Raw genomic sequence first — 288,358 nt, 5'->3', positions numbered from 1 at the left:
TTTAATAAACAGGACAAAATCAAGAATCCTCCAAGAGAAAAGCAAACAAGTAAGAAAACAAAAATTTGGTCTAATTTATTCAGATAACAGACCCATATAAAAGCCTATCAAAGCCTAATTAACAACCTTAACTCCATACTATAAACACTCATAATTTGGGGAGCAGAATGGTTCTATTTTTTTTACACCGTATAACCTAAACAGACAATTCACACAAAGATAAATATTTTTGAGGACTATTCTGTCTAGGAAGATTGCATTATCAAAATATAAGGTCCTTCTTTAGGTCAGGGATTTTCAATACAGGACTGGACTTCTGGGGTTTGTGATCACCCCCTCTTCCTATAGATGTGAGCAGAATCTTGATTCTGGGTGTATATGTACATCTTCTGGAAAGAGGGCTCACAAACTCAGAAAATCAACAGACAAAACAAAATGTAGGACCATTGATTCTAATGAAAAGTACCCCATGCTCTCTGGAGAAAGCCTGTTAGCTCTTTCCCATCACACACACTTACCAAAATTCAGGAAGAGTTTTCATGGGAGGAACCCACCTCGAGTCTGCTCATCATCCAACTCTGGGTTTTGATAGAGACGTACCTGTTTGTGCTGGAATTCTTCCTCATTTGAAGGAACAAGTGATGGGTTAGATGCCCCAAATAAAGAAGGAGATCTGACCCATGCCTAGCATTCTAAGTTACAACAAAAGCTGTGCCCCAATTGTGGACGAAAAGGGGCCACATGCTAACCTGACTAACTCAGGGAAGGCCTGTGTGGTGGCCTTGCAAACTCAAAGGATGGTCTGAAATTAAAACCTTTTAATTAAAAAGCAGTTTATAGTGAGTAATCATGTCCTAGGCCTAGTAGTCAAGATACGAGGTCAGGTATCTGCCCAAACATCAACTTGGATCTTTACTGAGCCTACTGTCTTTTGTATCTAAGATAATATACCTATGGAATGTCAGGCTAACTTGTAACTTCCCTTTTTCCAGATCCCTCAAGGCACAACAAATGGCGCCAGGACACAGACCACAAATTCCCTCATTGTTATTGTTATCTGTTAATTGCTGACTATCAACTACCCTGTACCCACCTAAGTAAAAAGAAGTGTCTATCATTTTACTTCTTATCCAATCCCAGAGGTTTCCCCACTTTTCTCCCACCTCCCTAATCTATCACCAATGGAGTTCAGGTAACCCACTTACTCTTCTCTTTTGTTAATAATGTATAAAACAAGGTGAAAAACCACTATTTTCCAGAGCATTATCTCAATACCTTGAGAGTCTGCTTCCTGTCAATTGTCAACAGTTTGGCTCAAATAAACTCAGGTTTGAATGTTTTTTACACTAACACAGTGAACTCAGTTTTACTAAAATGATTTAATTCAATGAAATAACTATTAGACAGATTCCTAATAGGAGGACTTAGATTTCAGTTTGATTCACTTTTTACTAGGGATTTACTGTGTGCCAGGTACTCCTTTATACACACTCTATTTATGTCCTCCTCGTGATTCCAATGTAGTTATTTACACTAAAACTAAAAAATGGAGGCCAGGGCTTAGAGTCTGACAAAACTCAGACAGAATGACTAAAGCAAATCTAGGAATGAAAGGGGCATGAAGAAAGAAAGGGGTCAAGCCTCACCTTCACTGAATGTCAACAATGTGAATGTATTTGTGCAGCTGTGTAGGACTGGACAGTTGGACTACCCGGCGTCTTTCTCTGTGCAGCCTCAGGCCTCTCCACGGGCTCGCTCATGTGGTCTTCCCAGCATGACAATCTCAGGTGACCAAACTTCTTACATGGTGGCTCAGGGCTCAGATCAAGTTTTCCAAAAACCAGGGCAGAATCTGCAACACACCTTTACTTAGAACCTGGCCTTTTGGGTTCTAGAGCATCACTCTGTGGGCGAAAAGGGGCTGCATGCTAACCTGTCAAGCTCGGGAAAGGCCTGTGTGGCAGCCTTGCAAACTCAAGAGGCCTAAAGTAACCACAAACTTTTTAGTTAAAAAGCAGTCTGTGGTGGGTAGTCATGTCTTTGGCTGGTATCTTCCCTGACAAAGATCAACTCTGATCTTAACTGAGCCTATTACTGTCTTTTTGCACCTAAAATAACATATCTTTAGAATGTCAGGGTAATTTGTTACTTCCCTTTTTCCAGACCCCTCAGGGCACAACCAAAGTGTGAGGATAGAGACCACAAAGTCCCTCATTGTTATTGTTATCTGTTCACTGTTGACTGTTAACTATCCTGTACCCATATCCAGTCCCAGAGGTTCCCTCTTCCCTCCCCTTTGCTTTCTCCCACCTTCCTAATCTATCACCAATGGATTTCATGTAACACACTTATGTCTCCTCTTTTGATTATAATTTATAAAACAAGGTGCAAAACTGCCATTTTCCAGAGCATTATCTCAATCCCTTGAGATTCTGCTTACTGGCAATTGTTGACAGTTTGGCTCAAATAAACTCACAAAAATTCTTTACAGGTTTGAATGTTTCTTATGTTAACAACTCCATTTGTCAAGAAGACACTAGAGCCAGCCCAGATTGAAGAGGCTGGGGGAGGGGAGGGTTGGCTCTACCTCCCAATGGAAGAAGTAGCAAAGACTGTAGCTATGTTCTGCTGCTCAAAAGACAGGGCAGATATTGTAGGTAACACTGTTAAGTAACTGCCCTAACTTCTCTACATGCACATTATCTCAATTACCTCCACAAAGCAGCCCTGTCATCCCATTTTACAGATGTGAAAACTGAGGCTCAGAGAGATTATGTAACTTGTCCAGGTAGTGGCACAGTAAGGATTCAATCCAGGATTGCCTGCAAATTCTGTGCCATTCTCTGCTAATCTTCCTGGTTTTACAATGCTTTGAATCAAATTACAATCACTAACAGCCCCCATTAATTGCTTCACCTTTCTTCCTAATACACTATTTGGATCTTTCATGAAATCTATATATATAAAAACCTAAGTGACTGTTCGACTGTTCAACTGGTAGCTATGATATACACTGACCATCATGGGGCAGATGCTCAACACACAGGCATGGAAACATGGAACAGAATGATAAATCTCAGAGGGAAGGAGGAAGAGGGTGTGGGCAGGAAGAAATTAACCAAAGATCTTACATGCATACTAGAGGCCCAGTGCACGGATTCGTGCACCAGTGGGGTCCCTCAGCCTGCCCTGCGGGGATCCGGCCGAAACCAGCAGTCTAATATCCCCCGAGGGGTGCAGGCCAGGCTGAGGCCGGGCCTCTTGTATCATATAATTACTCATCATCTTTTTTGGCATACAGGCATCTCCCCAAAGAGATCACAGAATCACAAAAATGAAGAGCTGTAAATTGTGAGATGGGTAAACAGAAGGGTACATAGGGCCAGCATCTTGTCATGATCACATAAATGACTGGAGGAGAGAGAACTGGGCTGGGGGGGAGCAGCAGCTTCTGGTCCAACCCTCGCTCTGTCTTCTTGTCTACAGTTTTGGGCACCTAATAGCCTCTGAAAAAAATGTATAGTGAAGCCAGCGATTACTGATGATATTCCCTTCCTCTGTCTTGTCTAGAGCTGAACCTTGTCGAAGGGAAGATAATTTGCTCTCTAACAAGAGTACTTGAAGTGCATTTCTTTCACTAGCTTTGAGATGTCTGTCAATTTTTTCCATCTAGTTCTAATCTAATAGAGCCTAAATCCATTTTCAACTAATTACAGGAAATGCTTCTATTACGTAAATTAAGTCTGCTACTACCCCGGTAGCCTCACCAACAGATACCTTTTCCTCCATTCTCCAAGGTTCGCTTTTCCTTCCTTTTAAAGAGCTTGTCACTCCCAAATCACCCAGCCATGCCAGAAGCTTCTTCAGGTCAATCTGCCCTCAGGAGGGACAGAGCATCCACCAATTCTAAATCCGAGAGCCCTGCATGTACTGACTGCAAATTGCTAATCCTTGTAGAGCTATGCAATGCTCCTTCTGGCTTTAGGAAAACAAAAGATGGTTTGCTACTTGCCTGGAGACTACAAAGCCTGCCAAAAGCGAAGTGGTGGGAGTTAGAATTACCCCCAAAAATGCTGTGAAAACGCCTGTCCTGTCCACATCTGCTTTGCTTCCTTTCATAAATGAGCTGAAGAAAACTTTGAGTCGCACAGCCCATGGTGCATGTGCTACTGAAGGAAATAGTGAAGCCCAAAGTGACAGGGAAAATAAAAACTTGGCTGAGATCATGCCCAGCAGAAAGTCCAGCTGCAGATGTAAAGAGCTGTGCTTCATGTTCCAGCTACTGGCTGTTCAAGAGGATTCCCCAACATGTGGGCCATGAGGATGAAAAGGAAATGGAAAAGGGGGGAAGCCTAGAGGGTACAGCCAATGCACACCGAGGCAGGACGGTTTACAATGGCTCTCTATGTGGTCCACCGTTGACCCATATGTTGTTACGCTGTGGGGAACTATAGTAAGTATAGTCACGTGGAGATGGCAGAAAGCAAAATATTCTTCAAACTTGCCCATGGCCGCCTCTCCCCAGCAGAGCACCCTTCCCTTCCCTGAACAGGTGTGGTTACTCACAACTCTCCCACCCACCTCAATCCTGCTCCCCTCCTTCTGCACCTGGAACTGAAAGGGGGCAGCAATAGAATTTGGGGAACCAGCTAGTATTATAAGAAATATGAATCATGCTCTGTTAACCATGATTGTTTTATTCTGATTAAAGAAGGCACATTCTACCCTGGCTGGAGCTGACCTGGAGATGCAGTCTTTCCTCCCCATTCGGAGCTGCCTATCATCATGGAAAGATGAACAACGATGCTACAGAACCAGAGTTGCCAGCCCTTTGAAGATCCCCAGCCCTTTCTGCACACCTGCAGGCCTTTGTAGACCTCCAGCCTGCTTACCTGTTAAAACTGCCCACCTGGCACTCCCTTTGGCTACTTCCCCAGGTAACCCCAGCCCTTGCACATCACTAAGCCCTTTGAAGACCCCTAGTCCTTTTGCATGTCTGTAAACTGCCCTTTTGCCTACTTTTCCTTTGTACTTGTGCTATATAAGGAACTTGCTTATGGTGGGCTGCAGAGCAGATTTCTGTGGCTGACCTACTGCTCTCCCATACTGCTGGAAGTACTGGAATAAACGCTCATATACGATTCAACCCTGTCTCTGCCTACTTGGCTTGAGTAGTGACAGGCAGCACGGACCCATTGTTTGTCGGGTTACAGAACGTCCTCTCCTCCTCTCCACTGGTCCCCTCTTCCTGTCCTCTCCTGAAAGAGGGGGCCAGCGGAGAGGAGAAGAGGACGTTCTGTAACTGGGCTCCCTGGCTCCTCGCAGCACTGTGAGCTCCAGGCAGGCCAAGCCCCCTCTGCATGGGGCCTGTTCCACCTGTAACTTTCATCCAGCCCTTCTCAAGGCTTATGGTTCAGATCTTGGCTTAAATGTTGCCTCCTCAGAATGTCCTTTCAAGTCACCACATAGAAAATAAGTGCCTCATTATTTCCTTATTAACACATTCTGGTTATTTTCATTTTATTATTTTCATAAGAATCTCTCTGTGTGCACTGTCCACACAAGAAACATCCAAACCTGTAGATAATGTTTATGAGTTGATTTGAGCCAACATGACGACATATGCTGGGGGACAAGATCTCAAATGCTCTGGAGAATAACAGTTCTGCACCCTCTTTTATGCATTTGAAATTAAGGAGGGTCATAAAGAAGATTACATGGAGGTGGGGAAAAGCAAGAGGATTGGACCCTGCGACGTTACTTTCCACAGAATCCCTTTTATCATCCACAGTGCTGAAGGCATTTGTTCACATTTTTAAAAAGTAAGTTCCATTAGATCAAGAGTCCCTCCCTCTCCCTTATTCTCTTCTGCATTCCTAGCACCTGGTTCAGTGCCTAGAACATGCAAAGGACATAATATGTACTTGAAGGCAGGGTGGGAGGGCTTACGGGGGGCCAGCGTGGGGGAAGGAGAAAGGAGAAAGACGAAGGAATATAGCCATAATTTCAGGAATCCTGTTCTTCCACTCATGGCATCCATTCTTCTTTTTTAGAGCAGAAATTCACTTCAGAATTTGAAAACTAGCAGAAAAATCTGTCAGATCAATTAGGGTGGAGGAGGAAGGAGAGATATAGAGAAACCTGTTGGGTTTTTTTGTTTGTTTGTTTTTTGGCTTATCAGTAGCAAAAACGGTGAACTGTATAGGTCAAATAATTTTGCAGATAAATGCAGTTGTGTTTTAAAATTGTTCTTATCCAGGTATCCATTAGGTCTCCTGGCCCCTCCTCTGTCTCTCCCACTGGAAAGGCATGATCAGGGTAGGTAGTGTCTGTCTACAGTTTGCTGGTTCTTCAGCCCTCACACCACTCACCAATGGTTCACGAGTCTCCACTAACGATGCAATAGTGTTTTAAATGATTATCAGTCTGAGAGCAAGAAGGAATTTTTACCAACATGTCATAAGTACATTCTGAGTACCATTTAAGAGCACAATAAAACTATCACTTCTAGACAGATCCCGAAGTCAAATAAATTTAACAAAGGCATTTTAGAGTACTTTGTCTCAATAAAATATACTGAGTTGATTGCTTCCAGACCCAAATATGGGTGAAAATCAATTATGAACATTTAGGAGCTCCAACTTCCCATCCCTGGGTGAGAAGCCCACTGCACCCTCCCCCCATCGACATCTTGTCTTCCCCTCCCTCCTGTGACATCACCCTTGCCTCCTGTTTCCTCCAATGCCACAGCTACTCATTCCTACTATCTGTGTCCTTTTCTATTTAATTTTAACTGTTGGAGTTTTTCAAGGCTAGATCCTATCCACTTCTCAATAACCATGACACCAGGAATATAACAACAACCCTTAATTCGAGCCACTCTTTTATGCAATGATCTCACCAAAGTAATAATGTTCCATCGCCTACTGTGGTCTCTGTTCCACAGAGGAGGGAACAGACACAGAGAAGATCAGTAATGTACCCACCCTGGGTCACATGGCTCGTCATGGACAGAGGCAGGCACTCAAGTACCACAATGTCAGCTCATAACCATTTCTCTCTACCTGTGGTTTGCAATGGGGCAATTTTGCCCCTCAGGGGACAAATTGGAAATATCTGGAGATACAGTGGTGGTTACAACTGGGGGATACTACTGGCATCTGGTGTATAGAAGTTTGGTAAACATCCAGCAATGCACAGGACAAGTGCGGGGAGGACAAATGTTTCCTTCTTCCCTTCTAGGTTCTTTGTCTGGTCTAAGAATTAAACTGGCATAAGACAGGTGTTCAGGAGAAATACAAATTTTGTACATACGGGAGACCCATAAAAATAGGAGACTCAAAGGCAGTCAGGCAATTGAGGCTTGTATACCATCCTAAGCTAAAGATGAGAAGAGCAAATATTTGGTAAGCAGATGTTTGCCAAGCCATAAAGATAAGCCTTTCTGATATAAACAGTTATTTCTGGTAATAGCTCTCTTCCTGGTATAGACCCATCTAAATTTTTTTAGGCAGTGAAAGGGGAGGTAGAAAGCTTCGCCTGAATCTGCTGGGTCTTAAACCATCCACATGTCAAAGTGGCACCTTTTGGGGTGGTGTATTCTGCTCCCCCTGAGAGCTCCCACGACAAAGAATTATCCAGCCCAGGACATGAACAATGCAGAGGCTGAGAAACCCTGCTCTATAGCACTTTCACAACCTTTTGTTAGGTAAGTCTACCCTTGCCCACAGCTCTGAGTTCGACCTGTAAAGCGAATATACCAGAGTTTACATTCTTAGCCCTGACCTCTTCGATTTTTATGACTTTCCCGCATTTGGATATACAACTTGACATCTCCATGTGATATCACAAATGCACTGTATCCAAAATTGACCTGTAGACCTTCTCCCACCACGTTTCCTCCTCCAGGGTTCCGGGTCTCAGCAAATGACACCGCCATCCAACCGACTGACTACAAAAGCCAGAAGCCTGGGAGACCCCTTGGCAATTCCTCCTTCTTCCTCTTCCCCAATTCTATCCAATGCAAGTACTGCATCGATTCTAGCCCCCAAGTCTCTCTGGAGACCACCCATTTCTCTCCATCTCTACCAACCTGCCTTCCGAGTCCCAGGTTCCCTTCAGCAATTTCTAGCGTGGGCAATTTTGGCCAGCTCCTCAGCTCCGCATCACCACTCATCAACCAGGGCACCTCTCATATAGTGTGATGCCTCAGAAGACATCACTTAAAAATTGCTATGCTGACTTTTTTAAAGTTGGAAACTATTAAATGGACATTTTCCTCAGCTCTGTCAACACCCTTCTCTGAGCAGATTTCCCAGTTTGGCCATCCACGGAGAAAGGTAGCTCCGGGTGAGCTCAGCAATGCACCGAAGAAGCTTCGGCAACACATGGAGAAGAAAACCCTGGAATTCATGGGAATGTGCGTGTGTTTTCTCAGTCTTAATGCTGTGCCTGACACATAGTAAGTACTTAATAAATAAAAAATAAAAATACCTTGAATATATATATTGAGCACTTACTACACTTACTAAAGTACCAGATCCTATGCTGAGTGAAGGGATTACACTGGTGACAAAAAATTGGTCTTTCACTTACGGCCTCTCCTGATCACAAACCAAACATTTTCACAAAGAACCTATTCCAGTAGGAAAGCTGTTGCCTTGGTTTCCGTCAGGCAGAGTCCCATCAGCCCTGTCCTCGTTCTCGTCCTCTGCCGAGAACAGCGGCTCTGAGTCCTATGCCCTTTATCTTCATCCTTGCATGAATTCCTCTCTCCCATTCTGACATTTGAGAGGAATATTCTTTACAATCTTCATTTTTTTGTGTATGCTCCTTAGGGGCAGAAATGAAATTGCTAGGGTGGTAGGTGGCATGTTGATAAATTGAGTACAGACAGACAGTTCCTCTCTATGTACATCAGCATCCATCATCTACAGCAGGCCCTCCTAATCTGGATTCCACTGATCCAATCAGGTCCTGCAGTGGCCTGAGAGAGTCTCTGAAACACCCTAGAAAAACATAAATTTGTGCATGTCCATGCATAGCTGTGCTTTTCTAAGATGATTTCATCAAATTCCCAAAAGGCCCATGACTCCTCAACCCCCAAAGTTCAGAACCATTGAGATGCACAGGGCACCAATTAAGTACATCAACTGTTTATGTGTGCTGGCGGCGGCATAATTACAACAACCATATTTTTAAAACCAAAAGTCAGGGTACAAATTTGGCACATTGCTGGACACCAAGATAGGATATTGAAGTGAGAATTTCTCCAGAAAACCCAAGATATAGGGTCACTCGGGATGTGATGGGAGCCAAGGAAATGGGGTTTACCCAGGTCACGCCAAACAAGTTAGAACAGGAAGTTTCCCTGAAGACTATACTATTATTGGCAAAACAGGGACTAGAACTGGGTGTTTTTCTCATTCATTGTAGTAGCATTTCCATAACTCCACCCCCTTGCATTTATTCTAGAACTAGAGGCCCTGTGCATGAATTTCATGCACAGGTAAGGTCCCTAGGCCTGGCCAGCAATCAGGGTCAATCAGTGGGGCTACCAGCAGGGTGATCAGGGGGCCCCCTGCTGGCACCCGCCTTGGCCGGCTTGGGGCCTGCGGGCTGGGGGCAGCTCCTGTGTTGAACGTCTTCCCCCTGGTGGTCAGTGCGCGTCATAGTGATCAGTCGTTCTGCCGTTCGGTCGATTTGCATATTAGCTTTTTATTATATAGGATGGGCCCATCTCTGCCACCCCACTTTTTCACCCTCCCCCCTCCTCTCCCCTCTCCTCTTCGCCCCCCCTCCCCCCAACACACACTCTTCTATCCTCACTGGGAGAAACTCTACAAAATATCTCTGGCTCTTTTCCTAGGTTAGGACCACATCTCAGAGTGATTGTATATCCTGGATTTTTTTCTTTCTTTTTTAAATTTCCTCCTTTCTTTCCTTCCTCCCTCCCTCCCTCCCTTCTTTCCTTCCTTCCTTTCTTTTTTTGAATATCTGGGATTTCAAAGACCTTTTTCTGATGTCAGACCTTGTTTCACACCTCACAACCCCAAATTCTGGTCAATCAGTGAGTCTATGTCAGAGTAACAAAACAGAAGTAAAGAAAGGAAACTAGAACCTCTCTGACTACCAGTTCTTGTTAGCCAACCCACAGAAGGTTCTTCTGCCCTGTACTGTGCACAGAATTAAAGCTCACTCCTCAGAGCATGGTCCCTGCACCAGCAGCGTCGCATCACCTGGACATGAGCCACTCATGCAGAGTCACAGCCCCTTCTTTGGGCTTAAGGAATGAGAATCTGCATTGAACGAGACCCCGGGGAGCTCTGCACGTACATTTCAGTTTGAAAATCTCCATATTAAAAGCATGTGGCCGTCTGACGAACTAACCGCTGGCCAAGGTTAGTTATTACAGCCATCCTAACCTAATTAGAGAAACCAGAAAAGAATCAGATGTGCACTGTGAATCAGCTCTGTAGATCATCGGAGTATCCCTTTTTCCTTCATAAAGAGTCTAAAATGGTCCTGCTGCAGTGCATTTAATGGAGCATGGCGGAACAGCAAAAGAACCACTATTCTAACCGTTCAAAACCTGGCTTCTCATTGTAGCTCTGCCCCTTACCTTCAGATCACTTTATTTCTCTAAGGCCCTGTTTCCTCTGATACAAAACAGAGCGAATATTACCTTCACTGTCCATAAAGCAGCATTTCCATGAATGTCAAATGGAAGCAAGTGCAAGGTCATGGCTAAGAATGCAGATCCTTGGTTCGAACAGCCCCAATTATGAAGTCTATGCCTAGCACTTCTTAGCTGAGAAACCTCAGGTAAGTACCGTGGCCTCTCTGTGATATAGTACAGTACCTCTCCTACAAGGTTGTAGTGCAGATTAAACATTTAACATTGAAAAAGCAAAAGGCCCTCTGTAGGCACAGAGCAAGCAATCAGTAAGTGTTTTCACCTGTGTGAAAGCGCTTTTGTAAACTGTGAAGAGCTCTAAGATGTGGAAGTTTATTCCCGTTGGCAGCCGGCAGCAAAACCATCAGAATGAAAGATGTCGCGCAGGGCTCACTAGGGACGCCCAGCCCTCTGCCCTGGGAGCCCTGGAGCACATATCGAGGCTCAGGGACCTATTTCCAGAGTAACTCGGGGCTTTTCCACTGTGCTCGGTAGCACAGCGGTGAAGTCGCAGGGCTGTGTGCTCACGGATGTTAGCTGCTAGCACTGCGTTACTTTAGTTTCATAGAAAATGATCTTGTGACCAGTTCTCATAAACTCACAAGGTAGAGGGGCACCAAAGCATTAATCTCTAGGATTTCCACTGTCTTTCTTTATAAAACTCATTTTGTGCAAATTAAAACACACCCCTGTTTTGTGAAGCCAGCATGTTTTAAGTGCTCTGTGGGTAGAGTTGCATTTGATCCTCACAATCACCTTACGAGTTAGATACTAATAACATCCCCATTTTACACACGGTGAAACTGAGGCCCAGGGAGATTTGCCCAGGGCCACACAACTGGGAACAGGGGAAGCCCGGTCTCTGGTCTGTGAGATTCCAAAGCTATTTGCTCGTTCTTCTCCTGAGACGGCTTCATTCTCTTGCTTGGTTTCGGCCAGGTCCATTTCTCTGAATATCCCAGAGGAAGACTGTGAGAACACCAGCAAGATGGGCCTGTTGCATAGCAACACTGTGCTTGAGTCTGGTGAGGGGAGATAGGCTCCTTAAGTTTTTAAAGCGCCATCACTAAAAATAGCCTGAGATATGACAGCTAAACACGAGGTCTCCTCCGAGAAGAAAAACCCATCTTGCAACTGAATTTCTTTGCTGTGTTGTCCTTGAGAAAAGCATGTGAAATTATGGGGGGCTGGGCCTCGGCAGCTTTTCTCAGCAAACACATTACTTTCTCCCACTCTCTTGCCTCATAGGTGAGGTGCTGCCATTTGTATAGCACTATCTCCATAGTTTTCCGCTCCAAAGCTGGAATTCAATTTAGGTTGAGGCAAGAGCAGCCTGCTTGATTGCAAAACATGGCCTTCAGCACCCCTGTATTTATCTCCCAGAAATTAATCACCTTGCTTGGAATTACCTTAGGTGCAAACCTTTATAATGCCTACATTTGTCAACCTGGGAGAAACCGTGCCAATTACGGTGGCACCAAGTATAAATCTCATGCCTTCCAAAGAATATTAGACATTTAATTAGATCTTGAAAACCCTCTTTACTTGGTACCTTAAGGGTCTCCCGGTCCTCTTCTGAGGTTGATAATTAAAGGAAGGACTCCTCCCCGAGTCTGCTGTGTTTCTCTGGGAATGGGAGAGTGCCCACCACAGTAATTACTTAGGCTGAATACTGGCCTGCCTTGTGTAGGCACAAGAAGGAATAAAAGAAATTTAAGTGCAGCCATTTGCTCACAAATACATTCCAAGCTAGTTGTCCATTTATTTATTCATTCAGGACAGAGTGATGGTCCCCCAAGAGGTCCACCTCCTAATCCCCAGAACCCGTGAATATGTTAAGTTACATGGCCAAGAGGAAATAAGGAAACAGATGGAATAACAAATGGGAATCCGCTTGAAAATAGCGAGATTAGCCTGGATTACCCAGGTGCGCCCAATGTATTCACAAGGGTCCTCAAAAGTGAAAGAGGGGGGCAAGAAAGTCAAAGGAATACATAACTGTGGAAGAAAGGCACAGAGAGATGCAACCTTGTTGGCTTTGAAGATGGAGAAAGGGAGCCGTGAGCCAGGGAATGAAGGCAGCCTGTATGGATGGAAGATGTTCAGTGTTCAGTACTGGGACACAACAGTGAAGCGTCAGCCACTGCCTTTACCCTCTCGCAGTTCACTCTCTGCTGGTATAGACAAGAGAGCAACACAAACAGGTTGTAATGTGAGCAGTGAAGAAAAGCCAGAGGGGTGGACAGAGTGTCTCACAGAATGGGGGTGGGGCTATAGATGGGAATGATGGGAGGCATCTTTGTCTAAAGGAGGAGAAGGGGATAGGGGAGAGAATTCCAGCTTGAGGGGACAGCTAGTGCAAAGGCTCTGAGGTGGAAAAGAGCTTGGTACATTCCAGGCTCTGGGGGAAAACCAATGCGATTGGAGCATAACAGGCCAAAACAAGGGAAGCAGAGATGACATTGATGAAGTAAGAATAGGCCCATCATGCCCTGGCCAGTTTTTCTCAGTGGTTAGAGCTCTGTGGATGTGGAGTTTATTCCTGTGGGCCGGCAGGCAGCAAAATCATCAGAACTAAAGATGTTGTCCAGGGCTCACTAAGAAATTTCCCAGCCCTCTGTCAATTCCACGTCAAGAGCACATACCTTGGTTGCCCTGGCCCAGTGTGGGCATGTGTGAGAGGCAACCATTGATGTGTCTCTCTCGCATCAATGTTTCTCTCCTACCCCCCCACCCCCACTACTTCCTTCCCTCACTCTCTCTAAAAAAATTGATGGAAAAAAATGTCCTTGGGTGAGGATTAAAAAAGAAAGAAAGGGCCCGTCATTCTGGGCCAATTTGGATTATTTACTCTGCGTTCTGGGTTTAAAGGATTTTGAATAGAAGACTAACATCATGCAATTCAAATTTAAGAGGATCCCTTTTGCTGCTGTGCAGAGGAACGGATTGCAATGGAGGGACACAGAGACACCAGGCTTTTGCTATTCTCCCTGTAAGGAGATGACAGTGGCTTAGACTTGGCTAATAGCTATGGAAATGGAGATGGGAAGGTTCAAGACTGACTTTGAAAACAGAACTCTGACTTGCTGATGGGCTGCACTTGAGAAGGCATGGGTAAGGAAATTATAGCACCTTTCTTGGTGTTTGTTTTTGTTGCCACATCTGTTTTAAGCAAGAGGGAGACAAGAGGCAAGGTGCATCTTTCTATATACTCCAGTCAATTCTTGCATGTATATCCATTCATTCAACAAGTATGCATTGAGCACCGACTATGTACCAATTGCTATTTTGGGTATTGGGGATGTGGCAGTAAACTCAATATAAAGCCCTTCTTCCATGGTGTTTAAAGACAATGAGCAGATAAAGGCAAAAATGTCTAATAAAATTTCAGGTAGTCAGGCTATAAAAAAAATAAAGCAGGGAATTGGCACTTCCAATGGGATGCAAATCCCAGCTAACGCATGGGAACCAGGAGTTCATTATTTAGCCTCCTTGGGAAATAGAGATGTTTATTGTGGTTAAGATAATTGGTAATAACTGCAACCAGAGTTGTCATGAGCCCTGAGGCAACTACCTCTTTTTCTGTCAAAAAGTGTTCCATGGTGAGTCTCTCATTGGGCCGTGGAGGATGCCTTTATTTTTGATAGAAGGAAAGGATTCAGGCGTCCTCAAACTACGACCTGCGGGCCACATGCGGCCCGCCGAGGACATTTATCCGGCCCGCCGGGTGCCGCTGCCTGTCCTGCTTAGCAGCCGACTCGTCCCAGGCCCGCAGTGCGCATAGGAATTTGTTCATATATTTTTTTTTTTAAACTATAGTCCGGCCCTCCAACGTCTGAGGGACAGTGAACTGGCCCCTGTTTAAAAAGTTTGAGGACCCCTAGGTTAGATAGATAGAAGAGTCAGAATAAGAAGTGGAGGTGAGAGGGAGGGAAAGAAATGGGGAGGGTACTGCCAGGTGTCAATTAGCAGCAGACTTTTCCAACCTAATCACTGATCACTGGACCACACTTTCTTAGTGACACACAGGTACCGATTTTCCTTGATTTCAAGACAAGGGAAGAAGTGAATAGGAAGTTCAATCAGGCCAACAAATTATGTTAACAAACATGCCTGAAAGGTGCGATTTGTGTAGAATATTTAAATTCTGAATTTCCCTGCAAAATAAGATTTTCTTTTTTATTCAGATATTACTGAAATTGGTAAAACCAGAAAAATACTGCTCCCCAAAATGGGGGTTTACCACCCCAAAACAATAAAAGTGGTCATGTAGTCTTTTGAAATTTCTCTGTGCTAAAAATAGAAGACTAGCAAAATCCTGAGCACATCACAAAAGATGTTAGACTTCAGGCTTCTTTAAATATATATATATATATATATATATATATATATATATATATATTTCAGAGAGGAAGGAAGAGTGAGAGAGAGAGAAACATCAACAAAGAGAGAGAATCACTGATAGGCTGCCTCCTGCACAGACCACAATGGGGCTCGAGCCCACAACCCAGGCATGTTCTCTGACCGGGAATTGAACCGTGACTTCCTAGCTCGTAGGTTGACAATCAACCACTGAGCCACGCTGGCTGGGCTAGACTTTGGGCTTCTTGCTGGCAGGGGCTGACGTGGCAGCTTTCAGTTCAGATCTAGTATATAATAGGTACGCGTGATGATGTAATAAAATAGATTAGTAAGTTTGAGCAATAAATTAGTAAAACAATAAAGTGTTATGTACGACTATTGCATACAAAAGTCTTCTGTTCCTTGAAACAATGCCCGGGGTATGGTTTTCAGTGAAAATGTTTAACATCTATTTATAGATCAGTGAAAAGACTTATGAAATAATCAAACATTCATTAAGCAACTACAGCTAAGTATAGGACACTATGCTAGAGGAAGATAAGTCAAGATACATATCACAATAGAACTGTTTTTTGAGAGGTTTCTGTACTGGAGAGAGATAGAAAAAACAAAAGTAAAACATGAAAGTGAAGACAGTGATTGATGATGATAAAAAGGAAGACAAGGCCCAGCCGGTGGGGCTCAGTGGTTGACCGTCGACCAATGAACCAGGAGGTCATGGTTCGATTCCCTGTCAGGCCACATGCCCGGGTTGTGGGCTCGATCCCTATGGAGGGTGTGCAGGAGGCAGCTGATCAATGATTCCTTCTCATCATTGATCTCTCTCTCTCCTTTCTCTCTCTCCCTCTCTGAAATTAATAAAACTATATTTGGAAAAAATAAAAAGAAGACGACGAGGAGAAGGAAAATATCCACCATTTATTGAGGTCTTACTATTTGTTTAGAATTTATTGAAATTGATATATATTTATCATCATATCTAATCCATAAATGATCCTATGAGAAAAATCACTAGTTTTATGCACATTTTACAGAGAGGGTAAGTTGCCCGAAGTCACACCCATCTACAAATAGTGGAGCTGGGGTTCAAATTCCTGTAGCAGGGCTCCAAAATCCTGTTTTATGCTGCCTCCTTGCCCTTCAGGTAATGAGGGGGCACTGATCTACAGAGAAATATCAGTGAGTGTAATTGCAGCCTCATATTCCATATTAAATGCATGAAAAGTCAGCAGCTATTTACCCTATCAGATTGTATATGAAGACTCCTGCTCTCCAGCAGGAAGGGGAAAGAGAAAATACTTTGAGTTGTAATTAGCATCTATGACCATGTAGATATAGAATGATTTTAATGACATCACATTTTCAGCCTCCACTGATAAAACAAGAACCAACTCAAACTTCAATCCATCAAAAATTCAGATTTTGTTAATCAACTATTGAAATTATGCTTTTTGAAAACAAATGGTCTGGAGAAAACTCCATGATAATATTATGAATAGTTAATGATAAAAGCAGGATATAAAGCTGTGTATATATTATACCATACTCCAAATGTACAAAGGAAAAAATCTTTTAGGCATATATGAGTTAAAATGTATTTTTTTTAAAAAAAACTCAGAGAAATATAAACACTGGTGATTTCTGTGTGATGATATTTGGGTTCATTTCTATTTTCATTTTTAATTATCCTCTATTTTCCATGTTTTCTAGAAAGGTTATAGTATTCCTTTATCAGGCAAAGTTTAATTTCAAAATCTGCACACACATACACACACACACACAAATCTACACACATTGAAAATCAAATAGAAATGAGACTGGTGTTATTCACAGATGATTTCTAAATTTATAAAAGTCAATTTGATATATTGAAAAAAAATCTAGAAATAGCAAGGCTAATATATTTCTTCTTGATTCATTAAGTCTAATCTATAACTTCATTAACATGATGAAAGACTGTTTTCCTAGCCCAGGAGAGTGTGAAATAGACCTTTCTCCTCTAGATGAACGACCTTTACCTGGAGTCAGAGCCTCAGATACAATGAAAACCAAGGGCCAACACACTTGAACACTTCTTCTGATTTTTCCAGAAATCCAGAAGAGAAGAGATGGATCTTAGCAACAAGGAGAAACGAGTTACAACCTCTCAGCACTCCAGACAGAATCACACGTGCCAGAGGAAGAGGGGAACTTTGGACCTTGGTTCGATGGACTCCAACTCCCAGGGGCAGTGGGCTCAGAGGGCTAGGCACCTCCTCCACCCTAACGAAGCAGGATGGATTATGTCATCATGATTCGTGCATGTTACCTACAACACTTAGGGAGTAGTACATTCCGTGTTTTAAGAAAAGTGAAAAGGAGTATTTCTAGAGAGAAAGGTGATTTATATTTTTTGAAGAAGTTTAAAATGTAGGTAAACATAAACATGTCATTCTCATCTTTATCTCACTTGTACTGTGTATTGTATTGGAGAACAGCAGGGAAGGGTGCAAACTGTGGTTAACTTGAGGAGCAGCCTTTAGCTAATCGGTGTCATGTTCAAATCTCAGAATGTAGTCTGTAACAGAATTACCTGGGAATCTTTTTAAAATTAAAGCCCCTGAGCCACAAAACCAGACTCCATTCACATGGCCTAGAGCAGGGTTCTGGGACCTGCATTTTAATAATCACCTCAGGTCAGTACTATTCACTACAAACTACAAGCCACATATGTAACTTTATGTTTTCTGGTAGCCACATTTTTATAAGTAAAAAGGAACTGAAGAAATTAATTTTAATATATTTCATTTCACTTCATGAATCTATTATTTCATCATATAATTCTTATTAATAAAGTTATTAATTTTTGATACTAAATCTTCAAAATATGGAGTGTAATTTACACATACAGTGTACCTCAATTCACAGTAGCCATGTTTCAAGTGCTCAGTTGTTATTATTGCAGGAGACTTACCTTTTTCGTTTAAGTTTTGTGAAATTTATACTTTCATTGATGTCCATTGCTTAAGTAAGCATAAGCTGCTTGTCTGAGTCTGTTGGGGTTGCTATAACAAAATATCACAAACTGGAGGGGTAGGAGTGGAGAATAAACAACAGGAATTTATTTCTCAAAGTTCTGGAGGCTGGATGTCCCAGAGCGGGGTGCTGAGGGCCCTCTTCCCCACAGACTTTTCATTGTGTCCTCACATGGTAGAAGGGCTGGGGAACTCTGTGGGGTGTCTTTTTGAAAAGCATTAATGCCATTCATGAGGGCACCACCCTTAGGACCTAATCACCTACCAAAGGCCTCGCTTTCTACTACCAACACGTGGGATTTTAGGATTTCAACATATTCATTTGGAGGGGGTAGGGGGAGACACAAACATTCAAACCATAGCAGTGCTCAAACAAAACAATGTATTCGGCCACTATCATTTGCTCCAACCATTCCTCTCCACTGGAATAGGAGACTGAGCAACCTATCCCAGCTCTGCCTCACAAGAACTCCCATGACTTTCGACAAGTGGCCACTTCACCAGTGAAGGTCACAATTTCCTTATCTACATGTAAATCACTTGAACTAGAAGCACCACAATCTCTGCTTTCATCCTCACCTGACTCTCTTCCATTGTGCAGGTCTGTCTCCAAACTTCCCCTTTTTATAAGGATACCAGTCATATTGCCTTAGGGACTCACCTACTCCAGTTGACCTCATCTTGACTAATTACATCTTACTTCCAAATAAGGTCACACTCTGAGATACAGGGGGTTAGGATTTCAATATATGAATTTGGAGGAGAGATGATTCAACCCACAACAGATAGCATTGACCCACATTGGACTGTGGTGATGCCTCTACAGGCCTAAAACCATCAAAGGTTGCCAGCAAACCACTGGAAGCTGTTGAGAGGCATGGAACAGACTCTTTCTCATGGCCCTCAGAAGGAACCAACCCTGCCAACACCTTGATCATGTACTTCTAGCCTTCAGAACTGAGAAAACACATTTCTGTTGTTTAAACTGCTCAGTTTCTGATACCTTGTTCACAGCAGCCTAAGCAAATTCATCCTCTGTCCGTCTGGAGCCTGAGATAATGAAGACTTTCCCATCTTATAGCTGTGCCTCGTGGGAATCACAGACTTTTCAGTGGGAAGGGAGGGCTACCAGGGGCTCCTCTGTGCTTTGGGCCAGAAGTGACACAGGCCGCTTCCGCTCAAAGGCTGTTGGCCAGCACCAGTCCTCTAGATCCTAACTGCAGGCCTGGGAAACACGGAAAATGAGCATCACCATGTCTGCCACCCTTCCCAACAGGGAACCTCCCCAGAGAGTACAATATTTTCTTGAGCAATAGAATAGCTTTGCTGGGTGGAACTACATAGCATTCAGCCCTCCCTTCTGTAAGTGTCAGGGGAATTAGACGAGGTATTGAGGAATTGAGGTATGGAGGCGTGAGAGGTCCATGCAGGTTTCAGTTCATGTCAGATGACCTTTATAATCGAACTGCCATAGTTATAACTGGCTGTCAAGAGTATTACACCAAGATAGACTTGGGTCTGAATGAGTTGAGATCAATGACTAGCAATTGTTTTGGGGAAATGATGAGAGAGAAAGAGAGTATGTATACCAGGCACTTGCCCCTCCACTTCTAGGGGAGCAACTATGGATAATGAGGCAATGTTTATTTCTGGGTCAGCATAGAAAAGGGGTCAGAATGCCTGATTTTAGTCCTCAGTCCCAAATAACATGATAAAATCCTTCCCCCGATAATGTACATCCCTTTATGATTTTCAAACTGCTTTTACATATGTTATCTTATATGGTATTCTCAACATTCTTGGAAGGCACACATTTTAAGTAAGTGTGTGTTGGGTGGGGAGGAGGGGAGGTTCACAGAGGTTAAATGGTTTTCCTAAAGTCATGCAGGAGGAGTGGCTTTCAAATTCAGGATTGGAGCCTACATTTCTCAGGGCTCCTACCCATTACCCTGGGACAGAGGTTAGTGTCATTACTGATGGACAAACCTCCTGGTCTCAGTTTTAGAAAGCTTTTTGAAATAGGAGAAGGAAACACTTCGTTCAGCAGTCCATTGGTAAGATACTCTTCACACAAGTACTGTGTAGGAGGTTCTAAAATGACTGAAACAAGGAGTTGGTTGCCATTATTTCTCTTAGGACACACCAAGGTATTGTTGGATCTGCAGGGGGCATGGTTAAAGTGCTTTTGTTCTGATGTATCTGATAGTGCAGCATTGAAAAGCACACCAGAGACACATTGCTCCAGAATTTAACAGATAGGCCAGTGTCGAAAGGTAACTGTGCAGAAACTCCATTTTTTTGGTTAATTCTCACCCGAGGATATTTTTCCATTGATTTTTAGAGAGAGTGGAAGGGAGGGGGAGAGACACAGAGAGAGAAACATCGATGTAAGAGAGACACATCACTTGGTTGTCTCCTGCACATGCCCCATTAGGGCGGGGGCTCAAGCCTGCAACTGAGGTAAGTGCCCTTGACAGGAATGGAACATGGGACCTTTCAGTCCATGGGCCAATGCTCTATTCACTGAACCAAACCACTAGGACAAAACTCCATTTCTTGTAACGTTTCTTTTTCCTTTCTGTCCGTCCCCTCCCTTCCTTAGTCGTAAGCTCTTAGGACATCAGATTCTGGTCTATGTCAACTTGTCTTAAGAACAAAGCCTCAGGTCTGTTGACCAGAGAAACAGAGTGGTCACACTAAAGATAACATTTTGACTTCAGTTGTGTTTCAGCCCCAGGCCCAGGAAAGTTGGCCCTACAGACCACACCCTCATGAAACCAGACAGAACAATGCCATGGCTGACATCAGGACCTGATACAATGACCCACTACTCCCAGCCCTGGCCGGGTAGCTCAGTTGGTTAGAGCATCATCCTGATACACTAAGGTTGCAGGTTCAATCTCCAGTTACGGCATCCACATACCTGGGTTGTGGGTTCGATCCCCAGTCAGGGCACAAACCAGAGGTAACCCGTTGATGTATCTCTTTCACATCCATATAAAAAATATTAAAAATAATCGACTACTCCCTACCCTGGCCGCAATCAGTGGGGCCCACAACCCCAACTCCTTTAGCCATCACCATTAATGACCCCCCAGCCCCCATATATAACCCATCCCCTGGAAGCGACTGGACAACCAGGTCTTTGAACAACTAGTTTACTTGTGTCTCCAGACTTGGCACCATTTCCTCAACTAGTAAACCTTACTTTCTTGGCTGCAAATTCACTCCTGTTTGCATTTGATTGAGCTCTGATGCACGCAGGCAAAGGAACCCCTTTAGTCCCACATCAGAATCATACATGCAGGCTCCACGCTATGAGATATTCAGGTAACATGATCAGGTAACATTTCCCTCCTAAAAACACGGGCTTGAGAAGCGTCCCCAATGGGTAGCATGAGAAATATGATTAAAGTGGCTATTTTAAGATGACTTTTTAATTGCAAAATGACAATATCCCAGCATCTCTGCCTCACAGAGTTTAGGGAAATGTTTCAATAGTGTTTGTGTGTCCTAAGAGGCAGGCTGGTACATAATTGCAAATTATTACCACTTCTGCAGGTCATGCTGACAAGATTATCTCCCAGCAGGCTGGCAATCAGAGATGTGCTTCTAATCCGGTGGGTTTTCACAGCTGGCCACCTTTTTCTTTATTCCAGGATAAAATGGAAACTAGTCTTACAGGCCTACGCCTTTCGCTTTCAGGGACTATTTGTCATATCAAAGCCCATTTGTCTGGGTACCAGCCTAACACAGTTAGGTAAACAGTTCTAGGAGGAACCCGCAGCTGTCTGAGAGACAAGTAATCACGAAACACAAAGCTTCATCGCAGCAGCTGCCATCTAAATACAGTTTTCAAAATGTGGCAGCTAAGAGGCAGTGTAAGGGGAGAATTTTCAAGGAACCACCTATCATGTTCATAATGCTTAGTTTGAAATGGGGGCTTAAATTCCCAATTCTTTGATATGGTGGGAAAAGCCCTGTAATATCTGGCCCTTCTCCCCTCAGCCCTTCTCGGGATGCAGGGTGCCAGACACAGTGCTAAATGCATTCCAAGCAGTCTTTCTTTCTTTCTTTCTTTTTTTAAAATATATTTTATTGATTTTTTACAGAGAGGAAGGGAGAGGGATAGAGAGTCAGAAACATCGATGAGAGAGAAACATCGATCAGCTGCCTCCTGCACACCTCCTACTGGGGATGTGCCCGCAACCAAGGTACATGCCCTCGACTGGAATCGAACCCGGGACCTTTCAGTCCGCAGGCCGACGCTCTATCCACTGAGCCAAACCGGTCAGGGCTTAAGCAGTGTTTCATTTAATCCTCAAAACAACCCTTCAGTAGGTATAACTATTACTGCCATTTTCCAGTTGAGGAAACTGCAGTTCAGAGAGGTTAAGTAATCTGCCCAGGGTCACACAGCTAGAAAGGGGCAGAGCTCCCTGAACCCAAACACTCTCCACTCTTGCAGATCATGTTATCATGGGCTACATACACACTGTGCTTGGGACTGGGAATTGTAAGAGAAAAAATTATTGTGACATTTGTTAAATGGTTAGAAAAACTGATTCAAGGCTATTGCAATAGGTGTCAAAACTATCCCAAAGGGGAGGGAGATTGGGCTCAATGCCAAATACTGCAGACAGCTGGGGATTCATAGCCACCTAGCGGAGTGTGGAGGGTCAGTGGGTGAAAAATTACTAAGACACATACGAGGATTCTTGCTGAAGGCAGGTCAAGGACTTATACATCAAAGGTGGAGGGCTGAGGAACTTGATCAGGTACCAAGGATGGGCAGGATCCTCACTAAACTGACTTAGCAGGATTCTTGGTAAAACTGAGCGAGGCAAGCCAAAAACAGGCCAAGGACCAAGGTGGGGACTTAATGGAAGAGAGGCTCCAGGGAGCCTAACCAAAGTTCGGTCAAGAGAATCTCTGTCAGGAAACTGACCTGAACAAAACAGGCAATCCCTGTCCTCGAGGGGTGAAGGCTCTAGAGTCAGAGCGACAATTGTGTAACCTGTGGTGTCACGGCTGCCCACAGTGGGACCCTTTCGGGGGTTTCCTTTCCTTCCATCAATATTTGACCAGGATAGTAGAAGGTGAAGGTGGTGGTAGGTAGTGGAGATGGGAAGTGATAAGAGAAGATGTGGCAGCTCTGTGGGTAGGTAAGATCAGGACCTGCCTAGCATAATCCATTCATCCCTGAGAGTGGGCGGCAGCCAGCCCAGGGCTGCATTTTGTCTCAGCTCCCAATATCCCTTGGAGTCTGTCTGGCCCTTTCTCCCTGGCTGTCTTGTCCTGGGCTTGCCCTCTAACCCTGACCTACCACTACTTTGCTCTTCCTGATGAAGAGCTTACCATGAGAGAAGGGAGATTGGGGAGACCATTTCCTGCTTGATTCTACTGTATCTTAGCAGTCCTGCATTCTGGGTTCCAGAGAAACCCACACCCCAGCCCCATGGGTGGAGTGAGCACCCAGACAACACACACTTGAGTGTTCACTCACTCAGCCAACACTTAGTGAGCATCTAGCACCTGAGAGGACGTGTGCTAAGTGCTAGCAAGATACAGAGATGGATTCAACATTCATTGGCAAGTTCAGCAATCAGCACAGCTCACAGTTTGTTTAGACATTTATATAAGAAATCATGATAGAAGCTGAGACTTGGACAGCTTCCTAGGAGAATATAATCATGACTATCACTTGGGGAATGCTTACGATAAGCCCACAGTTGTTCTAAGAATGTTGTTACCAGTACACAACAATCCTAAGAGGTAAATCCTATTATGAGGCTCCTTTTAAGAGGAGGCTTAGGGAGATTATCTTGTCCAAAGTCAGAGCGGCGAAGTAGGGAAGCCGGGACTGAAACTCAGAGCTGGCACACCCGACAATGGACAACATGCTGGGGAAGTACTGGAACCTCCACCGCAGCATTGTGCCAATGGGTACCTTATGACGGGCACTCAGATCTGGGAGGTTCAGTTCCACCTGGGGATCAGAAGAGCATAAAAACCCATTCAATCTGATCACAAAACAGAAGCAGACAATGCCTGGACTTAGCAGACACTAGGGAACCCGAGCCATTACTGGCAGCAGCTGAGTTCTCAAAAGCTCACATTGTGCTGGGAAAGGCTTCTCTCTCCTCTGATGCAACACTTCTCAGGCCTCACTGTGAGCACCACTCACCGGGGAGGCTTGGTCAAATTCAGGTTCTGATTCAGCAGGCGTGGGGTGGAGCCTGAGACTCTGCACTCCTCACAAGCTCCCAGGATGCAGATGCTGTTAGTCTGTAGACTGCGTTTGGACAACTAAGGCTCTGGAACAGTGGTGCTCCAGGTATGGTTCCTGGAACAGCAGCAGCAACATCCCCGTTAGAAGTGCAAACCCCCAGCCCCACCCTAGACCAGCTGAATCAGAAACTCTGGGGTGCACCCTGACCAGTTTGGCTCAGTGGATAGAGCGGTAGCCTGTGGACTCAAGAGTCCCAGGTTTGATTCCGGTCAAGGGCATGTACCTTGGTTGCGGGCACATACCCAGTAGGGAGTGTGCAGGAGGCAGCTGATCGATGTTTCTCTCTCATCGATGTTTCTGGCTCTCTATCCCTCTCCCTTCCTCTCTGTAAAAAAATCAATAAAATATATTAAAAAAAGAAAAGAAAAGAAACTCTGGGGTGGAGCCCAGCAATCAGTGCTTAACAAGATCTCCAGGCGATGAAAATGCACCCTGAAGCCTGAGAACCAGTCACTGGGACAGCAGTGTGTCCTCTTCACTCCTCCATATAAGGGTTCTTGTTTGTTGTTGTTGTTGTGGGGTGTGTTTTTTTTTTTCTGCTGGAGACACTTCCAGACGAGGGAAGAAATCCTGATGTACTTGCTACACGCACTGAGGGTGGAGGGGATGCAGAATCCCTTTCTGACAAATCCTCTCTCAGCAACTCATAGATGGTAAATTGTGTGGTTGCATTTTTAAAACCACAGGTCAAATGCCAGATTAATCTGTATCAGGATTCACCTTTAACCTGAGTTACATAATTATCAAATATTAACAGCTATGTGTGTGTACATTATATAGGGTGTATGTGTGTGTTTATATATAGGGTATCCCCCAAAATGTATACACACACTTTGAATGATTATAAAGGCAGTGTTTATTAAAATACATTTCATTTTCAAAATTGAGCTATGAGCTGTTAAAATGTGTAAACATTTTTGGGGACACTGTGTGTGTGCGTGTGCGTGTGTGTGTGTGTGCATGTGTGTGTGTGCGTGTGTGTGTGTGTGTGTGTGTGTGTAGGCTTTGTACTATTTGATAGATTTATGGGGAAATATGCAATTGACTATAAGGAACATTTCCAACATCAAAATGTAACTACAACAACATAATAGAAATGAAAACTGCTTAATGTATAATATTACAGAAAAACATCTCACCCTAATTAACATGATCTCAGTATTTGTTAGAGAGAAGGTTATAATTTCTCAGTAAGAGTACAAACAAGCTTATGATCATAATTTTATGAGCCCTGAATTTAATTTCAATAGAAATTGAGATGTTTGTTTCCACTGTATCAAATTTGCCTCTGGATACTGGGAGAGTATATTATTCAAGATAGAATAGGCTAAGTAGCACATAAATAGAAATTTCCTTTCATGCTCACATTACATGTCCAGCACGGTGTGTGTGTGGGGGGAGGGGGGCACGAAAGAGGGAGGAGTGCTCTGGTCCACCCAGTCACTCGGACCCCAGGCTAAGAGAGCTCTACCTTCTTGGGTCACAGCTACCTCAGCCTGTGCTCTAGGATACTGGTACAGGGCAAAAACGAAAGACTTAGACAAAGCTTTTTCACTCTCTTATCACTTCCACTCACATTTCATTGGCCTAGCTGCAAGCGTAGCTGGAAGAGTGGTCCTCTATATGTCCAGGAAACTAGAACTAGAGAAAAGAGAACTAGAAATTGGTGAACAATAGTAATGTCTCCACATGAAGCTGAGATATGTTGCATTTAAATCCCTAATAAGAGCCATAAGTAATAAAAATGGCCAACAATCAACAATAAGATCTTTATAAATCAGCATGTGTGAAGCTGCCATTTATGAATAATTTATTATGTGCCAGGCACTGATTATCCTATTTTACATATATTATCTCAACTGGTGCTAAAATAGCCTACAAGGTGGTCCCATTATTTATTTAGCCAGCGTAAACCTCTAGCCAATCTGAGGCAGCATTTGAACTCAGTTCTGTCTGACTCCAGAGCACTCAGACCCAACCCATGTACAGTACTCCCAGGTAACATTGCCAGTCTCCTCTCCATTCTTCAAAGCTCTCTCTGGTTACACACTGCCTTTCTGTGGACTGTTAGGGTTACCAAAGGAGGAATGCATGAGGCCAAAGTGGTAAGGGATTATGAATTTATTAGGTCATCTGGAAAACCAGAGGGGCTGAGCCCCCAAATGGTGCCAGCACCCAAAGATGGGAAGTCAGAGGTTTCTAAAGGATTCTAGGCGGGCTTTTCTGGGCAGAGAATTCTCTGTGCAGGTCTGGATTCTGGGAAACTCCGGAGGGAGAGATAATGGTCTTAGCAAGTGTAATGTGGTCTAAGCAAGTGGAATGTCCATTGTGAAGTTGCCTAAAGGTCAGTTCCCAGGGGAGAGGGTATCGATTCAATTATTTATCAGACCTAACATGGACTACGTAGTGATTTAAATCAGATGCTAGCAAGGATGAGCCCTAATCTCTGTAAGACCTCCCTTAGTGTCCTGGAATGAGTCCAGGAGTGCATCCAGGTAGGACTTTGTAAGGCCAGGTCCTAGCACAGCCTGAAGTCTTAGATGCTGATCTACTCTCATTTTCTCTTCTGTCCTACTGAGAGAGATGGGCCCTGGTTTTCTCCAGCAGCTAGAAGAGTCTATGAATGCCTGACAAAGAAAATGCAAATTGGAAACATTTAGCAGGATGTAGACATGGAATGGAAAAGAGAGAAGGCTTCTTGTCAACTTTTACCTGGAAGTTCAAAGATAACCTTAAGTGCAACAAACATCTTGCCCACCTTGCCCTCAGCTTCAGGTACAATTTCCTCCCCTTTCCCATGCAAATGATTCATGATCTCCAGTCATTTTTATTTTTAATATCAGGCAAACCACGTAAACCATTGTTGTTTTTCTTGAATCCTCACTCAAGAACATGCTTTCATTGATTTCTAGAGAGAGATGAAGGGGGAGAGAGAAACATCGATAGGTTGCTTCCCATACCCTCTCGACAGGGATGGAACCTGCAACTTAGTTATGTGCCCTGACTGGGAATCAAATCCACAACCTTTTGGTGAAGAGAATGACGCTCCAATCAACTGACCCACCTGGCCAGGGTTAAACCATTATTTTAATAGGCAGAGTATGCATTACAAATAAAGTAAATATGCCCAGCCGGTGTGGCTTGGTGGTTGAGCGTTGACCTATGAAACAAGATGTCATGGTCCGATTCCCAGTCAGGGCACAGGCCCAGGTTGTGGGCTCAATCCCCAGTAGGGGGCATGCAGGAGGCAGCCAATCAATGATTATCTCTCATCGTTGATGTTTCTATCTCTCTCTCCCTCTCCCTTCCTCTCTAAAAAATATTAAAAAAAATAAAAATAAAGAACATCTGAAGTCATATATATACATATATATGCATACATATGTATGTATATATTAACCGGCTATCAAATGCATAAATAGCATAAAAACCATGTTCAACAGGATCAAAATGCCACAGAATGCATGCTGACATTTGAGAAAATGTTTTTATTCAAATCCTAGCTTCATCTACAGCTGCCCTATGACACCCAGTTGTTTGCCTGCTGTCCGCCTCAGACGCTCATCTGCAAAGGGAAAGAAAAGCCTCTCTACCTGGGAGGGTGGCTCTGAGGGCTAATGAAGCCCAACCACCCAAAGCAATAAGCACACTCTCCCTCAAGGCCTCACACGCAGGCCCTCCACACAAGCGGTGGTAACAACTCACACAGCTGTGGCAGGAGGTTAAGAAAAGAAAGCTAGAGCCCCTGGGGCTGCTGTGTGGAGGATGCGATAGGGATACATTTGTACCTGTATTAAACAGGGCGTACATTTAATCTCTACACAAGGTCGGAGGAGGACTTGCATTGTAGAGACTATAAACATCTCATTTTCCAGGAGGCCATACAATAGGGCTAGTTAGCTGCCCAGAGTCTATTTGGGGAACAAAATGTACATTTAACTACGAAGAAAGTCAAAACAACAAAGGAAACATGTTCTGCCTTCTATGCCCACCTCTAAAGCACGTCTGTATTCTGAATGACGAAGCGGAAAGGAGATACAGCCTGGCAGCCCGTGCCCTTTCCCAGAAGGATGACTCACCACCCCAGTGAATATCCCAGGGAGACCTGTTTATGAGGATGGCGACCTCGGAGCGCCTCTGGCTGTGCATGTTTTATGCTCTGTATTATGCCTCATGTGGATAAACTGAAGCAAGTTCACTTTGAATGCACAGTCTCATAAAATTTCATAAAAGCAGACACCATGCATATATCGTGTGGGTATATATATCAATGGACGTGCTGTGGTCTGGTAACCTAGCCAGAATTCCAGAAAATGGATTGTGGCCACAACCCACACTGCCTCTTCCTCAGTAGAGAACCCAGCTCTCTCTAGAGCCCTGGAGGTGCCTACAACATCTCGCACCCACCCCCTTTACCGCCCCCCCACCCCCACACACATGCATACACCCCACTGCCCACCGCAGCTAGAAGGTGACCCTATAAAGCCAGCCAGTCCTCCTCTCTCACTGCCTTTATGAAGGGGCCACAGTGTACCCTAGCAGTGTTATCGCCCACTACTAGGTCCACCCTTTCTTTAATCAAAGCCAGCTTCTTTCTACAGGACTCCCCATGGCTTTTATTCTTCAGTGTCTCTTCTTCTAGAATGAATGTCACCTCCCCCTCTAGCCCATCAAAATCCTTCCTCTTTTTCAAAGCCCAGTTGAAATATTTTTCTATATCTATAGTTAGAAAAGGAAAAAAAAAGCAAAATGTATTAGTTACCTGGGTACTGAGGCCAGAGCAATGGAGAAAAGATGCTTCTCTCTCTCCTCCCCCCCCCCCCCCCCCGAGCTTAGAATTTAGTGGAGGGAGGCAGAGAATTAGGGAGAACTCACTATGTATTAGATCACCTAGTGGTGAGTGCTATGAAGAAAAACAAAGCAGATGAAGGGAATAAGGAATGGCAGTGTTTTTAGATACTATCTGGGGCAGCAGCATCAGGCTTCTCTGTCAGATGTTCCTTTATTCCCAGGGAGAAATAATTTATCCTTCCCCTACAAGCCTACCCATTGCACTACCCCAAGTGCCTAGAACAACACAGCAGCTCAGATCGGTGTCAGTGGGGATTATGGGGGCAAAACAAACTCTGCGGCCAAGTACATCAGAGGAAAGTGGGGCTAAACAAAGTCTGGAAACGTTACCATGTTAACAGATTATATGTCTGTGAGAGGCAGTTATCAAATGCAGCCTTTCAAAATGTATTTGACATTAGCGCCCTCCCACAGGGCACATCACAGGTGTAAGGTTGCTTGGAACACATTTTGGAAAGTACTCTATTTCCCCTTCCACAATATTAACTCTGTAAAGACAGGCATGGCATCCAATCACTGTGTCCAACACATAACTCAGTACAGCTCATCCTATGTAATAGGCATAAAGAAATAAGCACTTTTGTTTGCTAACAGCTTATTGTCTTGGGTAAATCGAAAGGCCTATTTCAAACTCCTCACTGTTGTGATGGGAGGTGGGGTAAGAGTAGGTGCCTATTGGAGGTAATGTGAGCTTACTTTTTTTTTTTGGTAAAAGAAAGGAGTTAGTGACACTTGCTTCTAGCCTTCATTCCCCAACAATATCCTGGGAAGAAGCCTCTAGAATGTTCCCCCAAGCATGTGTTTAACCTGGAAGACACTGTACCCTTTGTGGAGGTCTTAAGCAGATACTTCCAAGAAGGTTGCAGGAGGGAAGGAAACTCAGAAATTGCAAACCTGTCTATGCTAATATGGTAGCCACTAACCACATATGGCTATTTAAATTACCTAAAAGTATTATAAAATGTAAAATTTAGTTCCTTATTCACACTAGCCACATGTCAAGTGCTCAATAGCCATATGTGGTTAGTGGCCACCGTATGAGAAAGCACAGATATAGAGAATTCCCATCACGGCAGAAAGTTCCATTGGACAGTGATGTAAGAAGTACAACCCTCCACCATCAGATCTGAAATTACTCCATGACAACCCACATTCTTTTCTGCTTCCATGAAAGAACTCAAGTAAAGACCAATGCCCACCCTCTCTCCCCCAACAAGAGTAGTGTGCAGCCATCTTCAGACAAACAGCCATAGGAAAAGCCAGAGGTTAGCATCAAATGGATAGCATCCTTCTCAAAGGGCCTGTCCTTCTATCTCGGGTCTATCTGTCTGTCTGTCTGCCCCCCTGTAGTACTAATTACCCCAGATACACCAGGAGGCTGCACGCCAAAGTGTAATCCCCGTGAACAGAGCGCAGATGGCATGGTTTTCCTTGCGGTATAAACAATGGGCTGGATAAGGTACCAAGCCAGGTAAGTGGTGGAGTCTGGATTTGGGGAGGGATGTGAGTTTCCATCTCCCCGCACCAATCCATAAAAGCAGGAGTTTAGCCAGGGTTGGGCTGTGGGCAGACCGGAGGCCAGGGTGAGGACACAGAGGGTAACTCCCTATGGAGTGGAGTCTGTGCTTCCTCCACAGACACTGAGCTTCCCCATGCACTGGAAAACCTTAAGCCAATTTCACGACTAATTCACAGGCTAATTGAGACCAGGCTGTGCCTCATTGTAAGGCAGAGTTACAGCATTACACCATTACGTACATCCTAGGCCGAGCCTTCATTTAGATCACAAATTTCCCAGCACAGTTGTTATTGGTAATTAAACCTACTTGATTGTTTCATTACACAGAGATTCCATGACAGTAAAGAAATTAAACATAACTAATCTTTAGCTCATTTCTAAAGGTACACGGAAATGAGAACTGACAACAGTATAAAATATGTGAATGATGCACTCCCATCATTTCTTGTCAGTTTTTGGCAGGCCTGGCTCATGGAAGCTCAGAGATTTAAGACCCTTTAATACGCAAGCATATATCTGTTTTACTGTTACACAATAAAAATTAAACATAGATGAAAAACAGCATGAATTACTGTGAAAAAATCACATTTGCAGCGCCCAGATGTAAATTCCCAGCAATTTACATGTTTGTAATCCAGGGCAGTTCTAGAAGCATTTTCCCTCTAATCTGTGTCTAACCTTTAGTTCCCAGGCTGATTTTCACTCTTCTGTTTTTTCAGATTCCAGTTCCATTTCTCCCCCTTCAAAGTGTAGACATATCAGAATCACACAAGAGTCTGGTTGCAAATGCAGATGCGTGGGCCCCACCTGTGTCAACATCCCTGAAGCTGCAGCCCAACAACCTACATGTGTAATCAGCCCCCAGGAGACCCTTGTGCAAACTAAAGTCACTCACTGCCACACGTGGTACCAAAGTTCTCGAGTGCAAGAATTAACTGTCATGCGTCTCTATATCTCCAGCATCCAACTCCATGCCTAGCCAAGAATGGTCATCAATGGGAGGACATATTGACCCAAATTCAAAAGTTCTTTCCTTTTTCAAATGGGTCTTTAAAAAAAAAATCAAAGACCACATTATGTAGGGATTTCTCTGCTCCAGCCTATTTTCTACAAAATAATCCACTCACCTTTCCTGAGACAAACCTGCCCACATTGCCAACTCCAAAGACCAGAAAGAAAGATTGGTCCAATGCTACCAGGAATGGTGCTTCCTCGTGCTGATGGCCACCATCTGCCCTTCCCTTTGGGGCAAGGAGGTGGCTTATGTCCTCAACATCAAATGTCTCTCTTGGAGCATTTAAACCAGTGTCTTTAACTTTTACAACAGAATCACTTAGAAGCTTGCTCAGAAATGCATGTTCCTGGGTGAATTTCCACCCTGAGATAAGTACCCACCGGGTAGGTTTGGGGCACTGCATTGTCTGTGTAACCCCCAGATGATTTTGATGCGGAGGACCCTGACCTATTCTTGGAGAAATTACTATTTGATTCCAGTCCTCAAAAAACTCTCTCAACTTCCCTTCCTCAAAAGGTGGGAAGGCTATACCCCCTCAGTGCTCTCTGATTTGGCAGGAGGGCGGGGGGGAGTAGATGGAGGATGAATGCCCAACCCAGCAATTATAACCGTTATACTCTGATGGATGCGATACTTAATATGAAAGTCCTTCCCTGAGACTGTCCTCCCAGAGCTTAGAGACCCTCCTGTAAATTAAGGAAGGAATGGGGGAAACTCACATTTCTTGAGCATTAGAAAATAATGCCAAGGGCTAAGTATTCCTATTCTCTTACCATCTCTCCACAGCCCATCTAAACCTCACCATGTATTCCCAGGCAGAATTAATTGCTGGCCTGCTGCACCTTACTCCCCAGAGCACTTATTCCCTTTCCTGGATTAGCTCATTTATCTGGCATTCAAGCTAATGGTTTGCTGCAGGTCTTTTCCCCAGACATCCTTTGTTCGAAGGCAGGTTGAAGTTTCTTTATCTCTGCAGCACCCAGGCTTGGCTGTAAGGTGCTACTCAAATAAAGGTTCCAGGTGGGTGGGCTGCAGGTAAGGTCTACCTTGGCCCCTAGGAACTGCTTCTTTGAGAGAACTGCACATCGAGGTGTTGGCTTTTCATGCTGCCCTGAACCTTTTTATAGCCGTGCTTCTCTTCAACCCATTTTCTAGAATTATGTCACTACCAACAAATCTGTGTACAAAAGCTACAGAGATGAGTACTTTTCCCTAAAGACATTGCCCATTAACTGTGAAGCCTGTGTTGCTTTGCAGGTTTGAAGATACATGCACACATATACATGTATGTGTATATACCATGTACATATAATCTTATTATGATGCATTTCACCTTGTATAGTTCCATGTGCTATGGCTTCCAGCCTTACAAACCCCATAAAACCTACTTATTTTTACAGCAGTCTCTCTGATCTTGAAAGAAAATTCTGTGCATATAGCCTTGGTGTACAGCAAAGTATCTCTACCCTGCTTTTACATTAAGACCATTCCCTGCTACACTCTGAGTTTCTGACATCAGGAATATGGGGATTTTTCAGAAGGTATGAAGCATCTTTTTCTGGTTCCTGGAGCCCAGACTTTTGGGAGAGCCCCCTGTTTAGCTCCAGTCTCTCCCTACTTCCAATCCACCCACCCCGATTCCATAGAGATCTTCCCAGACTTGTTATTCCCCTCTTTAGGCAGAAGGTCAATCTTCATCTTGCTGAGGCTTCCGAAGCCTTTTCACCTGTTTCCAGGCCTCTTCACTCATGCTTGGCTCCTATTGTTCCCTCTGCCCAGAAAGCCATCTCCCCCACTTTGGCCTCTTGAAATCCCACCTATTCCTCAAAATCTACCTGCGTGCCAACTGCAGCTCAGTGGATGGGATCAACACCTGGCTCCACAATTCACCTGTTGTGTGACCCTGGGCAAGGCACTCGACTACACTGAGCCTCAGTTTGCTATTCTTCAAATCGAGGATTCAATCAAAGGATGTCTAAAAGACAAGAAGATAAAATCTCCAGAAATAATTTTTAGTCCCCAATTCAATCCTCTGAACCACTTGCCCTTCCCTTCTTGTACAGAGCTGAGAATGCACTGTGCATTACTAGACTGAGTCATGTTTATTATAACCCCCAATAGATTAAAAGGTCTTAATGGTCAAGGTGTCACATTTTAGACATGCCTAGCACATAGTAAGCATGCAATAGATATTAGAGGAAGGGTTAATTTATCTCCTCATTCATAATCAGAGCCATATAATTCACAGGTCAGTTGCTTCTGAGAGGTGATGTTGAAACAAATGAACTCAGAGGTCAGAATGATCTAACCTTGAACCCTAGCTGTGTGAACTTTAGAAAGACATTTTTTTATTTCCTAATTTGGAAAGTGAGGATGTTAATACCGCTATAGAAATAACCCTACTTCATAGGGCTGCTCAGAGGATGAAGTACACAAATGTGGGTGAGGTACCATCATTGTTATTATTAGGCTGTCATCAAGCTTTTGGTTTGGGCTCACAGCCTTGGCAGACTCACTAGGGGAACATCTAAGCTCAGCGGTTTTAGAGATCTTGGGAACTGTGGCCCAACTGTCCCACGACCCAGGGCCACACTGTGAATTTCACAGTCCCGAGGCAATTTTGGTTTTATGAACCCCTTCCTCCATAAACTAATAATAATAATAAAATAAAATCTATGTTATGACTGTATTGGTATAAAGATGAATGTAATCTGGCTGGATTTATTATTTTATATTGCTTATTATTATATTCATTTTCTTCCGATTTTAAAAGAAATTAAAATGAAAACATTATTGTGGGCTTCGGGCATTGCACCTCCTGTACAGGACAGAGAAGTCAGCCTGGCCTTAAGTCTCTGAAGTCTGACCTCCGAAGTGTCAGCTCCAACCAGGCTCCCAATCACTGGCTCTTCTCAAGCCCTCCTCTCGCGTCTTTGCACACCATAGAGTCTTCCCACAAATTTGTCCTTCTTCCTAGAACTCTCTCCTCTGCCCTTCCCCTTGTTTATTTTCCACACATACAGAATCTCCTATGCACAGATCAGTGGTCCTGACCCCCATTTCTGATTCAGCAGCTCTGGGATGAGACCCCGGAGTCTGTATTTAACAGCACCCGAGTGGTGCTGATGCTGCGGGTCCTGAACTGACTGCACTTGGAGACAGCTGCCTTGGAGGTCTGCTCTGTTTCCATTCCCTCCGGTAAGCCGCCTCTGATCTGATTTGGTCACGTTTCTCCCACAGATGCTCTCCAAGGACTAAAGGCCTCTGCTTTATCTATGTAATTTTCTGCTTCCTGTCTCTCTCTCCCATTTGACGGTAAGCTCCACGTGCCTTTTTGCCAGCTGTGGGATTTGTACCCAGCACATAGTAGGTGCTGAGTAAATGCGTGTAACGGCTGTTCAGAAAAATGGAACCAACTTAACCTCCTAGCAACAGTAAATACGAGTGTCAGAATCCTCGCAACTCACCAGCACTGCATTTTCGTTTTTTCTCTCCTTTTTTTTTTTTACAATTCTCAGTTTCAGAATTCCTCACATGCCCGTTGTTCCAAGGACAGAGCAAGGAGCAGGGCAGAAACTGCTTCCAGGGATCTGGAAGGGCCTGCATTAAGCCCCGCAAGCCCCGCCCTCACGTGTCGTCCCGCCCTGATTCTCCGCCTTCGGCGCCAGACCCCGCCCACTCCCCCACGCCCCGCCCCATCACCATCTGTGGACTTAGGCCCCGCCCCATCACCGACTCTGGCCATAGGCCCCGCCTCATATCCGTCCCTAGGCCCCACCCCTACCCCTTCCTCAGGCCAGCTGCCTCTGCGCATGCCCGGCCGCCCCAGCACCTCTGAGGAGTCACCCGCTGGAAACAAACTTTCCCGGAACAATGTCGCGACCCTGCCCTCCGGAGACAGTCAGGTAAAGCCTCCCCGGCCCCTGGCACTCTGAGCCGGCTTTGATCTGGGCGGGGTCGAGCTGATCGCGGGCCGCGGGTCGTAGGGGCTTTTACCCGCGATTGCTTTTGCCGAGCCCGCACTCGATGCCCTCATCTCCTTGGCCGCCGACAGGGTCCAGGGACCTCTGCATCTTCTCCAGCCCCAGACGGAGCCGGGCTCTGGCATCTTGAGTTAACACCTGTCATCATGGATTCCCCCCGTCCCCCAAGGGCAAGGCGTTCCCCTGCCCAGCCGCTTACGTCTTCTGCTCCAGGCATCTCCAGAGTTCGATCTCTGGAACGCCAGCCCGCACCTGGCAACCCAGGGTTCAAGTCCTCCGGTGGCTACTCCCAGTCGTGGCCTTGGGTCTCAGTTACATAACCCTCTGGTTCTGGACCAGATTAGGCGCTCACCTCGCTGGGCTGGTGTGAAGATGAAAAGAGAAAAGCAAGGCAAGAGTGTGGGATAAGCCCATGCTCAGAACAGGGTGGCTGCTACTTTTTTGTTGGTGTTTTTATGGTGATTATTCCCAGGATCAGCCCCTAATGTGGACAGACACATTTTTGCAGACTTAGCATCTGCTGGACCCTCTGATTAGTTCTGGGGCCTCTTTGAAGCCACACTGGGCAGACATCCTCTTCTGGATGTCTCCCTGGAGTTCCCAGCACTCTGATTCCTTTCAAGCCTTTGGTCGTTATTTTGCAGTTCACTGTGGTTATCCAACCACTTTTAGGGAGCATCTGCCAGTAGAAAGAGGCATAAAATAGCAAACACCTCCCACAAACAACTGCTCTTTTAATGATGGAGACATTTATGACAGTAGTCATTTGTAGGCCACTAGCTGAGTACCAGCCACCGTATATGAAATATGTCATTAAATTCTCATAAATACTTTCAAACATGTCACAGATGAGGGGAGGGGAGCTCCGAGAGGTCATTCCTAAGCATTTTGAAACCAGTTCTAGCTGACTTCCACATAGAAAAATTACAATTAAGCTGTTAGTTTATTGGGTTGTCAATAACAGTGTGCCACAAACTGGGTAGCCCACAAAACACAAGTTTATGCTCTCACAGTTGTGAAAACTAGAGGTCCAAAATCCGGGGGCTGGCGGGCCATCCTCCCAGCCAGGTTCTCGGGGAGGGCCCTTCCTGGCCTGTGGCAGCTTCTGGTGTTCCTTGGCTTCTGGCAGCATCACTCCAGTCTCTGCCTCTGTCTTCACCTGGCCTTCTTTCTTGTGTGTGTATCTGCCTCTCTGTGTCCTCTCCTCTTTTTATAAGGACACCAGTCATTGGAATTAGGGCCCACCTTAAAACCAGTCCTAAACTGATTACATCTACAGAAATTCTGTTTCCAAGTAAAGTCAGATTTGTGGTTTAGGGAGGACACTATTTAAGCCACTACACAAACCAGCAACAAAATACACCGTTCAAAAGGTCCCAAACAAAATCACAGTCATGGATTCAGGGCACCATTTGTGGTCATAAAGCCCAATACTCATATATTAAAGTGTGTTCCCCTGGTCTGCAATATCACCATCGCTTGGGAGTTTGACATAAATGCTAAGTCTCAGGCTCCACCCCACACTTACTGAGTCACAGTTTGGGGTGGGCCCAGCCAACCCTCCAGGGGATTCTGTTGCTGTTAAAGTTTGGGAACCACTGTTATAAAGCAGTTGAATATTTGATAACAAAAGGAATGCTTGATAACATGACATAAGGGCCAGAGTAAGAGAAAGTTCTTAACTTTACAATGATCTGACCTTACAATATCTTATTTAGCAAACCTGTCTTACCTGAATATAGTTATGGATTTTGATAATTAACTATTGCTTTGTTAAAAAGTATTTTACCATAATTTAAATTTAGTTTTCAAATGAACTTGTGCACTAAACAGTGTTCTTAGTACACAGTTCCACCTCTCACCCATGGGGGATACGTTCCAAGACCCCCAGGAGATGCCTGAAACTGCAGATAGTACCAAACCATAGATATATATACTATCATGGTTTTTCCTACACAGAGTAAGAGATTAACAAAATAATACAATAGAATGATTATAACAATATACTGTAATAAAAATTATGTATGTGTGGTCTCTCTCAAAATATCTTATTGTACTGTACTTACCTTTTCCCTTATGGGAAGCACTTTACATCTTCTCTTTGGCATATCAGAATTGCCAGCATCATTACCCTTGTGCTTTGGGGCCATTGTTAAGTAAAATAAGGGTTACTTGAACACAAGCACAGCATCTGATCACCAAGAAGGCTACTCAGTGATTAATGGGAGATAGCATAGACAGCCTGGACACCTGGATAAAGGAATGATTCGTGTCCCAGGTGGGATGGAGTTGGGCAGTGCAAGATTTCATCACCCTACTCAGAACAGCGCATATTGAAAACTTATGAATTTTTTATTTCTGGAACTTTTAATTTAATATTTTTGGGCTAAGGCAGTGGTCGGCAAACTCATTAGTCAACAGAGCCAAATATCAACAGTACAACGATTAAAATTTCTTTTGAGAGCCGAAAACTGACTTCTGCGCATGGGCCACGAAGTTTCAATTGCACTGTACGTGCGCGACCGCACGTGGTATTTTGTGGAAGAGCCACACTCAAGGAGCCAAAGAGCTGCATGTGGCTCGCAAGCTGCAGTTTGCCGGCCACTGTGATTAATTGGAAAGTGAAACTAGGTTTTTGCCTCATTTTATCTTGCCGAAAATCATGTGATTTTTGTTATTATTATGTCTGTCATCTTATTGAAAAGTACACCGAAGACTCAGAAATGGTAAACCTCAAGATACTCAGCAAAGCAGAAACATAGGCAGGACAAGGATATTTTTTATTATAACGCTGGTACTATAATGTTTGGTTTATTTCCCTTTTAGAAACAGTTTGATAGATGATGCTAAGGCCCGCTTAAAAAAGCATGATGTTGGGACCAAATATTCTCACTTGTCATCTAGTAAATATTCCATCCTTTTACCATTGTTGGCTAAAGAAGGAAAACTTCATCTGTTGTTCACCCTCCGGTCAGAGAAGGTACGTGACAAGAGGTTCTGCCATTAAAGTCTCAGGACATTTGAAAACTCCACGAAATGTTGTCACTTGCACACGTTTTGAGGCCAGAGATTCCCAAATGGACTTTCAGAATTGTGATGTTTGAGGGGCCACTGGATAACATGGCATTTTGGGAAAAATTTTTGGAAAGAAAAATAAGTAATTTAGAATACTTTTAGACCTGGGTTTCTTAACCTTGGTGCCACTGGCATTTGGGCTGGATAATTCCTTGTTGTGGAAGCTGCCCTGTGCATTATGGGATGTATGTTTAGCATCATCCCTGGCCCCTACTTACTAGATGCCAGTAACACACACACACACACACACACACACACACACACACACACACACCCCTTTGTGATAACCACAAATGTCTCTAGAGTTTGTCTCCTGTCCTGGAAGGAATGGTTGGGGGTGTGCGGGGGGGACAGTTTGCCACTGTCTTAGACCAATCCCACCCCAGGTATAACGTGAAAGTTCTAGAGCAGCAAAGTGAACAGTCTGGGCCCTGAAGCTGGCTGCCCATGTTTGAATGCAGGCTCTCTCCTTGTCAGCTGTGTGACTCTGTCTTATTTAGTTCTCCTCTCTGTGCTGCAGTCTCACTTGCAAAATGAGGACAAATATTAATACCTGTCTAGTAGGGCCGCCATGAGAATTTCACAGGGTAACAAAGGTAAAGCTTCTAAAACAAGCCTGGCGCTTGGCAAGGATTCGGTAAGTTTCAGATGTCATCATCATTAGCGCCATTAGCAGACATTGCTTGAGGCTTTTAAGATAACTGTTCAACTTAAAAAAATATTGGGCTGCGAATGGAGTTCACCTGGGTACGGTCACTGTCCCTTGCTGTTAGGGGTACTTCCAAGGAAAAGTTGGGGAGCAGTAATTTCAAATTGTCCAAGTACAAAAAAGAAAATGGGCCATAATAAAGTGTCTTTCTAAGCAGAATAACCAAAAGTATCTCCATAGGGGAAAAAGCAAGCTGAAATATCAGCTGAAGTTTCCTGGATTTGGTATTAGACTTGTGTGGATTCTTTCCTGTCTGGGTCAGATGATGACAATCAAGTTTCCAGGGGGAGATACTTAACTCGGAACCAGGGGACCAGGTCTGTTCCCAGCTCTGCCAGGAAATACAGCAGAAACTTGTTTTTTTAATTATCAGTTGAACATTCATGTAGAAAATCTAGACAAGACCAAAACGGGTCTCTGATCTCTATTTCACCTAAAGTAACTTTGTCGATTGACTATTAAGTGAGAATTATCTTAGACCATGAACTCTGATATGCAAAGGTCACATTAAAAAAAAAAGTATTTAAAGCTAATTAAATCGAACTCTAAGCCTCTCTGGCTGTGAGGGCAAGAAATTCCCTCAGGCATTACCTGAGCTTGCCTCCTCCCTGGAGTCACGCAAGCTGGGCCCACGGATTTCCTCCTGATAGGTGGGGAAGGAGGCACATGTCATCAGTCCCTCCTGCGCAAGTGTGGGCTCTCCTGCTAGCTCTGGAACCTGGAGCAAAATTCTTCTCTCTGAGCCTCAGTTTTCTTCCTAAAATGGGACTGAAGACAGTGCCTAATGTTATGAGGGTAAGGATATCGCTCTCCCTCCTCCCCATGCTCCTCCCTCTTCCTTCTCCTCTCTCTCCCCTGTCATAGTCCCCCCTCTCCTCTCCTCTCCTTTTTATCTCTCTTCCCTCTCCTCTCTCTGCTCCCAGCTCTCTAGGGCTTGAAACAGGCAAGAGGAAATTCAAGAAAAAAAAACATAGATGAAAGTCTAAGGAAATTAGGCTGCAACCTTATTTGGCTTTTGAGTAGAATTCCATAAGGTTTTATTTAATAAAAATATTATGCTTTTTACAAAAGAAAAAACTTATGTACTTAGATAGGGTCCTTTCTGATCTGACAGTTTGTGAATCATCATTTTTATGAATGTATTTTCTTTAAAACAGCATGACATTTTCTTACGAGTATTTAAAATAGTCATTAAATCAGGCCTGTATTTCTGTTGAGCCCGATGAGTCCCTGCAGGTGCCCCTGTCAGTGTGTCAGTGGTCCCTCGCTGCTGAATGAGCTAACGCTATGGAGGAAGCTTTCAGAGGTGATGTAGCATTAGGTCTCTCTCTTACGCATTTGGATGGTGAATGGTCAAGACAGTAGAGACATGTCCATCAACCTGGTTTTCATCTACTCTTATGTCTACAATTGATGTGAAGATGGGTGAGGTTTCTGTGTATTGTAGCAACTCCTGCACTGTTACTGATTTTTTAAATGTATTTTTGTTACTGATTTATTAACAGAGAGGAACTTTAAAATGTTTTCTTTCATTTTTAAGAAGTTTGCCCAAATGGGACTTTAAACTGTAGAACATTACAAAATTTATAATGGCATCTTACGTGGATATATTGGCTCCAGTGCTGAAAATGCCTGCATGACCTTTTGATTTAGCTTCTAAACGTCAAGAATTGTCCTTACGAGTTCTCATTAATAAATATTTAACATGGGCCAGGCGCTGTGCCAGGCACTTCAGCCATCAGCTCATGTGACCGACTCCCTGAGGACAGACATTACCCGCATTGCACACTGTTGAGAAGATGCAGACCCAGGACCCCTGCTGACCTTGAGGTCCCCTGGACAGTTCAGGAGAGAAAGGATGGTGGGCACTGGCGGGAGTGAGTGTGAAACAAATTGAGATCATGTTTGCTTAGAAGTTTGGTCCTGCAGAGGAGAGAAGCGGGGGCGGGAGGGGGGCGGGGGGTGGTTGTGCTCCTCCAGCCGGGAGAGGAAAGAAATCATTTTAAAGACAGAGATTTTTAAAAGGGGGAAATTATTCAGGATGCTACAAATGGAGACATAAACAGTTCTCCTGAAGTCAGGGAGGCATGAGATCAAGGATATATGTGGAAGGGGCTTTGCAGGGAAAGAGGCTCCTGTTCCTTTAGTCTGTGCAGAGGTAGGGGGTGGAGACACAGGTCAGTGTTGATGACCACATGTTCTGTGTAATGTCTTAATAAGTGTATGGTGCGCTGCTTAAGGGCATGGCTCTAGAATTAAATCCTGGTTTATGTTCCAGCTCCACTACTCACCCTATGTGAAACTGGTCAGATTATTTAACCTCTTTGAACTTTAGTTCCCTTATCTAACAGTGAAAATAATTCCCAGCCATCGTGGCTCAGTGGTTGAGTGTCAACCTGTGAACCAGGAGGTCACGGTTTGATTCCCAATCAAGGCATATGCCGGAGTTGCAGGCTCGATCCCAGTAGGGGACATGCAGGAGGCAGCCAATCAATGATTCTCTTCATTGATGTTTCTATCTCTCTCCCTCTCCCTTCCTCTCTGAAATCAATTTTTTAAAGTATTTTTTAAAAAGTGGAAATAATAATATTATAGTAGCCTATATGTCCATTAATGGAAAGATAGATAAACAAATTACAATATATACATACAGTGGGAAACTATTCAGCCATAAAAAGGAAAAAGGTACTGATACATGGTACAATGTGGAAGAACTTCAGAAACATGATGCTAAGTGAAAAAAGCAGATGCCGAAGGTCGCACATGTCATATGATTCCATTTACAGGGAATATGCAGGAAGGTAAATCCACAGGGACAGAAAGTAAGGGCAGGGAGGGGAGGCAAGTGGGAACCCACTGCTTGGTGGGTACAGTCTCTGGGGTGATGAGAATGTTCTGGAACTGGACGGTGGTAGGAGTTGTGTAACGCTGTGAATATTTTAAATGTCACTGATTGTTTAATTTTATGTTATGAATTTCACCTCAATTAAAAAATAACTCTTAAAAAACAGCTTATAAAACTGTTCTGACGACTCAGTGAAAAAAAGTCCCTGTGAAGCAACATAGTAAGCACTTAGTAAAAGTTATCTACTGGTAGCATCGCCCTTTTCTTTATCCTTTCTTTCAGCCTCCATCCCCCATCATGTAAATGTGTTTGTGTGTGAATGGTATTGGGGGGGGGGGGGAGGGGCGGAGGGGCAACTAGAGAAAAGTCAGAAGTGAGAGCAGTTTTCAAAGTTCATTTTTATAAAAAGATTCAAGTAAAACGTGTTTTCTGCTCCTGTTCTTTACGTATTTCCACTATTGGAAGAATGGTCCGTGGCACAGCATAGAGGTTCAGTAGTGCTTGTTGAGTGAGTGAGTGGTTCCCACATTGGAATCACCCTGTGCTGCTCTGTTTCTCACTGTCCAGCTGAGACGGTCACCTGGAGAAGTCTGCTTCCCTGGAGGAAAGTGCGAAACCACGGATGCGGATGATGTGGCCACGGCCCTACGGGAGGCCCAGGAGGAAGTGGGGCTGTGTCCTCATCAGGTGGAGGTTGTCTGCCGCCTGGTGCCGTATCTGTTTGATGTAAGGGCTGGAATAGAACTAGGTTTCTTGGACTCGTGAGCTCCCAGTGCACCCACTGGCTTCAGGATGGCCAAACCTGACCTCTGAGAGTGTCGTCCGTAGAGTGAAGAGACTGTTCCTTGTGTGGACTTTGCCCTTATAAGCTAAGTGGCCTTGGGCAAGCCCCTTTTCTTGTCTAGTCCCTTCCCCCATCCAGAAATGAAAGGGGAACTCCATCAGTGGTTTCCAAACTGGGTGCTATGGAATCCTGTAGATACTTTTACACTAAACCCCAGGCCTCCCTGCCAAAATTTCCAGTAGAATCTTTCATTTAATAACACTCTACATTTATTTGCAAGCAGTTGTGAAGGTAAATAGAAATCCTCCCACACATAAATATATGAGCTACGTAAAATAGTTTATATATGATTTTACATATATATATATGTATATATATATATATGTATGTATGTATATATATACACACATATAATTTCCCATAAATGGGAATATGCCACAATTAATATTATGTCATTTTTCTATTGATAAGATGACTTTTTCTATACTGATAGGGAAAGTTATCTATTGCATTTTTTTTAAGGGGTACATTACTAGAGGCCTGGTGCACAAATTCGTGCACCAGTGTGGTCCCTCGGTCTGGCCTACAGCTCTCTGACATCCCCCGAGGAGTCCCAGAGTGTGAGAGAGCACAGGCCAGGCAGAGGGACCCCACCGGTGCACGATGGGGGCTGGGGGAGGGACTGCGGGAAGGCTCCAGGGCATGTCCGCCTGTCGTGCCAGTCCCCATCAGCTGGACCCAAGCAGCAAGCTAACTTACTGGTCGGAGTGTCTGCCCCCTGGTGGTCAGTGTGCATCATAGTTACTGGTGGAACGGTCCAGTGGTCAGACACTTGGCATATTAGGCTTTTATTATATAGGATATGGCTATACTCCTAATTGATCTACCCTAAATGTCTGTCAATTGAAGGGTGGTAACTTTAGAGTTTTGGGCTATTGCAAATAATGCTTCAGTCTTGTGCAGTAAGTCCTTACTTAACATTGTCGACAGATTCTGCAACTTTAAGTGAACAACATAACAAAACCAATTTTACCCTAGGCTAGTTGACATAAACCAAGTTCCCACAGCATCTCATCATTGTTATAATGGAACGAGATTATTAGAGGACCTGATGCACTTGTATTTTTTCTCACTGGTAGGAATTTACTTACACAACTGCAATTGCTAAGTCAGAGGGACCACGAATTTATAATGCTAAATTGTCACTCCAAAATATTGTGTCTTCTTATGTTCACAAAATATTTACAAAGCTATCTCACAGAGGCTGCTAAGGTAAGGACAGGGACTCCCCACATTTCATGGGTAACATAAAGTTTACAACTGTAGCATGTTCCTCCTGCCCTGCCCACCTTATGTACTGATTACTTCCGCCTTTCTTCTTTTTTTTACTTCTTTTTTTAAAAAAATATTTTTATTGATTTCAGAGAGGAAGGGAGAGAGAGATAGAAACATCAATGATGAGAAAGAATCATTAATGGGCTGCTTCCTGCATGCCCCTGCCCCACTGGGGATGGAGCCCGCAACCTGGGCAGGTGCCCTGACAGGGAATCGAACTGTGACCTCCTGGTTCATAGGTTGATGCTTAATCACTAAGCCATGCTGGCCAGGCCAGCCTGTTTTCTTAGTTTACATGGAAGTGTCATGACTTTCACATTTGCAACAGTATCTCTTCACTTCTTAATTTGTGTATTTTGTTTTCTGCTTTTAGACAAATACATTTATAACACCAGTTGTAGGGTTCATAGACCACAACTTCCAGGCCCAGCCGAATCCCGATGAAGTGAAGAAAGTGTTCCTGGTGCCTCTGGACTATTTCCTGCACCCACACGCCTACCACCAGAATCAACTGACACAATCTGGTCATCATTTTATTATTCATTGCTTTGAGTACACAAATCCTGAAGATGGTGTGACTTACTATATCAAAGGACTAACAGCAAAATTCGCTGTGTTCGTTGCCTTAATTATTTTGGGGGAAAAACCCACCTTTGAGGTTGAATTTAATCTCAACGATCTAACATCATCCTCGGAAGAAACCTTCCTGAAGCTTCATAAACATGCACCAAGCAAGTTATGATTTGTGAGACCAACATCCAAATAACTATCTAAGCAGCTTTGTGTGTGCTTATCCGCGGAACAACAATAATGCCAGCTGGTGGAATTTGACAGATGCAAATGTTTTTCAGGCAATATGAAGATAAAAACCTTGCCTTATTTCCAGTTGCCCTCTGCTTTCTGAAAGAGCAAAAGTTTTTCAAAAGTGGAAAACGTGTTTATGGTATTGCATAATTTCACCCACAATATATTAGCCCCATTTTTCTTACATGGGTAAGAAAATGTATCTGGCACACAGTAGGCACTTAATAAACATTTATTAAATATATAACCATGTAGCATTTCTCTTATTTATAAAGAGGTAATATTTCTTTCTGTCTGATGTTACATATGTCAGCAATTTCTGGCTGGCCATCAAAATCTATTGTCCCTTTATTCCATGGCAATAGAGTTGAAGCTGAGACCAAAGCGCCCAGGTAGAAATAGCATTACCCAGAATGCTTTGCAGGTAAATGTGGCTCTACTTAGTCTAGGGCCCAGTGGTCGGCAAACTGCGGCTCGCGAGCCGCAGTTTACTGTTCTGTTGACTGAGTTTGCTGACCACTGACCTAGACTCTGGATTTCAATAATTACAGGCTGTTGTTCCTTGTGATTAAGCCCCTATCCCAGTGGTCAGCAAACTCATTCAACAGAGCAGCAAACCATTGCTCGCGAGCCGCATGTGGCTTGCGAGCCGCAATTTGCCGACCACTGGACTAGTGAGTTTGCCAACCACTGCTGTAAGGCATTACCCTTACCCAGAAGTTTTGACATCAGGTTAAAGACATTAGTACATTATTAAAATGTTTTTTAAGTGTTTTTCCCTAAGGCAGTGGTCGGCAAACTCCTTAGTCAACAGAGCGGCAGTTTGCCAACCACTGGTCTAGGCCAATGGGATGTGAATGAAAGTTGACTTTGCAGGTCATCTCCTATTTAAGAGATAAGCCAGCCTCCCTGGACTCTTTTCCCCTTTCCATGAGCTGCAACATGAATTTATCTGCACCCCAGCTTTTACGGTACAGATGAAGACAATTCCTAGCAGAATGGCAGAACCAAAAGGTCATAAGAGCTTCGATCTCTGAATGACTCTGTGGAGCAAAGCAACCTGCCACCCTGGACTATTCACGTGGGAGTTGGGACTATTACATGGGAGAAGAGTAAATCCTGTTACCTTTCTGCCACAATAATTTGTAGTCACTTTGAGCAGAGCTATAACCCTAAATATTACAACACTTGAAAATGGCCAGGTAGAGAGTCACCCAAACTTGAGGTGTTTGTCAGCAGTTAGAATTGGGATGAGTTGTGACATGTAACATGGGCTCTGTGACAGGCACAGGACACCCTTGGATGTTGGTGGGGCTCAGCAGCTGTAATGAAGGGATATGCCTACCAATTGGGGGAAATGATGTTGTCTACCTCAAAATGCTGAGAGCAGGAAAACACTGATATGCCCCACATCAAAAGTCACAAAGACAAATGTTCTGAATTGCATGCTGGTCAAATGTTCTGAGATTACCGCAGTTTGCCGCTCTGTTGACTAATGAGTTTGCCGACCACTGGACTAGACTAAATGTTACCGTGTAGTTGGAAGCTGTGAGGATTAGGCAATTGTGGCATATTGTGTGCAAAGAGGTAAAGGGTAGTGTATGACAGTGGTCGGCAAACTCATTAGTCAACAGAGCAGCAAACCGCGGCTCACGAGCCGCATGTGGCTCACGAGCCGTGGTTTGCTGACCTCTGGTTTATGGTATTAACCATCCTGCACGAGGTCAGAAAAGCAGGTGATAAAGCAGCATAACCTGGATTGTCTGGTGGCAATTGCCCATCTTACTGACTGACTATATTTTTAGAAAGCCAAACCATTTTTAATAAGACTGTGATCGCTGAAAACAATCATGTTATAATAATGCCGTAAACCCATCAATCAGCCATGCGACTACACAGTGCTGCTGAGCTTTTATTTTCTGAGAGTTGGCAGAGGAAAATATCCGTGCTGCTGTTTTATACCCGTAAGTGTTGAAACAGCACAAATCTGGCTCCAGCCATGAAAGCAGATGTTGGGTAAGGTTCCCATTAACAGTCGGTAACGAGGCCTGCGTGCACAGGCCTGAACTGTCTCTGAACAATTACAGAGCCATTTGCAAATGTGTGCTTACAATCTGACAGCAGTGTAACTGCCGGGCAGATTGCTGACCTCTCGGGCGGTGCAGAAAGTCGCCGCCTTTCTGAACGGTTGTGAACTCCACAGACCTGCCTGGTTTCTAAGAGGAGTTGGCCTAGCCGAAGTTTACCATCTGGATGACACTCGTGGCCACTCAATCTAAGGAGCTAAATATTTAGCAATGCAAGTATTGTCCCCCCAGGAATCTACACAAATCACGGAACAAGTTGGGCTCTAGAAGCATAGCACTGGGCAGTGACCTCAACAGCAAAAGGTTGTGAACCTTCTTCACTTTTGCCTCCTGTTACATTGTGACAGTAACCATCTGTTTGGGTTGATTGACGAGGACATAGAAAATCAACAGAAGCTCATTGATTCAGTCCTCAGTTCGTTGGCAAAAACTTCATTGGGTCTAGCTTGGGTCACCTATGCACACATCTCCTGAGTCATCTGAGTTATCAGGCTGTGGGGCTGGAGCATTTCTCAAGTCAGTAAGGTAGACAACCCAAAACATCTATTCTCTCCCGTCCCTAAAATCTGTAAATTCTGAGGATTCTGCCATCCAGAAAGCTCAGTTCTCTCCTTTGCATCCCTGGAGCCTTGGCAAGCAGGTGGTTAAGACCCCCTGCGTCTGCAGTCAGAAGGCCTGGGTTAGAATCCCAGCTCCAGCATCAACCTATTCATGGACTTGTAGCAAGTTACTCTTCTTCCCCAGGCCTCGCCTCAGTTTCCTCTTCGTAATGTGGGAGAAATACACTTTTTGTTTAGGGATGTGAAGGGGGTTAAAGAAGCTAATATATGTGACCCCTTTAAGTATGCCCAAATGCTCAAAACAGTGCCTGGGAAATAGGAAGGGCTGAATTACATGTTAGCTAGCAGCTATGACATTATTATAACCGTGGCATTTGTTATAACAATAATAATAATCACTGTCATTTCTCTAGTTCAGAGCATCATCTTTTTCTTATACACAGGTTCCTGATCTCTCTTGGTTCACATTAATATTTCTCACAGCACATCCAGGCCATAGAAACACCTAATTTTTTTGTTAATGTTATTATATTCAAACAATTTAATGAGTGTTTATGTCCTACTAATGTGGTAGTCCTTTGAAAATATACTGCATGTACATTGAAAGAAAAAATATTTACTTCAATCTTAAATAACTGCAATTTCCCATTAGTTGGGCACCCCAGTTGGGCACACAAATAATGGCAGATTCAGATACAGCCACGTGATAGGGATAAGCACACAGTCAAAGAGAGGCGGGACACCTGCACGGATCCGGGACTCAGGGAAGACATCCCAGAGGAGATGGTGGTTAAGCTGAGCCTTGATGGATAAGGAGATGCCATCCCGGGTAAGTAGGATGGTGGTCGTGATAATGGGGACTATTACACACCTGCTTCTTTGCTTTCATTATTTCATTAAACCTGCACAACAAATCTCAACAAATAGTACTATTATTATTCCCATTTTTAGGTGGGAAAATTTGAGGATCAGAGAAGTTAAATATTTTCCCACAGTCACACAGCAGAGCCACATGTATGCATTTCAAAGTCCATACTCTTTCTACTATATCGACTTATTCCAAAATCAGGCTCATTTCATAGGCACAGAGGCAAGACTAGAAGGTTAAGTGTATGTTTCCATTGAATCACTATGGTGCAAGGAAAAACAATTCACACCCTCATCATGTTCTCCAGCTTATTCAGCTGGTGTTGCACACAGTGAAATGAGTCATTAGCTAGGATGATTTTAATTAAAATGGACCATACCAATTAATAATTTAAAGTGCTGGCATACTTGTTAATTTAACAACTTTGTGTATAGTGCCAACTTTCCAGTTAAAGAACTGAGATGGGAAAATATTCCTCCATCCCTTAGACAAGATGATTAAATATAACTCAAGTCTTTTTCTTGTTTCCAGTTGGCTTCTTATATGAGAAGAGCACAAGGTTTTGATAAAATCGCTGGAATGCTCATCCCAGGTCCAGTTGTCTTACTTGAAGTCCTTAATGGCTCTGTGTGCATCTTCCATTCAGAATTCTTGATTGCCCTCCCATCACCCCTCAGCCACCTCCCTGTGCTTTCCACTATTGAACACTACTCAGATTTTAAGAGTCAATCCCTCTATGCTCACTTCTCCAATCATCCCTACTTTATAGCATGGACACTGCTCCATTGCACCCCTCTGCCTATCTGTTTAATATATGTACAATTTTGTGTTTATTCCAGCCACGACCCTGGAAGGGACAGATCCACAAACGATGAGACCCCTCAATCTGACTTCCCTTGACCTGTGGTGAATGGGCCAGGGATCAGTGGTCAATTCATTAAACTAGATGCCAGTAATCTATGACTTGTGTGGTCCACTTAAATAATTGAGCTTAGCCTATTAGATTTTCCAAAGAATTTGAACTATGCCAGAAGATAATAAGTGTTTGGGAACTATTTTGGCCATGCGCATGCTGATGAGGAAGCCGAAGAAGTCAGAGTTTCAAGGTTAGTTGGCCAATAATTGGTGGAAGTGTGTCTTTGATCTAGGCACTAGGTATGTTAGAGATTCCACCAGATACAACTGGAAGAAGAAGAAATATTTCCTGAAGCAACTTAAGGTCTCATATTCAAGTCCATAAATTTTTATTTTATTGGTGTAGCCTTGGTCTAGTACTCCCTTGACTATAACTTTCCTCATTTTTCATTTTATATTTTCAAGACTTTATTCCTTACTTCATCATGATTGTCAATAGCACTTTAGTTTCCTTTCTTTCTCTTTCATTTATTTCCCATGTAAATCTTGAAGTTTCCCTTCTGCTTATTTTGTTCTGCCTTCTTAATTCATTCGTGTCTCTATTACTTTGTGAACAGATTCTGCTCTGGGCTCATTTCATCTCTTTCCACCAGCCTGGAGTTTTTCTTCTTCTTCTTCTTTTTTTAAATTTAATAAATCTTTATTGTTCAGATTATTACAATTGTTTCTTCTTTTTCCCCCCATAGCTCCCCTCCACCCGGTTCCCACCCCACCCTCTGCCCTTACCTCCCCCGACACTGTCCTCATCCATAGGTGTATGATTTTTGTCCAGTCTCTTCCTGCACCCCCCATACCCCTTTCCCCCTGAGAATTATCAGTCCACTCCCTTTCTATGCCCCTGATTCTATTATATTCACCAGTTTATTCTGCTCATCAGATTTTTAATTCACTTAATTTTTAGGTTCACTTGTTGATAGATATGTATTTGTTGTTCATAATTTTTTTTTAAAATATATATTTTATTGATATTTCACAGAGAAGAAGGGAGAGGGATAGAGAGCTAGAAACATTGATGAGAGAGAAACATCGATCAGCTGCCTCCTGCACACTCCCACTGAGGATGTGCCCGCAACCAAGGTACATGCCCTTGACCGGAATCAAACCCGGGACCTTTCAGTCCGCAGGCCGACGCTCTATCCACTGAGCCAAACCGGTTTTGGCATGTTGTTCATAATTTTTATCTTTACTTTTTTCTTCTTCCTCTTCTTAAAGAATACCTTTCAGCATTTCATATAATACTGGTTTGGTGGTAATGAACTCCTTTAGCTTTTTCTTGTCGGTGAAGCTCTTTATCTGACCTTCAATTCTGAATGATAGCTTTGCTGGGTAGAGTAATCTTGGTTGTAGGTTCTTGCTATTCATCACTTTGAATATTTCTTGCCACTCCCGTCTGGCCTGCATAGTTTCTGTTGAAAAATCAGCTGACAATCGTATGGGTGCTCCCTTGTAGGTAATTAACTGTTTTTCTCTTGCTGCTTTTAATATTCTCTCTTTGTCTTTTGCTCTTGGCATTTTAATTATGATGTGTTTTGGTGTGGTCCTCTTTGGATTCCTTTTGTTTGGGGTTCTGTGCGCTTCCTGGACTTGTAAGTCTATTTCTTTCACCAGGTGGGGGAAGTTTTCAGTCATTATTTCTTCCAATAGGTTTTCAGTATCTTGCTCTCTCTCTTCTTCTGGCACCCCAATCATTCTGATGTTGGTACGCTTGAAGTTGTCCCAGAGGCTTCTTACACTATCTTCAACTTTTTGGATTCTCTTTTCTTTTTGCTTTTCTGGTTGAGTGTTTTTTGCTTCTTTGTATTTCAAATCTTTAACTTGATTCTTGCGTTCCTCTAGTCTGCTGTTGGGTCTCTGTATAATATTTTTTATTTCAGTCAGTGTATGTTTAATTTCTAGTTCGTCCTTTTTCATATCTTCGAGGGTCTCGCTAAATTTATCGGCCTTTTCTAGGATATTCTTGAAAAGCCTTATAACCGTGGTTTTGAATTCTATATCTAGTCATTTGTTTTCCTCCATTTCTTTCGTTTGTGATCTGTTTCTTTGTCTCTGCATTTTCGTTGCTTCCCTGAGTTGGTAGGGTAGCTTTGTATGCTAGGTTTCCTATATGGCCCAGTGGGTTGGCCTCCCCAGTTAACCTGAGGTGGACACTCTTGGTGTACCCCTTTGTGGACTGTGTGTACAGCCTTGTTGTAGTTAAGTCTTGATTGTTGTTGGTATCACTGGGAAGAATTGACCTCCAGGCCAGTTGGCTGTGAGAATCAGCTGTGTCTACGCTGGGAGAAGTTCGGTGCTAGAGACAGCCTTATAGGATCAAACTTGCAAAATTGCAAAAGCCCCTGTGCTCAGCTTGGATGGGGCGGAGTCTCAGGGTGGAGCAGACAGCCTTGGCTTCCCGACAGCCCTGCCCTTGCGCGCGCACCTCCAGACCTCTGCCTTCTGAGGCTCCCCTGAGTTTCCGCCTGACAGTCCAGATTCCCCCCATAAGAGCGTGGGTCCCCAGGGGCTCGCCTGGAATTGGGGTTCAGTGCAGTTGGAACTAGGGTTCAGTGCAGTCAGAAGCTTGTGACTCCCTTCCGCTAGGTAAAGCCTGCGGCAACCTCCGCAGTCTTCTCTGCAAGCATTCACATGCGCACGTGCCTCCAGCCCCTGCCCACCACGGCTCCCCCGAGTCTCTGAGTCTCCATGTGCCTTTCTCTCTACCTGACAGTCCAGACTCCCCCTGTATGAGCCTGGGTCCACGGGGTTTTGCCCGGAACTGGGGTTCAGTGCAGTAGGAACTAGGGTTCAGTGCAGTCGGGGGCTTCCTTCCCCCTCCCGCCAGAGAAAGTCAGCCAGGCACTCAGCCACCCTTCCTCTCTTCGCGCGTGTCTCCACACCTCAGCCCTTTGCCGCTCCTCTGATTCTCCGTGAGCTTTTCTCTTTCCTTCTAGTTGTAGAATTTCCACTCAGCTAGCTTTCCTGTGGTTCTGGATGGTGTCCGTTCTATCTTTTAGTTGTAGTTTTGAAATTGTTGTGCGAGGCAGCAGTTTAGGTGCTAACCTATGCCGCCATCTTGGTTTCTCCCCTGGAGTTTTTCTTCTAAATCCCCTACATCCCAAGGAGCTCATAAAGCAATCTGAGACATTACCTACAGGTGTTTTGTTTTTTTCTGACTATAAATCTGTATGGCCTAACATCAGATCAAATAATAAACTGATGATAGTTTTGCTAGAACTCCTAACCTATTGTAAACACATATCAATGGACTTAGCCCCCTGTAGTTAATTGAATAGTGGCCCCCAAAAGATATGTCGAATTCCAAATCCATAGTACCTGTGAATGTGACTTTATTTGGAAATAGGGTCTTCATAGATGTAATTATGTATCCTAAGGATATATCATCCTGGATTTACTGTGGGCTGTAAATCCAATGACTGGTGTTCTTATACAAGAAAGGAGAAGGAGATTTGAGACACACAGACACAGAGACACAGGGAAGAAGGCCATGTGAAAAGAGAGGAAAAAATTGGAATGATGCTGCCACAAGCCAAGGAACACCAGGAGCCACCAGAGCTGGAAGAGGCAACTCCTTCTGTAGAGACTTCAGGGGAAGTGTGTCCCTGGCAACACACTGATTTTGGACTTTTGTTGGAGAATAAATTCCTGTGGTTTATTTTTTTAAATATTTTTATTGATTTCTGAGAGGAAGGAGAGGGAGAGAGATAGAAACATCAATGGTGAGAGAGAATCATTGATTGACTGCCTCCTGCATGTCCCCCACTGGGGATTGAGCCTGCAACCAGGCATGTGCCCTGACGGGGAACCGAACTGTGACCTCCTGGCTCATAGGTTGATACTCAACCACTGAACCATGCCGGCTGGGTAAATTTCTGTAGTTGAAAGCCACCAAATCTTCAGTAATTTGTGACACCAGCCCTAGGAAAAACTAATTCCCCTCACTTCTGAAACCATCTCTCATTTAAGGAGTAGCTCTTCCTTCTATCTCAGGATTAAGATGGGAACACTGCACTGTTGACTGCCCAGGGATTGACACCCAGCCCAAGCTCAGTTCATCATAGTTCTTCCCTCAGTGGTTCCCTTGAGTTTAGAAACAAGCAGCACCAGAGTCTGTCTGCCTGGTCCCTAGAGCACATCCTTGGGTGTTCTCATTAACTAGCTTAGTTGCTAGATTGTAAGTCCCATGAGGGTAAGGGCTGCTCTTTGCTGGCACTCCCAGGGCCTGACATTGTCTGGCATGCAAAATTTCCCAATGTTTCTGATCTCAGTAGTTCCACCCAGAAATCTGAGTTGTCCTTGACGCTCACCTTTGCCCTCTATAGCAGACACATCGCATTGAGATCTAGTCCATTTCCAACAGCAATTCTTATATCTCTGTTTCTGAAGAATTTTTCTAAATCCATAGTAGGTAGGTTGGAGGTGATCCCAGAACAGCCCTTAACTAATGACTAGTGGAATTTGGTATGTCAATAGCACAGTTTCTTTGCCCCTCTGGTGGGATAATTTTAAGGCACAATTCTTAACTACCTTCAGTTGTCCATGATGGAAGCTGGCTTAATACCTCACTTTTTAGAGGCTGCCTGCCCCACTCCCCATACCAATGTGCCCATGTATTCCAATACCTTACTTGAATCTTTGTCTCAGAGTTTGTTTCTAGGTAAACCCAAACTAAGATACTCCTATATTCAAACTATCACCAAATTGTATTGAATTTTTCTTCTGAATATCTGTCAAATCTAGTTCTTCCTATCTCTGCTGACGTGAACTTAGTTTAAGTCATCATAGACTTCTGCAAAATATACATATATCTGGTAACCATTGTTCTGAATCATTTTCCTCTACAGCTATAGTTATTCTTTCAACATTTATATATGATCATATATTCTTTGAGACACCTTGATGGCTTCTGTTTTTATTTTTTATTTTTAAATGTGTTTATTATTTCAGAAAGGAAGAAAGAGGGAGAGAGAGCCAGAAACATCAATGATAAGAGAGAATCATTGATTTGCTGCCTCCTACATGCCCCAAACTGGGGATTAAGCCTGCAACCCAGGCATGTGCCCTTGACTGGAATTGAACCTGGAACCCTTCAGTCTACAGGCTGACGCTCTATCCACTGAGCCAAACAAGCTAGGGCTCACGTCTCAATTTTACCCTAACCACTTATTGCAGTGCTTGGCAAAAAGTAGATACTCAACAGATGTTAAATGAAAGAATAAAACTAAATAAAAAGGCAGCTATTTTTCATCATATAGCCAATTCACTGGGCTGAGAAGAAATTCAGTCTCTTCCCAATAGCCTACCTGACAAATGTCAACCTAAGATGACCAACCTTGTTGTTAGTCATCTCCCACTTACTGCACAAGGTGTATAAAGTGACCTACCAAGAGTGGACATGAATGAGCAGCTCTTATCTTTAACCAATTTTGCCTTGTAACTTATTTCCATACCTAGCTGTCTTGATGAGCCACTAGAGATAAGAATTCACCTGCAGTCCATACACAAGCCTCCACTTTTCTGTGTTTGGGGCCCATGCCCCATTCACATCTAGAATAACTTGACTTAAATCCCCATTGTAATTCCAGGGGGATTTGCATCTCTTCTAATCACCTCTGGTTGAATTTCTAGCTTCAATGAATTTTAGTTCTGCATTCTGTATTTTGAGGTCTTCCCCTACTCCTTAACCCAAGTGCCAACCCAAATCCAGGACAGAACCTGCTTCTGATTTTTCCCAAGATTGCCTTTCATATAAATCTCTGAGTGATTTTAGTTGGAGACATAGGGGTGTCAGCCAGGTTAACTTACTTTGAAGCATGAGAGAGCAAAACAAAATTTAAATATTGTGCTTTCTTATTTTTACAAGGTTCTGTTCATTTCTGCCAAATCCGGTTCCAGGCTGATGCTGTATTCCTCAATGCTCTTGCCCTTGTCTTTCTCTTCACTCTTTGCTTGCACTACCAAAATGGCACTCATTTATTTGCAGAAGAGTTGTCTCTACCTATTTGACTCCTTACCTCTTATGCCCACTAGGACTCACCTTCCACATCCAATAAGCCTAGCAGTGATGTTTTCTAAATAAGAAAAATTTATCTACACATGGTACATTGATTCCAATCATACTTTTCTTTACTCCACTGGGTCTTTTTGTTTTTTTAATGACATGACAGGGTCAAGTGAGGACAGCCTTGTAGCAAAACCCATGGGTGCTAGATTGAAAAAAAACACCAAACCCACCAAAAACCCTACACTTATGAAAAACACATTTTACATGTAAATTTATTGATCTTAAAGGAGATAAGATGAGCCTGAGAAATGGTGATGGGAGTGAATGATAAGATCAGAAGTTGAACTTGACATAAGAAGCTGTATTTGAGGAGTGGGCAGGGGAAGATAGGGATAGGCAGTAAGGATCAGGCTGGAGAGCAAAGCATGTAGGCGAAACACGGTAGGAAGTGAAGAATTTATATTAAAGGAGTGTTCAGGACAACTTTTAGAAGAGGGGTGGTGAGAGGAATAACTTTGAAACAAATAAAGATAACATTGGGTCACCAGCCAGTGGAAGTGGGCATTGGCCCTGGTGTTGCCCATTAATATATAGGTGACCTTGAAGACATAAATCAATCTTTATGAACCTCGGGTTCCCTATGTGTAAAGCAGATTTGAACTAGTTGGTCTCTAAACAACTTCTACTTCTGAAATCTCTACTCTGGACTTTTTCGAGCCATATTTGAACATATACAAGTACTAGTATTTAAACAGTTTTGCTTAATGTTTTACAAAAGAAAAATCTGAGGAAAAGAAAAGAATTGCTTATTTGTCTGCTGTTTGAAGCATGTGGAGAGTTCATTTTGTGAAAATACCATTTTGGGAGATTAATTAAAAATTCTGACATTCAAAGCAGGGATTTGGGGCAGGAATGTACAAGTACAGAACTCTGGGTAGAATTAGACAGGCATTTAAACATTGAACCTTATTAGGTATATAGTTAGGCATTAAGAAGGGGACATTTGGAGCCAATATTCCAAACCCGAGTGCTTGGTTGGCTTTGTGTGTTTTGTTTGAATTATTGCATGTTTAATAGGATTTAGCTACAGTGCCTCTGCTTAACAATCCGTTTCCTTGGCAATGCAATCCTCAGAGGGGCAAAGGCCATATGGAAAACATGGGTCCTTTGTAATTTAGTAAGTGAGACGAAAGGAATAGAATTTAATTCAATGTACATCTTTGTATCCCCCATACACACACAGTAAGGAAAATAGTGACCAACACATGGTAGGCATTTAATAAATGAAAAGTACTATAATTATAAAAAATACACAATATGTCTTGTATTATAATAGCTGCCAAAACATTCTTTTTCAAAAAATTATTATTAGACAAAATAACTATTCTTCTCAGTAGTTTAATTGGCATCATCCTTGATTCTGCTTAGGTTCTCCTCCTGCATTCACCTGCAGTCCATACACAAGTCTTATTCATTTAGCATCCAATTCAGACCCCAAATTCACCCATTTCTCCCCATTTCCCCTGTGACACCTGGACTCAGCCACCATCACCTCCCACTGAGATCTACAATAGCCTTCCAACTGTTCTTCCCCTCATTCCTACTCTAGCCTGCTGTACTCCATCCTTCAGTCAACACCTAGAATGATCTTTTGAAAACATGGGTAACATCCTATCACTTCATGGCTTAAAACCCTCTAGTACCTTTCAATTGTACCTATAATAAAGTTCATCTTTCTTTCCTGGCTGGCTGACGAAATTAGCACATTCTGGACCCTGCCTACCCTTGACCCCTCTCACTCTGGATCACTTCTCTGGCTTCATTCGTGAACTGAAATGCATACGATCTTCCTTCTCTTCCTAAAACATTTCAAGATCATCTCTAGGATAGAGCTTCTGCACAAGCTGTCCCTTCTCCCTGGATTTGCATGGCTGGCAGTAGTTTTATTATAAATTCTCAGTATACTTCTCTTTTCCGGGAGAGTCCTACCACAGGCCACTCTCTGTTACACACCCGTATTTTCATTTTCTGCACACCACTTCTGTATATATTTTTGTATTTGTATCTGCTTGTTTGTTTTTTCCCCCTTTCCCATTAAAACATAAGTTCTGGGAGTGTGGGGATCCTTTGTTATACTTTATTTTCTGCCAGGAATGCAATAAATAGGTCTTGAATAGATAAATGAATTAATTTTATTGAAAATGAAATGGTCAAGTCATTTTGCCACAGAGAAGTAGGTCAACACAATAATGAAATCATATCAATGACTAGGTAAAATAAAATATCCCTAAACACTTCAATATTTTTTTAATATTGACAATTTCTTTCACTAAAAGATAATTTTGTAATCGTTATGCATTTTAATTATGTTTTATAAGTATTAATGTTTTTCTTTTTTTAATGTCTAATTTAATCCAGCTAATTATCCCACCTGTATATGTGAATACATTAGGAAAAAATGGGGACACCCTAAACACCCAACAACTTGTGAACCATTTATTTTTATTTTTAAAAATTCTTTGTTGTTGAAGTCTTACATGTATCTCCTTTATCGTGAACCATTTAAACAAATTATAGTAAACTAGTGGCCTGGTGCACAAAATTCATGCACATTAAAAGGGGATTAATTAGAGGAAATAATTTAACATTGCTATTTGCCCTTTCTCTATAATAGAAGTGTCAGAGATGAAAGAAAATTAGTTAAATGTATATGAAAACCTTCCTGCTGTCAGAGTCTGGGGCTCACCACAGGACCCAGAGTCAAGTCCCCGCCCACCCACATGCGCCTCAAAATCATGTGAGACCCAGATCCAGCCAGCCCCCCCTTCCCTCATTGGGATAGATCCAGACCTGGCTAGTCCCACCCTTGTCAAGCCCCGCCAGGCAGGGAACATAGCCTCAGGTCCCCTGGCCCGGTGCCAGGATGGGGGCATGGCCTGAGGTCCCCCAGCCCAGACCTGAGCAGGGGGCATGCCTTGAGTTCCCCCGTCAAGCCCCACCAGGTGTGGGACATGACCTGAGATCCCCTGTCAAGCCCCGCCAGGCAGGGGGGGCGCAGCCTCAGGTCTCCAGGCCCGGCAGCAGGAGGGGGAACAGCCTCAGGTCCCCTGTCAAACCCCATTGGCAGGGGGATGCAGACTCAGGTCCCCTGGCTCGGTGCTGGGGTGGGGGTGTGGCCTGAGGCCCCCTGGCCTGGTGCTGGGGTGGGGGGCACAGCCTGAAGTCCCTTGTCAAGCCCCACCTGGTGGGGGGCATGGCCTGAGGTCCCCTGGCCTGGCGTTGGGGCGGGGGGAGCAGCCTGAGGTCCCCTAGCCCAGCACCAGGACAGGAAGCGCACCTTGAGGTCCCCTGTCAAGCCCCACGGGGGCGGGGGAGGGCGTAGCCTCAGGTCCCTGCTGATTGCTTGTTAAGGCTCCTTATGGGAACTTGGCCTCAGCTGTGGGTGCAACCATCTTTGTGACAGAGTGATGGTTAATTAGCATATTCCCTCTTTATTAGATAGGATGACAGAAAAGTATATACTTTTGTCAAATAATTTTATTCATACTTCTCCATTTAGAAGAATATTCACAAAAGTATTTAAAATTCTTTAATTGGGAAGGAGGTTGGGATTATGACTATCCTTTAAATCAAAAACCTTGAGTGGCTATATTCAGGGGTCCTCAAACACATGCGGCCCACCGAGGACATTTATCTGGCCCGCCGGGTGCCGCTGCCTATCCTGCTTAGCAGCCGACTTGTCCTGGGCCCGCAGTGCGCATAGAAATTTGTTCATAGTTTTCTTTTTAAACTATAGTCCGGCCCTCCAACGGTCTGAGGGACAGTGAACTGGCCCCCTGCTTAAAAAGTTTGAGGACTGCTGTCTATAATATAAGCAAGGTTTGAGTAGAATGAGAGTTTTTTTCCCCAGATAAAACAAAAACAAACTAATCCCTAGGTTTATAAAAGATGAAAAATAAAAATTTAAATTTTGAAACCAGGACTTTCAGCTGCAGGATTCAGCTGGGGTGAGGAGATAAAGGTAATCCTTGGTGCATCTTTGGCAGGCATTGGCTAAGCTGATGGCTAAGCATGCCTGCAGCACCATGATAGAATATTGATGACTTTGAGACCTTCTTCCCTTTCATTCTCTCTCCTGCACCACTGCCTGCATGCCCTACTATAGCTTCCTTCAACACCGCCCCCCCAAACTATTATATTCAAGTACCTGCCTTACACATTGGTCATGTGTAAAACACTCAGAGAAGTTTGGGGAAGTTTTCAAATATAAGGAAGGTCTGTGAGGCTGTGACCACTCCCTGTCTTGGGCATTAATTCTTATCAACTAATTCACCTGGGGGCTGAACCATGTCCTGGGAAAGTAAATTAAAACTTGCCAATAATGGGGTCCAGCAATGTGCTGGCATGTCAGAGCTTGGTGGGGGACCCCACTGCAAGCAAGCTGCCAGGAGAACCACAGGGCCCCTAGGAGAAAATCAGCCTGGAAGAAGAAATTCTGGACTAGCAGACAGAGACTGGACAAAAGCACCAGAGTTCTTTGGAATTTCTGAAAAGGGGAATCATGGTACAAGATGACTGGTGCTGCCTGGTTCCCTGCTGCCACTTCAGCAGCGCCCAGCGTGTGCAGCCTCAGAGGAGAAACATGTGCCCTCAGAGAGCTGAGTGTGCGAACCCTGCAGGGCTCTGACGTGCTTGCCCCTCATTTGTCTTAAACAATGTTGATGTATATCTATCCCAAGACCATCCCCTAAGACTGGTTCACCAAGATGCGGGGGTGGGGGTTGGGGTGGGGAGAGGAAATACCTTGCAATCATGCAAAATGTCAAGGCCACTCGACAGTCACAAGCATCCTGAACTGAAGACATGGGTGTAAGTTATGGCCAGCTGTGGGTAATTATTTGAAAACAAACTATTGTAACTAAATAAGAGTCTGAGACTTCACATGCAGAAGAGACTTGCTTCTCATTCCAGAGATTTTTAATATGAGACTAAGAGCAGATCCTTTTGTGGGATACGTAGATTTTGAAAACCTTCATTCCTCTTTCCACATGGATGAGGCAACTCTTTCCCTGTGGCCTCCTCTTCCACCAACTCATACTGGAAACAGGTGGGTCTAAAAGGACCCACGTAACAAATGGAACGAACAAGTATGTGTATTTACAGAGCTCTTTCATACTGCTTAGTTGTCCTGGTAATGCTATGTGCGAGACTGGAACAGTCGCACAGTGTAAGTAAGGTGGTTTGGTGACGTTCAAGGCTTGCCTCAAAACACAGGGCTACTGCTTTGCTGGCTAAGTAAGTGATTGAGCATTGACCTATGAACTAGGAGGTCACGGTTCTGACACATGCCTGGGTTGCAGGCTCGATCCCCAGTGGGGAGTGTGCAGGAGGCAGTCAATCAATGATTCTCTATCATCATTGATGTTTCTATCTCTCTCTCCCTCTCCCTTCCTTTCTGAAATCAATAAAAATATATATATATTTTTAAAAGAACACAGGAATACTTAAGCGAGGATAACTATAGCAGAACCTATTCTCCAGTTCCACCTACGTCAAATTTCCCATGAAAGAGGAGCGAGATCAGGTACATTACGGTAGGACTCTATAGTGGCTATGTTTTTAACCTGCCCGGCATGTTTTCCTATCTCCTTAGGCCAACTGTCATGAATGAACTTCCTGTCTACAGTGTCTATACCATTATTTCTTGCTTAAGCTAGTCTTAATTGGGTTTCTGTCCCTTGCAAGGGACCCTAACTTCAAATGTATTAACTACAATATCTTTGACTTTTCCCAATCACTCCTATTGAGGTTCCTGTCATATCCCAGTGCTATTTTTCCTGCCGAGGCACCAGAATTATAGACATTTTAAAGAACATTATGAAAATAGGGGAAATGAAATACTAGGCAATATTAAGTTCAGAAGACCCTTACAAGTAATGTTAAGAAAAAACACTAAGCAGATGACAAAGTGGGAATAGACTGCCAAGCATTCTATCCTTTCCTGTCTCCACTGCAGGCAATCTGATAAAATTCATTAATTTTGCCTCCCAGCTAAGAACACATCAGGAGATAAGCTTGATGAACTTTTTCATTAAGGCCATCCATGTTTGTAGGGCAGGCAGTACTTAAATTAACACTCATGCTCTGCTAGTTGGGAGGAAATAAAGTTGTTTTTCGGGGACCAAGCTCATTAAATAAATTCTCTTGGCTACAAGAACTCAGACCCCAGGGAGAGCTAAAAATAAACAAATTAGATTATCGTGATCGACTCACATTTTGCAGTTCATTTTTCTATACTATAGAATTTCCCTCTCCAGCTCTGCAGTTGAAGCTTGGCTATGTTGATGAGAAATGAACTATGCTGTCTATTATTTATTTCTCAATTTATCCTCAGTTACTCGAAGGTTTGATCAATAAAAATTAAATCATTAAGGGGCCAACATATTAAAAAAGCAATACCAAAACGCTTGGGTTATAGAATTCTGTTGTCAGGTTTAAAGCCCAAAGGAGAGAATCCACCCCTGCCCTCGGCATTTCATTTACATACCGCCTGCGGCTGCTCTGGCTCTGCTTGGGTTGAGTTCAGTATTGCCTCAGAGACAATCACAGGACTTGCAAAATATTGACTCTTGACCCTTAAGTAGAAAACGTTTGCTGAACCCTGACCTACATGCTTTTCCAGCATTTTCCTATTTAACCCTCTCAAAGACTGTCAGGTTGGTTGATGCTACAGTATTTCCATTTCCACTTTACAAAAAAGAAATGGAGACCCTGAGAGGATTACCAGTAAGTAACTTCACCGAGTGAAGCTGGGCTCAATCCACTTCTGATGGTAAAAATTCACTATTCTTTCTTTTGTTTTGTTTTTTAACAAAATCCACAGCACCAGTATAACCATTCCCATGATGAGGAGACCACCAAAGCCACAGACCTGGTGGAGGGTAACGGACATGGTCTCCCTCAGTGGCTGCTGGTCCCATTCTAGTTTTGAATCTGCACTTTCTCTTCCCATTTTATCCCCGTGGCTGCCCCTTGGACTTGCTGAATGCCCTTGGCTTCCCTGATAGAACTCTTTGCAAGCATTTCTCAGTCTACTTTCTTCTCCACCCGCCAACAGGAAGAGAGTGCCTTTACTTCTCTGCCTCTCAGCCCCACACTCTACGGAAGACGCCCTCTGCCCACCCAGCATTCGGACTGTCACTTTACCTAAAAGGATGCCCTGGCAAAAGCTGTCAGCCTGGGTCCTGGCAAGTCCAATTTCAATCCCTGGTGACATGAGCATATTTCATTGGGGGATTTGAAGGTGTCCATTGGGGTGGACCCCAGACATTACAGGAAAACAGAAAATCACTGCTTTCTCTTCAAAGTCCAGCACCACCTGTATATTATTGATGATCGAGAAAAGATGGTGGAGGAAAGTAGGAAAACCCCCACTGATTTTGGAGTTAGGTAATTCTGGCCCCATCACATCTGACCCCATGCCGATGTGGCCAAAGTTCTGCAAGACTCCACATTCTCATCTGCCAAGGAAGCATGAAGGTGCTACTCTGTAAGCTGTTGGAAGTGATGGGGACAATAAAAGTGTGCAGCCTCCAGACCCCTGACCAAGCAGGCACTGAGTAACCACTGTATTCTACCCCCATTCCAGGGTCCTCACTGCATGACTCCTGCCCATCAGATTTTTATCTCTAAAACCATGTGCCCACAGCAGCCTCTCTGAAACTCTCCAGTTTGATCACTGCACTTGTGCTCACATCACTGCTCTCTAATCCATTGCTACTCAAAGCCTGGTCCCTGGGCAAGCAACATGGTCCTCACTCCGGAGCTTGTGAGATACGCAGAACCTCAGACCCTCCCGTGGAGCGGAATCCGCACTGTAAACCCATTCCCAGGGGTTCTTGTGCACGTTGGAGTCTGAGAAGCACAGCTCTGCTTCATCATCTGCTGTCATTACCATCTGCAATGCTTGTTCTCTAGTATATGCTATCTGGTGTATCAGATTGCTATGGCTGCTGCAACAAGTGGTAACAGATTTGGTGGCTTTAAAACAGCACAGGTTTATTCTCATGAACTTCTGGAGCCCAGAAGCCCAAGAGCAGTTTCCTGGGTTGAAACCAAAGTGTTGGCAGGACCCGGCTGCCTCCAGAGGCTCCCAAGGAGAAGCAGATCTGCTGCCTTTTCCAGCCCGTAGAGCAGCACCCCTTGGCGTTGGCGCTCCTCTCCGTCTTCGAAATGAGCAGTGCAGCATCTTGCTTTAGTCTTCACACAGCTCTGTGTCTCTCCCTCTGCTGTATCCTGTGATTATACTGAAGACCCAGCAGTCCATCCAGCATTCTCTCTGGGTTATAATTTGAAGTTTCTTAACCCAATCACATGTGCATAGTCTCTTTGGTCATGTATGGCTATATTCACAGGTTCCAGGGGTTAGGATATGGATGTTTTGGGGGGGCCACTATACAGTCTATCACACATGGGTCTCTAATTTGGCACTTAGTAGGTATTCAACAAAGGTTGGTTAGACATTTTTATTTATTTGGTGGATGTCATACTTAGTATATGTCCACCTGGAGATGCCTTTATGGAGACAGGCAACTGAATAAATCGACTATAATTTGTCATAATTATTTATGAGCATATCCCTTAGGTTCATATGTTTTCAATGGAAAAGGTAATTAACCTTCAAGGGTTCACAAAAGTGGTGAACCGAGTCTTGAAAATGAATGGAAATGTGGCATGTGACTGAGATATGGAGAGACATTCTAAGCAGAGGGGGCAGCATCTGAATAGCACAGAGACACCAAAACAAAGCCTATTCAGGGGGCTTTAAGCACGAGGGGAAATAGGGTGTAAATGTGAAGCCAGGAGATCAGAGGATGAAGCACAGAGTCAGTAAGGATCATGTTAGGAAGGGTTTTGAGTGTGTCACTAAGGAAATTCATGTCTATCCTATAGATAACAGGCAATGGCTGAAGGGTTAAAATCAGGGCATTGACAGGACCAGAGCATGGTGCAGGAAAGGTTATTTGCTAACTGTTTTGCAAAAGCAAGGCACAACTAAATTACCGTTTCAGTTCCTGGTAGGTGTTTGATAAATATCTGCTCAATGTCTCTCATTTGTCCCATTATGCTTGAACTGCCATAGGAAAAGGGACCCAGAATAACAAGATGTTCTGTTCCAAGCAGATGCCACTCTGATCTGAGCTGGGGACACAGCTGCTCAGTAGTAATCAACATGCCAGTTGCTATTTCGATCCTTTTTAACTCGAGAGGGGACGCCAGGTATTAAATGGCGAGAGCGCTCTTGGCACAGTATGCCTGGAAGGCACCTCGATTCCCTCAAGACAAGCTCAGTCTGTTCTCTGCTGGGCGCTTAGATTCAGAAGGTTTGTGCTGGTCTCAGTCAGCTGCCTTTTGAATGGGCATCTCCAGGCAGTTCTGAGGTCAGCAGAATTAAGGAGCACCGGCCCAGCCACCTGAGCTGCCCTTTGGTTGTCAGATCAGTGGACCATCTGTTTCAACATAGGCAGCCAACTATTTTCCTGGCTTGTCCAGAGATGCAGATGATGATGATAACAATGACCATTTGATCACTTACTATGTGCCTAGCTCTTGCTTTACCTGTTTCTAATACTGTGGAGTATCACCCACACTAAGAAATTCATTTTATATTGCAATGCATTATGCACACATATGCTTGTAAACATTCCATCAAACCACCCTGAGTGCAAGCACTATGGCATCTTCTGTTCCATTCTGCTCTGTTTTATTTTGTGTGTGTTTTTTTAAATGTTAGTCATCATGCACTAAATTGACTTAGTGATCTAGAATTCAAGAGTAAAAGGTGAGTATTATTTCTATTATCCTAGCAATAAATAAAGGGTGAGGTGGATTAAGCAACATGCTCAAGACAACACAAATCTTAATCTACTGCAAACTCCATGCTCTTCCCATCATGTCATCTCTCATCCCAAACCAGAGTCTCTGCTATTGGGACAAATGCCTCAGTGAAGTGATGACAAAAACCACAGCAGTGACATCAAAAGTGATGTGATAACAACCGCAGCAATGACAGAAAAAATAATAATAGCTGACACCTTTTAAGCTCCGATGACATGGTAGCCATTGTGCTAAGTGGAAGTGTTCCGTGCTTACCTGATTTAAATGATGGAGAAATAGCACGAGAGAGACAACATAATGAATGCAATGGAACGTGTACTGAATCAAGCACTGGAGGTTTTGCATTTGCTCAACACTCATCACTGCTCCTACTAATCGATTCCTGTCTCAGGTTACTCAACTGTATACGGAGATCAATGACTCACCTGACACCAGCTAAGGACACCTGTCCCTCGCATTAGTTATATTAAGAATTAAAAGCGCTAAAGCCCTTTGTAAACTATACAAATGTCAGTTCTTTACTTGTTTTAGCTTTCTTGAAAGTCTCACTTTGCAAAGAGGTTGGAAAAATGCAAAGCCCTCAGCTTTGTCCTTTTATCAAAGAAGACAAATATGAAAGTCATAGTGTTCCCTGCTTCAGAAAAAGGACCAAACACAACAGGGCATTTTGCAAAAAAAACACACAAAACAAAACAAAACAAAACAAAAAAAACCCAACTTGTTTCTTTCCAAGGTAACAGTGATCTCCTGGCTAACATGTACCTTTCAAGCAGGGGCTTGTCCCTCCCAGGCCTCTTGGGATGTCCGTCCCTTAACTGCCGTGCCCACACAGGCCCTGATGATAAACTCTGGGATTTAACTTTGGCTGTAGCCTGTAGCAGCCCATAGAATGTAGTATATTTGCCATATCACTAATCCCTCCAACTCTCAGCTTCCACAGCTATAAATTGAGAAAATGGTGGTGTCTTCCTCCTGGCATAGTTGTGAGGATCAGCACCTTAATAGGACATATGTGATAATGTCCTCGCTATCTGAGACTTAGTTTCCCCATCTCAGGGCTGTTGTGAGGTTGTCAGGATGGCTGTGTATGAGGTCCCTAAGACTGTTCACGGCAGTAAGAGTGGCTCAATCTCTCTTATCCCTCTTCTTGGCTGGGAAAAAGGGAACCCTCATTTCCTCTTGCTTATTCTTGGGGCTCTCTCTGTGCCAAATGATTCGCTTTGCACATAGTGGGCTCTTGGTTAGTATTTGTGAAGAGAAGAACACCATTTGAGGAGCAAGTTAACCGATATTCCAGAGGGGTGAGGGGCCCAGGCCACACCAAAGCTCCTAAGGTAGGTTCCAGGAAAGGAAAAGATGTCACAGGAAGTCAGCTTGCTGCTGGTGAGGAGTATTCAGGAGGCAAGAAGGCAGGCACTGCAACCAGGGTTTGAAAGGTTAAGACTCACCTCAGGTCTCCCTGAATTCATTCATTCATTCATTCATTCATTCATTCATTCACTAGTGAGACCTTTCTTTTCCTTCTCTGAGCTTATTAAACCCAAGGAGAAGTTTCATCTTTATCACCACCCTCTGAAACATCACCTTGGCCACCCTCAAAGGCCTTCACTCCAGCCTTCCAAAGAACCAGTCATGAGGACTGGCCACTCTCGCCAGATAGACTGCAGAGCAACAAGCAAGGCCAGTGCTAATGCAGCATTTCCTCTGCACACAATGCGACTGCACCACCATCCCGTGCAAAACACAGGGCACGGGCCAGCTGTCTGCACTCTCGCCCCCCTTCTTCTCACCCTTGCTGTGCACCCAAGGGGAAGTCACTTTACCTCTCTGGGTAGACGATGGTATGCATGCTTGTTAATATGTAAATATGACACAGCTGTGGAAAAGAAAGGGAAAAAGGACAAATAATGTTCTGATGAAGTGACTAGTGTTATTTAATGTCACGGCAATGTGCCCAAAAACTAAATTGTGTGTGTGTGTGTCCCACACTTTGGGAAAACCTGCTGTAAGGTAAGCCACTGTAGAGGCAAGACTAGAGTCAGGAGAGTGAGACACCCCCTCGAGATGCAAGATTTAAAGGGATGACCCAAAAGTGATCTAGTAAATAACATTCTAAGGCGTGATTTCTAGAAATCGAAATGAATGAGAAAATCCATGATAACTGGAACATCAATATGTTAATAAAGACAGGACCCACCCCTGTGTTTGCACAACTCAGTCTCACTTGCCTCATCCTAATCCTGGATCTATAGGTAGTGTCTGCTCTTGGTGGGTATGGCAGTAGTAGTACTTTTCACATCTAGAGAGTACTCTTCAATTCCCAAGACATTATTAGCATCCTTCATCTGCCCTGTGGCCTCCTGCACTCTCCCACCAATGCAGAGCCCTCTTTGCACCCACTGAAAGGTCACTTCTAGAAGGTGGAAGGGAAACAGCTCTTTAATTTAGACTCTTCATTTCCTTCTAAATTCACTCACACTCATTCACTGTAACAGGTTTCTACTGGTTGACTTATTTCCTTTCTTATGCATGAAAGGAGCTGAAGGTCTAAAAATCATTGTCCACCATGTGCCCAGAGAAGCAAACAAAGAGGGGAGGAAAGAAAAGCAAATTTTCAGAGAGAAGCAAAGAGGAAACACCACCCTGCCCCAGAGAAGAAGAAAGCACCCCTCAGGGTCCCAGACTTTTCCTTGTTCAGCTCCCCCATCTGCCCTTGGTGTCCCTCCAAACACCACCTCCCTTTCTCTTTAAGCTCATTGTTAAAGGTTTTCATTTCCTTTCAAGAAGACAGATGGAATGAAAAAGCCAAGCCCACTTTCACAGTCAGTTTCATTAGTTCACCCAGCACTCTTCATGGCTTCTTGTCCTATTTGGTGTGAAATTGCCCCTCTCCCAACCAAGAGGTGAAAATGAATTATGGAATTTGTAAAATGTGCCAAATAAGTATCCCTCACTGCTTCCTCCGCTTATGCAAATCAGCCCTGGGCATGTACAGATGCACTTGTGCAGACTCCACAGCACAGAATCCTTGGGACTGCTCTGTGCTTCCTGAGCTTTGAACAGAGCGACAAACACACCAATGAGCATTCTTCAGCTCTGAGAGACTGTGATTCTCGTGATCAAGGACTGATGGCATGGTCAGCGATTGAGAAGTATTACTGTTTGAAGAAGATGGTCTGGGGATTAGTGCTTCAGACAAAGGGTATATAAATCCCAGTTTTGCCACTTATTTGCCATGTGGTGTTGGGCAAGAAACTTAGTCTCTCTGGATCATTTAAACTCGAAATGTTTAGAGTGGGAATAATGTCTTCCTGGCAGGAGTTCTGGGAGAATGAAATATGGTAGTGTAGATATGAAAGGGAAATGAATTGCGCTCCACAAACTGGGTGTAAGAAATGTCACATTTGTTTCTCTGAATAAAATTGGGCCTACTAACCAGCCTTCTGCATCTCAACAACAAACAAGAAAGTAAAAACAGGGGAAAAATCTATGGTGATCCCTCTCCCCAGTAGGATGACAGAAACACAACGATCAGACTCCCCTCAACTTGCGAAAGCCCTAGAGGTCTTCCAAAGGGCAGAGCATCCACTCGGGAGGCTCCTGGTCCTTGCTGATATGCGCTTGGAGGAGGAGTTCTTTATTGCTTTCACCGCATAGCTGAGAGCAAGGGCTTTGCCGAGGCTGAAGGTCCTGGTGCCTGGAGCTCAGCCTCTTTTTGAGCTTCCTCCCCACAGCCACTTGCTCTGATGCCTGTCCCCTCTCTGGTGCTCTGTGAGGACATGGGATGAAGGACCCATTGCTCCTTCCTTCCTTCTTGCCTTTCTTCCTTCCTTCCTTTCTTTCCTGAAAAGGACCCTTGGCCTCTCAAAGCCAATCGAAGGACTGAACTCTGGGGAGTGAAAAGCAGGGGTAAAAGTGCCCCCCAGAAGATCCCTGGGGACCTGGGTGACTGTGGGTATGGGTTTGGAACCAGCCGATGTGGTCAACCCCAGGTTTTTCACTTCCTTAGTGGGGTGCACCTCAGTTTCTTGTAAACAGAAATAAAATAAAGATAAAAGTATACTTTCTACCTCACAGGATATCGTGTCAATTAAGGAAATGATATATATAAAAACATCATACACCACACAGCTATTCACTTACTTAACAAAAATGACTTCTTTCTTCTCCCATCAATAGAGCTGGGAGGGAAGATGTATGCTGGAATATATATTTTCTTAAAATGTGTAAGTATAAAAGCAATACATATTATTGATAGAAAAATTATAAAGTACAGATCTGCATAAAGAATAAAATTTTCAGGATATTCATAAAGTCACCAATCGGAGGTAAATCACCATTAAGACCTTTCTTGGTATTTTCAGATCTTAACATCAAGTACAAATGCACACATGTAGGTAGCACTTATCCGTGCTCCTCAACCTGCTTAAAATATCCTGGTCTTGATAATATTTTAAAAGGCCCCATGGTTTTCAATTGTATGGCTATGAAAAACAAATCTCTTATCCTGTCTCCTGTTGTTAGAACTTTAGGTTTAGACTATTATAATTAATGCTGCAGTAAAAATGCTTAGAGCTGAAATACTTGCACGTCTTTAATTATTTCTTTAATATATCTTTCTGAAAGGGAATTGCTGAGTCAAACGTTTACATCTTCTAAAGGCTTTTGTTTCACTTGCAGAAATTCCCCTCAAATGCTTGTACCACTTCCAAAAACACTCCATACAGAGCCTTTGTCCTAGGCCTACAACTGCACTGGATTGTAGTATCAAAGACACACACAGCGACACACAAACACATTCTCACACACTTTTCAAATTTACTTGCAAAAGAAAGGAGGTCAGTATTGAAGTTTGTGTTTATGTCAGCCTACCTTTTCAGATGCTTCTTGCTTATCAACTGGAACATTCTTAAATTGCTGCCCTGTCCAGATGCTCTCTCTTGGGCCTTTTCTATGAATAGGAATGGTCTTGTCACTTGAGCTGTGTCTCTCTGAAAAATGACTTTTACTTCTGAGCATATGCCTTCCCATGAAATCCCAGGTTAATCCCCAGATGTCCAAAATTATAGATGGGAAAGTCTTTAAAAGATTATGTAGCCCACCTGTTTGCAATACTCTTCTTATGGGAATAATTTGCTTTGTACACAATTAGATAAATTTACCTGGAACCCTAGAATCTTTTTATTAAAAATAATTAAACCTTCATTAAACTCTAGGGTGTTAACTGAAGTCAGTGAGAGCTGCTGCTCAAACGGTCTTGATTAATAGATTTCCTCTGAGTTTCATTTCTGGGGCAAGACTGTGGAAAGGCAAGTTATCCTTGAATGTTCCCCTGGCTCGTATTTCCTGTAGAATACTTGGTATTCTGATAAACACCTTGGTCTTATGCAGACATGTTATTTCTTCAAACCATGGCTGAAGTTCCCTAGGCTTCAAAATACCTTTGCTCGGTCTCTTTTCTCACAATAAGTGGAACTCTTTTCTGCTATATCCTAAAACTTGTACTTCTCTCCTCATTCCTGCTAAATCAGTGTCCAATCTATTCATGTTCAGGAGCTAAAGACCTAATATAAACTGTTTCCTTTCCTCCCTTGCCACCTCCTTCGAGCATGAACTCAATGCCTGTTCTTATTCACAAGTAAACAAATAAGACACGACCCTGGCCTTCTAGAATGAGATATAGCAACAGGCACGCAGAGACAAGAATACACTGATTTCTGTACTAAGCACTTTCCATTTCCCTATTTTTGGAACTTTAAAATACCTTTTTAGTTGACCACCCCACTAACTTTCGGGAATATGTTCAGTAGACTGTGACCAGCCCAGCAAATGTTTCCTTTGCTTCTTTAGTTGTGACACCCTAATGAAAAAAAGCAAAGGGAAAGACCACAGTGGGCCTTAGTCACCTTTTCTGGTTGCCCAGCATCTCAATCTTCTGCCCATGTCTGGGGGATGCCCCACGCTGAACCAAAGTCCCACGCTAGAACCCATTGACAAGATGTTGCTTTGCCAGTTAGGATGTAGGCTCATGGTCCAAGCTCCACTAATCAGATTCACAACCAACCTGGGCTTTGCAGCAAGGTAGCAGAGAATTGATTCTGGTGATGCGTAGCTGGAGCAGTAGTAGCATGTCAGGATTTTAGTAACAACAGGGCAATGGAGTAGCAATGGTACCCAGTGTCTGCTCTTGGTGGTGGAGGCACAAGATGAAGTGTTTCATGTTTACTAGCAGTGGTGACAGCAGTGTCCTCACCTCAAGGGTTTCATGCATAATTTTGCTGGGGTCTTAGCTGCTTCCCAACCTCCATTGTTTCTGCAGGACAGCAGAGCTTAGCTCTCTAATCTTCCCAGGGCTTCTGTGAGCTACCCATCACCCCTCCAGTAAACTCATTTCTTTTATACGTTCAATAAGCCAGTTTCATGAAGAATCTTGACTGATAAAAAGACAATACAAAACGAGACATTTATGTCATGTGAAGACCAAATAACCTCATAGCTATACAAGTCACTTTTGCAGCAGCTGGAATATAGGAAAGTGGGGAGAAATCTAGTTATAACAGGATATTACGGGAAATCTGGGTTTAAAATAACCTGCCCCTTGGTAGTGAATACCATATTTGCATTACGAAGATTTACTTTGTTTGACGAAACAATACCTCCCATCACATCGAGTTATTGTTGTAATTTTGAATTTTATTGTTTTGTTTTTTTTACTGCTTAAAAAGTGTAATATGTAAGTGTGTTTTGCTTTTTTGGAGCTGTTTATAAAGCTGTAAGTTTAAGGATATTGCAGTTGAATTGCGCTCATATAAGTAGTATATGACAGCGATAGTTTAAACCAATATGCTACAGCAGGTGCCAGCCCTACCCAACCCATTTATCTGTAACACTCACCTTTGCACTCCTACAGCCTCGCCGAGAGCATCTGCTACTCCCTGCCTGAGGGCCTTTGCCTCTGGGAGCCCTGTTGGCCAGACAGCAAGGCAAGCTGTACGTTCTGAAATGTTAATGCTCCTGAAAGCAGCAACAGCCCTCAACAAATGACAGAAGGAGAATGATTGGTGCATAAACATCCCGGCTTTATCAATGCCCACGTGGGATAACTGAAAAGCATATTCTACACCAAGCATGTCAAACTCGCAGCCTGTGGGCCACATGTGGCCCACAACGAGTATTTTTGCAGCCCAGCCAATATAACGGTATGTAAGAAAAGATTAATTTTATCATTGTTCTTGTTCTATTTTATACTATACTTTTCGAAATAAACCTATGTTTCTATGAAAATTGAAGCTTGTGTTTTTTGTGGCCCACATAAACTTAAACCTGGTTTATTTGGCCCGTGTTAGCCTTTGAGTTTAACATACTTGTTCTACACTCTCTGCTGGAGTTTCCCAGGGGGGTGAGTCCCAGGTGACCGACCACTTGCTTACAGATGCATCCCTCACCCATTTTCTTTCATTCCCTATCTAACGTTTCCGCGCCACTACCAGTGCTTCCTGGAATGCTCTCCCAAATAAACTCGGTGGACGCACATCCTAGTCTCAGGGTCTGCTCTAGGGGAAATCTTAACTGAGACACCTGCACACCAGTCAGCATTGTCCCACCCCCCTGTGTTAGGGGCTGGCAGGGATTGCCTCCATCGCTCATACACCTGCCATACAATTTGATTATTTCCAAGCTCCATAGGCTAAGGGTACAGGAAGCTATTGGAAGAGTGATTGCTACCCAGGTTGGAAGCAGAGGTAGCAGGTTGGGTGTGGTTCCTCTTGGCCCCAGACCCCTACCAGGGCCACACCTGCTATGACACTGGAACACAGCGTCAAGGTTCTGCTTTGCTGCTGCTCTTGTAGCCTCACACTTGTACCCAACATCAACATGCCGCTGCAGAAGCAAATGCTGTGAACACCTGGCTCTGCTGGATGACACTCAGCAGCCCCAAGGTCACAACCTCCTTCAGGAGGTGTGGGGGTCAGGATAAGGTCTGCCCAGGAGTCCCTAAACAACGTCCCTGCCTCTCCCTCCCCAGGACTGCAGAAAGCCCCTTCTCTGTAGCAATCTGTTCCAGTGTGAGAAACCCTGCAGCAGGTCAAGGGAAGGAGGAAGGATGGCATGGGAAGGCAGCCTGAGTAAGTGGTGACTCACACTGCCTAGAGATAGGGTGAGAGTTGACATTTGCAGTGATGTGCTGAGTATTGGAGACTTTTGTCTTCATTACCCTCATTTGGTCTCTGTTCTGTTCACCCCCCTCCCCCATCACTGCTTGTACTGCTCAGAGAATCAGCCCCTCCTAACAGACCTCATCCTACAGCCTGCCTCAGTTCCATTGTGGGCATGATTGAATTGAATCCTTAAGGTTAAAAAGAAAAATGTTGCTCATGATAACCAACAGGATAAACAGGCGCATGCAATGCCAAAACTCAAAATCAATATCCGAGAGCCTGTTCCTATTTAGAAGAGCTGTGGTGTATTAAATTAATGCGTGTCCTTTGATTTTTCCTTCAGCAAAATATGAATGGTCTCTAAAACAAAATCACCCGGAATGATTTAGTAGCCTTCTAAAACCAGCTCCAAATGTATGCAACTGTCTGGAAGGAGGCCCACACGACACAGGTTTTTGAATGCATCCAAAGGACACACAGTCCTGCAGGTTGGAAACATTCTCCTTGTGTGTGCTGTCATCTCAGTAGTTATCGTTTCTGATCAATGTCGTTTCTGCAGGGAGAGGAGCCCTTGTGCCAGGCCACTGCCAACATTGATGGCTGATGTGACCTCAGCCCCGGGCTGAAAAGTCCCCTGAGCATCAATTAGTCCAAGTACCCGCTTTTGCCACCTAGAACAAGGACATTTCCAAAGTCACACAGGCAGCAAGTCAGAACCAAAGGCTGCCTCCCTTGCAGGATCTGAGGATCCCTGGCTTAGAATAGGGTTCCTCAACTTGGACATCATTGACATTCAGGGCTGGATAATTCTTTATTCTGTGCATTGTAAAATGTTTAACAGCATCCCCACCCTCTGCTCATTAGGTGTCTGTAGCACCAGCGTTGACAATCAAAAATGGGTCAGTAGGTTGGAGCATCTTCTCATGCACCAAAGGATGTCAGGTTTGATTCCAGGTCAGGGAACATACCCAGGTTGTGGGTTTGATCCCCTGTTGGGGCTTGTGTGGGAGGCAACAGACTGATGGTTCTCTCTATCTCTCTCCCCTTTCCTCTCTCTCTCTCTCTCAAAAAAAAGGCAATAAAAAAGATTTTATAGTTTTACACAGTCATTACTCTGAAAGTCTCAACCAACTAGATATGGGCCATTAAAATAACAAAGGAAAGAAAACTCTAAGGAAAATCAGCTCTTGGCCCAAAACAGAGACATCAGGGAAATAAAAGACTGGGTTAGCTGGAGGATTCTTTCATGCTGATTTGTAGTATTATGATGTGTCAGCTTGTAAGAAAAAAAATGGTGGTGATGGGATGGGCAGCGAAATTCTCCCACTTTCTGATTGCTCCTGGACTCTACCTGAGGAGTAAGTGCTTTGTTTACTTCTGAACCTGAATTTTACATCCCATCCATCCCATTATCATTATTCACAATGATGTGTAGCAAAGTACTTTGGGGAGAACACAGCTCTCAGCAGCATTTGAAAGAGGCAGACAGCACCATTGTAGGGATGATTCATACAAGAAATCATATAGCCTCACACTAGGGGGAAAACCCCAGATAATATTCAGGGAAGGGGGTAAAAGAAATCACTCAGAAATTATTTTTTAACATAAACAAGGCTCCAAAAACATAAACTACTTGATTTAAATCCCCTTTTCAGTCCTATGTGGTATGTTCTCCTTCTCACTTGGTATGTTTACCAAATGACATTAAACAATTGACAAGATTATCTCTCTATGGATAACAGCCAGTTATGGATAAAAGAATAAGAGCAGGTGCAATGTTTCTGATTCTATTCATACACAATCGGGTTCCTAGAGAGCTGCGATGGTTCTTAGTGTCTTGATACTAGCATCTTTGGGTTATGAAAAGGGAATTGGGGTTTCCTGTTAACTTCTGTTAAGAAATTACAGTTGAATTCTTATGGAAAGAAAATCCAATAGTGTGAAAACTAGGAGAGAGGGAAGGAGAGAGACAGACAGACAGACAGACAGACAGAGAGAAAGAGAGAGACCTGGGCTCAAACCCGAAACCTAGGTAAGTGCCTTGACCAGGAATCAAGCCTGCAACCTTTTTGGTGTATGGGACAACATTCCAATCAACTGAACCACCCACCCAGGGTGGTAAAAACTCTCTTTATAAAATTGTTGAGAGGGTGGCATTGAATCCCAGAGATTGAGATCTGTGGATAATTTTGTGCTTTCACGAGGCACAGGAACTAGCCTCCATTCTCCACACAGTCTAACATTCATTTGTTAAAAGCCCCTCAGTGGCATCTGCTAAATGGCACTGCTATACCTCCCAAAAGTATCTCTCCTCTTCTACATTAATTACAGAACCCTGATTTTTCCCTGGGGACATTTTCACGACATTTCTCAGCCTCCTCTGCAACAGCATGTGGCCATGAGAGTTCGGTAGATGTACTGGGGCGGGGGGGGGGGGGGGGGGGGGGGAGGGGAGAGGGGCGGGGCGAGGGGGACTCCTGCAGTCTCCTTTAAAAGAAGGCTGTGGGCCTTTCTCCTCCTCCCACTCATCTCCATCCTGCTACTTGAAACATGGATGATGGCTGCATCTTGAACCACGAGAATGAGGGTCAATCCTCCATTTAGTTGATTTAGAGATGGAAGGAATATTGATTCTTGATGAATTTGTGGGGCTTTCATACCATCCTTATGTTGTCTACCTTTTTTAAACCACTTTTTAAAATTTGTTGCTGAATCTAATACTTTACCATCACTTGCATAGTGAAGGCTCCCCTGACCCTCCAGATAACACCTAATATTTCCTCTTTCTAGCACTTACCATACTAGTAAATGGTTAATTAGTTATGTGAGTTTTTGGTTTAACATCTGTAGCAGGGACTGTTGATGCTCTTGGAACTCACCGTTGCCACACACAAGACCCAATGGCTTTCAACTGAAACACCTGCAACTCGTTTCAGGCAGCTTGGGCTAGGTGTCTATCTTCAAACAGCCATGTACAGGCCAGAGCAAGAGAGGCAGATGAAGGACCCTTCAGAAACATCCCCCAACCCAGGACTGACAGAGTTGATGGATACTTCATTTACCTTGCCTCTTTTTGTTGTTGTTAACCCTCCATTGATTTTCAGAGAGGGAAGGAGGGAGGGAGGGAGGGAGGGAGGGAAGAGAGGGAGGGAGAGAGAGAGAGAGAGAGAGGGAGAGAGAGAGAGAGAGAGAGAGAGAGAGAGAGAGAGAGAGAGAGAGAGAGAGAGAGAGAGAGAGAAACATCGATTGGTGCCTTCCACATGTACCCTGACTGGGCCAGGGATCAGGCCTGCAACTGAGTTACTGCCCCTGACAAGAATTAAACCCATGACCCTTCAGTCTGCAGTCTGATGCTCCACTGAGCCAAATCATACGTTGCCCCTTGATTGGGGTACCTTTGAGGTGTGCTTTACACTAGAGCCATCTAGAGTTATCCTCCAGGATTTAACCTGCGAGATTACACACCTTGTATTGACTTCTTTCCCTCTCCTGTCTCATTTCCACAAACTCCTTCTTCCTGGAATCACCACACAAATAACACTCAGATCTTTGAATTAAGAAAGGGTTGCTTTTGGGGAATCCAGGCTAAATTGATATATAGAGTGTCCTAAAAATGAATACACCCTTTTTTTCTGATAGTACAATTGATGTTTCTTTCTTTTCAGATTTAACCCATAGGAATTCATAATTATTCAAATACATGTGTATACATTTTTGGGGACACCCCATACATCTACTTGATTAGAAAACTAGCTCCATTAGGACTGAGAATATGTTTGTCTTTTTCACCATCCTACCTCCAGTACTTAGCAGTAGCCCAAGGTCAGTATTCCAAAGGTGCTGGATACATATTGGTTCATATCTGGAGTGAACCAAACTCTGACACATCTGGTGTTTGCTGCCTATGACTGGTCCTACGAGATATCAATAGGCAGCGTATTTCAGCAAGTTCAGCCTGAGCTGCACACCTATCCAGTGCTTCTCTGAAGATAATGCTGTGCTCATGGCATTCATGCTCCATTATCTCTTAAATTGCATCAACACAAACTATAAGAAATTGTGCACACATCTTTTAATATGAGCCCCTGGATTTTAGTAAGCGGTTTCATTGCCAGAATCTGCTGCCTTTCTCCATTATTGACCTTCTAAATGTGTCTCCTTCTTCTTGACCTACTCTATGTCATTTCTGAAAGGTACAGCAGCAAAGACATCATAGCATGGTGGTTAAGAATCCACATGTTAGAGTCAAATGGCTCCTACTTCAAAACCCAACTCTGCCACTGACTAAGTAGGTGATTCTGGGAAAGTTACTCAGTTTCTATTAAATTTCTGCCTGTGTAAACTAGGCATGATAGTGTCGATGGCACAGGATTACTTTGAAGATTAAGTAATATATGTATATGTATAATAAATGATTCTCATTGTGTTCAGTAAACTACAATAAATTTAATAGTAAGGGATATAGTTGAAGACACTGAGTGTCTGCCCCAGGTAATATATTTCTCTGGAAAAGTATTCAACCATCCTAAGTTATTTAAAACCCATTCCTTAAATCATACTAAAACTGTTTCCTATATATTCTTATTCAAATACCTAACCTTTGTTGGGTGACACTCCCCTAAGATGGCCAACACCTTGAGGAATTCCTGAATTTGACCCTCTACACTCCTCTCACAGGCACTTACACCTGTTCTCTGGCCATATACAAGTTAATTGAGCTGAGCTTTAATGCTATGCTTTAACAGGAGTGGCCACCGTTTCACATTGTCCTGCATGTAAGATATTTCACAACTGAAGCTCCAACTGAATGCCCAAGGAATCAATTTTATAAATTGAAAATAGATTTATTGTGTTTGTTTGAAGAGATGCCTTGCAGTGTGGCTCTTACAACATTCCTCTAGGGAGGAGCAGATTTGGGAATACTTAATCATCCAAATAGTGGTATATGGCACTCAGAAGAAGTATTCCTCCCCAAGCAGCACAGACTGCGATGTGTTCCCTTTAGGTTGTCGTGACAATCAGCTGCATACCAATTATAATTGGGGGTTTGTAAACAGCCAGAAGATTCCCTTGGAGAGAGCAATTACTAGTATATTCCCGTTAACATACTACAGGGCAAACACTTTCTCTAAAACATGCTGTGTGCTGATTGCAAAGTAGATTTACTTTACTGATGCTGAAGGAAAACCTTCAAAACCAAGGCAAGGGATCTTGGTGGGACAGAAACAAGAGAAGGTCAACAAAAGAGCAGAGAACGTAAAAAAATACCATGGAATATTATCAATCAGGGGAAGAACTGATTTGGCCCATCCAAATAAACATGCATGGAAGTTGTTAAGAGCATCAATTTGGAGTTGGTTTTGTATCTATCTTACTACAATCCCTGTGTTCCTTTGAGCATGAAAACTCGCCATGTGAAGGCTCACTTTCCTCTTCTGAAAAGTGGGAATGATAATGCTTACCTAATAAGGTTATTCTAAAAATCAAATTACAAAACATACCTAAAGTGTCTAGAACAGTAGACACCCCCAAAACAATACCATATATCACATGTTATCACTGCTGACCCCATATCCCCTTGGAATTCACCATTACCTATATAGATAGATAATGGCTTCCTACTGAGAGGACCTGCAGTTCTCTGCCTGGGGACTTTCTTTCTCTCTTTCTTTCTTTCTTTCTTTCTTTCTTTCTTTCTTTCTTTCTTTCTTCCTTCCTTCCTTCCTTCCTTTCTTTCTTTCTTTTTAAAATATTTTTATTGATTTCAGAGAGAAAGGGAGAGGGAAAGAGAGACAGAAACATCAATGATGAGAGAGAATCATTGATTTGGCTGCCTCCTGCACGCCCCCCACTGGGGATCAATCCTGCAACCCAGGCATGTGTGGAATCATGACCTCCGGGTTCATAGGTTGTCTCTCAACCACTGAGTTACTCTGTCTGGGCATGCCGGGGGATTTTCTCATCCCAGGTACATGGGGTGGGAAGAAAGTGCCAGGGAGCTAGCACTTCCAGAACAGACCTTAGCCAATCATGCAGAAAATGTAGTGATGAATACCCATTTCCTCATTCCTGGCGCAGGACAACTCTGAGGCTTGTTCCACTCTGCCTCTCATGGGTCTCCTGTGGGTTTGAGCCCCAGTTGTCCCTGCGGGAACCTGCTCATTAGTGCGCCTGCATTGGCTTCTGTCACTTCCCTGTCTCACTGTCTTACCTCCTGGAGGGAGCTTCCCGGGATTACCTCCAAAATAAGCCTCTGGCACTCAAAATCTTGATCAGGATAAAGTCCAACCTAACACAATACTCAATGGGCTTAATAATTTGGACACTTGGGTTTACAGTGAAATGTTCACTTTGCTGACCAAGCCTTGTCTATTCAGCTTCCTTTCAACCCCTTCTCTCCCATCCCACAGCACTGCCTCCACTAAGGCTCTTCTTGCTTATTTATCTTTTCTGCACCACAGTCTCTGATCCACCTCCATGCTTCCAGTACCTCTACTGTCTCATCCATCACCCACTTACTACCCAAGTTATCATCCTAAAATACAATTCTGCTAATGCCAGTCCCTTGCTGTTGTTTTTTAAGACTTTAGTGGTGCTCACTGCCTCCATGATTATGTGATATCATATATAATAAAAGGGTAATATGCAAATCGACCAAACAGTGGAACAACCGGTCGCTATGATGCACACTGACCACCAGGGGGCAGACGCTCAACGCAGGAGCTGCCCCGCAGTGGTCAGTGTGCTCAGCCACAAGCCAGGCTGAAGGCTGGCGAGCGCAGCAGCAGTGGTGGGAGCCTCTCCCGCCTCCGCTGCCGCGCTAAGTATGTCCGGCTGCGGCTTAGGCCCTCTCCCCACGGGCCTCAGTCAGTATCCCCCGAGGGCATCCAGACTGCTAAAGGCACAGGCCCCCACCCCCTGCAGTACATGAATGCTGTGCACCCCGCCTCTAGTATTTTATAACATGGTATGTAAAACCCTCAAAATCTGGTTCCAAACAACCTTCCCACTTCATCTCCAGTGATTGCTACACGCAGGCAATGCTCAGCTCACACAGAAAAAGCCAGTGTTGTGTCAAAGCCCTACTGCCTGTCACATTTGGTTGTGTCTGAATGTACATGTGATCTTCCCTGTCTGAAGAATTGGGCTCAACCTTCCTGGTCAGCTCAAATGCCCCCTCCTCCATGAACTTCTCCACTCTCTGGGCAAGTTGGTGGTTTTCCCCTCTGGGCTCCCACTATAGCATCTGTATTCACTGACTCATTTGTTCATTTAACAGGCATTTTCTGAGCATATTCTACTATAAACCAATCACGCTCTAAGTTTCAGGGAAACCATGCTGGATAAAAGGCAGAAAATGCACGAAGATCACAGATGGGAAAAGGAAATAGACCTTATCAGGAAATCGCATAAAAGTTTGTTACTCACTGCCATGAGTTTACCATAAAGGATGCTAACCCAACCCGGGGGTTGGAGAGCCTTCCACAAGGAGTGGACACTTGAGGTGAGAGTGAAGTAGGAGTTATCACCAGAGGAAGGACATGGAACATAGGTTCCAGGCCTGGGGACAACCAGAGATAGGAGGAAACACAATACATGTACTCTTGGAGGAATAGAAGGCCAAGGTGTTTAAAGCATAGAAGCAGTGGGGAAATGGAGCGAGAAGAGACACTTACACCAATCATTATGAGTGTCTGTTAGTGGGCTGTGTCATCCCTGCCTCACGCCCCAGAATGAGCTCCTCAAAAGTAAGGACCATGCGTCACTGAAAATCATACCCACCCAGCACTTAGCACAATGCAAACGAACAAAATGAATGTATCCACTTGATGGATGAGAGTTGAGGCTCAGAAAGGTTGAATGAGTCGCCTAAGATCCCAAGGCTGGCAGAGGCTGCACAGTAACTAGAATATGCACCTACCATTCCTCACGTATGTTTCTTATAAACTGGCACAAAGCAACCCCCCAACTTTTTATCTTGAAAACTCAAGTTTTTCTGGAAGTTCTTGTTCGAAGGGCTCTATAACAAAAAATAAAGCATAAAGCCAGTTACTGGTGTGTGTGTGTGTGTGTGTATGGTGGTGGTGGGGGGGGGGGGATGAGAGAGAGAGCGAGCGAGCACAGGACGCTTTTTATAATGGCCCGAAATGATGCGGGGCGGGGGGGTGAGAATAAGACGCTCTTAGTGATGATGCTGAGTAAAGACCACCCTCACTGACCCTGGATGTCCCTAGAGAAACGTCTCTGGGTTTGGACTCTTTACATGGTGAGCGGAATCTCTTGCCTCCCGCTCCCAGAACCTCTCTGCACTTCCAGCCGGGACCGGAGGTGTGGGAAACAGCCCAGTTTCTCGTCTCTCCCGCAGATCCTTGGGAGAGGAGGCAACCTCGTCGCGGGAGGCATCCTCCAGGCCCAGACATTCATCTCTGTCCATTTCAAGGCCCCGAGCCTGAGCCGTATGTAACCAAGTACTGCGCCTAAAACGAAGGACACGGTGGCTTTTCTGCGTGTTTTATTCACGAATCTTGAGATAAATCTGGCTCTGGGGCTGCGATCTAGATCCTGATTTGAGACTGGTTCAGAAATTGGAGTTGAGACTTCGTTTGACAGGAAAGAAAGGAGGTGAGCGGCTGTGGGCGCAGCTCTTGTGAGGATTACGGCGGAGGCTGTGGACCGCGGCGCCGCTCGCCGGGGCTGCAGCCATTGCACAACGAGCACCCCACATTCAACAGGAGGGACCGCGGGAGCGGACCTCCGAGCCCCGGCAGCCGCCGCAGCCCGTGCCCTCACGCCCCCTGCGCCCCCCGCGCCATGGCCAAGGAAGGCGTGGAAAAGGCGGAAGAGACGGAGCAAATGATCGAGAAGGAGACATGCAAGGAGCCTGCGGAGGGCGGCGGCGGCTCGCACCGACTCGGGGACACCCAGGAGATGCGCGCCGTGGTGCTCGCAGGCTTCGGGGGGCTCAACAAGCTGCGGGTCTCCAGGAAGGCCATGCCCGAGCCGCAGGACGGCGAGCTCAAGATCCGCGTCAAAGCCTGGTCTAGTATCCGTGCCTTTCTCGCTTTCTCTCTGTGCGCGCTCGGCGCTCCCGGGAGGCGGTGGCGGAGCATGGTGGGGCCGCGGGCCGGGGGCCCCTGCCGCGGGCGCCCCACTCCGCGCCCTGACCCTGGTCTCAGAGCCTTTCCGCGGCCAGCCGCCGCTGATGCTGGGGAGGATGCTGAGAGGTGCCCCTTCTCCTCCCCAAGCCAGATCCAGGGGTGACCAGGGGAGACTGAGCTCCCGGGAGGGGACGCGAGGGTGGATGGCATCCGGCACTCTGGGTCTTTCGCTGCGGGGGAAGCAGCCAGGATAGTGGGTTTGATGGTAACATGGTTAAAAAAATAACTATAACCGTCGGCTTACTGTGCACCAGCCATCGTTTTTAAGTTTTATGTGAGCAATCGCATTTAATACTTCCTGGGACCCAGTGAGTTAGGTGCCTTCAGCATCTCCCGTTACAGGTGCGGAAACCAGGGCTGAGAGAGAGTGAGTGATTTGCTCGAGATCATCCTGCCGCCGCTAAGTGCCAAGGCCAGGGTTTGATCATTGATCCTTGTCATCTCTATGTGACCTGCTGATGGGGCTGGGGACATGTGTCCTTTTTCCTGCTCCTGCACACTTCACTCGTCGCCTGGGATGGGAAAAGGAACTGGAAGCTAGAGGAAAGGAATTGGGAAGCCAGAGTTAGGTACCAAGCGTCTAAGCTTGGTGTAGGTGGTGTTGGTGTGTGTGTGTGTGTGTGTGTGTGTGTGTCGGGCGGGGGGAGGGGGGGAGAGGAGGGGATTCAAGCCTGAAGCCTAACCCTCCCTCTTCCCCCGCTAGCATCTTCTGCCTGTCTCTGAAAGGGGAAAATCCCAAACCTGATTAATCTTCCCCGAACTCCCGCTCCTGTCTTGGATGGACTCATCAATCTGAGTGACCTTCCCTTCCCCACTCCTCCTGGGGGAACTTCCTTGGAACCAAAGGATGCCAAGTGGTGTGTTTAAGACTCTCTGGTTGCTGTCACTATAGGATCATTCCCCTGCAGTTCTGGGGGGAGGGCTCACCTGGAATGTTTCCTGGACCCAACTGAGTTCCATATGCAGCAGCCTGGGAAGCTCCTTAGGGGAACTTGCTGTTAGCACATTCAGATGGCCTATCCCTTCCCATCTACTAGTATATATTTTAAATCCCGCAACAGACACTGCTTCTTAACACAGCAGCCAGCTCAACCGTTCCCAGAACCTGGGACCATATCTATAGGCAAAATAAATAAATAAATAAATAAATAAATAAATAAATAGGCAAAGGAGATCCCCCTGCCTTGCTACTTTGAGAGCCGACTCAGGTTTCATCTGCCAGACTGGAAGGCAGCTGGTGAGAGAAGCAGGGACTGGTCTCTGGCTGGCTCTGCATATATGTAGCTGGTCATGCTTGACTGTAAACAGGACTCTTGGGCTGGGCCTCTCCCTGGGGAATTCAGGGCAAGGAAAGAGGCTTTTGCAAACTGGGACTCCTATATAGTTCTATTTTGTTAACTCTTGACTGGACCAAACTGATTCATCCCTAAAGGCAAAGCTTATGTCTGACCTTTTCACAGATAAATCCCCAGTGCGTGGCACAGTACATCCTAAATAAGTTATCGCTGAATGAATGGATAGAGAAAAAAATGCTTGGAGGGGGATTGTTGCCTCATTACTTTTCTTCACTAGCTGATGGAAGAAAGTCTGCCTAGTAAGATTAAAATCATGTATATTGATAATTCACCTTCCATAACCACCAATAAAAAATGTTGTGTGTGTGTGTGTGTGTGTGTGTGTGTGTGTGTACATAGGTGTAATTTATGACTCTCCATCCAAATTGAGATTGGTTCTAGGAATCTGTCTGAGTATGTATCCTTGTCAGGGAGTGAAAATGTTGAAGCTCCTTTTTGAAGAAAAGGCTATCATCTGTAGTGTCAATAGGTCTGGGTTCTCCAGCCTTATGCTAAGTGCATAAATGCTGACATGCGCTGAAGCATTTTGAGATAATAAATGTCAAGATGAAAGCTAGGGGATTGATTTTTCAAAGCCAGATACACAATCCTGTTCTTCATTAGAGCTATATGCATGTACACACACACACACACACACACACACACGGCAACCACTGCAGATCCTGCACCCCAGTTGCTCAGAAAACCAGCCAGGGCTGGGGGGCATTTGGAATACAGTATTGCAAAGGCCCCAGATTGATTTCCATTTCACCAAGCTGGAAGCAGAGTTCATCTGTTTTGCAAGGGGGGGTGGGAATAGGTTTTTGAAGATTGCCTGCTGGGCCCTTCCTCCTCCACTGGGCTGGGATTGGCTGGCCAAAGATGCTCATTGATTGTAAGTTTAGCTTTGAGAGCCAGGATGACTCATTCTGTATTTTTATGAATCAGTGGATGGCCTCCTGGATGAAGGCCCCCCTTTTATCTGCTCTCTATTTTTAATGGATAAGCTTTATGCTTGGGAATAAAGCATAGTTCATCTGAACTAGTATTCAGACCTGGTATTCAGAATGAAGGTCCAAGTTGGTTTCTGTATAAATTTGATGGGAATGGAAGAGAAGAGGTGGGGGAATACATATTATATCTCACTTACACCCTCTCACTTATGGCCCAATGAGATCGGTATTAATGGTAGAGCAAATTGGGGCTTGGAGATGTTGAGTAATTTGCCAAAAAAACATCACACAGATAGTAGAGTTAGGATTTGAATCCTGGTCTGTCTCTCCTGAAAACTCTGTTATTTTCCTTTTATTCTATTTTGTCTCTCTCCATGGTAAAACCATGAGAAATGTGATTTACTTCTCCAGACCTCTGGCATGTAAGCTTGCTTTCCCTTTTTCCGTGCATATAGCTCCTTTGATCTTTTTATGTCTGGCTTAAGGGAATGCTCTGTGGCTGTTTCCAGAGTGAAATGGCTTTTCCTCTAAAGTAGAGACATGATGGTCAAATACAGCTCAAAAAGAACCAACCTAAGGAGCATGGGGTAGGAGGGATAGGAGAGTTTTCTGTGTAAATTGTTACAAGAACATTAGCTCTGATGGGGAACTCATTTTATCAACCATTCATTGAACAAGCTACATGGCAAGTGATTTAAGCACCAAACTGAAGTAGCACGATGCCTTTGGAGAAAGATGGGCCTGAATGGAAGGCAAAGCCCCACCACTTTCTATCTGTGGACCTACCTATCTCTTAACTCCTTTGAGCTTTCCATGCCTCAACTGCAAAATGGGGATAATAAGATGGACTTCATGGTATTGACAGGAGCAGATGCAGGAAAGAGACTGACCCACAGTTGCCACTAAATGAACCGTAGCTATTGTGACTGTTGTCATTTCTTGGTGCCTTGATAACTTGGAGGCTATCATTTTAATCATGTATATAATTAGGCAACATCATGTCACATCTGCTTAATGATTAAGAGTAAGATCTTCCTAGACACGAGTCCCAGCTCTGCCACTTGCTAACGGGGTGTCTTAGGTCTGGTCCCTGGAAGTAGAGCCTGAGACTGGGATGTTTTTTAGGTGGCTGATTGAGGGTACTCTCAGGAGAATGGGAGCAAGAGGAGCAGGATAGGGCAGGGCAGGGAAAGAAGCTAAGTAAGGATTTGGCTTCAGCTGGATCCCATTAGGAGTTCTCGAGCATGAATTGTACCACAGAGCTAATCTGACCTAGAAGCAACAGGAGAAGCATTTTGTAGCCCTCCACTGCTTGTCCTTCCCACTTTCTTCAGTTAGTTTTGGACTGTGGGCTACTTCCTGAGTTAGGGCACTAGCCTTTCAAGCAGAGGTGGCTTCTGTTTGACTGAGGGCAGTCCCCCTTGGAAGTGGGGAAGCAGGGAAAGGGACTGCTCTGAGGGAGCAACCAGCACTCCCAGTAGGTGGTGGATGGGTGCACTGCGTAGTAAAAGGGATGGGGTGAAGCACAGAGAGCGTGCCCTCTACACTGATGGTTAACCTTGAACAGGTTGCTTACTCCTCTAAACTTGAGTTTCCTATAAAATGAAGATAAACATAGCACCTTTCTTTGTAGTGTTGTAATGGAGTTTAAATGAGATACTATGCACAAAGATCTTTCTGATGATGCCTGGCACATAGCAAGTGGTCAATAAATGATAGCAATTAATATTTCAACTATTGTTTTTGGTTTCCATAGACACTGTCTATAGTTTATCATTCACACTGGGACTCTTTTGAAAGGGGCTCTAAAATAATTGTTCTGGGACTACAGGAGCATGGTCCCTCCTAACTGATAAGGATCGGATCGATGCCTTTGCTGTGAGCAGTCTTGTCACAGTAGAGCTTCTCTGGGGAAGGAGCTAGTAGAATCTGGGGCGGAGGGTCCCAGGTGGGGCTTCAGGAATGTTTTTAAGTGGCCATTAACAAGCCTTGTCTGGTTTGTGGCTCAAATTGGCTTGTGGTGGAAAGGCACTAATGGATTGGGGACGTTTATTTTCCCAGACTGATTTACAGCAAGAGGCTTCATGAAACTGCTGGAATGAGACCAATTGGATGAAAAATGGTTCCAGCCAGTCATGGCTCCATTGGTTGATCTGAAAATGGGCTGAGGGCAGGCCACACTAGAGGAAAGCCAACAGATTGATGGGACCCTATATATCATGAGGGTACATTATATTGGAGATACGAGAAAGAACTAACATTTATTGAACCCTTGTTATGAGCCAGGAACTGAGTTGCCTGTTATATACTCTTTGTTTCATTTTATCCTAATGGCAACTCAATAAAACCGGTACTGCTATCTCCATTTTAAAGATGGGAAACTGCCATTCAGAGGCATGTCAGGATCACTAACTGCTAAGTGGACGAGTGGTATGATAATCCAAGTTCTGCCTTGTTCCTGGATGCTTTACATTTGGGAGTTGGAAAATCAGAAAGACAGTGACAAAGGCGAGAGAGAGAGAGAGAGAGAGAGAGAGAGAGAGAGAGAGAGAGAGAACACAGACAGACAGACACTAACACTGGAATCAGGAATATATATAGAGAAGTGTTAACTAATAAGACTCAAAATTTTACAGTGCCATCTTGCCTCCACCCTCCAAAATGAAATGTGTTTTGCCTGGCCAGTGAGGCTCAGTGGTTGAGTGTCAACCTATGAACCAGGAGGTCACAATTTGATTCCCGGTCAGGGCATATGCCCAGGTTTTGGGCTTGATCCCCAGTGTGGGGTGTGAAGGAGGCAGTCGATCAATGATTCTCTCTCATCATCGATGTTTCTCTCTCTCTCTCTCTCTCTCTCTCTCTCTCTCTCTCTCTCTCTCTCTCCCCCCTCCCTCCCTTCCTCTCTGAAATCAATAAAATATATTTTTAAAAAAGAAAAAAAGTTTAAAAAATATGTTTCTGTATCACATCTACTTTTCCTCCCTTCATTTTTTTTTAAAATATATTTTATTGATATTTTACAGAGAGGAAGGAAGAGGGATAGAGAGCTAGAAACATCGATGAGAGAGAAACATCGATTAGCTGCCTCCTGCACACCTCCCACTGGGGATGTGCCCGCAACTAATGTACATGCCCTTGACCGGAATCGAACCCGGGACCCTCCAGTCCGCAGGCCGACGCTCTATCCACTGAGCCAAACCGGTTTTGGCACCTCCCTTCATTTTTGAGGTATGGGATGTTCTTGATTCATCAAGGGTCAAGTTGCTATGCCTGTTGACCCAGAATACCCATGCTAATTAAACCCAATCACCACTCCTGAGATCCACTCAAGGCATTCGAGCTCCTTCCTCTGCCCCCTTGGCCTCAATTGGGCTATTGCTACACTGGCAGCCTGAGCACAAAATGGCCCCAAACAACACAGCATTAAACTGTCACTGCTAGGTCAATCCAAGGAAATGCAGCCAATATGATCTTCCCCGTGTTTATGAAATAAACAAATGGAGTATATGAGGTTAAGTGGCACAGATGTTTGTAAAACTGAGAAATTGCTTGGAATGTGTCTAATACCCAAGTCATGAGCCACCCTGGCACAGAGATGGGAAGAAAGTGTTCGGAATCACTCTGTGTTGGATGGAGATGTCAGGATTTGACAGGAAAGGATGACTATGCTGAGTCACACTGAGCCCCATTTGGTGATGGGAAGATGGAGATGCTACCTCAGGGTTCTTTCTTATTCATTGAAGTTTGCATGCTCCCTTTAACTCTGTCCTCACTGGTGAGGGCTGGGGATGGTGACAGTGTCTGTTCTTCAGCCAATAAAGGGATGGACTTCTTGTCTCTCTGCAATTCAAAGACAAAAGGAAGCCCAGAATCAGTGATTCTTCTATTTCATCAAAAAGGAAAGTATAGAAAAACAGACATAGAGTAGGTTCCCATAAACATCAGCCTGATCTTAATTATCAGGCACTAGACGGAAACCAAGGGCAGGTGGCTCATGATGGGCAAAGGGAATGATGACTGATGATCATGCTCACTCTGCTGGCCATTTGTAGCATCTTTGCAGGGACAGAGCTAATATTCTTGCCCATTTTTCATCTGACTCCCTCAACTCCATGAGCATATTATCCTTCCTTCCTAAAAGAGGACATTGGGACTCAGAGATGAGAGCAAATAGTGAGAAGCTTCAACAGATCTGACTGCAGACTCACTCTGCCTCACCATGCCTGTGTGATCACAAGCAAATAACACTTTCTACTTGCCTGTATCATCACCTTGGTAATAATACTTACTTTTTGGCATCAATTTTTAATTTTAATTTTTAAAATTAATTTCAGAGAGGAAGGGAGAGGGAGAGAGAGATAAAAACATCAATGATGAGAGAGAATCATTGATTGGCTGCCTCCAGCACCCCCTCCTCCCCACTGGGGATGGAGTCCACAACCTGGGCATGTGCCCTTGACTGGAATCGAACCTGGGACCCTTCATTCCACAGGCCGACTCTCTATCCAGTGAGCCAAACCAGCTAGGGCATGGCTGGTTTGGCTCACTGGATAGAGAGTTGGCCTATGGACTGAAGGGTCCGTGAAAGTCCTGACTGAAGACTAGCTGAGAGTCCATGAAAGTCCTGACTATTCCTTGCACACTGCAGGTACTCAGTAAAGGTTATTTTCCTTCCTAGGTCACTTGAGCGGTAAAAGACAGAATGAGGAGACTTGATGCCATCCACTTAGTCATTGTCCTCCCAACAAACTGCATAGGGTGCTGGCTTTTGAATTGCATTCCCAGGGTTGGGGTGTGAAGGAGGCAGTATCTCCAATATAATTTACCCTGATCTATTGCTACCATCACACCATCTGCCTGTATACCCACCGATAAGTGGCAGCAGAGGTTTCTCTGATACCCGGGTGTGCATACATAGTCCAGCCGCTGGACTTTGGTTCACTCTCATTCAAAGGAACCAAAATTCATGACTTTTTGGCACATCACTGACATTCAACACTGACAACAGAGCTCACCCAGGCATGGGAAAATAGCACCTCATGGCCCCAAGTTCCTGGCACTTCTCATTCTTAATAGGGATCTTTTATGACATCTTGACATTTGTCATAGAAGAAAAAGTTCAATTTGAAACAAGAAGAGACTCTTCATAAGAAAGGGCAGCAGGAGTGCAATTTCAAATTAGTTTGATTCCTATGTGTGTGATCTCACACAGAAAACCGGCTGGAGTCATGGTATTAAAATGAGTAAATTTAATGTCTGAAGGCCCAGGAGACAAAAATAGATACTCCAGTCAAAGGGGCTGTTTCATCATTGAATGTGATATTTTCTTGATGAAAGCATGCAGTGAGCTTGTGACTTCAATCTCCTTCTGTGTGTGACTCTTGACCCCCTAGCCAAGACCCCCTCCCACCATTAGTCTGGAGTCATGAACCCCCTTGGCAAGTAAAAGCATTGGGTCCCCTTCCTCCTGACTTCTCTAAACAGATGTAGTCCCCAGAGCATAGTGCAAGATAATTAATTCTCTTCTGTGAGAGGAATGATAATGTTTTATTTTTTGGACAAGACTATACACCCAAACTGGATGGGAGATAGTATGCTTTTTTGTTATAAAATAGTTAATGTTGGAAGTGGAATAGACCAGGATTCAAATCTTGGCTCTGATAATTTTAGCAGTTATTAATTACTAGAGGCCTGGTGCATGAAATTCGTGCACAGGGGTGGGGTGGGGTGGGTGTCCCTTAGCCCGGCCTGCACCCTCTCTAATCTGGGACCCCTCAAGGGATGTCCAACTGCCTGGATCTGGCCTAAATGGGCAGTCAGACATCCCTCTCACAATCCAGGACTGCTGGCTCCCAACCGCTCGCCTGCCTGCCTGGCTGATTGCCCCTAACCGCTTCTGCCTGCCAGCCTGATCACCCCCTAACCACTCCCCTGCCAGCCTGATCAACATCTAACTGCTCCCCTGCTGGCCCAATTGCCCCTAACTGCCCTCTGCTGGCCCGGTAACCCCAAACTGCCCTCCCTTGCCAGCCTGGTTGCCCCTAACTGCCCTCCCCTGCCGACCTGGTCACCCCCAACTCTTCTCCCCTGCAGGCCTGGTCCCCCTCAACTGCCCTCCCCTGCAGGCCTGGTCACCCCAAACTGCCCTCCCCTGCCGGCCCGGTCACCCCTAACTTCCCTCTTCTGCCGGCCTGGTCACCCCTAACTGTCCTCCCCTGCAGGCCTGGTCCCCCCCAACTGCCCTCCCCTGCTGGCCCAGTCACCACTAACTGCCCTCCCCTGCAGGCCTGGTCCCTCCCAACTGCCCTCCCCTGCAGGCCTGGTCGCCCCTAACTGCCCTCCTCTGCAGGCCTGGTTGCCCCTAACTGCCCTTCTCTGCCAGCCGGTCACCCCTAACTTCCCTCTTCTGCCGGCCTGGTCACCCCTAACTGTCCTCCCCTGCAGGCCTGGTCCCCCCCAACTGCCCTCCCCTGCTGGCCTGATTGCCCCCAACTGCCCTCCCTTGCAGGCCTGATCCCTCCCAACTGCCCTCCCCTGCAGGTCTGGTCGCCCCTAACTGCCCTACCTTGCAGGCCTGTTCCCTCCCAACTGCCCTCCCCTGCTGGCCTGATTGCCCACAACTGCCCTCCCCTGCTTGCCATCTTGTGGTGGCCATCTTGTGTCCATATGGGGGCAGCCATCTTTGGCCACATGGGGTGGCCATCTTGTGTGTTGGAATAATGGTCAATTTGCATATTACTCTTTTATTAGATAGGATACCCATACTCTGTGGATATAATAATGACTATGGGGCACATTTTTGTGTGTTTGTGTGTGACTATAAAATGTAATGTATCTTAAGTACTTAGCAATGATGTTGGCCCATTTAATATTTGTTGAATGAATGAAGACCTCTGTCACATAGTATATGTCCAATATATATTGATGGTGGAGAGGAGAGGCAAAGAAATAGGACATTAGAAAGTTCCTCTCTACTTCATAAAGTTTTCTATTCAGACCCCATTTATCTCCCCCAAAGGGTATAAGATCTTAACATCAAAAGAGGCCCAGACATGGCCACATGGCTCAGTTGGTTGGAGTGTCATCTTGTACATAACAAACATATAGGATGCAACTGATCTATGTTTCTCTCTCTCTCTCTCTCTCTCTCTCTCTCTCTCTCTCTCTCTCTCTCCCCCTCTCTCCCCTCCCACTTCTTCTTTCACTACAAAAAAATTAATAAAAACATATCCTCAGGTGAGGACTAAAAAAAAAATGTGGTCCAGATAGGATGTCCCACTATACCATGATATAAGCAAGAATATCCAGATGAATTCCTGAAAACACAGGAGAGGAAAAAAAATCCCAAATGCATTGTGCTCCTACTGTGTGCCAGAAACTGGGCCAAGCTTAGAGATATTTAAACAGAAGACCAATCACTTCTGTCCTGACTTCTTTTTTCTTTATTTTGGCTTTCCTGGCCACCATGATGCATTTGTTGCTGGAATTCTTGGCTCTCCCCTTTTTTTTCTTCCATCTTTTTTTTCTTTTCTCTCTTCTCAAGTTAGCTTCAGGTGCCCCGACTGCAATGAGCTTCCTTCTTGGCACTAGAAAAGGTGGTGGCCTTTAGGTCCAGCTGCCTGGTGCAGGTGTAGCAAGACCCAGTGCAAAGAGAATTTTTTTCTTTCAATTTTCATATATCAAGGCAGGAATCTGATTGGCCCTTTGTGAATCACATACCAGCCGCCCCCCCCCCCCCCCCGCCCCGATCTCTTTTTCTCTGGCCCAAGGGAATGAGGTGCTGTGATTGGACATGTATGTCTCATGCCCTCCTACCCTGACCTAGAATGAGGCATCATGATTGATAGCTCCACGAGGAAAGCATGAAGCGTGTGTGTGTGTGTGTGTGTGTGTGTGTGTGCATGTGTTGTGTTGGGGTTGAGGTAGATACTCCAAAAGGAAAGGAGGACAGCAGAAGACAATAGTAAGAAACACATAGGACTGATAAAAAATGGTAGCCACCATGGGGGATAAGAGTATGTCTTATTCACCAGAGAAAGTAAAAAATCAGAGAGGGGACTGGAGAAGACACCTCCATTCTCTACCCTGGGACCTTAGTTTTTCAGCACAATGTTATTGAATCATATTAAATAACATGTATAATATTTTCAGCTTTGAGGCCCATCATTTTTTCCAGTTGCAGAGGGTAGTTATAAACACCCTGGGAAGGGGTAGAAAATGCCTCGCACTATTGATAGAAAAAATGCTCATTCTCCCATCCCTTTAGATGAAAGCCGTAATAGGTGGGTTTTCTTTTTTCTTTTTTTATCCTGTTGATTGAATGTATTGGGGTGACACTGGTTAACAAGATTATTATACAGGTTTCATGCACACAGTTCTACAACACATCATCTGTACACTGTGTTGTGTGTTTACCACCCCAAGTCAAGTTTCCATCTATTACCATTTATCCCCCCAGTATCCTCCTTCAGTCTTGGAAATTCCAGAAACATTCTCTATTATCATTTAACTGATGAACTCCAAGCCTGGTGCTCAATAAATTTTTGGAGAATGGGTGAATGTTACTGACATTTCCCAAAACTTTAGCTGTACATTTCTGCAGAAGTTGCCTTCTCACTTGTAGATATGGCTTTCTTAATACAAACAGTGGCCATTCTAAGCCAGTGTGGCCTCCAGCTCCCCTCTGTCATCTCAGCTTCCGCTGATAAGAGGCCTATATCTCTCCAGCATGCTATGTTTTCAGGGAGATTTACCTCTCCTTTACACAGTCTGTTCTCTTGAACCTCCAAGTTTATCTCTAATAACTACTTTCCGTAGGCTGGGGAATGTGGGTTTCTGACTTCTCAAGATGCTCTGTAATTTTCTCCTTATCGACATTGGCTCCATGGAGTGCGGGAGGCCAGGGCTCTTGGAGAGCACCCACTGTAGGGCTTCTGATGATTGTTATTCCAAGAGCACTTGCTTGTATACCTGGGTACCCCAGAGCCCACCTGCTGGATATGAGAACAATGCTTACCTAAAAACATACTGTGCTAATCATTTTGCAAAATATGCATATGTCAAATCATTATGTTGTACACTTGAACCTAATGCAATGTCAATTATATCTTAATCAAACTTGAAAATAAATACTTCAAACTCTTGGAGGGAAAACAATTTTCAAACAAACCGTATGTCCATGACTCTGTCCCTATCTTTCTTTGTAGGTATCAGGACCCCCACCCTTCAATATCTCCCAATAGTTGCAAGGGTTTCCCAGGGGCTATTGCATGGGCACTCAGAACAGTTATCCTGGTTCCCCATTGCTTCTGGCCCTCTCCTGTTGCCTGTTCTGCTCCTCCTACCTTACCCTGAAGCCATGAACAGCTTTCCCACTTCCTCTCCACTCCAGGTCTGGCCCTCTGCTTGGGCTGTGGTGCCCTTTCCACCCAACACAGATTGCAAAGCAATGTATATTTAATAGGCCTCCTTCTTAGGCTAATCAAATTAATAATAACGAAAGCCTTGGCATTAATTATTTATCATCATTATTATCATAATGACCTTTATTGAGTACTCTCTGTGTGCCACAAGTACTGAGTTAGGTGTTTTAGGAGGAATTTCTATGATACCAAACCTTTTACAGCTAAAGAAACAGGATCAAAGAGGTGAGGGAGCTTGTTAAAGACCACACAACTAATAAGGTAGAGAGCTGTGATGTGACCCAGCGTTTGTCTCTCCTCTCCAGAGTCCACATCTTCCCTCACTGTACACCCACCTTTTACTGCTCTGTCCTAGACACAGCCCCTAGAGCTGACGGGTGACCTGAGTCATGGCAACTTCACACCCAGAGTCAAGCTTTCCTCTTGTTTTGCCACAGGCTTCTTCATCCAGGCTTATATTCTCCAACTCACACTTAGGATGAGTTTTGGGTTTTTTCTTTCCCTAAGAAGGCTTATCTGCTCTTCATGCAAATAGATGTATATGATGGGGCAGCCCCACTGGCTGAGACAATCCGAATTCTACAGTGAACTCTGATGAGGCTTTCCAACTGCACTCTACATAGCCCCCTGCCCTTCCTCCCAACACAGACACACTCGCTCCTTTAAATAGACTATCCATCAAGTTACAGACATCCTTTAAAAAAAAAAAAAAGAAGATCCCTTGTCTAAGATTAGAAAGAATTGCTTTACTTATCTATGCCACATCTAGTTCAATCAGCTAATGAGATGCTATTAAACCTGCAGTTCCTATGATTCATCTGAGCGACTTTGTGATTGGATCCTCTTTATCCTCCTGGCTAAACTTGCTAAAATTGTTCTGATCAGGGACCTTGTAATAAACTCTGACTCAACATTTGGCAGCCAGGACCGGAACCAGGGGTGTGTAACGCAGCTAGCAACGTGCCCACCTTCCCAAAACGGTGCTTTCAGGTTTATCAGCCTTCAGATCCTTGAGAACCTTCTCTGTCTGACCACAGAGAGATGGCCTATGCCTCTGGGACTGCTGCTTCATGGGAAAGAAAGCAAAGGCAATTTTCACCCTCTCCTCTCCTGGGAGCCTCAACTGTCTCTGCCCTCAGCCAGCAACACTGATGAGAGACTCAACTTCTTCCTTTTGCTCTTTTAACAACTTTTTCTTTTCCTACTTTCTCCCCTCCTGCTTCCACCTTTTGTGGCCTTGAAGTAGCTGGGCCTATTTGCTCTTGAATAGAAGCCCAACTTCCAACATACTTGAAAGGCACTGTCAAATTCTGTTTGGTCCTTTAGAAAACACAAACGCTGGGTCCATTCATGCTGCGGAGGGAAACTTCTCAAAAATACACTTTCCATTTTTATCTCCCCAGTGCCTCCTATTACCTCCACTGTCTCCTTGCACTCTCCTAACTCTCCCAGGCTCTCAGCACCTGCCCTGCCGCCTCTTTGTATCTCTGCTCACCTTTCACAACTATTCCTTTCTCGTTCAGGAGTAAATCTTTGCTCTTCCCAAAGCAGGCCTTTGCTCTTCCTTCTCCCCTTTACCACTCCCATCATACACACAAGGCTGCCAGCCAACCATGGCTGAGATAAGTTAGCAAGAAGAAAGAAGGAAAGAGCTTGAATCACTCCTACATATGTTCCTATTGACTCCTTTAGTGGAGGAACCATTGTTTGCAAGACTGGAATGTAACTAAGCAGTGAACTCTGAACAATGGGTTTTAAAACACTCTGCCTTGGAGTTGCTTGTAGTTTATGGGGAAGACAGTAGGGTAGTGATTCGATGACTGCCTCTTTTGTAGGCTAATTAAATGTAGATATTAGTTAACTAAAATGAAAAGTTCTCTATAACCACGTATGGCTGGTGGGCGCCATGTTGGACGCACACACATACACATTTCCATCACTGAAATGTTCTATTAGGTAATGCTGCCTAGTCTTAACCCCATTTTTCCTATTGAAACAACTGTTTCACTAAACACTTTTTCAGCAGCAATGACTTATAAGATAACTGTCATGCTATGTAGTCATTTATTTGTTTATCTCTGAACTCTTGGGAGGCAGAGTTGTCATTGTCACAGTTGTAACATTAGTGTCACGCTCCAAACCATGGAAGGTCTGCTGAATTTAAATGGAAGTAGATCGAATGTTCTACATAACCAATCACTGCCAGGCACCAATTTGAAGCCAATGACTTGGTCAACATCTAGCATGGAGCATAGAAATTTTAACTTTTTTAGGAGCCTTCTTAGGACTAAATACCTGCTGTGTCCCCAGGAGAGGCTGAGAATAAATAAATGACTCTGGGCCCCAAAATCAAGGGGGTCGTCTTGGTATCAAGGAGAACCTGTTTTGGGCCCATTTGTACCATGCTTTTCAGTTTCTGTTGAAAACTGGCTCTTGGTATTCAGATTCTCAATCTCTTTCTTTGGCCACTTTGTTCCATGTTTGAAATACTACTGAAGGGTGTTTTGAATACTAATTCAGACGTATTATCTGAATCTATTTCCTCTCTGGGAGGGAACAAAAGAGGCTTGTACAACTATAACTATTAGCCCTCACCATCAGCCCAGATTTCATGAATAAAAGGGATCCAGGTGGGGCAATAATAAGCATTTACTGAATAAGTGAAGTGGTAGGTTACAAAAACATTGACCGTGTCAGACACTGAGGGGACCAGTATGACGACCCATGGACCAGCAATGATCTGAGAATTTAGAACACACTCCAACCTCGGATGGAGCGCAGGTGACCTCTCTCCTGAGGTCCATCCAGGACAATTATGGTTGTTCTCAAATGACAGATGCCATTGGGGATTTGCAAAAAAAGTGTCCCTGCTTTAGACAAGGAGAAGCAAATATGTATCAGTCTATTCTCACAGTCTTGAGATAACAAAACAGGTGTTTAAACAAACCCAAAAGGAAAAAACAGAAAAAGAGTTGGGAACAAAGTCTTTTAAGATCAATGCCTATTGCCTTAGGCATTTTCAAGTTATCAGCTGAGATGAACAAACAAAAAGGAAAACTTCAGTTCTGGGGAAATGAGGGACTAACTCAAACACCTGCCTCTCTGCCCTCACTTGGATTTGGAGGTAAATGCTCTGATGAATATAGCAGCAGCAAGACTAGAGAAGAATAAAGAAGGGCACACCTTCTGTGATGCTTTTGCTCAGAACAAAGCCTCACACTAAGCCCTCTCCCTCTATTACTGCTGGCAGAGGGTGCCATGGCTGCTGGGTCACAGATGTTCACCAAACAGAGGGAATCCCAAATTCTGCCTTTGCAATTCGATGGTGTTCTCACAATGTCCAGGTCTCCTCCAGCATTCTGTGATCTCTGACTTCCAACAGACACAAAGAAAACCCTGTGCTAGTATTTTTCATGGGTTCCCCTGAGCGATTTACCAATCCTGCATGTTTTTTTTTTTTAATAACAGAAAATTGTTTATAAAACCCTATAAAAGGCCAGCCTTTTCTTCTCAGCACTGAGATACAACTGACATATAATATGAAAGTTTAAAGGGTAGAAGTTTAAAGGGTAGAAGATTTGGTATCATAGAAATTCCCCCTAAAACACCTAACTCAGTACTTGTGGCACACAGAGAGTACTCAATAAAGGTCATTATGATAATAATGATGATAAATAATTAATGCCAAGGCTTTCATTATTATTAATTTGATTAGCCTAACTACCCATTTTAGTTAACTACTTGCTTTGATACTTTTATAAATTGCAAGTTGATTACCACCATAGTGTTAGCTTACCACCTCCATCCCATCACAGTTTCCATTTCTTTTGTGTGTGACCACATTTAAGATCTACTCCTGCATGCATTTTGACAGTTCATCTGCCTTTACCCTTCTCTTTTTTCTTGGTCTCCATCCATCCCTTGATTAGTTGATCCCTTCAATTCCTCTTTTTTACCTTTCTATCATTCCTTCAGGTCCCTATTTAAAGATCTCATTCTCTTCTCTGCCTTCCCAGCATTAGTGATACGATCACCCAGACCCTTTCTCATCAGGGACTACTGTGCAAAGGAGCTCTGTAAATATTCACCGTCAGTTACAACTGCTCTGTAACCACAAGGGAATGAAACCCTGAAAGGGAGATCATGCCACCCTTCTTGTAGTCGGTACTGAGCACACCCACTCAGAACAGCCTTTTAGGACCCAGCTGTTCATTCTCCCAGCTACTGGGAGTGATGGCTCCTGAGGGCGTGTGGTTGCATCTCAACTGAAGAATTAATTGCCTTCCTTGCCCAAGGTTGCACACCCCCATCCCCACAGGCAGCTCTCATCTGAGGAGTAGCTGATGCAAGGGTACAAAGGTCCAGTCTCCTTGCCTTGATTCACGAAGACCTGAGGAACCATATTGACTCTGAATTTTCTGTGGATAAATTGAGTCCATTTTACTGTTACATCAGTGTTCAACTTCTCCCTCTACCCAATCCAGATTCCATCACACCCAAACAGGGTGTGGTTCCCTACAGCCCTCCCTTCTGCAGGCAAATCTCAGTCTCAGAATCTGCTTCTCAGGGAACCCGACCTGTGACACCTTCTTTGTGTGATGATGATGATGATAATGATGATGGTGGTGATGGAGGAGGTGGTGGTGATGATAATACTCTGTGTGAGGCACTCTGTCTTACAGGTTCTGTCACATGGAATCCACACCAACGCCCCCCAGGGTGAGTGTGTTACTATTACATTTTTAAGACAAGAAAATTAAGAATCAAGGAAGTCAAGAAACCTACTTGAGGAGCCAGAAAGCTAAAGCTAAGAATTAAATTCGGCCCCGGTGCTTGCAGAGGACCACTAGGACAATTCTTTAGGGAAGTTCTGGGCGTCAGTGTTTTGTGTTAGCACATCTTCTGATAGTTGTGTGAGCCCTCTGCCTACACTTCTATAAAACTACTCATCATGGCTTTGCAATGGGCTTTTCTGGTTCTACTTCCCCAAGAGAATTTTGAGCCCCTGTTAACTTTGGATATCCAGTACCTAATCTGTGTTCAGTATGTAGCAAGTGTTCGATGTGACAGATGAGTTGAGAAGTCCCCACTTTGCAACTGGGGAAACAGAGTGATGGTCTCTCAAAAGGAGAGAAAAGTCCAGAAGTTAAGACCAAAGGCACCGGAGTCACATCACTTATGTTCACCACTTGGCTTTGTGAACCTCCATGTGCCTCAATTTTGTGCATAATATAATTTATCTCTTAGCATCATATGGTTGTCATGAAAATTAAATATTATATCATGCTTATAAAGCACTTAACATGGTGCTTGATACATAGTAAGCACTCCATAGATATTATCTATTACAATTACTAGCCACAGATAATTCCTTTTCTCCCACTGGCCCATCTCAGAGAAATTAGAACGGGGTTCCTAGATATCGGCTAACTTCCTGGGGCCCCTCACACAGTCACAGAGCCCTCTGTGAGAAATGGCTCATCTTTTCTTGGACATTCTTCATATGAACAGCTGACATTGGGCTACTAAAGCAGTTTTTCTCAGTCCTAATGGCACATGAGAGTGTGTGCCTGGGCTAAAGAGACTCTCAGAGTTGGGGCCAGGATGTGCAAATTTAGGAAAAAATAAGAATAAAATAAACACCATGAGGATCCAGATGTGCATCCAGATGATTGCACTAGAGGCTCAGTCAGGCTGTGCCCCATGTGGTCAGCAATTACTGCTATTGGGGGAGAGGGCAATTCACTGCCATCACCCACCAAGAGTGAGGCCGCATGGTCTTACTGGATACTTGTTACACAAATTCAAAGTGTCTTAGAGATAGTTCATAGAATCATAAGAGCTTATGATTTAAGGAAACTTGGAACCTGTCAGCTAATACTGTGTTTCAAATTCCCTCCATGACATCTCATGATCTTCACAAACATCCTCAGTAACCAGAAGCGTGACAGACCATTTAATACTTTTATCAGCAATTTGGACTTACATGCCAATGGCCTGATAACTACATTTTCAAAGGATACAAATCTCAGAGGAAGAGCCAAGAATGAAAGAATTTAGGATTCAGGAAAGAGCCAGGCAAATTGGAATGATGAACCTAATCTAATAAGACCACATTTAATAAGGGTACATATCATCCATTGGACTACAATAAAAAAATTCAACTGCCCTAGTGGACATGAGAGAGCTTTTCATTTTCTTATCTATTTAATAATCATCTATTAATTTTTATCTAGCCTTATTCCAAAAAGGATTTGAAGTAGCTTAAAAAGACATGATACAGCTGTGGTTCTCTGTGTGGTCTCCGGACCACCAGAGGCAGTATCACCTAGAAATTTGTTAGACATGCAGATTCTTGGATTTCACCCTAGACCTAATGAGTCAGGAACTGAGGGACCCAGCAATCTGTGTGTTAACAATCTCTTCTGGGAATTCTGACGTGCAATAAAATTTGAGAACCACTGTAATAGAGTTTAAGATTTTTAAAAATGGAAACTCAAAAGCATCCTGAAAGTTGAGAGGATGTTGAGTGTTAGGATAACATAGAGAATAAATGACTAAAGCCCTGAAATTTTGGGAGAGGGGCACTACAAATTTGGCTCAGAGCTTCCTAATAGCCAATACAAAAAAAAATATATAATCAGTACACTGTACTGGGCCTGTAAGATTCATACCACCAATTCTTGTGCTGAGATTCAAAGAAAATTCTTCTTCATGAAGAAGCAAATATATATTACAACAAATGATATGCTTAACAGTATCCCTTTAGTAAGCAAAACAATGAATTTCTGAAGGTTAATTTTTTTGGCCCTCGGCCTCTTAATTAAATCAATGATGGGGCAAGACTTAGAATTTCTACTGAGTATGAGATCAAAATGCTCTATGGTCTGCATCAATACAGAAGTAGGCTGCTTGAAGAGGGACATTTTTCTCATACTGTTCTTTGTCCAATTGTCTGTCAGTGTTTGGATTCCCAAGGTCACTGCTGAAGATACCTACAGCCTGAGGAAGGAAGATGGCAAGAGATCTAAAATCCTTTCATTTGAACAACCCCTGCCCTCAGTAGAAGAGTAAAAGACAAGGAGCCCTGTCTATGTCCACTTCTCTGCTTTGCTTAACTCCTTTAGATCAATTTTATCTCAAATTGGAAAGTTAACAAACTACAGCTGAGCTCATCTGTCATCCACTTAGTGGTATCCTTTAAGAAATCATTTGTGTCTTCTTTGATATTACTATCGTATCCGAAAGAAATGTACAGATCCCAAACCACAGTATTGGGGAGAATACCTAGCAGCCTACCATGGATAATAGAATGACAGCTTAGCAGTCAAATATTCAAGCTTGGAAATCGTATGAAAAGGGCTTGTATCCCAGGTCTGGTACCTACTTGCACAAGGTACTTTATCTTCTCTAGGCCTCACCTTTATCTTGAAGAAAAGAGAGATTAAAATAGTTCATACCTTAGACCTCACATGTAGCATCACCATCATGGGGGATGATGACTCCAGCAGACTCTAGCAGATGGACTCTACCAGAACACTAGCAGACTCCAGTAGGACACAACATGAAGACAGCTAAGCAACCCTGAAACTTTACAGTGTTGACATTCATCAAAATAGATAACAGAAAACATAGAGGCCAAAGCCAGCTTGCCTTACTTTAGCTTCTAGATAGATATTAGTATCCCAAGTTAGTGTCTTTTATGAAGACCACCAAGCATCTCTCCCTCTCTATCTAAACGTTCATTTTGATATTTTAAGCAGAACCCACGGGATAAAGGAACATCAAATGACCAGAGTGTGGGAGCTGGGAGGGCTTCAGAGACTCAGCCCAGACCCCACAGCTCACTGGTGGCAGCCCAGGAACTAGCACCCAGGAACCCTACATCTGTTTCCTTTGACCATTTCCTCTTACTCTTCTTAGCTCTGAATATTGAAAGTATTGATTTCAGTAACATTTACTTTACTTATTTGAGATGTCATGGAATATACAATAAGCAAAGAGTTTGAAGACTTTCATTCAAGTCTCAGTTCTGCCAGTTACGAATTGAATTATCTTTGACAAGTCAGTTTTCTTATCAGTCTCAATGTTCACATCTATTTAATGGGAATAATTATAGCTGCATTTCTTATCTTTCTGGGATTGTTACAAGGTTTAATGAGATGTGTGTGAAAGCTGTAATCCGCATTATGCTATGCAAATGTAAGAGTGCTATTATTTAATCCCAAATTTCCCTGTATCTTCTATCACATCCCTCATCCTGTAATTTGAGTTTTTCAGGGCCCCTATCTCAAACCTCTGCCTCCATTCCTTCAGGAGACTATGACTCAGTAATAATCCTTTAAGCCTAGACTTTGACTAAGCTTTAGTCATGGGAAGAAAAAAAATAAAAGTCTTAGTAAAATCATACCAATGTTTGAGAGAAATAAGATTACCTAGCAGAAAATTATGTCAAGCACTTTCCAGAATTACTTTTTTTTTTTTTTTTGCAATGATCTTAAATGTTTAAGAGCCATATAAAAATCAGCTAAGTGTAACATCTTAATATCACCCGCTATGTGGATCTGAGTCATCAGGTACAGTCATTTGCCAACCCCCCAAAAAATTCCAGGTGAAAATCAAATTATCTTAGAGAATACTGGAAACCATAATTATAAACACGTATAGCTTGATCTGCCCTGTTTGTTTTTTTCTGGTGGGGTGGAAAAGAAAAGTTTTAGATGGACCCAACTTTAGGTCCATGGCTTCTCAATACACTGTCTGTGTGGCCTTGGGCAAATGACTTACTATCTCTAAACAATGATACTGGTTTTGTCTGAAAACACAGTGAGGTCAATGGGTAAGATTTAGGGTTATTGATTGTGGTATTTGCTTTATTTATATCTTTTGGTTTTATGAGACAGAGACCACACACATAACCCAAACTAAGAGGTTCTATTATAAAGAATAGTGCAGTAACTACAAAAAAAACTCTTGGAAATCAGATAGCAGGAGGCACGCCGGGACTGGGCCTCACAATGTGCAGAGATTGGTTCCTCCCATTCTTGGTCACCACAGTGAAAACTGTAAAGCCTGATCCTGGTATAGGCTTTTGGGTTGACTCTACTGTTCTTCATGTTTTTTCTTTTCTTTAATTCTTCTACCTACTGGGTTTTCACTTAGCTTCCCCAAAGCACAAGTCAACTAGGCTTTCAAGCTCAATTCTATCTTTTGACATGCTTTCTGATAACAAGTTGTTCACTTGATGCATGTTTCCCAATTCATAGTTTTTGAGCAAACATCCAGTTCCTTTATTTCATGCTAAAGAATGGGTTCCTGCTTAGATTATGAATGGCCACTCCTCCACCATTGGGTCCACCACTAGTATAATCATCTGTTAAAGAGATAAGCTACAAACATGGTGCCCTGGGCGTGCCTCTTCAGCAAGGACAGTGGGTAAAGTTCCCACAAAGAAGTCGATGTCATGTATAATGGCTCAGGTTCTAGAATTTGCTTGAATTCTAATCCTGACTTTGACAGTTTCTGAAGATGTGACCTTAAACAAGTTACTTAAGCTTGCTGAGTCTCAGGTCCCTCATCTGAAAAACGGGTATGATAGTTCATACCTCACAGGAGTCTGGTTGAGTTATAAATAACAAAAGTAAAGCACTTAGCACAGTTCCTGCCACAAATAAAACCCTCACTAAATGCTCACTATATCCATATCAGAAGGTCGTGTGGGCGGGCACCATGAGAGGGTCTACCTACAGAAAGGTACTCCATTAACAACTGTTCACCTTTCCTTTGTGCTGAGATAAACAACACTGACTCCTTCCCTGTCCCCCAGGATATAACTGCTTCAAATTTTTTTTTCCTGAAGATGGGTGGCATTCTCCATGACCCTGATGGGATCACTGCATACCCCAATGAGCAAATGGGATGATACAGGATTTCATAGTCAATTTTAGTCCTTCTCACTGGAATTGGGTAGCTGGCTCTCAGTTTCCCATCACCATGCCCATTTTGTTCTGGATGGAGATTGAAGGCAACCCTATTGATCAGGGTAATGAGTGTCCATGATGATGCCTTCACCTGGGGGCTGGCATGTTTACCGAACTGTCAAGTAACTTCTGGCATTTCTCCCTCAGGGTCTGGGGAAATCATAGATTTTCACACAAAGGAAAAACAGTGTGCTGAGATGGAGTGTTTGATTTGGGACATAGAAATTCCCTTTAAGTGATGCTTTATTTATTTGGTGGTGTTGGGAAATGGGCTATTTGACAGAAATGAAGATTATAGACAGCTGAAGTTTTTCTATTTCAGTTCTGAAACTATTTTTAACCCTTGTTTAATAGAGTCTTCCTAAACTGTATTATATACTTCTGCCTTCTTAACAGAGGTTGCAAATTTCAAGGCTAATGTTTGAGTACTTCCTATGTATGTGGCACCACATTTATGTGACTAACTCTCATTAATTTTCCCCATAAGCCTGTGAGACAGGTATTAACATAACCTTCATTTTACAGAAGAGGACATTGAGGCTTAGAGAGGTTAAGTAACTTATCCAAGGTTACAGAGGTAGAAGGTAATGGAGTTGGTATTTGTGCCCAGGACTCACCAAGCCCTTTAGAAACTGGCCATGTTATTGGAGAACACTTTGGTTAAGAAATGACCCTAAAGGCTATTAACCTTCAAAGTTTGACCTTTGCAAATCCACACACACATTTCATAAATGTGTCCATTTCTCTGAGCATCCCTTGGCCACTTTTGAAAAGTAGTATGCAAACTGGCAACACAGATTTTTGAATATTCAGGAATATTCTTTCATTCAGCAGATGTTACTTGAGTACCCACTATGTTACTGTGCCAGGCATCCAGGAGGCAAAGGAATATGAGGCACACAGCTGCTTTCAAGGGGGGCACACACTAGAGGCACTCCAGTGGGACAACATGTGAAACTTGCCTACTTTGTGAGCAGGAAACCCTTGAGAAGATGGTGATTTTTTAATGTACCTATCAAGGCAATTGTCCTCCTCATTAATACCCGTTCTCTATGGATCAAGGGCAAGACGGGGGGATGAGGGGACAATGGGGGGATAAAGACACATTTGTAATACCTTAATCAATAAAAAATTTTTTAAAAAAAGGCCAGGTGGAATTAGATGCTTCCTGGCTCCAAAGAGGCCAAGAAAGAAATAGCTGAGCTGTGTTTAAGAGATAGTTCAAGTTATCTTGCTTGGAAAAAAAGCTGTGGTCAGATGTTAACAGGCTTTGAGCCAGACCAAGGAATTTGGTTTCTATAACCCGACTCTTTCTTAGATGGTGGTTTATAAAACCAGGAAGTCTATTAGAAACACATCTGGCAGAAAAAATACATGTTTAGCGGATGTGTTTTCTCATTTACTTAGTAAATGGGTGTTAAATGCAACTCCCAATTGTAGCTCTTAAAAATATATACAGTTTAGACCTAGCTGGTTTTGTTCAGTGGATAGAGTCTTGGCCTGCGGACTGAAGGGTCCCGGGTTCAATTCCAGACAAAGGCACAAGCCCAGGTTGTGGGCTCAATCCCCAGTAGCAGGCATGCAGGAAGCAGCTGATCAGTGGTTCTCTCTCATCATTGATGTTTCTATCTCTCTCTCCCTCTCCCTTCCTCTCTGAAATCAATAAAATTACATTAAAATATATATATATAGTTTAGAGCATCATTACAATCAACTATACGGTTTTCCAAGGTGATGAATTCGACATACTTTAACGATAATGTTCTTATCTTAAAAGTAATATGTTAATAGAAAATATGGAATAACTTCTCTCATCCAGAGAGATCTAAAGATTTTGAAAGCAGCCCTCCATTATTCCTACATCCAGTGGTCCATCCCTGTGATCTCTCTTCTTCGAGTCACCCTCCTCCATCTGGACATAAGGTCGTCTCTTGATGACTCATATTTACCATTATGGGTGCTGTTTATGGCACCGTGCTGATGTAAGTTCGTGTGATAGTTGGAGTGTGACGGTTCTTTTGAGACCTTTTAAATTAGGTCTTTTTTCTCCTACTTTGGCTAATGGCCATTATGTCTGGCTGCTTTCCATGTGTCTTCTTATAACTTCTTCCTAGTGTATTTTCTACCCATGATTAAGTGCTAGAATGGCTAATGACCTGGCTAGTCAATGTGAATTTCTAAAGTAAGAATAAGCTGGCTCTGAGAGAGCGCGAAGGGACTGTCTTTTGAATTAGAGTGTAAACTCTGCAACGGCTATTTTAACTGCCAGGAACGCATTACTTGTCTATAGAGATAATTGAGGTTTGCTTTAGTGGTGACATTGAGCTAAGTGATGTTACTATTGGGCACCCTTTTCCAGAAAGGAAAAGAAAGGAGAGAGGAATAGGGGGAAGGAGTAAGGGAGGGGTAGGGAAGGGAAGATAAGAAAAGTCATGCCAGTGCTTGCTTTGGGATCTCATTTTGAATTTCTCTCTTTTCACATTTGCTGACCACAGTGGTTTAAACTTCATTGACTTGATGGTGCGACAAGGGAATATCGACAACCCTCCCAAGACTCCTCTGGTGCCAGGTTTTGAGTGCTCGGGGATTGTGGAAGCTCTGGGGGACAGCGTGAAAGGATACGAGGTAACGTTCTGACTTTTGACTGAAAGAGTAATATCAATCTGGAATCCATTGAGATAATGAAAGATTATGCAAAAGTGCTTGACATAATCTATAATGTGCATTGTTATTGATGTCTTATTGGTTGGTTTTATTAACAATGTTTATAAATGACTAGAGGCCCCGTGCATGAAATTCGTGCACGGGGGTGTGTGTCCCTCCGCCCAGCCTGCACCCTCTCCAACCTGGGACCCCTTGAGGGATGTCCGACTGCACGGCAGTCGGACATCCCTCTCACAATCCAGGACTGCTGGCTCCCAACTGCTCGCCTGCCTGCCTTCCTGATTGCCCCTAAACCGCTTCTGCCTGCCAGCCTGATCACCCCCTAACCACTCCCCTGCCAGCCTGATTGATGCCTAACTGCTCCCCTGCCAGGCTGTTTGTCCCTAACTGCCCTCCCCTGCAGGCCTGGTCACCCCTAACTGCCCTCCCCTGCAGGCCTTGTCCCCCTCAACTGCTCTCCCCTGCAGGCCTGGGTCCCGCCCAACTGCCTTTCCCTGCAGGCCTGGTTGCCCCCAACTTCCCTCCTCTGCCGGCTTGGTCACCCCTAACTGCCCTCCCCTGCAGGCTTGATCACCTCCAACTGCCCTCCCTTGCAGGCCTAGTCCCTCCCAACTGCCCTCCCCTGCTGGCCATCTTGTGGCAGCCATCTTGTGTCCACATGGGGGCAGGATCTTTGACCACATGGAGGCAGCCATCTTGTGTGTTGGAGTGATGGTCAATCTGCATATTACTCTTTTATTAGATAGGATAGAGGCCTGGTGCATGGGTGGGGGCCAGCTGGTTTGCCCTGAAGGGTGTGCCAGATCAGGGTGGGGGTTTCCTTGGGGTGTGGGGCGGCCTGGGTGAGGGACCTGTGGTGGTTTGCAGGCCGGCCACGCCCCCTGGTGACCCAAGCGGAGGCCCTGGTATCTGGGGTTTATTTATCTTCTACAATTGAAACTTTGTAGCCTGGAGCTGAGCCAAGCCTTCTGCTTGCTCGGTGGCAGCAGCTATTTCTATTGGGATTTATGTATCTTCTATAATTGAAACTTTGTAGCCTTAAGCGAGGCCTGGGCTGGCCAGGGTGTGTGGAAAGCTTGGCTTCCTCCATCGCCAGGGGCAACCCTAGCCTCCTGCTCTTTCCAGCTCCATGGCTGCCGCCATTTCTGTTTGGGTTTATGTAACTTCTATCATTGAAACTTTGTAGCCTTGAGTGGAGGCCTAGGCCAGCAAGGGCAGGTGGAAAGCTTGGCTTCCTCCATTGCCGGGGAAACCCAAGCCTCCCTCCTGCTCTCTGTGGCAGTAGCCATCTTGGTTGGTTTTATTTGCACATTTGCTCCTGATTGGCTTGTGGGCGTGGCTTGTGGGTGTAGCAAGTGATGGTTAATTTGCATATTACTCTTTTAGATAGGACTAGAGGCCCAGTGCATGAAATTCGTGCACAGGAGGGGTGTCCCTCAGCCCAGCCTGCACCCTCTCCAATCTGGGACTGCTGGCATCCCTCTCACAATCCAGGACATCCCTCTCACAATCCAGGACTGCTGGCTCCCAACTGCTCGCCTGCCTGCCTTCCTGATTGCCCCTAACCGCTTCTGCCTGCCAGGCTGATCACCCCCTAACCACTCCCCTGCCAGCCTGGTTGATGTCTAACTGCTCCCCTGCCAGCCTGTTTGCCCCCAACTTCCCTCCTCTGCTGGCCTGGTCACCCCTAACTGCCCTCCTCTGCAGGCTTGATCACCCCAAACTGCCCTCCCTTGCAGGCTTGGTCCCTCCCAACTGCCCTCCCCTGCTGGCCATCTTGTGGTGGCCAGCTTGTGTCCACATGGGGGCAGGATCTTTGACCACATGGGGGCAGACATCTTGTGTGTTGGAGTGATGGTCAATCTGCATATTACTCTTTTATTAGATAGGATAGAGGCCTGGTGCATGGGTGGGGGCCAGCTGGTTTCCCCTGAAGGGTGTGCCAGATCAGGGTGGGGGTTCCCTTGGGGCGTGGGGTGGCCTGGGCGAGGGGCCTGTGGTGGTTTGCAGGCCGGCCACACCCCCTGGCGACCCAAGTTGAGGCCCTGGTATCTGGGATTTATTTATCTTCTACAATTGAAACTTTGTTGCCTGGAGTGGAGCCAAGCCTTCTCCTCCCCCTGTGGCGGCAGCCATTTCTGTTGGGATTAATTATCTTCTATAATTGAAACTTTGTAGCCTTAAGCAGAGGGCTGGGCAGGCCAGGGTGTGAGGAAAGTTTGGCTTCCTCCATCGCCAGGGAAACCCAAGCCTCCCTCCTGCTCTCTCCAGGGTGGCAGCCATCTTGGTTGGGGTTAATTTGCATACTCGTTCCTGATTGGCTAGTGGGTGTGCTTGTGGGTGTAGCAGAGTGATGGTTAATTTGCATATTACTCTTTTATTAGATAGGATAGGACTTCCCAAAGGTCTCATGTGTCATCTTGGTGCTCCTGGCAACAGTCTGGTGACCAGAGAAAATCTTGCCATTCCCTCTATTCATACTATACAGTTATTAAATAAGAGTATTTGGCTTTGGTTTAACTAAAGTGTGTATACCCCCTCCTCCCACCCATGGATCACACTTTCCCATCACTTCTGGCTCAAAAATCAATTACAAAACACAAAAGTTGGGGAGAAATAGCCTCTGTGTTTTTATGTTTTGATTCTGTTAACTATCTACTTAACTGATACATTTAAGTAATCATTTATAATCATTATTTCAGACAGTGGGGATGTGGTCTTTGGGTGAAATTTTTAAAAAATCTATTTTTATTGATTTCAGATAGGAAGAAAGAAGGAGAGAGAGGGAGAAACATCAATGATGAGAATCATCAATTGGCTGCCTCCTGCACACCCTACACTGGTGATCGAGCCCATGACCTCCTGGTTCATAGGGTGACACTCAAACCACTGAGCCATGCCAGCTGGGTTTGGGGTGAAATTTTAAAACCACAAGGTAGCATTACCTGAGAGTGGGACGGAGTTGGCTATGGGTTGATGGATTGGGAGTAGAGCAGTGGATAAAGAGGGTTATTATATCATTCTGACTATTTCCATACATGCTCAAAATTCTCCATAATAAAAAATTTAAACAGTGAAAAGATATAGGACTCTTTCTCCCATTATAATGCAAATAAAATAGAATTTTGTCTATAAAATCTGAAAACTGTAGGCAAATCAATCACACAAAATTGCAGTAGTTTGGAGTCAGGAAAACCAATGGAAATTAGGTACAAGAGCTCTCTCTTATAACTAAGTGCTTCCCCAGAGAGACATGAATGCAGCTAGCATCTGAGAATCCAGTATAACCAGAAACACAGGCAAGTTATCTTTTTTCAGCCTCACCACAGCCCTGCGAAGTAAAGATAGTTACTGTCTCCTTAGAGATGAGGTTCAGCAGGGTTTATTAATTTTCTGTGGAGTCCAAAAGGTGGTACATAGTAGTAGAACCTGGATTCGGGTCACCAGAGCCTTTTCACTCCCCCATGATCTTTGCCCTTGCTCCCAAACTGTAAATGCTGCAATACTAAGTCCAGGAAGAAACATCCTATAAAATGCAATGCCAAGATGCCCTTGGAGTTGACTTGGAGCCTGCTGATCAGCCTCAGTGCATCTGAGCCTCAGTATACTCTGAAAGTATCAATATGCTCCAAGTTCATTATGATAAATGTCTAGAAATATCTTCTCACCCCTCATTCTTTTTGTCCATGGTTTTCAGATAATATAGCAGAAAAGTGTTGAGCAAGAAGTATGTGTGCTTCTTCTTTCCTTGTATATGACTTTACATTTTCTGTCCCCAGATAAGCAGTATAACAGAGGCAGCAGCATCCCTCCCCGAAATTACTGCATATAAGAAATATTATCTGCTCTTCACTCCTTCACAGGATCCCAAAGGAAAAGATCATACTACTAACTCTATTAATTCTGAGCATTGGATTAATAACCCATTATTTTAGAATATAACAGCAGATAGGGATGTTGTTGACTTTGGTGTAGAGAGAGGACTTACTCTGCTTGATTATATATATTTTCCCTTCTATATATGACCTTTCTTCCGCTAGTTAGCTCTGGCTTGCATATTGTCCAACCTATCCTTCACCCCCACTTCCCTCCAGTGACTTTCAGCGGCACAAATAAAAGACGCCATCAGGGGATGATTTGGGAGAAAACCAATACTAAAATTCCTTCTATAATTTTGACTTAAGATTTTCAATCCCGTTAGAGATGGAATTCCATGCGACAGCACACTAATAGCTCTCCTGGTGGATTGATTGCAACAGAGGCTTGAAAAACTGTTGCCAGAGGCACAGCAGTAAAGGAATAATTCGGTCTCCATCACCCAGGACTATTTTTTTCTTAACAGAATCAAATAATGAAATGAATTGATTTTTTTTTTTTTAAGTTGCCTACCTCTAGACTCTGGGACTGGGGCTGGTCTTTGATAATGAAATGGAAAAGAGGGAGGCAGTCAGCCCTGCTCTGGTGGCTGTGACCCTCACTGTGGTTGAAATACTCTTCATTCCACTCCATGTTGACACTGGAGGCCATTAGCCACTCTGGGGTACTGAGTCGGTTTTGGGTTTGGGGTTTTCATGATTCTGTGCAGAAGAGGAAGCCAGTGTTAGACCACAGTGATCCTCTGGCCCAAGTCGTTGCATTTAAGGTGACATTCCCAACATTCGTTAATTAGTCTTCAACATTCTCAGAGATTAAGACACTCATTGCCACTAGGACAGCCTCTCCTTTTCATCAGTTTCATAATTAGACAGCTACTCCTTCCGTTTCATAAAGTTTACTGGGTCTATATTTAGCTTTTGATCATTAAACAGTGAATTCCATGAGATCAAGAACCATCTGTTCTTTTTAAGTCAACACTGATTGCTCTTTCCTCATTTTACATGCATACTGCCTAGTACAGTGGTTGGCAAACTGTGGCTCGCGAGCCACGGTTTGCCGCTCTGTTGACTAATGAGTTTGCCGACCACTGGCCTAGTACATTGCATGCATATTATGTTACTTAATCTTCATAAGGACCCTTTCCTAATATTATACCCATTTGAGAGCTGAGGAAATTGAGGCTTAAAGAGTTAAACTAACATTCCCAGACTTGGTAGGTTCAACTGTTGGACACCCTTATATAACTTTGTCTTTTTTGTATCCCTTATCTCAGATGTAATGAATTATTTTATCTGCAGTCAGCCTGCCTAGATTCAAATCCTGGCACAGCTGCTCTCTAGCTACATGACCTTGGGCATATATTTTAATCTCTCTTTGCATCAATTTAAATGTCTAAAATCTACATTCATTCATCTGTAATATGGGATTCTTATAGAACCCATCTCATAGGAGCCTTTTGCAGTTTGTTGAGTAGGGATAGAAGAGAAATGCTGAGCTACAAAGAAATTAAAACAGCAGTAGAATCCACTATAAATATATATATGACAATACACATATAGGAAAGCCATTAATTGAGAATTTATTAGGACCCCAGCAATTTGAGTATTGCATTTGAAAGTCATAGTACAAGCCACTAACATAAATAGCAGAATGGTTCGCTTTAGCTAGCACTTTGCAGCTCCTACAAGCTGTTAGTATTGGTTCACTTATTTGTTTTTTGCTTCAGTAATGATAAGGTATGAAAAAAAAACTTAGCATACCATCATAACCGCTTTAACGAGATGATTGCTCTCTCTCTCTCTCTCTCTCTTTTTTTTTTGCATGGTGTTTGGCTATGCAAACTACTGATAAGTAAAACACAGTACTCAGCCATGCCTTTATAGGGGTTTTGAAGATTACATGAGTTAAAGCATGCAGTGTTTTTAGGACAATGCCTGCCATATAGTACATGTCCAATAAATGGTAGTTGTTCTCACACCCGGTAGCATATTCCTGTTTGCCTCTGAGCCTGGTTGCTCTTGTCAAGTCTCCACTTTATTCACATGGCTCTTCTGATGCACCGCATTCCCGTCCACAGTGATCAGTAACCCAGTGCTAACCTTTGATGCAAAGGCCACAATGAACTAGCCTGTCAGAGCATCCATGTGGGTTGGCAGAGAACATACAAGAGTAGATTTTACTCCTAGCCTTGGCCCATTAACCTTTCTTGTGCATCAGTTTTTCTCAGCTCCAAAACAGAGAAGTTAGATGAGAGGTTGAGTTAGTAAAATGACCTGACACTAACATTCCATGGTGTGCGATATGCTCCACACTATATATTTATGCTTGAGAAGAGGGGTAAAGAACCTGGTCTCCATGGTCCCTGGGAATGGTTTATAGATGGGCTTCAAAGCATCCAAAAATGAAATTGAGAGGCAGGTGAGGAGTGCATATTTGAGGGTTGTTTTTTGTTTTTTTCTGGGAAGGAATCTATAATTTTCATCATATCATTGAGAAACCCCTCAAAAAGGTTAAGAAACCTCCACTAACCCTGTGCTTCCCTATGCCCAGATCGGGGACCGTGTCATGGCATTTGTCAATTACAACGCCTGGGCAGAGGTGGTCTGCACGCCCGTGGAGTTTGTCTACAAGATCCCCGATGACATGAGCTTCTCTGAGGCTGCTGCTTTCCCCATGAACTTCGTCACAGCCTACATGATGCTGTTTGAAGTCGCCAACCTCCGAGAAGGGATGTCTGTGCTCGTGCACTCGGCTGGTGGCGGCGTGGTAAGTTGGCTGCTTGTGAGGCCTCTTCCTCAAGGCCATGATGGTGAAAGTGGAGTGACACCCACATGACAGTGAGATTCCTATGTGAGCTATTTCCAGGAGTAGGGATGATCTCTGGTGAAGCTCACATGGATGGAAGAGATCATATAGATGATTGTGTTGTGGATAGGGTGAGCCTCATGATGGTTTCTCTGGAGTTTGGGAAGGTCCCCAAGATGGCATGTTAGGACTCAGTGGGTCTCAGAGATGGTTACTGTAAGCAGCACTCTCAGTCTTGGTATGATGATGAGCTGTTTCTGTCAATCACTGTGAGATGCCTCACGGTCCTGCACTACTATTATTTGAAATGCCAAAATGGTGGATGATTTACTCTTTCAATGCACTGCCATGAATTCAAGATTGTTCCCATATTAATGACATCCTTATTCATTTGTCTTCTGATGTATTTTCTTGAGTAGGAGAGAGGGAGACTGAGATTGTACTAGCACAATGGGAATTTCACATCAACCTACTAGTAAGTACACCCGTGAGAGTAGTTGCACATGCGAATGTCATCTGTCAGGCATGTCTTTGACAAGGGGGAAAATAATTCTGCTCTGGAGTTCAGGGACGACAGAAATTTCTTCCATGGCTTGGATGTGTCTCAGTGACAGCCACTCGGTACATACTGCATGCCTGCCACATGACAAGCCCTATGTTCCCTTCATGGTCTACTGTGGTTGGAATAGAACTCCAGTCTTTCTGAGAGTGAGAGGTATTACTCATTAATTCAACAAGTATTTGTTGAATACATACTATGTTCTGGACTCTATGGGTTAGAGATTAATAAGAGAAGGTCCTGATATCCTATCTAGTAGGGTTTGAGAGATTCTCAGTGTTGGAGATTCTGTAGTTCGATGAACTCAGAGATGTGAACTCTTATGCTTGGGTCTAACTTGGGAGATATTTTCACTGGAGGTCATGCAAACATTGATTTTTTAAAATATTGAGTTTCTACCATTACCAAAACCCTACAATGTATAAAGCATTTTTCCTTTCTGAGAAGACAAGTTCACATACAAAAAAACAGGAAGGCAAAGAGATGACACTTGAGGAATGCCTTAAGAGGAATATCTTCAATCACTTTAGCAAATTTGCTAATGGCTTTTGACCATGAATAAAGATATAATAAAAGCTAAACATCCCTTAGAAAAGAAGTAGATTTCAGTGCCAGCTAGTGTGCGAACAGCAAGCAAGCCATTTAGAATCCTGGCATTTATGATCTCAGTGTACTCAGCATACAAAGCATTGAGATTTGTTTTCATATTATCAACAGAAGCGTCAGTCTTTGCGATGATGCTAAACCCAGTTCTCCCGAGAGTCACTTTCTAAACATTAGCACCAATGATGTTTCCTTTTGTGTTTTTAGATTTTTCATTTAAATGTCCATATTCCTGGAACAAAGAGGCATGTGTCAGGAGCATGTGTCTCACAAAAGAGAAAAAAAATTCTGCAAATGAAAGTTTTTACTATGCCATATTCTGGGCTTTACAGACATTGCAATATAATAAGAACTAAAATGTGAAATAGATGAAGCAACTGGGGAAAAGGGACAAAAGGGGAGGAAAATAAGTTGTCACACATAATGCAGGCTATGATGTCCTAAAGCTTTGCTGAAGATTGACAGTAGTCTTGGTACTTAGCTTCCTATTACTGTGTGCAAATAGGAAAAAATGACCAGCGATGTGAATACATAGTATATATTCAATAGTGTCCACTTGGAGGAAATAACCAGTTATTATAGAGAATTATAACTAGTGCCGGGTTTTGAGAAGTGAGGAATATTTCTCAGTGGTTTTTCATAAGAAATGTATGCAGAAATGTGATGAACATCCTCAACAAACTGTTACAGTAAATGCCATTATTTCCTTGGTTCATTTTTTTTTAAAGGTATATCTCTAGTATAGTCTTAACATCACCAAAGTAAAGCAAAATATAGTGAAAGAAAGCAAATATCCTGGGGCTAAAAGGATGGGTGGTGTGAATCACAGCTCAAGTTACCATTAAAGGAACGACTTCTGGCCAAGTGCACATTTATATATATGAACACTCAACCAAGCAGTGGTGGAGGTGACCCTGTCTTATAAAATCTGAGGAAGCCTAACAAGAACCAAGACCTCTCCACTGCCCCACAGTGGGAAGACCAGTGAGTCACCCTCAGGTGGAAATAGATTCCTTCCAACCAGTCACTGCTCTTGTGGTAGAGGATGCTCCCTGGAGCACTTTTTAAAGAATATTTCTTTTTATTGAATTCAGAGAAGAAGGGAGAGGGAGAGAAATAGATAGAAACATCAACGATGAGAATCATTGTTCAGCTGCCTCTTGTACACCCCACTCTAAGTATCAAGTCCACAACCCAAGCATGTGCCCTCACTAGGAATCCAACCATGACCTCCTGGTTCATAGGTCAAGGCTCAACCACTGAGCCACACCAGCTGGGCCCTGGGAGCACTTTTAATGCATTATCTGTGTTACCCTGGAAGGGAATGGAGATGCTTCCCATCGCTGTTGGATGAATCTGATAAGTGCAGCCACTGGCTGCTTGGTTACTGTGGCAGGCAGGGTAATACCCCTTATTCCCCTCATAGACATCCATGTCTAATCCCTGGCACCTGTGAGCATGATACCTTACACGGCAAAAGGAATTTTGCAGATGTGATTAAGATAAGGACCTTGAGAAGGAGAGATTATTCTGGATTATCCAGATGAGCCCAATGTAATCACAAGCGTCCTTAGAGATGGGAGAGGGAGGAGGGTCAGAAAGAGGGTTAAAGATGCTACACTGCTAGCTTTGACAATGGAGAAAACACCATGAGCCAAGGGATGTGGGCAGCCTTCAGATGCTGGAAGAGACAAGGAAACGGATTCTCCCTCTGGAGCTTTCAGAAGGAACACAGCCCTGCTAACACCTTGTTTTAGCCTAGTGAGGCCCATTTTGGACTTCTGATCTCCAGAACTGTACTATAATAAATCTGTGTGTGTGTCGGGGGAGCAGGGGGAGGGGAATGGTTTGAGCCACTCAATTTGTGGTAATTTGTTATAATAGCAATAGGAAATTAATGCAGACATTTCTCTGGGCTGCCTTCCATTTCACTGTGGAGAGCCCACAGAGGCCTGAACAAAAGCAAGTAGCAAGTAGCAGAACTAGGATTCATACCCTAATCTGGCTGATTCCCAAGACAAATTCTTTTTTCCATTTTATAACCTAAAATGGTGGGAGAACTCAAGTCATTCATTCCTTCATTTATCCATGCATTTAACAAGTATGTGTTCAACTTCTACCCAGTGCTAACTATAGATTTTATTTCATTTTATTTCATTTTATTTTATTTTATTTTATTTTATTTTATTTTATACTGTGGATGAGGATTTTCATTTTTTTTCTTAATTGAATTTGTGGGGGTTACATTGGTTAATAAAATTATATAGGTTTCAAGTGTACAATTCTATAATACATCACCTGTATATTGTATTGTGTGTTCACCACCCAAAGTCTAATCTTTCCTCACCATTTGTCTCCTGTTTATCCTCTTCTACCTGCCCCAACCCCTTTCCCTCTGGTAATTATCCTACTGTTATCTGTATCTATGAGTTGTTGTTTTTTGCTTAATCCATTCACCTATTTTACCCATCCTCCAGCTGTCGGTCTGTTCTCTGTATCTATGTTTGCTAGTTTATGTTTTAAGTGAAATCATATGGTATTTATCTTTCTCGACTGGCTTATTTCACTTAGCATAATATCCCCTAGGTCCATCTATGCTGTCCTGAAAGGTAAGATTTCCTTCTTTTTTACAGCTGCATAGTATTCCATTGTGTAAATGTACCACAGCTCTTTTATCTACTCACTAGAGGCCTTCGGGGATCTGGTGAAACCAGCAGTCTTAACATCCCCCGAGGAGTCCCAGAGTGCAAGAGGGCACTCTGCAGCTCCCCGCATTGAGCATCTCCTCCCTGGTGGTCAGTGTGCTTAATAGCTACCAGCCGGTCGGCCAGTTGCTTAGGTTTTTATATATATAGATGTACTGATGGGCACTTGGGCTGCTTCCAGATCTTGGCTATTGTATAAATAGGGCTGCAATGAACACAGGGATGCATATATTCTTTCAAATCAGTGTTTTGGGTTTCTTTGGATATATTCCCAGAAGTGGAATTGCTGGATCATAAGGCAGTTTCATTTTTTATTTTTTGAGGAAACTTCATACTATTTCCACAGTGGCTGCACCAATCTGCATTCCCACCAACAGTAAACGAGGGTTCCCTTTTCTCCACATCCTCACCAACACTTGTTTGTTATTTACTGATGATAACCATTCTGACAGGTGTGAGGTGATACCTCATTGTGGTTTTAATTTGCATTTCTCTGATGATTAGTGAGGTTGAGCATCTCTTCATATGTCTATTGAACATCTGCATGTCCTCTTTGGAGAAGTGTTTATTCAGGTTCTTTGCCCTTTTTTAAATTTGATTGGTGTTTGTTTGTTTGGTGTTGAGTTCTTTATAAGTTTTGGATATTAACCTTTTATCAAATGTATCATTGGCGAATATGTTCTCCCATTTAGTGGATTGTCTTTTCATTTTGTTGATAGTTTCCTTTGCAGTACAAAAACTTTTTAGTTTGATGTAGTCCCATTTGTTGATTTTTTTTTCTTTTATTTCCTTTGCCCAGGAAGATATATCAGAAAAAAATTTTTTGCTACAAGAAATGTCTGAGTAACATAGACATTTCAAAGAGCCAAAATATTGTGGCCTGGGCACATGTTTCCTAACTTGATGTTGAAGAGGTGACAAGAAGATTAAACCTAATTAGAATAAAGTTTCCTAAATTGACTTAATAGTATGTGTGCAGTTCTAATGTCACCAAGATTTCTCTCTGATTTTTATCAAAGTCTGGGATGGAGAATTTGCAAACAGAATATGACAAATGCCAGCTTTAAGCTATAATTTTGAAGGAAACTTTAATATAGTATAGGAATATAATTTCATCCAGAGCATGTTACTTTCTCAATGGAATTGCCCAAGTGTCTACACATCTTTGAAGAGACTGTTTTCCTCTGACAACAGCACAACCAGACAATCTGAGAGGGTAATGCCTCTACTCAAATGGTTGAAAAGGGTTTATAATCTCTTAAAGGAAAAATAACAAAATAAACAACCAAGTGGGGCTCATGTTAAGAATTTAAAGATGAGAATTTTGCTGCCAATTCCATTTCACAAGCTACTATGACTTTGAGCATCTTGATTGGTGATGTGCTCCATTTTTGGAGAGTAACATTACTGTTACTAAGTGGTTATTTGCACTTATGTGTGACATTTGATGCTTTCCAGTTTTTAGAGTCCCTTTATCTTTTCCTCATCTCCTCTGAACAGAGAGAGTAACAGCCTGATCTGGCCACAGATCTTGAAAAGGAGAGCAGAACTTAATTTTCAGACAGAGTTACATAGCTACTGCTCCATTATTAAATTCTATTCATTATGGATGGGGCATCTCCTAGTGTCATTCAAATCACTTCTAAGGAGAAACCACAGAGGGAGGAGTGGAATCTGTAGAGCGGGCACCATGAGGCTCCCCAACCTCATCTATGGGCCTGCGAACAGATGGCCCTCCCTGAATGACTGATAAACCATACATTGTCTTAACATTAAACTGGGAGAGTCTGGGTGAGTAGGAATACTCAGTGTGTTGAAGGATTGGGACATATTGGCTAGTCATTCAATTTCAGCAGAAAGACATGATGATTGGCAAAAATCACTATAGGAGAATATTTTGTTGAGACAAAACCATTCTTGATCATGAAAGGCACTAAGCTATCCAAGCTAGCAACCCAAGAATTGTAGTTAGCTCTTCTCCAACATGTTACAAGTTCCCAAATCCTATGATTCATTTATTTATTCTTTCACTCATCCAACATATATGTAGTGAAGGTCTACTCCACTCAGGACCTTGAATTATACACTAGGTATTCAAGAGCATATGACCAATTTTCTTCCATTGAGAAGCTTGATAAATCAAAGGTGGGCATATAAATCAAATGACCATGTGAATAACTGCAAGTGCTATAAAGGGAGATACAAGCTGATCTGAGTGTTTATAATAGGAACCTGAACTGGGATAGAGGTGGGAGATGAAATCAGGGAAGGCTTTCCTAAGGACATGGCATTTGTACATCAATCTGAGGCTTACAAGCAGGTAAATTGGATAATAGTGAGGGTGGGGCGGGGCGTGGGCATTCATAAGAATTGGAGATGGGAGCCAGGCAGGCTTTCATGTAAATAATTCCAGATAATAGGGTATTTCTTATACCTTCCTACCTCTCCCTGTGCCATCAACCATTGTTTTACTTTTGGCCCCAGTATCTCTCATCCAGATTACTGCTGCATACATTTTACTGGCCTCCTGCCGGCAATTTCCTGTCTAAATCAGCTCTTTGCTCACAGCCAAAGTTGTTTTCCCAACACACCGATCTGCTCTGGTCACTCCCTGCTTATAATCAACAGAGACCCCCACTGTTGTCAGGATAAAGTTCTGCTTGCTTCTTGGCACAAATGGCCCTCATCATCTGGTCTCTCTCTCTTTCTCTCGCCTTCCATGGGGGGTGTGGCTGAGAAGGTATCCACCAAGCTCTGTGCTCTCCTGTAGATAGAGTTGCTGCTGGTAAGTGGCTGCCCAGCCAGGGACTGTATTTTTAAATCACCTTCCCCGCCTTTGCCCCTCCATCTAGCTGGAACTATGCATCTGTGCTTGTGCCAAGGGGGTGAGGGCAGGGTCATGTGATATGTATCACTTCCAGGCCTGTCCCTTCTTGTAAGAGCCTCTGCTCTCGCTCTTCCGTTTCCTTGCAGATATTTAAGATGGCAGAGCCTGCACCCTCCCAGGAACCTCAATAACTATACTTTCATCCCTTGTCCTATCCCTGCCCCATTGCCATTTAGACTTTATGTGAGAAAGAAGAAGAAAGAAACTCCTATTATTTAAACTACTGACATTCCATGGTTACTTGTTATAGCAGCTAGCATCCCCCTTACTCCACACACAGGGCATATGGCTTTTCCACCTCTCCAGGCCGCACCTTCCTTCACCCTCTGCTCTCCTAAGGGTAATGGTGGAGTCAGGGGCCCTGAAGTCAGATAGTCTGTGTCTAAGGCCCACCTCCCTGGGCAAGCTACTGAACTTCTCAGTTTCCTCATTCATATAATGGGAAGAATAACTATACATTTATTCCTCAGAGGGTTTCTATGCATGTTCAATGAGCTTATGCTCAGGAAGCACTTCACATTAGGACCAGGCATAAAGTAACTGTTAGCTGTTATTATTAATTATTGACTTATTCGTCTTATTCTCTTCTCCAACCTGTAAGTTCCTCCATCAGAGCAACTGGTCATGTTCATTTTGTGCCTGTTTCCTGGCACATAATAAATGCAGTAAACATTTGTGAATCAATAAGTGTTACAAGCCATTTTTTCTATGCTCTAGAAAAGTTATCTGCAGAGCTAAAGGGAGCCCTGTTATTGCATTAATCCCAGAAGAAGAAACACATTCCTAGTGGCCTTGCAAGTTTCCATTTATAAGCAGTGTTTGGTGCCCTTGCTCATGCCATCCCACATTCTGAATATTCTTCCCAGATTTTTTTTACCGTATCTGATTGCATTATTAGTTGAATGAGGTCCCCTCTTCATAGCCCCTGTGGCTGCCCCAGTCAGCATTCCCTACATCATCTCATGTCCAGCTATGCTCAGTCTGTATCCTTCAGCACCCCAACTAGCAGTTGCACAAATGAGATCTCAGAGCAGAAAGGAAACAAAGATGGACACCAGCTTGTGTCACACATAGTTCATGGCAGTGAAGAGATCAGGTGATAAGTTCTAGAGTGAGGCTCCATGGGTTTAATCCCTCCTCCACCCTCAGATTCAATTTCCTCCTCTGTAAAGTGGGATGGTATTAGTGCCAGCCTTCGACAGTACTTATGAACTTGGAGCATGCTTAGCATATTATAAACACCCAGTGAAACTTAGCTATTGTAATTTTCCAGGTTAATGAAGAGGTTCAGTGTTGTTTTTGAGGCTGTAGTGTTAATGAGTAGGGGGGTCATATTTGAACCCAAATATCTAGTGCCAGGAAGTCCTGATCCAGTGTCCTTAGCACTAAACTACAGCAGTGGCTTCAGAAACATCTGCACTGCTCTCATTTCTTTCACTTGTCCCACCCTGTGCCTCTGGATAAGGGGGACTTCACTATAGCAAGACCTCATGGTCCCAGGGGCCTGCAACAATAGGAAACAGAACCTCTGAAAGTTTAAAGAAAACAAAGTGGCTCTATCTTACCCTTTGTGAATAATCATAGGGATGATGATTAATTGTATCTCAACATCTACAGGAAGGGCCGTGGTCTGGGGACTCGCTGGAGTGGATAAAACTCTCATTCTCTAACTGATGACCCCAAGAAACACATCCTCACCTTCCTAAATGTCAGAGATGCTTCAGAGACAAGTAATAAAGCCAGGGCCCACTTCCCTGCTTCTGGAACCTCTGATGCTCGTGACCAATGGACTTTCACCTGAAATGTGGACTTCTCACAAATCAGGTGAAGGTTAAGACAAACTATATCTAAAAACACTTCTTCCAAGCTATCTATGCCTGCAAGAGACTCATTTAATTTTCTTTTCTAGATGCTTTTAACTCCTTTAGAGTCAATCATGACTGGGTCAAAGAAACAATCTTTATCATAAACATTAAAAAGGTTAAATTTGACCTCTGAGACAAGATTCATTGATTCAATATTAGTTGAATTAATAGATCAGTTCACAAGGGGATAAGAGCTAAAATAGATTGAGTCCAGTAATTTCCATGTCTGTCTACGAGGTAAATGCTATTGTATCCTCATTTCAATGGAGGAAACTGAGGCACAGAGGGGTTAAGTAACTTGCTCCAGGTCACACAATGATGAAGAGGAAGAGCTGGTATGTGAACTCTCTGAATACAGAGACCACGTTTTTAAGTACAGGGCTGTGCTGACAGGTAGGCAGTGCTGAAAGAAGTCCGGCTTCTACTTAGAGTGAGCTGGAATGGATTCCACTCCAATGGCTTTGTTAATGGGCTTTCTTCCACAGTACTGAGGACAACCAGGGGTTTCCCCAGAGCTGAGGAATCCTTGGGAGGAGGGGAGGAACTTCCATTGATACAGCCAACTTCTTGAAGAGTTGATCAGATTCAGTTCTGGGGTTGCCCTTGATGTTAACTATCCAGCTGAAATTAAGCCCCAGGCTGCCATGTCCATGAAGGCAAGGATGGTGTGATCTCATTATCCCTGTATCCTGAGCACTGAGCCTAGTGCCCAGCACACTGATGTTACTTGAAATACGTTTGTAGAGGACATGAAGGAAGAAAGAGAAAGGGGAACGAAAGGGGCCAAAAAAGGCAGCAGGTAAGTTAAGGAGACAGCACAGAACTTAAGGGCCTAGATTCTGGAAACCCAAAGTTAGTTTTCATCTTACATCCTCTGGTTTCCAGGTGAGAGAGCTGGAACAAGTATTTTAATTTCCTTGGGTCTTGTTTCATCATCTATGAAATTCGGTATAATACCCAGCTCATAGTTTTTATATGAGGATTATGTAATCAGCTTAGCATACTATCTGGCACAAAGCAAACTCATATGTTAGCTGCTATTATTACTATTGTTATCATTATCTGATTAGAAAATAGTATTCAATAGTTCTCTGGCATTTGTAGCCAGACTCAAAAGAGCACCAAATAGGACAGGCAGCTGGTTGTTGAAACTTTGGAGCAAGGGGTAGATAAAGTCAATCTCCGCTCCCTCTGTGCATCTTCCCTGACAGCCGGCTGCTCATTGTTCTCATGTATTAGCGAGAACAAGCCACTTTCCAAACATCACTTTCTTCAAACACATAAGACATAATTAGACCTTTAAGGAAAATTTAACTCCATCATTTCAGTCCTTGGACATGCGCCAAGAACTCTAAGCACAAGGACTAGTCTTTGCTGAGTTTATATGACCTTGAGGACCCATAACTTCCCCAGCCACACACCTGAAAGGCCACAGTTGCTTTTCAGGATATTATTGCCCTTATTAAGATGAAAAATCAGTTCAGCGGGAGAAGATGAGATGCATAGCAAGAAACAGCCTAGTCTGTTCTCATGGGCACCCACCAGGGTATGGGTATGACCCTGGGTATCCTAGCCCCCATGCTGGCCACTGCTCACTCTGATTGTGTCCATCCTACAGCTTCACCCTGAAACACTCAACAGTATCCCTTGTGATGTTGTCAGTTTACCTTCTAGGTCAAGCATGTCAAACTCAAAGGCTAACACGGGCCAAATAAACAAGGTTTAAGTTTACTAGTATGTGGGCCGCAAAAAAACAAAAGCTTCCGTTTTCATAGAAACATAGGTTTATTTTGATAGAGGAATGCTGAATACAAAGGGCTGAAATAAATGAGTAATCGTTAATATAAAATAGAACATTTTAATAAAAACTAATATTTTTTCTTGAACATTAACTTACCAGACACTGAATAAGTACACAAATTAATAAGGGTAATGCAAATAAACCTATTTTTCTTGTCCTCCAAAAGCGAAATATTTCATGTTGCACATATCAAACAAGTCAGTATAAGACTAACGATGTGGCAATCGGCTGCTAAAATATTCACTGCTAGTATTCGTGGAGAAAAATGGTGCACCTGCGCATAAGACACATAAGGGAAATGAATGCAACACGATTATAGTAATCAGTCATTAGCAAATTTTGTAGTTCGTTATTAATTATGTATAACAGGATATTGTAAAAATTAAGTTACAAAATTTTTATTAAAATGTTTCTTACATACCGTTATATTGGCTAGGCTGCAAAAATATTTGTTGTGGGCCAAAAATATGCTACCCGTGGCCTGTGAGTTTGACATGCTTGTCCTAGATGAAAACTTTCCTATCTATTACTCCCTCACTAGCACACCCCACCCCCATAACCCTTTGCACCACTGTGATCCCCTTGTTTAAATTTTCAGAGAATCAGAGAAATAGTTAACAACAGTTGTTAAGCATTCAGTCTTTGGAGGAGATTTCCTGGATTTGAATCCTGATTTCTATGACATTACTTAGTTGTGCTTTAATTTCCTCATATTTAATATACACTGAGTGGCCAGATTATTATGACCTCTGAATGCACAATAATATGGCCACTCAGTGTATGTCCTATATAATAAAAGGCTAATATGCAAATTGTCCCCTCGACCAGGAGTTCGACCAGCAGGCAGGCCAGCCAACCAACCGCCTATGTTCCCTCCCCCTGGCCAGGCTGGCCGGACCCCACCCATGCACGAATTCATGCACTGTGCCTCTAATATATATGTATATACACTGAGTGGCCCAATTATTATGTGTTCAGAGATCATAATAATCTGGCCACTCAGTGTAGTTATTATACTTAGTTCATAGTACTGGGAGTCTGGAATGAATCAATATGTGTAAAACATTTAAACAAGGCTTGAACATAATAAGTACTCAATAAATGTTGTCTAATATAACTGTAGTGGGTGCTGCTATGTGCCATCCAGAACACCCTTCAGGACTCAGGCACTCATTTCCCCTGGCTGCCAGTACAGTTAGCTACTGATGACTCACCGCTGTATCCCTCTCCACGGGAAGAGAGCTGCCTCACTCAAGGGGCAGTCTGCATCTAATCATTGCTGGATGGAGGACTGCAAAAGCCCAGTTCCCTTCCTCAATGGAGACAACTTTGGAGATCTTTGTGGAATTGACTAAAGCATCTCTTGCAAACATCACACACAGCTCAGTGTCTCTCCGTCCAGTCTTCCTTCCTTCCCTCACTCATTTGCAGATGCTATTCCCGAGAGTACTCCCCGGTGCAATCTCCATTCAGAGTCCTTTTCCAGGGGTCCTGCACTACAACACTTACTGTGATGACCATGTTGGTTATCCAGAATCATATCTACTGTATAGCCCAAGCAAGCCTGCTTGCCTACCTGGTCCATTGGTTGAATTCCCCAAAGATGGCCCTCATTTAGACCTTGCTCCTCAGCCTTATGCTCACTTAGTTCAGAAAGTTTATCTTCTTTCTGAGAATTCTCCCTGCTATCTGCTGAGTGACCAGAAGAGGCTAATAAATGCTAATGGGTTGAATAAGTGGGTCAACAAGGGAGCTGGAGAATACTTGTTTCTAGCTAAACCATTTGCGTTTCTCTTGGTATTAATAAACCCAGAATGTGTGCTAGCCAAAATAACTTCACAACATGGCCCTAGGTGTTAGCCCCCTATGGTGGGATTTGATGGAGTAAGAAGCAAAGTTATTTTGGGCTCAGCTTAAAGAGGAGAAGCTCAAATAAACGATTAAAGTTGTATTTCTCTTTACTTGGGCAAATTACTTAATCTCTCAGATCACCAGTTTCCTCATCTTTATAATGAGGATTAAAATGTTAATATGAGTGTTCAGTGAGTTAATTCATATAGAGCAGTGGTTTCCAAAGGTCCCTGGGCCATCAGCATCACCTAGAACTTTGTCCCCATCCTAGGCCTACCGTGGAATCTGAAACTATCTGGTACTATGGAATCTGAAACTCTGGGGTGGAGCTAACAATCTGTTTTAACAATCCAACTAGGAGACCCCAAAGCATGTTCAAGTTTGAGAGCCAAAGATACAGAGAGCTTGGAACAGAGCCTGACACTCAGAAGTTCACCAGGAAGTAGGTGCCACTGTCACTGTGTGATGGTACTTTGTAATGCATATTAAATGCAGACTTAAGGAATATCTTTCTATTCATTTTCATCTTCTGTATTTGTATATACTCGTTTATGCTTACAATGGCATAGAAATTTAGAGTCTTGGAATTCAGACCAACCTGCATCTACATTCCAGATTCAACAATTTACTTGATCCTAACCAAGTTGCTTTTTTTTTAAAAAAAAAAATTATTTTTCAATTACAGTTCACATTCAATATTATCTTGATTTAGTTTCAGGTGTACCGCCAGTGTTTATTAGACAGTCATATACTTTACAAAGCGACCTCCTGATCTTTCAAGTTGTTTCACCTCTCTACGTCTTAATTTCCTTGTGTGTAAAATTGGCATAATAGCACCGCCCTCCTATGGTGGTTGTTCAGCTAAAAAGATAATGGAGATAATCCTTAAGGCAATGCCAATTCCGACTGAGCATGCAGTAAATGGTGCCTGTATGTCCAAATCATACCCTACCTCAGAGGTAATAGGTAATGGAATAATGATCTTGTACACATTTTAATGTTTGCAAATGTTTGCAACCCAGGTTATTGTGTGGGGAGGAGGGTGAGCAGGGAAATCTTTGTAAAATGGCACCTTTATGTGTCACACTGGAACGAATGGTTATTTCAAAATCTCTCAACACCAAACCTGTGGACTCATCCACTTATGAGCTTTTCTGATGTCCAGCTTCTCTGGCTGCTCCCCCAGCTGGTATAAGGGCTGACTTTCTGCTGGAGCATGAAGTTAGTAGTTAGAAAGTGTCAGTAACACACTTTAGTGTAAAATGCCAAGAAAGCCCCTAAGGAGTATTTGGACACTAAGTTTGCTATTTATCCTCCTTGGTTTAATTTTTTATTTTGTGTCCATAAAATCCGTCTGACACTCATGACCATGTTCCTCAGCCTGCAGCAGGCATTCAGGTTTGCATGCCAGGTTGTTGACTCAGTTGGTAGTAGAGTGCAGTGTTTAGGGGTCTGGATGTGGCAGACGTGGGCTCAAACCCTGACCCTCATTCTCATTTGTAAAATGAGAAAACTTATTTAACATCTATCAAGTAGTTAGCGCAGGGTCTGGTACATAATACCTACTTAGCTCTTTTTAATTCTCTTGGGAATGATATTATTAGACTACCCAGCATGGATTTAAGGAGGCAAAATTCAAATTATACAAACATGCTTGTTTTTGCACTATTTTTTCTCTTGTTCATCTTCAGGTTTAATTGGGGTCACAAAAACTCCAGTCGCAAACCTGAAGCAAGCTACATAGATTTAAAAGTTAATCATTTGCCCAGCCAGTTTGGCTCAGTGGTTGAGCATCAACCTATGAACCAGGAGGTCACAGTTCAATTCCCAGTCAGGGCATACACCCGGGTTGTGGGCTCAGTCCTTGGTGTGGGGAATGCTAGAGGCAGATGTTTTATTTCTTTCTCCCTCTCTCTTCCTCTCTAAAATCAATAAAAACACATTTTTAAAAAAGTTAACCATTAAATCAAAGGCCCTCCTCTACAACCATAACGTGTTTCTCATGCGTATTGCTAAATGCTCTTATACAACTCTGATGTTGGGCAGGCATGCACATTTGTACTTCCTCTGTGCCGACCCATTGCACATGGCAAAATGTCAGAACCGCTGACCCAGCTTGGAGCAGTGGAGGGATGATCCTCTCTCATAGATGTCCAGGCCATACTGAGGCTGAGTCAGGTGTACAGGAAGGGAAAGTCCTGTCACACTGCCTGCCGGCCTGTCTCCCGTCTCCAGGACTCCTTGCCTTTAAGACCTGGGGCTCCATTGTTCTCACAGGAGAAAGGGAGGCAGGAGGAGTTCCTGGGTGATTGCAAGAGCCTGGAGGCTGGTTCCTTGGGGAGGGCCATTGTCCTGAACTCAGCATGGGGTTGGGATGTGGTGTCAAAATAAGAGTTTCAGCTAAGGCAAGGACAAGCCTGGACCCCACTTTTTCTGAAAGCCATGGTGGTGCCCAAGACTGTATCCATCAGGGGAAGCTTCCAAGGACTTTCAAAACCAGGCTGGCCACTCTTTTCTAAGCGAAAACGTTGAAAACTCTTTTTGGGGCCAAATGAACCCTATATGCCATGGGGAAGGACAGGATGGGCCAGCTGAAATGGAGCTTATCTCTGGGTGTCCACTCCGTGCTGACACTGTGCTGGGCCCCGGAAGACAAGGCTTGGAGGAGACAGTCCTTGCATCTGGAGGACCCCATGGTCCTTGGAGGAGAGTGTGGAATCAGCTCTAATTGAAGCAATAGAATACTCTGGGGAAAAAAATAATTAATTCTTCATGGGGGAGGGATGATATGTAAGCAGAATTGTTAAAGATAAATGGGAGTTTTCTAAGTTGCCAGTAAAAATGGCACAAAAGCTGGAGGAAAGCGTGGAGCTCAGATGTCAGGTAGGTGGTGACAAGGGACAAAGGCAGGCAGGGATAAACCGCCATAGCCCTGACCCACCTCGAATGCTGGCTTCACAAGACTCTTCCCTCCCTGTCTCCTAGCTCCCAGTTATTAATTTCATTTATAACTCTGGACAGATGTATTGATCGATGGATCAGTGCCAAGATACCATGCAGGAGCAATTTTTAAAAAAATTAAAATCATCAAATTTCAATTTTCCAAATTCTATACCTAATGTGTATATGTCTTATATATGTGAAATTAGGCATGGGAATGCATTTTTTGCTAATTTTTTATAAGCATTCTGTCAGTGCCTTGCACTTATTATTTATGCTCACAAGAACCCTATAAGGTATCAATCCCTTTTGAGATTTAGGTAATTGAGGTTTGCTGAAGTCAGTTAACCAGGGCCACATGATTGGCAAAGAAGATGGATGTGGAATTCACACTGGGATGGGTCTTTCTCAAAGCCTGTGTTGTAAACTACTAAGGTAGGTCAGGAAACGAGGAAGAAGACAGCAGGTCCGGGTCTACCCATCTGCTCATTTTTCTGCCTACTCGCCTATTTTTGGAGCATCAGAATGACCTCGCTACAAGCTGTCTTTCTCCATGGCATATAGGGTCATGCTGGCCTCTGAGGAGCCAGGTGGGCAGTGGGAAGACAGGAGTGAAGCTTGTGGAGCAGGGCAAGGTGGTGGGTATGCACCCAGCTTAGAGGGTGGGCACTTACTCCCCTCTCTCCAGAGCCCCAGCAGAGGGCCAATCCCAGTAGGCTTGCCGGATTCAGCAGGTATGGATTTTATCTGGCAATTCTTACTTCCCAGGGGCCCCAAGAGTTCTTTCACAACAATTTCTAAACCTTCCAGGGAATTAATTACCCTAGTGAATCTGAAAAGCTGGATTTGAGGTGATTAGGAGACGCATCCAGTCAGAATGGCATTAAGGAGGGCAAATATTTTAAGCTTCAAGAAAAGCGTTAAAAGGAGTCCTATTGTCTAGAGCCCATCCCCATGATGGGAATATGGCTGTGTGTTCAATTCCAAGACCTGGACTCCCCTTCCCAGGGCCAAGCAGAGGCCAGTCTTACTCCCAGCTGCTCAGGATTCTTCCCCAGCACACAACTCTGCAGCATGGAGAGGTGCTAGGACCTGAAGACTGGGGCAGTGAAGAGGGGACAATGGAGGAGACCAGCCTTCCTCAGCCAGAAAGTGCATGAGGCAAGTGGTCGACTCTGTTAGTCACCAGACATGCCTTTATTGAGCAATTACTATGTGCAGGCAGCATGCTAGGTGTCTAGAATGGAGTGACAAGTAAGGAAGATAGGCACATAGCCAAGTAAATATCAAACATACATAATGCACTATGTATATGTGTATAGTTTATAAATATCTATAAATATGAACGTGTATATATTATAAAGAATCAAAGATGTGTGTGTGTGTGTGTGTGTGTGTGTGTGTGTATGTATATATATATATATATTTGAGATGCTATCACAGAATAAACAGGGAGAAAGACACACTGCCTATTGAATCATCAAAGATGACCTCACTGAGTGGGTGACATTTAAGCAGAGACAAGGAAGTAATTATATGAAAAGCAAGAAAGTAGCACATTGCAGGCTTCAGGAACAGCAAACACCCACTTAATACGGATGGTATTAAGCTATTGAAAAAGAATTATTATTCTTGTCTAATCACAGAGTTGGCGGCTGAGTTCTAGCCTGTTACCCAATAGGCTTTGTGGCAGACACCCGGACACCCACTAAGCCCCCATCCCTGAGGTCAGTGCAGACAGTCCCAGTTCAGCCAGCAGATTCCTGCAGCTCTCAGCCTGAGGTTTTTTTTCTGCAACTTGGCCCTTGCTGAGGACAGGCCGGAAGTTTCTGGGAGTCAAGGCCTACCAAGAGCATCCCTCAACAAATGAGCGGTGGAAGCTGGGGGATGAATAACTGAACCTCCTCCCCCAGGTGGGAGAATTACGAGGTGTGTTCTACATGGCTTCTCAGACTGGCCCCACTAGACATGAGCTCCAGCTGTTCGCTGCGTAAGCCATTTTATAGGCTTCTGCCTACCCCATTTCTTCATCTCACTTCCTGGGGACAATTCTCAAATAAACAATGTGCACACAAATTTTCATCTTATGACGTGCTTTTGGGGAAACCCAAACCCTCTGAACAAGTCATTTATGATCAGCCAAAGATTAACTCAAGCATCTCTCCCCATCATCTCCTCCCCACCAACGTTTTTATCTCCAGCCATGCATGTCTATTCATCTTCCTCTTGCAACCACACAATTTTCAACCTGACAGCCCTTGCTGGCTCTCCTTATTTCTCTACCTGGAAAATTCCTATTTATCATTTAAATATCACCTCCTCTTAGAAGCCTTTCCTGCTCTCCCATTTCTACATCCTCAACATTGTCTTACTTATATTGCCTTCCCAGACTCCATCCATCCATCCATCCCTCCTAGAGATATGTATTAACTACCTCCTTATGCCAGATAGGCACCAGCATGCTGCACCTGTCCTGCACAGGTCTTCTTGTCTGGATGGATCTTTTTGAGGTCAGAGTAGGTCCTAGACATGTCTGTGTTTCTAGTACACAGCACAGGGTTCAGGATGGAGTGGGTGCTTGGCAACTGCTTGATCAAATTAAATAGATGAGCTTTACCTGTTCCAGGCAGACAGCATCTGTGTAATGATAATGATGTTCTTAATTACACAGAGGTGGATACATTTATTAAGCATGTGGAATTAATAAGTGAGTATGTTATCATCAAAATGTGAACGACATGTAGCCAATTTCATTACTTAAAATAGCTTGTAAGCCATTAAGCCAGTGACCATGCTTGATTTCCCAATACAGAAATTATTCTTCAAAGCAGAAATGGCTCTCAGCAGACTCTACTTCATCACTCTGTGAACCAGAGCCTGGAATTCCTGCTTTGCCTTCCAAATCTTCTTGTTAGAACTGTGCTAAGCTGTTTGACCTTGTCATTTCATACTGGTAAGGTTACCATATAAAATACAAGATGCAACCTATCTACTCGCAATATATTTTTAAATATATTTTTATTGATTTCAGGGAGAAAAGGAGAGAGAGAGAGAGAGAGAGAGAGAGAGAGAGAGAGAGAGAGAGAGATCCATGATGAGAATCATTGGCTGCCTCCTGCACACCCCACACTGGGGGTCAAGCCTGCAACCCAGGCATGTGTCCTGACCGGGAATTGAACCGTGACCTCCTGGTTCATAGGTTGATGCACAACCACTGACCCACACTGCTGGACACTGGCAATATCTTTTAAAGAAAGAATCAAACAGGCAGCCAGTCCGTAATTAAACATTGAGCATCTACACTTTGTCCCACCATGTGGTAGACACAAAATATACTGCAGGTAAAACTGATTTAGACTCTGCCTTCTGAAACAAAGATTCATGTACCAAGATTTTCACTGAAAGATGGCTTATAGTGATATGGCATTCTAATTTCCCATAAAACAGGGATTGGTAAAAATGGAATTACGGTAAATCCACACAATAGAATATGTCTCAGCCATTCAAAATTATGACGGTAAAGAATTTTCATGGAGAGAAACCAAGATGGCGGCATAGGTAAACACCTAAACTGCTGCCTCGCACAACAATATCAAAACTACAACTAAAAGACAAAACGGACACCATCCAGAACCACAGGAAAGCTGGCTGAGTGGAAATTCTACAACTAGAAGAAAAGAGGAAAGCACATTGAGACTCAGAGGAGCTGCAAAAGGCTGAGGTACAGGAATCTGGACTGTTAGGAAAAGAGAAAGCACACTGAGACTCGGGAGCTGTGGAAAGCAGAGGTCTGGAGGCGCACACGCACAGAGAGGACTGACTGCTGAATACACGGGAGGCTGAGTGCGTGGCTGGCTTTCTAAAGCGGGAGGGAGACAGAAGCTCCTGACTGCGCTGAACTCCAGTTCTGGGCAAGTTTCTGGGAACTCCGACTCATTCGGGGAGAAACTGGACTGTCTGACAGAGGGTGAAACTCGAGGGCGGCTTTCTCTCAGAGGTGCTTGCAGCGATTACCGAGGGACACTGAGACCCAGGGGACTCATGGGGCAGGGCTGACGGGAAACCAAGGCTGTCTGCTCCGCCCTGAAACTCCGCCCCATCCAGGCTGAGCACAGAGGTTTTTGCAATTTTGCAAGTCTTGTCTCATAAGAGTGTCTCCAGCACAGAAGTTCTCCCAGCGTAAACACAGCTGATCCTCACAGCCAATTAGCCTGGAGGTCAATTCCTCCCAGTGATACCAACAACAATCAAGACTTAACTACAACAAGGTTGAGCACACAGTCCACAAAGGGGTGCACCAAGAGTGTCCACCTCAGGTAACTGGGGAGGCTGAGCCACTGGGCCCTATAGGACACCTACCACACAAAACTACTCTACCAACTCAGGGAAGCAACCAAAATGCGGAGACAAAGAAACAGATCACAAATGAAAGAAATGGAGGAAAACAAATGACTGGATATAGAGTTCAAAACCACAGTTATAAGGTTTTTCAAGAATTTCCTAGAAAAGGCCGATAAATTTAGCGAGACCCTCGAGGATATGAAAAAGGACCAACTAGAAATTAAACATACACTGACTGAAATAAAAAATATTATACAGAGACCTAACAGCAGACTAGAGGAACTCAAGAATCAAGTAAAAAAGTTGAAATACAAAGAAGCAAAAAACACTCAACCGGAAAAGCAAAAAGAAAAAAGAATCCAAAAATTTGAAGATAGTGTAAGGAACCACTGGAACAACTTCAAGCGTACCAACATCAGAATTATGGGGGTGCCAGAAGAAGAGAGAGAGCAAGATACTGAAAACCTATTTGAAGAAATAATGACTGAAAACTTTCCCCACCTGGTGAAAGAAATAGACTTACAAGTCCAGGAAGCGCAGAGAACCCCAAACAAAAGGAATCCAAAGAGGACCACACCAAGACACATCATAATTAAAATGCCAAGAGCAAAAGACAAAGAGAGAATATTAAAAGCAGCAAGAGAAAAACAGTTAATTACTTACAAGGGAGCACCCATACGATTGTCAGTTGATTTCTCAACAGAAACTCTGCAGGCCAGACGGGAGTGGCAAGAAATATTCAAAGTGATGAATAGCAAGAACCTACAACCAAGATTACTCTACCCAGCAAAGCTATCATTCAGAATTGAAGGTCAGATAAAGAGCTTCACAGATAAGAAAAAGCTAAAGGAGTTCATCACCACCAAACCAGTATTATATGAAATGCTGAAAGGTATTCTTTTTTTTTTTTTTTAATATATTTTATTGATGTTTTACAGAGAGGAAGGAAGAGGGATAGAGAGTCAGAAACATCAATGAGAGAGAAACATAGAACAGCTGCCTCCTGCACACCCCCTACTGGGGATGTGCCCGCAACTAAGGTACATGCCCCTGACGGAATCGAACCTGGGACCCTTCAGTCCGCAGGCCGATGCTCTATCCACTGAGCCAAACCGGTTTTGGCAGAAAAGTATTCTTTAAGAAGAAGAAAAAGGTAAAGATAAAAATGATGAACAACAAATACATGTCTATCAACAAGTGAATCTAAAAATCAAGTGAATAAAAAATCTGATGAACAGAATAAACTGATGAATATAATAGAATCAGGGGCATAGAAAGGGAGTGGACTAACAATTCTCTGGGGGAAAGGGATGTGGGAGGTGCAGGAAGAAACTGGACAAAAAGCATACACCTACGGATGAGGACAGTGTGGGGGAGGTAAGGGCAGAGGGTGGGGTGGGAACCGGGTGGAGGGGAGCTATGGAGGAAAAAAAAGAGGAACAATTGTAATAATCTGAACAATAATGATTTATTAAATTAAAAAAAAAGAATTTTCATGACCCACAAAAATGCTCATGATATAAGTTTTAAAAAATTGATTAGAGTACACATGGCATATTCAGTGTGATTCCACTTCTGTGGACAACCAAATATTGATACATTTTCCCAAGTTGAAAAACTACTGGAACATGGGGGAATAAGGACACATATGTAATACCATAATCAATAAAGAAATTAAAAAAAAAAACTATTGGAACACAATAAGCCAAATTATATAGAGTACTTACTTCTGAAATATGACGTTATAGTTGACATTTTTATAGTTTTCTTTATTTTTCAAATTTTATTCTTTACAATTGGCATGAACATATGTTGTCTTCATAATACTTTAAAAAAAAAAAACTTAGTAAGAGATCAAAACAGCTCCTTCCATTGCAGAATGTGGCACTTCATTCTCTCGTCTATCAGGAGAGCTTACTAAAATGCTCAGAGTCTGTGCTGTGCTTTGGGAAATAATGGCTTCAGTCTTGTCAAGAGTTTTTGTGAATGAGGAAGCAGAGAGGAAACAATGGAACTGTGAGTGGTTAACCTTTAACTCTTTGTTGATTGTGATCTATAAATATTTAATGGCCAAAAGCAGTGGATATATGGGGAGAGGAAAGGAGACAGAAGCCAAACCATCTACCTCTCCCTCTGTCCCCCATGCTTCTGACCTCTAAGCACATGGTCCTGGAATTGTGTTGCCCCAATACTGTGTCAGCAATGCACCTCAGGGCCTTGGCAATAATTGACCCATGTGTACACCTGATGTTTGCTACAATGGAGGACACATATATGCCTGTCCACCAGAGTGTGGCCATGCAAGAGCTTTAAAATGCAGCGTAGCATGTGATACAACTTGCTGTGAGTAAAAGAAGCAGCTTAGATCGAAGCTGTTGCCTCAGGAAGACTGCCTATTTACTGGGCCTTGCGGGAAACTTGTCTTATGCGTACATGAAGAGAGCTTGGTCAGGCCACTAAGCAGTTTTAAAATCAGGTGACAAAACCAAGGGAACAGTAGGATGACTGGCGTTGCCTTTACAGACTGTAAAGATAATTGCTATGCTATGGTTGTGAATAGCAACCTCGTCTTCCCTATTTTTTTAGCATTGTTTTGACATTTTGATTCATATAGGTGTGCTAACCAAAATTCTGTTACATAAAAGTAGGCTGAACACTGAAATATCTAGAACTGCTAATGCTCAGGTGGAGGGAGAGGGTCCCACTGTGCCACATTTAAGAGGATTTTTACCCTACAGGCCATTGCCCATAGTTTGATCAAAGAGAAGAGATTGAATGGACTGACCATTGGTCAGGCTGGAGAAAAGAAGAGTCAGGATGTAGGAGTAATAATAAGGGGTATGAGACACACATGTCTATTTTTTGTGTGTGCCATGTCTCCTGTGGACAAAACCTACAGAGAGGCTACTCACAGCACATTATAAATAGAACTTCTGAAACAATTAGAATTGGCCCCAAATAGAATGGGCTAACTTGGGAGGCAATTAGTTCACCATGTTCCCATCATTAGTTTTTCTCCTGGAAGTATACAGGAGGGAGCTGAGTCAGGCTTCCTCCATCAGGAAGGAGATGGAGTGGGTGATCCAAGAGCACGTGGAGGTCTTTGGAGTCTGCAAATCTTTATTCTCAGTGCTCCTTGTGTTTCTCCCATCCTGTCTCACATGTGTGATTGACTGGCTGGAGATCTTGTTGGAGAGACAGAGAGGAATTGAAGTCCTTAACCTTAGTATTAGCTGGTGCCAGGCAGGATGTCCAATCATTTATGAGGTCTCATCCTTCACTCCTTCTGCCCACCTTGAGTAGGACACCATTGCCACACATGTGTGCAAATACTAATGTTCTGAAGGCTCACTCATGTGACCTGCTCAATTCCAGATGGCTAGTAAGTGTAGTCAGTTGTACTGCACAGGCCCTTCATGTCCAGAGCCCACCATTTAGTATTCCTATAACCTAGCACAGTGCATGTGCACAGAACACAGTGATTTCTGTGTGTGGCACATACATTTTTACTGAATGGAAAAATAAACACATTTTTTTTTATTTTCATTCACTCATTCCCACATTTTATGAACACCTACTGTGTGCCTGGTGCTCTACGGGGTGGGAGGACTCCAGATACAGAGATATTAACCACAGAGCATTGGACCTGGTGACATCACTGTTTCAGTAAGGGAGACGGCTTGATAAACAATATTAAGAGTGTAATAATTTTGCACCTGTTGCATTTACAAAGAGAGTCAGTTAACTGAATGTTAACATTCCTTGGGAAATGAACTGCTCTTCAAAGAAAGCGGATATGGGGAAAAGGTCAGCAGCTAGATCTGAACATCCCCGTGGGAATGCCCAGCTAGAGATCGCTCTGCACCCTCCTTTCCTAGAGGACTGAATTTTAAAGGCACTCTCATCTGGAAGCTTTCAATGCCATGCTCCAGCTGGGAAAGGTTTTGCATTGCTCAGTTCAGAGCTACAGCCCTGGGGTTTGAAGCTGCAGAAAGAGCCCCAATGTCTGATCTCTGAGGGCTGGCAGGGGCCAGCAGTGATTTGAGAGCTTGAGTTTTCTGCCCAGAGCGGGTGCTTCCAGTGAAGTTGTTGGTCACATCAGACAGCTGTTGAAATCAAGGCCAGGCTCCTGTTAAGAGGCCTGGTAAGGTGGTGCCTTCAATGGACAGGGACACTCAGAAAAGGGCAGGGAAGTCAGACTGCTGAGTGGTGAACGCCATCCTTCCAAGTAAGGGCAGTTGCATCCGCTGGGCACTGTTGCAGGTTGGTATCACACATCCCAGGAGATATAATAGATGGGCAAAGACAGGAGTAGAAAGTGAGCTTATACTTCCTAAGCCCCTACTTTTTGGACAGTCCTGTACAGACCCTTCTCCAGATGGGTCTATTTGACAACCCTATGAGGTAGGCAATATTATCCCACCTTTCAAGATAAGGCTGTCAGTTCAGAACAATTGGGTCATGTTATTCAAGTGATGAGTGGTGGATCCAGGGGTCAAAATTCAAGTCCCACAATGCCTACATTTTTGCTTTACTCTCCTGGCCACCGTATTAGTTCCTTTCCTTAACTTAAATTGGGATGGCCACACCCTAGTAGGTGGGATGACCCTATTTTTCCAGGGCACTTCCAATTTATGCCTGTTGAACGAGCAAAATTGACAATAGCATCCCCCTTCATTCTCAAAGAGTACCCTGATGTAGACAGTGATCACCTTACCTAATATGTTTTTGGTTGAAATAGATGCATTTATCAAAACCACAGCTCCAGACTGTGGGGACAAATTGTAATTTGGCTGGAAAAGTGAATCCGGCATCCCACTATGCAAACATAGTCATCCAGGAAATTTACGCGGATGCACTGCGTGGAAGGCAGCCAGCCTGGAAGTGGCAGTGTCCCACCATGGTTGAGAGCCCTGATGAGGGGATTGTGCCATCTGGTGGGCTGGACTAACTTCCTGGCTAGGATTCCAGCCACATGGATGCTGGAGTCCAGCTCTTGGGCAACATGGGAGTCTGTAGGTGATGGGTTGCTCTGTGGCCACCCATGGTCTCGGTTACTTGGAAAGTGGTACTGATGACAGACACAGACTTGGCCTGCTCCCCATGAGGGCTTGTTAGTAGAGTACCATGTGCATTTGGGAAAATTACACACTGCAAAAAAACACTTCATCCTGGGTAAAGCAGGGGATGCTGTTTTGTATTCTTTTATGAGATGCTCAGTCATATGAGGTCACAAGGAGGCAGAGGAGAGGGTCAGGAAAACCATCTTTATTCTGTTTCTGGGTCCTGAAGACAGAAGGCACAACACACCACTCAGAGCCACCTGGGACCACACCAGGTGGTCAGGAGGCAGAAGACAGGAACAGAGGAAGCGCTTAGGCCATGCCTTTATTGGGGTTTCTGCAGAAAAGGCAAGGCAGGTGGACAGGTTAGGACTGGCTTGTCTGAACAATTGCAGTGGGGTTTGGGCTACAGGGATGGTCTCTACTGCCTGGTATGTGGTCCTGGGATAATTAAGGCAGAGAAATATTCCCTCTTGTATGTATGGGCCAGACAGAGAAGTCTGGCTCTAGATTGGTTAGTTTGCACATCAGTGGCATGCTCCCAGTTGGGCACTTTGTTATTTCTGAAAATTGGCTAGCCCAGGGAAGGGTAGTCTCTCTCCAGCCAGAAAGGTTCTTAAGATGTCAAAACATCATTAATATATAAATTGTTTTAAACAAACAATATAGATACTCCTATTTCAGTTGCCAGGGCTCGCTGTGGCTGCCAGGAAGTAGGGGAGTGGGGATTCCTAGCCATAAATTGAACCCTTCCACACCAGCTACCTGCCCTGAAGCGGAGTGTCACGTATCCCCGGGGGCCTGAGAAAAGCACTTAACCTGGAATGAGTAGGGTGAAGATCATAACAGCCTGTGCATTTTTTTTTTTAAATATATTTTATTGATATTTTTACAGAGAGGAAGGGAGAGGGATAGAAAGCTAGAAACATCGATGAGAGAGAAACATCGATCAGCTGCCTCCTGCACACCTCCCACTGGGGATGTGCCCGCAACCAAGGTACATGCCCTTGACCGGAATCGAACCCAGGATCTTTCAGTCCGCAGGCCGACGCTCTATCCACTGAGCCAAACCGGTTTCGGCCAGCCTGTGCATTTTTTAGCAGAGGTGGGAACCTTCTTTCTGCCAAGGGCCATTTGGATATTTATAACATTACTAGTAGCCCTGCGCACGAATCCGTGGCCAGTAGCTCTCTGCGGGGCCTGGCTGCTCCGTGCCTGCTGCCCAGAGGCTCTCTGCGGCCCAGAGGCCCTCCACAGCCGGGGCGGGACGCTTGCCTCATCGCCGCGGCAACAAAGCAAGCATTCCACCAGGCCGCTCATGCTGCCCACTCTCAGTGGCCGTCCCCCCAGGACTGGGGGACTTCAGCAGGGCTGAGGGGACTGGGCACCACCATCTTGTGGCTATGGGTGCCGCCATCTTTGTGATGGAGTGATGGTTAATGTGCATATTACCCTTTTATTAGATAGGATTTGTGGGCCATACAAAATTATCCACTTAAAAATTAGCCTGCTCTGCCGAAACCGGTTTGGCTCAGTGGATAGAGCGTCGGCCTGCGGACTGAAGGGTCCCGGGTTTGATTCCGGTCAAGGGCATGTACCTTGGTTGCGGGCACATCCCCAGTGGGGAGTGTGCAGGAGGCAGCTGATCGATGTTTCTCTCTCATCGATGTTTCTATCTCTCTATCCCTCTCCCTTCCTCTCTGTAAAAAAATTAATAAAATATATTTAAAAAAAAAATTAGCCTGCTCTATTTGGTCAAACATTTAATTGACTCACCTTGGCAGGGCCAGACCAAATGATTTCATGAGCCTTATATGGTCCGTGGGCCAGACGTTCCCCAACCTTCCTTTAGTGTAAGAAGAGCAAAAGGGGCCTAGGATTTCCTGAGTATTTGCTCTGTGCCCAGCACAGTACTAAGTACTTTATTCTGTATTAAATAGCACTTTGCATTGTTAGCCCATTCTCCATTTTATAGGTGAGACCATTGAGGCTCCGAGAGGTGAAGTGTCTTTCTAAAGTCACACAGCCCATCCGTATATCAAGGTTTCAAATTCAGGTTTGCCTGACTCAAAATATGCTCAGCATCACTAATCATCAAGGAAATGCAAATCAAAACCACAGTGAGATATCACCTCACAGCTGTTAGGATGGCTATTATGAAAAAACAAAACAAAACCAAAAGATAGGTGTTGGAGAGGATGTAGAGAAATGGGAACCCTTATATACTGTTGATGGGAATATAAATTGGAATAACCATTATGGAAAACAGTATGGAGGTTTCTCAAAAAATTAAAACTAGAAGTACCCTATGATCCTGAAACCCCCCTCTGGGTATCCATCCAAAAGAAGTGAAGTCAGGATCTTGAGGAGATATCTGCACTCCTGTGTTCATTGCAGCATTATTGCAAAGACACAGAAACAACCTAAATGTCCATGAGCAGATGATGAATGGATGAACAGAATGTGGTATAGACATACAATGGATTATCATTCACCTTTTTGAAAGAAGGAAATCCTGCTACAATGTGGATGACCCTGAAGGACATTGTGCTAAGTAAAAAATGCCAGACACAGATAAACAAGTCTTACACAATCCCATTTATATCAGGAATCTGAAATAGTCAAACTCATAGAAGCAGAGAGTAGAATGGTGGTGACCAGGGACTGGGGGGAGGGGGCATAGTTTCAGTTTTGCAGGATGAGTAAGCCCTAGAGATCCACTGTGCAGCATCGAGCCCGTAGAGGACAGTATTGTATTGTATACTTACACATTTGTGAAGAGGGTAGATTGCATGTTAAATGTTATCACACACAAAAGGAGGAAAGGGGGAAATGTTAGAGGTGATGGTTAAGTTCATAGTGGCAGTTTCATTGATGTGTACTTCAAACTCACCACGGTGTATATGTTAAATACACAGAGCTTTTTTTCTATGTCAGTCACATCTCAGTTTTTTACGAAGTCCACCTTTTCCTCTCCCCGTATCAAAGCTGACTCCTGAAGATCCTCAGAGATGTCAGGCCCCAGCCCTCCCTGTTCATAGAAGCAGCTTGAGGCGGAACAGGCTGCAATAGCAGGACGAGGATCAGGACTCAGCTTCCTGCTCCTGTGTGTCCAAGGCTCCCTTCAGAGCCAGCTTGCTCTGGATGTTGTTCTGAAAGAGGGGACCTCCTACAGTCTGTGTCCCTAAGGCCCCACCTCTGGGTTTCTCCAGCTCCTGTCTAGAGGCTGCCTTTCCTAATTGCTCCAACAAAAATCCCCCATGTTATTCGACCCTCCAACATTCCACGAAAGTGAAACCATACTGACCTCTCTCTGGGCCAGAGCAGAGCTGGCCTGTCAATGGTGTATGATCACTGTAGGCCCAGTGCTCCGCGGACCACCTCCTCAGAGGTGAACCCTGCGAAAGTGAAAGTCACCTCCCTCCCACCCTGGTCCCAAAGCTGCCTGCTGTGCTCAGCGATGACTGGTCCTTAGGAAACGCAGCTGTGCTAACACCAGGTGTTGTAGCACCAAGTAGGGAGCTGAGCTCAGGCTGGGCAGTGGGAGTCATGCTTGCCCAGCCTTTCATGCACCTCCCTATGCTTCCACAGGTGACCAGATTCTTGGGAACAGACGTTGGCTGGCAGGTGTGCATGGGTAGGAGGCCCACCTCGCCCGGCTCAGGGAGCATCTGGATTGCCTGAGGGGAACTGGTGCCATGAACTAACTGTAGTAAGGGTACAGAGGCTCTTTGAGAAATACATTTATATGCCCAAACCTGTTTTATCTGGACTTTTATCCTAACAGTCTTTCTATATTCCTCCCTCGGTTATTACTCTCATCTTACCCATCTCCCCTCTTCATGTGAGTTTGAAAAGAAAAGCAGGAAAATGTTGACTCTTGGAAAGCACACAGATTTTGCCCCATCGTTGATGGAAAGTTGTAACTGTGCTGCTAATGAGATATGGGGCAGACCTTGTCCATGTCCAACCAAGGGGTAAGACAGGAAGCTGGCTGAGTAGCTGGACAGGCCTTCCTTTGAAGGGCACTCATTCCTGGTCTCAGCCTGCAATTTCTCTCTGGCCCTGGGGCCTCTCTGGCCACCTTACTTCTTGCTCACCACACTTCTGTCTCTTCTGCTATTTCCCCTTTCAACATATAGTAACTGGGACCCAGTGCTGTGGACATAGAGGAGAATGAGATGATCCTCCAGTTAAGGAGTTGACAGTCTCCTGGGAGATAACAAAAGAAAGAGATCTTTAAAAGGGAGTGAGAGGAAGAAGGAGGAGGAGGAGGAGGAGAAGGAGGAGGAGGAAGAGGAGGAGGAAGAGGAGGAGAATGGGGAAAGGAGAGAAGAATCACAGCTTAGAGCAGGGGTGGGCAAACTTTTTGACTCAAGGGCCACAATGGGTTCTTAAACTGGACCGGAGGGCCGGAACAAAAGCATGGATGGAGTGTTTGTGTGAACTAATATAAATTCAAAGTAAAGGAGTGGAGGGGAGAGCAAGAGAACCCTCTGCTCTTTCGGCTCTGCGGGCCGGATAGAACAGCCGAACGGGCCGGATAGAACAGCCGAACGGGCTGGATCCGGCCCGCGGGCCATAGTTTGCCCACGGCTGGCTTAGAGTGAGATGGCTAAGTACAGATGTGCTAGTTTGGGGCAAAGCAGGAAATATTAAATCTTCTGAGGATCTCCAGGAAGGCTTCCCAGAGAGGTGGCTTTGAGGGTGTTGAAGGAGAAACGAGTGTATTGAGCACCTACTTTGGGTCATCTCTTCTGAGTCACATATGTTACCTCTTTGGACCCCCACATGGCCTCGTTGAGTAGACATTGACCTCCCTGGTTTAAAGAAGATAAATCTGAGGCTTGATCAGGTTAAGTGGCAGCTTTGGGATTGGATGAGAATGGGACCCAGGAGCTTTCCCTTGCTCTGCAGTGTCTGCTGTGTCTCATTCCTATGTCACTGTTTTGGTGCTCAATAACAAAGAACAAAGAAATTAGGTTCAGCGACATGGAGGCTTGGGTTTAATCCCATCACTTCCAGTAGCTAGTACTTAGCCTTTCTGAACCACAGTTTCCTACTAGCAGGATAACCTTGAGCAAGGTCACTTGATCTTTCTGAGCCTGTTTTCATGATGGGAATGTGATGTTGGGAGGGTATAAAGTGCCTAGTACAGTGCTTTGACAAAGAGTAACTAGCCAGTAAGAGATGGCTCCCCTTCCTTCTCTCCTTTCAGCCTCCAGACCCACCACTGTCTTGCAGCACAGGGCAGTGGTTAAGACTGTGAATGCTGAAGTCAGATCATGCGGGTTCAAATCTTGCCTCTGCTGTTTACTTGCTGTGTGACTTTGGGCAGTTACACAACTGCTCTGTGCCTCAGTTCTTTCCTCTGGGAAATGAGGATGAACTAGTACCCACTCGTCATCCCTTGGCTCTGCTGCTTCTTAACTGAGTGACTGTGCAATGATCTCAGCACAGTCTGAGCAGGGGAAAGGTTTAAATGTTCACCCTTGCAGTCAACGGATGGGCAGAGCTAAGGGAGACCAGGAAAACCTGGGGTTTGGCAGCATAGCTGAGGGAGCAGGGAGGCTGAAATCCTCTAGGCATCGGAGCCTCAGACCTTGCGAAAAGGGATTGGGGTTATTTCTCTCCTTGCTTCTCTGACTCACAGAGGACTGTGTTAGTCAGGTCCTGATCTGCTGATCACATGTACTAAACCCACGCGTTGTGATGTCAACCTCAAGTAGGAAAAGAAGGCTGCTGCAATGCCAAAACAGACCAAATTGGAAGAAGGGAAACTTTATAGACTGCCGGATCTCAGCACTGGCTGTGCATTAGAATTACCCAAGGAACTTATAAAATACGTACTAATTCTCAGGCCTCACCGTGGTTTTAAATAACATATCTGATATTAAGATATCCTGAGCATCTTGAGGCCTCAGCATCTAAATCACACGGAGGCAGCAGGGCCATTTGAAGGTCATTCTGTCTGATGACGAACTGAGCTGTACCAGAATTCCTGGAAGGCTTATTAAAACTTCTATTCCCAGGCTGCACCCCCGAATCTCTGAATCTGTAGGTCTGGGCGGAGCATGAGAATCTGCTAACAAGTCTCCAGACAGTGTGGCTGCTGCTGGTTCCAGCCCACATATTGAGAAGTACTGATCCACATACTAATATATAAAAACCCAGGGTCCATAACATCCAAAACGACTGAAGGCTTGACTGACTGACTGCCAGGGGGGCTGCGGATCAGGCCCGAAGAGAGACCTGGAGAGAGAATCAGGGTCTGATCCATAGCCTTTGTGGCAGCTATTGATCAGCCCTTGCCTCTCTCTTTCTCTCAGGACCTGGCCAACAGCTGCGCCTCTCTCTTTCTCTCTCTCTCTCTCTCTCTCTCTCTCTCTCTCTCTCGGGCCTCTGCTGGGGCTGCTGATCAGCCCTGCTTCTCTGATCAGGCACGTTGACAGGCCCAGAGATGCTGACTGGCATGGAAACTGACCAATCAGAACCAAATCTGGGTGAAATGCGAGGAGCCAATGGCTGCTTAGGAGGCGGAGCTTTTGATGCTGACTAGCATAGAAACTGACCAATCAGAACCTAATCTGGGTGAACTGTGAAGGCAGAACCTAAGGTGGGGGCTGAGGAGGGGTGTTAAGGGTTGTTTGGTGTAAGGTGTAAGAAAGCAGTTCAATTTTTTAATGACCGGTTTGGCAGTATAGTGCATATGGCTGGCTATCAGTCCAGATATAGGGATTATGTATTTTTGTCTGCCAAGAGCATTTCCTCCTGATGAAAAAGGCTCCCCCCTCCCCTATTTAAGCAATCCTATCCTATATAATCTATCTATACTACTAAAAGAGTAATATGCTAATTAGACCGAATCGACCGGCCATCTTTCGGATGTCCGACTTCCTTCTGGACAAAGCCATGGTGGTAGGGGCCAAGGCAGAGGCTGTTAGGGGTGATCAGGCCAGCAGGGGAGGGCAGTTGGGGGCGAGATCAGGCCAGCATGGGAGGGCAGTTGGGGGCAACCAGGCCGGCAGAGGAGGGCAGTTGGGGGCGATCAGGCAGGCAGGCAGGCAGGCAGAGAGGTTAGGGGCGATCAGGCAGGCAGGCAGAAGGGTTAGGGGCAATCAGGCAGGCAGGCAGGCAGAGGTCATTAGGGGCAATCAGTCAGGCAGGCAGGTGAGCTGTTAGGAGCCAGCAGTCCCAGATTGCGAGAGGGATGTCCGACCACCAGTGGGATCGGGTCTAAACCGGCAGTTGGACATCCCCCAAGGGGTTCCCGATTGGAGAGGGTGCAGGCTGGGCTGAGGGGAACCCCCCACCCCCATGCACGAATTTTGTGCACCAGGCCACTAGTAAGAAATAAAAGATATTGTCTGCTACGTCTTCCCAAAGAATGTGTCTACTGCTTTTTGGATTAAAAATTGTTTTCCCTACCTTAAATTTCAAGCAGTTGAAAAATGCCTGTTCCACTCTTCACTTTCACTCCTTTTCTCTCTTCCCCCCCAGACATGTACCCCTGGAGCTTCTGGCTGTTGAAGTTCTCAGCACATGTGTGTTTCAGGGAGGCAGTGGCATGTGTAGCTCAGCAGTTTTGCAATGACAAACAAGATAAAGATAAAGAAATGCTGGCTGATTCTTCATGTGTACCAGGCGAGAAAAGAGAATGTTCTTTGCTGCTTCTGATGGCAATCACATGGATCAGCCCACACAGTGGGATTTGAATTTCCTCTCCTTACAACAACCAAATCAACTAAATTGTTGACAGGCAAATGACAGCCCTGATCTGAAAAAAAAAAAAGTCTCCGACCTTGTGTCTAAATCCCAACGTGGGAGTTTGTATTGTCACAGGTAAAGCACAAGTATGGCTCTGGTATTCAGTATACAAGAATGATAACATCCAGTTATCTTTTCTAGTCCAAGTGCCTCTGCTTTAATGAAAATGAAAGAGTAAAGTGACAGTTCTTCAGAAGAAGAAAAACTCACCTTGCCATTTCCTCCAGGCATCCTCTCAGGACATTCACAAGCTCTTTCTGCTCATTCTTTTCCCTTCTTTGACCACATGAATGGCCTGTGGTTTCCATGAGCTGCTGAAAAGTGGAAACAACTTTCAGAAGAGTTCTGTTTTAAAAGTGATCTCAGAAATAGTCAAGCTAGCAGTAGAGGGCTTCATTTTCCACCAAACTTGGGGAAATGAGTCAACTTTCCTTCTCTATGGGGGCTTCTTCAAATAGACTATCTTTAGCCCAGATAAAGAACCAGGCAGTGTGACCTACAAATTGTAGAACCAGAGAGACCATCGAGATTGTCAAGTCCAAGTTCCCACTTTATCTGGTCTCTCCCTTCACGTGTCTTCATGACTTTAGTGCTCATTTTCTGCACACTTTTAAGAATGTAGTAGTGTACCAGTGTAGTCTTATCCTAGAGTTCAGTGGTTGGAAGTGGTGTTTGTACTCTACTGGTATAGATGTATAATTGTACTTTTAGTAGCATATTTATTTTATTAATATCTGTTGCCTCTATTAGAATGCTAGCTACAAGATAACAGGGACCACATATGACTTTGTCCACCTTGGTATTTTCAATACCTTGCTTAGTGTATAATCTATCAGGCACTATTCAAATAGTCCTGTCATGATAGAATGAATGACTCAGTGAAGTAATAGAGAGGCTAAGATTCAAAGGATGACCAGCAATCAGCCAGGAAAAAAGAAAGGGAAGAGGATTCCGAGCAGTGAAAACTGCGTGTGCAAAGGTCCTATGGTCAGAGAGTGGGTGGACCTTAAGAAAGACTGAGCATTTTTCCATATGTTCAAAGCTGGAATACTGTTATATTGTGAGAAACAGCGGGGGAGTTAGATAGTATCTACATTATAGAGGCCCTTTTAAGCCAACCATTCTTTGCCCCTTACTTAGTTGAATCTCTGATGCAGAGTCCTGAATCTCAGCACACTGACAGGGTCATCTGTCCTAAATTCCCATTTAGAGAGTAACCAGAATTTCAACCAGGCTCAGTCCTACGCTCAGGGCAGTTACAGCTAACCACTTGCATTTATTGAGTACTTAGGATGTAATAGGCAGTGCATCAAGTCTTTTGTGGAAATTTATTTGCGCCTCTAATCATTTATTCTTTGTGCCTAGTTAGGGATGCAAATCAGCTCTCTTGTAACTACTGTTCCTGGATCCCCCACAGTCTATGCTCTGCTTGAGGGGACTCTAGCCCTGGAATTAGGATTGATCTGGTTAAAGTATGTTCACCCAGGTGAACCTGAGGCATAGCCATTCAAAGAGCAACTCAGTGAAGTGCCTAAGACCGATGCCAAAGACCAGGGCTTTTCTCTAAGACTCTAGTCTCATGTCAGCAACCTGAGTGCTTAGCTAGATGGATAGGAAGACTCCTAGCAGAGTGGCCTTGCAGCTGAGTTGGACTCCCAGCTCTATCATTTACAAGCCATGTAACCTTGGGCAAATTCCTTTCCCTCTCAGAATCCCCATTTTCAGGTATAAAAAGGAAACAAAAATACTCTAAAAGTGGTTTGAGGATTTAATGAAGCACTTGAGCTCAGTACCTAGCACATGTTGAGACAAAAGGCACCACAGCTGCTGTTACTGCCACACGGGGAGCCATGGGGAGGAGGAGCAGAGGCTAGCTGCAGAATTCTTCATCCTAAAGAGGGAAAGGAAAATCAATTAAAAACAAGTACATGCATATCTCCCTTTATTGCTGTTGCTGGGAGAATGGATTGTCTTGTTCATTTTATGTTTCAGGTCTGCAGGTAAATTGCAAAATCCTTTTTATTGAAAATTCATTCCGCCTTCCACAAATGTTTATTGAGTCTGTGCTGTTTGCTAGGCATGTGGGATAAACAAGGATAAATTAGGTGCTGCTCCTGCATTCACCTTGGGAGTTGGGGAAGTGAGAGTACAGATTTTCTATAAATGTGAGGGGAAGCACTGTGCTGCTTAAATATAGAACTCATAGCATTATTTCCTTTAGGAAATCATTGAGGATCTTGCAAGGGCCTCTCATCGCCTGATTGAAGTTTTACAGAGCTAAAAGGTGTGTGTGGGTGGTGGGGGATGCTGCCAATAAATGGGCACTAAATTTGTGTTTTCCACCCATTATCTATACTAATAAAAGGGTAATATGCCAATTAGACTGCGTCGACCGGCCATCTTCCGGACATCTGACTTCCTTCCGGACAAAGCCATGGTGGTGGGGGCCGAGGCAGAGGCAGTTAGGGGTGATCAGGACGGCAGGGGAGGGCAGTTGGGGGCAAGATCAGGCCGGCAGGGGAGGGCAGTTGGGGGTGACCAGGCCAGCAGTTGGGGGCATTAGGCAGGCAGGCAGGTGAGTGGTTAGAAGCCAGTGGTTCTAGATTGTAAGAGGGATGTCCGACTGCCGATTTAGGCCCAATCCCGCCCGCAGGGATCGGGCCTAAACTGGCAGTCGGACATCCCCCGAGGGGTCCTGGATTGGAGAGGGTGCAGGCTGGGCTGAGGGATACCCCCCCATGCATGAATTTTGTGCACCAGGCCTCTAGTTATTTATATAATAGTATAAGTTATTATATAGAACACTTGCATATTATACTAATTATATTACATATTATGTATGCCTATATAATAATCATATTATTACATTACAATAGTCCTCCCTTTATCCACAGGAGATACATTCCAAGACGCCCAGTGCCTGAAACTGCAGCTGGTATTGAACCCTATATATGTTATGTTTTTTTCCTACACATGCATATCTGTTATAAAGTTTAATTTATAAATTAGGCACAGCAAGAGCTTTACAACAATAACTAATAACAAAATAGAACAATTATAACAATAAAAAAAGTTACTGGAACACAAGCACTGTGACACCACAACAGTAGATCTGACAACTGAGACGGCAATTAAGTGACTGGCAGGTGGCAGCGGATACAGTGTGGATACAGCTGGATCACAGGATGGCTCACATCCTGGGCAGGATGGGGTGGGATGGTGTGAAGCTTCATCATGCTACTTAGAACTGTGCACATTTTAAAATGTATGAATTGCTTATTTCTAGAGTTTTTAATTTAATTAAATCTTCTAACTGAGGTTGACCTCAGGTAACTGAAACCGTGGAAGTGAAACTGCAAATAAGGGGGTGATACTGTATTTATACGAGTTATCCTATCTAATAAAAGAGTAATATGCAAATTAACCATCACTCCGCTGCACCCACAAGCCAATCAGGAGTAAGTATGCAAATTAACCCAACCAAGATGGCTGCAGCCATGGAGAGAGCAGGAGGGAGGCTTGGGTTTCCCTGGCGATGGAGGAAGCCAAGCTTTCTGCACACCCTGGCCGGCCCAGGCCTGCACTCCAGGCTACAAAGTTTCAATTATAGTAGATAAATAAATCCCAACAAAAATGGCAGCAGCCACAGAGCAGGAGAGAGCAGGAGGCTAGGGTTGCCCCCAGCGATGAAAGAAGCCAATTTCTGAAGCCCTGGCCTGCCTTGGCCTCCGCTTAAGGCTACAAAGTTTCAATATAGAAGATAAATAAATCCCAACAGAAATGGCTGCTACAATGGAGCGAGCAGAAGGCTTGGCTCCACTCCAGGCTACAAAGTTTCAATTGTAGAAGATAAATAAATCCCAGATACCAGGGCCTCCACTTGGGTCGCTGGGGGGCATGGCTGGCCTGAAAACCACCACAGGCCCCTCGCCCAGGCCGCCCCACACCCCAAGGGAACCCCCAACCCTGATCCGGGACACCCTTCAGGGCAAACCAGCTGGCCCCCAACCATGCACCAGGCCTCTATCCTATCTAATAAAAGAGTAATATGCAGATTGACCATCACTCCAACACACAAGATGTCTGCCCCCATGTGGACACAAGATGTCCACCACAAGATGGCCAGCAGGGGAGGGCAGTTGGGAGGGACCAGGCCTGCAAGGGAGGGCAGTTGTTGGTGATCAGGCCAGCAGGGGAGGGCAGTTGGGAGGGACCAGGCCTGCAAGGGAGGGCAGTTGTTGGCGATCAGGCCAGCAGGGGAGGGCAGTTGGAAGGGACCAGGCCTGCAAGGGAGGGCGGTTGGGGGCAATCAAGCCTGCAGGGGAGGGCAGTTAGGGGTGACCAGGCCAGCAGAGGAGGGAAGTTAGGGGTGACCGGGCCTGCAGGGAAGGGCAGTTGGGGGGACCCAGGCCTGCAGGGGAGAGCAGTTGGGGGGACTAGGCCTGCAGGGGAGGGCAGTTAGGGGGGACCAGGCCTGCAGGGAAGGGCAGTTAGGGGCAAACAGGCTGGCAGGGGAGCAGTTAGGCATCAATCAGGCTGGCAGGGGAGTGGTTAGGGGGTGATCAGGCTGGCAGGCAGAAGTGGTTAGGGGCAGTCAGGAAGGCAGGCAGGCGAGCAGTTGGGAACCAGCAGTCCTGGATTGTGAAAGGGATGTCTGACTGCCCATTTAGGCCCACCAGGATTGGGCCTAAATGGGCAGTTGGACATCCTCAAGGGGTCCCAGATTGGAGAGGGTGCAGGCTGGGCTGAGGCCCGGTGCATGAATTTTGTGCACCGGGCCTCTAGTATATTATAAATGGAATATTATGTACTAGATATTAATTATATATATATATATATATATATATATATATATATATATATATGTATATATATATATATATTGTATATATTATTAATACACATATATATATAATGCTAATTATATGTTATATAATATTTGTATATAAATGTATTATATGTTTCATATATAATACTCATATATTTTATATTAAATAAGATAAATATATAAGTAACTCAGTTACTTATGTCATTTTACAACCACATGTATTTTTTCATTAAAATGAAAATGCTAACATTCTGCTTGGGTCAGAGACCAGATATGTTAATTAAATCTATGCTTTATGCCCACTCTGCAGTACTAAAGACATAGAAATATGCAAAATGAGGGGGCTTTCTTGTTACATGAAAATATTGTAGTTTCTCCTGCATCCTTTCAGCAAGTATTAGCAAACTCCTGCTATGTTCCAGGCTCTGCCCTGAGCACTGGGCTACAGAGTCAAGTGAGTCAGTCCCTGACCTCATGGAGCTCACAGATGGGTCAGTTAGCAGCCACAGAAAGCTGTGGTGGCCGTTGTCTTAGAGGAAAGAACCACAGGTCTGTGGTGTCACAGAAAGAGGCAAAAGACTCTGCCTGGGACGCTGGGAAGGGTTTGTAGAGTAGAGGCCTCAGGGGTAGTGGCTATGGTTTGTAGATGTAGATGGACGGGATGATAGGTAGGGGGAAGCAAGTGAGAAAACTAGCACTGATGGCCCTGAGTTCTGTTTTAGATACATTCAGGAGCTGATGGTGGGAGAGTGGATGTGCTCTACTGCTGATACATATTAGAATGAGACACTAGAAAACTGATATTTTACTTAAGGTTGCTCAGCTGGTGACTCATTCTGAGAATGCCATGGGATAAGGGCTGCACAGAACTTGACTCATTGCCAATGTCAATCAATGATGGCTCAAGTTCAGTGTTGCTAGGAAGTAGATATTGGAAAAGTGGTGGAAATCATGTTAATGAGGTAGCCTGGGTCATATCCTTAAGGGCTGACCTTGTGTGATTAAAGTAAAGGGTGTACTTTTCATTCTGAAAGCCATGATAAGCACTGGGACGCTTCAAAACAAATAGTGAAATGCTTGGCGTTCTGTTTGAGAAAAATCACTCTGTCCACAGTATGAAATGCACATGAAAACAGCCAGGCTAATCAGAAGAGTGCTGACATAATCTAGGGGAGGAAGTATGACAACCAAACTAAGAAGTGACAGCCATAGAGAGGTTGAGTGGAAATAACATGCTTGCTGACTAATTGGATGTGGGGACGAATGCAGAAGGAGAGCCCAGGATAACCCCACGTTCCTAGCTTCAGCGATGGGTAAATGGTGCGATTCCATCCACTGAAGCAGGAAATGCAGTAAGAGGAGTGTTATGAGTTGAATCATGTCTCCCCAAAATGCATGTGATGAAATAACCCACAACACCTCAGAATGGGCCCTCAACTGGAGGTAGGTTCTTTCCAGAAGTGGATCAAATTAATCAGTTAACTGGCACACATCCAAAACTAAAACCATCCCCATATGCCACGATATTTTGAATTGAATTTAAAAAATAGATTTACAATGAATATTATAAAAATAAATATGGTACCCATAATTCGGGTGTTCTTGAATATTTTCAGCTGAAAATTCTCACAAAAAATGATCTTAAAGTTGGTCAGGACTGCCACTTAGGGAAAACATTTTTTTTTAATAGACATGCGTGGCATGTGAGGAAGGTCTGCCGCTTGCATCTACAGACGCTTATGGCATACAATGAGTTAAATGAGGTCATTAGGGTGAGCTCTAATCCAATATGACTGGTGTCTTCATAAGAAGGGGAACTTTAGCCTGGTCAGTGTAGCTTGGTGGTTGAGCATTGACCTATGAACCAGAAAGTCACAGTTCAATTCTGGTCAGGGCACATGCCCGGGTTGTGGGCTTGATGCCCAGCAGGAGGTGTGCAGGAGTCAGCTGATCAATAATTCTTTTATCATTGATGTTTCTACCTCACTCTCACTCTCCCTTCCTCTCTGAACTCAGTAAGAAGAAAAAAAAACATAGAAAAGAAGGGGAAATTTAGATGTAGGCACACATGGAGGGAACATCAGGTGAAGACACAGGGAGAAGATGGCCATCTACAAGCCAAGGAGAGAGGCCTGGACCAGACCTTTTCCTCACAGCCATGAGAAGGATGCAACCCTGTCAACACCTTGATTTCAGACTTCTAGCCTCCAGAATTGTGGAACAATAATTTCTGTTGTTTAACCCACCCAGTGTGCAGAACTTTGCTACAATAGTCTTAACAAACTAACACAAGGATTAACTCATTTGGAGATGGTCCTGGGTTCTATCTTAGATCAGTTGAGTTTGATATGTTATTTTTTAATAGCCCGGTGAAGATAGGTGCCAAAATGATAGTTCAATATGCAAGTCTGGGACTCAGTAAGGGACTTGGGACTAGAGATGGAAATTAAGGTGTGCCAATCATTTCTGACACTCCAGCATCTACAGCACAATGTGACTGTACATACTAGGAATTTAAAAAATAGTTGAGTGGATGTCATGTTTGCTTAAGGACAGAGGGCAGGAGGGACTACACAGTGATTAGAACTTATTCTAATCTCCCATCCCAGCACTAATGAGACTAGCTCAAGCCCTATTGAATTTGAGAGGATTGCTATGTTGATTACTGATATTTACACTCATGAGTGAGGTAAGTCCCCTCTTTGTTCTCTAAAATCAGAGGATAATAAACTTAACCAAATATCAAGCTATTCTAAGAACTGAGAGCTATATAGCCTCTTTGGAGCCTTAGGTTCAGACCCATGTTCCGAAGTGTTGACCTCCCAAGTGTCTGCTTAGCTTAAATGTCAAAATAAGTTGACAACATGGCATAATAGAAACTGGCAATAACTGGAAATCAGGAGACCTTGCTTTAAATCTCAGATATGCCTTGGAAGAACTGGGTCACCCTAACCTTCCTGGATCACCTCCCCTTGTCCATAAACAGTGACGGGAAAGGTAATTGGATGATCTTCCAAGTCTGGCATTCTGATTCTCGCAATGTTGCCTTTAATTGTAAATGTTGGAAGAATTAAATTTCCACAAATTGACCTGCCAACCTAATCTAGTCCACCAATAGGAAGAAGACATGTAAACAAAGTGATAGGCAGAAACAAATATCACAGATGACTTTGGTAGAATAAGTTCCCTCCATAATAATTTATGGCTCCTAACAATGGCAGATGGAACACTGAAAAGAGACAGTATTTGGTTGTAGAATGCAACTTATTTACCAGCAAATTGTTTTTTGGGGGGAAGGTTTCTGAATATACATGGTCACAGTATTTTGTCCAATGATTTAAACTTCCAAGCATACTGAAAAATGGCATGGAAAAATCCATTTCTAGCTTCGTTTGTGATTTCTCCTGGATCACTTAACAGTTAAACCTCATGCATTAGCCTTTTCTTCATATGCCTGGACGTCTCTGCCCTGGATATAATAAGTGACTAAAGGGTACAGATGATTAAGATTTACTGAGTACCTATTAAGTGTCCTGTTTTGTGGCAGGTGCTTGACCTGTGTTACAGATTACCTCATTTAACACCCTTGTAACATGCTGTCAGCCACACCATATCTTCTCAACATGCTGAAGGTTGCTTGCTTAGAGCTTCTGTCTGTCTGTCCAAGAGGATAAGCCAGACACGCACCAGAGTTGCTGCTGCAAGAGCAACCCTCAACCAATATAAGATGGAAATTTGGTGGATAAATATTCCAGCTTCCTCACCACTTGGTTGGGATAACTCTGAAGCATATTCTACACTTGCTCATAGTCTTCAGAGGGCCTGAGTTCCAGGTGCCCCTGGGGAATAGGGGCTTGATAACATACCCTTTATGGACTGCCTTCTATTTCTGTCTTGACACCCTCGTATTTCCTGCAATTGTATTCTTGATACAATACTAACACTCGTATCTTTGCATCAGTGTCTGCTTCTTGGGTATCCAAACTAAAACATCCCCCAAGGCCCCTGTGGAGTAGGTACCATTATTGCTAACTTACAGAGAGGAATCTGAGGGTCAGTATGCTTAAATAATAGTTGTTAAGTCTTGGTGCTAGGGTTTTGCTGGCTCACAGAGACATTCCTCTACACCAGTGCTTCTCACCCAAGGGAGATTTTGTCCCCCAGGGGACACTTTCAGATGTCTGCAGACAGATTTGGCTCCTAGGAGGTGGAGAGAAGGAAGGCTGCTAAACATCCTATAATGCACAGTTCAGCTCTCTACAACCAAGACTAATTCAGCCTAAAAAATGGCCAATAGTGGCAAGCTTGAGAAATGCTGCTCTACGCCCAGCAAGGCTGGTTATTGGATGGTAGCTCTCCCATGTGACTTATTATTGTATTTCACTTCCAGGGCCAAGCTGTGGCTCAGCTGTGCTCCACTATTCCCAATGTGACTGTATTTGGAACAGCTTCTACTTTCAAGCATGAAGCCATCAAAGACTCTGTGACCCACCTCTTTGACCGAAATGCAGACTATGTGCAAGAAGTGAAAAGGTAAGGTGTTTGCTCAAAGGAGCACCAGGTTGGCCCTTGCTCTTCTCTGTCTGAAAGAACAGCTGTATTCATCTGGAAGGGGGCTAATACTACCATAGTAATAACAGTAAATATACATTGAGGTCCCAGTATGACTAGCTCTGTGCTAAATATTTCACCTATGTTAGCTCATTTAATCCTCTTAACAACCCCCTTTTGCAGAAGATAAAACGCAGGAATAGAGCAGTTAAGTACCTTGCAAAGCAAATTTATAACTTGCAAAGCCATTATGCTAGCTGCTATAACACTGCCTTAACACAGAGAAGTTTATTTCTCATTCATTCACACAACAGCCTAAGGAAATGTAGACTCCAACCTGGGTATGACTAAGAGCCAATGAAGGACCAGAGTGGTGACATGATCAGATTTGGGTTTGGGGCAGTCACTTGTTTTGATCATGGATACGTAGAGAACAGATGGGAGAGGGGGGGCTGGAGGCAGGAGATTAGTCTGCTGGCTGTTGCAGTCATCCAGGGGGACACTGGCTTCTAACCTAATCCATTTCCACTGGTGATCCTGAGCTATTGATCATGGCTATGTGCATGTGCATCAAGTGGAAAACCCAGCTGCCACCGTGTTCTCAGATGATTTGTGCATCTCAGCCCTCCTGCTGCTGAGTTTGAGGCTGGTCCTCAGGTTCTATTCCTGAGGAGGGTTTAGGGATGTCCCAGAGTGTGTTCCTGCATTTTCAGTTGATCAGCACTAAATTGCAAGGTACAAAGGAATTAAGTTGTCCAGCTAGCATCCTAATAATATGATCACAATTTTCTGCAAATCACACAGTAAGATGGAAAATCGAAGGACTAGAGGGATGGGAGACCTGGTTATCCGAGGTGGTGGATTTAGATCAGATTAAATGAGAGTTTCTTGGAAAGGAGAGTCTCCTGATAGTCTGAATTTTCAGATTTGTTATTAAAGTTTGAACATAGAGATTTGCATGTAATTTAAAATTGACCCAATATTTCCAGAGGGGCATGTAAAGAGAGCTTTACAGGGAGATACTAGAAGTTCCCCGTCTGGTTTGCAGAAGTCTGTAGATTGCAGGCATAGTTTAAAGACTTCCAGGATTTACCTATGCCTATTTTCATAACCCTTAGCTAGTCCTTCTTTGACCTAGTGTCTATCAAGCTGTGGTGGGGAAAATGAACTACCATGTCCATTCAGCGATCTTTTCTTTCATCCTCTTAATGATATTTTTGTGAGCATCCTTTCCTTTATTCATGTACTGACTCACTTAATAAATATTGAATGTCTCTGTTGGACCAGGTACTGAGCCAGGGCGGGAGACCCAGCCAGACCACTTTGAGAGTCACCATTTACGTGGAGTTTGAGTCTAGCTGGGGAAGAGGAGACAAACAATTTTTTTAAATTCCTTGATTTACAAGTTCAATATGTGCCCTGCTGGAGAAATGCAAGATGCCAGTAAACATGCAGATGGGGAAATCAGACACATTTTCCATCAAAGGGTGAGATTTGGACTGAAATCTGAAAGATGAGAATTTGGCCAGAGGAAGAGCATTTCTGACTTGAGGAGTAGTATGTGCTAGGGCCCAGTGTCAGAAAAGGCTTGGGAAATTTGAGAATCTGAAAGGAGACCGGTGCAGCTGGAGGCGGTAGGATGTGGAAAGTAGTGAGAGAATAGACTCAGGAAGGGCAGCTCTTCTGAAAATGTGAGGGACAGTCTATGGCCAGGGAGCTCCTGAAGTTCCTATTTCCCATGTAGCTGCTCCATCCCCTTGTCCCTCTCTGTCCTTGACCTGCGACCTTTAGCCCCCAAATCAGTGATTTCTCCTGATGTGAGCAGAGCAGAAGGCAACAGCATCTGAGATCTCCTGCACCATCACCTTCTTTCAAGTGTGACTTCCAGCAATTCCTTATGTGTTTAAGTAAAGACCCCGGAATTAGACTAAAAATGACTGGGAAGCTGCAAATATGTGTATGCCCTCTGTCCCACTAATCCTACCCTTAGGAAATAATCCAAAAGAAGAAAAAGGCAACAGGTCCCCCATCACCTACTGCAGAGCCAAGCACTGCTTCTGATTCACGGCAGGTGTGCAGCATATGTCCCAGGTGAATTATAGCATCGTCTGTAACAGTGAAGATGCAGAAGCAGCCTCCGTTATCAACAGAAGGAAAATAGTTCAGCAGATTACGCTACACCCACACACTTGAGTATTATGCAGCCTCTAAAAAAAAAAAAAAGATAATTATAGAGACTCTGTCACAAAATGAGAAAAATAGCCGTGGTAGCATATTGAGTGAAAAAAGAAGAATGCCAAATTTCATCTACATGGTGATCACAGCTTTGTATACCTTCTCGACTCACAAGGACATAAAATGAAAGGAAAGGGGGGAATCCAACTGCCAACGTGCAATAGGAGTTCGACGCAGAGTATTTCTTTTTTTGATCACGGATATTGTTTATTACACTATTATGTGCCTGATAAACTAGGAAAAAATAACAACATAAAATTCTGTGAGATGAGAACTCTCTTATATAACAGCCCATTGGTAAGGTTCTTTGGAACACATTCTCAGGTGTGAGCCAGGCATTGTGAAGGAAAGGGGGAAATTATTTATAATATAGACCTAACCTTCACATCGCTTTCTCCTTCTCTGCTTGGGAGGATAGAAATGACTATGCTTGAAACCAAGTGTAAGAGTAAGAAGCCTTGAATCATGTCCATCTGACTGTAGGGCCATAAAAATAAAGAGAGAAAAACCAGAGAGAGAGCCAGCGTGGACAGCCCCAAAGCAGGTGTCTGAAGGATGGGAGGGATTTCAGCAGGCAGAGGGAGGAGGGGAGCCAGTCTCAGGCAAGGCGAGTGAGCCCGGGCCAGGTGGATAATAAATAGCCCCAGGTTTTGTTGGTCTCCTCGTGCTCTGCTGAGCATTGCAGTTAGACTGTTGTATGTGTACCTCAGACAGTCCTGCAAGGACAATTCCTCACTTACAGATAAAGAAACCGAGACTTAGTGGAAATTAATGAGAGTCTAATCACCTGGATAGAATAGAAAGTGATCCAGAAAGGATTCCTGGATGTAGTATGCTAAGTCCATGTGGGAGCCATTAGTAGTAAACACTTCCTAAGAAGCACAATGTGTGCCAGGCACTGTGCTCGGCACCCCATAAACAGCCTATTGTGTACTGAGTGCTGGCTTAGCCCACTGTGTTCGGTCCTCTATCAGAGGCCTACTGTGTGCCAGGCACTGTGCTGGGCACTCTGCAATAGCCTCATCCCTCCATCACCAGCTTGGAGGTGATGATTAAAGCTATGGGACAGGTGAGTTCTCAGAGGAAAGGAATTCAGAAAAAGAAGAACTGAGTGGAGAGCCACAGGTCCACATGGAAATGAAGTTACAATAAAGCGGAATCAATTTCTTGGCAAAGTAGAAAGGTTTCTGTCTCAGTAATGGCTCTATGGGACCTGCTACCACTCAAGAGAAATTCTTGACTGATCCATGTGGGTAGGAAGCAGAGGATTATCTTCCACAGCCCCCCTGGGTCACTCTGTTGCAGCTGGGATCATTCCATGTGTGAGTTGTCCATTCATAATCTAACTCCTAGTAACCCACAGCTCCTAGGTAGCAGGGATAAAGTCAAGCCTTCATCTGCATATTCCCACATCACGCACAGAGCCTAGCATGAAGTCAACACTCGGTGAATCGTTGTCCAGTGGCTGAAAATTGAGGGCAAGTGTGTAGGACCCTGACATTGGGTGTCTCCTGTAATCTAGGATGAAAAAAAGCAGCTTGAAAATAGAAACCTCTTGGCCTTCCTGTATAGAAAAACATGGCCTACCTCTAGATATATGTATACTTATTTTAAATGACCAATTTTAAGCCTGAATTCTTCAAAGACTAAATTAAATTGACCACTTCCCCAGAGCTGCTTGCTAAAACAGTGTTTTCATAATTATACCGGTTTGAGCATTTATTAAGTCTTAAATTCAGAGCGGTGGAAAGGCCATCAGCATTGCACTTAAACTAGACTGACATTTGAATTCCAGCTGTGCTGGTTAAATCTGCTTGGGCAAGGTGCTGCAGCTGTGAGCCTTCATTTCTTCATCACAACAGGGGAGTAAAATGCCTGCCTCACAGATGGGTCATGAAGATTAATTGTTCTCCTATGCCTGGGGTATAGGAGAACTCAGAAAATGTGAGTGTCCTTTTAAAGAAGCACAAGTAGAGAGATGTGGAATACCAGTCTAAAAAGTTTTCTTCATTTCTTTTATTTATTCATTGACTTATCCATTTAATCATTCATTCATACAATCTATCAATATTTCTTGAGAACCAGTGCTACATCCAGCAGGTTGAAAAAGGCTGAGGATTAGCAGCACAAACATGGTCTAATGTTTGTGTGTCATGGCGCTTATGTTTTGGTGGAAGAGGCAGTCAGTGAATAAGTAAACAAATAAATAGAATAATTACAGCCCACAGTAGATACTAAGAAGTATCCCTTGTGGACACTAAAGCATAAAGGGAGCTAAAGTAGAGATAATTTGGGGGTGGGAGCTGTCACTTCAGTGGGGTGATTAGTTACAGCTTCTCTGGCGAGGCCAAACGTGAGTAAGGCCTGAAGGATGAGAAGGAAGGAGCCAGTTCTAAGGACAACTGGGGAGAAGGTGTTCAGGCAGAGATTATAGCACATGCAAAGGCCCTGAGGTAGGGGTTTTAGGGATAGCCAGAGGTTAGGAGGCCTTGAAAAATTAGTGTGACGTAAGGTTGGGGAAGTGGGCAGGGGCTCATAGGTTACCCCTTATCAGAGTCCAGGGGATAGAGCAATAGGCCCCAGTGGGGCAGCTAATACAGGAGGATTGATTTGGCAGGATGTGGGAGGAAATGTGGATCTGCAAGTAGAACATAGATGTGAGAAGCATCACCCAGGAAGCGAGGATTGAGGGCTGGGCAGGTCCATCAGGAGTGCCCTGGAAGTGTGCACAGCCTAGCATTTGGGGTGCTGCTCCTGAGCACAGCCATTCTGCAGGCAGGGAGAGAGGTCTTAGGAAAATGGGTTCACAGGGAGTATTTGATGGCCCAGGAGGGCTGGCTAGTAAAAGCAGAGCAGGGTCCCACTGCCAGAGGAATGAGCAAACTTGGCAGGAAATGGGCCTGGTGGAGGTGAGGAAGACAGGTGCATAGTATCTCATCCCAGGATGTAAGGTGGAGACCTGATCACCAGGTGTGAGGCACCAGCTCAGAGCTTACCAACAATCTGTGTGCTTCACCTCCCTCCTGTCCCTCCAGCCTCACCTTATAGCAAGCTCCCTCTCATTGTCTCTACTCCAGCCCTCACACTCGCTGCTTCCCTGATTCCTGCTCATCAGGCTCCTCCCATCATGGGGCATTTGCACATGTTGTTCCCTCGGCCTGGAACACTATTCCCAGCACTGTTTACTTAGCTAACTCCTTCACCCTCCACTCATCACTTCCCCAGTGACCTCTTTTCTGGCAGCCCTGATTGAGCAAACTCACAATTTAAATGGTCTCATAATATCTTTATGACACTAGACCCATTCTGTTTCCATTTAATTTTATTTGTGTAATTATTGGTTACTGTCTGCCCAATGTAAGCTCCAAAAGGGGAGAAATCAAATCTGTTTCTGCTCACCTGTATATCCCCCAGTGCCTAGTGCAGTGCCAGTGCTAATATTTAATGAGCAAATTAATTACTAATTTAACAATTGCTGGCGTGGTTCTTGAGTTACTAGCTTAGACCACAAGTCCTCAAAGTGTGGCGGTAGAATCAGCACCATCAGCATCTCCTTGGAACTTGTTAGAAATGCAAATCCTTGGGCCCCACCCCAGAGCAACTGAAGCTAGAAGGAGAGGGGGCGGACAAGTTACAATCTGCTTTAATGAGTCCTCTGGGAGACTGCCATGCACACTTCTGTTTTCGATCCACTGGCCTAATACCCTACTTCTGAACTTAGGGGTGGGACTTAAAATAACACATCTGTGTAGGTAAGAGCTATATCAGGCTGAAGCAAAACTGATAATTTTGGATGAGCCTTTGTAATGGGATGGATTTTAGGCTTGACCTGAGGATTTTGAGTGGCATATTCACATTAAGACTTGGCTGTCCATTTAATGTCTGAGCTCAAGAGATGCCCATGAAATTTCCTAGTTAGTGACATTATGGAAACAGCTGTTGACATGTGCTGCAGTGCCTAAATTTTGCTGGGGATGAGGGTGGGGATAGAAAAACTGAACTGTGTGCGAAAACAAGATAATCCTGCAAACTCACACATCTGAGGGAACACCATTCTTTTCTGAGCAGAGCAGGGCCCAGCCACAGTTGGGAGCTCTGTGAGCATAAGTATTTTTCCTACAATCTTCAGAGTTCCCTCCTGCATAATACCTTCTATTAGTGGAAGCCCAGTAGATGTTTGTTAAATGCATGCGTGAGTGAGTGAATCGGTGAAGGTATAAATAAATGAATGGAAGAAGGGATCTTCTTTCTAATAGAGTACTGCCTAATAGAGTATAAATGGTAGATTCTCCCTACTGCTATAGGAAGATCCTCTCCTTTTAATCCTCTTCCTCTAAGATTATGTTTTAGATTGAACCTGAGGATTGGACAAATGGAAGTTTGCAAATTAAATTAACATGATTTTTATAACTTCACTGAAGAGAGAGGGGGAAAGGAAAGAAAGCCAATCCCTCTGAAACCAGAAGCCCCAGGAAGACAGAGAACATGGTTTTGTTCACCACTCTATCTCCAGAACCTTGGACAGAGCATGGCACATAACTCCAAGGTCCACAAATATGAATTGTTGACGGACTGACTTATGGGGTGATTGTTATGTGGCTGGCAATGGGCCGAGCATTTCATTGGTCACCTCATTTTATTTTTACCACATGCCAGCTCCACTTTACAAAGGAGAAAGCTAAGGCACAGAATAGCTCAGTGAGGCAGCTAGATACAATGTAGACTGTCTGACCGTGATGTTCATGCTCATTCTCTAGCCCAGGCTGGTTCTCTGTATCAGCCACCAGCCAGATTCTTGGCTGCCTCCAGTTTTATGAAATTGTATAGCTGGACTTAGGAGGATAAATGCCTCTCCGGGGCTTCTGCCTTATTTATTGCTATTCCCAAGAGCTCTTAATCTTCCTGATTCTGGGAGTAATCAGTATGACACAGGAAGGGAAAGGGATTGACAGTTTGGTCCCTGACTGGTTACGGTCTTGTCCTGTGTTCTGGCCATTTAGAATCTCTGCGGAAGGAGTGGACATTGTTTTGGATTGCCTCTGTGGGGACAACACCGGAAAAGGTCTCAGCCTTCTCAAACCCCTGGGAACCTACATTTTATATGGTGAGTGCTGAACAGTAGTGGGGGACATGCTCACTGAACATTGCTCAGGTGCTTACAGACAAAGGCTCTAAAAAATGAAATGTGTTGCTATGTTAGGGCAATGCCGTTGCTCCCAAAATATTGCTATTGGCATTAGTTGTTTTCAATGATAAAAGTGACATATGTACCTACTGCCCTGTTACTCCCAGGAGTACTTCTCATTCCAAAAGAGATCAAGCCAAGCCAAACCAATGTAGTCACTGAAATGGGACTTGACCCACAGAAAGTGGCACAGGTGGGAAACCAAGGAAGGACCCACAGTAGGATGGAGAGGATGGCTGCTATATTGGGGTTTTAAAGGCAGTTCTTCAGTATTAGAGATGAAATTACAAAAAGAAAACAAACAACAGACTCTCCTTCCTCTAAACTACCCTTGTATGTCCCAATGAAGACAGAAGCCCTGGGTAGACGGAGAACAAACCTGCTTCTGCATCTTGTGATTGGGAAGATTTATGAAAGACAACAGGGAGCAGGTTTTCTCTAGCAGAGTGAGACCCCCCAGAGTCCCTCCTCTCTTCTTCTTCTCTTCTTTCCAAGCTATTTAAACATTAGTCTCCACAAAGTGAGAAAAGCATATCTGAATCCAAATGTTACATTCCAAAAACAAATGATATTGGGTTATCCAACATTTGAAATTTTTGGTACTTCTGTGCCCTTTATGTACAACAGAAAATTGAGCCTTAGTTCTGTATAACTTAGAAAAAAATACAGTTTTCTTGCTATTAGCTGAGACACTTATAAAAGAGATAGTCAAGAGGTATAAATATGCAAGCATCTTTTTGTTGTCATCCAGTCATTATGAAAGAGAGGGGATAAGCTTTCCATTGCTGGTGTATTTTGCTATTTTCAATAGTGGCCACATATTTAAAAGCCCTTGGAGGTGGACACGAAATTTTAAAATTATTACTATTGATAAGAGAAGCACTTAGCATCAATGAACAATGTAGGGATATTGGGTATGACTCACATGGTGTGACTAAAATGTGAGTCAAATGCAGATGGATAGTTTTTGCATTTTTTACTTATTTACCGATTCTATTTTTGCCCCAGTTTCATAAATTTCATGGAATACAACCCAATTGTATTGTAGTGTCTAATTTATTACATCGACTACTTGATTACTCAGTAGTTGAAGCCTAGTACCATGATGCCTGGTGGTAAACACCACATAAAACTAGAAGCAGTGATTAACTAGCTGTCAACCAGTTTAGCTAGGCCAAATAGTTAAGTTTAAAACATATATTGTTTTTTCATTAATAACAGTTCACTGAGAAGAATTTACTCTCAGTTCTATGGGGACAAGAGAGAAAACTCCTTGAAAAGGCCCCAATATGGTATCTGAACTTGTAAGAGTTCTCTCATTTACCCCCTCTGGGGACTCACAGCAGTCTTTTCTCTGTAAGAGCATCTTAGGGACTCTTTCCCAACTTCACCTCCCGTCTTCCCTCTAATAGTGCTAATTCCAATTAGCAAAGCTCAGTTTCTCATACCATTTATCTCAAGTGGTTTTTTACCTTTCTGCCTAGACCTCTCTGGAGCTAAGGCATCGGCCACAGTATTTCCGTGACTTCTGAACCTGTTTCGCTCTCATCTGCTCCTCTGTGGGACAGTTTTTCCATCCACCTAAATTCTAGCTCAGCCAGTCTCTTCCTACCCCTATGTGCCCCTCCCAAGGCAAAGCCCCAAGCCCCTCACTTGCTGAGGAGCCAACTTCAAGCCACAAAGGAGTCCATTTCTCAGTCCAAAGAATGGAAACCAGACATTTCAGCAACTCATCATCTTGTTAGAATGTTGGCTGAAAGCACATGCCCAACTTTCCAAAGTAATGACATGGTCACCTTCAGAGATCCTACTTCCTCTTTGATCCAGTGTAACTTGGTTCAAATCAAGGCACCTCGTCACTGCTCGTCCCCTCTATTAGCACCATTTCCCCAGCGGACTCAAGCTCCTGACAGTTCTGGGCTGAACAACTGCCATTCTTTCATGCATAACAAGGGATGCTGATTTTCATTAGCAGTCACTTGATTTTGCGAATCTTCCGTTTTCAGGTTCATCCAACATGGTGACTGGAGAGACCAAGAGCTTCTTTAGCTTTGCAAAATCAGTAAGTACCCATGCATGGCTAATGTACTACAGTGGTGTGGTGATTTGCATGTTGTGAGCTCTCCCATCTAAGGACATTGACCTCATAACCTAAACCTTTTTTGCCCTTCACCTACATTGTTCAGTGCAGCCTGCATTTCCACCTTGCTCACTACACATGGGCGGGACTATGACTTGGGAGGCTTTTGTGTAAACAAGTCAGCAGGGGGTGGGGGCATGTGTGTGAAACTCCAGAAAGCTTTATTTTGATGTCTATAGAGATTGCTTGTGTGTTGATATTTTAAATCATTGGTCGAAAAGAAACCAATAGTGCATTTTATTTGCTTCATGGAAAGCAAATAAATTTTCTGACCAGGTTTCTGTGGGTACTTGAGATGTCTCTGAATCCTAATTTTGTAAGTTGGAGATACAAATGGGATCCTTTTGAGCAAGTTTATTAACCATTGACTTAGATAAGCATGATCTGAATACAGTGGTCACTTTGTCTTCAGTGGAAAAGCCATATCCCTGGGCATTCACCCCATTGTGCTCCTACTCAGGCCTACATTCCCACCTAGAGCTACACTTGGGTGACTTTCCCCCAACAACAGGGGATTGCTGCTTCTCAAAAGAGCTTGCTTTTGTCTTCTCTCCTCCCAGTTCCTGTGACATTTCCCTTATTTTGTTTCCCTTACTTTGCAAGCATCTTCTGAGCACCTGCTATTTGCGGCTCTGAGCCAGACACTGGGTATAACATCGAGTGAGATAGGGGCATCTGAGGCCCTTGTGATTCTCATGAGAAAAACAACTGAAATAAGTAAAACATACCAATAACGTGATAGTAAATGGTCATAAAAGCTCTGAAGAAATGAAAAGCAGGTGCTGAAATAGAAAACGGCAGGGTGGGCTAGAGGCATTTTGAATAGATGGTTAGGTAAAGCTTGGTAAGGGGTTTAAATTCATTCTAAGTGTGGCTACGGAGTATTCATATGCCATTTAAGTGGCAACATTGGCTGCCAGAGGTTTCATCCCCAACATGCCCTGATTCTGGAATGGTTACTACTTCCTGCCCCATGAAATGAGAATTAAAGGGTCTCTGTTTTCATTTGAACTTTAAAGTTCAGCTACGGAATAAACAGGGAGCAGGAAGAGTCTAATGAAGGATGTGTCTGGAGCATGTCCCCTGGAGACAGGCTTTGTGTCACTCACAGCTGCTTTGTTGCTATGGCAGTAATTACCGTGATGTTGACAGCCTGCTGAGGGTAACCAAATCGGTCCCAAATTACATACAATTGTAATAAGTGTTTTCTCTTTCTTCCCCAAATGCACAATCACAGCACACAATTTTAATGAAATAATTGCAGGTTATCCAGGTTCGATGAAGGCGCACACAAAAACACAGCCAGGATGCAGGTTGACATTTTCCTGCCCAAACCAAGGGTGGCAATTATCAGAACACTACTAGCTGGAGGTCAAGAATGAAGGCTTCCCTTTCAGAGGCCTGGCACAATGTCAATTGGTCAGTTAGAAGCAAATTGAAAATAGGGCATGCCAAGGAGTGGAATGATACCTTTGTTCTGGAAGATTCTAGAAAGGATTTTTGTTCTATATATTCAAGAGAGGCTTGGAAATGAAAGCATGTTTGTAATCACACCGGCATTTTTCAATCAGCTATCTTAATTACGTTGTACCTTAAAACTCACACAGAGCTTGTGCACACTCTTTGTCAAGCATGCCATTTGCTTTCAGACCATAATGATGATGCTAATAATAGGTGAAGTTAGCATTGACAGAGCAGTCTGACTCCAAATTCAGAATTCCTATTCACTAAATCAGAACCATTCCTTCCAGCATTCGGTGATAATAAAGCTAGTTCATATTTATAGAGCACCTAAGCACTTTGTACGTATTAACACACTTACTCCTCAAGATGACCCCATGAGGAACCACAAGGAAACTACACCAGAGAGGTTAAGTGACTTGCTTAAGGTTGCACAGCTAGTAGGTGGAGGAACTAGGATTTGAAACCAGGAATTCGGTTCTAGAACTCAACCACAACTGTACAGCCATTGTAGAATCAGCAAGGATTCATTTCACAAATATTTATTGAGGCATTGCAGATATAGTGAAAATCAAGTCATTAATGGTGTCTTTTGCTTTTCTTCGGTAAGTAACCCATGGTCAAATACATGGCTCTCCTGGAGCTGGCCCTCAGGCCCCCGGGAATGTACTTTGGTAAAGAATTTTATGCCTGAACCTTATCCCTATGTAAGCCTGTCTTTCTCACACTTGTTTTCCTAACAATATGATTTTTTCACTTAAAAAAAAAAATCAGACCTTTTACTTTTTTGAGCCTCTTCAATCCTGGAAAGAGGCAGAATGTAAATAAACAGAGCGATAACACAGATATTATAAATGCTCATAAGTGCCCACCACATTCCTCTTGCACCAAAGGAAACACAGTTAAATCAAAACAAAGCAGTTGGATAACCATTTCTGTAGTTTAATGGGTGGCTTGCTTATTTTCATGTCTGATTGGGAGATAGGCAGCCATATTTGCCAGTTATGTGTATTCCCACAGAGGACTTTAAGCCAGGGTTTCTCATCTTTAGTGCTATTGACACTTTTGGGGTGAATAATACCTTGTTGCAAGGTGCTGTCCTGTGCACTGTAGGATGTTTAGCAATGTCCCTGGTATCTATACACTGGAGGACAGTAGATTCAGTCATCACAATAAAAATGTCCCTAAACATTACCAGTGTCCCCTCAGGGGCAAAACTGCCCATATTTGAGAGCTACTGTCTTAGCCCCAACACTATGTTTTATCCCTCAGTCCACTGTTCCTTCTTCCTGTATGACACTTTCTTACTCTTCCTTATCTGATGCATTTCCAGTCACCCCTCCAGCCTTGTCGTTACTCCCCCAGGAAAGCTGCACCTGCAGTCAATGTCATCACCCCTACTGTGTCCCCCAGCACACTTTGTAAACCTCTATGCCACCTCACTCCCTTCATCAACCCCTCCCTTCAACAACCCCTTACCACCACCACCATTCACAAAGCCAAGTGCTTTACACTGAATTCTCCCAGGGAACATCAGAGGCAATACCCTGCCACTGTATGTAGCTGAGAAAAATGAAGCATGGAGAATAACAGGGAGCAAGCTGTACAGCCAGGATTCAACTCCAGAGTTAGTAATCCTAACCATATTCCTTCACATTCCAACTACACGTGGCCGAGTGGCTGATTTTAAAGGGCTCTCTCCCACCTTGATCCTGAGCTCTTCTCATAAGCACCACTGTCTGTAGTTCTCCACACACTCACCAAATAGATGCTTTTAAAAAAAAAACACCAACCTCACATGTGGAATCATATGAACAAAATAAACTCATGAACAAAATAGATCCAGAGACATAGGAGCATGGAGCAGACTGACGAATCTCAGGGAGAAGGTGGGGGAGCTGGGGGTGGGTGATGAGAGATTAACCAAAAACTTGTATGCATATATGCATAACCCATGGACACAGACAAGAATTTGGTGAAGACCTGGGGCGGGTGTGTGTGTGGAAGGGAGTCAATGAGAAAAAAAGGATCATCTGTAATACTTTCAACAATAAAGATAAATTAAAGAAAAAACACACACACCAACTAGATCTACCTCTCAGCCAGCTAGAACCGGGCGCACTGCAGCCCCGTTTTGCTGAGAATGAGTCCTTGTAACCTGGCACCTCTCTCTTTCCAGTGGTGGCAGGTGGAGAAAGTGAACCCCATCAAGCTATATGAAGAGAACAAAGTCATCGCAGGGTTTTCCCTTTTAAATCTGCTCTTCAAACAGGGCCGCGCAGGCCTCATTCGCGGAGTGGTGGACAAACTCCTAGGGCTTTACACCCAGAAGAAGATCAAACCCACTGTGGACTCCCTGTGGTCCCTGGAGGAGGTAAGAATGGTGTTTTCCCTCAGCAAATAGTCTCTTTTTAGTCCAGGCAGGTTTGGGCAGCCAAATACATATTTTTCACTAAATAATTTTTCTCCAGGTTTGTTTGTTTTAAATGATGGTCCTAAAGTCATTGTCCCATAGTATGGTGCTTTGAATATAAAAAAATATTTTAAATTCTCTAGTGGTTCTTTTTTTTTAATTGGATTAGGTTGACATTGGTTAATAAAATTATACAGGTTTCATGTGTACAATTCTATAACATATCATCTCTATGTTGAATTTTCACCACCCCAACTCAAGTCTCCTTTCATCACCATTTATCTCTTCTTTATGCTCTTCTACCTCTACCCTCCCCTGCTTTTCCCTCTGGTAATCATCATCCTGTTGTCTGTGTCTATGAGGTTTTTTTCTTTTTGCTTAATCTCCTCACCTTTTTCACCCAGCCCCCCAACCTCAACCCCCTCTGAAAGCTGTCAATCTGTTCTCTGTATCTATGAGTCTGTTTTTATTTTTTTTGCTAGTTTATTTTGTTCATTAGATTCCATAAGTGAAATCATATGGTATTTGTCTTTCTCTGACTGGCTTATTTTACTTAGCATAATACTCTCCGGGTTCATCCATGCTGTCATAAAAGGTAAGATTGTCTTCCTTTTTACGGCTGAGTAGTATTCCATTGTGTAAATGTACCACACCTTTTTTATCCACTCATCAACTAATGGGCCCATGGACGACTTCTAAATTTTGGCTATTGTAAATAACACTACAGTGAACATAGGGATCATATATTCTTTTGAATTAGTGTTTTGGGTTTAGTTTGATATATTCCCAAAAGTAGAATCTCTGAGTCATAAGACAGTTCCATTTTTCTGCCCAGATCTTAGCAGAATGGAGCCACCAGGACTTGATAGGGTGGGGCCGCCAAAGTCTGGAGAGTGGAGATAATGGATCTCCTATGAGAGAGAGGTGCCAGTCAGGTTCACAGGAATGTGGTGGGAATGGCCCCACCGCAAAGCCATATAACTCAATCACTGACACCTTCTGAGTGCCCTCACCTCTACACCCCTGCCCAAGCAGCTGACTCCTCAGCAGGGCACAAGCTCCAAAGGCCGGGACAAGAGGGAGTACAGAGGGTGGGGCTACTGCTTTTCTGCAAGCTGATGCCCTAGGGAGGGGAGTGCACCTCCCAAAAAAGATGGCATCTGTGGTGTGGGAGAGGGACTCAGCATAGGGATCTTGGTCGGACAGAATCCCTGATTTTCTTTTCTTTTCTTTTTTTAAAGACTGTTATTGCTTTTATTGCTTTCAGAGAGGAAGGGAGAGGGAGAGAGATAGAAACATCAATGATGACAATCATTGATTGGCAGCCTCCTGCACGCCCCCATAGAGATCGAGCCTGCAACCCAGCATGTGCCCTTGACCGGAAATGAACGAGGGACCCTTCAGTCCACATGCTGACACCCTATTCACTAAGCCAAACTAGCTAGGGACCCTTGCTGGTTTTCACAGCCAGATATTATGTGTGCACTTCTTCCTGGCTCTGGTGCTCTGGTCTGGGGAGCCTCACTTGGGGTTTAGACCCCACACTTCTTAGGGGGAACCCCCTGCAGCTGAGATGTCCCTCCAGAATCTTACTAGTAGCTGCTGCCTGAAGGGGTGGGGGCCAGCCCTTTTTGCATCTCTGCCCTTCCTACTAGTCTTGTTGTGACTTCTGTAAATCCTTGGTTATAAACTTCTCTTCAGCTAGTCTTCAGTTGGTTACTTGCTCTATCTATATTTCAGTTGTAATTTTAGTTGTAATTTGAGTGTAACATCCACCTACAACACTGCCATCTTCAATCCTCTCTTCCCCCTAGTGGTTCTTAAACCACATGCCTCACCATACCATTTGTACCATAAACCTTACCAGGTAAGACACAAATTTTAATTTATATATATGATTCATCTTGTGTATAAGAGAGCATATATTTTGTTGCAGCATCATTTATATTGTCACCTTGTGGGTATATAAAAGACCAAGGTCACGGCTCAGAATTGAAATGATTTGTGTGCTAAGCCTGATGCCTGTGCGACGTTGTTAGCTGTCACAATAGGCATTGCAATTATTGATGAATTGTTGGATCTGCTGTTGGAATGTTTTCATTAATTGATCTACCCAAAGTTCCAATATTTTAAAACCATTCCTTGATCATGAAAAAATTAAGAACCGCTAATGTTATCTTTACAGATATTGGAGTGTGACTGGTTGTTTGGGTTCAGGTGAGATGAGCTAGGAGGAGGTAAGGTCTAGAAAGTCCTTCAGGACAAGGAAAGTTTGAGATATTTGGGGAGCCAGTCACGGCAGTTACCTGTGAGGATAAAATGGAGAGATGTGGCCTAGGTTTCCAGAGGCATTTTACTAAGAAATTTTCTTAAGTCAGGATTTCATAACCTTGGCTTCAGAGAGCCATGAAGCTGCAGAGGAATGTTTTAAAATATATGGGAATGTGTGTGTTTTTTGTTTGTTTTTGTATTTTGCACAGGGGAGTACCTTGTAGTACACTATTTTTTTGTACTTTTGGGAGTCATGGTCACCTTTGAAAAGCTAACAAACACAAAATTCTGTGGTACAGAGAGTGGGTGGCCTCCTGGTAAGAAGGCTGGTGCTATTTGCCTAATGGAAGAGGTTGACCAAATCCTATGGCTTTCCTAAACACAGAGATCACTCTGAAACACTTTGTGGGGGTCATTGTATAATTAAATAGGACTGGTCCTGGATCCATGCACCACGATACCTCTCTGATTCTGCAGTATTGTGAATAGTCTTAACACACCCAACCACCAAAACCCTTGTTTCTTATGTTCTTATGATAAAAGACATACATGCTTGTTGTAGGAAACTCCTAAATTAACCAAAAGCATAAGGAGAAAATGAACTAACTGCAAGTCCACATTCCAGAAATGGATAACATTATTAACATTAGGTTTGCTTCCTTCCTGTCTTTTTTCTATTACAGATGCTCACTATGATTCATTTTATTGCTAAATCAAATCAGATAATTGTTCATTCCTTCTGCTGTGTAATTTCCAAGATTGTTAGCCTATCATTGTGCTTTTCTTGAGAACAGATTTATTTTAATCCATATGGTATTCACTATGATATCTCATTGCTATAGAGTACAGCTGGATGAAACCATTACCAGATTCTCAGTGGTGAGGAATGAGAGAAAACGGGAAATAGTCAAGACCAGAGATAAGAGATTAACTTGACCATAGGACAAAAAAGGGGGCTTAAACTTAGACCCAGTGCCCAAAAGAGACCCAACAAAACTGGTAGCATTTAATCAGAGGTTGAAATCTAAGAGGGATCCTGTTGGCCCAATGGTTCCTTGTTCTGATACTTGAAATCAATCCTGGTCATAATGGAAACTGAATTATCAAATATGTATCGAATAACTACTATGTGCCCTATATTTGTCTATCTACTTATCTATCTACTTATCTATATGTTTATGTCCTGTATGTACATCTGTGCTTTATACATTAAAAGAGTAAGATTTTTTTATTCTCCAAGAACCAATTTTTTACTCCTTTGGGGATGGGACCACTCTCACTGAGAATGTATGCTGTAGAATGACTTTAGAGAAGAAAGGTTAGATATCATACGATTTGAAAGAGGCAAAAAACAAAACAAACAAAAAAAACAGAAGAAGAGCATGCAAGGCAGAGAGACCCTCAAGAGCAAAGGGACAAAGAAAGAAAGATCATGATGGATTCCAGGGAACAGTTTCCCTGTATTGATGTGACCAAAGGAAGGAATGGCTTAAGGAGAGCCTGGATGAATAGGTCATCAGGAGCCACACGGAAATCTAGATCTTACTCTAAGCCCCATCGGAGGCCACTAAAATGTCAGGGTTAGGAGGTCCTACACCATGATCCCAAGGGAAGAAGTAAAAATTATTAGGCTCCAACTGCAGAAGTCTGATAATATCCAAAAGAGATCTCAATTCAGCTCAGAAGTGGGAAGGGGGCACCAGACTAAGCTCAGCTCTCATTAGAGAGGTCCTGACTAGGCACAGCTGGGCACAGGTAAGGCAGCTAGGGGAATGTGCAGCTCCATGCATGCTGGAGCTAAGTCAGGATTGGCTCAAGAGCTGGGTCGACCAAGGATGCAGAGCAAAGCTTCTCAGGACCCACACCAAATAGAGATGGGAAAGCTGATGCTAATAGCTGACAGAATAATGGATCACATACAACTCCAGGACTTTACTGCAAGTGCTTCCAAATTCATGCACTTCCTTTCATCTTCACTGATGGCACCCCATGTAGCCTAAGCTGGACTCATCTTGTAAGGAACTCCTGATCAGTCCCACACTTCCATCTTGCCCCTGTATAGGGCATTCTGTACCCAGCAGCCTGAGTGAACTTATCACTACCTAACTTAGATCATGTCCATCCTGCTTTAAAACCCTCCATGGCTTCCCATGGCACCTGGAATCCAGGTCTGTACAGCCCTGCCCTGTCTAAAGTCCTGACATCTCATCAACCTCACACTGTCCACCTCGCCTCCTACATCCAATCTTCAGTGGCTTTTATGTCCCTGGTGCTTGAACCCACTCAAGTCTTTCTGTCTTGCACTGTTGAACCTGTTACTTCCTCTCTTTTGAACATTCCTCCTCCAGATTTTCAGAGCTTCCTTCCCATCATTATGTTTCAGCTTCAGTGAGACCTACCTAGTGAGCTTTCCCAAAGCCCCCTCCTGAAAGGAGCATCCCGCACAGCCAACCCTGCCTGGGTCATCCTCTCTCTCTTTACCTTGTGTGATAGCTTCCATTGTATTCATCACTAGTTGAAATGATCCTGTTCACTTATTTGTCAACTTATTTAGACTTATGTCTCCCTTCCACTAGAATATAAACCCTAGATGAGGAGAGACCCTGACTATGCTGTTTAAGACTCCAGTGCCTGGAACAGAGTATATAATAGTAAACTTGTATTACATGAGCAAATTAATGAATCCACCAACACACAAAAATATGGCTCCTTGGAGATTTTCCATGTTTAACAATAAACATTTTTGAATGGATGAATGCTATCTATATAATAAAAGCCTAAGCAATGATTATGGCAGAATGACCAGAATGACCAGTTGCTGTAATGCACACTGACCACCAGGGGGCAGACGCTCAATGCATGAGCTGCCCCCTGGTGGTCAGAGCGTTCCCACAGGGGGAGCACCACTCAGCCAGAAACCGGGCTCATGGCTAGTGAGCACAGAGGCAGTGGTGGGAGCTTCTCCCGCCTCTGCAGCAATGCTAAGGAGCAGTGAGCCAAGCGGTAAGGAGCAGTGAGCAGGCGGGCGGTAAGGAGCGAGGGGTCCCAGACTGTGAGAGGGTGCAGGCCAGGCTGAGGGATACCGTCCAGTGCACGAATCTCATGCACCGGGCCTCTAGTCCTAAAATAAGATGTTGCTGTAAGACAACTTGGACACAGTTGACATTTTGACTGGATAATCCTTTGGCGGTGGCAGGGGGTTGGGTGGGGTGGGGAAGCTGCCTGGTGCATTGTAGCATGTTTAGCAGCGTCTCTGGCCTCTACCCACTAGATGCCAGTATCTGTGACAATAAGAAATATCTCCAGACATTGTCAAAATTGCCCCTAGTTGAGAACCACTGTCTTTAAAAGAAGTCATATTGGTTAAGACAGTCATCAGGAAAACAAAGGAAGTGTAAGTGCCCATAGCAAGCTAGTCATCCATAGAGGGGAGACAGACGGCTGCTGCCTGTTTGCCAACAAAAACATCCACAGGCACTCATCACAACACCCACCAACTTTCTGAGGGCTCTTTTCTGCGATATTTACAGACATCTGTTGAGAGCTCCAGTTGGGCCAAACTCAGCTATTTATCAAGCCCACGCAGCTCTTCTGGGCTTGAAGAGAGCAGAGCATGCTTATTACTTGGGAACCTCAGAAGGAGGACTGTAATCATTCCCCCCCCCTCCCCTTTGATAAATGATTTCACAAAATTGCTTTTCAGGCTGGCTCTATAATTTCATCTATGGAATATAAATCCCATAGGGATTCAAAGAAAATTTTCTTGGGCTCTCTGAGCTCTCAGACTAGATTTAATAATATCAGAGATGATTCGGGCTTCTTTTAGCCATCTGTCTCTGACTTTACTTTAAATTTAATACACAAAGCAGAGTGGATACACTTCATCTCACATTTGCCTCCAAATATTACATGTGCAGCTGTACATTAAGATGGAAAAAAGTTAATCTCTCCAAGGAGTTCAGAGGTGGGAAAGGTATGAAACCACAATTGTAAACCAAGAAGCAGTGATATCACTGAATACCTACTATGTGCTAGGAGGATGTCAAGTCTATTTTAGGATGTCAGGTCTACAGAAAGGATAGACCACGTGTCCCCTGACCTTTGAGTTTATGAGTCCATTTTTGAGACAATTACAAAACAAAGAATAACTTAGGGTTTGATCCTGGGGTGTTGGGTTCAAGTACAAGTGGATTCAGAAATGAGAGAGAATGCTGTTAAGGAAGAATGATTGTTCAGAGATGGTTTCAAGAATGAGATGGGGCCTGTTTTAGATGAGAAGAATTTAAATTCTTCGGATGATGTTGATGTTAAAAAACAAGGTGTTACAAGCAGGAGGGACATGAACCACAGAAGTAGGAGTGAGAATGGGGTGGGTGGGGTTGAGAGGTCTAAGCTAAGCAAAGCAGAGGTTGCTGACTCAGGAGGAGAGGAAATAAGATTGGTTTGGTCAGCAGAGCCAAATCTTGGCCTTCGCTGCCAGGCAGAGGAGTTGGAGTCACATTCTGAGTGTGGGGCTTGCTGGTATAGCGTGGCCTAAGCAACACATACCACGTGATCCTCTCAGTTCCTGAAGCCCATCTGGTCCCAAGTATGACACTAGAAAGATACACACCTGGGCTATAGAGCTGTGGCCTCTGATTAAAAATGTATTTTCCCATCTGCCATTTAATAGTACACAGAGGGCTCTGTAATGAGCTGAAGTGTGTCCTCTTCAAATTCATATGTTGAAGCCCTAACCCCCTGTACATCAGAATATGATTGTATTTGCAGATAGAGCCTTTAAAGAGGTAATTAAGTTCAAATGGGGCCTGGGGGTAGGCTGACTGGTGCATGCTTATAAAAAGAGGAGATTAGGACACCTAGAGGCACCAGGGATGTGTGCACAGAGGAAAGACCACGTGAGCACGCAGTGAAAAGATGGCCATCTGCAAGCCCAGGAGAGAGACCCTAGAATGAAACCAATACAGCTGGCCCCTTGATCTTGGACTTCTAGCCACCAGAACTGTGAGAAAATGCATTTCTATAGTTTAAGCCACCCAGTCTGTGGTATTTTTTTATGGGGGCCCTAGAAAACTGATAGAGGGTTGCACAGAGATCTTGGTAGTTTTAAAATCTTCGATGAAAAGCATTATCTATAGCATTTTACAACATTACTTACATAAACGTCTATGACTGTGCTCTCTATGATGGTACCATCAGCCACCACAAGTTGCTATTTACATTTAAATTAAGTCAAATTAAAAATTCAGTTCCTTAGTTGTACCAGCCACTTCTCAAGTAGTGAGAAGCCACATGTGGCTAGTGGCTACCCAACTGGACTGTGCAGAGATGGAAGAACGTACCTATCACTGCAGATATTCCATTGGAGCTGGTTTATAAGATGATGTCATCCTTCTGTTTGAAGGTAGGAGAAAATGTGCCTTGCCAGCAATCTGGCATGATTACCTTTTAGTAAATTATGTTAATTATGCCCATCCCTGTATATCTCTCTTTGCCTTGGCTGCAGTGGAGTTCATTGCCCAAACGCAGTTCATCATTTAAGTGTCCCTAATTCCTCATTATGTGTCCACTGCATTTTTGCCTTCATGTTAATAATTGCGGTTTAATTATGTGTGTCTTTCATTCTATGCCATCACAAAACCCACACAGAGATAAGTCTGTCTAAAAGAATGAATGAAAGGAAAAATAATGTGAGGCTGAGCTTGAAAGGGACCCTTATCTGTCTCGGCGCAAGAGGGTTACTTGATCAAAGGAAGATTAATGTTGAACCAGCAAGAGGGAGGGAACAGTGATCCAAGACACAGGGCTGAGTGGGTTTGTGATCGTCAGTTTTAAAAAAAGCTACAAGCTTCAATTCCAACACCAGACTGGGAAGTGAAGAGAAGCTGAAGGCAAGCATCTGAAACAGATGCTCAAACCTAAACTAAAAGGCAAAGACTCAAGGAGAAACTGTGGAAAGTTCCACTTAATGATGGCAGGAGGCAATTGGCTGGCATAGACGTTCTTTTTTTTTTTTTTTTTTTAATATATTTTATTGATTTTTTACAGAGAGGAAGGGAGAGGGATAGAGAGTTAGAAACATCGATGAGAGAGAAACATCGATCAGCTGCCTCCTGCACACTCCCCACTGGGGATGTGCCCGCAACCAAGGTACATGCCCTTGACCGGAATCGAACCCGGGACCCTTCAGTCCGCAGGCTGACGCTCTATCCACTGAGCCAAACCGGTTTCGGCAGGCATAGACGTTCTTTAAAGATTTGGAGGATCCTTCTGAGACACAGTTGGGGTGGGGAGAATATTTCTAAAGAATCACCAAAAAGCAGGCAATGTGTGCTGTATCACATGCATGTTGATTTGGAGAATAAAGTGGGGCCAGCTAGTCTGGCTAGGAGCCCACTGCAGATTTTAGACATGACTGTAGGTAAGCCCTGACTAAAGTGGGGGCAGTAGAATGGGAGAGAACAAGCAAATCTGAGTCATTGGAAATAAAAGGCAAAGGAGAAGTAAGAGACAGAGATGACCAATGGTCTTACAACCTGGGAGAGTGAGAATGGGGTGTCAGCAACACCATTTCAGTTAACAGTGCTAGGAGATGCCATGAAGAAGTTATGAGCTGAGATGGGAGTTTAAGGTTATGGTAGAACATGCAGGTGGAGATGCTCATGGGCAATCCAGATCCACCGTCACACTGAGGTGAGAGAAGAGGGCTGGATAATTATTACCACTACTGACATTTCTGGAGCGTGTACTCGGAGCCAGTCATTGCTCTATGTGCTTTGCATGTATTAACTCATTTATATATTCCAACAACCCTAAGACCCAGATACTATTATCCCCATCTTACAGGTCACAAAAATGAGGCTTTGGGGAAATTGTACTTGCCCAGAGTCCCTGCTTATAATGTCATTTAATGGAAATTTGAACCCCAGGGAAATCTAATGCATAGAAGTTGTTGAAAAAGTAACAATGAATAAACTCATTGAACAAAACAATAAGCAAACTAATTATATTAGCAAATACTTAGTATAGCATGTGCCAAGTACTTTTCCAGGCACTTTCCCTTAATTAACTCATTTTCTCCCCATGATAATCCCACAGCAGTGATGGGTACTGCTGTGATACATATAAGGAAATGGACTTATAGTAAGGTGAAGTAAGTTGCTACAGGTCACCCAGCTGGTACATGGCAAAGCTGGCATTCAGACCAAGACAGTGCATGCCATGGGCGTTAACTTCTTTCCTGCAGAAGGAAGAGCATCAAGGCCAGAACCCTAGCATCCCCCACCCTTCACACAACAGGCAAAAGATGAGGCATTCACAAACCGGTCAGTGGTGAGGGGACCTTTGTGACTATCTGACAGGTCTTAGTGTTGGCTGCTGCTGACAGGTCAGAAAGCACATAGAAGAACAGCCTTTGGATTTGGCCTGAGGGTAATTGGTGACCTTTCTGAAGGTGCTTTCAGTAGAATGTTGAGGGCAGAAGTCTGAATGCAGAGGGTCAGGTAGGGAATGCAGGTGTAGGGCAGGCTGACAGCCAGCATAAGTCTCTTTTTCAGCCCTGAGCACAACAAAGGCCTGGAAGCTAGCCAGAGGAGCAGTGTTCAGAGAAGGGCTGTTTGGAAAGTAGATTAGTGGTTGCCTAGGGAGGGTGGGGGTTGGGGAGAAATTGGAAGGGACTGCTAATGGGTAGACTGTTACTTAGGGAGGCATAAAAATGTTCTAAAATTAGTGATGGTGATAGTTGCATAATTCTGTGAATATAGTAAAATTTATTGCATTGCATACTTTGAATGAGTGAATTGCATGGTACACTATTATATCTCAATAAAGCTGTTGTATACAGAAAGAAAGAGAGAGGGGGAAAGAGAGGGACGCTGTTTATTGTTGGGATAAGAGGACTTGGGAGATGGGGAGAAGGTACAGCTTGCAAAGTCCAAGTGCCTGGCCTCAATCCTCACTAATATTCAAGCTACATGGCTTTGTAAAACCATTTATTCAGCCTGGTCCATTCTCCCAGTTTTCAGACACGGAAACTGAGGGTCCAGAAGTGATGGCTATGTTTGCTTTATGACCCTAGTTTCTTTTTTCCTTTGCTGCATATACCCTTTTTCTCAAGTGGAATCCTAGATTTTTCAGTTCAACATAATCACCCCTAACCCCAGCCCATGCACACAGTCCAAATTTCCACACACACTTTCCCATCCCAGCATGCCCAAGTCAGTGTCTTTTCTGCAGGTCAAACATATTAGCACCATCATGCCCCCAAACCCTGTGACATATCTACCCTCACCCCTGCTCTGATCTATCCAGCATATCAGATAAATTGAGGCACAGCTCTGGTACCAGTTCTCCATCTATGGGAGGCTGAATGGTGGCCCTACAGATGCCCAAATCCTAATCCCTGAAATCTTTGCACATGTCACCTTATGTGAAAAAAGAACCTTGCAAATGTGATTAACTTAGGCCTATACCATGAGGAGATTACTGTTGATTATTTGGGTGAGCCGGATGTAATACCAGAGTCCTTACAAGGGGGAGACAGGAGAGTCAGAGTCAGAGCGGTGATGTGACACAGGATGCAGAGGGAGGAAAGGTGACGTGATGCAGGGCCACCAGCCAAGGGATGCAGGAAAGGGCAAGGAAACAGACCCTCCCCTGGAGCCTGGGAAGGAACCAGCCCTGCCCACACCTTGATTTTAAACCCAAGACCCACTTCAAGTGTCTGATCTGCAGAACTGTGAGAGAATACATTCGTGTTGTGTTAAGCTACTAAGTTTGTGGTGGTCTGTGGAAGCAGCAATTGAACAGATATTGGCAGAGGCTGGACTTTGAAGACACACTAGGAAGTGAGAAGGCCTGGGTCTGAGCTCAAGGAGCAGCCAGAGTGGCAGAATTGAACAGCTAGACCAGTGGTCAGCAAACTGTGTCTTGCGAGCCACATGCGGCTCTTTGGCCCCTTGAGTGTGACTCTTCCACAAAATACCACGGCCTGGGTGAGTCTATTTTGAAGAAGTGGCGTTAGAAGAAGTTTAAGTTTAAAAAATTTGGCTCTCAAAGAAATTTCAATCGTTGTACTGTTGATATTTGGCTCTGTTGACTAATGAGTTTGCCGACCACTGAGCTAGACAATGACACAAGCAGGAAGTGCAGCCTAAAGGGTGAGTGTTGGAGGGGCTGTGACGTAGGCTTGCATCACCACCTGGGCAAACGCCTGGGAGAGAGAGAGGGAGAGAGAGGGAGAGAGAAAGAGAGAGAGAGAGAGAGAGAGAGAGAGAGAGAGAGAGAGAGAGAGAGAGAGGGAGGGAGGGAGGGAGGGAGGGAGGGAGGGAGGGAGAGAGAGAGAGAGAGAGAGAGAGAGAGAGAGAGAGAGAGAGAGAGAGAGAGAGAAAGAGGGAGAGAGAGAGAGGGAGAGGGAGAGGGAGAGGGAGGTAGAGGAGAAAAAAAGTGCATCTGTCTGAACACAGGGAGAGCAGGCCTTGATGCGGGGGGTGGGGGGGTGGGGGGGGGAGGAAACAGTAAGGTTAAAGTCACCACCAATTGCTCAGCTATACCCATCACTCCAGCCCCATTGGAACATTGCGGTTCTTCAGAAACCTGAGCTGCTATTGCCTCCTGGCCTTTATTCATGCTCTTATTTCCATCCATTCTGCCTTCCTCATCCTTGTTCTCCTGAAAAATCCCTGCTCTTTTTTCAAAAGTCAGAGACCATGTTGGCTCCTCTGCAGAAACACCCCCAACATCCTCCAATCTTGCCATGACCCCAACCCCAGGTTACAAATTCTGGTTTGGGGTCCCATGGACTTGCCTCTCTCATTGACATGTTCATGGACAGTTACCTGTGAAAACAGAAAAGCAACAGTACCTTCCATCCATTCCTAAATGGAGGAATTAAATGACCTATGGGAATTAGATGTACAAAAGTTGCTTGACCTCATGCTGGACAGCTATTATTCTTTCAGTGCATTGCAAATGCATCCCTTCCCCCTCCAATCACCCCAGAGTTGAGGTCTTTGGGGTCAGGACCTCAGGTAAGACAGCAAGCAGGGAGGGACATGTGCCATGCAAAAGATTTCTGGGGCCTCAGGGCACTAGCTTGGTGCAGCATCTGCCAGCCAGGCCCTAACTGGATAACCTCATCTCCACCAGAAACCACAGTGAGCTGCAGGATTAGGTTTATTCACAGCTCAGCACTCCTTGTTAGCAGTCTGGAAGCTCAGCTCTGAAACATTTCTCTTATGAAAAAAATGATCGCCCTTGCCTTCCCTCCTGTCATTTGGTTGAAAATATTTCACAAAATTGGATTTCCTTGTGAGCCAGAGATAGTGGATGCAGACTGCTCTTGGGTGTGTTTTTTAAAGACCCAGGCGAGACTCTGCTGCTTCCAAAGGCTGGAAATGCCTGTTCGCTTCTGTTGGCCTTCCAAGTCAGTGTCGGAATCACTCTATATGTCTTACTTGCAAGGTGGCAGCAGTAAAACCGGTTTCCAATATTTTCCGAGGTATCTGTGCTGATGTGTTCATCACAGATTCTGACCTTTTCTCGGACCTTAGATAGGAGCAATAGCTGTGCTGCAGACCAAGGTCACTTGAATGTAGAACATACATTTAAATCAGAAGATGCACAAGTACAAGGCATACCCACGTTCCTCCCTCAGCCTCACTTTCCTCCACTGAAATGGTGCCACTCACATCCCCTGTTACTGCAAAGGACCTCATGGTTATTGTGCAACCGAGCCCACGTGCGTTGAACTCTTCTAAGCTGTAAGCCACTCTGCCAGCAGGACACATATTGAAGAAGCAGCTCCAATTAGACGTGATAAGCATTTGAGCAGGAGACCCACGCGTTGGATTCTTAGTCATCCTACTTCTTGGCTGTTTGGCCACTAGCACTTCATTCCTCTGCGCCTCCTTTCCCTCACCTAGGAAGCGGGAACAAAGCACCCCATTTATCAGAGAAGTTGTGCATGAGTTTCCTGGGGCTGCCCTAATAATGTTCCTCAAGTTGAATGTTTTAAACAACAGAAATTTATTGTCTCACAGTCTGGAGGCCAGAAGTGCGAAATCAAAGTGTCGGCAGGGTTGGTTCCCGTGAGGGCTGTGGGAGGAGGATCTGTCCCGTGCCTCTGACACAGCTTCTGGGGTGTTGCTGGCCATTTGGTGTTCTTTGGCTTGTAGAAGCATCATCCGACCTCTGTCTGCATGAGTTTGTCTCCAAATTTCCCCTTGTTACAAGGGCACAGTCATATGCCCTTAGGGGCCTTTCTAATCTAGTGTCCCCTCATCTTAACTAACTATATTTGCAAGGATCCTATTTCCAAGTAAGGTCACATCTTAAGGCTCTGGGGGTTAGGACTTCAACCTGTGAATTTGCTGGAGGGAAATGGTGAGCCAGATAAGATCAAATTGGAAAAATACGTTGTAAGAGCTGAGGAGACAAAATTTAGCATAAGGATGAAAGGCACAGGCTCTAGAATAGTTCAGGTCCTCCTTCCTCCACTTGTAGCTGTGAGTCCTCGGAACAGCTATTCCCTTTCTCTTCAACAAGGATAACGGCAGGGCCCACTCGCTGAGATTGCTGTGAGAACGCCATGAGGCCATGTGGGCACACAGTCAAGTCAGCCTCGGTGGCCTCTTGGAAGGAGTAGGGATTACTCTATCCCCTTGCAGTTAAACCTCCCAGGGCTGGTTCCCTCCCTCATTCGCCACTGCCAAGATGCAAACAGGCTGCTGGAGCTCCTGCTGTATGCTTTCATTCATGTCCAAAGACATTTGTGGGAGCTGCTTCGTGGAACAGAAGCTCTGAGCAGCACAAATGATAAACACATGCTGGTGTTTGGATCCCCCATCCTCCAACCATCTCCTTGCTTAGTAACCACTAAAAATGTCTGATTACTAAACTGCTAGTTTGTTGTGGGAGGTGCTGCCAGGAAAGGGCCATGCTCTGGTTAGTCATTGAAAGAATTCTAAATGACCAGCTGCCTGTGGAGCCCTGGACAAAAGACAAAGTAACAGGAGTGGCTACACTTTAGTGTTTACACCAAGCCAGGCACTGTCCTGAGCACTTTGCACGCCCTGGCTCATCTAGACTTACAGCAATCCTGCGAGGAACTACTACTTCCCCATTGAACAGGTGAGGAGGCTGAGGCTCAGAGAGAAAGCTAAGGGGCCTGGACAAGTCACACAGCCAAAGAAGTGGTGGAGCCAAACTGGACTCTCAGGCTGGCTCTCTCCTGAGGCCGTGCTTATGACCAAGGCTTCAACCCTCTCCATGAGTGGGAATGACTTAGTCCCAGGCCCTTCACTCTGCTGCCCCATCTTCCTGATTGCAGGCTTCCTGGTTCAGGGGAAGAAGGCCGTGGTTCATCAGTTCCTAACGTCTGTGATTGCAGGCAGGTAACTCTGCATCTCATGCCCTATTTTCTGCATCTATAAAATGGGGCCGATAAGCCTTGCTATTCCTGCCAGTTTTAAAGTCTGTTGCAAGCCATGTGTGAACTGTAACATGAACACTGCACAGAAATGTGAGTGGGTGCTTAATACAACTTCAGTTTTTCTTTCTTCCCACATATCCTCCCAAACACGTATCATTGTCCTAGCTCCCCAAGCACATTCACACACATTAGCATTCCGCGAGTTTGCTGAACAAACACCAATAGGGAGAGGATAGGGACATGGTGACTAAGCTGACAGCCATGTGATGCTCACCGTCACCCTCTGGGGTTGGTGTACTTATGAGAAGGCTGAGGCAAGGAGAGCAGATGCCTCCTCCAAGACACAGGCCTCTAAGTGGCCGCACAAATTCCCTTGAATCCAAGGCCAGTATTTGAGTTTCACCACCTTCCTATCTATCTTACCCCAATGTCTACAAATTATAAACTAGTTGGGTTCATATTTTACTGCATTTTTATTGCTTGGCTATTGGACATGCTCCAAATGATCATCTTTACCACCCCAGCCAGTAGGGCTGTGCTGGGAGGTATAGAGGTAACAATTCACAGAGGGTCACCCCCACCATACACCTTGCACAGCATTTTACTTGCCATGCGGGAATCAAGCCTCATAGCAAACCCACAAAGATAGGTAAAACATGTGTCACTGTGCCTATTGTACAGATATTTAAAATGAGGGACTGAGGTCATTTGTACCCGGTAGTAGAACCAGGAATCCAAGCCAAGTTTCTTATTCTGGAGTTCACATGTGTCTGTGAGTATGTGTGTACTTTGCTTATGTGTTTATTTCACCCGTTTCCCCAGCACACTTTCTTTCTTGCAATTTAAAGAATAAGTTATATAGGAGGAAACCAAGATGGCGGCATAGGTAAACACCTAAACTGCTGCCTCGCACAACAATTTCAAAACTACAACTAAAAGACAAAACGGACATCATCCAGAACCATAGGAAGGCTGACTGAGTGGAAATTCTACAACTAGAAGGAAAGAGAAAAGCACACTGAGACTCAGAGGAGCTGCAGGAGGCAGAGGTACTGAGATGCGCACGCAGAGAGGACTGGCATCTGAGTGTGTAGCTGGCTTTCTCAAGCGGGAGGGAGACAAAAGTTCCTGACTGTGCTGAACTCCAGTTTCGGGCGAGACTCTGGGGACTCAGATTCATACGGGGTGAAACTGGACTGTCAGGAAAGAGAAAAGCACACTGAGACTCAGAGGAACTGTAGAAGGCAGAGGTACCGAGGTGCGCGTGTGGAGAGGGCAGGCAACTGAGTACGCAGCTGGCTTTCTCAAGTGGGAGGGAGACAAAAGCTCCTGACTTCACTGAACTCCAGTTCCGGGCGAGACTCTGGGGACCCAGACTCATTCCGGGAGAAACTGGACTGTCTGGCTGCGGGTGGATCTCTAGGGAAGCTTTCTCTCAGAGGTGCTTGCAGCAATTACCACAGGACACTGAGACACAGGGGCCTATTAGGGCAGGGCTGACAGGAAACCAATGCTGTCTGCTCCGCCCTGAGACTTCCCCCCATCCAATCTGAGCACAGAGGTTTTTGCAAGTCTTGTCTCATAAGGGTGTCCCCAGCACAGAAGTTCTCCCAGTGTAGACACAGCTGATCCTCACAGCCAATTGGCCTGGAGGTCAATTCCTCCCAGTGATACCAACAACAATCAAGACTAACTACAACAAGGCTGAGCACACAGTCCACAAAGGGGTGCACCAAGAGTGTCCACCTCAGGTAACTGGGGAGGCTGAGCCACTGGGCCCTAGAGGACACCTACCACACAAAGCTACTCTACCAACTCAGGGAAGCAGCCAAAATGCGGAGACAAAGAAACAGATCACAAATGAAAGAAATGGAGGAAAGCAAACGACTGGATATAGAGTTCAAAACCACAGTTATAAGGTTTTTCAAGAATTTTCTAGAAAAGGCCGATAAATTTAGCGAGACCCTCGAGGATATGAAAAAGGACCAACTAGAAATTAAGCATACACTGACTGAAATAAAAAATATTATACAGAGGCCTAACAGCAGACTAGAGGGTCGCAAGAATCAAGTCAAATATTTGAAATACAAAGAAGCAAAAAAACACTCAACCGGAAAAGCAAAAAGAAAAAAAGAATCCAAAATATGAAGATAGTGTAAGGAGCCTCTGGGACAACTTCAAGCGTACCAACATCAGAATTATGGGGGTGCCAGAAGAAGAGAGAGAGCAAGATACTGAAAACCTATTTGAAGAAATAATGACTGAAAACTTCCCCCACCTGGTGAAAGAAATAGACTTACAAGTCCAGGAAGCGCAGAAAACCCCAAACAAAAGGAATCCAAAGAGGACCACACCAAGACACATCATAATTAAAATGCCAAGATCAAAAGACAAAGAGAATATTAAAAGCAGCAAGAGAAAAACAGTTAGTTACCTACAAGGTACCCATACGACTGTCAGCTGATTTCTCAACAGAAACTATGCAGGCCAGACAGGAATGGCAAGAAATATTCAAAGTGATGAATAGCAAGAACCTACTACCAAGATTACTCTACCCAGCAAAGCTATCAGTCAGAATTGAAGGGCAAATAAAGAGCTTCACAGATAAGAAAAAGCTAAAGTTCATCACCACCAAACCAGTATTATATGAAATGCTGAAAGGTATTCTTTAAGAAGAAAAAGGTAAAGATAAAAATTATGAACAACAAATACATATCTATCAACAAGTGAATCTAAAAATCAAGTGAATAAAAAATCTGATGAACAGAATAAACTGGTGAATATAATAGAATCAGGGGCATAGATAGGGAGTGGACTGACAATTCTCGGGGGGAAAGAGGTGTGGGGGGTGCAGGAAGAGACTGGACAAAAATCGTACACCTATGGATGAGGACAGTGGGGGGGGGTGTTTAAGGGCAGAGGGTGGGGTGGGAACCGGGTGGAGTGGAGCTATGGGGGGAAAAAGGAGAAACAATTGTAATAATCTGAACAATAAAGATTTATTAAATTAAAAAAATAATAAGTTATATAAATATCATATAACCATAATATACAAGATTTTAAAAATAGAAAAGTAGCCATAATTGTGCCACCCTAAACAAAACTACTGTTAATTGTGTTAATGTACTCCATTCCTGGCTTTATTCCTACACATCCCCTCTTCCCCCTGCCTGCCCACAGGTATAACTGTAAGTGCCAGATCTGCTCATGAGCATGTGTGAGTACCTGAGGAGTGTGTTATGATGCTTGCTTAAGGAGGGACATGGGGTCACAGCAAAACAGAGGAGGAGTTTGCTTTGGGCCATTGGGGATGAGGGCTTCAACATATGAATTTTGGGGGGAAATAAACAGCCCACAATACTTTCTAAATGCCCTAGAACAGTGGTTCTCAACCTTTCTAATGCCGTGGCCCTTTAATACAGTTCCTCATGTTGTGGTGACCCCCAACCATAAAATTATTTTCGTTGCTACTTCATAACTGTAATTTTGCTACTGCTATGAATCATAATGTAAATATCTGTGTTTTCCGATGGTCTTAGGCGACCCTGCTAGCGGTTCTCAACCTGTGGGTTGCGACCTACAGGTTGAGAACCGCTGCCTTAGAGCCTAAGACCATCGGAAAACACAGATATTTACATTACGATTCATTAACCAGTAGCAAAATTACAGTTATGAAGTAGCAACGAAAATAATTTTATGGTTGGGGGTCACCACAACATGAGGAACTATATTAAAGGGTTGTGGCATTAGAAAGGTTGAGAACCACTGCCCTAGAAAGACTTAAATAATCCTTCTTTTCTTTCTAAATGATGTAATAATTTTGGGTGAAGAAGTATGCTTTCAATATTGTTTGGGCTGCATATGGATTCATTCGTTCCTTGACCCATTTTTTTAAAATATATTTTATTGATATTTTACAGAGAGGAAGGGAGAGGGATAGAAAGCTAGAAACATCGATGAGAGAGAAACATCAATCAGCTGCCTCCTGCACACCTCCCAGTGGGGATGTGCCCACAACCAAGGTACATGCCCTTGACCAGAATCGAACCCAGGACCCTTCAGTCTGCAGGCCGACGCTCTATCCACTGAGCCAAACCGGTTTCAGCCCATTTTTTTAATTTAAGAAAGGTGTGGTTTTTTTTGTTTGTTTTTTTCAATTTGCATGTAGTGGCATGTAATAGTTTTCAATTCATTTGTAAACAAACTTGCATTTATTGAGCATCTATTATTTACCAAGCCCAGCACTGGGCCCTAGATTCTAGGGCCTAGAAAGGCAGAAAAGCAACACGCCAAAGTAGACACGAAAACATGATTAAAATACAATGTTGCAAGCTTAATAAGAGGGAGAGGTTCATAAGAAATACGGATAGCAAATAGGGGAATTCAACTCTACTTGAATGGTTATGTGGCTATGAAAGACTCTTGTAAACCATCCTCTTACCTGTCGAAGTACTGGGCTTTAATTTGTACACCTCCTGTTGGCAACTTATAAAGACAATTGAATAGTTAGGTGCTCTAGATCTTGAAATAATTTTCTACAAGCAACATTAAGTGTGTTGTCATGGCTTCACTATCTTTAAGACAGAAGAGAATATGAAGCAGAATCAAAAGAGCAAAAGCAACAACAGAGAGGAGACACCTGCTGTTATTCTCACGGCCTTTGGCTCTTTGCCAAGATTCTAACCTTATTTTTTGCGTTTAAAAATTTGACAAGGAGCTTTGTTCAGATTTCCCTGGAGGGAGCCTCAGAGAGCAAACACTGAGCAGTCCCTGCGACCCCTGCTGAGAACACTTCCCAGCTCAGGTCGATGTTTATAGTGTTTTCCTGCTCTGTTTCCACTTGGCTGCCATTTTTCAGTGTCCTCTGCTGTCCTGTGATTCAGAGGTTGACTTCCTTTGTTCTCTTTTCTAGGCTGGCAGGCTTTCCCGCATCATTATTTTCTGTTTATATCATTAGATGCTGTTTAGGTTTGTTGTGTTACAGGATCTTTCCTTGATGCTTTGCAAATACGACTCACCCTTTAAAACTTTCATCACCCATGTTTGTGCCTCCCCTAAAGTGTTTATAAGCTTATTACGGATCTGCAGTGTTGAGAAACAGGCCTTTTAAAAAATAGTCATTAAAGATTCGTCAAAAGCAGTGGCTACTGCTTCTCATTGACATTCCAAGCATTTTGTTGGGTCTAGGAGGTTCTGGCTTAGATTTATTACAGGTTTAAGTTTTTTCTTTTCCTTGCCTGTTCTTGTTGGAGTTTCCTCTCACCATCACTCTGTGGTTTTTGGATGGCCTTGGCAAACAGGAAATTACTTCACCATCTTCCCCCAACAATGGATGTTGAATGAATGGCTCTTCCCAGATGTACTAAACAATTCTGTAAAGTGCTTTCTTTACCTGCTCTTCAAGATTAGTATTGCTGCCTGTGCTAGGGGATGTTGTAAGGTGAGGACAACATCCCACTGCCTTAGTGTCCACAGTCTGGAGGGGAATGATCTGATGTGGTGTAAATACATGAATTCCAGCACAAAGTCGTTCCCTTGGAAACAAAGCATGACTATGTCTGGGGGAACAAGGCAAGGCTTTATAAAGGAGGTAGCACTTGACCTGGTTCTCCATCACTGGGCCATTTCCTACTTAACCCTGTGGGTATGACAGCAGGACAGTCATATGATTGATAGGCAGGTGTCCACAGACTCAGAGGATAGCTTAGGCTGGGATCCTCTCAATGCAGAGCCTGGGATACAGGCTTGTATGCCAGAATGTCTGTGAGAAGTAATCCAAAGGAGGATGGGTGAGGCAGCTAGAGAGAATTTAGCGAATGAAGAAAGGATGTGTTGTGGAAGGCAGCTACTGCTAAGATAAGTGGTTTCCAGCTGGATTCTTCCAAGGCCTGAAGTGTTCTAATAGGAGCCACCCTCAGGAGGTGGGAGGGGAGGGTCATCTGGCAGGACGGGGTTGAAAGGCAGAGGCAATATATAGGCTTGGAAAGATTCAGAGTTTCATTGATGTGGGTTTAAATCCCATTTCCTCCATCAACCAGATGCATAATCTATTATGGACAAGTAAGTGAGTCTCTCTGAGCCATTATCTCCTTTCCTGCTAAAGTCAGATTGCATGAGAAAATACAGGTAGAGTGCTCAGTCATTAGGGAGATTTAGAAAATGCATCTCAAAACTGTCTTCCTGGGAAACCAGATGGGGTGGCATTGTCAGTGACTGTCATCTCCCGTTAGTCAAGGTGGCCCCGCAGGCACCAGCTCCCCAGTACAGTTGGGCTGTGTGTGCATGTGGGTGGGCTCCCCAGTGTCACATCAGCTACCTCTCAGGGCAAAGCACAGGTACAAGCAGGACCCAAGGCCTTATCAGGTGGCATCTGCATGTGTGTGGTCCCAGAAGCAGTAGTAAGAGTATGACGAGGACTCAGAAGATTTAAAGGGGCATGTAGACGGTATCCAATACAGTGGAAATAATATTACATGCACCAGAGTGGAATTAGATATAGAGACCTATAAAGTGGTGACACCTTGCAAGAGGCATCATAAAAAGCTCCCAAATGGGGGTATATACACAGTGGTATGCTGGTAAATGTTTTAAAAACCAGCCCTGGAAATGAAAGCCCTGATAATTCACACTTGCCAATTTTCATGGTGTAAATACTCTCCTCCAAGATGTCACTGAATGCACAGTTGGGAAGAGACACACACCACTGCTGTGGGAGCTAGCCCTCCCGGACACATTTCTTGGCCCCACATTCTATGGGTTGGCAGATGATAGGATCACTTGGAGGGTGGGTTCCATCAGGCATCGAGCTCACTTTTGCTAGTTTCCTATGAGGAGAAACCCTGGCTCTGTGCCTGCTTAATCACCTGGTATGTTATAACTAAGAGAAACAATCTCAGAACAGTCCAGAATTTTACCATGAAACTGTATTAAAAATCGACAGCCAGGCAGAACTTCCCTGAGCAGCCACTGGCCTCAGGACCATTTCTGCATAATTCTTTAGGCCTCTGTTTATCTCCCATTTCTGGGACACCCCCCGCCAGTTCAAGTCCCTTCTGTGTGCCCCCAGCACCCTGTACTTCCAACATTGAGATATATATTGTCTTTTTATTGTCCACATCCCCCATAAAACCTTAAACTTCCCAAAGGCAGGGGCAGACTTGTGATTAGTTTTACAGTCCCAGCATTTAATTTACGAGCACAGAGCCTGAAACCATGAATATTCGTTTTCTTCTCTCTCTCAAGGAAAAATACTGAGTAGTGCCAAGAGTTGTGTTTGCTCACTGATCTGGGCAGTTTCCTTCTATGAAAAGCAAAAGCAAAAGCCTGAAGCTATGTGTCTCGCCAGCCATCGGTGAGGAGAAAGAGGGCATGTAATCATTGTTTAGTGCTTGTGCAGAGACAATGTGATAAAAGCACTGAGTGGCAATAAAAGATTGAAGTAACAACTCAGACAACAGAAGAAAAGCCATCCTGAGGTTCTCCAGGATTAACTGTCCAGTGAAAGCCCAGATAATAGAAGCTGTGAGAGTTTAGAAAAAGCGAGGAACACTTGCAGAAGGGCAGTTGGTTATCTTCTGACAACTGGATGGTCTTTCAATGGCTGAAAGCAAGCGGAGTAGAATAATGAGAAAACAAAGAAGAAAAAGGAGGATGTGGGCAAAGAATGATGATAATAACAACAATATATAATAATCACCAACACTCATTGAGTACTTAGTATGAACTGTGCGCTGTCCTAAGCACTTTCTATGCATCAGATCTCATTTAATCCTCACAATAACCATAGGAAATAGATGGTATTATTTATCCCTCTTCCACAGAAGGAAAATGAGACACAGAGGAATTAAGTAACTTTCCTAAAGTCACACAGTAAGACATGAAAGATAAAGCAATCACTTGTTTTAAAAGGGTTTTTAAAGATTAGTTTCACTTTTAAGTCATTTAAATTTTTTTATAGCAGTTTTTTCTCCATACATTGTATGCTAGAGGCCTGGTGCATGAAATTCATGCATGGGGGATGGGGTGTCCCTCAGCCTGACCTGCACCCTCTCCAATCAGGGAGCCCTCAGGGGATGTCCTACTGACGGCTCAGGCCCGCTCCCCATGGTTCTCTGCTCTCTGCAGGGCCTGCCTGCTCCACACCACAGCAACTGCCAAGCAGGCCGTGCTGGGAGCTGCCTGTGGGCCATGCTTGCCTGCTCCCGAGTCACTGCGGCGACGGCCATTCAGGCTGCGCTGGGAGCTGCCTCCTCCCTGCTGTCAGTCTCCATGCATACTCCTGATTGGCTGGTAGGGCATCGTGAAGTGATGGTCAATTTGCGTATTTCTCTTTTATTAGTGTAGATTTCCTCCAACCCTTACTTCCTTCTCTGCAGTGAGGACCATAAAGAATTCTTGAGCTACTGAGTGCTTGGCACTCTACCTATATTGTCTCATGCAGTCCACTCACAACCAAAACCACTCTGGCAGGTAAGGAGGTGGAGGCTCAGAGAGATTCAGTAATTTGTCCAAGACTAGACAATTACTCAGTGGAGGAGCTTGGATTTGAACCCGCATTGCTGGCACGACTAATTCTTTCCATGCCTACATGCTGCCTCTGTCCATCAACCAGTCCTGCCAGCTTACCCTGCCCCCCCTTGTCCAAGAGTGGCTCCTAATGGAACACCACAGGCTCCTAGAAAAACACAATTGGAAACCACTTATCACGAATATGTCAGCAGCAAAATTACTAGAAGGGAAGTTTTAAGATATGCCTCTTCTGATCTCTTTTGGAAAACAGGAATGACCAGTAAGGTAAAATGTAATTAGAGTTGGAATATTTGTGGCAAACATATGAATTCTCCCCATAAGGATAATGCGGATCCTCGAAACTCCTCTCGGGTCCCTGGAGCTCTCAGCAGGCCCCAGTAGCTGCTGTGTAGGCACAAATAATATTGCTGCTTCAAGGGAGGAGAACATGAAAAGTGGGAAACAGCAGTTGCTCTTTTCTCCTGAAGGGAAATTTCAAAGATTTCCAGATAAAGCTAAAATGGGCTTCTCCCAGTGTGCTTCACAAACATGAATACCAGTGGTTTTGGAAATTCAGCATGCGAATTCAGCACACTTCTTAGGAATACACTGGGCATTCTGAATCTTAAAAGACTGAGAAGTCCTGCTTTAAAGATACCTCATTAATACTAGGTAAACTACCATTTTCCAAAATCAAAGTGTATTACTATTGTTATTATCATCATGATTCTCTCTCATTATTGAAGCACACACTACGTGACAGGCATTGTTCTAGCAGCTTTATGTGAATTTTCACATTGAATCCTTACAAGTCTATAAGGTACAATCATGATCCCAATTTTATAGATGATGAAGCTTAGAGAGACTAAATCATTTTCCTGAGGTCACATTGGTGATAACTGGCATCTGAACTCGAACAGTCTGACTCCAAAGCCTTGCTTAGAACTATTACATGTGAACATTTACTATCATCCCACAAGACAGGGTCCCAGACAGGACAGGGCCTCAGAACTGGTTAGCAGTAACCAGCCAGTGTCTAAACCAGCCTGCACTACCCAGTAACACCAGCGCCCAAACCAGAATGCCAGCTTATTAACTGACAGTGGGAAACATACCCTCCATCTCAGATACACGATATGTTTGGAATTGTCTATGGTGTCCCTTTTGAGGCAAAAATAGGGAATCCAAATACTAATCAGCCAAGGTCCTTGGTTAGAATAAGGAAGTAACCAAGAGGTAATTGGCAGTTCCCATCACTTGCTCATTTTCCCCACTATCACCTCAGGTACCAAAACCTCCCATCAGCCTGGCCAGTGTTGCTCAGTGATTGAGCATCGACCTATGAACCAGGAGGTCACAGTTCGATTCCTGGTCAGGGCACATGCCTGGGTTGCCACCTCAATCCCCAGTAAGGGTTGTGCAGGAGGCAGCCGATCAATGATTATCTCTCATCATTGATGTTTCTCTCTCTCTCTCCCTCTCCCTCTCTAAATCAATAAAAACATATTAAAAATAATCCTCTGGCTCTGAGCAGTTCAGCAACAACATTTACCAAGGCAATGTCTGAGGGCTGCCTTATTTTCTCAATCCCTTTGGTCATCTGCTTTTTTGAAAGCTAAAGCCACTCACTCACACAGCAAGTATTCAGAGAGCTTTTATTGCAACTCAGAACCATGTTAAGCACTCTAAATTACAAAGTAGATGCAGTGGTGTGCTGGGGCTGGCTCACACCAGCTCACAGGATCCTGTTGTTAAATACTTACAAATGTGAGCCGGTCATTCAAGAAAACTATTATAGTAAATACTTGAGGCCCAGTGCACGAAGATTCATGCAATAGGCCTTCCTTCCCCTGGCTGCTGGCACCGGTTTTCCTCCAGCACCCAGGACCCAGGCCTTCGCTCTGGCTGCCGCCTTCCATCTTCACTCCAGCCGGAGTCTTTGCTCCAGCCGGCTGGAGCCTTCAGTCTTCTCCGCTCCGGCTGGAGCGCCACTCCTGTAGCTCCCTCCGCCCCCCCCCCCCCCACCCTCCCCGTCATAGCAGGCATCCTGCCCCACCCGGCTGTTACAAGTCTGTCCGCCATCTTTGTTGGGTTAATTTGCATACTGATTCCTGATTGGCTGATGGGCACCACGGAGGTATGCTCAATTTGCATATTTCTCTTTTATTAGTGTAGATTAAAGCATATAAACTTACTATTTAAAAAATATAAACAAAGGTACTAGATATTTAAAGCTCACCATTTCTCAATTATTTTACTACATTTGACAAGCTATGCTCCTGAAGTTATTTACCTTTATTTTATCTGAATGGGAAAGTGATATAATGGTGAGCTGCAGTGCATTGCTTCCCAGCCCTGCACTCACAGGCACTGCTTGGGTGACTTGAAGGTCAGCCATGGTAGGAGTGGTTACACCATGGAAATTATTTTGTTGATTATCTCAGCTTAAGAAAGGAATAGAGAAAATGTGAATAATGCAGATAAAACTTAAAAATGTATCCTGTCTAATGCTGAAGTTGAAAGAGGTTCCAGTGTATTGAGAAACATTTGTATGAGGGTGAGAACTAGTTTAACAGTAGATCTCGTGTCAGTCACATTTTAGTCAATAACACCAAATCTAATGGGAAAAGAGTAATTGGATTAGGATGCAATTCAACTTGTCAGATCATGATTGAATTGTGACCATAGGTTGGTACAGATATAAAAGTTCAGCAAATATCAATGCAAGCATTCTATGCGAGTAAATTTACTATCTGGACTTTAAAATACTATAGAGCACTATGTACTTTAGTATCACTTGTAAATTATGGACTACACATTCCCTATGTCACTTAAAATTTATAATAAACATGTACCTATATGTATACTTTTTTTCCATAATCGGTTGTTAAACATTTACTGGAACACCACTGGCTCTGAGCATGATCCTAACATAGTAACTTAAAGTTCTTTTTTTTGGGGGGGGGGTGGGTTGGCATGGCTGAAAGAAGAATTAAGGGACAAGAAAATACACAGGGTGTCCCAAAAATATTTACATACTTTGAATAATTATTAATCCCACTGGGTTAAATCTGAAAAGAAACATCAATTGAGCTATCAGCTGTTAAGTGTGTATACATTTTTAGAGACGCTCTCTGTATGACAAAAAAGTACATCGCTTAATGTGGGAAAATATTACAAAACGCCTGGTAAGGACCCAGATGAGAGTCATCAGGGAACCTCCCAGAGGAGCTGCACTTGAGCAAAGCCTTGAAGGAAGATAGAGCAGAGACTGAGGAGCCGGTGAACATGGCGCCACGGAGGCTCAGGGTCAGGAGAAAGTGCTGTCTGTGTTCCCTCATTGTGTAAATTACAAGATGGGCCTATGGTAATAGATGAATGGATGGAGAAATAACTGCAAGTAGGGCTGGAAAAGATGAGATGGGGCCAGATGGAGGGTCTCACAAGCCAGAAGCAGACCTGGAGACAGGGATTCAGGTGCAAGGTATTTACTTGGGATCTAGAACACCCTGCTAGGAGAGATGAGAAAGTGACACAGGAAAGGCAAGGCAATCACTGCAAGGTGCATTAGCAAGCCAGCTACACCTGTGGGAAATTGGAGGTTAGCCCCCTGGGGTTCTATGCATGACAACATAATACGGCCACTGCAGAGTAATCCCACTGAGGGATGACAGGACTGGAATATTTAAGCATAATTCCCAATAGTTGTTGGTTGAAAGCTGTTCTGAGAGTGGGGAACATTAATGTGCTGGTACTTCTGGCCCTCTATGCAGGCAGCATCAGCAAGAGAAAGCCTTCCAACAAAGACACAGGTGACTGCCTGTGAGATCAGTCAGGATGCTGGGCCAAGAGCAGGGCAGTGAAAGCATCTGCTACACCTGTCAGTCCATTTGGGTTTGGTGAACTCAACAACAGCGATTCACTGTACAGGGTGGGCAAAATAGGTGTACAGTTGTATGAAAACTAATACAATCTATATATATATAAAAGTCTAATATGCGAAGTGTTCCCTTGGGAGTTCGACCGGCCCAAGTTTGATTGCTTGCTATGATGTGTGCTGACCACCAGGGGTTGGCACAGAATGAAGGAAGGCCCCAGCCAGGAGGGACCCTACCTGTACACGAATTTTGTGCAGTGGGCCTCTAGTAACTAATCTACAATAATAAAAGCCTAAGCGACCATCGCAACCAAACGGACGACCGACCAGGCTGTATGGGGCAACTAGGCCAGCAGGGGGGTTAGTGAGGGACAACCAAACGACTGAGCAGCAAGCTGTGTGGGGCGACCAGGCCCACAGGGGGGCAGTTGGGGGTGACCAGGCTGGCGGGGGGGCGGGGAGGCAGTAAGGGGCGACCAGGCTGACAGCGGGGGCAGTAAATGGCAACCAGGCCAGTGGGGGGGCAGTTAGGGGTGACCAGGCCAGTGGAGGGGGGGGCAGTTGGGGGCAATCAGGCAGGCAGGCAGGTGAGCAGTTAGGAGCCAGTGGTCCCGGATTGTGAGAGGGATGTCTGACTGCCGGTTTAGGATTGGGCCAGTGGTCCCGGATTAGGAGCCAGTGGTCTCGGATTGTGAGAGGGATGTCTGACCGGGCTGGGCTGAGGGGACACCCCCCCCCCCGTGCACGAATTTCGTGCACCAGGCCTCTAGTAAATAATAATACAAGAACAACTCTTGCATACTCACAACAATAAACCTACTTTTGCCCCCACCCTGTGTGTTCTTGAACAAAGCATTGTCCTTGGAAATACAGCCTACTCAAGAACTTTCCTTGCTATGGGATCCTTATGACATGGTACAGAAGACAGTGCAAGGGGTGTGGGTTCAGAAGATCAGAGTTCAAGTCTGACCAGTGCCACTTAGCAACTGTACGACTATGAAATTCCACAGGATCTTGTTTCCTCCTCATCTGTAAAATGGAACTATTACTACCTTCCCCATAGGTTGTTCTGAGGATTAAAACTATACACAAGAGTGCTTTGTACCTCAGTATTTTGTTCCTGTTATCACATGTAGAAACTTCAAAGAAAGGTTTTCAAAAGCATCGATAGCAGAGTTGTTTTTTTTAATCTATCCTTAAAGGGATCCTTTTAGGACACAGTGAATTTTGTTCTCTTTTTTAAAGTCACATATTCAAAGAGACCTCTGTCACTTCTCCACTTTGTTGTTGGCATTCTGGGCAAAGAGTGTCCACTGATTAGTGGTGCTTGCACTTATGGAGACATTAGTCATTTCCACAGTACAGTCGTGCCCACCGGCAGAGTCCTAACAGACACTGCTTTGATAAAAAGTCATCTCTGTGTATTACTTCAGTGAATCAAAGTTTATTATCCATCCACCAGCACTTGAAGGTTTTGGATAAGAGCTATTCTGGAGTAATTTGTCTGCTTAGCCTAATGGAGCCTCTAAAATATAACCTAGATTCTCAGTGTCGCTTGGAAGCCTCACTTTCACTAATTGAGGGCCAATTTGGAAGGGTGATGAGAGAACAATAAAGGAAGGGTTTAGAGGAAATTCAGGCTTATCTTCCCAGTAAGTATAAAGATGGAAGATGGAAGGTGGAATTTCTCAGAAGGGGAGGAAAACCGGAAAAAATAAAAAAGGGAAGGGTAAGCCACAATGAACTCTAACAGATAGTAGCGTAATCCCCCCTTATCCATGGGGGATACATTCCAAGATGCCTGAAACCGCAGATAGTACCAAACCTTACATATATTGTATATTTTCCTACATATACATACCTACGATAAAGTGTAATGTATAAATCAGGCACAGTGAGGGGTTAACAATAATAACTAATAATTAAATAGGACAATCATAACAATATATTGTAATAAAAGTTATGTAAATGCGATCTCCCCCTCTCAAAATGTCTTATTGTACTGTACCCTTCTTTTTACTTAAAGGAAACATTTTAAGGCATCTCTTTGGCGTATCTGAATTGCCAGCATCACAACTCTTGCACTTTGGGGCAATTGTTAAGTAAAGTAAGGGTTACTTGAACACAAGCACTGTGTTACTATGGCAGTCAATCAGATCATCGAGATGTCTATTACATGACTAACAGGCAGGTAGTGCATACAGCATTGGGTAAGCTGGACAAACGAATGGTTCAAATCCCGGTTCAAATTTCATGGTTCAAATTTAGGATTTCAAATGAAGCAGGGCTGTGAGAGATTTCATCACGTTACCCAGAGCAGCATACAATTTAAAACTGATAAACTGTTTATTTCTGGAAATTTCCATTTAATGTTTTCAGACCAGGGTTGACCACAGGTAACTGAAACCCCAGAAAGTGAAACCGCAGATGGACGGTGTACAGTATTCTGTGGTAAGTCAGATCTGTGCTTTATCGTTTCAATGATATTACCCTTCATTAAAGTATTTTCTTTTATCATATCACCTTTAATATTTGATAATAAAAATTGCTGAAGGGAGTCAGGTCCCAGTGCACATTTAGTAGAGATAATTAAATTCATCCCAGTGCAGTCCCAAAGATCCCTGTTCAACTTGAAATCATTGCAATTAAGGAGGCACTTCTCAAATAATAAATTAAAAAAGAAGACACTTTCAATCCAATTCAGCACCCTCATGGCATTTTCTTTGGTTTGCCTTGTCTGTAGCTTCCATTAATAGGCAGTTTGCAAGGCTACAGATAGGGAAAGTGAGGCTCAAAAAGAGTGGTATAGGGTGGAGAGAGATTTGGATTCTGTCTGTCTAATCTAAGGTCCCTCCACTCTGCTGCCTTGCTTTTTTGGTTGCAGGGAATCTTTTGGAATGCAGGAGAGATTATTACTGAAGTATATACAAGGAATAATGAGAAGGATAGATGGCTTGTTCTTCCCTTGAGTGGGAGCCACATGGATTGAAAGGATTCTGAATTTCCTAACTTCCCTATCTTCATACATGGGGAGCCCCAGGAATGGAAATCAACTGAAACCAGATACTGAGGTTCTGGAGGTGTAAGACCTTCCAGATCTAAGCAGCCCCTTCCTGCCATCCTAGGGAACACTTATTTGACACCCCACTAGGCAGGGAAATAAGTAACAGAGACATAAGCCTGAATCTTTTTTATCAAAAAGATACAGTTTGAAGAATTTCATGGTCCAGTAATTGTGTGAATAGGGGACTATGGGGAGCTATGCAAAGGGAAGGTATTTAGGAGTTTGCTAATTGGCTCCAGAAACTAGAAGGTTCTCTCACTAACCTCACAGCAATTGACCCAGCAAGCTGTATGTTGTCTCAGAGGCCAAGAAGCCAGTTACTGATTCAAACATTTGGAAATGTTCTCATTACACCCCAATTAATGGTACTGCCATTCACACAGGCAGCCATGGTAGGCATCTTTTCTCCAAAGATAGCTATTCAAACATATATTTCGTCCACTCTTCCCTTTGACTTACTCTTGAATCTAGTCCTTTCTCTTCACTCCCACCACTGCTGTAATTCCACCCACCATCTTCCTTAAGTTAGATTCCTTCACTGGCCTCTTGTCTCCCTGCCCCCACCCCCTGCCCCCTGCTCTCCTTGTGGCCACACTGGAACATCAGGACCAAATGCCTGCTGCGAGTGTGGATACTCACGGTGCACTTGTTTGACCTGGGCTCTAGGGAGGATGGAAAAAAACTCATTTTCCATTTGTTTTTTCAACATTCAGCTCCATCCCTGAAAATATAGGCTTAAAATGGGAAGGAGCCTGGCTGGTGTTGTTTAGTGGTTGAGCATCAACCTATGAACCAGGAGATCACAGTTTGATTCCTGGTCAGGGCACATGCCCGGGTTGCAGGCTCAATCCCCAGAAGGGGATGTGCAGGAGGCAGCTAATCAATGATTCTCTCTCATCATTGATGTTTCTATCTTTCTCCCTCTCCCTTCCTCTCTGAAATCAATAAAAACATTTTTTTAAAAATGGGAAGGAAATGCATCAGCCTGCCCAAGCTGATCATGAGCATGCTTCTCACTGGACAGCGAACAGGGCTCCTTAAAAATTCAGTCTATAAGTAGTCTACTTGGTATAGAACTTCCAGAGGTTCCTTGTCTTTTATCCTCCTCACAGTCTTCTGGGTCATTCCTTTCCCCCAACATTCTCCAGGGCCATAGCTTCATCTGGTGGAGCACACCTGGGCATCACCCCAGGCTCTGTCCTGAGGTGTAGTCAAAGAATCGTACTGCTGCTCTAGCCGGCTTGGCTCAGTGAGTAGAGCGTCGGCCTGCGGACTGAAGGGTCCCAGGTTTTATTCTAGCCAGGGGCACATGCCTGGGTTGCGGGCTCAATCCCCAGTGTGGAGTGTGCATGAGGCACCCAATCAATGATTCTCTCTCATCATTGATGTTTCTATCTCTCTCTCCCTCTCCCTTCCTCTCTGAAATATATATATATATATATATATATATATATATATATATATATATATATATATCATATTGCTTTTCACATTCTGCAAAAGGGGCATCTATAAGCCACACTTACCTTTTCCTTGCTGACCTTGACTTGCCTCCTATAATATGGTTTCAACATGTTACTATTCTAATAAGGTTGTACTAGGAATTCTTTCAGACTCAAACCAAACATCACCTCCTCCAGAGGGCCTTCTTTGCTTGTTCCTCAGCAAGAGCCAACCATCCCACTGCCATGCTCCCAGGACCCCTGGGGTTCCTCTGCCTCACCTCTTACCACATTCTATATAATTCTTACTTTGCCTGTCTTTCTCCTCCATCCAACTTTGAGCTCCTTGGAGAAAAGAATCTTTCTTTTTTCGTCTCAGGGTTTAGACCAGCCGTGGGCAAACTACGGCCCGCGGGCCGGATCCAGCCCGTTCAGCTGTTCTATTCGGCCCGCGGAGCCAAAAGAGCGGAGGGTTCTCTTGCTCTCCCCTCCGCTCCTTTACTTTGAATTTATATTAGTTCACACAAACACTCCATCCATGCTTTTGTTCCGGCCCTCCGGTCCAGTTTAAGAACCCATTGTGGCCCTCGAGTCAAAAAGTTTGCCCACCCCTGGTTTAGACTATGTAGCACAATACCTGGCCCAGGACAGGCGCCAGGAAATGTTGGCTCAATGAAGTAATCTTCTCTCTCTCTCTCTCTCTCTCTCTCTCTCTCTCTCTCTCTCTCTGTTTGGCATGACTATTAGTTAAAATTAAGATGCTCAGGAAGTGGGTGTTATCCATCATTCCTTCCTATCTAGTTCTTGTTTATTAAAGAGAGCCTTGGCTAGATAAACAATGCTGAAGCATCCATATCGCTTTTCAGTGGAGATGCTGTGCCCGTAGGGAGGGGGAAGGGCATTGAAACCAACCAGCAACTAAAAAAGGTTAAAAGTCCCCAAGAGCTTTTACGGAGGTGTGTGTGTGTGTGTGTGTGTGTGTGTGTGTGTGTGTGTGTGTGTGTTGGGATGCTCTGCTTGCAATCTGGGTGTCCAGAAGAAAACCGAAAGCTGTGCTTCCTGATTTGCAAACCCAATCAGGCCCTTCGTTGATGGGTGTTTTACCTAGACCAGAATGTTGTTTTGATTGGAAAGGATTCTGAGCTGATTAGTTAAAACAAACATTCTCTACTTAACAGAAATCGAGTCTGGAGCTGGAATGGGAAGTGTTCAGCAACAGCGTTGCCAGGCAGCCTATTTCAAATTAATTGGAGGTGAAGATATGTAGAACCAAAGAACCCTTCCCTCCCCCCACCCCCGTCCCCTGCTCCACAGAGCTGGGATACTCGGACTAGGATGTGGGAATATGCGAGTGTTCATGTGTGAGTTTGTGCTGCCTTTTCAGATCCCATTTCTTCAAGTGGTGGCATGAGCTAAAGTGAGTCTCTAACGTGAAATAGAGAAAAGATGACTGACAGAAAGAAAAAGAATTTATACTAGTAAAATATCCCTTACTATCTAAGTCACCTTGGCTCCTGGATTTGCAGAGCAAGAGTTCGGAAAGCAAGAAATACCTAGAACTATTAAGACAGGCTCAATGATCCCATTTAACCAAAAAACAGACCGTGTCTGGACAAAGCCATAATTCCAGAAGGAAGAATAAAGTGGTCACTGTTGGGACCGCACAGAGGTACCCAAAGCATATGCCTAGTCCAGCTCCTGGGTACTTTTACTTTTCATTCAGTTCTAACCACTGCAAACCTCGGCTGCTTCTCCCCTGGTCTGGTGTGGGGTATGAAGTTTCAAAAGGTGGAAGATCCTGACAGAAGCAGGTCTGTGACAACTGCCAGAGTGGTAGCCCAGCAAGAGGGGAGAAGAAGCCGAGTAGACCTCCACAAAGCTGTCCAAAGGTCCCACCAAAACACAGCTGCCATTTATAATAGAGGCAAAATACTCAGCATACCTCCCTAGCGCTTGAAAACCCCCACTAAGTTCTAGTTTAAAACATTACCCAATGATCATAATGATGGCTTTATATTGTCTTCTAAGACAGAATATCTAAATGTATATACTACTCAGCAGACTATCTAAATATGTGTGTATACCTAATGTGTCTGTGTATGTATATATGTATTCCATAAATATACAGATGATAGTCTATCTAATAAAAGAGTAATATGCAAATTGACCATACCTCTGTTACACCCACAAACCATGCCCACCAGCCAATCAGGAGCGGGTATGCAAATTAACCCAACCAAGATGGCTGTGGCCACAGAGTGAGCAGGAGGCTTGGGTTTCCCCGGCGATGGAGGAAGCCAAGCTTTCCGCACACCCTGGACTCCACTCAAGTCTACAAAGTTTCAATTATAGAAAATAAATAAATCCCAGATATCAGGGCCTCCACTTGGGTTGCTGGGGGGTGTGGCTGGCCTGCAAACCACCACAGGCCCCTCACCCAGGCCGCCCCACGCCCCAAGGGAACCCCCACCCTGATCTGGGACACCCTTCAGGGCAAACCAGCTGGCCCCCACCCGTGCACCAGGCCTCTATCCTATCTAATAAAATAGTAATATGTAAATTGACCATCACTCCAACACACAAGATGGCTGCCCCATGTGATCAAAGATGGCTGCCCCCATGTGGACACAAGATGGCTACCACAAGATGGCCAGCAGGGGAGGGCAGTTGGGAGGGACCAGGCCTGCAGGGGAGAGCAGTTGGGGGTGACCAGGCCTGCAGGGGAGGGCAGTTAGGGGAAAACAGGCTGGCAGGGGAGCAGTTAGGCATCAATCAGGCTGGCAGGGGAATGGTTAGGGGGTGATCAGGCTGGCAGGCAGAAGTGGTTAGGGGCAATCAGGAAGGCAGGAAGGTGAGCAGTTGGGAGCCAGTAGTCCTGTATTGTGAGAGGGATCCCAGATTGGAGAGGGTGCAGGCTGGGCTGAGGGACACCGACCCCCCGTGCACAAATTTTGTGCACCGGGCCTCTAGTGTATATATATCTATATATCTATATCTAATCTATATCTATATCTATATATATATCTATATATCTATCTATATCTATCTATCTATCTATCTATATATATATATACATATATATATACAGATATATATATATATATATATATAGTGTGTGTGTGTGTGCATATACACAGAAACACACATTCGTATAGGGAATCCATCAAGAGCTAACACAAATATCCATTCTTCTAGATCAGCAGTGGCAAATCAGTGTTGTCTCAGAAACCAATTTCAGTGGGTTGCCAGTGGCTACCTGGAAATCTGTGCTGGGGAAGATTCTGAGGCCAAATTTTAGAAGAAAGAAAGGCTATTACTGATAGGTGATATGCATGTCCTGGGATGTGGGAGGGAAGTGAGTGGTGACAGGCTTCCTACACTTTCCCCGTTGGAGCAAGGAGGAACCCAAGACACTGTAATCCAAGACCCATTTGCTCGGACTCCTCACAGAATTGCTTTTACTGAACCATGTTGACGTTTTGCTTCTTGCACTGAGAGGTACTACAATCAGAAGAAATTCTGTGTGCACCTCATAGGGCTGTTTAAAGAACTTTATCCACTTCAGAGACTCCCCTTTATGCGGACCCAAGGGAGAAAGACATCCAGTGGGAGAGAGAACTGTGTTTGTTGTAAGAAACTGGTTGTTTGGATCTCCTGGGACCACAGGTCCTGTAATGAATTACGTTTCCCTCTGCAATGCTCTCCTTTCACCTGTGCAGGACCTGTTGTGTGTATTTTACCTGTTCATCTTCCCTCTAACTTAATTTTATGTCCTTACTAATATTTTCCTTTTGTCCTAATTTGATCACTTTATTTGAGACTTTTGGGCATTGATATCTTAAGTCACCTCAAATCCTTCATAAATGTATAACAACCAGGAAATCATGTGCACCTTAGAAAAGCTTTTTTTCACATCAGCGCCTATAGAGACAAGTCATTACTATCTGGAAAATTCAAGCTCGTGCAGCACTGTATTTGATAAATGAAGAACCATCCTGTGTGTGTGTGTGTGTGTGTGTGTGTGTGTGTGTGTGTGTGTGTGTGTATAAAACGCATGTGACTGAGGTCTTGGAATTAAAAGGCATAGTGTTGGAGCTGAGCTACCCAGAGCCACACAATTACAGTAATTACCAAGGCCAGTTCTATCAAGGCAGCCGAGCCAGACACGATCCAATTGAACAGACAAAGGGAGCCTAAGCCATTGTTAGAAATGTGCAGCTTATTGATGGCTGGAAGGGAACATTCTTTTCCTGCCTTGGCTCTGAATGAAAGGAGATTAATTCCTTATGATGCAAAGATAGGCAGCTGCTGCAGGCTTGTCACAGCTGGGAAGTGATGAAGACAGAGTGATTTGGCATGTGCTGGGGAGGATGGGCTTACATGGGGGAGAAGCAGGAAAGGAAGCCTCCTCTCAAATAGGGGCAGCAGGAGAAAGGTGCCGACACTTGTGAAGCTCCTACTATGTGCTAGGCACTGTATTAAGCACTTTTTAGAAATTCTCATTAAACTTTTATTCCCAAAATACCTCCCATTTGATGCATGAAGAAGCTTAAAGACAATCAGCATTCTTTTATCTTTTTATAGTATAAATTATTTTACTAAATTTAGGGTTTCAAATGGGATAAAAAATGAATAATAAGAAGCTTAATTAAGCACAAAGGGATAAGGCCCCTTCCCCACAGCCATGTAGCTTCTATGAGGCAAAGCCAGGATTTCAACCTCAGTTTGTCCAGCTTCCAAACCCATGTGATTTGTACTGTACCCATGCCCACGGAGTGTGGTCTGTGAACTGCCTGAGTGGGAATTCCTAGGAGCTTCTAATGCAGATTCTTGGGCCCCAGTCCAGACCTCTTAAGTCAGAACCTTGGTTGATTTCTAGTGTTGTGATTCCTGAGACTTAGTGCATACAGAAAGCCTACGTTGCCACAATGGTGGGCTTTGAAAGGCCTCCCCCAACTCACTTCACCCTCCCCCAGTAGCAGACCATGGAGCCTGAAACACCCTCTTCCCCAGGAACTCAGCTTTTGGAGGGTAGTTCTGTGGAATAGGGGCACCTGTGAGTTTATCAGCCAATAGCATCTATTAAAAGAGCACTTGCCGGCAGGCATGGCTCAGTGGTTGAGCATCAACCTATGAACCAGGAGGTCACGGTTTGATTCCTGTCAGGGCACATGCCCAGGTTGCAGGCTCGATCCCCAGTGTGGGGCATGCAGGAGGCAGTCAATCAATGATTCTCTCTTATCACTGATGTTTCTATCTCTCTTTCCCTCTCCCTTCCTCTCTGAAATCAATAAAAATATATATTTTTTAAAAAGAGCACTTAAATTCTATAAATGTCTGTGTACTATGCTATACACCTGAAATTAATATAAAATATTATTGAATGTCAACTGCAGTTGAAAAAATAATATATTTTTTTGAAGGGAGCAACCTCACGGGCCGTGAATCTGGTCTTCAGATCCCTGTCCCTGGAGGATTGACTTTAACAAAATCCCTGCCAGGCTTTTCTGCTCTCTGTTGACTTCCATAGAATCCCTCTGGCTTTTTTCAGAAACCAGTCTCCTGCCTCGTTACTGAGTTTTTTCCTCTGGACCTTGGTTTCCCAGTTCATCAAATGAGGAGGATGGACAAGGACATCCCCCCAGGGCCCTTCTTGGTCAAGTTAGTAGATGCAGCTTCTAAAAACAAACTGCCTTCACTGGTTGGGGGGTGGGCGTGGAGGGGTGACTCCTGAGAAAACTGTCCCAGGGCAGCTATTTTCAGCTTCAGGCATGGATGCGACTCTTTTATCAAAACTAGCCTTTTCCCACAAGCCCTGGGGTGGCTCTCCCTCCTTGGGTGGGGCCTCCTTTCCACCGCCCTCTCCCTTCACAGAAGAGGCTGTCCATTCGTGCAGCTCTGAAGTTAGACACACCAGAGGTTGGACCCCATGGTCTCCTACCAGCTGTGGGATATTGAGCAATTGACTCAACCTCTCAGAACCTCATTTTCTCCATTTGTACATAATGCAGATGTCCGCTGGGGGATCTCTTTCCCCTTAACTTGACTCAGACTCCCAGCCAATCCAGTGGTCTGTGAAAGCGTAAAACTCTTCTTTCTATATTTGCTATTTCTTGGGGCTTATGATCTGGTGGACTTTCTCGTGATTGCAGGCAGGGTCTCTGCTCCACCTGGGAGCACCCCGACATCAACTCAGCACCTTCGCTGAGTTCCATAATACACCCCGCCATCCCAGCACGCACACGCGCACACACACATACACACACACCAAGTATATAAGTATATTGAGCTTTAGTGAAAGTTGCTAGCGACTCGTGTGTGTGTGTGGGGGGGGGGGGGGTGTATGAGGGTGGGGATAGGGATCTCAACAAGGTGCATGAACCCTCAGACTTCTTTAAGCCTCCACCAATGCCCGCTTCTTTCCAACTCCTCTCAACCCTGTCTCCCAAGACAGTCAAATTCTTTTCCCTGGGTCTGGCTAAATAATGCCTTTTCCCTCAAGACTTGGTATCAGCAAACACTGAAGCCATGAGGCAGGGAGAAGGCCAGCTCATTCTCTGTTCCTTTATGTTTTATCAAAGGATTTTATTCTAAACATATGCCCTCTCCATAAGAGGAATCTGGTGCATAAAACTGTCTCTATCTAATCATGTGTATGCTGAAGGTAAATATATCCTCTCGAGGCATTTGAGAGCATAGGTGATCCTGTACTTAGAGCTCCTGGCTGGCTCCTATTCACAGTAGGTCCCTTAAAGTTAGCAGCCCATTCCCCCCACCCCAACCAATGCTGGCAGCAGGGCAGATGGATGAGGCAGATGAGGCCCTCAGCACGCAAAATGTAAGGAGGCCCTCACTCTCAGATTCATGTACAACCTTGAGAGTGAGTGCCTCCTCAAATGCTGCCTGACCCTGGTTCCGGCTCCGGTGACAGCACTGTCTGCCCCTGATGGTCATTTGAATCTGACAGGTGTGAATTTGATTCTAACTTCACCAAATACTTACTATCTGAACTTAATTGAGATGCATAAGCTTCACCTATTTACAAAATTTGGCTCCTACCCTTGAATGTAGAGAGTTTTTGAGGGAATTAAAGGTGACCATAAAAGTAGAGCTATTTCCCTCTGCCCGGAAAAAAGGGATGATGTCAGATTCCCAGGTTTTGATATTTTCTTTGTTTCATTTAATAAAGTGAACAAAGCAGGAGATGAGACTAACCCAGAACCACTTTTCAGAGTCCCCCTTCCTAAAATCGATTTTTCTTTTTCCCAGCACTGAAAATGACATGAAAGTCTAGAGGGGAGACGAAAGGAAATTGAGAGTTATATAGATTGTGGACTTGGGGAGTTGTTGCTAGATCATAAGGTAGTGGCTTTTGAGAAATCTTTAAAACAACATAAAATGCCAGAAGCATCATCTTTCTTTAATTTCTCCCCGCTTCTTGCTTTGAAAGTCCTTAACCATGAAATTGACTACATGCTTTATTTGGTCTTTTGATGATCAGTGGTCCATGTTCATTTGATCCTTTCCTGCTAATGATCCAAAATTAAAGAGTAATGGAAAAAATAAAACTCAAAGATGTGGTATTTGATAAAGTCATAGAAATATGGTCAGATTTTAAAAAAGATATTTTTATTGATTTCAGAGAAGAAGGGAGAGGGAGAGAGAGAGAAACATCAATGATGAGAGAGAATCACTGATTGGCTGCCTCCTGCATGCCCCCCACTGGGGTTTAAGCCTGAAAGCCAGGCATGTGCCCTGACCTGGAATCGAACCATGACCTCCTAGTTCATAGGTCAGTGCTCAACCACTGAGCCACACCAACCGGGCTAGATTTTTTTTTAAAGGATCTCAGAATAAAAAATAAAGTTGGCTTCACAGTTCTCCCCACACCCACTAGCTTTTTGGACTGTGCAAATTACCAACCTAGAGCTCTGCCTGAGCCTTTGCCTTCAGCCCAGAGACACAGCCAGCATGTCTCATTCCTCTTGCAGTCTCCCTTTGTGGGGACACATCTCCCTCCACATGTGACCTGGAAAGGGATTCTGTCTCCTCAGGTTACTCCATTATGGCTGTCCTTGAAGTTACAGATCAACCAATCACTTCCTCCAGATTTTCGAGGACCAATACACATTTACATATTCTACCTGTCTGGTTAGGGATATGCAATACAATAGAACAATTACTGGCTATTTATTGAGAACTCAGTACCCATCGCATGGTTAGGAGGGCTTTGCATGTAATAAGTACTGTTATTGTCCCCTTTTATAGATGGAGAAACTAAGGCTCAGCAAAGTTAAATAAATGAAGGCTGAACAGCTAGTAAGAGGTAGAACCAAGATCAAAACAAATAAGTCTATCTCCATAATCTGCACTCTTAGGAATCTGTGCTGTCTCCCTATGACCACCCTACCACACCCATTAATTCACATTAGTCCTGATTTGCAGTTCAGAAAATAAAATTGCCATAGCCATCAAGTTTTCAAAATTCTTTTTCAATTCTTACAATTAAGCACTCCTGATCTCTGGAGCTGACGCCCTTTTTTCATGGAAATCAAGTCCTTTGGCCTCTAGTTCAATCCTTCCCCTTTACCACTAGATGCATCCTCTTCACAATATCAAAATAATAGAGTAATTTAGTATCTTTGGTGTCTTCTTGGCTCAAGTGGAACATTTTCTCGGCAGGGATTGTTGACAAGGTTATTTTAATGTAGTTGAGTCCAGTCAGAGACTGGACCATTGGCTACCTGTGAGATGCCAGGGAAACCTTTTTCTCTCTGATCACCAGACTCCTTTCTGACAAATGCATGAGTGGGTAACTCTGAATGAGAAAAATTGTAACATCACTTAGCACAGTGCCAGGCACTTACAAAAACTCAGTAACTGTTCACTAATCCCACTATTGTCACTGCTATTATTTCTATTATTCCATTGTGGATGGGGGCAGACTCAAAATGGCTTATATTGATAGAGAAATCAGAGAAGCAAGTTGTTTTTTTCCTTTCGTTTGTTTTTAATGAGCATTTAAAACCTTCCAGGTTGCCGCACCAGGATGCTCTGGTGTTTTCATGCTGTGCAGTACTGATGTACTTTGAATATTCTTTATTTGTGCTCTGAATTCTCAAGATGGGTGGAATATGGCATCCTTCTTTGTCTAAAGAAATCCCCATCCCTTTCCTTCAATAATTCTCTTGGCTCAGCGCCACCTGAACAATGGGGCACTCTCTTCCAGGCAGGGAGCATTAATGAGGAAAAGATCAGCAACCTTTTTCTACATGGGTAGCAATGGAATTTTACGAGGTGTGTGTGTGTGTGTGTGTGTGTGTGTGTGTATTTCTAAGACTATATATTTATATTATTCCCTAAGGAGTTTCAAGGCATGCTGAATTTCTTGCAGTGTTTAATACTTCATAAAAAAAAGCCTTAGTAGCAATTCTCAGTTCTAGCAAATCATGGATGTGTTCCAGAGAACATGTAAAATATTAAAGTCAATTCCAAATGGAAGAAAAGAGCCCCATTTTCCCAAGTAGTCAACATATCTCAAACCACTGAAATTTCTAGAACAGAAAGTGTGGCAGATAGGGAATCAGACAGGGACTGTTTGGTGGGGCAGAGACCCCTCACAGAATGAATCCAAGTCCACCCTCACCCTTACTAAGTGCTTTCATACTCACAAGATGGCATGACATAGGTGCTGTAATGAACCCAAACTTATAGTTGAGGAAACACTTAGAAGTTAAGCAAATGGTCTGAGACCCCGTTGGTGATAGAAGTGGGATTTGACGCCAGCAGAAGGGTTCCAAAACCCCCTGCATGCTACTATCCTATGCAACACAACGCACTCTGCTTCCTGCAGGTCTGTCTAGATGAGGCACCGCATTTCCAAACGAACCTCCAACCCACATCCATAGCCTATATTCCTTATCCTTTTTTAAATGAGCCACCAACACAGCCCCTCCCTCAACCCCTATCCCTTATCCTTCTTGGACTGAGCCACCAACAGCTACCCCCAAGCCCAAATTCCTTATCTTTCTTGGAATGAATCACCAATACCAACACCCCCAGCTCATATTCCTTATACTTCCTGGAATGAATTACCAACACCCACTCCTGGGCCCGTATTCCTTATCATTCTTGTAATGAACCACTGAATTCCACCCCCAGCCCATATTCTCTGTTTCATGGCTATGCATAGCTTCAGTGGCAGCCCTTAGGTTTTCCCCACTGTTACCACTACTGGTGTTCTTTGGGGTGGGTGCACTCCTCAGCTGTTTTCTGCACAGTGGCCACACCCCTACCCCATCCATTCATTCTCTCACCACAGTGAGAAGGACCAGCAGGAGTTTAATCTGACCCAGACCTTTGAATGAGCACTTAAATTCAATTTCCTCACAACTCTAGTGAGTAGGCAATGTATTATCCCCATTTTACAGATGAGGCTCAAAAAATGATCACTTGCTCAGGAACATACAGCCAGTGAGTGATGGAACTGAAATTCAACCAAGGCCATTCTACTCCAGAGGGCAATGGCTTAATCCGTTTAAAGTGTTTTAAAACACATTTTTATTGATTTCAGGGAGGAAGGGAGAAGGAAAGAGAGATAGAAACATCAATGATGAGTGAGAATCATTAATCATTTGCCTCCTGCATACCTCCTATTGGGGAACCAGCCCAAAACCCAGGCATGTGCCCTGACCGGGAATCGAACTATGATCTCTTGGTTCATAGGTCAACGCTCAAACACTGAGCAACACTTGATACCTCTGGGGAACAAACAACAACAGCTTACATAGAATTAACTTTTACACTGGATTTTCCAACATGTGTTCCATGGAAGAGTCAGGACTGCAAGATGTTAAAAGATAGATCAAGGAAGCAAAACACAAGGGTCCTGGGGTCAATTACTGTATTTGCTGCTGTGAAAAATTCATCTTCTATGAGACATATCCCAATTTCATAAATTTTGTGCAAAATAGTACCTTTCATCATGCTTTTTGGACAGTGATTTCATAGAGGGGGAAAAACTTATACATGTAAGTGCAGAATGTGATAGTGGAATCCTAGTTGGAAATCATAAAGTCTGGATATGTCGCAATACCTCATAAAGCCAGAGGGGATATCTGAAAATCGCATAGCTAAAAGAAATATATTGGTCTTAGTGAATGCTGACACGTGGAGGGCTTACTAATAATATATTTAAGTTCAAAAGATTAGAAAGAAAATCCAATTTCATACCTAAGCACTATGTGGACTTTAACTTGCTTCTTTTTTTTGTTTGTTTGGGGTTTTATATTTAAAAAAACCTTCCATATAATGGGGATGGGGGAGAATAAGAATAGAGGGTTAGGCAAAAGTAGGTTTACAGTTGTTCATATGGAAATAATAAATAGTAATGCAAGAATAAATTGTGTTTCACATACTCAGAGCTGTAAACCTACTTTTGCCCCTGTGTATCTTGAATGTGATGTTTTTAGGCTGCCTGTCTTTCCATTAAGGGAGTCATCGCATATCATTTTGCCTTGGGTTTTCATTCATTCCTCCATACCTGGGCCTTCAGTGCAAAATAATTTTTTGATTCTTATTCTTTTGTTGCAACATGGGGAGAAGAAATGCAGGAAATGCACTGTATAAACTAGAAATAAACTACCTGTAAAAAAACCAAATTAAACAAAGTTCTTCAGGTTTCTTTCCTATAGGACTTTTTATCGATGGAGTATGTGCACTGTCCTACTTGTTTGACTGTGCAAACATTTTTTCTTTGTAGCTCACTTAAGAACATTTCCTGAGACATGAGTATTCCATGGAACACAGTTTTTAAAACTAGCTTCTTTACAAACATAAGACTATTTCTCTGCCATCAGACTGTCAAATCCTAGCAATGCACAGTTCAAATTTGGGGGAAGAACAGGGCAGTGCTTCACTGTTTAAAACCCACAGAAACAGAGTTGTCTGGGGAAAAGAATGTCACCTCCTACCAAGGAAGCAATCCCTGAGATATCACCACTCATTATTTATGCCGGCTACAGCACCCCCAGGCTTCTTCTTCTGCTCTGCCCACAGACCTGCGTTCTTGTTTGCCTCCATGAATTCACAGAAACCCAAAGGGAAAAAACAAAGAGGGTCTTTCTTTAGCAGGAGTGCAGAGATAACACACAAGAGAAGAATGCTAGGGCTCAAGTATGCTAGAACTTTATGCAAATGAGCAATGCAGTGAAATTCCAAGGACTTGGGGAATATTCTCCCACACAAATCTCATTGGCTAAAACTGGCCACATGGTCCCACCTAATGAGGCTGGGAAATGTAGTTTTCCTTAGTATCCAGAAAGGAGAGGAGAACCAAATATGGGTAGCACAAGTGTCTCTACCCCAAGTCCTTAAGCTCTTGATAATTTCAGTGTTCTAGAGAAGCAAGTAAATTAATGTAACAGAGGAGAAACCAAGATGGTGGCATAGGTAAGCACCTAAACTGCTGCCTCGCACAACAATTTCAAAACTACAACTAAAAGACAGAACGGACACCATCCAGAACCACAGGAAAGCTGGCTGAGTGAAAATTCTACAACTAGAAGGAAAGAGAAAAGCTCACAGAGAATTGGAGGTACGGCAAAGGGTCTTTGTGCGCGCAGAGAGGAAGGGTGGCTGAGAGCCTGGCTGACTTTCTCTGGCGGGAGGGGGAAGGAAGCCCCCAACCACACTGAACCCCAGTTCTGACTGCACTGAACCCCAGTTCCGGGCGAAACCCCGTGGACCCAGGCTCATACAGGGGGATTCTGGACTGTCAAGTAGAGAGAAAGGCACTCGGAGACCCGGGGGAGCCCCAGCAGGTAGGGGTCTGGAGGCGCGCGCGCCAGTTTGCACAAAGGCTGTGGAGGTTGCCACAGGCTTTCCCTAGCAGAAGGGAGTCGGAAGCTCCTGACTGCACTGAACCCCAGTTCTGACTGCACTGAACCCCAGTTCCAGGCGAGCCCCTGGGGACCCACGCTCTTGTGGGGGGAATCTGGACTCTTGGGCGGAGACTCGGGAGCCGGGGAAGGCAGAGGTCTGGAGGCATGCAAGGGCAAGGCTGACTGAAAGCCAAGACTGTCTGCTCCACCCTGAGACTACACCCCATCCAAGCTGAGCACAGAGGCTTTTGCAATTTGGCAAGTCTAATCCTATAAGGCTGTCTCCAGCACCGAACTTCTCCCAGCGTAGACACAGCTGATCCTTACAGCCAACTGGTCTGGAGGTCAATTCCTCCCAGTGATACCAACAACAATCAAGACTTAACTACAACAAGGCTGAACACACAGTCCACAAAGGGGTGCACCAAGAGTGTCCACCTCAGGTTAACTGGGGAGGCAGACCCACTGGGCCATATAGGAAACCTAGCACACAAATCTACCCTACCAACTCAGGGAAGCAGTGAAAATGTGGCGTCAAAGAAATAGATCACAAACGAAAGAAATGGAGGAAAACAAACGACTGGATATAGAATTCAAAACCACGGTTATAAGGCTTTTCAAGAGTATCCTAGAAAAGGCCAATAAATATAACGAGACCCTCGAAGATATGAAAAAGGACCAACTAGAAATTAAACATACACTGACTGAAATAAAAAATATTATACAGAGACCCAACAACAGACTAGAGGAACACAAGAATCAAGTCAAAGAATTGAAATACAAAGAAGCAAAAAACACTCAACCGAAAAAGCAAAAAGAAAAAAGAATCCAAAAAGTTTAAGATAGTGTAAGAAGCCTCTGGGACAACTTCAAGCGTACCAACATCAGAATTATGGGGGTGCCAGAAGAAGAGAGAGAGCAAGATACTGAAAACCTATTTGAAGAAATAATGACTGAAAACTTCCCCCACCTGGTGAAAGAAATAGACTCACAAGTCCAGGAAGCACACAGAACCCCAAACAAAAGGAATCCAAAGAGGACCACACCAAGACACATCATAATTAAAATGCCAAGAGCAAAAGACAAAGAGAGAATCTTAAAAGTAGCTAGAGAAAAACAGTTAATTACCTACAAGGGAGCACCCATACGATTGTCAGCTGATTTCTCAACAGAAACTATGCAGGCCAGACAGGAGTGGCAAGAAATATTCAAAGTGATGAATAGCAAGAACCTACAACCAAGATTACTCTACCCAGCAAAGCTATCATTCAGAATGGAAGGGCAGATAAAGAGCTTCACAGACAAGAAAAAGCTAAAGGAGTTCATCACCACCAAACCAGTATTATATGAAATGCTGAAAGGTATTCTTAAAGAAGAGGAAGAAGAAAAAAGTAAAGATAAAAATTATGAACAATAAATACATATCTATCAACAAGTGAACCTAAAAATCAAGTGAATTAAAAACCTGAGGAACAGAATAATCTGGTGAATATAATAGAATCAGGGGCATAGAAAGGGAGTGGACTGATAATTCTCAAGGGGAAAGGGGTATGGGGGGGTTCAGGAAGAGACTGGACAAAAATCACACACCTATGGATGAGGACAGTGGGGGGGAGGTAAAGGCAGAAGGTGGGGTGGGAACCGGGTGGAGGGGAGCTATGGGTGGAAAAAGGAGAAACAATTGTAATAATCTGAATAAAGATTTATTTTAAAAAAATAAAAATAATGTAATAGAATACTTCAAGTAACACATTGTGCAGTTTCATCACTCTGTCTCGTTTGAACTTATACTAAACCTGTAATATATCTTAGTTTTTCTTTTCAACTGGGGAAACTGTAGCTCAGAATGGTTGAGAAACTTGCCCAAGGTCCTTCAGCTAGTAAGTGACAAAGCCAGAATCAAACCCAGACCTGCATGACTGTACAAACTTATTTACCCCACAGGCTGTTGTGAAGACTGATTAAATAGAAATATATTTATTCCTTCGGATATGTATTAAACACCTACCTGTGTCATTTACTATTCACTATGCGGGGGACACAGGAGACACTGCCCTCATACACCTTAAGTTCATATTGGGTTAAAATAATAAATAAGAAAATAAGCGAACAAGTTCAGTGAATGACATATTCCAGGAAGAAAAATAAAACAAGCTAAGGGAATGGAGGTGGGGGTGATGAAGAGGGCACTGTTTTAGATAAGGAAGTCAGGCAAAGCCTGAAGAAGTGATGTGTGGACCGTAACCTGAAGGAAATCTTCAGCAGAGCAGGAGGAAGAGGGAATGCCAAGTGCAAAGTCCCTGAGGTAGGAATGGGCTGGGTATATTTGAAAGAATTGCAACAAGGCAAATATGGCTAGAGTAAGGCAGTGAGTGCTATGGTCTGAATGTTTGTGTTTCCCCAAATCCATATGTTGAAACCTAACCCTCAAGCTAATGGTATTAGGAGGTGGTATCTTTGGTAGATGATTACGTTATGATGACTCTGCCCTCATGCATGATATCAGTGTCTTTATAAAAGAGGCCCTAAAAAGTTTCCTTGCCCCTTCCATGATGTGAAGACACCTCACAAAGCATCTATGACCCAGGAAGTGTGCTCCCACCAGACACATCTGCCTGCATCATGATCTTGGACTTCCCAGCCTCCAGAACTGTGAGAAATAAATTTCTGTTGTTTATAAGCCACTCGGTCTGTGGTGTTTTGTTACAGCAGCCTGAACAGACTGAGACAGGAAAGGAACAGTAAGTGAGGTCAGAGAAGCAGGCAGATGATACACAGTGAGCGGGGCATTGTATAAAACCTGGGGATTTTCTAACTATGACGGGAAGGAAGCCATTGGAGTGCTGTGAGCAATGGATTGACATGGTCTGATTTTCTTGTTCTTAAAGGTCCTCTGGTTCCTTTGTGCAGAATAGTCTGTTCTGAGAAGGAGGGAATAAGAGTAGAGTAGGGAGAGCAATTAGGAGGCTACTGAAGTCATTCAGACAAAAGATGGTGGTAGACTGGATACATTTTGAATGTTGAATCAACCAGACTTATTAGCGAATTGGATGTGAGATTGACGGGAAGAAGGGAATCAAGAAAAATTCCTAGATTTTTGGCCAGAAAAAAAAACACAGATGAATAGTGTTTGTCTTAGAATAATAGCCCTTCAAAGATGTCTATGTTCTAATCCCTGGATCCTTTGAATATGTTATTTACCTGGCAAAGAGGACTTCACAAATGTGACTAAGTTAAAGATCTTGAGATGGGGTGATTTTCCTGGATGATCCACACAGGCCCAATGTCATCATACAGGCCATTAGAAGAGGGAGCAGGAGGGTTAGAGTCAGAGAGAGATTTGAAGATGCTCCTGGCTTTGAAGATGAAGGAAGGGGCCTAGAACCAAAGGATGCAGGGGAATCCAAAGAAACAGATCCTCATGCAGAGCAGCCAGAAGGAACACAGCGCTGCTGACACCCTGATTTTAGCCCAGTGAGACCAGTGGACTTCTGACCTCAAAACTGTAAGATAATAAATCTGTGATGTTCTAAGCCACAAAGTCTGTGATAATTGGTTACAGCTACAAGAGAAAACTAATATAGTGGTGTGTGGAACAGTGCTTTGAAAACTGTAAAACACTAAACAATGGCCACCACGGAAAACTAGGAATTACAGCAGAGAGGACAGAGGGAGAGAGGATGGGTTCAACCCTAAAATGGAAGCATACTTAATTGTGTGGTAACTCATAGTTTTCAAGCCAAGCAGGAGGTGCCAGTTTATGACAGGTCCTGCATCAGATGATGGAGGAACAAGGATGGGTAAGAGGCAGGGACAGGTCTCGGGGACAAATTTAATGAACCAGCCTCTCATTTTATTGCTAAAAGGAACTCTGATATAGTTTGCATTTTTCCCTCTTTATTTCAATATTTTATTTATTTATTTATTTATTTATTTATTTTGGAGAGAGAGGATGAGAGAGGGAGATAGAGAGAGAGAAACATCAATATGAGAGCAAAGCATCAATTGGCTGTGACCGGGAGTCAGATTAGCAACCTTTCAGTGCTGGACAATGCCCAACCGAGTCACACCATCCAGGACTTCTAGTTTGTGTTTTTGAGTGGAGAGGAAAATGCCTTGTGATGCTCACACAACATTTTTTACAGTTCTTTATGGTCCCACATAATGTTTTTTCAGGCAGGTCTTTTCTCTTACTTCTGCCCCTCAATGAAGTTTATTCTACTTGGTTCTAACATTCAACTGAAATCAGCAACATGATTCACAGTGTGTATGGCAACCCTGAAAAAATAATAAAAGATTCATATGAAGAGTGAATTTTCTTTTTGCTTGTAGGAGTTGTCTCTTCATCTGATCTGATATAATTCTAAAGTGATAATTGAGATTTTGATCAAGTGCAATTAAGAAATGGCATTACTGCTTATTATAGATAATGAAATAAATTGGCAATGCAGGTAACAGAATTGATATTCTGCAGAATTACAACTCTTTGGCAAAGGAGAGGTGAGCAGCCTCTCGGGCACCAGGATTTATTTTAGTACCCCATACTCCCTCCACTCTTCATTCAATGAAATTTATGAGAAAATCTTACCCTTACTCTAAACCTCAGAGAGAGGAGATCAGAAAGGGAAGTGAGAAACACGGGAAAGAGGTTCAGACTCACTGGACTGTCTACAGCCATTGCTGGAGACAGAATTGCTCAGTAAAATCAGTGCTGGCTGTAAAGTTAAGCTGACCGGAATTTAAAGCCCATCTCTGGCATAAATTACTTCTGTACTATGGACAAAATACCTGACCCCTCTGAGCTTCAGTTTTCCAACCATCGAAGGAGTAATCACACCAGTTTGCAGGGCTGTTGAGAATTCTAATTTGATAATGTATCTAAAGTGCCCGGCACACTCTAGAATTTAGTTGAAGCCTAGTAAATATTAATTTTATTCTTCAGAGCATCCTGCTTCTCTCTCTTCTTGACACCCTCTCTTCCTGATTTTTCTCTTCCAAGAGTCAGTGGCATATGCCTGGGTGAGGTAGAAGCAGATAGGAAGAAAGTGGGAGACATGATAAGGTTCTGAGACCAGGAGAAACACCTGTTTGAAGGGGTGAGTTGGAGCTCTAGAGTTACACAAATGGAGGAAACAAGCTAAGCCTTCAACCCAGTAGCGATGCCCCTACTAGGTGAGGATCCAGAGGAGGCTATTAAGCCAGAAGTTTAAAGAGAGTTGACAATTACCTAAAGGAATGTATTGATAGACCTGAGATAGAACCTGAGATAGTCTTGTGGAGGAAGATGCAAAGTCATTGAAGGTTTGGGACTGGGAAAATGTGCAATTCCAAGAATAAAAAACATTGCTCTGAACAGGTCACCAGCAAGTCTGTTTGATGCTGGCATCAGGCACTGGAAAAGCCACTGATAATTAAAGTGGGTCTACACCCACCCAGAAGGAAGACAGCTTGGCTCATGTCTCCACAACTGGGCAGTGCCTGGCAAGGCCACTCAGCCTCTTACCACCACCTGGGAAGGGTGACTCTAAAGAGTAGGCAGGGCAGAACCCTATCTCATATGAGCAACAGCCACGCTGCCTACTCCCCTGACTACAGATACCCAGTTTCTTTAAGAGTAGGCCACCAGAGGCCGATTCCCAAGCCTCCCTCTGACCCAATGAATCAGAAGTTATTGGAAAAGGGTCCAGGTCTTCCATTTTATTATGTTCCACTGGCTACCCCAATTCCCACCGCAAGTTGGGCACCTCAGTTCTAAACTGCTGATGTGTGTCTTTCTCCCTTGCCTACTGGGCCCTGATTCAACAGATATTTATTGAATTCCAACTCTTTGCCAGGCTCTGTTTTAAACACTTTAGCTACATTTGTAAACAAAACTGATTATTGAAAAAATCTCTAGAGCTTGCATTCTATTGTGTGGGGTGGGTGAGTGGAGGAGGAAAAAAAATTAGCAATGAATAAGTGAATTGTTTTTCACTTTATGTTAGAAGGTGATAGATGCTAAGAAAGAAATAGAGAAGGGTAAAGTAGGAACACGAGCGTGGGGATGGGAGAGAAGGGGTGAGTTGGCTCAGGTGTGTCCCTGGATCCTTTCCTACTCTTGGTCCATCAGACCTCTGCCACCTGCACCATCAGGCCTGGTCAGATCTGGGCTTCCTAACCTGAGAAAGCTGTCCTGCCCCCTCATGGTTCCTGTGGGCTCCACTCACAGAGGACAGTGGAGTAACCCTTCCCTGGCTGGCTGGAATTAGTTACCACCGCTCGCAGCTAACTCTGGGAGAGTACCTGTCTACACCTCTCAGTCTCTGTAGGGCTGAGCACTTCCCAGTTCTCTGAAATGCTGGAAGGACTGGGGGCTTATTCGAGCAACACTCAGTGGTCTGCTGCAGCCACTGCGTGTACCCCTGTTAAAGCATCAGTGACATTACATTGAAGCTTACTAGTAAAATTAGCTGTGGTGGGAGTAGGTGCACCAAGAATCATCAAGTGCTCCAAATCAGGGCTCCCCACCCCAAAACCAGAGATTACACACACACAAAACGTTATTACACACTTACCATCACACCAGTGGTAGCACTATGTGCCAGATACAGCCACACAGCAACTTCATTCCAAAGCCCCACCCTTCCCTCTACCTGGGGTAATCTGGGTGTGGTTCTTCTCATGCTTCCTGGATAAGTAAGATCAAAGGGTTTTAGATTCTGAACCAATAGTACACAGAAGGGCTTGAAATAAAACAGACAGTAGTGACATGAAGGAATACAAAGGGTGAAAAATTCCTGCCCTCAATTTATTGCCTTACATATTATTTTTTGTTGTTGTTTTTTTTCCTAATAGTCATTACACCCTCTGAAACTGATGAGTTTCCAGGGTATAATACATTTTAAAACATTTATCAGAGCAAGCACTAAAATGACTCATTTAAGAGTATGGGTTAGAAAGAAGAATTGTCAGCATACTTTATATACAGTAATCAATTACAGTACATTTCTCCACAGTGGTTTCTATTACTCTTCTTTAAGATGCAATAATGAAAATGAGCTCACCAGACTTGAGGATGTTACTCGGTGTATCTTGAGTTTTTCCAAGGCAGTAGAAAGGGAATAGACATCCCCAGAAGTCTAAGGCTATAGCCTAAAGAGATTTAAACAAGTACAATTTGGCATGGAAAGCTTTAGCCAGTAGCATACTAGTGAATGTTTTAACAATCATATCTTGGAGTATGGGAAGCTCAGATGTGTAGTATTTGCCAGTTTACATGGTGTAAAGATTCCCACCATGGCCAATTTCTTTCTACCAATGTGCTGTCAAATAACTTGCTAAATTCCTGAAAATTTAAACATCAATTCTCATGAGCTCATACAAGCAAAGTCCAACATACCACTGACTCTAGCTTTAAAGTTAATATGAATTTTGCATTCAATGATACATCCATGCTGATTTAAAAATAATAATGGTTTTCTTTCTGCCTTCAAATGTTTTAGCATCGTCTAATATAGCGTTTCCCAAAGTGAGCTCTATTCTCATGTGAGGTGACTTGGGATAGGGCATGAACATGAAGTAGTCTCACATTGAACCACCCAGTGGAAAGGTATTTCTGTCTCAATCCTCCTGATTATGTCAAAAGTGAAGTCTCAGTGGCACTAATGTACTTTAACACCTCTTGATTCTCTCCCTTTTAACAAAGAGGAGGGAGCAGGCCTCAGGTTCAAGTCTTCAGGCAGGCAATGGTATCAAGCTAGAATGTACTAAAAATTGTTTCTTTTTATTTTACTTGCTATATTTAGCAAATAATACTGACTTTTCTCTACATATGGAAGTAGCACAGGGTTTACTTTTATATACTTCTTGTATTTATATACTGCAGGTACCTGATTGAGGCATAAGTCACCGGGAGCTGGGAATCTTCAAAAGATGGGATGCAGCCTCTTGTGAGGTGTGTTTGCAGGGCCCTCTGGTGGCAGAAAAAGCCCGGAGGCAGCCTGGTTGCATTAGCAGTAGATTCCCTATCTTTGGGACCTCCCGCTCCCATTTGTCTAAATCAAACAGATTTAGATTCAAGCAGTGGTGTGCTGTCATATGCTGATTTGTAGCAGCTGCCAATTTCCGTGGTGTAAATGTCCCTACCATGGCTAATTTCAAGCAACCAACATGACACCACTGAACTCAGAATTGGGAAGAAATGTGCGCAATCAACTTTTGCAAAGCAGTAGGAGCTGTCTCCAGCACACCACTGGATTATCACCCCTATTTGCCTTCCACAACTGCAGAACCAGAGAAAAGGAGAATTGTTTAAAGATGATATACCTTCAGAGTTCTGTCTCCACCTGTGTTTGCTCACCTACTACATCATCACAGACCTAGCTCCCCTCCAGCCTCTCATTTCTAATGCCTACCTCCAAGGCAGTGGCTCTCACCTTAGAATGACTCTGTCCTCCACGGCATGGTTAGCAATGTGTGGGGGCATTTTTGGTTCTCATAACTAGGGGGAATACTACTAGCATCTAGTTGGATAGAGGCCAGGGATGGTGCTAAACATTCCGCAATACATAGTACAGCCTCCCACAACAAAGAATTATTCATTCCAAAAATGCCACTAGTGCCAGAGTTGAAAAACCCCACTCTAAGGATTTAGTGAGGTGGGTCACTCTGGAAAATGCATTTATTCTGCTGGAATATTAGAAATCCCTGGAATGCCCATCCTGAGAAGGAATGGCATTGCCCCTGGAGTGTAATAGGTCTCACACTCCCCGGATGCAGTTAGGGAGCACATTCCTGGGATGCAGCAGAGCTTCCTCCATCCCCCACAGGAGCTCCCACTGCACTTTCCCTGGTGCCTGCCTCCACATGCCCTTCAAAGACGCCTCCCAGCAAGGCAGCCCGTGGAGCAGCCCCAGTTTCCAGGAGAGCAAATCCCATCACTCAGAGCATGAAATGTTTTTCCCTCTTCAGTCATTCGCAGTGGATGGACAGCCTGGTGCCTAATGCACTGCACACCTTCAATAGTGAGTCAATGACATTTTTGTTTGGTTGGTAGACTATTCTGTTTAGAATGGATGGATGCACCGTGAATTCTATCTCTTCACTGCCTTGCTTAGAGATTCTCAGCATCCAAATGCCACGTACTCATCCTTTCCACAAATCTTTTTAAGCACCTGCTCTGTACTGGACCCAGTGTTAAGTGTAAGAAATGAAATATTTAGGGTAAGGGAGGCTGGGGGAAGTTCAATGGCGGGGGGGGGGGGGGAAGAGGAGATATATGTATTACTATATGTAATACTTTAAACAAAAAAAGACCAAAAAAAAAGAAATGAAATATTTAACTGACATTCTTTGCCACACTTAGGTGACAGGGCTGTCGTGCTGTAGGAGGAGAAAGGAAGCAGGCTCTAGAGTCACATGGACACTTGCTGAGTTTGAATCCCAGCTATGCCACCTTCTAGCAGTGTAACATCGGGAAAGCTACTCAACTTCTCTTAGCTTCAGTTTTCTCATCCTTAAAAAGTGCAATGGTGCCAGGCCAGCATGGCTCAGTGGTTGAGCATCGACCTGTGAACCAGTAGGTCATGGATTGATTCCTGGTTAGTGCACATGCCTGGGTTTGTGGATTCCTAGTGGGATCTTGTGGGGGACAGCCAATCAGTGATTCTCTGTTATCGTTGATGTTTCTGGCTCTCTCTCCCTCTCCCTTCCTCTCTGAAATAATTTTCAAAATATATTTTTAAGGAGTGCAAGGGTGTCCCACACTTCTCAAGTTCACGAGGAGCACTAAAAAACTAAATGGTTGTGATAGAACAATTTTTTTAAATATATATTTTATTGATTCTTTACAGAGAGGAAGGGAGAGGGATAGAAAGTTAGAAACATCGATGAGAGAGAAACATTGATCAGCTGCCTCCTGCACACCTCCTACTGGGGATGTGCCCGCAACCAAGGTACATGCCCTGACCAGAATTGAACCTGGGACCTTTCAGTCCACAGGCTGATGCTCTATCCACTGAGCCAAACTGGTTAGGGCTGATAGAACAATTTTAAGTACCCTGGTTCCCATCTTTAAATCCTAGTTCTTCCTTTTTTTTTTTTTTTAAGCTATGTGACCTTGAGCATATTAAGTTCTTGGATCCTTGATTTCCTCATCTGTAAAGTAGAAAATACTGTACCTGCCGTGTGCAAAGTTGTGAAGATTACAGAAGATACTGCCTGTAAACCAGTTAGCTGATTACTACTGGCATGTTGTAAATACTCAATAAACATGACCATTTTCATCATTACTGTTACCATTATATTACCTATAGCAATCAGAACTCAAATCGCTCTTTTTGTCCACATTATTATTCTGGGTCTGCTTTAGTTTCTTACATAGCTATGGGCGACTCACTGGCACGTACCCCTCTTCTTGTGCCAAGACTCTGCATACTGATGAACAGGGGGAAGGAAAACAAGCCGGGCAGATGCATAGGGCAGGTTTCTAATCATGCCACCTGCACGTGCACAGAGATAAACCACACTCTCCCAAGCTTTCTTCATCCATGAGGTAATTTCTTTAACACCAGTTTGGAATCCCAAGTAATAAAGAAGGATGAAGCTAATTATAGACTCCATGGGGCACACAGGCCTGCCCGGTGTGTGTTCCTGCAGAGTATCTAGGTTGAGCCAAAGCCCATTCAGAGTGCGCAATGGCACAACCATCCAAAAGCTGACAGGCTTCGTCTGTCAAATCCATGGGGACACAGACGCCACATCATTCGGTTTTGTAACTCCCACAATGCCTAGAATTGCTCTGACACATAGAAGAGCCCCACCCCCCAAAAAAGTGCATTAAGTGGCTTGTGGTATCTGCACTGTGAGACCATCGACTCACTTGGAAAAAATAACTGATTCCTGATTGCAGAATTTATTTTTTAATTAGGAAATCTTCCTATAGTAAAAACGACATACTTAAAAATATTCTCCTTGAAAGAAAAAAAAATCTATATTCTCATTATCCAACAATAACCTTCATGTATATTTTGTTGGTTTTTTTTCTTCCGATATTTTATCTGTGTGCATTTGGGGGGTTTGTTTTGCTTTTCTTTTGTTTGAGCATTTGACAATTTAAAATGTTATAATCACACTACATAAAAAAATTTGTAGGCTGTTTTTTTCCCTCGTATAGATGTTTTATAAGCATTTTAAATGATCATGGCCCCATAATATTCCAACATTGGGTGTATCAACTGTTCCCATTCCTGGACAGTGAGGTGTTATTTCATTTTTATTGTTGTAATTATAACAAACATTTTGGATATAAAGCTTGTGTTTTTACTGTTCCAGATGTAAGATTATTTCCTTAGTATATATTCCCAGAAGCGGAATTACTAGGTCAGAGAATTTCGAAGATCTTGCAAGGCATTTTAAAGACCTTTGAAAGCCTCTATGAGCATGTCCTACACTATCTGTTCTGGTTATGACTTCAATGTCTTAGTGTGAGTGAACTGCCACCCACCTCACTTCTCCCAAACTCTTCGTCTGCTGTGGGGACCTTCCCAGACCCACCCTTCCTCATGACTCTAGGGGGTCTAACTGTTTTCCAAGCTGCCCCTCTGGAATCAGTCCAGTTTGACCTCCCAGCGAGCCCAGTTCGGAAGAAGAGTGGTCCAGTCTCGCTGTCTCCTCATGAGGCCCGGCTCAGCCAGCTGAGGCAGTGAGCCTGTGAGTAGCTGGAAGATAACATCTCCTCATCTACTTACTTTCCCCCCCTATGTAAAAGCCTGGTTTTTGTCTTGTTTCTATGGCAACACAACCTCAAGACAACAGCTATTAGCCTTGGTGCTTAGAGGGGAAAACTCAGCTAACAGAAGTGAAGGAAAGGGAAAGGTTAGCACCCTCTGTCTCCCCTCCCCCCGATTCCCCTCTGTGCCTCTGCCAATGGGCAGGGATAATTAAAAATTAAACTTTGGAGTCACACAGACACTGGCACCAGGAAGGTTCCAGGTCATCTGTTTCCAACGCTAATGAATATGGGTGAGGATAAATCAAATTATGTCCACCTCATCTCCGCTTGATGGAGAACCTTTCAAAACGTAGGTCGTTTTAGAGAATCTTCCCACCCTTTGGGGAATTATATGGCTTCCAAACAGTCTGAAATGACCTTAAAAGGCAAGATGGGGGTTGACAGCGTATATCTCTATATTCCACCTTAAAATCCTATCAGTTCCACTCCACATCCCTAATTCCCAGTTCTTACTGGTCTCCCAGTCTTTCCTCCACCAGTGCCCCACCTGCCAACATCACTGGCTGGGTCATCTTCCCAAGACACACCTCTGATTACGTCCAAGTGAAGACCTCTTCTAGCTCCCTATTTCCCCCAGAAGAGAGCCTAGCTCACAAAGCTGGGCACAGGGTGTCCCCCAGGCACATGGTGCCCCCTTCCTAACTCTGGCTCCCTGGATGGGCCATCCCTTCCCGTTCAGGACTCTGTTCTTGCCTGGAGTATGTGCATATTTTCCCTCGCTGGAAAACGCCTCCACTCTTGAAAACAAAACGTAATGCCATTTTTTCTCTAAATGAGTCATTTCCACCCCTGGGCTCACACGCCTCTTCTTTCATATATAGATTATAGCTCTTCCCACACTCTATTGCAATTACTGTTTAGTGGCCTCCCCTCTGTGGCAGCCTATGGGCTTGTTCAGGGCAGGGGCCATGTGGGTTCATCTCCATGAATGGGACCTGGCACATGGTAGGAGCTCAATACTGGAAGTTATTACCCTCACAGAGCTGGGTTATTTGGTAAAAGGATAAATTTTTCTATCTGGGCAGAAGAGAATAACACCTTGAACTTCTGTAGCACTAAGCTTCTAAAGAACCCAAATCCTCTTGTATAACATCATCGTCAAACATATGCTGGGGTCCTAAAAAGGGTGTAACAGTTGAGTATTGGGTGCTGAAATTGTTGTTATGATTGTTGTTTGGAGAACAAAGCTCAAAGTTCACATTCATAAACTTTTTGGAAAATTCCAAACATATTCTAAAGTAGCAATAATAGAATACTGCCCTTCCCTTCCCCCCCACCCCTACTCTCACAGCCACATACCCATCAACTCAGATTCCCAGTGATTGACATTTGGTCAAATTCATTTCCTTTGTTGCCTCTCTTCTCCCATTATTTTTTCTGGGGTATTTTAAGGCAAACCAGAGACATACTATCATTCCATCTGTCAATCCTATATAATAAAGCAGGAATATTCAAATTGACCATCACTCTGCCACAAAGATGGCGGCACCCACAGGGGAGGTGGGGGGGGGGGGGTTCCGTAACACAAGATGGCTGCACCCACAGCAGAGGCTGAATTCCTGTAACAAGCCTTAACGAGCAATCAGCAGGAACCTGAGGCTGTGCCCCCTGCCCCAGTGCCAGGCCGGGGGACCTGAGGCCACACCCCCCGCCCGGTGGGGCTTGACAGAGAACCTCAAGATGCGCCCCCCTGGGACCTCAGGCCACAACCCCCGCCGGCGGGGCTTGATGGGGGACCTCAAGGTGCGCCCCCCTGGGACCTCAGGCTGCTCCCCTCACCCCAGGCCAGGGGACCTCAGGTTGTGCCCCCTTCCTGGTGGGGCTTGTCGGGAGACCTGAGGCTGCACCCCCTGCCCAGCAGGGCTTGACAAGGGATCTCAAGGGGTGCCCCCCACCCGGTGGGGCTTGACGGGGAGACCTCAGGCCACACCCCCTGCCCAGCAGGGCTTGACAGGGGATCTCAGGCTGCACCCCCCGCTCCAGTGCCCGGCCAGGGGACCTGAGGCTGCACCCCTCACCTGGCGGGGCTTGACAAGGGTGGTACCGGATGGGTCTGGATCTAGCCCAATGCGGGGGGCCGGTCGGGTCTGGGTCTCACGTGATTTTGAGGATCACGTGGGTGGGTGGGCGGGGACTTGACTCTGGGTCCTATGGTGCACCCCAGACTCTGACAGGAGAAAGATTTTCATATACATTTTACTAATTTTCTTTCATCTCTGACACTTCTATTATAGAGAAAGGGCAAATAGCAATATTAAAATATTTCCTCTAATTAATCCACTTTTAATGTGCACAAATTTTGTGCACCAGGCCACTAGTATTTCATAAACAGTCTAGGTTCAAATTCTAGCCAGTCTGCCTACTCTGTCTGTGACCTTAGGCAGGCTAATTAACCTCCCTGGTCCTCATTTTCTGTATGTGTAAATGAGAATGATTATGGCACATGCACCATGGGGTTCTAATGAGGAGTAACCCGTGAAAAATCCGTGCTCAGCTTGTGTGCTAAGTGGTCAGTGTTAGTCATCAGAAGCACTATGTCATCATTATCATTTCTAAATTTATAGCACAATTGCAAGCATTTGTGACATAAAAGAAATATGACTGTATCAGCAATCATGGCTCTGGATGCAGAAGGAGGGAAGATTGGAGTGTGGAAAACGTAAGCCTTAGAGAACAAATAGGAGGCTGGGGAAATCATCCTGGAGGGAGATGATGGGGTCTTGAGCTGGGCAGTGACCAAGAGTGGAGTCAACACAGGAGATGAGACCACAAACACAAACACACAAACACACACACACACACACACACACACACACACACACACACACGAATTGCCAGCACCACCAGAAGCCAGGAGAGAGGCATGGAAGAGATCCCCTTCAGAGCTTTCAGCAGGAATCAGTCCCACTGACATCCTGATTTCCAACTTCTAGCCTCCACAACTGTGCAAGAAATTTCTGTTGTTCTAAGCCACCCATTTTGATGTACCTTGTTTCATAAGCTCTAGGAAACAAATACACTATCCAAACATTCCCATGAGTTTGTTATATTTTTTAATGAAAAGAATCATTAGTTTAGCTGTATATACACTGGGTGTGATTTTTCAAGGTATTATTTCCAGGTTCTTGTCTATATGCAAACAGTTATTCAGTTGGTTGTAGTTAGAGTCAAATACAGTTTTATGTATGGACTTTTTGTTTTCACTTGACAGAACACTAATTTGTGTTTTGTTTTTTGTTGTTGTTTTTTAAAATATATTTTTATTGGTTTCTGAGATGAAGGGAGTTAGAGAGATAGACTTATCAATGATGAGAGAGAATCATTCGTCGGTTGCTTCCTGCACACCCCACACTGGGGATCGAGACACCCAGGCATGTGCCCTGACCAGGAATCAAACTGTGACCTCCTGGTTCGCAGGTCGATACTCAACCACTGAGCCATGTCAGGCTAATTTGCGTTTTGTAATGCAAGGGTACACATTTCTACTAGCCATTGGCTCACACTAGATCCTACTGTTTCGTTCCTCAAAATGAAACAGGCCTTCCCACTGCATTTCCAGCATGCAACTCTGCTAATTTTTATGCTCATGTTGCAGTAAGATCTGGCTCATTACATTATGGTTTGTGGGTTGCCCAAGTAACCTGCTGAGTCTTACTTATGCACACACTTCCTCTGGCCCTACCACAGAGATCATCCCCTTGAACCATAATCAGATGAAACTCAGATGCTGAGTCCTTTGAGGGGCCACATAGAGAAACTGAGTGGGTTTAACTAATAGTCAAGCAATATCCTACAGGTTTCTTAATGCACAGAGCAGAACTCAAGTTGTTTAATTTCTGCACAAACATGCAGAACCAAAGCTGAGAGCTGACTCCTCCTCAGGTGCCGTAGAATGGGCGGGGCTGCAACTGTGGCTCTCTGCCACTTTATTAAGCCATTAATATTAAGTGTTAAAGTGGGTCCTATCCAAATACCAGCCCAGCTTCTCGGGGGATCTTAGCCAAGCAGGGGGCTTGTCCTTCCTGACTCATGGTGCACAATCAATGATATTTATTAAATGAAGCACCAAGTAAGTTCAGGGTATGAAATTCAGAGCCTCTGAATCACAGTTGTTATAAATAGGTGTAGGGTGAGGTCAATGCGTCATTTTTAAAGTCCCCCTAATGGTTTTGATGCATGCAGTCTCCAGTCCACACTTTGAGAAAACCAAATCTAACCAATGATCAATTTGAAGTCAGAGACTATACTGCGTGTTCCTGTTATTGAGCATCTGCTGTGTACCACACACTCTTCCCAGTCCTGAGGATGGAGCAGAGCCCAATCTCCTGTGGCAAGTCCAAGGTCCCCTGAGGGTACTGAGGTGAGGCAAGTGCCTGCCCTGGAAAAGCCCACAGATGGAGATGGGGGATTTGCTCACATCACACTGTAGGTCTCAACTGGAGGCGATTTTGCCTTCCAGGGGACCATTGTCAATGTCCGGAAACATTTTTGCTCGTCACCTGGGAAGTGATATTGTCATCTAGTGAGTAGAAGCCAGAGATGCTGCCAAACACTCTGTAATGTACAGAATAGCACCCCTGCCCCCAACCAAGAATTATCAGACCCAAAATGTCAATAGTCCCTAGGTTGAGAAATTCTTCAAGAGAGAATGAAATAAGTGTCATAACCAAGGAGGAAGCAAGACGCAAATGAAGTACAGAGGGAATAATGCACTACTGGCTCTACAGGGCACTTACCCAGAGCCCTGCAGCCTCTTTCCTCTCTCCTAACCCTCACCCTCCCTGGTTCCATCCTAGCCTCGCGTACCTAGCAACAGTGCATCGAGTTCTGGAGTTATACAGAATTCGATTTGAAGCTTGATTTCTCCATATTTCACTCTTTGACCTTGGACACACCATTTAATCTCGCTGAACCTCCGCAATTCTCCATGAGCAACAGGGACTCAAGAAGAAAAGGGAGGAAAAGGGAGAATATTTTTATGTACTTCTGATTGACAGTATGACAACCTCCCACGTACCTCACAGGGTTGATGCAACACAATGCGATCAAGCATACAAGGTGTTTTGCTCTGTGACAGCCCCTGCTAAGCATTCGTCATATGTCAGCTGCTGTGATGATAATTAACTACATCCCCCACCACCCCTGCTTCAACCTTTAAGTTTACCTGATCTTTAGATTCAGCTCTTTGAGACTCTCACCTTCTGACCTAATATAATCTGTGAGCAGCTAATAAATCTTATAGCCCTACTAGAGGCCTGGTGCACGAAATTTGTGCATGGGGGATGGGGCATCCCTCACCCCAGCCTGCACCCTCTCCAATCTGGGACCACTCGAGGGATATCCAACTGCCCATTTATCCAACTGGGATCGGGCCTAAACAGACAGTTTCCCAACTGCTTGCCTGCCTGCCTTCCTGATTGCCCCTAACTGCTTCTGCCTGCCAGCCTGATCACCCCTAACCATTCCCCTGCCAGCCAATTGATGCCTAATTGCTCCCCTGCCAGCCTGTTTGCCCCTAACTGTCCTCCCCTGCAGGCTTGATCACCCCCAACTGCCTTCCCTTGCTGGCCTGATCGCCCACAACTTCCCTCCTCTGCCTGCCTGCTCCCTCACAACTGCCCTCCCCTGCTGGCCATATTGTGGTGGCCATCTTGTGTACACATGGGGGCAGCCATCTTGTGTGTTGGAGTGATGGTCAATTTGCATATTACTCTTTTATTAGATAGGATGGTCATAGGTGCAGAGCCTATAGCCTCCCTGCATCCTTCCCACTATGGGGGAGGATCCATGAGAAACCCCCCTTCAGTAAAAGTGGTGGAGGAACAGCTTTTCATAGTCATGCTGCTGGCAAATGCCTCTTAGGCAATCACTCTTTTATTTCCACTCCTTACTTTAGACCATTCCACAGGTCCCAGACAATTTGTCTCAGGCATAGCTGCCTCTAATTTTGCATCCTTGCCACCCTAGCACCTGTCTAAATTACAGCTATGTCGATCCGAACCAAGATGGCGGCATAGGTAAACACCTAAACTGCTGCCTTGAACAACAATTTCAAAACTACAACTAAAAGACAAAACGTCTATCACCCAGAACCACAGGAAAGCTGGCTGAGTGGAAGTTCTACAACTAGAAGGAAAGAGAAAAGAGCATTGAGACGTTCACAAGCGCTGAAAAGCTGAGGTACAGAGGCGCGCAAATCGGGCTGGCGGTGGGTGTCTGGGTGCCCTGCTTCTTTCAATCCAAAGGGAGACAAGCTCCCGATTACTCTGAACTCCAGTTTCTGGGGAGACGCTGGGGACCCAAACTCCTATGGGGAGAAGCTGGACTGTCTGCCATTGGGTCGGAAAGTGAGGGTGGCTTTCTTGCAGAGGTGCGCCTAGCAATCATTGTTTACTGTGCTGGGGCACAAGGCGCAGGACGCAGGGACTTGGAACACGGAGACGCAGAGACTGCTGACTGGCAGCCATCACTGTTTGCCACACCCTAGCCTAGTGACTCCCTGAGACCCCGCCCTGCACAATCTACAAACCCACCCAAGCTCCACGCAGCGGCTTTTGCATATAAATGGTCTGCCCTATCGCAGCTTAACCTAACAAACTGCAGCTCTGGTCAGACAGCTCCAAAACCTCCAAACCCCAAGCAAAGAGGAGAAACTGTAGTTCTCGCTGTAGCTCCTGCTGAGGGCCTCAGACATAGCTGACCTGCACGCCGTTGGAGATCCAGAAGCTAGTGTATCTAGTGGTTAGTGTGAGATGACACCAGAGTTCAACTCCTCACATCCATAAGTGACACATTCAAGAGGCAGACTCAGTGAGCACCAAAGCCCCACTGAAGCAAGTACTGCCCCATAAGCATGTCTCCAGCACAGCAGTTCTTCCATTAGAGACACAGCGGGTCCTCACAGCCAATTGGCCTGGAGGTCAATTCCTCCCAGTGTACCAACAGCAATCAAGGCTTAACTACACCAAGACTTTGCACTCAGCCCACAAAGGGGTGCACCAAGAGTGTCCACCTCAGGTGATAGGCTGAACCACTGGTCTCCTACCACAGAAAACCACTCCATCAACACAGGGAAGCAGCAAAATGCGGAGACAAAGAAACATGTCATGAATGAAAGAAATGGAGGAAAGCAAACTACTGGACATAGAGTTCAAAACCACATGTATAAGGTTACTCAAGAATCTTCTAAAAACCGCTGAGAAACTTGATGAGACCTCCGAGGAGCTTACTGAGACCTTCAAGGACCTTAATGAGAATGCCAAAAAAATGGAAAAGGACCAGTCAGAAATTAAGCATACACTGTCTGAAATAAAGAATATACAGAAATTCAACTGTAGATCAAAGGACCCCAAGAATCAAACCAAAGATCTGAAATATGAGGAAACAAAAAACACCCAACCAGAAAAACAAAAAGAAAAAAAAATCCAAAAATATGAAGATAGTGTAAGGAGCCTCTGGGACAACTTTAAGCATACCAACATCCGAATTATTGGGGTGCCAGAAGAAGAGAGAGAGCAAAATACTGAAAACCTATTAGAAGAAATAATGACAGAAAACTTTCCCTACCTGGTGAAAGAAATAGACTTACAAGTCCAGGAAGCGCACAGAACCCCAAACAAAAAGAATTCAAAGAGGACCACACCAAGACACATCATAATTAAAATGCCAAGGGCAAAAGACAAAGAGAGAACCTTGAAAGCAGCAAGAGAAAAACAGTTAGTTACCTACAAGGGAGTACCCATACGACTGTCAGCTGATTTCTCAACAGAAACTATGCAGGCCAGACGGGAGTGGCAAGAAATATTCAAAGTGATGAACAGCAAGAACCTACAACCAAGATTACTCTACCCAGCAAAGCTATCATTCAGAATTGAAGGTCAGATAAAGAGCTTCACCGACAAGAAAAAGCTAAAGGAGTTCATTACCACCAAACCAGGATTACATGAAATGCTGAAGGGTATTCTTTAAGAAGAGGAAGAAGAAGAAAAAGGTAAAGATAAACATTATGAACAACAAAATGACAACAAATACATACCTACCAACAAGTGAATCTAAAAATCAAGTGAATAAAAAATCTGATGAACAGAATGGACTGATGAATATAATAGAATCAGGGACATAGAAAGGGAGTGGACTGACAATTCTCAGGGGGAAGGGGGTGTGAGGGGTGCGGGAAGAGATTGGATAAAAATCTTACACAAAAATAAAATAAATTACAGTTATGTCTAAATGGCATAGTCAAAGTATCTCAATTCCCTTAAGGCACTAAAAAATGCCCAAATACCTTTCTCTCCAAGCCTAAAGAGAGATGGCCTCTGCCTTCTAAATTAGACTTTTCTAAATGTCAGCAGGTCTGGCTGTCTTCCTTTTGAAAGGATGGCTACCTATATGAAAACTTTCAAGACTTTGAAGGGTCTTTGGACTTCTTATAGATCTAAACCTCTTCCATGAGCTTTCATATTTGACAATTCCAGGTGAAAACATTCAGGGAGCATTGAATGGTATAGTTACTAATCCTTGAATAAATAAAACCCAAAATATCTGGAGGAAAGGCAGCTACATCGTTAATAAGGTACCAGAGTGCTCCACACAGAAATACAGAGTATCTCTCCCTGGTTGGAGGATTTGGGTAAAATATTCAAATAAAGTTCCTGCTGAACTTATATTTTGTAAGCTCTGCCACTGTGAGTGGAATTTCAGGAGTAGTGGGAGCTCGGTTTATTTCTTAGTCCATGTCCAGCACACTTGAAGAGCTTATGCGATTCATGAGGATTTTCAACACGTAACTCACCATCATCACCCTCATTGCTCTGTGCCTTCACTGACTCATTTTCTGAGTAGAGCAATATTTAATTAGATGATTTATTTGTCCTTCTACTTAGCTGAGTCACAAACTTCTCTTGACCTTCAAGTCTCAGTCTAAAAGTTACTTCCTCTCAGTCGTTTTCCTTGGTTTTCATCCTTCCCCCATCCCCAATAAATTCCTCTTTTGTGCCCCATCACAACTCAAATGTCTTTTTCTGCAGGAAACAGAGATCATTTCCTGCACCTTTTTATGTTCCTCACAGGCCTCACTCACATGCTGGAATAATCATCCTTTGGGTTTCCCCTTCAATTCTATTCAACCATCCAAATCCAACACTGGGAAACACTGTTAAATAAAATAAAACAAACAGTGGAGGCAATTCACAATTCATTGGATTTTTCTCATCTTTTGCTATAGTGCAAAATATAGTAGGATAAAAAGATACAGTTTGGCTTGATTGTGGAATGCAGATTTCTGCAGAACATGACCATGATACATATTTGATCAAGAGGGTCTCTGTCAACCAAGTACCCAGGGAAAAAGGATCGGCCACTCCATTCAGATTCTATTGTTTTGCTTTTTGCATTCCCCTCTTCCTCACTCTTAAAACATTCTTGACCTCTTCTAAGCTAGTGTTCATATTAATGGCCTCTTTAAAAATCCTCTTGGAGCATCCCCATTGGCTGTCCTGTAGCCAAGCAGATACTTCTCTTATGATAGCAACTTAATGTTTCCCTTTCTTAAAAAATAATAGCCATCCTTACAGGGCTGACTAGATTGGGGCAATAAAGGTGACAAGGGTACAACATTTAAGGAGGTGCTCACTCTCAGGTTCTGACCCAGCACTTGCACGAACTTGAGAGTGAGCACCACCTTAAACTTTACACCCCTGTCACCTCTCTTGTCTGATCCTACTGCATGCCATGTTTTTCGTTTGTTTTTTTTTTAGCAAGAGAATAAAACCAAATTTAATGCATACATATTTATGGGATCTCCACAGGCATGAGAGGGCCCTCCCTACATTACTGCAAAGATCCCATATGCAACTGGTCCAGAAAGAACTTAAGTGTTAAAATCTTTTATATATATATATATATATATATATATATATATATATATATATATATATATTATTGATATTTTTACAGAGAGGAAGGGAGAGGGATAGAGAGCCAGAAACATCGATGAGAGAGAAACATCAATCAGCTGCCTCCTGCACACCTCCCACTGGGGACGTGCCCGCAACCAAGGTACATGCCCTTGACCGGAATCGAACCCGGGACCCTTCAGTCCGCAGGCCGATGCTCTATCCACGGAGCCAAACCGGTTTCGGCAAGTGTTAAAATCTTTTCTCTGCCTTTCCAGTGGGAGAGTCCATAATCCCTGATGTTTCACTTCTCCAGTCACTCTTCCATCGATGTCAAAATCCCTGGGGCTCACTCCCTTTCAACTCCTGCAGCTACTTGACAGAACACAGAAATTCCAGATTCCAAGTCTACGTGCAATGAACGTGTTACTTTGCAATACCCACTTTGGATTTTACAGAATCCCAAAGATGGCCATTGGTAATATCACAGATGACTTTGGTAGATGTGCTTCTTAATTGCAGTATTACTCATTTCTTGTTTTCAAATCTTTTAATTTATCATCTAATCAGCACAGTGATCCATGGAATAATCCATCTTTATTTTATTCCTATTTTAGGTGGCTAGGCTTATTATTATTCATAACACAAGCCCAATGCTTTGATTATTAAGTGGTGTCATTTGTACCCTAAGGACTTTGTGCCTTGCATGTCATTCAAAAGGAAATGGAATATTATGAAACATTAAATGAGACCCTCTTTACCCAAGTGTGAAGGAACTGACTATTCAGTTAGAAGGTGACTAGAAGATATTCTAGAGTTGTATGATCCCGTGTGGCAGCTGCATCCTTGGAAACTTTGGAATATAGTACCAAAGAGCTCAACTAATGTTCCCAGCATCTTGCCCCACATTCCCTTTTGCTCCTTGTCCCCATGCCCACTAGCCTCTCTTCAGTCTCTCCTTTCACATTCTTCTCCCTGTGCTTGCAATGGTCCTCTCTCCCTTCTTGTCTTAGGTACATCCTGTGCATCCTTTAAATCTTAGCTAAATTATCACTTATTTAGAGAAGCCCTATCTAATCTTGCCAACCAGGTCAAATCCCCTATCCACATTCTCATAACACCATTGTAGAGTTACCAAGTGGCAATCTTACATTTATTTGAGTCATTCTTTGTTTGATTAAGGCTGTGTCTCCTGTAAGATCATAAACTTCATGAGGGCAGGGGATCTTGTAGGTGTTTGCTCACCATCACTTTACCAGGCTTCCAGAAACCCCACCTCTTCTAGTAACATTGCAGACAGAAATAAGAATGATCATAACTACTGCTCTTCTGCAAACATGGTCTGAGCCAATTATATCTTCCCAGTGGGTCATGCTAGCATGCCATCTTGAGTGCCAATGGACTTGGCTGATGCATGAACCAATGGTACAGGATCAACTCTGATAGGTCAGGACCTATGTGAGGGCGAAATAAACAAATCAGGAACACATTTTTTAAATTGTGAAATTATTATTATGATGATTAGCCTATTTAATAAATGAAACTGGGATTCCCTTAGGATAGAGAAAGCATATCTGTTTCACCCATTACTCTATAAATAGATCCTGGGATAGGGCTTTGGCACCTTTGACTGAGTGATTGACTGAATTAGTGAATGGATAGAATAGCAATTATCACTTAACAAATGAAAAAGTTGAGGGACAAAGTTATGATGTGACTTGATAGAGTGACATTACTGAGTCAAGGCAGAGCCTAGCACTTAGTGATGCTCCCACTGCCTCCTGCCACCATCCACTTAGGACAGTATTAAGGTGTCCTCCACAGGACAAGAAGTGTCAGAAAAGGCTCAGATGGCCTCCTTACTCAGGATTTTGGCCTCTTAAGGTGTTTGAATGATGTGGCTCAAATTCCTTTCCACTGTCTAGATGAGAAACCAGCTCCAGTGGAGATGGCCTGAGTATGCCCAGAATCCCTAGTACTGGAAAATCCTGCTACTAAGACCAGATCTAGCCAGCCATGCAGCTGGCAGTGGAGTCTCAGACTGGGTGTGGGGAACCACACCCTGATTCTGAGCAGACTCCACTAGGCCACCCAGGGCAGCACTCAGCAGGCCACCAAGGGGCCAGGGACTCTGGGATACAGGATAGACAGGACAGAAACCTCTGGGTTTCTCATCTGTGAAACTGTAATGCCAATACTCACCGGAAAGGCTTGGTGTACAGATAAAATGAAGCAGCATCTGTAAAATGCCTCAAACTGTGCCGGATAAAGAATTGATCAAAAAATGGTAGTTTCTTTCTTTTCTAAATTATCATCAAAAGGACTCTTTCACATCTCCAAGAGCAGCTAAGATGATGTCAACTCAAGTAGCACAACTGAAGGTCAGACTTCTCTTGGAAAAACTCCTAACCCTCTTTCCATCCCCCACATAGGAACTTTAAGGACTCAGTTCATTTCAGAAAGAAATGTCTAAAAGAATAGACATTACAGCCAGCCCTGCAGGGGGGCATTTTTTTTTCTTTCTTTCTAGTATCACAATAAGCATTACCTGACAAGAAAACAGCCTTTTCTGCTTCCCTGGGCTCTGTCTTATTGGAGAAGCAGCCTAAAAATTGTTCCTAATCTCCAATTAGTTTCCAGGTGTTTAATGACTTGCCGGGGTAATAAACCACTGAATTCTGGGAAATCATTATGTGAGATGTTACCTACCACTTTCCTCTGACTTTGAGAATCAAACCAAGCGATATGGTCTGGGCATAATCAGGAAAAGCATCAGTTTTTAAATCTGACAAACCTGAGTTTGAACCACAATTCTATTGTTGATAGATATAGAATCTTAGGACAAATTGCTTATCCCTCTGGCACTGAGGTACTTATCTATTAAATGGGTATGATATACTATATCTTGAAAGGTAAGAATTAAGTATGCAAGATAAGAATGTATTAGTTATCTATTGATGCATAACAAATTACTGCCCCCCCACACACACACATTTATTAGCTTAAAACAACATTTACAATCTTACAGTTTCTGTTTGTGAGGAATCTGGGCATGGCTTAGCTGGGTCCTTTGGCTTAGGATCTCTCCCAAAGCTGTCAGCCAGGGTTCTGGTCTCATTTCAAGGCTGAATTGGGGAAGGACCTGCTTCTCAGCTCTATCACTGGCTGTTGGCCTTGCCATGTGGGCCTATGGAGATAGGGCAGCTCACAACAGGATAGCTAAGAAGAGTCAGAGAAAGAGAGAGACTGCAAGACAGAAGTCACAGTCTTTTATAACCTAATCTTGGAAGTGACATCCCATCACTTTTGTTGTATTCTACTGGTTAGAAGCAAGTCACTAAGTCTAGCCCACATTCACATGGGTGTGTCAGGAAGTGACCGGTAGAAGCTGTCTGCCACGATATTCAAAGATTCTCAGTAAATGGCAGCTGCTATTATGACCAACTATGAGAGTACTTTGCAAAGCAATGTTCACCACAGAAATAGAAGAAATCCACTGGATTATGTATTATGATCAAGAAATTTGGCTATCAGGGGGGTGAGGGCATGAACGGGGTTAGGGGGTGAGGGGCAATGGGGGGGATAAGGACTCATATGTAATACCTTAATCAATAAAGAAAAAAAAGAAATTTAGCAATCATATGACACTATCAGTCTATTATAGATGCTGATTCTATCCAAAGACTACATTTAGAGATGCATTTAATTTATATTGAATACAGATTTGATTACTTGTTACCAAATGACAATGTTTGGACACTAGTTAAAAGACACACATTTCCCTTACATAATGTTTTAGCATATATCTAGTTATTTTCAGATGTCCATGTCTTTATGCGGATGCATCTTGATTTTATCATTTAGCAATATTATAAAGGCATTTTATCCTTCTGAACATTCTTTGTAATTAGTACTTTAACAGCTACGTAACATTTCCATTCAGTAGAAAAATGTAAGAATCTTGGTTTACTTAACCATTCCCTTTTTCTGTGACACATAAGTTGCTTTAATGTTTTGCCATTAAAAACAATGCTGTGATTGAGTGTCTTTTGTGTGGTAAGTTTCCTCCCGATAACTTGAATTATCTCTTTAGGATAAAATCCCAGGAAAAGCAATTAGAATGCACACATTTCAATGGCTCTGTCAAGTTTTACCCAAATGAGAAAATGGCTTTGGTTTTTATATAAGCAAACACTGCTCCATCAGCCCCAGATTGAGTTCCTCAATGGCAGACACCCTTACTTAGTTTTTAATTTTTTAAAAAACATGGCCTCTTGCCTCTAAGCCACATTTAATGACTATTGTGGGCTAAATGGATGAACAAAAATATTTAAAAATTTGAGACTTTAGGAAAAATATTTAGGCTAAACCTATTGAAACCTTTTTTAAAAACCAGGAGATGTTGAATTTCCATTTAGAAATCACTAAGAGATGTAAAGGATGTACCCATGCCAAGCACTGGGCTCTCTTTTGCCCTTTTCTTATCTGGTTTAATACTCAAGCACCCCCTACAGTTCACTTTCCACACAGCAACGGAATAAAATGCCCAAAGCATAAATCACTGTGTCAAACCCTGCTTTTACAAAGGATCCCAGGAAACATTTGTTGGCCCCCATCATTTGGGGGAAAAAACCAACACAGTAGGTCTTCTTTTATGGAGAGAATACTATTCTCTGGAAATGTCTACTTACTTGTACACAAAATTTTCACCCTGTACTAGGAATCATGGGAATTTTTAAAAAATGTAGTTCAGTCCAGGGAATGAGTCATTTAACCAAACTAGGCAGAGTGATAAAACATTTAGGTAAGCAGATCACAAATGACCCTCAAAAATAATTTTATTGGTCAAAATTTACTCCAGCTAAAGTGCCCTGCCACTCTGCAGCACATAACTCTTAGAACTCCACAATAAACTCTCCACCCCTTCACACACGGCCCTTTTTTAAAAGGAAATTTTAATTTACTTATTTTAGGAGCAATCATCCTCATATTTTAGACCCAGGAGACCAAGTTGCTTGTACTTGATCAGAGTGCGTGAGTGACACAACTAGAATTTATTTGCACCCAACATCCAACCCCATCTCAGGTTTTGCTAATAAACTTGAACTACAGCGCCCCCTGGGGGGAATGTGGTGGGTTGGCTTTTCCAGGCCCTCTGCCCTCGGGAGACATCGCACCTAACCTGCGCTTCTGTTTTTCTCCCGCTCAGGTGAAGGAGGCCATGCAGCGGATCCATGACCGAGGGAACATTGGCAAATTAATTCTGGATGTAGAGAAGACCCCGACTCCACTGGTGAGTCCAAAGCAGAGGGATCCGTTCAGTTCAACACAAGAGGTCTGATCAGGTGCAGGGGGAAATAAGCAGGCCCTGGGCTGGCGGAGGTGACCAGCGATAATCAAAGGATGACACAAATAAGAGATGCCACAAACTGAGATAAATGCTGAGAAGGAACGGAAAATTCTTCAGTGAGAGCATTCCAAGAGCAATCCGAGGGCAGTCAGGAAAGGATAGAAACAATGACTTGTGTCTATGACAAATGCCATCTATTGGCTGTCACCAACAGGAGGAATTCCTGGCAAAAAATCTACATGCGCATACTCGACAGATTGATGCCAACTGCCTCTGAGATGGCTTCTGATGATTGCATTGCTTTTGTTTTCTCTGGTCAAGATAAAACCCTTATATCCAGGGATCTCACCAGGAATGAAGCATGTCAATCACATCCCATAGGCTCTTGCAATGGCCACTTGAGGTGGGGGGAGGGGCCAGGTACTAGTGTGGCAGTCAACACAGCAGCTTTCACCAGACAGCATGATTGAAAGTTCAGCTCTGAGCTCCTATGTGTGACCTGGGCAATTACTTTGCCACAATTACTTTGCTGCAATTTATAGTCCCCATCTGTAAATTTGAAATTGATAAATTCTTAATTAGAATGATATGCTAAAACACTGTCTCACACACACTAAATTCTAGGAAAGGTTTGACAAAGAAAATACTTAGGAAGGGTTTCTATTTTCTTACATGTTTAATCTTGGAGCTACTTCAGTCATTTATGAAAGAGCAAGACCTAAAATGTCTTGCATGTTTTAGTGTAAGGCATGTATTTTTTTTAAAGTGTTTACTGGGCTTTCATAACTATAATGTAGTTTAGGTATGATGGCCATTTTTCTTTTTGCAGGACTGTAAAATGAGAGGGCATTTTACAATGTGTAAGTCGCTGATGACAATATGAATATAGCTTATTAAATGCTTACTAAGTTCCAGGTCTGTGCCAACAAGTGTTTTAAGCAGATGAGGGAGCAGGTTAAGAAGGATAAGATGGCTTGTATCTGGGTCTTCTGTGCACCTGTGCTGTGTTCTTTAAACATGTGACCAAGTCTGTTCCAGCCCCATCAGTATAATGCAGACAGGTAGAGGCATCCTGGTCTGCTTGGTGCTTTCAAGCCAAATCCTTGGCACTGGCTTCCCACCCATCTCCTTACTCATGAGGTCCTGCTGGGCTCCAGGGCTGGCGGGAAGGCCTGTTTGATGCCAAAGGTGTGTGTATGGTGGGGGTTTGGAGGGGGGGTCTTATCAGAGCAGAATCTGAAAGGCTGACCTTTTAATGTGAGAACTGAAAACCTGCCTTGAATATCAGGAGAACTTTTACCCTGGGACTTAAGGAAAGAGAGATGATGGAGAATGGGCCAACTCAGACCTCTATTGGGAGCATCTCTAGGGTGGGTGGAGGCTACAGCCCATCTGGATGGAAGAGTAGGCTCAAAGGAATCATCTCCCAAATTCCAAATACATGCACTCAAATCCTTAGCTCAGAGACGGCTTCTTGGGGTGCGCAACATAAGGCAGCTAATACCACACTGCCTTCCTGGGGAAGCAAGCAGTGCAGGGTTTACTAGCTCTTGGCCTTTAAAGAAGTCCTTCCACGTGGCTTCATCAGATGCTCGGAAAAGGTGGGGGTTAGGTTGCAGAGCCCTCTCACAAGTCTACTGTTGAATTACAGATGGCCAATGACAGCACGGAGACCAGCGAGGCTGGAGAAGAGGAGGAAGACCATGAGGGGGACAGCGAGAACAAGGAGCGGATGCCCTTTATCCAGTAACCCAGGACCCGGCCAGAAGAATGAAGGATGGTTTGAAAGAAGAGGAGCCACCGAAGAAAGCTCTTCTGTGCCCCAGTGAACAAATGCTGTAGTCCAGTGCGTGTCGTGTTTGTCTGCAGTCAGCTGAGCTAAAAAGCTTTGATCACTGTTGTTTTTTGAAATTAAGTGCCAACCCCATTCCATGCAGTGTTATGTCCCTCCCCCTCTGTGTATTACACTCTCCTATCTCCCCTGTTTCAAAACCATCCATCTTTGACTCCTTCTCGATGGTTCTAGAACAGTCTGATTAATACAAGCCCACAGGCCCCATGCCTAGGGACATGGGCAAAGACAAGTTTGGATTGAAAGGTGTCATCACAGAGAACTACCCAGATCCTAGAATTCTTCAGGCCAATGACACTTTTCACTGCCAACCACCCAGGCCTCTGCTGAGAGCACTTGCCGATTTGGCTGGCAGAATGAGAATAGGCCAGATTTCATGAGCCCATAAATTTATGATCTCTCCAAATAGTACTTTCCCTCTCCCCCAACTTCCTTCAACTGCTTCATGGTCAGAAGGTTGAACTGTTGTCTTCTTGCCTTCTGATGCTCAATCCCTTCACTGGTTCTTATCCATAAACACAGGGAAACAGATGTGAAGTCTTTAGGATAAAAGATGGGTCAACAGCATGTGTTTGAAGACCAGCCACAGAGATTTCTCTCTGAAACCACATCTCATGAGCAAAATCCTCTCCTCCCCCACCACATAGATTGTATTTTAGTTTTAAGAAAACTCACCACATGTGGGTCTATTTCGGAAATCATTACTGAGAATCACTTGTGTTTGCACACTTGCTTTTGGTATTACCAATTTTGCTACATTCATGTCCTAGAAGTGAACAGCCACGTTTACCGTGGATCCCCCAAGGAAGACCTCCGTGGTAGACCATATTTGGAAAAAAAAAAATCAGTGAGCATCCTTTTACTTGCCAAAGCATGTTCCAACATGTAACAAATTCTAGTGGTATAAGAATTCAGTATCAGATGCCAAATATGTGGTTCCTCTCCTCTGAAATATAAAATTATGGTGCAGATTCTTTGCAGGGACCCTGCATTGGGCAAATTGGGGACCAAACTCCTTGATTACACACCTTTGTTCAATTTTCCAGCTCCTAAACTTCTAAGAAACCCTGCCCTTTGCCCCACCCCACTTGGCATGGCTGAGGTGAACAGTTCCCCTGCAGGAAGAGAAAGAGGCTCAATGTCTCCACAAGGGGGCTTCTCATTCCCTCCTCCCAAAAAGGTGACTCCATCCCTCCTAAACCAAGCTGGGAACACAGGAAGCCCACAGGGTTAGCACCCCAGCTCACTTTACATTCTGGAAGATATGGGGGGGGGGGTTCCCTACATTGCCTAATCTCTCCACCAACGAGCCCTAAAGGTAGACCAACTCTTCCTCAACGTGATGAAAAATGCATTTCAGCAATTACCTATTTCTTTTTCAGTCTTTTTGTAACAAATGTCGCCTCGTTAATCATGTTCTTTTTTTTTCTCTCCCTAAGCTTGTGATGATGACTTATTTATGCCAAATATTTATCTGAAGGGAGAGTCTCTCGTGAATGTCCATGTGAAATATGAAGACAAGAAAGGGTGCTGCCATCTCATGTGCAGAGATGAGAGTATCTCAAAGAGGACACAACATCCTCTTCTCCCTGCACCCCAGGACTCCCCAGCATCCCAGTTCTGTGCCATTTAGAGAGATGATGTTGAGGTGTTATCCCAATACCTTTGCCAAACGCTGTATTATTGGTCATTCTTTCTCCCACAACCAAGCTGACAATGGGGTCTTAAGAAGACCATTTCTTCCATTTGTCCAGCTACCCAAGTGACATTCCTGGTAAGCTGGACAGAAATGGCATTTTCTAGAGCTGGGGGAGCAAAGAGCCACTGGCCATATCAGGTCTCTCCTCGGCCAGGTGAGTGGGACCCCACATTCTTGTTACATCCAGAGGAGAAGCCTAAAAAGTAATTCCTCCCCAAATCTGCTTTCTCAACTAGCAAGATTAATAGAATAATCACAAACAATGCCAGTTGGTTCAAGAAAACCTTTCTGTCCCCTCAGCATACAGAATGAGAAAGCTAGAATTTGACCAATGTGATTAATTAAGTGCCATGAAGAACAGGAAAACAAGAGAATCAAAACGATCTGTGTGATGCACTCTCATCCTAAGCACCTTCTTTCCCGTCATGTGATGGTTTTCTGAAGGAGGTTTAAGAAGGTCTCAGTTTGCCTTAAAGGAACTGTGAAGGCTTCTCTGTAATCTAAGCTTGATTGGAGAGAACTGCAACATTGTCTAATGTATTTGTGGCTTTAGAGCTTTTGTTATATTGTGCCTACAAAGCAAATTATGTTTACACAAAAATATAAATAAAGTATTCAGCATAGCATAACCCTGCCTGGCATCAGTTACTCCACATCAATGGTTGTTGGAAAAGAACACATTGAAATATAAGGAACGGGTGGCTAAAAGAGGATGAGGAACTAGAGACAACATAGAAAATGTAGGGTAGAGATGAGACAAGCCTTTAAAAAGACATTCAAGTTTCCTCAAGTGAGAAAATAAAACAACTAAATAAAAGAAAGAGACTTCATATAATAACTAAAGGCCCAGTGCATGAAATTCCTGCATGGGGCGGGGGGGGGGGGGTGCCTCAGCCTGGCCTGCACCCTCTTGCAGTCCAGGAACCCTCGGGGGATGTCCAACTAATGGCAGGGAGCGGGCCACAAAGGTGGGAGAGGCTCCCGCCACCGCCACTGTGCTCGCCAGTCATGAGCCCAGCTTCTGGCTGAGCGGCGCTCCCCCTGTGGGAGAGCACTGACCACCAGGGGGCAGCTCCTGCATTGAGCGTCTGCCCCCTGGTGGTCAGTGAGTGTCATAGCAACCTGTCGTTCTGCTGTTTGGTCGATTTGCATATTAGCCTTTTATTATATAAGATAATAATAATTAGAATGGCATTTATAAGGCACCTACTATATGCTGTTAAAAGAGCTACATACAACCCAGCTGGCGTGGCTCAGTGGTTAAGCATCAACCTATGAAACAGGAGGTCACGGTTGGATTCCTGGTCAGGGCACATGCCCAGGTTGTGGGCTCCATCCCCAATGTGAGGCATGCAGGAGGCAGCCGATCAATGATTCTCTCTCATCCTTGATGTTTCTACCTCTCTCTCCCTTTCCCTTCCTCTCTGAAATCAATGAAAACATTTGTGGGTGGGGGAAGAGTTTATATACATATGCATTAACTCGCTTATCTTCCCCACAGCCCTGAGAAGTAAGGTTTATCATTATGCCCATTTTATAGGTGATAAGCCTGAAGAATAAGAGAGGTTTTGTCCTTTCCTAAGATCAGATAGCAGTAAGTGACGGAGCCAGGATTTTTTAACCACGCTAGAATTCATGCTTTTAAATGCCCTACCATGCTCTCTTGTCTTAAATAAGGCTAAAATGTGATGCATTTCAAATTACCACCCTTTGGTCACTAGAAATACTTCAGGGATTCTGTTTCCTCTGATTTCAAGGATATGTCTGTCAATTCGTTTTGCTTTGTAGCAAATAATATGCCTATCAAGAAGCACTTCTTTTCCCCTGACTTTCCTTCCGAGTGTTCGAGTGAAGTGCTGATTTTAAAACTCACACGTCTCCACCATCTTTACTTTCTTGATCTAATATCCTAAAGGCCATCAACGAAATACAGAAAAGTAAATCTCCAAAGGCTAAGACTTCACAAAAGAGGAATTTGTGATTAGGGAGGCTTTACCTTGTTTACCATATTTCTCAGCAGGAAGCCAAAAGAAAACAGAGTTAGTCCCATGTCAATAAAGCGCCACATGTATACACCTCAGTTTACAAAGCAGAAGAGTTAGTCTTAGTGTCAGTGAAATGCTTACAAAGTCCCTGCACACAGGATTTTCTCCGACATTCTCACTTAATGCTCATGTGCTCCATGTAGATCTCATGGCCTCTCAGAGCCAGTGCTGGTGCACTGTCACATTTAAACACAGGCCAGCAGCAAACACTGGAGCCTAAACTAAAGCCCACATCTTCTCTTATAACCTGAGAATGGGGAAGAGGTCCAGCAGTTGGAAATAAATTACTTTCAGCAGTGTGGATGAGGTTACGGAAGTAATGGAGGTAAACTTTTCAAAAGCCATTTAAGGCATGGCAAAACATTTGTGCAATAGTAAAGAGGTGAGAACTTTTGAAGGGCATATTGAAAGAATGGAGAATAGAAAAGTGTAGCTGAAATACACGTGTGCGAGGTTTGAGGGGAGGAGACATGCATGATGGGAAGTGAGTCCCAGGTTTGGAGATCTTTGAATGCCAACGTGATAATCTTGGGTTGGATGGAAAGGAAGAAGGATGTACAATGGTGTGATGGGAAAGCTTAGGGTGTGGAGGCAATTACTAGGAGTAAATGCAGGGTTTCATGGAAAGAGGGCTATGAGAGGGGCCTACAGGTGGTCTGGAGTTAGATTTCAAGCACCTTGCCCTAGTTTGGATCCTCCAAGATCAGACACTGAAACAAGGATTTGGATGTCAGCAGTGTTGGGAGGTGATCCTGAGAAACACAAAGGAAGCAGGAAAGGGAAGGAGGCAATTCAGGGTGTGTCACTGAGCAGGTTACCGCTGTGGAAGACCATAGACATGCCCCACAGTTGTACCACTTGAAAGGTGAGGAGTTGTCATATTTACCCATCAATTCCCATGCATCATTGATTGAGGGCTACTCCCAGCAAGCATGTTGATTCCCTGGCACTCTTGACCTTCCCCTTGGGTGACCCACGCACATTGCTGTGGCCAGACAGTGCCCTCAGACTGCCACTAGAAGCTGAGATGATATCTAACAACTTCAAGGAGATATCGAACAAGTGTCCACAGCTCCTATAACTCTTCCAGGGAATTAACCCTTTATTCTGAAATTACAGGGGACACTCTTAAGGCTTTTCACAAACTACTAGAGGCCCGGTGCATGAAATTTGTGCACTGGGGGGGGGGGGGGGGGAGCGGCGGGGAGGAGTGTCCCTCAGCCCAGCCTGCACCCTCTCCAATCTGGGACCCCTTGAGGGATGTACAACCTCCCGTTTAGGCCCAATCCCAGTGGGATAATACATCTCTCTTACAATCCAGGACTGCTGGCTCCCAACTGTTCTCCCCTGCAGGCCTGGTCCCCCCCACTGCCCTCCCCTGCTGGCCTGGTCGCCCCCAACTGCCCTCCCCTGTAGGCCTTGTCCCCCCCCCCCCGAACTGCCCTCCCCTGCAGGCCTGCTCCCCCTGAACTGCTCTCCCCTGCAGGCCTGGGCCCTGCTCACTGCCCTCCCCTGCAGGCCTGGTCCCCCCCAACTGTCCTCCCCTGCAGGCCTGCCCCCCCCAACTGCCCTCCCCTACAGGCCTGGTCCCCCCCAACTGCCCTCACCTGCAGGCCTGGTCCCCCCCCCACTGCCCTCCCCTGCAGGCCTGGTCCCCCCCAACTGTCCTCCCCTGCAGGCCTTATGCCCCCAACTGCCCTCCCCTGCAGGCCTTGTCTCCCCCAACTGCTCTCCCCTGCAGGCCTGCCCCCCCAACTGCCCTCCCCTGCAGGCCTGGTCCCCCCCCCACTGCCCTCCCCTGCAGGCCTGGTCCCCCCCCACAGCCCTCCCCTGCAGGCCTGGTCCCCCCCCAACTGTCCTCCCCTGCAGGCCTATGCCCCCCAACTGCCCTCCCCTGCAGGCCTGGTCCCCCCCCACTGCCCTCCCCTGCAGGCCTGGCCCCCCCCCAACTGCCCTCCCCTGCAGGCCTGGTCCCCCACAACTGCTCTCCCCTGCAGGCCTGGGTCCCCCCCAACTGCCCTCCCTTGCTGGCCTGGTCTCCCCCAACTACCCTCCTCTGCTGGCCTGGTCACCCCTAACTTCCCACAACTGCCCTCCCTCGCAGGCCATCTTGTGGTGGCCATCTTGTGGTGGCCATCTTGTGGCAGCCATCTTGTGGCGGCCATCTTGTGGTGGCCATCTTGTGGCAGCCATCTTGTGGCCACCATCTTGTGTCCACATGGGGGCAGCCATCTTGTGTCTTGGTGTGACAGTCAATTTGCATATTACTCTTTTATTAGATAGGATATTTTAGTCTTACTAACCACATCCCCATTCCAGTTATCCCATTAGTTCACACTATCCCTTCTTTTCTGCTTTTGTTTCCTTAAATGGTTTCTTGACTTAAAGACTACAGTTTCTGCTCAGAAGTGATAGCCAAAATGCCTCTTTGTCTCATCATGATGACTTACCTCATTAGGACTCACTTGCCAAATTTCAGGTCTCTTCATCTGGGGCAAGAAAACCTGGAGTTCTATGTAAATAAAACCACATGTCTGTTCAACAAATGTTAATGAACATTTACTGGGTGCAGGACCCTGTTCTGGGTTCTAGAAATAGGAAAAAAACAAAATGCAGACCTTTTTTCAAGAAATTTGCAGTCGATGCCTGGCTGACGTGGCTCAGTGGTTGAGTGTCGACCTATGAACCAGGAGGTCATGGTTTGATTCCTGGTCAGGGCACATGCCCGGGTTGCAAGCTCGATCCCTGGTGTAGGGTGTGCAGGTGGCAGCCAATCAATTTTTCCCTTTCATCATTTATGTTTCTATTGCTCTCTCTCCCTTTCTCTCTGAAATCAATAAAAAAAATATTTTTTAAAAAAGAAATTTACAGTCTGGGACTATGCTATCCAATAAAAATATACAGGATAGGGCAAAAGTAGGTTTACAGTTGTTCATATGGAAAATAATAATACAAGAATAAACTCTGTTTCATGAACTCACAACTATAAATCTTTTGCCCCATCTTATATGTGAGCCACATGGAAAGTGACATTTTCTTATAGCCACATTTAAAAAGTTAAAAAAAACAAGGAAATATAATTTTAAAAATATTTTATATAGCTTAATATATACAGAATGTTATTATTTCAACACAGAGGTTACTAATGAGATATTTTTATATTTTATTTTTCATACTAAGACTTCCAAATGTGACATGCATTTTACACTCACAGCACATCTCAATTTGAACTGGACACTTCAAATGCTCAGCAGCACTGTGACTAGTGGCTTCCATTCTGCACAGATAGATTAGAAGAAAGGCAGAAACAGACACCAAGATATGCAACACTGACTCCAGCGAGGCAATGTTAAAGGGCAGAGGGGAGCCCAAAGTAGAAAGGGGTCAATTCCATGATGGAATTGCATGGCGAAGACAGCGTACATGCAAAAAAGTGACAGTTGAATAAAGTATGTTAAGATGAGTGGGTGCTGTTCAAGAGAATAATGTACTTAAAGCACACAGCATCATGCCTCATACATGGTAACCATAAATAAACATTAGCTTCCTTTCCCTACCCCCCATTTGCCAGTGATGAAAGAATGAGATGATTGACAAATACTCAGTAGCCTTCCTCCTTTTTATAACAATGGAGAAAAGATAGATCACTATATTTCGCATCTAGATTTGCTTGTGGGAGAAAAAATAAATTGTTATGAACTGAATGTCCACCCACCCAATTCATATGTCAAAATGTTAACACCCACCATGTGATGGTATTAGGAGGTAGGTATTAGGAGGTAATCAGGATAAGATGAGGTCCCAAGGGTAGAGCCCTCATGAGTGGGATTAATGCCCCTGTAAGAGTCGTGAGAGAGTTTGCTACCTCTTTTTCTCCCTTGTGTGAGGATACAGTGAGAGGTGGACCCAGCAGAAGGCAGGCCCTTATGAGAATTTGACCATGCTGGCATCCTGGTTTTGGGCTTCCAGCCTTTAGACTATAAGAAATAAGTTTCTGTTGTTGGTAAGCCACTGAGTTGATGATACTTTGTTAGAGCAGCCTGGACTGTCTGAAGCCTAAGTGTTTTTGAATTCTCTGACATGAGCAGAATTAGCAGCGCTCTAATTAGCAGCCAAGCAAAGATGCTGGGAAATATGCCCCATGAGTTATTCAGATTGGCACCCAAACACCCAAACAAAGGAGTGACTTAGGAACAACTGAAACCTCAACATAACACAGGCATATGCACTCACACATGTGCAGTGCATCAGCCTTGGAATCTTGCAAATCAGGGATCAAATTTGGGCAAATTGCTTGGCATTTGAGTTTTCCTTTACTAAAATGGGGATGATCATATTGTTATTTCCTAGAATTGTTATGAAGATCAAATGTAACAGTGTATATGTAACCAGATTGAAACCGTGACCCACAATTTCCAGGCTGGAAGCCAGACGGTGAATGCTTTCAAAACAAATTTTTTCATTCATTCAACAAACAGTGATCCAATACCTACACAGTATTGTTAGTGTCTTAGTAGGAAAAATAAGAAATACATAGCCTCTGCCATCTAGGATCTTATAGTTTAATGTTGTGATAACAGTAAGTTTTATCTCCAGTGCAAATGGCAATTTGTAGAGCCTGCTTGGAACTGAGAGCTTATTTGGGTGAAATGCAGAGTGGCATCATTGATGAAAACTGTGAGCAGGTCAGAGGAGCTGTCTAGGAGAAGTATCTATATTTAAGCACACCAGTGGGGAAGTACAAGGTAGGTCAGTGGAATGGTCCATTTAGCTATTGCATGTATCAAGAGAAGAGACAAAGTTTAGGAAGACTGGCTTATGGAAATCCAAAAATGTCCCTTCAAGGCTTCTGGATTTTGTACTGAAAGCAAAGGGACTACTGGAGAATGACCATGAGAAATCTTTCCAAAATGAACTTCACCATTTTACTTGGTCCATTTTGGGCAGGTGGAATATAAAGATGGACCATATTGTAATAATGGTTTTGGGGCTAGTCCCCCAAGGTCCAACCATCGTCTATTTGGTCATGAGTTAAGGTGACGACTACTCTGGCATGAGCGGGAGGAAAGGCTCACCCCTCCCTTTCTAGAATGGGAAACCAAGAGGGGTTGGTGTGGCAGGCTTTCCTGAGGAGCTGGGAAGCTTGTCCATGGAGGCCCCCCGAAAATAAATCACCATCTATCAGAGCTGGGAGTCAAACCCGACAGTGTCACTACACTAGGCCTCACTGCCTGATGTGCCTAGAAGTCAATACTATGGCACCAGCTTTTGGTGAAGGTATGTGTAACATTTCTGGCAAACGGCAAATCTTCAGAAAATATTAGTGAACCAAAACAATACCTTGAAAATTAGACATCAGCCCCACTTACAGTTAAGGGCACTGAATTTCAGAGAAGTTAGGTGGCCTGCCCGTGTTTACCCAGCTAGAAAGTAAAGGAATCCTGTCTAGAACCCAGGACTCCCTAAGGCAGAAAGGTTTCTTTCCAGCAGCTGGGAAAGATGGGGGTCCCTGGTTCCAAATTAACATCCTCCTGGCAAGGTGGTCACTCCCACTACCTCCCCACACTTCCTACCTCCTTCTCCTCCACCCACAGAGAAAAAAAGAACTTCCTCTCCACCAGCTCTGGTGTAAATCAAGGTGCTCTCAGGAAGACTCTAATTAGCCCAGCTTGGGTCACATGTCCATCCTAAATCAATTACTGAAGCAGAGAGATGGCTATTCTGATTAGGTAGCCTGGGTCATGTGACTACCCCTGTACCTGGTCATGGTAGGTGCTAGCACCCTGATTGACAACCCTAGAGAACCACATCAAGTGACATAGGGATAGATCCCCAAATGAGGGGATAATGGACATTTAAAACTGTGTTCACTATAGTATACCGAGCACTCATAGTGAGAAGGCTAAAAAGGGCTAATTCCAATGTAACCCTGATATTTGGGGCTAGTGATCTGAATCCAAGCCAGCAAGCTCAGTGTACATTTCTGATAACCTATAATTAAGTCACTACCTCCTTCCCAGATACTGGTCTTGCAGAACCTGTTACTGTGAACAGTGCACTGCCCCAGAGGGAGGGTTATTAATGCTGGCACCAGGCCAGACCATCAGATATGGCCTGGAGAACCCCAACACCTGGGGGCCCTCTTGCAAGGCCTGCGAAAAGGACCGGAAGCATAATCCATATTTGCAGGACAAAGACCACAGGGGGATATAAAGGAAAGCCCCATGGCATGTTTCTTCACTCAGATTTGGAAGCCTGTTCCCTGAGTCCGCCGGTGTATTAAACAGTGTCCCTCCTCTTCTTTGAAGCGTCCTTGGTTTTCTTTGGTCTTCTGCAACAATAGTGCACCAGATACTGTTTTAAGCCCATGGCAGTCACCAGGGATGCCCCACCACACATTGTCTTGGTATACCAGAGTTCCCTTGCCCCTGTGGACAGTTCCCGGCATGCTGTCAGCTTCCCACCTCAAGTACCTGCACTTGTCTTTCCTCTTCTGTGCCTTCAGGCTTACTCCAGAACCATAGGGCACAAATGCACAAAGGTAACCCAGAATTACCATGGTGGGGTACGGGGGATAACACCTCCTGGGGCAGCCTCAACCATGGAGGTTGGGAACCAATGGATAAATGCCCAGATTCCCTTTCCTCTGGTGTCATGATTTGAACCACATTCCGGGTAGTATCTCAAGGGTCCCCTGGTGGTGTCAAATTTGCTCACAGTGGTAATTTACTCATTAGCATGTCCTTATTGGCTTTTCTTCCTTCCTTATCTCATTCTCCCCACTCCCCTTCTCCTGCTTCTTGACACCACCTTCCAAATAAACTACCTGAACCCAAGTCCTTATCTTGGGGGCTACTTTGGAAAAACCCAAATGAAAAAATAGCATTTTTGTGTGCATTAACGTGCCAAATACTCATAACAACCTATAAAGTGTCCCCCATTTTACCGATGACAAAATGAAGCTCAGAAAAGTGAAAGAAAATGCTGAAAACTACACATAGCAACTGAGTTTCCAGAATTTAGGCCCAGAAATCAAGCTAAGTTCTCTCGAATGCCCAAGTCACTGAAAACACACACTACCAATTAACAACTTGGAAAAGTTATTCAAATGTTAAGCTAGTGTCAATTAAAATGACTTCTGGGGCCAGCCGTTCTCAGTTTTCCAAAGCCCACCCAGGGAGTGAGAAGGGATTATTACTGTTTTCCTGACTCCAAGGCCAGCAGGAGGGGCCCAGCAGCCCTGAGGAGTTAAAGGGCTGTGCTGTGAAACAGGGAATCAGATCAACACACACAATCACAATGCATTTGATCTTTTCATCTTTTGCAAAAATATGCATAAATACCTATTTACAGGGTCCAGGCTAATGCTCAGGTTGACTGCTGATATTAAGGGCTGCTCCAATTACTGTCTTTGTTTACGGGCAGAAGTCTGGATATCACAATGATCCTTTGAGATTAATCAACCAGAAAGGAAGGAAGTCAGTGCACTATCAAATTGGCACTTACAGTATTTAATTATTAACTAGATGAGTTAAGAGTATATCAAAACTCCACTTCTCATTCAGGGTCAATTGATCTGTCTATCTACCTACCTACCTATCTTTCTATCTATCTCTGCTAAAGTAAATATTATCAAGGAGATTAAATTGAATTCTACAAATATTTCCTAAGCTTTGACTATGTGCATGGCCTGTTTTACCTGTTGTAAAGGATTTAGAGATAAATATAGCCTGGTCACTGCTGGTGAGGAGCCTGCTATCTAGAACAATGATTTTCAACCTTTTCATCTCATAGCACACATACATTAATTACTAAAATTCTTCAGCACTCCAAAAAACATATTATATTTTTTGCAGATCTGACAAAAAAACACACAACAGGTATAATTTTGATTCATTCACACCAGGCGGCTATTGTTGTGTTGGCTGTTGACATTTTTTTATTTGACAAGCTAAGGGAAAAGAGGTCATTCAGGTATGGCATGTGTTAAAGATTCTTGCCATACACCAATGTGCTTTGTGCAGAACATGGATTGAAAATCACTGATCTTGAAGACAGAGTGAGACAGGAACGTGAATTACCAGAAGCAAAGCCAGTAGCCTAAAAGGGAGAGAGGTACATGGGTCTCTAGGGTACAAAATTGGGAGAGGTGTTATTTGGACAGAGGGTAAGACAGTGTCCATGGGATGGAAGTGGGGTGGACACCTGAGGTTTTGCCTGCCAAGAATTGACTTTACCCTCCTTACACCTCAGTGGTTAAAAGCAAGACTCGGAAGACAGAGGGGCCTGAGTTTGATTGCTGACTTTTGTAATTAATAGCTGCATGACCTTGATCAATCTACTTAATCTTTTTGGGCTTTTGTTGCCTCTTCTGTAAAGAGGGACGATAACATTAAAACTTTATCTGGTTGTGGTATATATTTAATGAATCAATAGATGTCGGATGTTTGCGTAAATGTCTGACACAGAATAAGAACTTGTAATTATGAGGCGTTTTGTCACCTGCATCTCATTTTCCTTTGGGGAATGACCCCACCCACTGTATGTTGGGTTGGGGATCCTGTGAATAAAAGTGCTCTGTCCTCCTCCAGTCAAATGGGACTCATAACTCAGGGAAGGAAAAATGGATGTTCTCCTAGTAATGTGAAGCTAAAGAAGGGGGATGCAAACACGGGAAAATGAAGGGAGCCCATGTATCCTGATGGCGGTGCCCTGAAAAGACTCCCTGTGACTCCCTGCTACCAGATTCCCAAAGCTGCCCATGTTTCCACTTTTTCCCCAAGCCTAGATCTTCAGGCTTATCACAGATTATGTGAGCAATCCACACATACCGTTTAAGTTACCACAATGCTGGCTTCTATTGCACACAACTAAGAATACTACCTGATATAAAGAGGGACTCTGAACTGGGCCTTGAATTGTTTGGTAGTGTTGTTACTAGAATAGTTCATCTCCCTGGTCACATCCATGTGTTGACAGCACCTTTATTTCCCAAAGGAAGGTCAGGACATGTATCCTGGAAAGGATTATTACTGTGCATCAGGGTTAAGAGGCAGTGTAAGAGACAGAGTGTGCATGCTAAAATATAGGTATTGCATAAACATTCCAAGTTTTTAATTGGGACACAATGGTCAAATATTTGTAATGTAAAAAATATAGAGCCAACATACCCACAATATAAGAGCAGTATTTTGCAAATTTTAGAGGGCCTCATGTTTATTATCCTGTTAATAAAAAAGAGATTAGCAAGATTTAGAAAGACTTTGAAAGACCTACCAACATCAAATTAAAACTGCCTCCTGGACACCATGATCAGGATTTAAAGAGAACTGGACAGGGAAAAGCCTTCTCACTGTGTGATCCGTGCTCTCTAATGTATGTGCCCCGGTGATATGACTACCAGACTTCAGGGAAACCTGCTCTCAAGCAAGCAAGGCTTGTAGAAGCTGTGATCTGTTGAACAGCTGGAAGACAGGGGAGGTGGGAGGCAGGGGAGCTGACTTTCCTGTGAGCACTTGGCTGAGAAGACACACCAATGCACATAACTTAACACCCAGGTTTCCTCTGCCAGAAACCCACTTTGTCTCAACAGTTTTGAAACAGATCTTGGTTCTGGGTGGTGACAATAGTTTCTACAGCCAGCCGCTTCTATTTAAATGCTAGCTGAAGCCAACTTCAACAATGAATCATACACAGAAGTTTGGTTTCCTCCACCCCAGGAAACTTGGGTGGAAAGACAAATCACCCGTCAGCCACTTCTACAGCTCATTTCTGGCTGCCAAGCACCTGCAGTCCCAAAATGGAGACAGAACCCCCCCCCCCCCCGCCCCGCCTCACCCCCCACTAAATGGTCCCAGTACTTTGAAAGGGCTAAATTTAGTGGTTCCAAGGAGTGCTGGAAAGGAAACGCCAGCCATTTCCATCGAATGTTTAACTGTATCTGTGGGGAGCTTAGAGATTCCCAAGAATATTTACTTATCCCTTATCACAAGGCAGGACCCTGTTAAGCACTTTGCATGGGTTATTTCATTTAATCTTCTCACTGTATGCTCTCACTTTACAGATGAAGAAACTGAGGCTAGGAGAAGTTAAGTAACTCACCCTGGTTTCGAGGCCAGCTATGTGGTGCCAGGATTGAGACCCATTCCATGTGCTTGCAGAGTCCATGTGCTCCAACACCATCAGCCACTAGGCTGTGCTGCCCCAGGGAAAACAAGAGGCAACTGGCTGGTGGGTTGCCAGAACAAATACAGGATGCCCAGTTAAATATGAATTTCTGACAAGAAATAAATTTTCAATAAAATATGTCCCAAAATATTTCATGAGACATTCTTATACTAAAACATTATTTCTTATTTATCTGATATCCAATGTAACTGGATATCCATCCTGCATTTTGATTTGCTAATCTTGAAACCCATTTCTTGGTAGGACCCACACCTACAGCCCCTGGCTCAGAAGAAGGTGGCTTAACTATTAGGGCCTGCGCTCAGCTACACCAGTGGGGTCTGGATCATTGGAATCTTCCATAAAAGTTGAGTTGATATGCCCAGAGCTCTTCTAATCATTTCAGAATTTGGGGAGGAGAGGAGTTGTTGTTATGAGGGTGTGGTGGTATATGAGTTCTAAAAAGATGCCAAAGAATCCCACAGGAAATTATCATCAAGAACTAAGATGTGTCTGTGGGCTGAACCTGCAGTACTGGGTCTGATGAGAGAGACAGAGAAGGCTGAGCCTCAAGTCTCAAAGCCCAGACAAACCCTGCACCTAGATTTGTCATCTGTGTGACTTATGACAAGGCTTTCCTCTCTGAGCCTCAACTCCCTCCTATGCAAAATGAGAGCACTGGTCTAGGTGGGGGGTTCTCAAAATGTGGTCCCTAGGTTGCCTGTATCAGAATAACCCAGAGAACTTTGCAAACAGGTACATTCTTGGTCCCCATCACAGACCAACTGAACCAGAAATTTTAGGGGAAGAGTCAGGAAAAATGCATTTTTATAAGATCGCCAATGGGTTCTGATGCATCCTGAAATGTAAGACCAACTGGACTAAGTGATGAACCTTGAAAACTCTATGCTGATTATAAAGAAGCCAAACACAAGAGGCCATATATTGTACAACTTCATTCATATGAAATGTCCAGAATAAACAAATCTATAGAAACAAAAAGTAGATCAAGGTATGGGGTGGGGGAGGGAATGAGGAGTGACTGCTTAATGGGTGTGGGGTTTCCTTTTTGGGGGTGATGAAAATGTTCTGGTGATAGTGATGGTTGCACAGCCTTATAAATATACTAAAAACTGATTAATTTTATACTTTAAAATGGTGAATTTTATGACCCTGGCCAAGTAGCTCAGTTAATTAGAGCATCGTCCCTATACACCAAGGTTGCAGGTTCGATCCCTGGTCAGAGCACATACAAGAATCTACCAATAAATGCATAAATAAGTGGAACAACAAATACCTCTCTCTCAAATCCATAAATACAATTTTAAATGGTAAATTTTATGACATGTGAATTATATCTCAACTTAAAAATATACTAAGAAAAAAATGGTAATTAAAAAAACCTACAATGAGACTACATGACCCTAGACCAGGGTTCCCCAGAGTGTGCCCCCACAATTCTCTGATAAAGACTTCTATAAGAACTCAGTGTTAGAATCCCTTCCAGAAAGTCTTGAGTAACTACTAGTGGGGAGGGCTCTGTCACTAAAAGACAATCTTTAGCCCAACTATTTCTACATTTACCTTCATCCTAAGAAACACATTACTAAACAGTCATGAAGTGGCCATATGTATGTAGGTGGATCTATACAGTATGTGTGAGACTTCATATCCTCAGCCCACTGCCAATCTATATGGTTGGTATACAAATCTGACAGCCATTGGCATTATTGTGCATGTAAAATAAACCAAAACACAATCTGTGTGTATATGTGTGTATCTATGCGAGAGTATGTGTGTGTGTGAAACTGGAGGTGGCTGGGCATCACTACACCTCTGAGAGGGCCCATCAGAGTCCCAAAAGGCTCCCGAGGAAGCCTAACGAACTGGTTCTCACACTTCAGTGTCGGTGAAAACAGAGAGCTTGTTAAAAGCCAATGCAACTGCAGACTACGGCACTCGCAGGGGCTCCTGTTTAGATAGTCTGGAAGCCCCTAGGAATCTGCATTTTTACACACACCAGCCCCGGGTGATTCCACTGCCTTATGAAGAACTCTTCTGCAATGCAAATGAACTCTGAGGCTGATCATCTAGCATCACTGCACAATCAGGAGGCCTCTTCCACGAGTGCAGAACTTGTCAGGTGTGTGTTTATGGTGGGGAGGGGATGGTGGAGGGGAGGGTAAAGGGTAGGAAAAGAGGAAAAAGGTCTTGCCACTTCTGTTTTACACTATTCATATATTTAAAGAATTTCAGAAATGCTAAATTTACAAAAATATACAGATCTAGAATTGCATGAATTTTTCCCATTGTCATAGAAATTCCATGTGAAGGTCTTCGTGAAGGGGGCCTCCTTGTCCCCTCACTTCTCCCCATGCCAAGCCTTAGTCTAGAACCGTGGTCGGCAAACTGCGGCTCACAAGCCACATGAGGCTCTTTGGCCCCTTGAGTGTGGCTCTTCACAAAATACCACGGCCTGGGCGAGTCTATTTTGAAGAAGTGGCGTTAGAAGAAGTTTAAAAAATTTGGCTCTCAAAAGAAATTTCAATTGTTGTACTGTTGATATTTGGCTCTGTTGACTAATGAGTTTACTGACCACTGGCCTAGAAGGACATTCAAGGTGCCCCCTCCTCCACCCAGGGCAGCTGGGTATCTGAGCTTGATCCTCCTGCCACCTAGTGGTCAATCAAAAAACGTGCTCCTTGATGAAAAATATTTGTTGGTTGATTTTGGAATAGTGTAAATAATAAAATAAGGCTTTTTTTTTTTTTTGTAAAAAACAAAACAAAACATGCTGCTAATTTATCTTCCTACCCTCCACTCCACTCTCATTCACTGATCCAGCAAACCTTCGTCAAGCTCCCATGGTGTTACCAGGCACTTTGCTGGGCTCTGGAGGAAAATAAGTCTGTTTATAGAGCTGGAAGGAACCCTACCAATTACTTATAAAAGTCAAGTCATTTCCCATGGTGAAACTGAGGCCTGGGGCCATGAGGGACTTACACAAAGTCCCACATCAACTCCTCTGACAATTCACCTCAAACATTCTTTCCTTCACAAAACAGGGGTGTAAGTCTGAATTACTTGTAGGCTTTTAAAAAAAAATTCACCCAGGGACCCATTTCTAGAATTTCATATTTGGAAAGCCTAAAATGGGATCCCTCATGGTAAATAAAATGTTTAAACTTCACAGATATTTATTTCATACTAGTGCCCTGGTGCACGGATTCATGCACATTGAAAGGAAATTAACTAGAAGTTGGCCAGCAGGGCGGGACTGGGCAAGACAGGCCAGACACACCCTGGAGCCAACCTCCTATGGTCTCTCCCTGGCCGTCCCCACCTGAGGAGCCACGGCTCGAAGGATATCTGCGTCTGCAGAGTTAGCAGGGTCCCTCCAATAGGTGGGGTCCCTCAGCATGGCCTGTGGGGATCAGGCTGAAACCAGCTCTCCAACATCCCCCCAGGAGTCCCGGATTATGAGAGGGCGGTTCTCTGGTGATGTACCTCGGAATAGGGCTCCCTCCTCTCTGGTTTTGGGTGCATCACCTGAGAACTACTGCTGCCAAGTCACTGCAACTCGGAACCTCCCGCATTGAACATCTGCCCCCTGGTGGTCAGTGTGCATCATAGTGACTGGTTGGATGGTTGGACGGTCACTTAGCCTTTTAGATATATAGATGTGTACACAGACACACACACATACATCCAGTTGAAAACATGATTTTGTATCACAAGGCTCTTACCCCATTTTCTATGTGATAATGATCTCTAGTTATATGGCATTTTACAGTTTACAACTTTCCTTCACATCCATTACTGGGTTTGACCTACACACAGCAGTGTGAAAGCATAACTTACATCCTGCAAATAAGGAACTTGTAATTCTCAAAGGCTGATTCTTCAGGGTCACTTAACTAATAGCGATAAGGCCAGGTCTCAAATTCAGGTTCTGACAGATTCCAAATCCCACAGTTTTCTGCTATATTGGGCTGTCCCTGGATGGTTAGTTGGACAATACTATGCATGAGGCCAAAACTGGAGGACTGATCCCATGTAATATATTTTACAGTGGGAACCCACAATGTGCAAAGCATTGGAAGGAAAAATTTTAGAGATGAACAAGACTTGACCCATGCCTTCAAGGTCCTTATAATGTACCTCTTCCTCCCTCTCTGAAATCAATAAAAAACATATTTTATAAAAGAAAAAGCTCTCTCTCTCTCTATCAGGAGAGGGAGGAGGAAGGGGAGGGGGAAAGGGTAAACAGCATGTGAATCTTTGGCTGCTAGTGACTATCTTCAGTAATCTCTGCAGGGGAAAATCGAACCTTGCTGATAGTTCTGGTGGCCTGCCCTGGAGAAAAGACTCCCTGGTCACTCATATCTGGTTCACTTCTGTACCTCTGGAATACTGGGATGGGAGCTATTCATCCCCACCCAAAACACAAAGAATGTGTTTCTCACAGCAGAAGTTTTGCAGCCAGGAGGAGAAAAGCATGCTAGGCAGGAAAAAAGCTATATATGTTCATCATTGGGAATAATAACATATATCATGGGTAATTGTGAGCATTAATTGAGAATACATGTTCTCAAGATAGTAGGTATCCAAAAACATTGGAATTTAAATTCTTTGCAGGCAGTTTTATCTGTGTAGTTAACTGTTATATCCATGCACCTAGAACTCTTCCTGGCACATAGCAGGGCCCAACTGATGGACAAATCTGGCACAGGGATGCAGACAGGGACCATATATTTTTAATTCATTTTAGAAAGAGAAGAAGAGAGAGAAAAAAAGAAACATCGATTTGTTGTTCCATTTATTTATGTATTCATTGGTTGATTCTTGTATGTGCCCTTGGTGTACCGAGACGACACTCTAACCAACTGAGCTTCCTGGCCAGGGCATGGGACCATATTCTAGTCAGCACTAATCAGTGATCTTCCCATTCATGGCCCAGCAAACCAGGTCTGACATGTGTCATCTTCTCACCCTCTCTATCCATTCTCCTTGACTTGACAAGCCTTAGCGGGGGTTGGGGGGAGGTGGATGATATTAGTATTCCAAAGGCAGCAGTAAGGAGCATGAATCCTAAGTTATGAATATGAGCCACAATTGTATCACTACACCCAGGCCCTGTTTCCAGGAGAGTCTGATTTAATATTTAATCAAGCCTTGTCAGTTATATAAAGTAAAGAATAAATCCAATTCCCCCGTCATGAGACTTCTCATGGTAGAACATTACTTTTGTTAAATACCCAACATCTTGCTTTATTAAACAGTTATGCCCAACAAGTCATTGAACATCCTGGGACAGATATACAAATAAAAGTCAGCAGAAGAACTGAAAATTTTACTTCTCCCAGTGATTTCTATTGATCAGAAGTAACAAAATAAAACAAAAGAACAAAAGAGGCAGAGTGGGAGAGGAGAATAAAGTTCTTGGAATCATGTATGCCAAATCTTGCATCCTCAGGCATAATTCATGAGATGTGCGGTCTAGCAAGAGATACAGGCACTGTTAAATAACAGACTATCCAAAATACAGTGATTGTTGTTCCGAAAAGAAAGTACACAATGCTCCACAACCCCAAGAGTTTAAAAGAAAGTTTTGACACGGAGAAGTTCTTCCTAAAGGGCTGGAAATCTGAAAGATAAATAGGATTTTGGCATAGAGTTTGTGGCAGACCCCACTGGTTGTTTACCCAAAGGCCCTGCCCTTTTCCTTGTTTTGTTCAAGTATCTAGTAAAGCACCCATCACCTCAGGGAAAGTTGGCATGGCCCATGTGTAGGGCCTCTGGGTCCCCATTCTGACCAATGACACATTAAGGGGAAATCTTCCAGAGAAGAGCTGAGTGTGTATGGTTGCTTCCCTGAATAAAGAAAGGCATGTGAGGACCATAGTTCTGTCCCACAAAGCCCGCTGCTGTTAGCTTTCAAAGAGATGCTGTGCAGATGTGATGCTTGGGAGCTACTGCAACCATCTTACAGCTGAAGAGAAGGCCTAGAGGATCACAAAGAGCCTGAAACTGATAGCCAAACACTGAGCTGTGGATCCCATGCTGGAATATGTCCCTCTAGATTTCCTATTACATAAGAAGAAGGTGCCCCCCGCCACCCGCCTCATTTGTTCAAGATGCTGTTACTTGTAGCAGAACATGCCCCTAACTGATTCAGATTTGTAGCATGACTGTCAGGATTTTAGAAAGGATTTTTACAGCTATTGTTAGATAACAAGTCATTCCAAAACATAGGGGCCTTAAATAATAATCATTTCATTTACTCACAGTTCTGTGGGTCTACTGCTGTATAGCAAATTACCCTAAAACTTAGCATCTCACAATAATACTGTAAATGTATTATTTTACATAGATTTTGTGAGTCAGGAATTAGACAGTGGTTGAATTGGGTGGTTCTGGATCAGGGTGGACCTCTTCATAGGGCCAGCTGAATGTCTTCATGATATGGCAGCTGGCTTCTCCCAGAACAAGGAGTCCAAGGGAGAGAAATGAAAGTTGCAATGTCATTTATGATCTGATCTGGGAAGTCACATACTATCACTTCCACCATATCCTATCAGTGGCACGGGCCAGTCCTGCCCATAGGAGGGGACTCCACAAGTGGTGAACCCCAACAAGTGATGCTGGGAAATCATCTTGAAGACTGGCCACTGTCACCCACCTTTTAAAGCTAATATCAGATAGGGTTCAATCAGACAAGCAAAACCATTAGAAGATATACATGTGTGCATACGCATACACATACTAAAGAGTTTATTAAGGGATTTGGTCTGATGTAATTGTGGAAGCTGGTGAAACTGGCCCTGTAAGGCCGTAGTCTTCGTGTCTGAGGCTGGAGCTTGAGTTCCACAGAGCTGGCTGTGGAAAAGGGAACATGGAAGTAAAGTGGAAGAAAAGGGAGATGATCTAGATCCCATGAGCATGAGCTGGAACCCTTATCAGCCTCTCTCTGACTCCTACTGTGATGATGTGGGAGTCTTGCAGGGAAAGCTGGTGCCTCAGCATAATTCAAAACATAAGGGAGGGGAGTTGTTGGAATCATAGTTGGGCCAGGCTTAGTTGACATCTTCCAAAGTCACTGCAGTGGCTTACTAGGGACAATGACTAGGACAGGGCACAAAATCTTCTGGGTGCTGGGGATGTTCTGCTTCTTTTATCTTGGTACCAGTAGCACAGCCATACTTACAATTTGAGCATGTTTCCGTATGTGTGTTATATACTTCAGTAAAATGTTTACATTTAAATTATTTATGTATGTTTTATGCAGAAGACTTAGGAAACTAAAAAGAAAAAAAATCTCAGCATCCCCAACACAACCATTTCTATTTTGATCTATCCCTAATCTATACAAATACCCACATACACACCTGTTACTCCCCAACCCATAAGTTCTATTTTATAACTTCTTTTCCCTCTTTAGAAATATACTATGGGCCTTTTCCATGTCGACTGATATTCTTTTACAACAGAATTTTCATAATGGCATAGAAGGTTAACGAGCACTAGATTACTCTCCTTGTAATAATCCTCTTTCAATTTTTGGTTGTTAGAAACAATTATTTTGCTTACTCCTTCCAAACTACTATCAATAGACCCAAGCCAGGACCATCTGCTCCTTTATTTCCAATAAGGGATACTTAAGGCAAGTCCTGGGTTTTCAACAACAATCCCAGCTATCTGGTATATATTTTGGAGGATGGCCTAGTCTCCTTAGACAAAAATAAACTACAGAAGGAAGCGGGCGTGGTGAATGTGGGTCTTTCAGAGACATCAGGCTGTCTCCTGGACTTGCTGTCTCCACACCCAAGCAGCCAAGCTCTGAGAATATTTCCTGTCTGGTTTCCACTGGAAGGAACCCTTCAGCAAAAAAAAAAAAAAAAAAAAAAGTATCCAATGCAAACTGGATGGCCCCGGCTCATCAGAGGAAAGGAGAAGCTGAAAAAGGTTCCTGAGATGAAAAACTAGACATTCATAAAACACTGACTCCTTCACTGTTTACCAGACATTCAAAATGGATGTGCGAGTGGTTTCCTGAAGGGAAAGAAAAGCTGGTTCATATTCCAAAGCCCTAAAGGCTTTCGCCTCTGAGAAAAAGAGCAGTGTTTCCTAGGCACCAGCACAACTCGCCATTAATCCCACCGTCTGTCTCCCTTCTTAACCCAAGGGACCTCTCCTCAGCACTAAGAAAAGATCTAAAATGGAAAGCTGCCTTTTACATATTTTTTCCTGGTGGGAAAATGGGTACATCCCTTTTCAATGGAGTTACGTATGATTATGGCATTTTGGGTTGTTATTAGGTGATATTATAGTCAGGGCACACAGAAATACCTGAATCCTGCCTTGGCCCACCCAGCCCTCCTTCTCCATGCACAAGGTACAATGAAGAGTGGACACACGGACCTACCTGGTTAGTACAGAGCTTGTTTCCCAAACTCCACTATGAGCATTCTGCAGTATACGGGCTGAAACACAGAGAACTGCCCCAAATTTAGGAGCTTCTGAGATGAGACCTACATCTCAGGGCCTTAACACCTTCCATCCAATTGCATATTATAGAGGAACAAAGAGATGGGCAGAAATGTTTATGGAGAGAGGCACAGAGAAAGAACTAGCCATTTCCATGTGGAACCGTTTTAAGAATCAGTGACCCCACCTGCTGGTCCACACAGCCCAACCTGTGTCCTATAAAAGTGACCCAATCTAATCACTATGCCTCCTCCTGGGAAGGAGACAAACTAAGACCTTCTTCTCCTCCCCATCAAATATAATCAGCAATAGGTATCAAGAACCTTAAATATTTATCCCCCTTAGCCCAGTGCTATTAATTTTACTTATTAATGCTTACTATGGGCCAAGCATTGCTTTAAATGCTTTACAAGTATTAACTTATTTAAGCCCCACAATAACCTTATATTTTTAAATATATATTTTTATTGATTTCAGAGAGGAAGGGAGAGGGAGAGAAAGATAGAAACATCAATGATGAGAGAGAATCATTGATCAACTGCCTCTTACTAGGGATCGAGCCCACAACTGGGCATGTGTCCTTGATAGAATCAAACCCGGGACCCTTCAGTCCACAGGCTGACACTATCAACTAAGCCAAACCGGCTAGGGCTAACCTTACATTTTAAGTACTATTACTGTCTCCTATTTTGGAAACCAAGATGTGGGAAGAGTGATCCATGATCTAAGATCTGGTGGCAGAGCCTACATTTGATCCCAAGAAATCCAAGCTCAAGTCTCTGTTGTTAAGCATTAGACTACAATGCCTTTCAATAAGTCCACGTATAGAACAGTGTGTCCTAAGAAAATAACCTAGAATACGTAAGAAAATATTAACACACAAAGGTGTTTACCTCATCATTATTTATAAGGGAAGAATTGGAGAAACTTTAGTAAAGTAAGGTACATGGAATATTATGTATCCACTAGAGGCCCAATGCACTAAATTCGTGCAAGAGTAGGCCTTTCTTCCCCCAGTTGCCAGCACTAGTTTCCCTCTGGCACCTGGGACCCGGGCTTCCCTCTCAGCCCTGGCTTTGTCCAGAAGGATGTCCGGTCTAATTAGCATATTACGCTTTTATTATTATAGATTAAAACAATGACTAGCCCTACCCAGTTTGGCTTAGTATGTAGAGTAGAACTACAGACTGAAGGGTCCTGGGTTCAATTCCAGCCAAGGGCATGTACCTCAGATGCAGGCTTGACCTGGCCCCATGTGGGAGGCAACCAATTGATGTGTCTCTCTCACATTGATGTTTGTGTCTCTCACATTGATTCTCTCTCTGTCTCTCCCCCTCCCTCCCCCTCCTTCTAAAAATCAATGAAAAAAATATCCTCAGGAGAGGATGGATAAATAAATAAATAAATAAAACAATGTGTAATAACTTTGATTGTTACAAAGCTACTATGGACCCACCCAAGGCTTCTACATGATAGAGAGAGCAGGGTTCCTCTGAACCATCAACCAGCCCTTATTGCCTATCATATTAGGGAAGTATTGGGCTGCCAGGCTCCCAGCAGAGGCTTTGGGACAACTCTCTAACTAGAAAATGAGCCCCACCCCTGGGTTAGAATCACTCAACATCCCCATCTATTTCATAAGCATTGTTACATTTGCTGTTGGACAGGCACTGTTGCAAGCTATCATGTGTACTCACTAACTTAATCTCCACCTAGGAGGTAGGTACTGTTGTTATACCTTCTCTCCCTAGGAGATAAGAGATGCCACAGCAACAGCACACAGCTGAAAAGTCATAAAGCCAGGATTCAAACCAAGGTAGTCTGGTTCCAGAATCTACAGCTGTAACCACCACCCCACCCAGCCATTTTAGCACAGAGCCTGTGGTGGGAGCCAACTTCTGCTCACCAGCCTGTGGGTGAGGATATGTGTGGCCCTGTGGCCAGCATAGCACTTCATTAAGAGTGAGGTACATGAAAGATTGTGGGTCTGGACCTGGGTCTCTAGGGAAGGGGCAGCAGCAAGGACTAGATCAAAAGACTGCAGAGGGACAGATTGCCCTGCCCCCTTGCACACAAACACACCCTACCCATCCACCCCCAAAATGCAAGCAGAGACCTATGTGTAGTTGCAGTGGGTACAGGGAATCTCTATACCTTCCTCTCAATTCTGCTCTGAGCCTGAAACCTCTCTAAAAAAGGTCTATTAAAATTTAACTTTATAATCTCTATTTACTATTTTCCTCACTTTCATGCCTAATGCATTACAGAAATTGCTTGAAGTCATTTTCTAACTCCCAAGATAAATTTTAGTCTTTTTCCTATTTTACTTCTTTGACATATTTGCCAGTTCTGTCCTCCCTTCTCCCTATGAACCTTCATCTTAGGTTCAAAAAATGTTTGTTGAACCACTGAAAGTAAACACAATTTCTCACTAGCTTTCCCAACCACTTAATCCATGGCCTGTCTCCACCCACTCCTTAAATATCTGGGACCCCATGGATTTGTCTCTGATCTTCCCCTTTTCTCCATATAAAATATCCTGGCTTCATACCCATCATTGTTTTCCCACTATTACTATATCATTAATTCTCTACTAATAAATTATTGATTCACTCATTCAACTCTTTTTATCTCATTTAAGTGTCCAATATTATTTCCCATCATCAACTAGACACATCCAGCTGAGGGTCTCATGAACACCTTAAGACCAACTTGTCCAAATACAAAACTTGCTTCAATCTTTCCATCCTCCCCACCTTCTGATTCTCTCTCTCTTTATTAAGCTCAGATTCAAAAGAAATGTAAGTACGTAGTGCCTTGTTCATACAATTTATCTAACTATTTGGTTCCTTTTCCTATTCTCTATGAGGAACAGATATCAGGGACACAGTATTGTTGGTTTACCCAGTAGGGTCAATTTCAGTTTCCCCATTCAGGCTTTCAGCTGCAAGAAGCACTTCCTGCAGAGGTGACCAAAAGGCAATCCCTTCTGATGTATCTAAACCAAAGGAATAGCTTGACTGTTTATTTGAGCCAGCCCAAGGGGAACACAAGATGACTTTAGTTCCGTCACTAATTTTCACCAGTGAAAAGGCCATGGATTTAGAGCTGGAAAATGCGTTTAGTACCCAGAAAGGCAGACCTTCTCAATGGTTTGCTCTGTAGGCTGCAGTCCTCGTGCTCCAAGCACAGGCAGAGACTGCAAGCCTCTGAACGCCAGGGAAGAACAAGGAGCTCACTGTCATCACCTGAAGGCCGAAAACTCTTTCTACCAAGTCCAGCCTTCGGAAGCCCACAGAGAGGAATTATGAAGGTTTTCCACTGTGGGCTGCCCTTGCTCTCGGTAGAAGGGAGGTGAATACTGACTTATTTGTATTCTTGGACTATCCTGGCAGCAGGGGCTAGGCAAAACTCACAATAAATTGGGAAAGCTGGTACACCTAGAGAAAACAGACCAATGGAATATTTGCCTTCCTTTAAAAATGTACTGTTTACTGCAGTGAATGCTTGGAGGACGGGGCACAGGGGGACCAGAGAGGCCAGGCAGGGTGGCTAGAGAGGAACAATTTCATGGTGAAATCATTACGAGTTAGGGCATTATTATAACAATAATGGTGATAATAATGGTTCATTTTATTAATAGTAAGTCCACATATGAAATATCTGTTCTCTATCAGCCACTAACTATACTGCTTGTTTTTAGGACATATTTTTAATCTTCCCAATAATATTGGCAAATACTTATTATGATGCCCAATTTATAGGAATATGACAGGTTAGTTGGCTCACTCAAATCACACAGCTGGCAAATGAGAGCCCCAATTCAACCCCAGGTCTGCTGAATATCATTTGTGCAATTCCCACTACTGCAAGTTGCTTGGGATGTAAGGACTTAAGTGAGGTGTCTGACTGTTTGCAGCCAAGGATGCAGTCGCTGCAGCCACTGTCTGAGTGGCTCTACAAGAAGGCAGGGTTGGATGGAGCCAGAACACTTGAACCTAGAAAAAAGGAGGAAGCTAATTCAGGATGAGACCACACACTAGAAACCAGCTCAGAGAAGTAACTACCAAAGGCCTAAAGCAGAAGCAGGGGGACTCAGGCGGAGGCCACTATAACTACCATCAGGAAGAGCCCAATGAAATTAGAGCGACAATGGAAATAGTGTAAACAGGCAAGTCAGACACAGCAATGTCAGGGGCAGTCACGAATTAAACTGGGAGCAGAAATCTCTCCTTACAGGCTGCCAAAAAAGAAGGCTGGTCCCAATAAGAGGGGAGAAGATGTGGAGGAGAAGGAGGGATGTCTTCTGGGTTAGCCCAACTTTCTCGCTATTAAACTGGCTGCCTTCCTGGGGAGAGAATTCTTCATCATGGGAAGTGTTCAAAGCAGAGGTTTGTCTCTCCCAAACTTGGTATTCCATTGTTCTGATCCTACCACCCCAATTTAACCAGAAATATTCACACTGACCTCCTAGGTGAACCCATGAAACTCCAAATCCCCTTTACCACCAGGTGGGCCTCACGCCTCAGCTGAGCTCCGATGTGGGAGACCCATGTCAGACCAACACTTAGAAGGAGAGAATCCTAAGTCACTTCACTCTCCAAGGCAAAGTCTCATCATCAAACAGGGATAACAATGCCCTCCTTACTGGACTTAGATGGAAAATCCTAGCACAGTAGTTGGGAGGAGATTAATTGAATCTAAATCGCCACTCTCTTTACTCCAAATCCACATGAGTGAACCATTTTATGTAAAACGTATTTATTAAATGTTCATTAAGCATTAGTCATTTTGTTAGGCATAAAAACTATGCTATCCAATATGGTAGCCACTAGCCACTGTCAGACAGCACTGGCCCCGCAAATCAGAAGTGAGTAAGACAAGATCCAAGTCCACTGTAACAAATGTGGGGAGACAAATACAAAATAAGTATGTGGTGTTTAGAAGTTCTATGATAGAAGTATGTTCAGTGTGGGTGCAAATGAGACCAAATCTGCAGGGTTGGGGTCAGAGCAGGGGTGGTTCTGAGGACCTTATATGATATGGATGTGAGGGAAGCCCTAGTTCCCTTTGATTGATTATCTGTGACAGGATGTAACTTGAATGTTTTACAGACATGCTCCAATTTCCCCAACCATTCCACAAGACAGACACCCAGGTGCAGAGAGAGATGACAAAATCTGACCATTGTCACAAAACTAATAAACAACAGATCTGAATTTTAACTCCAAATTATCCTAGTCATTGCTCTTTACCTATATTCAATGCTGCCCCATTTTAGCAGAGTCTCTGAACCCGTTTCCCTGAGACCTGTCCCAGCTTTCTATTCAAATGCCCTGACACGTCTGCCAGTCACAGCTACAAGCAATAGCCCTAAGTAGAAAGTGGGCAACTTGCACATATACCATAATCAATCTTGCCTCCAAGCATTTCAGGTGGTTTGTGCCGTATTCAAGTTCAGTCCTATCACTTCCACTAAATGCTGCTCGTGAACCTTGGAACAGCCTCTAAACATAGTCAGCCTTGAATATTAACAGACAGACAGCAATGAAGCCAGAGAGACTTGTTTGTTAGAATTTGACACTGGAGAACTGCTTAGACTAGAGCAACGTTAAAATAGCAACTGGTAGAATAAATACACCAATTACACAGGATGGTCAGGGGATGTGTTGTAAACAGCAATTCATTAAAGAAAGTAAAACCCTGGTGACAGTTTTTAAATCCTTACCAAAACACTTTGACTAAAGGCAATATTTTTATAGTTCCTATTCCCTGACTATAAATGTGTGCTTCTTCTTAAATAGCCCTTTCAGAAGCCCAGGTCCAGCCCAGCAGAGGAGCTGGTGACATCATCCTGCTGCACAAAAAAGGGATTGTCCCGCCTCCAAGAAAACCCGGTGAGGTCTACCTTTCCTAAGGACAAGGTGGGGAAAGGGCCACCCATCCCCATTATCTTTGATGTGTGTATAGCTCTTGATGTGATTTTTTTTTTAAGATCACTCCAATTCTTTTCTTGCTTTTCCAGTTGAGGTTTTGGGGATGGGGGCTCAACCAAAGGGCCATGTCTGATGGGGAGGCCCTGTCTGATGTCAAATGGCATTTGGGGCAAGGACAAAAATTCCTTACCTTGAAAATGTTCTCAGATCCAACTCTATCCCTGATCCCCACCTCTTCCTCCTCTTCTAGCCAATCCTGCAGCCATTTGGCTTCCATTAGTTTTTTCCCTGAAGGAGGAAGAACTGGACTTGGAATCTCCACAGGAGGAAGAGATGTTAAAGGAAAGTTCCCATGCCTGTCCGGCTTCAGGGCCAAGCACCTACAAAACCATCAGAACTTCCCCAATGCCAAGAGTGATGGTTTTTTGATGACTCCAAATATTACTATGCCAAATGAATCTTGGTCTCTTTACTCTTCCATGAGTTGAGTTGCTATTTCCTTGGTCAAGTGCCTTATTGCTGGAGCCTCAGAGGTGGGGAGAAAGGAAAGCAAAAGCAAAACTGTCCTGCCACACATTAGTAAATATTTATTGAGCAAATACTATGTGCTCGGTGCTGTGCTATATGCAGAACTGAGCTAACCTGACACAGCCCCTGCCCTCTGGAACTTACAGCCCAGCCAGAGAGAAGGAAATCAATTAAGCACATACATCCTATCTAATAAAAAGGGAATATGCTAATTGACCAACAAGCCCTCATAAAGATGGTGGTGTCCACAGCCAAGAAGGAAATATGCTAATTGACTGCCACGCCCTCAAAGATGGCGGCACCCACAGCCACAAGATGGCGGCGCCCAGTCTCCTCAGCCCTGGCTGTGGTGGCAGGCATGCTGCCCAGGCACTCAGGGCCGCCCGAGGCTTGCGCTGCCAGCAGTGGCAGCAGCAGAGGTGTGATGGGGGCATCGCCTTCCCCTGATCGCTGGGCCACCGCACGCCTCTGAGGGCAGGGACTGGGAGAGGGGGCAGGCCAGGCTGAGGGACCCCCCCCCTCTCTAGTGCATTAATTTTCATGCACTGGGCCTCTAATTTTTAAATAAGTCCCAAATAAGGGCTACAAAGGAATCAATACACTTAGATGAAGTAGACAAAATAGGACCTTCCTAGATTATGTAGATAGAGAAGGTATGTCTGAGAAGGTGGCCTTTGAATTCAGACCAGGAGGACAAGAGGGATTTAGTCATATACAAAATGGTATTAACTTAGACACACACAATGAGTATAAGTTTGGAAAGGGATAGGACATAGTAACAGAGAAAAGGCACATGGAAAGACACAGTGGTGGTGGGAGGAGAGAATTAAATATGACTCAAAGTTCACAAAGGTCTCTACAACTGGAGAAAGTCATCAGGAGTTTGGGCCCAGATGAAAAAGATAGATTAATCAGTACAGATTGGTAGTTACAAAATAGACATGGGGATGTAAAGTACAGCCTGGGGAATACTAGTATAGTCAATAGTGTTGTTATAACTACATACGGGGCCAGGTGGTACTTGAAATATCAGGGGAACACTTTGTAAAGTATATGATTGTCCAACCACTATGCAGTACACCTGAAACTGACACAAAATAATATTGAATATAAACTGTAATTGAAAAAAAATTTTTTAAGTGTGGGCTTCAGCAAAACTATTCTGTATGCTATTGTAATGGTGGATGCATGACATTATACATTTATTTTCTAAAACCCATAGAGCTGTACAGCACAAAGAGTGAAACCTAATATAAACCACACACTTTAGTTAATCATAATAATATAACAATATTTAGTCATCAGTTATAAGAAATATACTACACAAATGCAACATGTTAACAATAGGATAAATTGGGGGGGGCAGGGAGAGGGGTTATAAGGGAGCTCTCTCTACTTTCTGATGAACTTTTCTATAAATCTAAACTGCTCTAAAAAATAAAGTCTATTAATTTTTAATAAGAAAGCATGGGCTCTAAGATCTGGCTAAAAGAAAACAAATTAAAAAAAGTGTCAGAGGCTTTCCTGGAAAGGAAAATAAGTTTAAAAACAATATAGATGAAAAGAAATAAGAAGAAAACAATATAGATTTATTTTGAAGAAAAAAGATACCTTGTTCTTATAAGTTCATTTTGAACACAGCACATATCAAAGGTCCAAGAGAAATAATTAGTTTTCTACCAGTATTCTGTAACTTTGAAATCTCAGAGCAAAGGATTTGAGAAGCTGGTAAAAAGCATTTTTGTTCAATCGTATGATCAACTGTAAAACATTGATTCTTTTTCCTATTCAAATCAAAGCACATTTTTCACAGCTCAGGGCAAAAGAGCGAGCGGTCTTCTGGGGCCAACCAAAACTAGATTTTAATTTCTACTCCTACCCTTGGGATCTGAGTGACACTGACCAAATCCTCTTAACTTTTCTGAGGCTCAGTGAGTTTCAATCAGCTATCAGATGGAGCAAGAGATTACTTATCCAATAGGCTTGCTGTGAAGACTAAAAAGAGACATCATTCCAGAAATGGTACATACTATTATAATTCATGGTAAGTATATTACAGCTATTATTATTATTATTAAGCACTAGACATTGTGCTAAGTGCTTATACCCATTATCTCATTTAATCTTTCCCACAGCCCTGTAAAGTAAGCATTCCTAGCCCCATCACTGTGAGCAGAGAAGACTCAGATAGGTTCAGTGATTGCCCAAAATTACACAGCTGATAAATGGGTGAAAGTAGAATGTAAACCCAGCTCAGCTTATTTTCAAATGCTTTCAAATGCTTACTCATAGATTGCCCATATCAATATAAGTAAAATCTTTACTTTTTTATTTCACAGTTACGTTCCTAAATTATGTCTGACTTTCCCACATCAGTGGCCTTCCTCTGGTGTAAATATGTGGGTAGATTACAACGTGACTTTAACGGAGAAAATGAAGGTGCATTACCAGCCATGGGCAAACTACGGCCCGCGGGCCGGATCCGGCCCGTTCAGCTGTTCGGCTGTTCTATCCGGCCCGCGGAGCCGAAAGAGCGGAGGGTTCTCTTGCTCTCCCCTCCACTCCTTTACTTTGAATTTATATTAGTTCACACAAACACTCCATCCATGCTTTTGTTCCAGCCCTCCGGTCCAGTTTAAGAACCCATTGTGGCCCTCGAGTCAAAAAGTTTGCCCACCCCTGCCTTAGACTGTGGTTTTCCTTACTAAGATTCAGAAGGAATCAATCACCCCTTGATTCTGCAAGCCCTGCTATCTTTCCAGATAACAGCGTGGTGAAGTCAGTCCATAGAGGCATTCCCCCGAGTTCTAACTCACTCCAGCTTGGTCACCTCTATATGACAGTCCCTTGCTTTTGATTCAAAAGTCTATCTGGCTCCCAATACTTGTCTTTATAGCCCATTGTTAAAGTTTTTTATTATATTTCTCTGTTATTTATATATTTCACTTGAAAGTATTATTTAAGTGGTTTGGGATAGTTTCAAAAAATAAAGTATTGGGAGGTTGGGGATTCCCCATAAGATAATTATAGTTGATATTTTACATTAATTCTTGTGGAAATAATTCACTATCTTAATTTTCTTTTCACTCTAAGAATGTAAGTCGTAATTTTTATTTTTTCATTTTAGAGAGAGAGGGAAGAAGGGAGAGAGAGACTCATCAACTTGTTGTTCCAGCCCTAGCCGGTTTGGCTCAGTGGATAGAGCATCGGCCTGCGGACTGAAGGGTCCCAGATTTGATTCCGGTCAGGGGCACATGCCCAAGTTGAGTTGGGGACTCAATCCCCAGTAGGGGGCGTGCAGAAGGCAGCTGATCAATGATTCTCATCATTGATGTTTCTATCTCTCTGTCCCTCTCCCTTCCTCTCTGAAATCAATAAAAAAACTATATTGAAAAAAATTTTGTTGTTCCACTTATTTATGCATTCAATCCTCATTGAACACACCACCTTGGCATATCTGGATGATGCTATAATCAACTGAGCTTCCCAACCAGGGCAAGGATGTAATTCTTAATGAATTCATAAAACCCTTATAAAGGGAGGCCTTATATCTTATCATGAACTCTCCACTTCAACCATGTTCATTATTTCCTGTAAGCAAACCATTCCCAAGCTGCATGTGGGCTGTGTACACGCACAAGTGGGCATAGACACACAGGTGGTTTTGTGGCCTCTCTCTCTCTCTCTCTCTCTCTCTCTCTCTCTCTCACACACACACACACACACACACACACTGTGGGGTAGGTTTGGCGGGGGGTGGGGTATCATTTTTTGCCCTGAAAACGGAATTAAACACTTTCCCAGAACATTCTTTAAGTGAACTCCAGAGCTCCAAATGAAAGACTTAAATGTTGGAGTTTCCCCAGAGACCCCCAAACTTCCTGGAATTTAAATTTTTTAAAAAAGGGAAAACAGGCAAAACCCTTCATCCCTCCATTAACTCTGATACACTCTGAAAAGGCAAGCCAACTAGGAAGTGTAGCACCAATATTAACACAGAAAACGTCTGCCATGAGGAAGGAGAACAAGGGACCACCTCATGCCGTGGCCAGCCAAGGCACTCAAACATTTCGTCAGCAGGATGGCAGCCAGCCTTCCCAGCTCACTTTTATAAAGCTGGCCCCTGGCATTCCAGAGCAAGATGTAGCTGTGCAGTCTGCTTGTCCCTTAGCTACTTCAGAGGAGCTAGCAAAGTGGCCACCAGACCGGCCTGGGAGCCATGGCAAAGAGTGGACTTGTAATTTACGTCCTGGTTATCACCTTACTCCTGGACCAGACCACCAGCCACCCGTCCAAATTCAAAGCCAGGAAGCACAGCAAACGCCGCGTGAAAGGTAAAATACTGGGCTTGCTCAGGGTGGGGAGGGGCTGGACAATGCTCATTTCCAAACCCCTCCAGGAGACTGTCCCTGGTTACAGTGCCATGCCAGCACATGGGAATGGCATTTCATGGGACTGAATGACTTTTAATTCTCTGGAGAGTTTGATATTTAAATGAGTCATGTAATAAGGGTGTGTTTTTTTTACAGTGATAAAAAGCTCCTATAATATAAAAAGAAATTCTATATTGTATATCGTTTGTCAAGTGGTTTAGATTCATATAATGTTCTTTAGAGGGAGTCAACGGTATATGTGGACATCTGGTATTATGAATGAGGACTCAAGCAGAATATATTGATTATAGAGTACACTGTTTCACTCGTACAGATTGTGTAACATTATTCAAAGATAACTGTGAAATAATTATGATCCTATTAAATGTGTAGTAGAAGATAGAGCTATTGGTAATTGTGACTTCTGTTTTGTCACTGGTTACCATGTAGATATATTTTCATATCTTGCTATATAAAGACAGTCTATACTATATATTTAAGCTTTTTCCTGTCATAGAGAAATCAAACCTCTCTTTGACTTAAACATATTTTAACTAGCAAAGTCATATAGTGTTTGAAGACATTTTAATGCAAAACTAAATCTAAGAGCAATCTCAAATTTTGGGTGGCTTGAATTAGGTTATGAGATAAAAAGTAAATGCTGCAAAGAACAAAATTGATAGCAATTTATTTACAACATATGGAAACCAAAGCAAAAGGGAAAACATGGGTAATGTTTTATCTCATCCTCTGAGTCATTTTCATATCAGGATATTTTAAGGTAAATATCATGACACTATTTCCTTATCAGTTGCACTTCGTTATTAACAAAACACACACACACAAAAATACCAACAAGGTTGGTTTTGATGTGACACAACACAGATGTCTGGTGGGTAGAAAGGGGGCTTGTGTTGTGTTGTGTTTTGATGATAATAAAGAGCACTTTTCTAGGGGAATTTATTTATACAATTTAAGTCTGATGAAAGGTTTCTTAAGTGGAATCTTTTTTCCTTATAAAATATTATATTGCCCTGCTGCCTTATTTAACGAAAGATTGAAATATTTCCCATGCGTAGGTACAGTTTATTCAGTATATTGCTGAAGATGAGGGCAGGGGAAGGAGGCGAGAGAAGGTACTGGGTGATGTGGCACATTTTTGTTGCCAGCATTTCCTCACCAGTGGGAAGGACTGCAAAGTGGTCACCACCCAATAGGGATGTGGGGAGGGGTATGAGTGTGTGTGTGTGTGTGTGTGTGTGTGTGTGAGAGAGAGAGAGAGAGAGAGAGAGAGAGAGAGAGAGAGAGTGTGTGTGTGTGTGTGCGTGTGGTTTTTCTGGAGTAATTGCAGTTCAGGTCATAGAGAGCTCCTTCCGCAACCCCCACATACACACATATACACACGAACACACACTTTTTTTTTTACTGACTGGGTACACATCTTAAATATCATCCTCTGAAAACAGTTCTTGCTAATTTTGCCATCAGGTCCCAATAAGCAGATGCTACAGTAGGTGAAGTAGTGAGGCTAGGCTTGCAGAATAGTTCTCTCCCCAACCTCTCACACACTTAAACTATTTTAAGTACCTGTAAATAACACTTTATGAAATCAAAGTGAAAGCTATTTCTCTCTCCCAATCCTCTCCACAGAATTAGCCACTATTAACTGTTGGGAGGTAATATTCCCAGTTTTATGAATGCACAATTAAAAATAGATATTTTTAACAAAATAAGAATTGGCTATGCAAAGTGTCTGGCACACAAACTTATTAATTTCATCTATTAACACTCAGATAGATAGCTTACCTCAGTCATTTTAACAGCCACATAATATCACACTGTGTAGATGGGTCATGATTTATTTAATCTGTTCTCTTAGTGAACTTTTGTGTGGTTTTCAATCCATCTCTGATTCAGTGCCTCAGTAAACTGCTTTGTACACACATAAAGATACTTGCTGACTTGTGATGGGGTAACATCTTGATAAACCCATCATAAATTAAAAATATCACCTGGCCATTGTTGCTCAGTAGTTGAGCATCAACCTATGAACTAGGTGGTCACAGTGTGATTCCTGGTCAGAGCACATGACTGGGTTGTGGGCTCAATCCCCAGTAGGGGTGTACAGGAGGCAGCAGATCAGTGATTTTCTCTCACCGTTGACGTTTCTATCTCTCCCTCTCCCTTCCTCTCTGAAATCAATAAAAATATATTTTTTTATAAAAGAAGAAAATACAGTAAGTTGAAAATGCATTTACTACACCTAGTCTACCAAATATTGTAACTTAGTTTAAACGACCTTAAATGTGCTCATAACACATTAAAAAACAACAACAACAACAAAAAACACCTCGCTGGCATCACAGTATATACTATAAAATATCTGCCTCTGCCCAGCATCACAAGAGACAATGGTAGCACATAAGGCTCGCCCAGGAAAAGATCAAAATTTAAAATTTGACGTACAGTTTGTACTGAAAGCATATGGTTTTCACATCATTGTAAAATCAAAAATTAAAACATCCTGTCAGGGCATGTCTATAAGTATATTGATCCCTATGATAGGATGTTAGGATACATTTCTAGAAGCAAAATTTCGGGTTAATCACACTTTCCAATTGGCTCCCAAAATGACAGCATCAATCTATGATCCCGTCTTCAGTGTATGAGATTGCCCCTTCTCCACATACCTTGACAGTCCAACATCACACCATCAGTTTAAGCCCTGCCAACCTAACCAAAAGAACAAAACCTTTTAAAATTTGCATTTATTAGATTGTTAATGAAGCTGAGCTATTTTTCATATGTTTAGTGGTCATTTCTTCTGGGAATTATTTTTGCATCATTTCCACATTGTACCTATTTTGAAGAACACTAATAATAAAGTGAAAAGGAGTCTTTTTTAAAAACTCAAAATTGCAATTGAGTGATTTAGTTCCAAACAAAAGATTTTTGGTACTTACTATATAGATATCAAAAAATTATGTGCTACAGTAATGAATAAAATATAATTTTTACAGTGAAATAGTTGATCCCTGTCTTAACTGTAGACAAAACATTGACATTTGTCACAAAAGAAGCAGAAGCCAAGCCATCTGGATAATGACTTCCATAATGATTTCCCAGGGGCCAAATGTTAATTCTTACGTCTTTATGTTAATTACAATGTTTACAGCTTCTCTGTGGAGGTCAGTTATTTAAATAGAATGGAGCAGGAAGGTGAGAGGGAAGGGGGATAACATGTATAGTTGACAATTTGTAACTTGGAAGCAAGTCTTCAGGTCTTTACAAGCCTGGCCCTCAACAGCCAATGGTTTTGTTCTCTGAACATATTTATTCTGGATTGAATGGGCCCATTGAGGAAATCCTTAGGCTATTTATTTCTGAGCTGAGCTAGTGGATGTTTTGAGAACTAATGAGCAGTATGAAGTGAAACAGAGCTGGGAGCCACCTCTGAGTACCGCAGAAGGCATTTTCCTAACCCAAGTGTGGAAATACCTGGCTTGCAAAGCCCATGTTTAAGGGGATAGAGATCAGTGTGTTTGGATTTGGGACTGACTTGAAAAACCCAGGACAGAGCATAGATTCTCTATATGGCATCTCTACAAGGAGGCATCTGAGGACAGTCCCTGCCAAGCTTTGAGCATCTTCTCTGACCGAGACCAAATGTTAGGGACCAAGCAGGTGAAGGCAATCACTGTGCAGAAGTAGATGGGATGGATGGGAAGAAATGGAGTCAGTGACTATCAAATCCCAACTCTGTACCTTACCAGCTGGGTAATCTTATTCAGGTCAATTCAACCGTCTATGCCTCTGTTTCTTGGGGATAGTGATTGTGTCTATCTCACAGGAATATTGAAATAATGAAGCTCTTAGTACATAGGGTATGGTGGTTTTTAATACTTTTTAGTATGATTTATTACAATTCCTGCCTTTGAAGTGCTCACATGCTGTCAATCTCCAAGACAGTCTCCATCAGTCCTGAAATCTTATTGATTCATTCAACAAACATTATGTGTGCCTATTATGTGCCAATGAATACTCTGGATAATAAGGCAGATAAAATTAAGTAAAATAATTATAGACTGAAGAAAGTGCTTTGAAGAAAAATAAAGGTTCAAAGAAAGAGATTAGCCAGAGGGATGCTAACGAGAGGATAATCAGAAAAGTTTTCTCAAAAGAAGAAATGTTTACACTCAATAAAGAGATGGGTAAGACTGTTCCAGGCATAAGGAACTCAAAGGAAAGGATCCCAAGATGAGATAGCTTGCTGTAGAATGCATCTGAGAGTCAAGGAGTCAGAAGCCTGGTGAAGGGAGGGTCGCATGGGAAGGGGCTGGAGAGATACATGGGAGCCCTACTGCACAGAGGGAACTTCTGGTATTATTGGTATTATTATCTCCACCAAACCCTGATGAATCTTCCTGGCCAACTTATTTTCATGCTTTATTTTTCATGTACACTGAGTGCAATTTCATCAAAACCACCCTTGCCTTAGGTTTTGAATTTCAAAGCTTTAGTTTATTTTGTTTTATTTTCATATTATTTTGATCATATGCTTTTTATTTCTCCCTTACCACCCCACCCTAAAATATCCCCAGAAAAGGATGGAGACCTAAAGACTCAAGTTGAAAAGCTCTGGAGAGAAGTCAATGCCCTGAAGGAAATACAGGCTCTGCAGACAGGTAAGACCCCATCTCATCGATGCCTGTCTCAAAGGAGATAGGGGGGAAATTGTGATTTCCCAGCAATTCAAAGCATACCTGGAGTGCATGTCAAGGTCTAGGTGACATATTTTTAAAAGAGACATTGACAAGCCAGATGTGTCTTGGAGAAAGGATCCAAAAGCTGAGGAGAGGGAGAAACCAAGATGGCAGCATAGGTAAACACCTAAACTGCTGCCTCGCACAACAATTTCAAAACTACAACTAAAAGACAAAACGGACATCATCCAGAACCACAGGAAGGCTGGCTGAGTGGAAGTTCTACAACTAGAAGGAAAGAGAAAAGCACACTGAGACTCAGAGGAGCTGCAGGGGGCAGAGGTACTGAGACACACGCAGGGAGAGGACTGGCAACTGAGTGTGTGGCTGGCTTTCTCAAGCGGGAGGGAGACAAAAATTCCCAACTGTGCTCAACTCCAGTTCCGGGCGAGACTCTGGGGACTCAGATTCATACGGGGTGAAACTGGACCGTCAGGAAAGAGAAAAGCACACTGAGACTCAGAGGAACTGCAGAAGGCAGAGGTACCGAGGTGTGCGTGTGGAGAGGGCAGGCAACTGAGTACACGGCTGGCTTTCTCAAGTGGGAGGGAGACAAAAGCTCCTGACTTCACTGAACTCCAGTTTTGGGCGAGACTCTGGGGACCCAGACTCATTCCAGGAGAAACTGGACTGTCTGGCTGCGGGTGGATCTCTAGGGCAGCTTTCTCTCAGAGGTGCTTGCAGCGATTACCACAGGACACTGAGACACAGGGGCCTATTAGGGCAGGGCTGATGGGAAACCAATGCTGTCTGCTCCGCCCTGAGACTACGCTCCATCCAAGCTGAGCATAGAGGCTTTTGCAAGTCTTGTCTCATAAGGGTGTCTCCAGCACAGAAGTTCTCCCAGTGTAGACACAGCTGATCCTCACAGCCAATTGGCCTGAAGGTCAATTCCTCCCAGTGATACCAACAACAATCAAGGCTTAACTACAACAAGACTGTGTACACAGCCCACAAAGGGGTGCACCAATAGTATCCACCTCAGGTAACTGGGGAGGCTGAGCCACTGGGCCCTATAGGACACCTGGCACACAAAGCCACTCTATCAACTCAGGGAAGCAGCCAAAATGCGGAGACAAAGAAACAGATCACAAATGAAAGAAATGGAGGAAAGCAAACGACTGGATATAGAGTTCAAAACCACAGTTATAAGGTTTTTCAAGAATTTTCTAGAAAAGGCCAATAAATTTAGTGACACACTCAAGGATATGAAAAAGGACCAACTAGAAATTAGGCATACACTGACTGAAATAAAAAATATTATACAGAGATCTAACAGCAGACTAGAGGGTCGCAAGAATCAAGTCAAAGATTTGAAATACAAAGAAGCAAAAAAACACTCAACCGGAAAAGCAAAAAGAAAAAAGAATCCAAAAATATGAAGATAGTGTAAGGAGCCTCTGGGACAACTTCAAGCGTACCAACATCAGAATTATGGGGGTGCCAGAAGAAGAGAGAGAGCAAGATACTGAAAACCTATTTGAAGAAATAATGACTGAAAACTTCCCCCACCTGGTGAAAGAAATAGACTTACAAGTCCAGGAAGCGCAGAAAACCCCAAACAAAAGGAATCCAAAGAGGACCACACCAAGACACATCATGATTAAAATGCCAAGAGCAAAAGACAAAGAGAGAATATTAAAAGCAGCAAGAGAAAAACAGTTAGTTACCTATAAGGGAGCACCCATAGGACTGTCAGCAGATTTCTCAACAGAAACTATGCAGGCCAGACGGGAGTGGCAAGAAATATTCAAAGTGATGAATAGCAAGAACCTACAACCAAGATTAACTCTACCCAGCAAAACTATCATTCAGAATTGAAGGGCAGATAAAGAACTTCACAGATAAGAAAAAGCTAAAGGAGTTCATCACCACCAAACCAGTATTATATGAAATGCTGAAAGGTATTCTTTAAGAAGAGGAAGAAGAAGAAAAAGGTAAAGATAAAAATTATGAACAACAAATACATATCTATCAACAAGTGAATCTAAAAATCAAGTGAATAAAAAAATCTGATGAACAGAATAAACTGGTGAATATAATAGAATCAGGGGCATAGAAAGGGAGTGGACTGACAATTCTCGGGGGGGAAGGGGTATGGGGGTGTAGGAAGAGACTGGACAAAAATCGTACACCTATGGATGAGGACAGTGGGGGTGGGGTAAGGTGGGGTGGGAACCGGGTGGAGGGGAGCTATGTGGGAAAAAAGAGGAACAATTGTAATAATCTAACAATAAAGATTTATTAAATTTAAAAAACTTTTTTAATAAAAGCTGAGGAGATGACTGTTTGGGGAAATCAGCTTGATTTTACACTCCCTTCTTTTATATATGGGTGGTATAGAAATAAAAATAGGCATTTCAATAATAGATTTTAAAAGTCTGTTCATAAGTCTTCTCTTATAGGCAATGAAACAGAAGTGAAGTGAGTATTAACTACCTTAAGCAATTAGCATTCATTGGATGTTTACTAAGTGCTCATTGGGAGATCTGCTGAGATTCAACTAAACAGAGGGCCACAGGACTCAGGCCATGCACATCAAATGCAAATGGAAGGACAATGGTTAGAACCACAGCTTGCCAATAGGGGTCAGCATCTGGTGTTTCTTGTTTTCTGGAGCAGAGCTCCAGGGGTGAGGAAATGAGAGCCACACTGGGTGGTTCAGGAACAGCCTGGGCTTGCAAAGCTCATACCCACAGGGAACAATACTCTCATACTAACTCAAAAGTAGAGCTTCGAGGGTCCCACAAGAGACCTGCCCAATTATAAGAGTTACAGCCTTCAGAGAAGACTGAAGTTATAGCTTTCAATCAAGTGCTTATAACTCCCAGACCATCCGTGTTACCAATTCAAGGTCATTTTTTTACCATAAGCAATGTTGCCTAGCAACACTGGTGATATATCCCCGTTATCAGGTTTCCAGGGAAACAGAATTAGAAAGTTAAAAGAAAGTCAAATGTGCATGCAGAAGGAGAGTTTTATTAATGCTTCACCTACATTAGCACATTAATCTCTAACAATTTATGAGATACCTGCCATAGTGATTATCTTCATTTTACAGATGAGGAAACTGAGGCACAGAGAAATTAAATAATTTGCCCAAGCTTTACAAAGCTAGTAAATGTCAGAGCCTGATTCACCCATGCTTTTCGCCTAATCTATCTTTATGTTTGGTTTATCCTGGATAATCTAAACAATATGTATTGCAAAGCTGAGTTATCTGCATAGGAAAAACACTGTCTCTCTCTATACAAACTCAGGCCTTTGTTTTTGTTTTTAATAATTATGAAATATCATCCCAGTTTCAAAAGTCCCAAAGAAATTCAGCACATAGTGGAGCTACAATAACTAACAACCATGTGTATATCAAAGCAGCATGAGGCTAAAGGCCATATTTTAAGAGAGGGACAGACCTGGGTGTGCAGAGTTGTAATCTTATGCTAAGTTATATTTTTACATGCTGAGTTGTTGCAAATCACTAATTTTCTAAGCCTTAATATCCTGATATGTACATATGGGAGTAATAAAATCCCACTTCATGGGACTGTTGTGATTATTATATGAGTAAAGTGCTTAGAAAATATCAAAATTTATCTTTTTGTACAATGTATATACAATGTCCAACACATACAAAATCCCCAGTAAATAAATGTTAATTCAGCATTACCATCACATATCATTCATTCCACAAACATATATTGGTACTTGCCAGGTCTGGTTCTGGATGTCTTATACTCAACAAGCATTTTAATATGTCATATCTCACATCTTTACAGTCTGTCTCCGAGGCACAAAATTTCACAAGAAATGCTACCTTGCTTCAGAAGGCTCGAAGCACTTCCATGAAGCTAATGAAGACTGTATTTCCAAGGGAGGGACCCTGGTAATCCCCAGAAACTCAGACGAAATCAATGCTCTTCGAGACTATGGTAAAAGGAGCCTGCCGGGTGTCAATGACTTTTGGCTAGGCATCAATGACCTGGTCACGGAAGGCAAGTTCGTTGATGTCAATGGAGTTGTCATCTCCTTCCTCAACTGGGACCGAGCACAGCCTAATGGTGGCAAGCGGGAAAACTGTGCCCTGTTCTCCCAGTCAGCTCAGGGCAAATGGAGTGATGAGGTCTGTCGGAGCAGCAAGAGGTACATATGTGAGTTTATCATCCCTTAATAGATCCTTCTCAAATGCATCTTCCAAGCATGATTTATAGGCTAATGGTTCTTAAGAATAAGTTAAATTGTCCATAGGAATACAAGAATTAGCCAATTTTGCTACCATGTTTAATTGTGATTTTTCCCTCCATGGGGCATGAGGGATCAGAGAATCATGATCCAGCTATGTACACACTGTTGAAGTGGCTTCTGCAAAATGGGCTTCAAATCCTTCTTTCTTTCCTAGTCCCTCTCACTTGTATAGACAAGGTCTGTATTAAAAATACAATAGCCAGAAAAGCAAGCTTCTCTTGAAAGTTTAGTATGTATTTTGTTAATGAGAATTCTCTAAATCAGAGATTCTAGGTGCTATATAATCCGAAAACTTTTCAGTCTGATGCTCAATGTGTTCCATTTTAGCTTTAGTGCCTTGTTAGCCCATTCCCTCTTCTTGGAGTTGCTACATTGCCTGGTAGAACTTGTATCTTGTCTACCAAATCAGAACATGAATGTCTCAGATTCTCATTAATTTTTTTCTTCAAGACCCCTTCCCCATACACTTTTTCTTTTTAATTCCCAATCAAGATCTGCAAGCAAATGATAAGGCAGCATATTTGGTCATTTTCCCCTTCCAGCATTACATTACCACTTCCAATTTGAATGGCTAACCTTAAGGCAGAACAAGAGCAGCAGATTGTATGAAAAGATAGAACAAGAAAAAATGTCTGATTTTTCATTGCTTTAGCATCCTATTGTCCTTTATGAGATTGAAGATGGATAATCTATATCTATATCTATCTATATATATATATATATATATATATATATATATATATATATATATATATTTGTTTCCCTTTTTACATACTTCATATTTCAATAATCATATATTTAAGTCTATAAGGGGCAATCTATCTTTGGAAGTTAAAAATTGGATTTAAATAAAACTATTTTGGAGTCACATCTCTGTGCAAGTTTTTTATTCTGCCAAATGCTATTCCTATTAAATTATTTAATTAGATTGTGTAAAATAACTTCATTGCTTACTATAAAATTACAATGTTTAGGCTTGGGGGAAATGAGCTTTTTAAAAGCAAACAATTTTAAGTATATTCTGTACTTCAAAAGCAAACAATTTTAAGTATATTCTGTTCTTCAAATATCATTTTTTTTCTTTAAATATTGAATGTATTTTGTATTATCATTCTCTGCAAACTTTAACTACATGTGCTTGGAATTATGTTTTGGTTCTTTCAATTGTACAATAATAAAGCCTGAATTCTGATCAATCTGGATGTATCTGGATATTGATTATAGTTACTCAAACTATGTTGGTTTATATCAAATTTGACACAATTCAGGGGGTACTCATGTTTTACATGTACTAGGAAAATAATTTTACCTGACAATAAAGAGGAAATGTCTGTGGGGAAGAGGGGCACTTTAAAAAGAAAATTATACCTGCAATTGTTTTTGGTTGACCCTGGCCAACTCTCTACTCCAATACAATCATAATCTCCTCAAAGATGATGACAACAATGAAACTGACACCATTATAATTAGCTAGTTGTTAATAATAGGAAAGGAGCAAAAGGGAGGCCAGACAGTATAAGCATGGCCACCAGGAAGGTGCAATTTCACATTCTTCAGGGAACCGCCAACCCATTCCTCACAGATTGGGGGAAGGGTGCCAACAAATGGGAGATAGATACACACCCAGTGAAGTTGGGGTGACTAGGGAAGGTGCCTGTCAAACCTAGGAACAAAGATCACTGGCCAGAATGGGTGGGGCCACTGTAAACCCACAAAAATCGGGGATACATAATCCCCCAAACAAAGGAGTTTGCTTTTTTTGTGACTCTTGGCTCTTGGCTTGTGAGGCTTTCTTGTTCCTGCTTCCTTGCATTCACCCATGTTTTCTCCAAGCTACGTGGCCCTGTGAACCCCACATACAACAGACTGATGGACTGAGGCTGGGAACACACACTCAACTAACCTAATGTTGTACTGGACTGTGCAGACATGGAATGGGAGCTCTGGACACTGGCTTTGATTCTAGCCAGGGGTGGGCAAACTTTTTGACTCGAGGGCCACAATGGGTTCTTAAACTGGACCAGAGGGCCGGAACAAAAGCATGGATGGAGTGTTTGTGTGAACTAATATAAATTCAAAGTAAAGGAGCGGAGGGGAGAGCAAGAGAACCCTCCACTCTTTCGGCTCCGTGGGCCGGATAGAACAGCCGAACGGGCCGGATCCGGCCCGCGGGCCGTAGTTTGCCCACGGCTGTATCTAGCCCTATTGAAGCCATAGCTACACTTCTTTCTCGGGGGAATGAAGGGAAATGGGACCTTGGAAACTTCAGGGTTTGATTCCACAGAAAGAAAGCTTTCTACAACATCTCATCCTCCCATATGAGCCTCAGAAAATTCTTTTTCTTGGGATATCATGAGAAGCCCACTCCCACAAGAAACAGGTGGGGATATGGACCTCTCTCCACTGATAACAAAATTAGTAGACATCAATGGTAGTATATTCTCATCATATTCCAGGTACTGTCCTAATTTTAAATAATTATTAATCTCTAGAACAACTCTGGGAATTAGGCTCTGGAACAATTTCATTTCATAGAAGAATAAACTGAAGGAGAGAGATATAGTAACCTGTCCTATAAGTCACAGGACAGGAAGTAGTGGAGTTGTAACCAGAACTCAACAAGTTGCTCAGATCCTACACCCTTAGCAACTATAGGGGAGCTATGACAAGGTCAAGTTTGTTCAACTAGGCACTGGAAGTGGACTCTAACCTGTTCTCCCAATTCCCTCATATGGGGTAGCAATTTGGGCAAACAGCTGATCTTGATAAGGCATTCAGTCTGAGGCTGCTTCCCAAAGGGCTGAATAAAGACAACCATGGATCACACAAATCAGTGTCAGAATTTGGGTTTCTAGGACATGGGCTAAATAATATCATCCTCCCTGAGTATCCCAATCAGAAAGCTACAGAAAAGAAGCTTAATTCAAAGGAACAGATGAAATTTAGCGAGGGGATATCAAGATGAGTTAGCAAGACAATGAGCACCTGGATGAGAGACACAGCAGGACGGGAAGGAGTGGATTAATGGATTATCTGGCTGGCCCAAGGTCAATCTCATGACCTTGACTTTATTGTTTAGCCAATCAACCAAAGTTCACATCAACAAGATTCACTAACATACTGCTCTCGGTCTATTTTGCCTGTTAGGCACTCTTAAGCAAACAACTGGTCTTTAGGCAAGATTTAGAAATGCGTCTTTACTCTTAGGCCACCTTTTCTGTCTCCATGAAAGCTGCCTGGACTATAGAGTGGAGAAACATTCTGAAGGTTGGTGGAAAGAGTGCCAGGAACAATTAGCAATGTTTCTCATAAGTTCATAGTTTGTCACAAGTTCACATATGTACCACATAATTGTCATCCCTACTGTAAACAACTGCAGATATCAGTTACATTCAAAGCTCAACAAGCCTTACCAGGAAGCTGACTCTGATCTCCAAAGCAGTGCTTTTCAAACTTTTCTGTGCTTACAAACCACCTGGGGACCTTGTTAAACTGCAGATCCCATAGGTCTGGATTGAGACTCCAGATTCTGCATTTGTAAAAGCTTCCAGTGGAAGCCAACAGTACTAGACCACACGTGACAAGCTGATAGCAAGGGCCTGTTACTTGCCCGGAGACAGTTTCTGATGGATTCCAGCAATTT

The 288,358-nt window shown here is 43.7% G+C and overlaps 3 protein-coding genes across 6 annotated transcripts; all 3 read left to right on the top strand.

Annotated features, from left to right (window-relative positions):
• Positions 1-35,513: 35,513 nt before the first annotated feature.
• Positions 35,514-45,508, top strand: NUDT7 (nudix hydrolase 7). Of its 4 annotated transcripts, XM_080644465.1 has the most exons (4): positions 35,514-35,633; positions 38,538-38,691; positions 42,908-43,066; positions 44,833-45,508. In XM_080644465.1, the coding sequence occupies exons 1-4, from the start codon at positions 35,602-35,604 to the stop codon at positions 45,199-45,201; spliced, it is 714 nt and encodes a 237-aa protein (XP_080500591.1). In that variant the 5' UTR covers positions 35,514-35,601; the 3' UTR covers positions 45,202-45,508. The 4 variants fall into 4 exon arrangements, with proteins under 4 accessions (XP_080500591.1, XP_080500594.1, XP_080500593.1 ...); XM_080644468.1 differs by lacking the exon at positions 42,908-43,066 and having other exon boundaries at positions 44,833-45,501; XM_080644467.1 differs by lacking the exon at positions 38,538-38,691 and having other exon boundaries at positions 35,528-35,633.
• Positions 45,509-82,409: 36,901 nt separating this feature from the next.
• On the top strand, positions 82,410-244,803 carry VAT1L (vesicle amine transport 1 like). The gene is made up of 9 exons (XM_080644355.1): positions 82,410-82,788; positions 107,093-107,222; positions 113,688-113,903; positions 155,543-155,685; positions 162,939-163,042; positions 165,130-165,185; positions 168,904-169,098; positions 240,483-240,566; positions 242,275-244,803. The coding sequence occupies exons 1-9, from the start codon at positions 82,562-82,564 to the stop codon at positions 242,371-242,373; spliced, it is 1,254 nt and encodes a 417-aa protein (XP_080500481.1). The 5' UTR covers positions 82,410-82,561; the 3' UTR covers positions 242,374-244,803.
• Positions 244,804-275,556: 30,753 nt separating this feature from the next.
• CLEC3A (C-type lectin domain family 3 member A) lies at positions 275,557-284,641 on the top strand (the record flags this gene model as incomplete). Its single annotated transcript, XM_080644714.1, has 3 exons — positions 275,557-275,671; positions 280,312-280,395; positions 284,250-284,641. The coding sequence occupies 3 exons, from the start codon at positions 275,557-275,559 to the stop codon at positions 284,639-284,641; spliced, it is 591 nt and encodes a 196-aa protein (XP_080500840.1).
• Positions 284,642-288,358: the final 3,717 nt, after the last annotated feature.

Source organism: Plecotus auritus (genome assembly GCF_963455305.1).
Source record: "Plecotus auritus genome assembly, chromosome: 10".
Taxonomy (NCBI): Eukaryota; Metazoa; Chordata; class Mammalia; order Chiroptera; family Vespertilionidae; genus Plecotus; species Plecotus auritus.
Note: the sequence above shows the minus strand (reverse complement) of the source record. Positions and strands in the feature narration are given on the sequence as shown.

What these genes read in the sequence shown, in the direction of transcription:
- NUDT7 (XM_080644465.1), top strand. Translation starts at nt 35,602, where the DNA reads ATGTCGCGACCCTGCCCTCCGGAGACAGTCAG. An exon ending in TGCCCTCCGGAGACAGTCAG is followed by an intron (nt 35,634 to 38,537) that starts GTAAAGCCTCCC and finishes TTTCCCTTTTAG; the next exon opens with AAACAGTTTGATAGATGATG. An exon ending in TCACCCTCCGGTCAGAGAAG is followed by an intron (nt 38,692 to 42,907) that starts GTACGTGACAAG and finishes CTCACTGTCCAG; the next exon opens with CTGAGACGGTCACCTGGAGA.
- VAT1L (XM_080644355.1), top strand. Translation starts at nt 82,562, where the DNA reads ATGGCCAAGGAAGGCGTGGAAAAGGCGGAAGAGACGGAGCAAATGATC. An exon ending in ACTCGGCTGGTGGCGGCGTG is followed by an intron (nt 113,904 to 155,542) that starts GTAAGTTGGCTG and finishes TTTCACTTCCAG; the next exon opens with GGCCAAGCTGTGGCTCAGCT. An exon ending in TCTTTAGCTTTGCAAAATCA is followed by an intron (nt 165,186 to 168,903) that starts GTAAGTACCCAT and finishes CTCTCTTTCCAG; the next exon opens with TGGTGGCAGGTGGAGAAAGT.